The 268,559-nt window shown below is 40.1% G+C and overlaps 6 protein-coding genes, 1 long non-coding RNA gene, 1 other non-coding gene and 1 pseudogene across 14 annotated transcripts; 6 read left to right on the top strand and 3 right to left on the bottom strand.

Annotated features, from left to right (window-relative positions):
• Positions 1-58,959: 58,959 nt before the first annotated feature.
• On the bottom strand, positions 58,960-73,862 carry LOC109624477 (bromodomain-containing protein 1-like). 5 transcript variants are annotated; one of them, XR_011243393.1, is made up of 12 exons: positions 73,566-73,862; positions 69,968-71,358; positions 69,249-69,405; positions 69,025-69,153; positions 68,290-68,418; positions 67,711-68,023; positions 65,670-66,419; positions 65,415-65,541; positions 64,625-64,755; positions 62,488-62,619; positions 62,054-62,208; positions 58,960-60,646 (listed from the first exon to the last, which is right to left on the bottom strand). XR_011243393.1 is itself a non-coding variant. In XM_020079179.2 (12 exons), exons 2-12 carry the CDS (start codon positions 71,338-71,340, stop codon positions 60,457-60,459), a joined length of 3,549 nt encoding a protein of 1,182 aa, XP_019934738.2. In that variant the 5' UTR covers positions 71,341-71,358; positions 73,566-73,862; the 3' UTR covers positions 58,960-60,456. The 5 variants fall into 5 exon arrangements, 4 of the variants coding, with proteins under 4 accessions (XP_019934738.2, XP_019934736.2, XP_019934737.2 ...); XM_020079179.2 differs by having other exon boundaries at positions 62,488-62,582; XM_069528013.1 differs by lacking the exon at positions 58,960-60,646 and adding an exon at positions 60,653-60,801 and having other exon boundaries at positions 62,488-62,582.
• Positions 73,721-76,204, top strand: LOC138410797 (uncharacterized). Its single transcript, XR_011243394.1, has 3 exons — positions 73,721-73,860; positions 75,887-75,943; positions 76,066-76,204. It is a non-coding gene; the product is annotated as an uncharacterized lncRNA (long non-coding RNA).
• Positions 76,205-76,564: 360 nt separating this feature from the next.
• ftsj1 (FtsJ RNA 2'-O-methyltransferase 1) lies at positions 76,565-83,929 on the bottom strand. Of its 2 annotated transcripts, none has more exons than XM_020078449.2 (11): positions 83,803-83,929; positions 83,031-83,166; positions 81,551-81,620; positions 81,298-81,400; positions 79,772-79,850; positions 79,607-79,659; positions 79,482-79,535; positions 78,814-78,916; positions 78,627-78,710; positions 77,734-77,837; positions 76,565-77,169 (listed from the first exon to the last, which is right to left on the bottom strand). In XM_020078449.2, the coding sequence occupies exons 2-11, from the start codon at positions 83,149-83,151 to the stop codon at positions 76,987-76,989; spliced, it is 954 nt and encodes a 317-aa protein (XP_019934008.1). In that variant the 5' UTR covers positions 83,152-83,166; positions 83,803-83,929; the 3' UTR covers positions 76,565-76,986. The 2 variants fall into 2 exon arrangements, with proteins under 2 accessions (XP_019934008.1, XP_019934009.1); XM_020078450.2 differs by having other exon boundaries at positions 83,031-83,163; positions 83,803-83,905.
• Positions 83,930-84,729: 800 nt separating this feature from the next.
• Positions 84,730-90,865, bottom strand: LOC109624609 (serine/threonine-protein kinase pim-3-like). Its single transcript, XM_020079412.2, has 6 exons — positions 90,594-90,865; positions 89,700-89,809; positions 88,474-88,524; positions 87,600-87,963; positions 87,290-87,466; positions 84,730-87,117 (listed from the first exon to the last, which is right to left on the bottom strand). Exons 1-6 carry the CDS (start codon positions 90,649-90,651, stop codon positions 86,927-86,929), a joined length of 951 nt encoding a protein of 316 aa, XP_019934971.1. The 5' UTR covers positions 90,652-90,865; the 3' UTR covers positions 84,730-86,926.
• Positions 90,866-94,534: 3,669 nt separating this feature from the next.
• On the top strand, positions 94,535-96,227 carry kbtbd13b (kelch repeat and BTB domain containing 13b). Its single transcript, XM_020078608.2, has one exon. It carries the CDS (start codon positions 94,647-94,649, stop codon positions 96,090-96,092), a length of 1,446 nt encoding a protein of 481 aa, XP_019934167.1. The 5' UTR covers positions 94,535-94,646; the 3' UTR covers positions 96,093-96,227.
• Positions 96,228-108,035: 11,808 nt separating this feature from the next.
• Positions 108,036-119,504, top strand: LOC109624704 (acyl-coenzyme A thioesterase 5-like). The gene is made up of 11 exons (XM_020079575.2): positions 108,036-108,189; positions 108,995-109,205; positions 109,306-109,405; positions 109,496-109,686; positions 110,895-111,064; positions 112,791-112,910; positions 113,523-113,605; positions 116,106-116,199; positions 117,233-117,313; positions 118,864-119,005; positions 119,090-119,504. The coding sequence occupies exons 2-11, from the start codon at positions 109,010-109,012 to the stop codon at positions 119,224-119,226; spliced, it is 1,314 nt and encodes a 437-aa protein (XP_019935134.1). The 5' UTR covers positions 108,036-108,189; positions 108,995-109,009; the 3' UTR covers positions 119,227-119,504.
• A 113-nt stretch (positions 119,505-119,617) lies between these two features.
• LOC109624705 (peroxisomal succinyl-coenzyme A thioesterase-like) lies at positions 119,618-132,369 on the top strand (annotated as a pseudogene).
• Positions 132,370-133,513: 1,144 nt separating this feature from the next.
• grm8b (glutamate receptor, metabotropic 8b) lies at positions 133,514-253,607 on the top strand. Of its 2 annotated transcripts, XM_069528450.1 has the most exons (11): positions 133,514-134,162; positions 137,666-138,490; positions 176,011-176,227; positions 202,298-202,433; positions 205,021-205,175; positions 205,294-205,431; positions 220,016-220,216; positions 231,444-231,583; positions 232,347-233,282; positions 249,197-249,443; positions 251,280-253,607. In XM_069528450.1, exons 2-11 carry the CDS (start codon positions 137,948-137,950, stop codon positions 251,327-251,329), a joined length of 2,763 nt encoding a protein of 920 aa, XP_069384551.1. In that variant the 5' UTR covers positions 133,514-134,162; positions 137,666-137,947; the 3' UTR covers positions 251,330-253,607. The 2 variants fall into 2 exon arrangements, with proteins under 2 accessions (XP_069384551.1, XP_069384552.1); XM_069528451.1 differs by lacking the exons at positions 133,514-134,162; positions 137,666-138,490 and adding an exon at positions 141,367-141,515.
• LOC138411000 (U5 spliceosomal RNA) lies at positions 216,566-216,679 on the top strand. The gene has a single exon (XR_011243643.1). It is a non-coding gene; the product is annotated as a U5 spliceosomal RNA (small nuclear RNA).
• Positions 253,608-268,559: the final 14,952 nt, after the last annotated feature.

Genomic DNA, 268,559 nt, shown 5'->3' with positions numbered 1-268,559 from the left:
TTGTCGATCTTCTCAGTTTTCATCTAACCTGCAACCTTCCTCAAACCTGCTCCAACACCACTATTAAACTTTGCCTTGGAGCATCACTGTGATGTCACGTCCTCCCCTCAGAACAGCCACAGCCTCTAAACGCTCATCTGACACATTAATGAGAATAATCAGCAGCTCTGCTAGCTCCTTTAAAAGCTCATTTCCATCCCGTCAGCTCTTATTAAAGCACAGAGAGTGGACGTGGTACTGCTCTGCCCCGCCCACTAACTCTGACCTCATCACCTCCTGTAACAAAACACTCCTTTGTAAATACTGGATCTGCTTTGTTGCTTTACTTACAATGACCCTCATGTCCACTGGATGCGTCTCAGTCTCTTCTCTGCTGTGGCTCTTATTTGAAAAGCTCCAATATAAAAGGATTTCAGAGTTACACAGGATCTCTTTAAGACGAGGTACTTGTGTAAGTGAAATGATAAGAGAGTGCTTCAGAGAGGGGTTCCCACTCTGCCCACTTTCATATCCCCACATACCCAAAGGAACTGGGACGTATTATGCGTCCGTCATGTTCAGAGTTTAAGTAGCAGCTGTGTGCAGCCATGTGAAGCTCAGGATGCAGGGGGTTAAAGATTCAGTGTATCTGAAGTAACTGTGCTGAAGTGAACCCTGATCGATGTTTCTGAAAGCCTCTGCTCTCTCAAGTGAGATGCACGTGTACATTTGTCCTTCGGAGGACAATGACTTGGTCCAGGTTTGCTTGTGAACTGTCACATGGTGTCGTCCTTTTCAAGTCCAACAATAGTCCTCCTTGACTGGACTTAAAAAAAAAAAAAAAAATCCTCAGAAGTCCAGAATGAAATACTTTACTGCCAGGGTAGTTTAAACTTACTTTACTTTGTTATACACAAACTTTTAGCTTTGTCTTATTTAGATCTGAAACTGACTCTCCATAGGGAAAAACTATTTCTTTTTTTAATCTGGTTAATACAAATGTCAAGATCATGTAGCACACACGTGGTGATATTTTTTGATTTCGATTATGTTGTAAGTTTTAATAGCATTGCTGTTTTACTCTGCTGAAAGCTTAACCCAGGTTTAATAACAGATACAAGAGATTCATTTTTTAGTTACATACCTTATTTTAATAACTGATGTTTTATATGAGAGGAGCATCATCTTATTGTTGCACCCCCTGAAAAGTAATGTCAGGGAATTTGTGACAAATGCATCTTTGAAAACCTTAAATATGGTTGATGACAAGTTATGCCTGACTAAAGTTATATCTCTTCAGCCATCTTTTATCCACCATCTCTGCAGAGGATCTTTTGTTCCTTATGCAATCAAGTCCAGAGGAGGGAAACAAAGCAGGGATAACATTTAACAGTTATCATGTAACATCCTGTAACTTCCCTGCTCCTTTTTTCAGGCTGTTCTGGAGTCAATATCGATCAGCGTCTCAGTGGAGAGTTGAATTATTCGCCTGAGGTGGAATTAAAAGTATGAAATTATTCGATCATCTGTAGCAGCTTTATTATTGACTCTTTCTTTCTTTTTTGAATTTCTGAATCCTAATAAAACACTGTTGTATTTTTACTTGAATTCAGTGTTTCTGTAAAAGTGACTGCGTGTGTGTGTGTCTGAGTTTGCTGTGTGTATCTGTGTATGATTATTTTCAGTAACCTATAACACATTGTTAATATGTCTGTAGACATCCAAGTCTGGATTGAATTTTATTATAATGAATATTAAACTGTTAATTGAGACATAGATGATGTGTGACGCTGTAAGTCCGATTGATGGTCATCTCCACGTCTTGAGTCGTTGTTCAGACGATCATCATGTAAAGTCTAAATATTAGCTTGGAGCTCATTCATTGTGATGAGTGACACTTTCCACCCACCCCAGCAAACAGCATGGCATAGCTTTGAGGATATAAAGAAAGCAAACTGGTCTCAGGTCAGTGTCCAGACTAACAGAACGACTCCGTCGAAAACACCGGCGGGCTGATACAGCACACTAACTCTTGTTTGTTCTCATCCTGTCGCTCTGCACCCTCAGCAGCTGCTGCTGGTCACATTGAGTCTGCAGGACGAAGCCGAGGCTCCTCGCCACAGAAGATAAACGACCACTGAACCAGCCTCAGAGTGGAGAGTGGAGAGCCGGGATGGAGGCAGGAGGCATGAAAAATGCAGCGGTTTCCCCTAAAACTCTCATCCTATATGTAGCATTAGCATGATGAGATACTCTCTCTCACACACACACACGGATGCAGGCATGCATGGACACACACACGCAAATATTCTTGTACTACCTTGTGAGGACACTATAGACATTATGCATTCCATAGCCCATTACCCTGACCTTAACCCAATTCAAACCTGAACCCTTACTGGTCCTCACAAAGATACAAGAACACACACACACACACTCATACACACACAATTCAAACACATGTTGGCTTTTCACAGTAGGTTAATGCCATCTCCCATTAGCCTGAGTTATGTTACGGTACATATTACATACATACCGTGTGTGTGTGTGTGTGTGTGTGTATGTCAGAAGATTTGAATAATTGAATGAGGAGTTTCATGGTTGCAGGATGTGATGCACATACTTTTATATTATGTTTACACACACAGTAGCTTGACACTGTATACTGTGTACATCTGTGGAAGTGCATTTTCATGTTAAACCTCTTTTTCAAGTCGTTCATGTGTAACATGATCCAGAAAAACAACCTGCTGTTTTCACCCCCTCAAATCTTAGGGTATCCTGGTTTTCATTTTGGACTTTGAGAAACCGAGAACTAGATTCTTGAATACTTTCTGACATTTTACAGACAACCAGATTTATTGGTAGATTAATCAGCAGTGAAAACTACATATGAGTATTGACTGACTTTTGTTTGCATCCATGAATTATTTTCTGAGAAATCAATGAAAAACGTTCTTCCATATGAAAGTTTAAAAAATATATTCCTGCATCTGCTCACTAATCTGGCTCAGCAGTAAAACTGAATGTGTTCTTTTTTTACCCATAACGCATTCTTCCTCCAACTAATGGACAGACAAACAAACAAATACAGACAAAACCACCCTCCTTGGTGGAGGCAGTAATGGTCTGGTGCAGCCCTGCTTGTCAGTTGTTGTTTGATGCTCAGTGTACACAGCAAAACAAAATGATATTCAGTGTTGGTTAAAGTATCTCACACAAAACAGATGCAGCCTAATGACACAACTAATATTTTACTAGCTACCTGATCCAAATTCTGAGGGAAGCTTATTTGCTTAATGGAAAAAGACAGTAAGTATATGGTGTTAGTTTATTACACTCACAGTGGACAGCTGAAATGAAAATATGAACCTCCCACTGGCATTTGTAACTTTGCTTAGAACTTACATACATAGTCTGTAAACAGGATGTTTAGAGGCTCACGTTTAATGAAGAAGTTTGTTGATTTGTTTTCGTGTTTTTTGCTGAGCTTTAAGGAGATGGAAACCATATGATAGTGTCTCCTCTGTTCCTTTGACTTATTACATTTTTTTTTTCTCTCTTTCTATAAATTCATACGTCTATGTGTGTTGTTTGCTTTTATTCTGTAAAGTACTTTGTTTTACATTGTTTGAAAGGAAAAAATGCTATAAATGAAGCCTGTTTGATTGATTGAAGACATAAGTAGTTTAAAGTTTCTGTTCTTACTGTGCTCACAAATAAATTCTTGACCTGATGCCGCAGTGGGTGGAGTTTTGTCTTGTATAGAATGTGATTAATATTGAAAGTAAACCACAGGAGCGAGATTCAATTTTCCAGAAACAATCTGTATTTATATAGTGATGACCACTCAAAGCACATTAAAGCACTGTTTTGCCATTCATACACACTCATTCAGTGAATCTATGTGCTGCACTTTCTCCATTATACGTTACTCGCACACTGCTGGCTCAGCCGTCAGGGGTGAGTGTGAGACTCACTCAGAGTCTTGCCTTTACATGATAGAGACAGTGAAAAAGACACAAAACAGTGTGAGTGTGAAACCAGGGGTCTGCAGTTTAAGGCACACAAGCACCCTCATATTGATATTGACTGTTTTGGTAATCTGAAGACTGGCAGGTAGTGTGGGATGAACTGGACTAAATGTTGGTGCTGTTTATGAAGGTTGAACAGCGTCAATGTAAATGTCCCTGTGATGTTCAGTGAATCACAGGGGAAGGTGACATTCAGAAGTCTCCACTCGACTGTGAATCAATCAGTTTTGGTCTCAGGCGCTCTGGAACAACCACCTTCACTTTCCACCTCCACCCTGCTGTTGTAATCCTGTTACTATACCTCTGCTGCATTGTCCCTCCATCACCCGGAGCGAGGGAAGGGGGGTTTACTATCCTTACAGGACGGAAGGTCACGGAGACTTCCAGAGAAACTGGGTTTGTATTGTCAGACAGGAGGAGGTGTCAGTGTGTCGCTCTTTCGACTTCACCTCGAATTCACAACAAGCTGAAATATCTCAGCGTTATGTACACACACACGCACACACACACACACACACACACACACACACACGTGACGTATTTAAATGTCACTATCCAACCCCTTTATTAATTTTTTCATGACACACTTGAATGTGACGACTGTGTAGACACACTGGACCACGTTGGAGGAAAAGGCCATAAGAAGGAATAACTTCATAGGTGGAAGGTAACAAATGTGTGTGTGTGTGTGTGTGTGTGTGTGTGTGTGTGTGTGTGACTTCACAATGAATTCAGAAAGTCTCATCATATAGTTTAGTAATGCATTGGTTACTGCATTGGTTCGAAGTTGCAAGCAAATACTATATAAAAGGTTATCACTGCATGATTGGGGTATTTACAGCGTGTTCCCTCGGATGGTTTTCATTTCTACATGAGACCAACATGTTAATTTGCTGTCACATTAAATGTAAAGGGGTATATGTCTGAAAGGTGTATTCCAGTAGAAAATGAAAATGTAATTGAATCACTGTGACAGTTGTTTAAAAAAAACAAAAAAAAACGCTATTCACGCCGTCAAAACCAGCATGTAAACAATCTGAGTGAGAGTAGCACGTTGGTTAGGACAGGACTAACATAATATTGAAATAACCGATGTGTATGTGTATTGGTCAATAGATCTGTCTGGCAGTTGTCATATGTGTCACTAATGTTGGTTGATAACGGTTGTTAATATAATAATAATAGATATATTGTTTGTCTCTGTGATAACTTTGGTTGTCTGGTGATGACGCAGCGAGTAGTGTCCCAATTCTTAGGAGGAGAATTTCTTGCCCTCTCCTTTGGGGCTCCGCTTGAAGGGGGACACTCCCAGTGAAGGGCACTTCATAGGGGTAGGGCCAAGGGAGAGGAACTGGGACAGGTCATTAATATGGTGGAGCAATAACAGCTCTATTAGTGTCTGAGCTGCTTGTATCTGATGCTGTCTAAATATGCCTTTCAGGAACACAGCAGAAGATGCACTGCTTAGACGTGTTCACAACCACACAAAAATCTTCAGAGTGTTGAGGCGAGGGGTGGGGCATCATGCAGAGGCCGGATGCAACATATAGAGCCTAAACGTCATCAACAGGAATCCTGGGAAGGATCTGTGTTCTCACATGGGCTCACTCTGACGGGCTGGCAAGAGAAAAGAGGGAAGGATAGTTCTTCTTCAACTTCTTGTTAAAGTCGTCAACACATCGAGTCACTGACACTCTTTGATATGACGGAGACGTAGTGAGCATTTAGGAAGTGTGATTGGTTGAACATGTGAGGAACAGTGCACGATAAAATGGGACCTTTGATAATTTTCATGTCAAAACATTGTCTTTCTCTGAAAAACCCACCTCTCTGAGGTATCATGAAGTCTGTCCAAAGGGAGGCTGAATATGCGTGAAGTGGACGCAAACCGGTCATGTGACAACCTTATGGTGTCAGGACGGGTGAGGGTTCCTGAAGGACGAGGAGGACTGGGAAACACTGATGGTGGAATGAGGAAAGCCACTGGGAGGAGGAGGACAGGTACGACAGTGCCGGCTCGGCTCTCGGAGGAGGCTACGACAGCGGGGGTTGGCCCCTCTGAGGTATGTCGAGGGACACAGAGAGACACCACCGCCTGCAGATGATTAATGTTTGGATCACAGTGGTTTGTTGAAGGTTAGATGAGGACTGAGGCGGGTGAACCAGTCCCAGCTTGCCGCCATGACATCTATGGACGGGCACAGGGAGGCGATTCGTTCGCCGGACTCCCAGCAGGCCACCGACGAAGCTTCACTTGTCTCCCCTGAGCTTTCCCTGCCTCAGTTTTCCCTCCACTTTACACACTAAATTACATCCCAGACACATTTATCATCTGTAGAACTGTCTCGTTTTCCTAATTTAAACCTTCTTTGACATCGGTGGATTTTTAAAAAGCTGATGTAATTTTTCTTGCGGTCTGAAGACGAGTGCAGCAGCAGCAGCCTCTGGCAATAAACACTGTGAAATATAAAGATGTAACTCCACATGACATTGTTAAAGAGCCGGTATGGTTTCCTCATCTCACATGTGACTGTGTGAGGTGCTGATGAATTTCACTGTTGTTGGATGAGCTTGACTTATCGCCCAAGTTATTTATTTAGGTTTCTTCTCCTGAAGAGACATCTTCACTAATCAGGAGGTTGAAAATGTGTTGAGCTGCTGCACAAACACTCGCTTGTTTTTACTGAGCAACAGTCACATGATCAAAACAGTTTTCAACAGACTTCTTACAAAGTGTTCATTACAAATTGAAGTCATATAATAACCACAGTTACAACATTGGAGGTTAAGGACCTTGAAGAAAAAAAAATCCTGAAATAACATAATAAAGTCATAATATTACGATAATGAAGTTGTACATTTATAATAAACTTGTATTATTACATAATAGTAATGATTAGGACTTTGAAAAGATTGTGTAAGAAACTCAGTCCATTCCAAAGAAACAATCAACACACACTTATGGAAACTGGATCTTTGGTGGAGGAGGAAATGTTTGGTTGTGGTCGACTGTATAACGTTGGTCATAAACTCTGGTGAGTCTTGCTGCTTATTTCCTACAATATATTTGTTCTTAATACTTCCAATATTAAGTCTATTTCTCTCATTAAATCCCAACTTTATTCTTGTCATGAGCGACTTTATTGTTATAAGTCTTGATTCTCAAAATATCATTTGTCAGTCCTCCTTCATTATTTGACAATCCTTCCTTTCTTCTTTCATTTAATTTATTCTACCTTTCTATTCTTTCTATTCTTGCCTTCCTTCCATTCATTTCTCCCTTCTTCTCTTCCATCCCCTTTTTTCTTTTTTAAATTTCATTTCTATTTCTGTTTTCATTTGTATGTTTTATTTGGAATACTTTATTGCATTCACTCTTTCTTTCATTTTCTTTGAATCATTCTCTCCCTTCCCACCTTTTGTCTTTCATTTAATTTTGTCCTTCCCTTGAATTATCTTTTATTTTTTCATTCTTTTCCTTCCTTAAATGTAATAGTGAGAAGGCAAGGAAATACTGCTTCAAAGAATAGAAAAGAAAAGGTATGAAAAGAGGGACATCAGTAATGCAACAGTAACAGTAAGATGGACTGCAATGATTGAAAAAAGAAATTAATAAGCTAGAAATGGGAAGTGGGAGAATGAAGAAATGGAGGGAAGACTTGATAAAAGCAAAGAAGACCGAAATATTGCAGACAGTGAAAACAGGGAAGAAATTGATGGAGGGAGAGAAGAGAGTAGGCAATTGCAAGCAACAGAAAAAGAAGAGAAAAAGGAAGGCAATTGAATGATGGAAGGAATACAGAGAAGTAAGAAATTAAATAAAGTGAGAAATGGAGGAAGTGAGGAAGGAAAGTAGGAATGAGGAAGGAATGAAGAAAGGAATTAAATTAAGTATGGAACAATGGGGAAAGAAATGGAAACAATAATGAGACAGTGAAAGAAAAGGAATTAAGAAATTCAAAGGGGGAAAGGAAAATGAAATTTAGGAACAGAAGAAGGAATGACTAGATGGAGGGAAAGAATGAAGATAGAAAGAAAGAAAAGAAAGAAAGTAACGAAGAGGAAAGTGACTGAACGTGAACAGTTGTAAAAAATATGATAAACTTTGGTGAACATTTAGATGTGAAATGTTTCCATCCTTTAACAGCTGTTTCTTCCTTCTGCAGCAGCGTGGTGGTGGAAATGTGCAGATGGACCAGAAATCAACATGAATGATTCATCCCTCCTCTTTGCAGATGCTCAGCGAGGAGGCGAGCTGACCGTCAGTTCGTTTCACTGCCGACCACGAGTGACGAGCGGCCGGGCTTAAAAGGGAAAATATGTTTCCTTCATCGGCCCGTATGGTAACGTGAACTGATGAAGCTGTGTCACGGCACGTATGGAAATAATCCACATGAATAAATAAAGTGTAGGTGTCCAGGAGCTGCCGGTCATCAGGTCAAAATGAAGACATGATAACGTCAGACAAAACAGCAGGCTGGTGTTTGTTTCTACTGCACTCGGATCTACACAAGTTTTGCTCCATGAGGTACTTACTTTAACTTCAGTACTTTCTACACTTGGATGAATAAAAATAAAGATATACACATATGATTGGCTGTGAATAGTCTAATCACAACTTGATTAGACTGTGTTTCTCTGCAATCATGCCTCAATTTATTGAGCAAACAAACACAAAACATAATTAATTGTGCGGACCGTCCCGAATTATAACACTGGGACAGTAACATCTGATATTCATTGAGAATAAGAGCTGGCTCTGCAGCGACATCCCCCCCCCCCCCCAAGAATGACGTGGGAACAGAGTACTGAGACTGATGACAATAGCATTAGTTCATCAGACACAAATCTAAATATGGATCAAATCTAAATCTTGGCCAGATGACGCTGAATGAAAAGCTAAGGGATCCAAGTGTTAAATGTTAATAATAACTCGTATAACAGTTGTCAAGTTTTCACACCTCGCAACCTCAAATGTCAGCCTCTTGGTGGCGCTGGAGGAAATGGTCCCCAGTCAGTTGAATCCATCAAACCATGATCTTTGCTTCAGCTTCTGCTGTGCTGTAACCAATGCACAGTATCATACAGGTGTTAGTATTGGAATGGATATTATACTGATCAGTTATAGTGACAGAAAACTGATGTTACTGAGTGAACTTGTCAAATGAACAATATACCCTCATCATTTTATCTTATCTTTATTTGTTCAGACAGCCTCATTGATATTCTCATCAATATTTCCGATCTCTTTTTCAAGGGAGACCTGAGAAGAGGAGATGTTCACCATCAGCTAAGAAATACAACGAAGCAACACAACAAGCACTTAATCAAAATGACAAGAAGCCTGAACAATATCAGATAACAGAGATTTAAAATGTAAGGTTTCGCTTGGATGACAGATTGCAGCTCATTTCCTTTAAAAGGTGCAGACTACCAGAACCCAGTTCTGCCAACATTAATGCAGGCGTACAGGGGATATATTGTATATAAGGTGATATAATACCCTGACCAGAATGACAAATGATTCTATCTGACATTATTGGATTATTGACACTGATGCAAATGCTTCAGCAGCATTTTACTGTTAAAGCTGCAGAGGCGGAGCAGTTTTTAATTATTTCAATAGAGGAATTAGGATGATTCCTGTTGGGACACTCAATATCGTCAGTGACCATGTTTTAAATGTTCTATTTTATCCATGAATTTTCTAAAGAAATTCAGTTATTTGTTTTGTTATCATACTTTATACTTCTGTTTTAAATAAGACTATGAATCAATTGAGGGGAAGGAAGGAATTAAAAACAGGACGGTACAATGACAAAAAAATTATAACAATAATGGAAGAAAGGAAAGAAGAAATTCAAAGAATAGAAAACTAGGAAAAATGGGGGAATTAAATTGAGCAGAATGAAGAAATAGATGGAGGGAGAGAAGTTAAATAGAAAGACAATAAAGAACGAAAGCAATTAAGAGGAAACTAAAAAACAAACTTTGACGAATATTTAATTATGAATTTCTTGATGTTTGTTGTTGTGTCAGTGATATTGTACAAACTGTTTCTTGTTCAGATTTTTATCTTAACTGTCACACTTCAGACGTTTGTCCCAGCTCTGTAGTGAGTGCTGTTTAACCTGCAGTGAGACGCTAGGCCTCCTGGGAAACGTGTCCTCCTCTTCTCCTACATCATCCATCATGGCCGCCGAGGGAGGCAGTGGGCCGTTGGGTCCCTGGAGGAAAGCGTCCGGCTCTGCAGGTCTCCGTTTTAAATCCACACAGAGCAGAAGGACACAAGTTCCTGAGATAAATAAACGTTTTGTGTGAAATAAATCAGCGTGGGGAGTTTCATCGTTCAGTGTCGCAGTGTTGCAGCTCGCAGGACCCAGACGCTGGACCTGTTCTGATTCTATCATCCGGGAAAACACCAAAACCAGGTTTAATGCAATGACATTCATCATTTCAGAGGAGAAACTGTTTACTTGTAATCAAATTTGCTTTTTATTTATATATAAATGTTCATATTTTTTGTCTAATTAAATGATTTAGTCAAACTTCATTTTATTAATCAGACACTACATTTTATAAATGTGAATCTTGTCATTATTTTGGATTATTTGCTTTTGTTTTCGATCATAATTCTGGCTCCAGTATTTATATGTCAAGTTGTCCTGTGAGCATTACCTTCAGGTATATTTAATTTAAGTACATACTGTAAATTATACAATTCTGTAATAGGAGTTTTAGCTGTAACTGTGAATTTTATTAGAAATATATGATTTGAAATATTTTCTTCAGGGTTCTTTAAATGTTTAACTTAATCTAATACCGGTTTCACTTCTGTTATTCCCAGCAATACAACAATCATTCCTAGAAATTCAATCATATAAGTATTGTCATATTTGAATAATTATAACTGATCTTCTGTTCATTTAAAATTGTTCTGGTTGTCCTCACAATCTCTGATGTAAGATCTCAAAATCTTCAAATGACACAGTTAGAAACAGACACTCTGCCGGGCGTGAACAGGTTCTACTGTGAATGATCTTTGCATATTTTTCTGAGCGATTTTTTTCATTTATTTACCGTCTCCTTTTTCAGTGTTTTTTGCAGGTTGAGCAACAAGATCATTTTACACAACAAACAGGACTGACTGCAGAGAGTCAGTGAACGAATGGTCCCTATCTACCGACTATTAAAGTTACATGAATATAGTGTACATTTTTCAGTGTTAAATTCAACTCTTTTAGATTTAATATTTTAGATTACACTACACTGTTCAAGTTTCACACTATGAGCAAAATAACACTTTAAGGTGTTTTCTTTATGAATGCTTTTAAGGCAGTCTGAACTGTTTTGATTTTGATTTTTTTAACCAATTCCTTCTAGTGTTAAACATTATTTACAGGTTATTTACTTTTTAAAAGAAAACACATAATGTAATCTTTTTCAATTGAATGACATTGAGATTATGAATCACACTTTTGCAAGTTTTTACTTTTCCTTGTCCAGCTTACACTAAAACAAATAAAACTTGGAATATCTAAAGGGGAAAAAAACAAAAACAAACACCCTTATATCCACGTCTAATACCAAAGAACATCCACTTAGTAAAGCAACACTGTTCCTCTTCATCCCATTGTCAGGTCCACAGGATGGAGTTTTGCTTTTGATGGCATTAAGGCTCCTGAACGTCTGTTGCACTCCGAGGATAAAAGAAGGAGCTCAATTTAAAAGCCCATCATCAAACATAAAAAACATATGAGGGTATCTATCAGTTCAATCAGTTTTCATAAGAGTTTTCTAACTGTCCATTTTTCAGGTTGTCTTCAAAAGAAAAAACATCCTTGTCCAGAAAGAGGAATCAAGTGGAAGTGGAGGATGATGGAAGAAAGATCGCTGCCCCATCCTGTACAGAGAAACTAAATAATGAAATGATATTGAATGGTATTATAATTTAAAAACACCTTTGCTTTATAGCTGCAGCTGAACGAAAAACAATCTGAGGATCTTAAACAGGAAGTGGAAGGAAATCAAAAAAGTAAATCAAGAGTGTCATCATCCGTTCTCTCCTCATTTGATGACGCTTGAGTGGTGTTCTTCATTTCTTCAGGGTCACTTGAGGTAAGAAGAGCCCTGCTCTCCTGGATGAGCTTCTTCCTAAATCAAACTTAAAGGGATGAGTCTCAGGGGTAAACAGTATTTCAGTCAAGGCGACCTCTTCTTCAGACGTAATAAAACAAAAACTAAAAAACATAACATGCCTCCATACTGATCCTGTGTTGTCATCCAAATGTCCACAAGCCCCGACATTGATATCAAAACAAGATCATTTCCACAAAGTTTTAAGCCTTGAGCACACGAGCAGTAGGGAGATAAAAGATAAGTAGGGAGGGTAAATTAGGAATGATGATTCACCTTGTTTCACACAAACCAAGAAAACATATTGGTTATATATATGTTGTATTAAATCATTATATATCATTACATTATATTTACTTTATAACGCAGGATTTAGAGAATGTGCGTACATATGCAAGTTACTAGTACTTTAACTGACCAAGAATGAACCACAGCTCTTAGTAACTAATTAAAATGAAGCAAATTTATAACCCGATGTCAGTGTTACATCTACTCAGTAATACCATTAATCCTTGAAGGTTTGCACATGCAAGCAAACGTAAGGTCACCTGACGATAAGTAGTCACTAATGACAATCTGCTTAGCCAACAAGTATCAGCATTATGAAAATTACCACAATATCCCAAGTTAATTACTTAGTACTACACTACGAATCAGCAAAGTGCTGCTAGCACATTTAAGCAAGGCCTTCAAGGTCTTTGTAATTTCTCTATTTTAAGACACAAAACCAGAGGGAGTGAAAGCTGAACAACTAAATGAAAAAGTTGAATATGTGAGTAAGAGAGGAGTCGTACTGCAGCCTCCACGAGGAGACGAGGGCATCTGGAAACTTTTAGTTTATTTCAAATGAGAAGGGGGTGGGCAGAGCATGTCACTGACACCAACACTTTTAGTTGTTGTATTAACTCTGAAAGAGTTTACATATTTTGACTCTGCATAGTTTACATCAGGAGAGTACTACGTATTTTAATTCAGAATATTTTCACTAATGCAGAGGGCGTCTTACTCTTGCTGTTGCTGTTTTAACCCTGAAAGAGTCCATACTTTGATGAAGCATATTTAACACTGAGAAATTTATAACAGCAGAATTTTCCAGGTCATCTATAACATTAATTTGAATCGCTTCAGTAATTCCGAGTCATATTACATTAGTCTAAACTCTCTGTCGCGCTCTGAACATCCTCCCTGCGGCTGTGAGAGTATTTTCTGAAGACAATTCCCTCACCTTCCTCTCATGGTCAGGAGGAGAAATAAAAAAAATAAAAATTACGAAGTCGGTGTAGCGTCGTGGTGACACTGAGAACAATGACACTGAGCAGACCTGACTCCCATAATGCATCAGCTGTCCTCAAATATCAATTTTGCACCTGACTACACACGGCTGGCTCCCCATCAAGGGCTCCTCTGGCTCGTTCTATCCATTTGTCATTAGGAGATCATCAGTGGGGGCCGATACTGTATTAACACTGCAGGCAGTCCTCTTTACGACACGATTCGAGTCTGGATTCACAGAAATGTTTGTAAAGAAGTGACCAAACAAGAGGTGAAATATAAAGACAATTCAGTTTCTGTAGCTACAAGGTAACACCAGGGTCACAACCTCTGATCATATCAGTGTCTGTAAATTTAATTTTTTATTAAAAGCAGCTCACAAACTGAAGTGCCAAGGAAAGCACGTCAGGCAAATGTATTAAAATGACAAATATAACACATTTCTCTAGACTTTTCTGTTATTTATTTAATCACATGCATGTTTCAGCTTCTAGCGATCTTTAGTCTTGATCACCACTCATAGTATTTTAACAGAGAGATTTGCCAATCACCCATTCATACACAGATTCATTCAGTGCATATTTAGCAATAGCTCTATCACATATCACTCATACATGACTTGTTTTCAGAGTCTCCGTGGTGACTAGCTATAAATAGAAATGCTAAAACCACAACAAACTCCAAGCTCACATCTGGACACTAAAAACTATATGAAAGTAGTGAAATATCTGACATTCACATCAGTAGCATGGGTGTCACTTTATGTGATGGGTTAAGTTAAAAAAGTATTGTTATGTTGCCTCTGTCAGAACTGAGACAGTGGTGGGACACAGCATTTTGTTTAAAACAAGCTCACAGCTCAGTCAAGTTACAGAACGTGTGAGAAGTAGACGGTGATGAGACTGGCTTTGTATAGTCTTACATTGAGTATACAATACGTGCACAAGTGCTTTGTAAAATACAACATGGTACGTTGTGACACCACCAAAGTATGAGAGAGTTTGTCTTTTGTCTTTAAGCAGCAGCCAGCTCAGCCCAGTTTCCTGAAGAGTGCTTACCTCCAGAGCGAAGAGGTAGGATGTGAAAGACGATCAGATACATCATGTTTGAGGGTTGATTATGTTCAGTAATTCATTTGCAATGAAAATAGATTCTGTTGACCTAAACATCAGCTGTTTTCAGATATGAATGCCAGAGAATGTCTGCACAATTTGGTCCACAGATTTTCCAGAGTTTGCCTTTCACACATGAACAACGCAGCAGGAGAATGGTTTAATCTCTAGAGTGTTCAGGCGAGGGCTGGAACCTGCTTAGAGCATGAAGGAGGCAGGACATATAATAATAATAATGATCCTTATCACCAAAAAGCTCTCGAATGTCATTGCTTTGTCTGGGCGTTCTACATGTACGGATCCTCTTTTTCATCCTGAGATATTTTTTTTGCATCCATTCCGTGTTATAAAACACCAACAATGTTGCGGTGAACCCTCCAGACAAAATCCTGCTGTATTCTCACATGGGCTCACTCAGAGATTCTCCACACAAGTTACTTGGCTGCTGGCAGAAAAAAAAAACATGACTATTCGCAGCAACTGACTCGAACTTTTCTGTTCTCACATACAGCTCCTACAGATCATTTCAGGAGAATATCTGTGTGTTTTAAAGCAGCTACTGTGAGTTGATAGATAACAGTGCAGTACATATCTATGCTGTTGTAAAGCTACACCGTTTTGCACTGAATTGGAAATGATGATGTTCTAAGAAGCTGCAGCATACTTGCATAATGAGCATATAATTATACACATATTGCTAATCATGGTCAAGGTGAAGGCTACAAGATCATATACAAGCAGCTCGATGTTTCTGCTCGTCAGCCTTCCTGGACTCTCCAACAAGAGTTTGACAAGACAGTGCGTCTGCAAGACTGTCGTGTGTACACATGAAACCAAATCAGGGCTTTTAGATAAGTCACTTCAGCTGCAAGAAAAAACTGAAGTTTTGACCTAATGTCTTAGAGTGGACTCGAGTGATTGAAATGAAGATACAGTGTCTGGACACTCCAGAAGAGCATGGGAGTAAAGTGGGGGGTCAATGGGTCGACCCCCCCCCCCCCCCCCCCCCCATACTTGCAGCCCCCTTGACTACAACAAAGTAAGTGGGCTGCTATGAGTCCTGATCTTAATCTAATGTTTATAGAGCGGAAAGTTAAGACCCCCTTCACACTGGAGAGAACCAGAGCAGATTGCTCGAGAAGCTCAAACAGCTGATGAATGTAGAAGTCTCCAACATATCAGCTAAAGATGTTTTAGTCCATGCCATTTTTATTTCTCATAATAATATTTGTGCCACATTAAAAGTCCCTCCTGCTCCCATGTGTTTGGTCATGAAAGGTGAATAAGATAAGATATCCCCAAACTATTTGGAATCGTTGGTTTACCTACGAAGTTACTGCTATAACTTGACTTCTACACTGTTTTGGTTGTAAACACCAACACCTCTCTTGACTTTACATTGGCTATTAGCATCCATGGTAATCACCGATCTGACACACACTTTTAAACAGAACTGTCAGCCAACGTGAACCAAACTGCTCTCTGCTTAACTGAATGTTGAGCTGAGCTGACTCAACTGCTCAACAGTTTTAGCTGTTGCACCTAATTATAGGCTTTGGGGTTGTCGGAGATCATCATTTAGCCTACTTTTCTTTCTGAAGACTGGCTAAGCTAGGTTAAACATGTTACTCACCCATCTCTTGACTGAATGCACAGACATGAAACTCCTCTTGGAGAAATGTGGCATTAGTTTGGTGAATCATCATATTAGAGAGTTATGAACATTTGTAACATGGCTTTTCTTTTATGATTCAAAGCTTAAAAAAGCCAACCTGAAAGGTCTTGGATTTTACTGAAACTTTTGCCATGTGGCGAATGCAACTGAAGCTCAGCATGTTCAACTCAAGTGCCTTAGAGAAAGTTAAACCAAAGAGAAGAGAAAGTTTTGTTAGACTTTGCGTATACAAATGGTCTCTCCTGCAGCGACGGCAAAGCGCCACGATCCTTAATACAAGCGGGAGAAAATGACGTTTGTTCATGAAGCCAAATAGCCCCAACGCTTTCATCGAGACATCTAATTATTCCTCTGGAGGTCCAATTAGCCCGGTGGTGGCTGGACATGAAGCAAATCGCTTGTCCAGCAAGGAGCTGATGGATTGGCGGTCTGCACACAGGATACAAAAGATACTAAAAAAAGACTGCTTTAGATTCCTCGTACAAATTCTGAGCCAATGGTATGATAAAATAAAGAGTAAAAGTTTCTCAGTTAACTTTTAACCGCCATGATGGCTGCACACAAATGTGACAACTTTTTCACGGGACATGAAATTGGAACAGCATACTAAAGACAACACAGCTTGTCACGTTTAAGCATATCACTGAAAGCAGTTCTGTCATTTTCCACAGACGGCAAAACAATAAATGATTCGAGAACATTCCTAATATGGCTTTATATTGTTAGCTAGTGCCAGAGCCAAACTAAAGTTTTAGAGTTCAAAAAGAGAAGGGAATTATATCACAAGCAAAGACAAAATGTAAATATCAATCTAAATTAGTGTGAAGCAAAAGTAAAAGTGAACAAATTGGGATAAGATCAGATAATATTTACCATGGAATCAGAGATTTCAGACTTGAATCAAATGGCTGAGGGAAAGGAATATCACTACAAACATTTCATATATCATAAAGGCAACATGCACCAGCATATGGAGTGTAAGCATGGCGAGTGACAAAATGTACATTGAGATGAATGTAATGCAAATCCCTTAAAGTTACACATCAACAGGTATGAAGGAGTACGACTGCACAAGCAAAGTTGTAAAACGACTTTTGGCTCAGGAAGTTCAAGCAACTAAGTCAGTGTTAATTCTGTGTGTAATGGGAGATAGGTTCACAGAGGAATGTGTGGTCAGGAAACACTGCCACAACAATTCCACACTACATGACTAGGCCTTTGTTTCAGCATTAAAATGATCTTGGATCTCATGCTGCATAATGAAAGTGATAATGACAATTTTGATGTTAAAAAAACTGTCTGAATTATTTACCACATCTGTGATTTTGTCAGCCATTCGAATCAAGTCTAATGTTTGGCTCTGTTGCTGTAATTGGAGAAACAGTGGAGCCAATCACAGCCTTGGGGTGAGGATCTTGCTACATATACCTAGCTTCATCCAATTTAAGAGCCCCTCAAAACATTATCATTCACTTAGACTGGTGCTTGTTTCCACCTGATGAGTCCATAATTCACTCAGCTATTATCTCTGTTTTTGGTCTCCACCACAAATGTGTGGCTCTTCAGGAACTTGGTGCTGTTTTTGAAAACAGCTGTGTGGTGTGACAGAGGACGGCACTATGGGAGTTGTGAGAGAGAACCTAAACAGCTATGGTTTTGGGCGAATGGATAAACAATGAGCTGAAACTCACTATAAAGCTCTGTAAAGCCGTCAGAGGGTACAGCTTCAGATAATTCTCTCTGGGTTCATTACAACGAAGGTTTTCTCAGCAATGCATCAACTCTGCAAAAGTATTCCCTTTTAAAATACATTGAACAGTTTCATCTAAAACACATTAAATTGACTAATCTAGACAGATTTATATCTATTCATAGGAAATTATCATGACAAAGTCAAGCTTTTTTTATTTCCTGTGAGTCTCTGGCACTTTTAAAAAACAGCATTTTCTAAAGAGAATTATAAATACTACAAATCAGCATTCCCTAATTTCTGAAAGTGAATATCCATCTTATCTCCTTTCTTTCTTTGTCTCCTCCTCCTCCTCCTCCCTGCTCTGCTGTGACCGGCCAACATTCAGGACTGCATGTTAAGCAAAGTTTCTTTTACAATTGATCCCGGCGAGTCTAAAGCACAGACAAATGGGCCTGGATGTGCATCATCCATCACACCAAGAGAAGACTTATTGTTTGCAGATTTTAACCTAGAGAAGTTCCTCCCGTTCCTCTCCTGTGAGACCCACAAATCACGAGCTGACAAGGAGTGCCGAGCTGGGCCAAGCTGGGCTGGGCTGGGCCTGGAGAAGGGGCTTATACAGGAAAGATTCCTCAGTTCTGTGCTGTTTGATCAGGGATCTGCCATATCTACCCCAGCAGCTTGCTAATAGCAGTTTGTTTAATCAAGAAAGTTTCCCTTTGAGTCTTTTTATTTCTTTTTGTCTGTCTCTTAGTTTGAAGAGGTAGTGAAAGTTTAAAAACACACTCTCCGCCAAGCAAATCTGAACTCATCATCATGCAACATTTACCTTAACACCCTAATAGCAGTGTGACTGGGTGAATGAATGGAAACACAATAAAAGCTCCCTACAGCGAACGCTTCACATTCAGTGTAGGTTCGATGTCTTTGGACTCGTCTCGGGCAGTGTTGTGCAGATGTTGATGGAGCAGCAGTGGTGATGTAACCAAGTTGGAAATTTCCAGGGGGATGGTGAATCTTCGGGACAGCTGGAGAACAGAGAGCTCCTGAACATGAGCCAAAAACTGAGAGCTTTCTCCAGAGATCAGAGATTGATGAAGCTGCTGCAGCAGGACGAGCAGGGTTTAGGAAGTTTGAATTATTCTGCAGCAATCCAACAATCTCTTTTTCACTTTCCTTATTCACCGACTTCTTATCTATTCATGTCTATTTTTATGACTTGGAGAAATACTTATTAGAACTGGTTGGACTAAAAAGTGATGAAAGTGGTTTAACGTTTATTTCACTAGTGTCTGTTCTAAACCTGCCTATTTGCTTTTCCTGCGGAGATGCTGGTTGCAGCTTTCTTTCTGAAACTGTAAAAGTGACCTGCAGTAATTGAAGCACAGCAAGTAAAGACTGCAAGACTCTGCAAACTGCACAAAAATCTGTTCAGCCGTTTATTCAAATTTTACTGAAGCTCGACTCAGCGCCAAGAACTGGAGAATCAGTTGTTGTTGCTGTCGTCGTGAACGCACCCTTTCTCATGAGTGAACTGTTGTAGCGTTCATTAAAGTTGGTTGATGATGAGCCGCCATAGCTGTAACAGAGCACTGGTCACATGTTTATTCATTCAGTGTCATGTGACCAAATCTCATTGTTGGATTGTCTGACAACCCCTTTCTAACACTTGTTCACACAAACACCTCTGTCACTCATCACGTGAACACTGATTGCAACATTCTGAATGTTTTTGAGGTCAGTATCAGCCTTTATCCACATCATCTACATCCCTGTATGTCCCCTTTTTGTGTAGACATATAGAAAAGGCAGAACTTAAAAAAGATTATTTACCCTCAAGAGATGTTTTTCTGAGTTTATTTAAATGCACTGTTCAACCCTTTTTTGAATGAATAAACTAATATTAATAAACAATCTTAGGGCTGGCGACGACTGACACACTAGAGACAGAGAACCTTGGTCTCTAATGTGTCAATCGTCATCCAGAGTCACGTCTTTGGTTTATGCAAAAAAGCAGTGGTTAAAGTTTGGGAGAAATCCTGATTTTTATTACATTTAAATAAACATATTATCTTAAAAAAAATGTCTGTATTTTCACTGGACCATCCTTGAGTTTGGAGTGTCTAAACTTAACAAGAAAAAAATGAATAATGCTGATATACAAATTCATTACCATTTCCTCCCTGTGTCAAATGAAATATGATCTGATCGTGATTGTGCTTCCTTCAAAGTGTATTTGCTGCTGCAAATGAGATTTACATAAATGAAATGTCTGGGTGACAGGTTCTGTTCCAAAGCACAAAACATAGGAGGAGGAAATAGAAATTTATACAAATGCCTAATGCACCTGATTTATCACAATTGACCACTGTAGCAGAGGAAACTGGGCATGAAATTCAATGTCTGAGAAAAGCAGATGCAAAAATATGCTGCACTGTAGCAAACAAACAGCAAGAGAGGAAGAGAGAGAGAGAGCAACATTCTCATCAACAAATAATTCCGAGGTTCAGCTGCTCCATTGATTTCCAGACATGAGTCACATGCATCTAAACAGACTGACATCAGGGATTATTTAGCTGCACTTTATGCAAATCACATGAACTGTAATCTTAGTTAATACCTCACCTATTAAAAGTAAAATGCTGTCATGCAAAATCTTTTCCTCAAATGGAAATTTGCAAACATTTTTATGAATGTCTCTTTGACTTTAAATCTATCAGTTTGTGGAAAATTCGTCTCAGTGGACTAGCGATTGACAGGGTTATGTCGTTGTAGGTTTCCACATTTATGTCCTAAGTGTTTCTGATCTGGTGCAACTACTTTGACAATCATCTGAAAGATGTCATGCACTGAGCTCCAGATAATCTCCTGACATTCTCTGAAGGTGCTGTATGTGAGAACACAAACGTCAGTGAGACGCGCCCGAGTTTCTCCTGCCAGACCCCCGGTAAAAACTCCAGAGAATGTCTATATAAGGCCACGGCAGAAAATAGCAGGAGATCCTCAGCAGTATTAACCGCGAGCAAGAGCACACGTTGATGAAGTTTCTAACATGCAACACAAAACTGAAAAGAAAGACTACAAATATCTCAGGAAGGAAAAGTGGTGTCATGCACGTAGAACAGGTGGACAATGTCAAGAGACTGTTGATGTGCAGTTAACAAACATGTGATCTCTGCCGCAGAACGTATACGCTATGTCCTGCTTCTGCCTGCTGCTCAACCCCACTTGATTGCTCCAGAAATGTCTGTGTTGCTGTGAACGTGTCTGAGTGGAGAATCTCCTGCTGCGTTGTTCACATGTGAAAGGAAACCTCCACAGAAAACCCAGACCTGCAGACGTTCTGCAGAGTTCATGTCTGAAAATGGTTTTACGTACACGCAGCTTTAACTTCAGAGGACGTCTTCAGCCACTTGGATAAACAAACATGGGATACCTGCATCGTAACGTGCAGCCGTCTCCCTCCATCACCTGATGTGGTGTCAGAACAGAGGTGCTGTAATATCACTAAAGACTTTCTTAAAGAGTGGAGCTGTGGCAGCGGTCTGGTTAATATTCCCAGAGAGACGTCCTTTAAAGATGTGATAAATGACAGAGAACACTGCGTCTGACACCTGCGATTAGCCAACATTCATCAACAGGAACTAACCACTCCCCTAGAAATGGCTTCCAGGAAACACAGCCCCCTGTTATAATGAATGTACTCATCTCTGATAATAATTCACTGGAGAAAAAAAAGGAAAAGAAAAATGAGGGTGTAAATGAGTGGCTGGAAGCAGAGCTGTGAGTCTGCTAACAGGAACAAATGATGGAGTGGAAGATTTGTCCTGATGGGGAAATATTAATCTATTCACAGTCAGACAGGATGCAATAACAACACAAACTAAAACAACTCTATGAATAAGAAGAAGGTCATATCTTTCTGCAGAAATCTCGCAAGTAGCCATTTTGGATCGCAGCAGCCCACAAAGTCAATTTTGTCACTACTCTACAGAGTAGGTCTGCTACTTGATTATGTTCAAGACACGGTGAGGCGCAGGAGAGAAAAAACATATATGTAGCACCCTAAATCTTAATGCACATCTGAGCTGTTCTGATACCAGCATCAGAAATGCCTCTGAGAATGTGATTGGTGAGCACACAAATCGATGTACTGATCCAGACACCTATTTAGATTTCACCCAAATAAAACAATTTCCTTTTCCTGGAAATCACTTCTTCTTCTCCCCTCCAAAACAACTGTTGCACTGTACTGCAACTGGTAAGTACTGTATTTAGAAAATTATTTCCCAGCTAAACTATCAGCAATTTGGCAATATTTCACTCTGGAAAGATCCACAAGTTAAACAGAGATGTGAACCTTATGCAAGACATCGGTTTCATTACTCGCCATCTAATAAAAGGCATTAAGCAAAAGGTAAAGAGAAGAAAGGATAAACTCCTGCAGCCAACCTTGGAGACTGCATTCAAACTATAAAATAAATTAGACAAAGACAGACACAAAGCAAGACAGAGTTCATTGTTGTGAATTCCTTGATTTATTTATTTATGTTCTTGACTGTCACTAGATAATATTAAGTTTGATGAAACTCAGTCTCTGTTTTTTAAAGGGTTTAACCTGAGCCTGGCGCTACAACAATGATAGTAATCATACCATACTGTATTTATACAGCTGTTAAAATATGTGATACAACATCCAGGTATTGGAATCGTCATGGAATGGGAAAAATGGTTGAAACATCACCTACATATATAACTCAAATAAGCTGTGAGTAACACATATCTTTTCTTGATTTAAAGGCTTGCATTGAGCGGAGGTGATCAAGTAAAGTACTTCAAATAGCTCCTGTGAAATATGGGATGATTGATGTTCAAGAAAAACCCATGGGACATTTTCCAAATGTTCTTTTTTGCATATTTCTACACACAAAACTAGATTTAGTTCACTTATAGGCGACAGAGAGATGGAAGTTGATGATCCAGTTGGTTGTTCAGAATTTAAATAATTAGAGTTGTTGAACCGAAGTATATATGATTTACATGATAGTTCATAAAGGAGACATTCCATGCGCAAGCAAATTAGACTGAACAATGATAAAATGATATTATTATTTCTGATTCTAGGTGTTACCTTTAAGATGAGACGCAACCAAGGCTGCAGAGCAGAGAGTGAGGGAGAGCATGCTGAGCATCAGGAGACACATCAGACAGGAACATATGAGGGTGGAAATGGCTGAGGGAGGGAGTTTATCTATGATTTATACATACAACAAAGAGACATTCTGAAAACATTGATACTGTATTCTATTCTCTTGACGGTACACTATAAAACCTATGCAGGGCTATAAAAAGTAAAAGAATAATGTAACTTTGAATATATATATAAAGTTAAAAAGTACATTGCACCAGTCCCACCAATGCAGGTCATTCCTTCCCGCTGCTGGCAGACTGCACACCCAGCAGTGCTCCCAGTCGACCACATGCACTTTATACATCTCACTCAGAACTGATTTAACTGTGCAATACTCAATACTATGCAATTAAGATTTAACAAATTTACATCCCAGTTGCCCGGTTTAGATTTAGTTTATTTATTTATTATTTATTAGGTATTTTTCTATAATTCCTTGTACAATATTTTCACTTATGTATTACTTTTACTGGGTGTATGTTTGCTATCCCCTTTGCTGTTGTATCTGACAGCAACAGGCCCCCACATGTGGATGAATCTGCCTGTAATAGACTTTGTCACATTAAAAGTAGATGTCAAACTGTGTCGTACGGTGAAAGAGGCAAAACTCAACACACACTCAGATTACAGATTATTACAGACCTATTATGCCTTTTCAGTCTTTCTAGGCCTCTAGTGAATTGCATATGTGTTTTTTACATTTATATGGTGCAGTTACACAGCCTATTTACTGAAGCACAGTGAGCCGTGGAACTGTTTTTTTACATATTTTAAATTGATTACACCTGTATTATTAAAAATCATCATCAGTGTTGTGTTTGGTTGCAGCGTCGTCTGTTGTAATCTAGCGAGGGGGGGCAGTAGCTGAATCCAGCTGTCAGAGTCTCTGCTGCTTTAGCAATGGATAGCATAAAGAATGAAGCATTTTCTGAACTTCGGAGACTGTTCACCTTTTCAAGTGGTGCTGCAAAACCGAGCATAATAGGTCTCCTTTAATTAAAACTAATGCAGACTACTTCCGCAGCCCTGCAATAGCAACCCATGGTCAGAGAGGAGAGGATTCAATGTTTGCTTGTTATTCAGCCTCCCCTCTCTGATAGAACAAAATAATAGAGGCACCAGTCAGTCTAACACAACACAGCACTGTTCATTTATGAAGGGAGGATTTATCACATCCTTATAATACATGAAGGTACAGGTTATAAAATATAACAAGGCACTGTGCTTGTTTGTTATCTCATTCAGAGCATTGTACACAATGATTTCATACAACTACCCAGTCTCCAAAACAATTTAGAAAAATACACTTCCAATCATAGTCCGAAGTTTATGTCTGACTTATTGAGCACTTCTTCAACTGTTTGTCTTTACCAGGTATTATCTTATCCCACCAAATGCCAGACCTGTACAGAACACAATCCTTTCGGGGGGGGGGGGAGGGAGCGAGTGAGGCAGTTTTCCTGGGATGAGACAAGACAATCATCCAGTGGGGAATAGAAGCCACGGAGAACATTTCAGGTCTTTAAGTTTAACCCATGATAAAACTGCCAGTCTTATCGACCCTGTCGTGTCGGTGGGTCAAATTAATTTTATCACTGGAGAACACGAGCAGGTGTTTATCTATACTTGAAGGGGATCAACTCTTGACAGCCAAACACCATTTATGATTGTGAAGACAGGTTGTTGCAAGGACACATAGCTACCAAGGCTGTTGTTTGAGATATATATATATATAGTCAATATAGTCCTGATGACATTTTGAGGACAGTGTGGTTGAACCAACACTTAAGAGTTGTGCACATTTTGGCTGTGAGGATAATATGTGAGTCACAAAATCATGTTTGTATGACATTTCGTGTTGAGGACATATTTTGCCATAGAATCAAAATAGCTACAATGACTAGCTTATAGAGACAGTTTGTTTTTATAAAGATGTGTTGTTTGCAAGGATATTTTGGCTGTGATGGCACGTCAGCTGCCATGATGTTTGCAAGGTAAAGGTGATTATTGACATTTTCATTATGAAGACATACTGTTTGAAAGGAAGAAGCTTTCGTCAAAGACAAGTTTCTTGAAACGACAATTTAGTGGTAAGGACGTACAGATTTTGAATACTTGCTGGCTATAAAGAAACATTGTTTGTAGGGACAGTTTTGCAGTGAGCATGTTAGTTGAGATGATGAAAGGAGCATGGTTGTTGTGACTTTTGGAGGACACGTTTGTCACATAATTAATGAAAGTGAGAAAGACATTTTTGCAATTTGACTGGAAGAAATCTGGATTGCAAGGACATGTGGCTTGTGAGGACATTTTGGTAGAAAAGAAATGAGTATGCTGCTTAAAATGACAAGATGTAAACAAGACGTGGCGTGCGAGGACATGCTGTTTTAAATGTCATGATGTAAAGAAAGACATGTGGCCTATGAGGACATATTTGAAATTACATGCTGTAAATGTGGGAACATAGGGTAATTGTGACTGGTTAGATGAGCAGTAACCAGTGTAATCAAGAAAAATCCAACAACGCCATCCTGGGATATTAACCCAGGGAATATTAATTTGGTTCCATCCAAAACAATATTTGGGAGGGGGACCAGGGCTGAGGCTGACCAGTGGAGAGGTGATATACTGAGGAGGTCCGAAAGTGCAGAAATATAACCAATAACTATTTTTCATTACATAAAGTTGTTAGTTGAAATTTCCAACTGGCAGTTTTTCCCGCCAACTGTGTGCGAGTGAACACAGAGCTCCGCTTCTCCTCTGTTCCACACATTCAAAAGGTCTTTGTGAATCTGAATGCCACAAAGAAGCCTCCCTGAGGCCTAACGAGTGGCTGTAATTAGTGTTTGTTAAGATGAATGCAGGCGCATCCTTATTAGCATAGCAGCATTTAATGAGTAGCACCATCACAGAGCTCTAATCACCAGGATAAACAAATGAGAGGAGGAAAAATCATTACCTGCTGAATGAAACCATGTCTCATCCGTGCTGACTGTGATGGTTTACAGCCCGACAGACACACATCCTGTATTCACAGCTTGTTCATTGCTTCCCCCCCTCTTCTTTTCTTCCCAACTCTTGCCCCAATTTCTGTCTTCACGATATGCTCCTTTTTTCTTTTGTTTTCTTCGAGTTGTGTAATGTGACAATATCCTTTTGAGGATGAAAGTCAATGGATTTTGAAAAGAAAGTAATACAATTGTGAGGGGGAAAAAAATGGAAAAATAAAAAATCTACATCCCTGCAGAGATATAATTAAGATTTAATTAAAGCCTAAAACAAACAGCAAGGGAAATAACCTCATTAAAAAATATATTTTAATGACTGCTGGATTTTAAGTTTCATAAGAAGTAGTTAGCAACTCTTCCTAACTTGTTTACACAAATGATCTGAAATGTTTCAATCAATTCTTACAATTGTTCACATTCAGCTTCAGTGTCTTCAGTAGACTTAAATTTACTTTCCTGACCCAAGCCTTAAAATTGGCCACTTTGGTGCATGACAATTTAAATGTAACTTACTGTCTCTGACTGTAAGAATCATCTGCATCCACGTGTCAGTTAGTACACAGTTCTCACAGGAAGTGTGAAGAGAAACAGCCTAATACTATACTGGATACTGGTCAGAATGGATGAAATGAAGCAAAAACTTTCAAAAGGGAGAAACATTCCATTATGTTGATGAACCATCATACACATAATCTATGTATTTACACTAAAACTCTTGGTGGTCCATTGTCCAACACCCATCAGTCCATTTTCTGCCCAACCATTGATGGGTCATGGCTAAACAAAGTAGAAAAAGCTCTTTTTCTCATGTGCACAGTGCTCATAGAATATATTGTGTTGCTCTGTCATATGTACCGTCCTCACACTTGATTGCATTGCCCATGAAGGACACTTAGACGTGCGGATGTATAGATGTAACTCATTCACTTGGGGCAGAAACTCCTTTCTAACCCTAAGGGAGCCATTGACAGTATTCAAACAGAGAACCAAGGTCATGGACTAATGGTGCGTTCAACCCCTCCAATAAAGAGGAGAGGAGGACTACTGTTTGTGGAAACACCGGAGAAGTCACTGCCGTCATTTGAGGGTCCACGAGACAATTCGAAAGGGGCACACAGCTTTTCCAGGAGCTACGTCTGGATGACTGCCGTTCCCAACGCTACCTGAAGTTGATCAATGGCCAGTTTGATGACCTGCTAGCTCAGGTCAGTGCCAGGATACGTCTCTTTACGTCTTTTAACTTTCATCATTTTACTTTGTCATCATGTCAAGAAGACTTTGTAGACTTGGGCATTTGTTTGTTCTCTGCACATGTTCATTTGCTATTTTTAATGTGCTAGTGTAATCGTACATACAGATAACATTTTCAAAAGATGTTGCACATTTTAATTAAAAATACAACACACAATACAACACTAAAAATATTAATCAAAACATATTGAGCTCCCCGTTAACTTCAGTCTGGGCTCAAATACAAACATAGATTTCGATTTTTGGGATGTTTTTTTTTTACCATATCTGACAGAACACCCAGCAGTGAAAGAGATTCAAATGTTTCAACTTCCTCTTCACAAATAATTAGAATTAATGGAAACAGTGTGACACATCAGCAAACTAATTAAAATACCATCACATCCCACAGCATACAGATCCCCCCCCTCACTAACACAGCTCCCTCTGGTCTTCCTTTGACCTTTGACCCCACGGAGCTGCGATGATGACACTGATTTCATTACTCTTCAGCGCACTCAGATGTAATTAATGAGCCAGCGAAGTGGCTGGAGGTGAATATCAATCACCGCGGTGCTGAGGATGTGGGCAGCGGCTCCTCCGTCCTCCCACATGTTCAGATGTGTCCATCAAACGGAGAGCAGCAGCGAGGGCGTGGGGGGTGTTAATATTAACGCCACCGCAGACTCTCAGGAAACCGATGTACTGTCAACAGACTCTTTAACTTTAATTATTCGTGAGCCATTTCAGCGGAGCATGTTCTCTGTTCCACTTGTGATGACAAACGAGGTGAGAGTGATTTCATTTTTTTGTGATTTTAATATTATATTTCCTGATATGAGGAGCAGAAAAGGTGAATATTTGGATCCATTGTGGGAAAGTAAAAGCAGCAGCAGAAATGATTATTTTTCGTCAGTTTTTTTGATTGTCTACTCCTGTTAAAGACATTTAGGGGATCTTTTTTCAGGTACATTTTATCACCCTCTCAGTCAAGTCATATGTAAAATACTTTATATGCTCCAATCATAAGTTCACTTCATGTTGCAAAACTGTGATAGACTGACAGACTGTAGAAACACAACAGCTGACGGAAACTCAGAATCAGCTTTATTGGCCATGTACGCGTACACATACAAGGAATTTGACTTGTTTTTTTCCGTTGCTCTCAACGTACAGAAATGGACAAATAAACAAAAAAACAAGGACAACAAAGCAGAACAAGGTTTAAGCAAACATTGAACTACTATGTACAAGTATGAATATAAATCTATATGCAAAAGTATGTATATATGAACATAAAAACACAACAATGAAATCAAATGGAGAACTAGTGCAATGATGCAGAGTGCAGAGATGCTAGAATAAATATGGGAAAGATAGTCACAGGATACTTTATTTACACGAGGTAGATGGAATATCTATTATACCAACTCTTCCCAGATGTACACGCAACGGTAGTCAACTCGGCTGCTGCTGTTAAAAGGTACCTCGTATTAAATTGGTTACAGTTTTGTTTTCAGTCTCTGCTACAGGTTGTTTTCCGACATGATGTATGGATTGTGAAGATGTTCTATCTTGTCACTCTCGAGGGCAATGGAGAAGTCCTGACCTTAAGCTCACCCTCAAACATTACTCACTTCAATGAGCTAGATGACCTAAATGCCTGTGGATCTCCCACAGTGTGGCATGGGACCGCTGCTGTTTACGTGCTGTCTCACTTCCATGTACGTGTGTGTGTGTGCATGGTTGCGTGTGTTCTTTTCTAGCCGGAGAATTCAAGAAAGGGGGTCTCTAAAAGTTGATGTCAACATGTGCATAAGCCATCAGGACTCTTCCTATTTTGTTTAGTTAAATACATAAATAAGTAAATGGTGATCAATGTGGAGGATTTGTGTCTTCATAAACAATGACTGAGGTGAATGGAGTTGAGTGTTTCAGCTCCAGTTCGCTGTCTCACCTTTAAATCGTCTCCACATCGACTTTCGCAGACATGAAAGTGACGTTTTGACGGATGGTGAATGCAGCCCAGCTCGGCTCGGTTTGGCCTCAGAGGAAAATGACTACAGCTTCATCTGACTTCATTCAGCTCTCCGTGTTGAAAAAAGATGAATCCACCACTTTATCTCTTGCTCTCAATTTCCTCTAATTACCCATCGGCACGGTATCACTCTTTGTTTCTCTGTGGTCGAGCAGCGGCACATGCTTTTCTCCTGGTACCTTTTGGGGAATTAATTCAGTTTTTGCTAAAGTGTCTTAATAATTACAGTGACATCGAGGTTAATTGCCTAATCTCTATTGCCATGGAGGCATCCAGTTGAAATCCCCACACAATCTGTTCCAGAAACAGCAGCCAGAAGATCCTCTGTTACCAGAGGGGACGCTCTGACCTAAATAAAGTTTTCTCTTTTTTTCTTTTCTTTTTTTTGAAACATCCAGCAGGTAGCGGACAGGGAGCTCAGGTACACTGTCGAGTGTCATTAATTTTCCAATTTGATTTAACACTGGAAACTTGTTCTGGAGCAGAGGGGGGGAGCTGTCTGAGCTCTCTAAAATATAGAGGTCCAGTGTAACAATGTCAGCCAAGGACTCCTGTTATTACCTTTTAAAATACAAAGGCCACAAAAATCTTAAAGCTCTGAATTATGATGAGGAATCATTTTCTGCTCACAGTGGATGTTTCATTTAATGATCAAAGTCATCCTTCACACTTTGAGCCCCTTCATACACACACACACACAAACACACAAATGAGAAAACTAAAGTAGGTTTAGAATATAATAGAATATATCTTTATTGTCCACCAGGATGGAAATTTGTCTGGTGCTCAACAAATACAGGGAACAACCAGATAAGAAACACAAAACAAACAGTGGCGAGCACTCTTCTGTTTGGATTACAGTTAAGTAAGGGTGTCATTTTGATTTTACAAGTGTAGAGGGCGCAATGAAGATGAAGAAAAAATAATTAGTAGGAAATAAAATTGTCAGTTAACAGGTTAACACTGTCACCTCCCAGCAAGACCGTTCAGGGTTCAATCCTGCTGGCCCTCGTCTTTCTGTGTGGGAATGTATTTTATTTGAGGATCAGGTTAATCCATCCATCTATCTATGATCTGTACTGTTTTTTCTTTTGTGGCACAGGTGAGCTGGAGCGAATCCCAGCTGACACTGGACGAAAGGCGCAGGACACCCAGGACAGGTCACCATTGTATCACGGGGCTCCAGAAAGGCGACAAAAAGGCTTTGACCAAAATGGAATTTAAACCGAGCATCTTTTTGCTTAGAGGCAACAGTGCTAACCAATGTACCACAGTAATCAATATTTACATTTAATAATAATTTTTTGGAAATGGAAACACCAGATTGAACTTGAAAACCAAACAAATGCTTGAAATATACATAAGCACATGACTGTTGCTTTGAGACATTCTGGAACAAATACAAACCTGTCCTTTATTGTTATCATCACTTGTGTCTCCTGCTTCTTACTCTGAGTCAAACATTTGGCGTTTGCCCGATGACTCTGAGGCACACAGAAGCTAACCATCATCTACACGACTCAATTAACCCAGAATCAGAAAACTGTTTTAAGGAGAAATTCCAAACAATTGAACTGGAGAACAGCTTCTGAAATCATGGTCTGTACTTGTTTCACAGAAACTCAACTCAATATACTGGCATGCTGCCACTGTCAGCTGACTCGTGACCATTAACAGGAGAGGTAGTACAGATAACGGATGGATAAACTCAACACGTTTGTGGTTTGACTGCTGGTTAGACCAGCTTGAAAAATCTGAAATTGGGTTTTAAAACATTTTATTTCAATCAAGCATTAAAGTAAATAACTGTCAGATAATGAAAATAATTACTGTTCAGTTCTTCTACAGTAAAAACATAATACTTTTCCAAGGTTGACAAAGAACAAAATGGTTAAGTTAAACTCTCAATACTCTAACACGCAGTCGCTCTATAGTTTAAGACATGCACTGAGCTCCAGACATTTTCATTAAGTCATTTTCTCCAAACATTTTCCAGAACTTTTCCTGCCAGCCTCTTATAAATTATCCAGAAAATGTCTTAATTGAGCCCATGTAAAAATACAGCAGGACAATGTCCAGAGACTTCACAGCAAGCGAGTGGGCATGTTGATGTGCTGTACACAAAACAAGTGATTTCTGCAGTGGAACGTATACGTCATGTCTTACCCCTGGCATGCTCTGCATTGGCGCCACCCTTCATCTGAATATTTCGTATACTGTCCTGTTTGTGAACATGTTTGACCCAGTTTATGTGACCATTGGGGGGGCACTGTGACATAGTCACTGTCCTCGATGCTGCTTTCTGCTGTTTACTAACCCTGTTTTAACCCTGAACGTGAAGCATCAAAAGAAAACATGAGGGGAAACTCATTACTGGCATTTCTGGGACAGGAGTCAATCCCATTTTTAGTGAATGTGCATGCTTTAAAAAAAAAGAAGCTAGTTTTAATATAAAAAGGGTAAAAGTGGTTCATGAGTTTAAATGATTAGAAGTTGAAACCTCTTTTCTTTCCTGTTTCCATTGATCTGTATTTTTATGTGTGCCTGCACCGTTATTGATCCCCAGGCCTGCAACAGTACGATGGTCTGTTTGTGTTTCAGCAAAGTAAAACCTGAACTATTGTATCATAACAGTCAATACAAACATGCAACGTTAACAATGAAAAGGCCTAAACACTGTCACACATCACCACTCTATTGATTGAGCTATTGATTATGTGGGTCACAAGTGAGTCTTGCACAACCAGCTCTGTTCTCCACAGAACGCATTTAGATGTGTGTTTGTCATTTCATTTCTGGAAAGATTATCCTTTATATCCCATCATTCATGGATATCATTTACTAGTTTATTCCAAAAAACATTCCTACATTCTCAAAACCTCCTGACTTGATGAAACGTCCTTATTTACTTTCCAAACATTCTGTCACATTTTCTGTCTGGTTTAAATGTGAAACTGGATCTGGAATGGAGACATGTTCTTTAGGTCCTCTGAGATTCATACGAGAGGTCAATACACACACACACAGATGACTACAACAAAAGAGGGGTGGATCAGGGCTGGCCTGTCGCCATGGAGTTGACTGTTGATGGATGTCGACCTGCACCCAGAGGTGATGGATGTTGGTGTCAGAGGGAAGCAGCAGACACAGGGTGGATGGGGTGGTGGGGGTGGGGGGGCCTACAGGTATACTGACAAGGATCCCCAAACCCTACCCCCTTCTCCTGAGACCATCCATTGGGTGTGTCCCTGACCGGAATGAAAGGTCAGTAATCTGTTATCAATAAGACAGTGGACAAATTACACACACACATTATGGATTTCTCAGCAACTAACCTTCACTTTGCCAAAATTATATCACTAAATTGCATTGCAAAAAAAAAGGTCTCTATCTTCTCTCTACCTTCTCTTGATCCTGGAAAATGATCACAAAATCAAAAGGCCCCTGCTTTCCAAACTCACTCAGTCCAAACACAAATCAAAACAGTTTTTACTTAACTACATTTATTTGACATCCTGTAGTTCGAAGACAATTGCCTGGAAAAGTTAGCAAGAGCAGCAACAACTGATGCATCTCACCGCCTCCCATCAGCCCTCTCATCAAAGCTCTGCCCCCGAAACACATGAACATGAACTGCTGGAAGACGACTTTTCAGTGACTCGCTCTCTCCTCTGATTGTCGTCTCCGCCTCAGTGGTGTACGTCTCTGCAGTCCAGGATTCTGGGCTGTTTAAGTACGGGCGGCATGGAGTGAGCAGGCAGGTTGGTTAGTGACAAATGGCTACACCAGCCAGTCATTTCAGTTGTGTTTATTACAGTCCAGTAAGGGAGTCACTGATACCCACTTTCCTCTTTTTTTAGACAACTTGGTTTTTGGTTATCAGGACCTGAAGATGATTTTAACAAATCAGATAAAAATTGTTTCAGAAACAACTTACCAACCCTAACTTTAACATCTCAGTTGAATTTAAAGATTAAATCATTCTAATCTAAATATTTAAAGATTAAACTGCAATAAATTAATATTTTCATTGATTGATTTGATAGATTCATGTATTCTTTTTTATCATTTATCTGTAAAATGTCAGCCAACAGTGGAAGAGATGTCGCGTGCTGTTGCCTTAAACACAGAAAAAGTTTGAACAGCAGTGCAGTGATCATTTAATGATTCCAGACTTGTCTGTGGCTCATATATCGTCAGAACTCTTATCATCATCACGCTGGACTGATGTTGTTAAAGGCCATGGTGCTGTGTTGAATCTGGTGCGATTACTGCAGGTCACAAAAAAACTGCAACCAGCATCACCACGGGCCAAGAAAACAGCATATTCCAAAGAGACGGTTTTAGAACAAACACTGCTCTGGAACACTAAATATTAATATTCATAGCAGTAACCTCTCCTTCAGCTGTCTGTCATGTGGTCACACAAAAGCGAATGGTGCTGACACCCAGAGCCTGATGCCATCACCAGCGAAAGGTAGTTACAACCAGTGGCCTTTCATTGTCACAGCCAATCAAATGCCCGTCTGGGTAATCTGAGTCACTCATGCTGTCCACGCCCATGCTGATGAGCCACTTATCTCTTGCTTGAAACGTGGTGGCGGCAGCAAGGGGAGGTGAACAAACGGCTTTTTTAGAATGGAAATGTCAAACATTTGGCAAAAACGTCCAGTGTCCTCGGGGGCAAATAACACATTTAATTCAGTGTTTAATAGGTTGTCATAACATAGCAGATGGGCCCAGAGAGTGACTGAATGAACCATTACCTCCCCTCCTGCACTGAGGTGTTGAGTGGGTGTAGGGGGGCTATAAATGAAAATGAAAACAACTATGTTCACGGTGGCAGGGGCAGCTATGAATAGTGGACTACATAAATTAAATAAGCTGCCACTTATATAGCAGAATGAAGCAATAACAAGATGCAGACACTGTATAAACAGTTTGTTGCAGTTGTTCTCCTCTGGTTAGTGTTACATCCATCAGTGACTTTACTGTTGTGTTTACCTGTTTCAGTGACTTTCTGTGTCCTCTGCAATCTGACACAGCCTCTCTGCTCGCTCATATACAAATATGACTGGTGCGCTTGGACACCCTGTCCCACTGCACCCTCAGTTTTCAAAATTAATTCAATTTCAGCTGGAAAAGAAAACTCATCAGGGATTCTCACAAACAGCAAAATATTTCCTACGTGTGTGTAAGAATCAGAATCAGAAGTACTTTATTAATCCCCTTAGGGAAATTAAAATGTTACACAGCCCCTGAGAAAGAGGTGAAACAGCAAAAGCAGGTATAAACATATAAAATATAAAAATCAAGTAAGGCTAAAGAAATAAAGATATACATATGTAGAAGTAAAGACCGGGTATTTATAGATTTACATTTGTGCATGAATTAATCTTTATACTTTACAGGTTGTCATTGAACAATTTGACAGCCACAGGCAGGAATGATTTCCTGTGGCGTTCTGTCGAGCAGCGTGGGTGGATGAGTCTGTCACTGAACGAGCTGCAGAGGCTAAACAAGACAGCCAACAACATGGCTGGCTTTCTTGATTAGCTTGTTGAGTCTATTAATGTCCTTGTTCTTCAAGCTGCTGCCCCAGCAGACAACAGCAAACATGATGGCACTGGACACAACAGACTCATAAAACATCCGCAGCATCGTCCTGTCTATGTTGAAGGACCTGAGCCGTCTCCGAAAATAGAGACGGCTCAGGCCTCTTTTGTAGATTGTGTCCACGTTTTTTGACCTGTCCAGTTTATTGTCTACACCCCCAAGTACTTGTAGTTATCCAAGAGGTCCCTGTGAGAGGATTCTCAGATGGTACGTTAGTTTGACCCAGAATGCACCTGTTTGTCATTAAGTCTCATCAGCTATAATGTGTTGACAAATTAGCCTCTGGGGGGCAACTGCCAATACTTTCCAGTATAGAGAGTAGATATCCAGGACTCCATCTTCCAATTGCACCATTTACTGTCGGACTAGTTTCTTTTATCACACAAGTGAAACGTTTCTCTGAACAAAACACAAACAGTGATATTGTCCCATAGAACAACAAAAAGGGCTAGTAATAGATGCACTGTATGTATGAATGTGTGTGAATGGGTGAATGGCAAACTGTAGTGTTAAGCGCTTTGAGTGGTCATAAAGACTAGAAAGTGCTTTATAAATACAACCATTTACCATTTACTTATTGCAGGTGTTTTAGGTCCAGGGTACATTTAGCTTATCTCTGTTAACACTTATCTACATCTCAATGCAGATTAATTAAAAAGCTTATGCATTTCACTCAATGTGTTCCACCTCTTTTGCTCTTGCTCTTTTGTTTAACTGCGGGCAACTAACGCAGCTCAAACGTGATTGGGCAAACTAGAAACCCCCGCCTACAGATTCTGCAAATTCAGATGTCGAATCTGTTTTGTTTTAGAGACTAATCGTCGTGTGTTGCAATAACAACCATTCACACCCTTTGATTTCACTGCAATGTCTGTCCAAGTTTCTATGGTCCGGCCCTGGAGTGACCACACCCTCATACCCCCAGATTCAGGGTTGGATGAGGGCATGAGACCCGCGGTTTGACATTTGGAGGATTTTTTATGGATTGACTCATTTAGAACATTTTAATTATAAAATTCACTCAAGCACAAAAGAGGAGAAACAGGTAAAAATAAATTAACATCACAGAATCTTTGGTACCATATTGCTACATCTATACTATTACTTTTCATTTGAAAATGCATCAACTGTGCTAAGGATACGGCTGGTGTCCACACTACTCCACAGGTTTAGAGCCGCCAAAACCAAGAGGTTTGGAAACACTGTAGTAGTATGGCTGTAGCCTTAGTCTACAATCTACTCAGCTCTTCTTCACCTCTGACCTCTGAACTCACTGAAACCATTGCTTTCCTTGGTTTGGTCATTAGTGTTCAGCAAACTTTAAGCACTGTGAAGGAGCAGGAAACCATTTCTCTGACACCTGTCGACCAATCTCCAGCCGCCACTCGCTCCTTCCCACCAGTTAGCAGTGACCCCTGTGGTTGACTAACAAGGTCGCCTGCGATGGATTGCTCCCATATTTCTCGACATAACCTGATCATGAGCTTAGACGATGAATTACGCCACAAAGTGTTTCAGACAAGCCTGCTGGATATTCATTTATAAGCTTTGATTCATATATGTGTAACTGTTGTGAGTTATTAGGCTCCTTTGGAGAACGAGAGGCAAAGAAGGAGAGTTCAGGCTGCGTATAAGTAAGTTATAATTTTATGTTTTAAGAGATGAGCAGAATTATCAGACCTTGTCCACTCTGGTTTTAAAACAGAGCTTCTAACAAATCGAGTTCATCACAATATATAAATGCATCATGTTTATTTTAGCCTGATTTTAATTTTACAAAAATGATTTGATTGAGACAGAGATCCTGACATGTTGATGTGTTTACCACCACAGATCAGAACATGATGAGAAATCTAAACTATAACATAAAACCTGTGTTTGATTAAAAAGATGATTTACACACTGATCAATATTTCTCATGATTATAAATGAACATTTCAGTCAGCCTGAGCTCATCCCACATCAACTACTCATGTCCTTATTGTTACTATTATTTTACTATATGACTGCATATTTTATTAAGAACTTTATTCAATGTTTAGACAGTGACACTCATAATTAACAGCTCTGCCTCTGTCACATGAACACAAGATTGCTGAAAGAAGATTTCACAACTCTCTGCACTTTCCATCAGAGCTAGGGTTTAAGCAGGAGGACCCACAAATGCAGAAGCAAAAAAAAATTATAAAACAAAAGGTGTTCTTGAATAAAAGGCACAGAACTTACAAAGCAAATAAAAATCCACAAACAGAAAAACACTGGAATCACTCAAAAAGGCTGAATGAAAGGCCGAAAGGTGAGCAGGTAAGACGACGGACAGACAAAGGGAAGCACAGAGACTTAAATACACAGAAGTAATTGGACACAGGTGAAACACATGAGGAACAGATGCCGACACTCACAGGGGCGGGAAACAGGACAATGACAGGAAGTTAAGGCAGACACATGAGGAGTAAAATCTTCAAAATAAAACAGGAAACACAGAACTCAGAATGAAACAACTGAACCCAAACCAACACATTGAAAACGGAAAAAACAAAGAGTCCATAATAAAACCTAAAATACTCTTCATCTAAGGGTCGAAGTCCAGAGAGTCGGAATTCTGTCATGACTCTCTTGGCTAGTGTTAGTGTCAGTTTAGCCTTTTTAAGTGCTTTTGATCTCAATGGTTTTCTGTTTGCTTTGCCTTTTATTAAGGACAGCTTTTGTTTTGTTATTTACTTTTGATTCTAAATTTTTGGGTCCTCCTACACGCCTCAACCCTAACTCTGACAGAAAGTCCAGAGAGTAATGACAGAAGAAAACCCAGAGTTAAGTGAGACCGTTGAAAACCAGCCCCATAGGTTACGTTGACCTCACTTCCTAGTTGGCCCCTGGTCACCTAATTGACTTAAAATTTTTCTTTACTTATTTGGCTTCACTTAAGCTGCTTTTAGACATGCACTGATCCTTTGCACAAAAAAACAAAAATTAATGCAACGGGTTGTTGTTTTTTGTGCATTGACTTCAAATGAAACCCCAGACCGAAATTCACTTCAGAGCAGAGTGTCAGAGTCCAGGAGAATAAAAGTAGTAGCTCCTCATCCCTCCATCTCTCCTCCTCTAATAGATTTATCTCCCGTGGGAATTTGACTCTGATCTCGGGCTTCATCCACTCTCTGCTCTGACTGTTGGAGCTGATGGACTGTATCACACCTGACCTCTGACCTCAGCAGCCCTCCCACTCAATCACTGATGTCCTCAGACAGAGAGGAGAACAGGGTGGAGGTTTGGAGGTTATAAAAGCATTTATCTGTCAGTCTTCAGGACAGATACACGCACTTTGTCTTTATTTTTCAGTTATTCTCAGACCGATATATATAAAACTCATACAATTTTGGCATGGATCTGTACAAAGGGATAGAACTAGGAATATGTTTAGAACCCCCTGTAACATTGTGAGATAGGGCATTATTTGAGGTAATCTCGAGTTATCCTATACAGCTACAGACTGCCAGTATTACAAGATTGAAAGACAATGAAGCTTCTTTCAGAGATGCACTGAATAATCACATGAAATTTTTGGAAGGGCTGTATGTAAGAATGCAAATGTTGGTTTCTGGATAGTTTCCGAGTGAGCCCCACTGTGAGCGAGAGGGCGTGTTGATGACATGTCTAAAACATGATGGAATTAAAATTGAAAGAAAAACTAAACAAATATGCTAGAAAAAGAGGAGCCATACATGTAGAAGACACAGAGCAAGATGTCAAATTGGAAAGACAATGAGATATTAGAGCTTTAGCTGATAAGGGCCAATGACTGCATGCTGCGCTAAACCCCTCGTCTGAATGTTGGGGACATTTCCCTGTGTGTCTGACACACACACACACACACAGTACACTCCTCAGTGTTAAGCTGAGTTATGCCTGCCTTCTGACAGTGGCTAAAGGAAAAGAGCGAGGGTATCTACCTAGTTTATGCCCAATAGCTGCCTGATGAGGACGGTAAATACATCAAGAATGTCTTAACTATCCACTAATGCAGACAGGATTTCTGCCAGTGCTGCTGAGAGTCAGTCTGACTATGACATACTGACAATGTGTTTGTAAAGAGAGACAGAGAGCGAGAGAAGGCAAAGAACAATGCACACAGATCTACAGTGAAGCAACATTTAAAACTTTAAGTAACAGATATTCTATTCTATTTTTCACTCTTTTAAACGTCTTTACATGAGATGGCAAAACCCAGCTAATGCTGACCTTCTAGAGACAAAAAACTCCTGTGAACAGCAGTAGTAGTTAACTAATTAACTGTCCTTAACAATGACCTTCAGTTTACAGCATTGCTGGTAGTCAAGTCAATATAGCTTCCCTCTGTTTTGCTTTTTGGCTGATAATAAATATTCATGTCTTATTAATTCACACTTGTTGTCACTAGAAAAATCATTGTCTGGCAGCATCAACCACAAAAAGAAAACAAAGGCACAGTGTGGATCATACTGAGATCTGAGAGTGCCATCTTCCATTACATTAGGATTCCTACGGTAATGAACGGATTTATGAGGTGGTGGTTATTTACTCCTCAGGTTAGGGGAAGCAGACGAAAATTCGACAGCAGCTGAAAGGAGATGATGAACAGAGGGTTGGAGGAGGAGGAGGAAAGAGGTAAAGAATGGAGAATGAACAGAGAGAGTGTTGCACAAATAATAATCAGTGAAGGTCAGTCTGAGGCCGAGCAGCTGACAGCACCTTTTTAAATGATGAAAGAAATGAAAAATTGAAAATGAGGCAATTTGATTATCCTCTCGTCAGCAGCCTCAGTGATGCATGGAAGACGACCGGCCTGTTTGCTCTTCATTTCATTACAGAGTGTAAAAAATGAAAAGCGATAGAGTGAGTGGGTCACCGATTGAATATCGAAAAGATGACAGCCGTCGCTGCTCGATTCAGTGACAGGCAACGTCCTCTCTGGAAGATGTGGTCTGACCTCAAGGTCAAAGTACTTCAGCGAGAATGTGTAGTAGAGAAGTGAAACATTTTGATAGAGGAACAATGAATTGAACAAACCCTAGAATTCCAGTGTGGATAACTAAATATATGAATGGGTATTTATTAGCAGAAACTGAATATGACATCCATAATGATGTTTTCCTTAGTGTATATCACCTGAAACTGAGATGCATTGTGTTTTTCTAATCTTAGAACAAGCCCTTCATTTTAACATAGATCCTTTTCTACAGAGTCAAATTGTTCCACCATTATTTCAACATTAGCCCAGAATGGACTAACCAAGCTCCTACTCTGTCACGTGTTGGAAGCGTCATCAAGCCCTCCCAAGCATCTCACTCAGACATTTGCGTTCACACATGCATCTTTTCTGTGAAAATATGGAGGAACTATGGAGTCCAGAGCATGTCTGAAACATGGTCAATTTTGTGTGGAACCTGATGAGGGATACATTATTTTTTACCACCATTGTGAGATAGAGTGGTTTATTTACATTTTTGTTGATTCCTCAGATAATTCTTGGATCATGATGAACAAAATCAGGCATGTTTAGTGGAGGGATATTTGAGTGTGTGTGATTTGATGCTGATCCAGATAAAAAGATTTGGACTCATTAGAGGACTGTGTGGCCTTAGCAGAGTATGAGCTCTATGCTGAGTTGAGGGTTGAGACTTGCATTAATGCTAGAAATATAATTACTGTTATAAAATCTATTTGGTCAGTGAAGTTCCCCACACGTCTGTGTTAAGTTGAGTCAGAATTTGTCCCTGTAAATAAAGATCTTTAAATAAACAGTGTTGGCCTCCCAGCATAAGTCCTCCCTCCCTCCCTCCCTCCCTCCCCTCACCACTCTCTTAGTGCGGCAGCAGCAGCAGTGGAGATGCTATCATTCGCTTTCGGAATTGCAGTCATATGTCACCCATAGGTGTCAAGGTATATTATGGGACTGTGGATGGGGGTTCTTGGTTATCAGCCTGTTGACAGCTCCAATTGTGGCTGCTGGGATAGATTTCTCTGCTCGGGATAAATGTCAACACCAGCAGCCAGATGTTGTGACGCGATGGTCGACACTTGGATAGAAACTGACTCTTTGGTTGGTATCGGCCACTGCTTTGGACAGAATTCCCTTATAACACATTTAAAAGTCCTAATATATGAAATACTGGTACCTGGGAGAGAAGTCAAGATTTGCCTTATAACAAGATATTCTTATATGATGGGAACAAATGAAGGTTTAAAGGACTTTTTTTAATTTAACTTAGGAGAGCTGGAGTTTTTCTTGCAGATTATTTCCTAAATGTATTTATGACTTGTATTTATGACATGTGTGAATTTATTCTCATAATAATACAAATTTCTTCTACATTATAATATGATTATTGTAATATTATTACTTAATTCTCTTTGAATTTCTTTTCATCCATACGGATGGATTTTTTTTTAACTCTCAAAGTTCGCTATAGTTTGTTTCACCATGTGTTGTGTTCTCATTGAATCTGCTGCTTTACATGTTACCTGCTTACACTGCAGTTTGTAAACACACACACACAAATGCCCAATGACCTTGAAGATTTATTTTGTGCAAACTCAGTAGCCGATGTTGTCAGAACTAATTAAAGGTGTGAAGTGTGTTAATGAGAGAGTGTGTAGGTGCTGACTGATATTCAATGTGGTGCAGCTGAATACTGTCCTGCTGTGTTTATGAATCAACTGATCAATAAGTCACTTGACTTGCAACAGCCTGTGTGTGTGTGTGTGTGTGTGTGTGTGTGTGTGTGTGTGTGTGTGTGTGTGTGTGTGTGTGTGTGTGTGTGTGTGTGTGTGTGTGTGTGTTTGTGTTTTTGTGTTCAGCTCTGTTCAAAGATGACTTTGGCTGGAACACAAACTGGTACAGAGGATGGACCTGCCCCCATCTAATGGTCATATTACTGCACTGAATCCTGATTTCATCATGTTGATTTGACATTGATGTCTTCCATGGTTATGCAGATGCTCCCCCTCTCCCCCCCTCCTCCCGCAGACCCAAACTATTTAAAGGCACCATTTCACTACTTAGGTTCACTAAATGAGGTTTCATATGATTTAAAGTTTCATGTTTGACTTCTGCTCTTGAAACAAAATGATTACGGACCGACAGACAGATGAATGGATGGATGGACATACTGATCCCCTAAATTATATCCTGGTGATATAATTTATCTGTGGGCATGAGAGTGGCTCAGTGAGCACCTCCATGTGAACCAGGGATCACAGATAGGACTTATAGTTTTTGAGTTAGAAGCATTTATTTGAAGGCTGGCACTAGAGCACAGCACTCTTCTGTTGAGTTTATGATTGTGCTGTATGCAGAATAAAAGATGCTGAAAAAGCAACTTGTTTGTCTTTGGCTGTGTGTGGGACACCCTCTTGGCATCAGTTGCTACAATGACAAATCTTACCATCATATATTCAGACACTTTTATAAGAATCCTGAAATTGTTGTCAAAGAGGACCATCAGGCATGACCACATTACATCCTGTCTATAGTTTAGCCATTGAAGGGATGACAGTAATAGTTTAGCTATAATTTTTTGGGGAGAAAGTTTTGGCCTATATGTTTTTTGCTTACAAAAGCACACACACACACACAGTCTGCAGAATTGTGCCCTTCCACTCTCCATTTTCGGTTTAAGTCCCTCACAAATGTTGGCTGAACCAATTGGGCCTTTCGTCTGTAGGGCATTGCGCGGTTGCCTGTCAGCTGAGGATATTGAAAACTTCATGGATGTTTTGACGGTGCATGTGGACCAAAGGCTGACCGTTGGGCCATAACAGATGGGTAGACAGAGAAAGAGAGAGAGTGAGAGAGAGTGACAACGGGGCAAAGATTGTTGCCCAGAGTTCTACAGTGAAGCAACAACAGAAAACACATAGAGACCTTTTATGTTATAAGAAAAAATGTAAAAACATTATCATTATGAAACTGTGGGGGGACAAATGAGACCACAGTTTAGATAGCCTAATTAACCACTGTGTAGGTCTATTGGTCTGTTTTATTCAGTTTTTCTCTGCTCACAGCAGCTGCAGGTGTGTGATGAAGACTGAATCCTCATCTATTGTTTAAGCCGTTATTTTCATATGTAAATTGAAGGTTAGGGTTAGAGAGAAGAATATTTGTCACGGGGAAATGGAGCAACTTTTAATTCTGTGGAATCTGTGATTAAAAACTGTACAGAGCTTCACAGACGAGAGAAAAACATATCTCCAATCAAAATTTAATAAAGACTAATTTAATTAAGCTGCTCTGTTTTTTTCCATCATAAAAGCCAAGCTGCGATTGTTATGGAAATAATACAGCTGACGTTTCTTCGGGAAATAGGTCCCTGTGTGCCCACTGATGATGCAAATCTTGTCTCATAAATCATCGAGGTGAGGGGCTTCAGGGTAATTTAGTTTAGAGATAAAAATACTCCCTGATTCTCAGCTTCCATGGAAACATTTCAGAAAGTTTCTAACCAAACAGCCAGCAGCTCGAGTTTCTGAGCACGCTCAGTTTAGACTTGGCATCATGAGATGATATCATCACCAAATCCATCGCCACAATGTTTGTTTTTTTCATGATTGCAGATAAGGCAAAACTTTCAGAGAGCTCATAATGAAACAGTAGCAATGTTACTGAAGGATTATTCTACTGGTATATAATTCTCCTTATTGATTTTAAACAATTCTAAAATAAACCAATGAGATTCAACATTTGTTTCTGCTTTCGGGCACTGAACTCCATAGTGTCTCCTGAAAATATCCATGAGACCTTAAATGTACAAGTCAGAGGCTCAGGATAATCTCTGTAGTTTTCTTGCCAGCCCACTCGTGAATTATCTAGCTCATGTCCAAATGAGCCAATGATCATCCAGAGGATTCACCACAAGCAAGCAAATTATGCTTCAAACACATAATGGATGCAAAAATTTAAAATACAAAGAGAAAACCAATATCTCAGGTTGACAAAGAGGTGGTATACACACATAAGAGAGACAATGGTGTTAAACCAAAAAACAAAATCTCTGCAGCATGATTCATTAGTTGCATCCTGACTCCTGCCTTCTGTGCCACCACTCGCTTGAAGGCTCCAGAGATGTATCTGTTGTCATGTACATGTCTGACCAGAGAATCTCCTGCTGTGCTCTTCATATGTGAAAAACAAACTCTGGAGAAAGTCCAGACCCAATTGTGCAGACATTTTCTGGAGATCCTGTCTGAAAACAACTCAAGCTACAGAGACATAAATTAATGACAATGAGATTACCAGACACACAAAACTACCACTGAAAATATCCTCGACAAAGAGACACAAGACAACAACTAGATGCAAAGCAATCCCAAACATACACACACAATAAAAAAACTAGAGGCACAAAATGACCACAGGAAGATGCACAACCAAGAAAGCTTTGTTCTGTGACCATGAACGTTAAACATGCTGTTGAATGAAAATTGGCATTGAATGTAGAAAAAGTGGGACGAGCGGATTTGCAGAATTGGAGCAGGAGCAGCCTCAATGCTGAAAAAAGTCAGATCTCTGCTGGACTGCTCGTCTGGTGACAACGGTGAAACCACTTTTTGTCGTATTGAAGTTGACCTGTCAGTAGATAAGAGCAGAACCTGTTGGGAGGCCGACAACAAGTGAATGTGAGGGGGGCACAAACGTATCGCCTCATCGCCGTTCATGTCTTGTCATTGTTAATGATCGCTGCAGTTGGCTGTCAGTTAGCAGCAGGGAACAGGTTATTGTCAGAGCCTTCCCACAATCCACCAGTCCAGAAATAGCCAACAAACAATTAAATCAAAATTAAGTTTTCTTTTTTTCCCCCTTCCCCTCCACTGCTGCTTGCTGTGTGATGGCCCTCCATCCCTTCTTGTTTTGAATCAGTTAACCTTTCTTTTTGGGGCGGCACGGCGGGGTCCTGCTCCACAGATTAGCCACTGACGCATTTATCGAGGGATGACAAATGAGCTGTCCTTCCAGATGCCTGATTACTTGACCTTTATTCCACAGGAGCTGGGCGGTTAGCTGAGAGGTCCTGATGAAGCTAAGTGGTGCCAGTCTGGTATTCGCCAGCCCGTTGTGAGGAAACGCCTGAATGCAATGTCTCGAGGCAGACGTGAACACGAATTAAGAAAGAAGTTATTAAGATTGGCTGTCGCTGAGGCGAGGTAATTGAAATTCTCACATTCCCCCGAAACAGGCAGAGAGCAGGCACATCAGTTTCCATTTGAGGCCAGGGGGCTGATGAGTATCACACATTACGGCCTGAGGGGGGAAATTGTCCATTTAGTGGCCTCTGATTCAAGATCATTACATGAGTGAGACGGCATCGCCCCCTGAACGTGGCATTTCTTGTTCTTTTCTTCTGCCAGCTCATTTCTGGTTTTGTCAGGCAGCAGATTGGCATTTACACCTCTAATTGTCTGTTTTCCCTCTGCTGTTGTCCCATAGTCTGCACACACTCAGCAGGCCTGCTTGTTATGATGGAGCCACACCACATGTAAGTCTGCATTCACATGCACAGACTGCTACTGCTGTCCTCCCTGTCAGAGGGCGTTCAGCATTTAAAAAACCCAGCCATGCAGCTTTCATCATTTTATCCGAGGCACTTGAGAGGTTGTGCTAATGTTGACCTGCTGTTAACCTTCCAAAAACTACTTGTCCAGTCAGTTGTGAACCTCACTGACTTAACTAACGCAACTCAAAGAAGAAAGTCATAAGAAAGATTCATGGATTTCCATTTCAGTAAATCTCTTTTCGCTGTAGCTTTACTGCTCAACTTGTCTGTGGAAAAGAATGAAACCTTGCTGTGTCTGGGTGAATCTCAAGCTTGACAAGAATAAGGAGAATTTTGCAAACTGATCCAGGAGCTTCGTCTTGGTGATGGGAGGTTCAAGGCTTTTTTTTAAAAACTTTTTACTCTAGGTTCACTACATGAGGTTTCATATGATTTAAAGTTTCATGTTTGACTTCTGCTCTTGAAACAAAATGATTACGGACCGACAGACAGATGAATGGATGGATGGACATACTGATCCCCTAAATTATATCCTGGTGATATAATGACTGTGGGCATGAGAGTGGCTCAGTGAGCACTACTTATATGCATGTGAGCACATGTGTATATGAGGAAGGACAGAGCTTTGCATTTCAGTTGTGTTATGCCTTTACTAATCTTGCTTTTACAAAATGATGGATATTGATGTACACTGGCAAAAAGTTTGAGATTTCCAACTCAAGTGAGCACAGAGACATTTCAGAGGAGGTTTTTTTTCCCAAGAGTCGATAAATAAAGAAAAGCAGAGAGGACGGGCGCTGGTCATCATTCTGTCAGACAGCTGGTGACACAGAGAGCCAGACAGTTAACTAAAGCCCTGACAACGACTTGACAACTTCAAATTGGCTTCTTTGTCGTCTTCCACAGTTAAAGATTGAGATCATACATTTATTAAAGTCATCATAGGAGGCAGACACACATTTCTCTCTATCTCTGTTAGGTTAACTTTGTGCTGCTGCAGCCTTTTACGTTCATCTCACAGTATTCACATCTCTCAGATTAACGTGAGTGCATTCGACTGGATCTTGAGGTTGTGGAGTTTGGGTTCTTTTCTGGTCACTTCTTGCTCCTGGGATGGTTTCTTGTGCTTTTTGCTTGTCAGCACTCTACCTGTTTGCCCTGAGAAGCCGTCACAGAGTTTGCCTTTCACATATGAACAACTGCTACTGGAGATTCTCCGCTCAGGTGTGTTGAAAACAACACAGAAATCTGTGGAGCGTTCAGGTGAGGAGCGGTGCAGCAGGCCGAGGCTGGACATAACATAAATTGCAAAGCTGCAAAGATCATGTGTTTTTGTCTACAGCACATCCACACCGCTGTCTGCCCTTATCACCAAACGCTCTCTTGAATCTTTATTTTTATTATTTGTATTCTTTTTGTGTCTTTCATTGTGCATTTTTCGCATGTTAGAACCAACACACTTGCTCACGGTGAATCCTGTGGAGGATAGACTGGAGGAGTAAAGCTGCTGTTGCTGTTCATATTTCATTGATATGTTGTCATGATGAGGATTAAAGTGAGGGTTGGCAGAGTACATATTTAATAATATTGGTTTTAAGATTATTTAACGACTCATTAAAAAGAAGTAGGGGCCATATATCACCATCCTCAACCAATCGTGTGTTGATGTACTTAGAAAAATGTGCCATAATGTTGGTACATGTGTCAGCTTTAAATATAAATGTAAATGAAAAAATAGTAAAATTCATTGTCTGAAGTCAGACTTCACAGTCACTTTTTTCATCACGCTTCTAATCTTGGAGTAAAACTTTTCAATTTGTCCATTGACCAGCTTTAGCAACCATCCTCACTTTAAGCAGGAGGAGTATTTCTTTCTGTTTTTTGTTTTATTTAAAGCCTGAGTTCTGGAGAGCGAGGTCAGGACTTCATCAGGGGCCTCCGGGGCCCTCGGAGCCCCTCTCTCATGTCTGCAGCAGATGAGGGGATCAGCAGGGTGTGAAATGGCCATGGTGATTGCTCCGAGGCCACAGGGCCTCCAGCCCATTCACAGCCCTGTCAGCTCCGTAATAGAGCTGGTGGAGATTGGAGACAACCCCACAGTTACCATCCCCCTCCCCCAGTCACACAGTTAAAGGTGCATAAAGAAAAGAAAAACTACTGCGAAAACTCTGTTTCGTCTTTGTGTTTCTTTACTTCAAATATTAATCTCATGCTCCTTACTGACTGAAATTAACGGCATGCTTTATTGAAAGCAAGACAAGTCTGTGCATCAATCAGTCAATCAATCAAATATTATTATTATTATTATATGTATTGCCCATTTTCACAAATCAATTTGCCTCATATTGCTAAACAAGGTGGGACAGTCTGTTCTTGGCCTCGAGTAGAGTGAGGCAAACCTGACTAATTAAACAAGGGGAAAACATAGAAAACTCACATGTGAGGGATCCCTCTCCCAGGACGGACAGAAGTGCAATAGATGTCACGTGTAACAGCGCAAGTCAACAAAATAACATATTTATAACACTGATCAGAAAAGACAGGGTCTAACATAAATGGATAAATGGAGGGGTATCAATGTTTTTTTTAAAACAATGTTTTATGTCTCAGGAGAGGGCCATCTGTAATATTGTTTTAAAATAATGATTTTTGGTATTATTGTTACAAGGCAGTTATTATTGCTTCATAGACAGGAAGTGAGCTGTGCATGGTGGACAGTGAAGTGGGCCAGGCATTCTTGATGTGTGCAGTGTAAATATAGCCCTCCACCCTCCTCCCTCTAATTGTGGCTGTGTTGTTTTCATATTGTTAAATCCCAGAGATGTATAATTCATCACGCAAATAATGTGGAACAAAACAAACTCTCCTCTGAGCCCCTGAGAGGCCGAGTGTCTAATGAGTTCACTCCATAAAATATTTATACCTCCTGCAAAATATACTGTCACTTTCCCTGCAACACACACACACAGAGTCCTATATCCCATTAGATATAATAGCAGGGTGTTCGACTGTAACTCCCCGTTGATCATTGTCACCCAAAAACACTGCCGACCCTCCGTGTGTGTGTGTGTGTGTGTATTTGTGTGTGTATGTGTGTGTGTATGTGTGTGCGTGTCGTTACCCAGGTGTGTTAATGTTTGCCCAAAGCGTAAAAGCAGTTTCAGAACAGAATGTTGGATAAAAAAAAGGGTGATCAACTCAAAACCTCTGAAGCCCACTTAACAACTGTGTATACAAAGCACCATTCTAAAGCTGTGACTGATGAATAAGAGATCAGTTAAATCAGTTATGAACCCTTATCAAGAACAACTGTTCTCTCCCTCTCACTCGGAAACTTGCGTTATCACATGCAGCCCCTCTGGAGAATGTGAAGAGATTATCTGGAGTTCAGGGCATGTCTGAGGCAGCCGATGATACCAGTGCTGACCTGTGGTGGATCTTAATGCATGAGCTTTTCTGGGATCCTGCTCTTTTCTGATGGCTTTAGTTTAACCCTTTGGTTGGTGTTTCCAAGAATAGCAGAAACATTGTTAGCTCCTCTATTAAAAAAAAAAATGTATAAGAACAAGTAGTTCTATAAGTATGTAGCTCTGCACTGGATTTAACCCTTGTGTGGTTGTGTCGCTCTTCCTACCTGCATGCTGCTGTGTGTGTGTGTGTGTGATTTCAAGCACCTACACATTTCAGCTTCCACATTCTCGTACATGTTACTCTTTGTCTTGTGGGAACAATTCTACACTTTCTCACACTCTATCCCAGCTGCAGATTGTGGGCGGGGTACAACAAATAAATAACTTGCTCTGTGCGGCTCCTTATCACAAATGATCAAGATGGCAAAATAGTCTCTGCTAAGAGGACCTTAGAAATTACTTTTGAAGAGAGAGAAGCTTTGGAAGATGATGAAGAGAAGCGTTTTCAGAATATGAGGATCACATTTCTGTCAATTCAGAGTGTGACAGTGAGTTTGAAGACGAGGATGAGATTGACCATCAGCCAGCTTCAAATAAAGCCTGTCAGCAGCCAGCCACAGGACGAGCACGTCAGCTGCCAGCAAGTGGAGAAAGATGGATGTCAAAAAATTGTGAAATTGATTGGTCTTTTAGCCCAAGGAATGAGCCACCCGACATGGCTGCCAATGTGATAAGGACGCCACCAGGGGCGAAAATGGATGGTGGTTACTCATGTGCAGGACATCAAGTCTTCTTTTGAACCTTTCATCCCGTATGCCATCCAGAAAATCCTTCTGGATTGCACTCATTTTGAGGGGCTGCATGTTTTTGAAGGGAGACTGAGGGAGATGAACCAAGTGCATTTACATGCGTACTTTGAGGTTCATAGCCTTACAAGAGTTTTCAGATCCAAAGGGCAATCCACAGAATCCCTGTGGGATGCAGAAACTAGCAGAAAACTTTTTCTTGCAACAATGTCTCTGGAAAACTTCTGGATTATTTCCGGTATTATCTGTTTTGAAAGCGAAGATGACAGGCCAGCTCGGTGGACAAGCTACTGCCATCAGGACAGTGTGGGACAAAGAGGGGTTATATTACAGGAGGACCAGTGAGTTAGTCAAACAACAGAAATTAACTGGAGCTAGAATTATTATAAGATTGAATGAAGTTACCCAGGTATTCTTGCTGTACAGTTATAAAACAACTGACTATATATTTGAACGATGAGGTGAGATTGAAGTCCATCCCAGTAGGGCTTTACTTATTTTTGTATTTTCAACTTAATGGACCAGATTTGGCCGTTATGGAACTATGACGTTTCCCCTGGTGTGAAGCTGTCTCCGAGCATCACGACAGACAGGTGGACCTGGCAGCTTCATCCAATCACATCCAATAATGACCTGGGGATCGAGAGATGAGAGGGCCAGCAGGTTTTTCATTTTGCGCTGAGAGGATGCCGTCCTTTGCAGACTCATTTCTCCTTCCGGGGAGAGAATTAAGTCCAGCAGGCTCTTCAGGAAATAATCTCTCCTCTTCATTATTCTCCAACAGCACGTGGCTTCTCAGGTAGCTGAGGTGATGAAAGGTCGAGGACCGGCTTCATGATCAGCGGCCACATCATGGTTCCAGCGAGGAGGGAAGGCTGCACTGATTTTCATTAAGATGGACTCTGGAACGCTTGTCTGATTAGCGGGTCATTAGGCTTTTCATGGCCGACAGATTGGTTGAACAGGAAGCAGGGGAGTAGGCAGACGGTAATTGCAGTTGGAGTGACCACACAGGTGCCCGCTATAGTCCTGCGCTCCTTGATTGGTTAATTAGTGCATTGTCAATCAGCCCCCGTCCAGCAGCACGTTCTCGCAGTGGGGGAGTGGTTCTAATGAAGACTGAAACTTCTCTTTCAGCTAATTACGGCTCCAATTAAAATAACGGTTCGACTTAGAGTGAAGAGCAACACACACACACACACACACACACACACACACACACACACACACACACAGCAGGTTTCTACTGTTACAGGATTTTCAAGAAGGCTACAAGTACATCAGGGGTCTGAGCATATCTGCTGTACCTTATTTTGAATTTAGAAAAGCAAGTGTAGTCAGTAGAAAACCTGCACTTCTGATGGTGCTCTCATGCCTGTTGTATGGCTGTCACTTTTTATTTGAAATTCAAACACTCATTTGAATATGGGGAAAAGGTTTGTATCCAACCTGTTATGACCCATTCAAATTCAGATATACAGTCCAGCTGGCTTTTATAATACACCCAAATTTAGCAATAATATTTAGCTATGATTTGTATGTGTGCACATATACCATTTAAATTGTTTAAAGTAGTGTAATGTATAATTATCATTAGTGTAAAATATCAGACACTACTACCATTTGCATTTAATGTTAAATTTCAATTGAATATTTGAAATTAGATACATAATAAACTATTCACATCTCAAACCATTCCAAACTCATCACACTCATAATAGAACACGCTGTGCAGCATAACAAACAAACAAATGATTTACAATGTGCAAAACAAGAGAATTAAACCATTTGAGCAGTGAAGCTAAACGTTTTTTGGGCATAAACCATCTGTCAGCACCTGTTGGAGGCAGTTATCAGAGCAATCATCAAGGTCTCCGAGGTTAGGAGAGAGAGAGTTCGAAATTATAGTCTCTCTGTCATTTAATTTTGGTAGCTGGCTCTTTGACGGGAGCTTCTCCCATTGTTCAGGAAAGGGAGTCAGCTCATAGAGCTGAATTGTTGGTGACTAGAAAGACAGACGTGTTAAATGGTTCTGATCCAAAATGAAGTTTGGGTCAGTTCTGATTCATTTTCAGTAATTATACAGTAATTATCATTTGTTTCCAAATTCAACAGCAAACTTTTCTGAATTCACCAAAATACTGAGTCACACCTCCGACTGGTTTCTTTTCCACATGAACAGCAGATGCTCATCAGTATCGTGATATTTACAATGTTCAAAACTGACGAATTCTAACTGGGGATTCTAACAGAAGCCGATAGGGTCATTATATAAGTCCCATGTTTCACTGTCATCATGAAATGGAGATAAAGACTTCTGGAAACCAACCAAACTGCTGTAGGAGGGTTAGGAACGATCCAGATGTTTGCTGAAATTTAAAGTAAAGACAAAATTATGAAATTTACCTCAGATTTTGTCCTTAAAGAAAAACACAGATCAGCTGTTTTGGGTGTAAACTGTGTCAATCATTCATAAGATCACTCTCTGAATGAATCTTAAACCTTGGTATGTCTCGTTCACGTTGATAGTCTGAGTCACAAATCAAAGAACATTTAAACAGTCACACAGCCCTATACAACACAAGCACTGTAGGTTTGACCACCAATGTTCTCGCTGTCGGACCGAAACCTCAGTGTTTCCTCTGACCAATCCACGGCAGCAGAACCTGACCGGAGAACACCTTTTGTTTGCTAAGCCATAATTGCCGTGTAATTACTCCACACGTGGCGTTTTCAGCAGAGAGAGCTCTGTCGCTAATAGCATTAAAACTTCAAAGGTGACCATCCACCACGCATTAATATTCACGAGGACAGAGATGAGAGATTCAGCGACCACTTGTTCATTTTCAGAGAGATGTTTTGTTTTGATGTCTGACTGCAGCTCTGCACTCAAACATGTTTATTAGAGCACTTGTTTGGTCACAGGCAGCTCTTCATTTCAAACTTTAATACACTCGTTTGACTTGTGCTGAACTGGCTTGTGTCCCCACTTTGCAGGGGCGTCCTCATAGCGTCAATGAGTTGACAGATGTGTGTATTAACAGGCCGCACCTTTCTCTGCAGATAATTCACTCAGGTGTGGGACATCCAAACTTCTGTTTCTTGGATCATGTGCCAGTGTGCAGCCTGATAGGACAGAGATCTAACCTTGGTAGCCTACATGTACAAGTCCGAGTTATACGTTTGAAAATCTGTGTCTCCAGCTGCTTTTATTTATGCACTGACATTATCAGGAGGGGCTGTATAATGTCAGCGCATAAACTCTCTGGATAATGTCCGAATGAGCAAATGTGAGAGAACAGCAGGAGATCCTCCAGAGGATTCATGACGAGCAAGGGGGCGAAAAGCGACCGGTGCAAAACTGGAAATTACAAAAAGACAACAAATATGTCAGGATGAACAAGAGGTTGGTAAGTTTGTGATTTTCAGCGTAAATGAAATGTGTACAGCTACACTCTTTGTTTACAGAGTGGCTGTCTCAAACTAAAAATGGAGGAACAGAAACTCTGGACAGAAGTTTTCCAGAATTCCCTCTTGACTCTTACTTAAAAGTAAATTGTATCTTAAGTATTTTAGATTTTCAACAAAATCAGCAAAAAAAACATGGTAAACTTATAAATGAATGCTTATTATTTTCTGTAAGCATATAGTCTTATTGAACAACTGTTACATTGTCTTTTCACAATGCCACACTCAAATTTCAAGTGGTATTAATATGTTGTCACACTAACAAAATTTATCAGAAGAAAAAAATCCCATTATTTCATATTATTTTGTTGTCGCAGACAAACCAGGTGCTATGTGAAGGAACATTGTTTGTGCTCGAGCTTGCTTCTTCTCCTCCGACTGCAGTTTCAACCTTCAGTATCAACTTGATGCAGCAGACACACTGGAATATTTTTTCAAATGTACCGTCCTTGTCCAATAGTCAAGAACAGCAACAATTTCAAACATTATTGCTAACTCTAATAATAATAAGAATATTTCTTTTCCATCGTGCTCTTCTATTTTAACTTGATCACTGGTATGATGCGACAATCATGGTTCAATCTTCTGCACCACTACATTGTAATGAAGCGGCTCTTGCTTGATATGTCACATGTCCTGAAATAATACTGAGATCCTGCGAGACGCATGCAAGCAAGCCAGGAGACGGTGCAAAGCAAGAAGAGTGGGAAGATGGGAAAAAAGAAGGCAACATTAATAAATCCACATGCCAGCCACACATGAAGAAGCTGAGCGAAACGTTCTGAAGTTAATAACACACGTATTCAGTTACAAATAACAACACATTTCTCATTCAAACAGGTGGAATTCAGATTATACATCTTCCACAGAAATAGTTGCATAATTGTTTTGTTTTGAAATGTAAACTGGATTTCTGTTTTTCTGCAGCAGGTTACAATTCATTCACAGTTTAAAAGAAAGTTGTGATAGTAAGTTACCAAATGTAAAGAAAAGTAGGGTTAGGTCAAATTGTGCTTGTGCTGCACTGGTGACATATTTTAGTTTTTAGTAATAGTAATAATAATAATAATAATAATGTGAACTGCTGCATATTTACAGTATGCATTATGTTGTAAATGTATGAGATACAGTAAAGAATTGCACATTTAATTCCAGAAATTCTGAAATATATGTATAAGAAGCTGTAAAAAAAAACAGTAGGCTATACTTTGCAGGTGAAGCTGCTGACAGTTAAACACAGTGAAGCACGGTTTTCAAAAAATCTATAAATTCGAAGTATTTTCAAATATTTGCACTCTCCTCATCTTCTCTGATCACCAGAAAAAAAAAGAAAGAGACGCACAAGATGTTTGCTGCTGGCGCTCTGATCTCAGATCTATTGACAGACTCAAATTACATTTCTTAAATACAAGCGGTAGCTGAACCTGACATGTGTGTGAAAACCTATTGTGCCTCGTTAAAATGGTAAGAAAAGTAATCACCATAAACAAAAATACAAATATTAACTTGAACAACAGTAGAATAATAATCACATTTATAATACGTCTTCCATCAGGAGCCCATCAGTGCTGAATTTAAACAGAGCCGAACCAGACGGAGCCGATCTGATTCAGTCCGACTCCGCTGACAGCTCCAGCTGCTTTTCAGCTTTTTGCAGAGCCACGCTGTTCCAGCACTGTCGGCTGCATTAATGGTGTGTGTGCAGAGGAAATGTGTTTGTTTATGAGCTGGACACTGTTAATTACCCACTCGCATGGATAATTATCTCCAACTTCAAAGACACTTTAACCCTCAGAGACCCAGAGAGAGTGGAGCGTGTGGATGAGCTGGACGACGAGCGCAGGAGGCCCAGAATACGTGCTGCTAATTAGAAGATAATGATGAGTCTAGAGTTGGCTTGATACTAACATGTAGGAGTCTGATACCTGAATGTACTGATACTGCTTCTGAAATAATACCACCTGTCTATGTTGTTATGTGTGACGTCTATGTATGTATGTTTAATTTACATGTTTACTAAATAGAAGACTAGAAAATATGCAGACCTCCACCAGGGAGATGCATCTCTTGTGCTCAGTGTGTTTTAGTGCACTGGTGTTCTGCTGATCATACACGTGAACGCCTGATCTTTAGAGCAGTTTGCCAGTTACATGATCAGACAAAGTAAACAGTTCTCATTTTCCTGATCTGACTCGTCAAACTCTGATGGTAGAAACAGTTTGCCTGCACTAAATACATCACACTTGTTTGACTTTTATCAAAGGTCATGATCATCATGTATTTACACAATCTATCACATTTAATCACCTGTTGCTCTTTGAGCAGGTCGGCATGACTGTCTGGGAGATGCTTGTGGGCTCCCTTATAACATCTATAATCAGAAATAATGCTGTATTTAGCTTTGTGCATCTGCTTTGTCGACAAACTGCGAATCTGCAAGAGAAAAAGGTTGATATGCCCACTGTACCTGCAGCACACACACACACACACACACACACAAACACACACACACACACAGGAAATATGACTCTGACTAAAACATCGTCTTTCTTAAATCGTATCATCACAATAATTGAACATCTGTCTTCTGCTTAATTCACCTGCGTCATGTAAATCTCCATTTGTTCAACAGGTCTGTTTGTTCTGCACTTGTTGATACTCCCCCTCAGACAGGGGCCCGGTGCAGGTGTTCAGTTAGCTCACGCCTTCGGCCGCCTCTGGGCTGCTTGATGATTGGCTCCGGGCTCTGTGCTCCCTCCAACCTGCTCCTCACCAACACAGAATCAGACTGATGAAGTGAACGTTGTGTGGATGCAGTACTGTCAGTGGCTGTCTGAGATTCCACTGCCCATGTTCGTAACAATAAAAAGCACTTTTATTGTTCTTACCTTCAAATGTCTAATAATAATCATATGTGAGCTTTATTTTTATAGCAGTGCTTCAAAAGAAAAAACCCAGTAACACTGCCATACTGTACAAACTCAAATGAAGCATATCTTTTTTTATTTATGCTTGTGTGCAAACATACCACAGTGTGCAAAAATTTAAAATTTAATAAAATCTAAATAATTTAATCAGTGTGTAAGATTTAGAAGAAAATAATCTATTGGCACAAAGCGAATATAAAATAACCCTATTGATGTTTTCACTACTGTGTTTCATCAAAATTGTATCATTTGTTGTTTTCTACACCCTCAAATATATACTATAACTATAAAGAGGCCCTTTGTATTAAAATACTTTATATTTACAGCGAGGGGTCCCTCTCTACGGAGGCCACCATGTTTTTTACATTAGTCCAGACTGAACAAACTAAACACCTTTTGAGTTTTTATGACAACTGAAGGCTTGTACAGGTTCTCTGTCATGTTTGGAAGGAGAGGGTGAGGTGAGGGGGTGTTCAGCTGCCACATTTCACCACTAGATATCACTAAACTCTACACACTGTACCTTTAAATTTAAATCCACATAGAGTTTATTTGTTAAAGAACATTTTAAGCAGGGATTTAAAAGTAGTAACAGATGAGGCATTTCTGATCTCAGCAAGTCATCCAGACTTTGCGAGCCTGGACGGTAAAAACCGTCAGCTGATCTAAGATGGAGTGCAGGCTGAGAATAACTTCATCAGACTCTAAATGTCTGAGAGAATCTGCCAATTATTGTGTATACATTTATTTCATCATGATGCTGTTTGCACAATAGTTAACAGGTGTAGTGTTAGTTTTCAATATTACATTTTAACTTTAGCAATTTTTTGAAAAACTATGTGTTAACATTTGTGCATTTCACATTAACAGCCGCTGTGGTCATAAAGCACAGTTAAATACACCGACGGGAAAAAAGGCCTTTGTGGTGAAAGAATGCAGAGAAAATTAATTTAAGACAAAAATAAGATAGATCGATATATCCTGATAGTTCACACAAAGGCACACACATAAGAGAAAGATAGTCAGCAGTCTGCTGTGGGGACAAATGACTCCCTGCATCACTCAGTCCTGAACATGTTCATAATATGGAAAGAAAAAACAGTTGCTGTTTAACAGACAAAAGAAAGATCCCGTTAGACAGCACTACTACTGACATCCTCTGTAGTAGTGATGCCACTACACTGATGGACTGACTTGCATGGTACTGACACAAGCCTCATTATGTCATATTCCACGGCTGCGTCTATCTCCCAGTGCAGTGTCACAGCCGACAAGGAAGAATTACATTTTGTTGTGGATTTGGATCAGAGGTTGGATCCAGGATTTTTTTTCATTTTCTGTAACACTGCAACGAAGAAAATAAAGGGGATAATTATGAATGTGAGCAATTTGGTGCAGATCCAAATAAAAATGTAGGCCTAGTGAATTTATTCTTAACTAGGCGTTAGTGGAGGTATAGCCAGCTTCTCTCTCTCTCTCTCTCTATAGGGCCTATATATCCTGCTCCAGCATGCTCTGGATCTTCTCCCAGTCCTCCATCATGATCAGACACTGAACCGAGCAGTGGATCTTCTCTCAATGCCTCATCCTGCCTTTTAAATCACATTCGGTTCCCACTCCTCTCTGTCTCCATATTCAGCCTCAACAGTAACAGTCCAAAACCAACTGACCATTTTTCAGAGTGCAGTTTTCCCTAAGGTTGGAAGGGCAGGGAGTGGTTGTTTTATGTTAAGTATTTATTTTCAGTTAATTTATGCGTAATTTGTTATGAAGTTATTATAATTATGTACCGTATGTAAACATGTCTCAACAGAAACACTCTGATGTTTTAAATTAAAAAGGAATCCCTGATAATAAAAACTGGAAAAAAATAGGAAATAAAGTGATTCTAAAAATATCAAATATAGCATATATGAAGACATAAAAAACCCTGCTCAGCTGTGTGTTCATGGGAAAGAGGAGTTGTAAATGATCGCTGGCATCATCAAAACCATGAATGAAGTAATAATAAGAAAATAAAAGTAAAAATAACAGTGATGAAAATGAAGAAAATTACGATACACCCGCAGGTAAATTCTGTTACGAGCTGCAGAAAGTAACAATCAAACAAATTCTAGGATGTTAACAATCTGATCAAACAACAAACTGAGCAGAGATCATTTCCAAATATTAAAGTCAGGCTGAGAATCGACTGTAGATTTGTGCTGCAAAATCAGAGGTGGAAAAATATATCAACAGCTTTTTTTTTTATATTGAACAGTTCGTGGTTAGAGTGTTTTCCATTCTCTCATTTCGTTATGAGCAGAGGAGATAAAATAAAGAACTCTCCATCGTCAGGACTCCTGAGTTTTTGTCTTTCTACAAACTTGAGTTTATGAGGGACACGAGTGTCTGCAGGACAGCAGCGCCACCTTGTGGTAGATGAAGGAAATACAGCATAGTTGCAGTTTATTGTGTTCATTTAAAAAATGCTGGTATATTCTTCTCTCTGAACGAGACATGGTTTATGGTCCCTACCTGATTCATGTCAATATAAAAGTAACAAACATCGTCTCCTTATGAGAATAATTCAATAAATCATTGTAGAGTATAACTGACTCGTGTAAATCAAGAACACAGAATACAAAGATCTGTCTGAAATTAAAATAAAAAACTTTCAAACACTGAATGACTCTCTAAAGCCCATAAAATAAAATGAAAAATATTAGATAGAAATGTACAAAATTATAAATCTATTATTAGAACGCAAATTTATTACCTCAAAAGAGGAAAGTAAAACCAATTATAATGGATTTTAAAGTCATTACTTTAAAATAATAACAAGGACACATTCAGTCAGTGATTCAATAACATATTTTAATTTTTCAGTGTTTTAGTATAAAAATCCCACCGGCCTGCTGTCGGCTGGTTTCCACTCCCGTTGGCTATAACTGTGGTTTTTCCCAGAGAATCAGCTAAAGTACCAAATCTATTTACACACAACATCCACATCCAGAGGAAGTGTCCCCGTCACTACCCTGCCAAAACAAAACATCAAACACTATCACCTCACCGCTCAGATTAAATGCTATTAATCCAAAAATGAAAATAAAAAAATCCAACAGAGGAAGAGCAGGGGGCCTCTACATGTGGCTCCTAGTGTGCCCATAGTATTTTATTACAATACTCTCTCTATAAAGTAATGCATATACATTTTCTGTTTTACAATAAATTAGTACAGGCACATTCTCTTCTCTCCTAGCTGACTGGAGGTCAGTTCAGGTGGAGAAGATGATTACAGAAGACTTGAACTCATCACAGCACACAAAACAAAAAGGCAAAAAACCTAAAAAACACAACTAAACTGTGAAAAAAAATAATAAAAAAACCCACACACACACACATTAGTGGGAACCTTGAGGGTAGCAGATTCTTTTTTTTGGTTTCGGTGTGAATGATGCACTTTAGGCATTTTAAACTGTGAGAGCTGCTATATAGATTTTATATAAATATGTACAAACAAAAAAAAAGAAAAAAGAATAAGTAGTCCAGTAAAAACATTCAGGTAAAAAAATAAAAAGATGCATACACAAATTAATGCCAAATACAAGAGAACTTGATGCTTGTGAACACAATAAGTTACAAAACCTGTAAAAAAGGGGCTGAAATAAAAATGTTCAGTACAGTATGCATGTTTGTTTTTCTCTGTAGAGATAGCACCAGCAGAAACACCAACACCGTCAGTGACGATGTGGATCATCATCTCTGACTGTAAAATTGTGAACATGTGTACCATAACAACTGAGGGGGTGAATAAATTAGTGTCAGACCGTGTACAGAATATTTACAGGAACTGCTGCCATCACTCACTCACACTCTCTCTCTCACACACACTCACTCACTCGCTCGCTCGCTCACACACACACACACACACACACACACACACACACACACACTGATGGACATTTTCATGGCAGTGAGATTGTTGCAGCAGTCTTGCAGCACATTTAAGGAGGTCAGAGGTCAAACTCCGACACATTCAACAGGTTTAGACCCATGATTTTTCGGTCCTCACAGCCAAAGTTTGATTTTTTTCCCCCCAGCCTTTTGCACCTGCTAACCGAGTCGTTCTCATTGCATAGCTCTTTGACAAAACAAGACAGCCGTCACAAGCTACAGTATTTCAGACAGGAGGGGGCAGATGTGCAGGGAGACATGAAAACAATCCAGTTGTAGGGAATGGTAAACATGTTGCGAGTGTGCGAATGTGTGTGTATGTGTTGTGCGTATGAGCAGGATGAGCAGATTGTCTCTGCAGGGGGGCGAAGTTCCTGCAGGGGTGGGGGGGGTGCTTCAATCCGTGACGATGGGGCCGGCGCTTGGCTCCGGCTCGACGCTACCACTGTTCAGGTGCTTCATGGCTCGGTCGAAGGCAAACCGTACAGCTTTTCGGATATGGGCAGAGCGAGCCTCCGTCAGCTTGATACTATCGAGTGTCGGGTTGATCCCGAAGGGCGCCATCTTGGATCTAGGAAGCCATTGCCTGAGAGGGAAGACGGAGGTCAGTGCGTGATCTTGCTCCACACAAAATCAGATCGTGCTGTGTATGTTCCTAATTAATCACTGTTCTGCCATCTCAAAGTAACTGATCCTCAGTTCTCATGTCTGTGGTGATGCTGATTACTGGAGCCAGTCCCACTGTGGAGTATTAAAAAGTTCTGTTAGACACTGTTTCAGTTGGGACTGCCCCCCAATTTATTCATACTGGCCAGATATTGCCAAAGAAAGGAGGAGTACTTTTGTTGAACTACTGTATATCTGGGCAAAATCTTATTTATTTAATTATAATTGTTATTACTAGTATTCATGATAAGACAGTGATCTTCGATTTGAAAGAGTTACTAATGTTGTCGTTATTACTGCTACAACTATTATTTTACCTAAATGGCCATCACATTAACACTTTTTATTTTAGTACTAAAACTGTTTAGAACTAACTAGTACTGTGCTTGACAGAGTGGATGACTCTTGTGAGCGAGGTTAAAAACTGGTGTTGAAGGCAATGGGAGACTATGACCATATGGTGGGAATAGTAACACTGTCAGCTGAATTTATATGGAGGACAAAACCCAATGTTAAAGCAGGATTTTACAGAGATGAAATTTTGTCAATGTGTTTGAATTTCATCTCTCATACTTTTTAACCACCCATACATTTAAAACGTCCCATTTTGCATCACTTTAGATTCTGCGACAGAAACAGGAGCTCTGCTTTAAGTTCTTCTGCATCACTTTATTTAAAAAACTTTAATAAAGATCTGAAAGTTTGTGGTTCAGGTGAGTTTGATTTGGTTGTTTAGTTTCTTAGGTGGATGGTAAATTGGTTGATCTGTTGAACAGTGATGGGAGTGTTTTGATAAACTAATCAATCTAACGGTTCGTGATGACGTATAATCGAACCGATTGTCACTTTGTGTCTTGAGAACGACAGAGACCAGCAGACACATGAGCTTCACGACAGGAGAGAAGCTCTCCCCTTTTAACTTCATGGGTACAGAAGAGGGGACACCCTGCTTAACAAGGAACACTAGATCCAAGTGTGAGGGATTTAGAAAAGAGCAGAATCACTTGTTGAACGGCACAGAGTAGTGGTGGGGACTGGGGAGAGCACCCTGATACAGAAAAGGTTATAATCAGAGATTCTCCTACCATTCTAAGGCTTTGGTGCAGCACACAAGCCTAAAGTGTGTCAAATCAATGTGGAGAGTTTAAAACTAGCTCAATCACTACACTCGTCTATTAAAAAGAACTGAGAGGAAACACTGATATACTTGGTTTATTTCAAGCTTTTTCAGGGAAATTGTTTAACCCGTTACTGATCACCCGTCTCTTTTTCCTTTTCTCTTGACGGTGACTTTGCTAACAGTGAAGTGACTCTGCGAGTTCCTCACCAGCTGCGCTTGCTGTCGAAGAAGTGGACGAGGAAGAGTTTCTCTGCGGACCTGAACTGCATCCGCTCTCCGGCTCTGAGAACGTCCAGCGGCGGCTGGGGAAGCACCACCCCGTTGTGCTGAGACACTGTCCTCCGCACTCTGGGCTCCATGATCTGCTAAGACAGACAGGGGTGGAGACTGAGTGACATGGACTGACCACAACAATAGTGAGGAGTAAATCCTGGTGGTGGCGTTCGCAAAGCATGCAAAGCCGAGTCAAGCCGCAAACACTCTGAGCGAAAGCGGCCGACTCCACACACACACCAAGCAGTCAACGATTGGCCAGCTGGAAGCTGCCGCATGGCTGTGAGCACAAATCACGAGCTACGGCACGTACGATGGCAGGGGGATAGATGGGTAATGAGACACAGAGTGGACTAACACTCACTCACCAGGGCAGGGTAGGAGGGAAATCCACTACATTTAGCCCAAACTAGTTTAAGAGGCTCCAGAACAAATGGAGAAGCAGCGGTGGGCTTCCACACCTCTACAGGAACAACGACAATCAAGTTATGAAGGATTCACTGCAACAGACACATAGCACAACCAGTCTTAACAAACAGCCACACACACACGACAGGAACACACACACACACAGACACACACACACCTTTTTTAAAGATAACCTTTAAAAAACATTAGAAGATTCCTTATGACTTGTCAACATTTAAGGCTGGTAAAATGAAATAAATGAAGTTAAAAAAACGTTGATATGGGGGAAGAATCTTAAGGATCCACTGATGTAGGTGAAGGTGTCAGTGAAAAGTCAGGACTATAGTCTACTGTAAACACCAACCAACATCCACCACAGCTTCATGTTTTTCCTAGACACTCAAGTATGAGGAATCAAATACCTCTGACATCTGATTCTCTGGGCCTTTAATAGTTACAAACCAGGGTCTTCTGTATTTGGATGAAGTAGCTGGTGAAATATAAGGTGTTTATAATCTAGAAGGCTTTTATACCAACATGCCAAATACATATTTGATCAACAATGCATATCTACTGCTGCAATGTAAATGTAAGAGTTGGACCAGTAGAGTACAAGTACAACACCCAATTGCATCTGAAATTGATCAGAGCATCCTTAATAAGAAGTGCAGGATTCTATATGGTATTCTTAGAAGTAGCTGTGACCACTTGATTGCAATATTTATATTGCAGGTTGTATATGTATATACTGTATATATGTATATAGATACCTACGTAGATGCAACTGATATTTGTACTTGCATTTAAATGCTTTGTAGTTATATTGGAGGTGATAGGGATACTTTACTTTACAGCATAAACACTGGGCCATGCATACAGGAGTCACGCAGACACACAAGTGCACCCACACTATCCAGAAATGAAGCCAAAATATCATGGGTACCAACGCTGCCATTTTGTACCAATATTGTCATTTGCCGCTAGAGTAGCAAGTTCCCACCTTTGCATGCATTCTACCAACTGTGAGTCAGTCTCAGCTGTCAATCATGGCGTTACACCCCATTTTATAATTAATCATCAGATAATTAAAGCTGACTGGACACACATTAGTGTAATAAGAACTACAAAAAACTACTACTGAGAAAAATGTATTTGAAGTGTACTTTGAATTTTTAGTTTGGTCCATGTCCTATCCTCTAACATGGAGAAGATAATTTATAAGCTATATTGCAGGTAGCCACCAGGTGGCGATTGAGACGCTTTGGCTTCACTTTTGGGGAGCTGTCATTCTGTCTATCTTAATATACAGTCTATGCCACACACACACTCACATGACACAAATAAGGGCTGGGTATCTTTTGAAATTTCTATGTACGAGTGCAGATACAGTACCTGTGCTGAGTCTCAGGGCTGGTACCATACTAAAGCACTGCTCACCTGAACTCTTCTTGACAATAATAACTGATGACTAAATACTAACTGTGTTGGATATTCAAGTATTAGTTTAGGGTTATAGAAGGCAGGGATTGACTGAGCTGTGTAAAGGTCCAAAGTGGTTCATGTGGCTTCTTCCTATTTCCACCTTTTGATTCTAGTTAAAAATGTAATATCAGCTATTCTATTTTTCTGATTACTAATAGAATTCTCAAATATAAAAAAGACTTTGGCCATGAATATGATATGAATATTGTTTGTTGAGCCATGTTGTGAGCATGTAATTCACTAAACACAAAGACAAATTACAGACTTCACTTCCATCATGTCATCCTTTGGTATCCTTCTCCTGTTTTCCTTGTTTGTTAAGCACTTTGTTAAACCATCATTGGACTAACACTTCATGATTTGTGTCTCTGCGGATTTCATCCAGAACCTCAACCTCAGTTTGAGAACCCGTGAGGTAAAGTCCATTAGTGTGGCGATGTGTGATGAACTGCTGGATTTGTAAAATCAGCATGCAGGTACATTAACAGTATTAGTATACGTACAAAGAGGGACTGCGTGATACGTTAAGTAAATGGAAAGAACTGAGCAGTCAACATGCTGCCATGCTCTTTAATGCACATTTAATTCTGAGAGGACCGACGATGCTCTGCTCACCTGAGGAGATCTTGGCAGCTTTGGTGAACTCTCCGTTCTTGATACAGGTCCTCAGAGAGCTTTTGTCGTCCACAGTGCTCCTTCGAGCTGCCGCCGGCCGCCCTTTACCTCCTTTAGATACGATGACGGTGCTGAAAGAGATGAGGGGGGGCCAGAGACGGAAACTGTTTAGAAAAACCTTGTACAGTCTAAAATCAGACTGTATGGAGTAGTTAGTCTCTTGATCCAGCATAGGGTGATCACTGTCAGCTTGACCTATTTCCTCAACATTTTTTTTATGAAAATGGATGAAGCTAGCAAGCAAAGCAGTCCTGAGTGGACAACCATGACACCAGGAACATCTGAGGCGTGTGGAAGTATTTTGGGTTCTACACCATAGATGGCAAAGTGCCAATCAAAGGGAGGCTGCAACTGTCTTATAACAAATCTGTGGGCTCACCGGGTCTTCTAATATATATTGAACAATAGTGTGTCCTGTAAAATTATTTGGCACATCAGCCCTAATGCTGATTAATTAGTATTATTAATATGCCAAATACTCTTATTTCATTTATCAATCAACAGCCCCAAAACATGACATTTACTTTACAGAGTAGGACAGATCATGGGTTATATAGAGAAGTGCATTTAAGGGACATTTTCTTAGTGCTTTATTATTATTCCCTTCATTTTACTGTTTCAAGATCATGTTTTCATTACTGATGGAAATGACAAAACAAGACTCATTTGAGTAAACTCTCGATAACTATCAGTCAACAGTAGGTCACTGGCTGTTTCTACCTGGACTCACCTCGTGCCGCAGAGAATGCTTCCACTGGAGGAGATGCTCGACTCTGACGCACAGCGACGGCGAGGTTCCACAAGCCGAGGAGACGGTGAGATATCTTCCTCATCTACTACAAATCCATTTGCAATTCCTTAAAATAAAAAAAATGTCACTGTATAGACATATCAATATATTTAATAAGACTTCTTCGACATTTTAGTTAATTTTTTGGAGGATTTCATTTGGAATTGAAACATGACAACTGTTATGCGTAAGTACCTGTGCCGAGGCGTTTTATTGGTGACTCGTCGTCGTCCTCTCCATCAGCACTGCTGCTGCGGGTTCTTTTCTTCGGCAGGAGGAGCGTCTCCAGTCGAGGTATCACTACCGACAGGAAGGTTTTTGCGCCTAGAGACGGAGGTGGTACAGCAGATGCCTCTTGGGTCTTGGGTGGTTTCTGTGGGCTGGCACTCTTGGACTTGCGGAAGAGGACATTGGTCCGTCGATTGCAGGGAACAGACACCTCTGTGCTGAGGTTGCCGTTGGGGAGCAGTTGGTCTGGGATGTGCCCGTTGGGGGTGTCTTGGGTTACTGAGGTAGACGTGTCACTGTCGAGCTTCATGGGAGTCTGGTCCGTAATGGGTTTGATGGGATTGAGAGGGGGCAGCTCCAAGTTGCTGGGCAAGGCGTCAAGCTCTGACTGTGAGGTCAACAGGTTTAACGTTGGCGGAGGTAAATACTTCTCCTGTTCCGAGCAGGGCTTTGCCAGGGGTTCAGGTAGTGGTTCCTCATCTGACTCTGTGGAGATTGAGCCAGGCTTTGAGGCAGCAGGTGATGGCGGTGGGAGAGACTTCTTCAAGCTCATCTCGCTGCGGACCTCCATGATGGTCTTTTTGAGCAGTTTGAGCCTCTTGCTGCGAGACGGGCCGTGCTTCATGGCTGTGCTCAGGTCCAACTTCTCCAGCAGCTCCTTCAGCTGATCCTCCAGAGGAGTCAGTTGTCGGTAGGCGGGGCTCAGCAGGCGGTCCACTGGCAGAGACAGAGAGACAGTCAGTAAGAATCATGTGCAATCATCATAGTGTTATCTCCATTCTTTCACTCCAGCACTTCCATTTCAACTTCTGCATTTCAGTGACCACAAGTCAACTGGCAATTTCAGCTGCAGTCAATGCTTAACACAAACGGATACCTCCTTTTACATAGGAACATGTTTTTCTTGTAAATGCAGGTAAACCCACTTAAAAGAGGAGTTTGCCTTTTTGTCTTTTCCAACTGAGGTGTCATGTTTAATGACACAAAACACCGGCAACTGAGGCGCTCTCTCACCTCACTGTCTTCACGGTGTAACGTTGCTGTCCCTGTCGATCAGAGCTGGAGCAAATTTGTGTCCACAAAACCCTTTTGGAGTTTCAGGGGTAAACAGTGTTGCAGCCAAATCCAATACAAATGAAGTAAATGGCGACCACTTCTTCAAATGTAAAAAAAACAACAGAAAAGAAACATTAAATGCCTCCATACTTCTCCTGCGGTGTCATCAGAGTGTCCGTAAGGTGGACTACCCCTATAAAAGTGTTTCACCTTGACTTCTACACAACACTTGACATAAAGTCTTTATTCATTTAAAGCTGGACCAGGTGATTGTACACTAAAAAAGCACAATTATGTTATTTTAGCCGTTTCAAGTTTTAAAGTCGAATGACGATCAGGCAACGTCACTACAGAATAGAGATTCTCTCTCTACCAAATCTTTCATGAGCCCATTGAGACAATAGACACCAAATAGAAATGCATTCTAAAACCTAAGTATTGTTTAAAATGACCATTTACAATGTGGGGTTTTCTAAAGAACTGACGGAATTACCAAAATTAACTAAAATTACAATTTCTCAACCTCTGAAGTAGTTAGAGATATGAAATGCAAACATTTTATAGATTATTTGGTTTCGTAGTAAACCATTGCAGTTTCCCCTAACTTTGTTAAAACTTATTAAAAAAACTAAAAAAAACAAGCAGAATCGCAGAGATCCCCCCTTTATCCTCCTCCAGATTAATTTCTCTTATAGACTTTTTCCAAGTATTTCAGTGAATCACAATTACATGTTTTGAAAACAATGATATTGTAGATGAAATGTTCTCCACTCATCTGGCCAGAAAGGAAGAAGCATGCAAACATTGCACATCATTTGAATATTTACGATATATTTTACCACAATTGATTATAACTGGTTTCAGGTTAAGATAATGAAATGTGTTTGGAAATTTTTCTGTGAAAATTCACTTTTTTCAACATTATTGATAGATTTTCTTTTTTGCAACTTACCGTCCTCCCAGGAGAAGGGGGGTGGAGCCTCTATTTTGGGGGCCGTGGCTAGATGCAAGCCGCTGGGGAAGTCAAAGCCAATCCGCTCGGTTTCTCTGTGGGCTCTGCGTAGGATGGCTCCTCCGTGATCCTGCATCCTCTGAGCTGCTTTGTAGAAGAAGGTGTCCTTAGAATTGTAGGACATGCAGTTGCTGATCATGAGGTTGAAGTCAGCCTCAAACTCCTCCAGGCTCCTGTAGTCGTGAGCGTCGATGCGTTTCCTCATCGTGGAGAAGTCCATTGGGTTCTTGATGTGGTCCAGGTAGTCAGGAACCTGCAGGGGACAGAGAGGACATGTCAGAGCTGCAGACACACAGGAATTTACTGTAATTACAGACATTGTTCTTTATTCTTGCATTCGATTACTCTGAAAGCTAGTGAGTGGACCTTTGGATTTAGTTTATTTTGTTTTTTTATAATGTTTCCAAATGCCAATAATTGACCTCCTCACTCATTCTTCTGGAAATTTGCATCTGAAAAGTTTCTGGACAACAAGTTATCACTTCAGGATAATTTTGGGACTGAGAAAGGGTTGCAGACCTCCTTGACGCTGACAGGCTGAGCGAAGATATTGTACTGGTCCTTCTCCTGTAGCTGGCTGAGCACCGCTCTCAGCAGGATGCTGAAGGGGGTCAGCTGGACCTCCAGCACTGACTGCTGCAGCTTCATCTGACAAAAGAACACAAGGTCTCACAGGTTCAACACACATGAACAAGAGTTTAGAATATTCTACATTAGCATATATCATTGCAGTTTTTCCAACAGGGGAGTTTTTCCTTTGAAGACAGTACGATATCATGCACACCTCATGCACAGTGAGGACAGGTCTGTGTTAAGAGTGCTGTGCTTGATGCGCCAACATGCACAGCGATTATGTATTATCTATTCATGCGGAATTCTATTTGCCTGCAGAGGACTTTAAGTGTTAAAAATGTTCAGCACATAAGAAAACATCCAATGATAGTCACTGCACAGGGGGCAAATTGAAAAAAGTGGTCAAATATGTTTGCATAAAAAAAGAATAATAATTAAGAATCACTTTTCTGTCTAAAAACAAAGATTCTGACTCACAACCATGTTATGATGAATAAATAACCTTATCAAAGCTGTACTGTAAGCTGTGTATTGTTAAATAAAGAGAAACGTGAGATTAATCTGTCATCCTGGGCATTTTGTCTGATCTGACTTGTTGGTAATTGGCATGTAGATGTAAATCATAAATCCACACAGGAAACCTGTTCTCTACAGATATCCAATAAATCTTGAGTCGACTACCTCCTCCCTCTTCAGCTTTTCTCTTTTCCTGATGAGCTCCAGCAGCAGACGAGCGCGCTCGAGGTCATGGCGGAGGCGGTGCCACTCCTTCAACTGCTCCTTCAGAGCCTGGTTTGTCTCCATGCGGTCCTGGAGAAAATACAAAAACTGCGGTTTAGTAAAATGATGTATGTTAGAGGGTAATGCTAAACTGTCTGGCACTACTGTGTTATGGCGGCATTCACCATTTGTTTGACTTTGGGTGGCTGAGGGTTGGCCTGCAGCCGGCGGATTAGCGGCACATTGTTCCTCGACTGTCTCTTCAGCACCCAGTAGCTCAGCACCCTCTCGACAAACGGGCGCTTCCTCTGAACCGAAACCTGGTTCAGGATAGTGTCAAAACTGAACCACAGGGAAACAGAAGGAGATATTAGTCAATAAATACTCATCACATCTTTCACTAACTGTTCAGAGGGGATGACATGAGCTACTACACCTTTCCATGTTAAAAGCTTTATATTCATGGTCCGTGTCTGTATATCTGTAAAAGAGCATGATCAATATGATCTCTGATTGGATGATGGTTTCAGTTTCCTGGCCTGTCAGTCTTCTTTGAGGTAGTTAACAGATAGTAACTCCGTAAATGCAGTGTTATTATCATTAATTTTTTTCTTACCAAGACAAAGTCATTCTACCATAAAGCTTTTCTATCTTAAACTAGACTGGTTGTTACTAATGTTGTAATACCAATGTGCATCAGAATTGTGAATCTGATCACTAACAGGCCTGTCCTGGTACATGGATCTCTCAATTGTGACCCTAACTGTAGTTTCTGTGTTTTGTTCTCCTGTTAAAAGAGGCTTTTGATAATTTTTTTAATTTTTTCTTTTGATAATTCTTACTTGAGTGACTGAGTATTGATTCATAATGAAATGCATTCTCGGAGTCTTGGACGCCTGCCTACCTTGAGGCGGTGATACTGGGACCAGGGTTGGTGGGAGTCTCAGGTTCTGGTTCTGGTTCAGGCTCTGCTCTCTTACTCTTCTTCTTATGCCAGCCCTTGGCACGGGGCTTCCCCCTTTTTTCTGCCCTCTTCTGGCAGGCTCCGTTTTTCGGATGCGACTCCTCGTAGATGTTATGGGGCCGGCGGTCACAGCCTTCAGGTGTGTGGCTGCAGCAGTAGGCGGTCTTTTTCACAGAGAAGGTGGTGGCACCGGACGCAGTAACCTCTTTGACAGGTTCCATTCTCATGTAGAGGCCGGCCTTCTGGGCACAGCTGACATGGAAGGCTGTGTAACAGTTGATCTTGTCACACTGGATGCATGCTCCTGCACCCTTTTCCTTACACAGGTAGCAAGTCAACTTCCAGCGTGCTGGCGGAATGTTGCGGACGCCATCAATGGGCTCAATGAAAACTGTGTCGGAGAAACCAACTTCTGGGACCCACAGAGCACACGCTACGTGACCCCAGCGGTCATCGTCCGTCTTCTTCAGGGCTCCACCTCGGTTGGGGCAGAAGACGCACTCTGCGGGCCGCGACGGACACTGCAGACAGTGGCGGCACAACCACTGGCCCTCTGGGATGTACGGTACACCATAGCACTCTTGGTGCACAGCGATATTACAGGAGTCACAAAAGAGGATAACATTACTGTCAGCACCGTCTCCATCCATACAGATGCAACAGACGGCGTCCTCATCCACCAGCGACTGCATGTCACTCTGACCCTGCGTGGCTAAGTACGACTCCTTCTCAAAGCGGTCCATTAAAAACTCAAAGAGGTTGTGGGACACCTGGCTGATACCCTCGCTCTTCCTCTTCTCATTGATGAGCTCCAACCAGGCATAGTCTTCCTCGTCCATGTCGTACTCCACCTCCTCATCCAGCTCCTCCGCCGTCCTCTCTGTGTATTTGTAATATGGTGCTGGCCTCTTTGGCACCACCGGCAGATTGTATTCCACTGTTCTAACCTTTGGCTCCAACAGGCCGCTGGTACTGCTGTGGGTGCCGCTGGTGCCATGTGAGGCTGTGAGCGCTGCGTTCTTCTTCTGCTGGTTGTTTTTGAGGCGCATAGAGCGCACCAGGACCTGCTGGGGCTTCTCATTGTTCTCCTTGTTGCTGTTGCACTCCATGATTTCCTGGGCAGTTGGATCATCGTCAGTGATGACATCCAGCTTGTCATAGATGCTGAGCCGATGCACACGGCCGTCCAGCTCCAGCTCCACCATTCGCTGAGCTTGTGCATATGTTAGTGTCTCCCGGTTAGGTGAAGGCTTGATGGGTGACGACTCCCTCTTCAGCACAGACGGGCGGTGATTTCGACATTTTTTCTTCATGTTGAAACCGTTAAGACCCTGAGAAACAGAGAAATGAAACAACAGTGTCAATGACTGGATTATGAGATGCTGTGGTAGCAACAGCAAGAACAACCATAGTTTTTCATATCATTAACTTGTTCTGTGAAGCAACAACCTGCACACAGAGAAGTGTGTGTTGGATCAGACACAAACCAGCACCAATGATTAACAGCTTTAACCCTCCAGTTACCTTCCAGGCAAAATGTTGGGCAGGTATTGTGTTTACACAAGGATGGCACTACCTCTTCAAGCTTCATTTATAAAAATGTAATATATGTAAAAAAATAAAAAGCCTTTAAATTTCAGGTTGCGTTACAGTCTCTTATAGTTGTTGTGCAGGTCATGTGTGTTAAGGATTTCTATGATGCTGTAAAACTCATTGTACAACCAGCAAAACTGAGTTAAGATTTGCAAATGTAACTTGAAACAAGCAATTCATGTATTACAAATGAATAGAGTCTTCCACATGGTACAGCCGAGACTCATCTGCTGCAGGCAACTTTTACTGAGTGCAGATTATGCAAATATCCTGGCCACATTAGGGCTGGGTATTGTTTGAAAAGGTGATGCATCAGTACTGATAACAAAAACGTATTTCCAGCTCCTTAGCTTGGGGAATATAAACTTCATTTTCCACATACCAAACCTGATATATTTTTAAAGTAAGAACATTGTATGAATACATTTAGAAGAGCTTCCCTTTTTTTTTCAGGAACAATCCAAATAAAAACTCAAGACTCAGTCTAACAAGCTATTGATGTAAAAGTTTGACTTTAGAAATTCAATTATTCTCAATATCATATATGATGAAATAAATGTACAAACCATGATCCTAAAGAATGTGTTGAATGTGGCTGTTAAAATTACTTCAACAATTAAAGAGTCAATCAAAGAGTTGGTGATACATTTTTTGTTGATTGTCCAAACAATTCTACTACAAATGTTATTGGTGCAATTACTTCTATGGATGGAAATATTAAACCAATAAATAAATGATGAGCTTCTGCAATTATTTCTTAAACTGAAAGTGATTTAAATGAGGCAAACAAAATCAAGAATGTGATGTGTTCACCTTTCAAAATGCAGTAAGTCAGTGTTTGTATTTTGCAGGCACATCTGTTGCATTGGGACTGTTGTTCAACAGACAAAGACAAAGCCACACTGCTGAAAAGTAAAATAAATAAAAATAAGCAGAATTCGGACAATGGAAATGAAGGTAGGGTGGAGGTCTACATAACAATTAAATCTTTACAGGCCTCCACAACAGAAGTGAAGTGCAGCTGAGTTTTACATTTGAAGCTCCAGTGTTTGAGCAGCTGAACTTTCTGAGATCAACATTCTTTCATTGTGGGCTGAGTGTGAGAACAGGAATATAAACAGACTGACTGTGAACACTGTGTTTCGCTCTCGGCTTTGCGGTGAAGTAAGAGCTACTGGAAACTATCACTTTTAAGACTAGTGGCTAAATCTAAGCAAACGCTGTCACCGCATTTGTACAATCACAGGTGTGGACAGAGGAGCCGAGCTGCTGTCCTCTCTGTAAGAGGCACCAGGATGTGTTTATGCAGCATTCATGTCTGAGATCAACGTGCTTTCAGTTGGTGTGCAGTGAGACAACAGGGGGCGGACACACACTGGATGTGGTAACATGCACTGGATGAATGAAAGAGACACAGAGCAGCCAGACGCCTCTACACAGACCCCACGGAGCTCCTCGATCTGCGGCCTGCAGCCGCTGAGAGTCGGTTGTTGTTGCTGGAAATCAACGGCTAATAACAGCAGCCCGATCAGGTTCTCTCCAACTGGAGCTGGGTCTGCTAACCGCGGCTAACGTTAGCTCCACTCAGTCGAAACACAACCATGATCTACGAGTGTAATCGAGCCTGTTTAAACGTTATCCGCTAAACACGGGCCCCTCATGACAAAAGACGAGCCGGTGGTGCGGGCCAATGAGGCGGCGGCCCCTCCGCTCGTCCCACAAACGCATTAGGACACTCCGTCCACAAACCGGGCTAATGTTAGCCTGCTAGCATTACACTTACTGAGTGGGGGAGGAAATATGGCGACCAGCACAACAAGAAGCTGGCTCGACAGAAAAAGTTGGCCTTTCCTCACAGCAGCGCAGGTTGGTTCTGGGTTTAAACCAGCCCAGGCAACTGGGGGCGGATATTAAAGAGGCGAACACAGAGTGAGACTCAACCTACCTCGGGGTTTTTCACCAATCCAGCTCGCAAAGACAACAGCAATGGCGGCGCGGCCTGCGGGGCGAAGCAGCAGCTAAATCCACATTCAGTCCGCTCATCCACCGGCGGCCGCGGCTCGCGCTGAACCGAGTAGAACTTGAGAGAGACCGGCAGGCAGGTGTCCAGGGCGAAGAGCCGGTCCCGGGCGTGCTACTGGGGTCCGGGTAAAGCACCAGGGGACAGGAGTGTACAGAGACAGGTGGCAGAGCTCCGCCGCTGCCCGAGCTCCTGCTTCTCTTCCCCCAACAACAATGCGGTACGTTGTGGGAGTCGTTACGGCATGACGTCACCGCGTAGACAACGTACAAACGAAAACCAGTTTTTCTGACTCGATTGTAGGATTGTTATTGTTTTTATATTCAAACTATATCTTATATAGATTATATTCAAACTATATCTTATATAGATTATATTCAAACTATATCTTATATAGATTATATTCAAACTATTTACTGTAGATTATATTCAAACTACATGTTATATAGATTATATTCAAACTATTTACTGTAGAATATATTCAAACTATAAATTACATAGATTATATTCAAACTATAAATTACATAGATTATATTCAAACTATAAATTATATAGATTATATTCAAACTATAAATTATATAGATTATATTCAAACTATAGATTATATAGATTATATTCAAACTATAAATTATATAGATTATATTCAAACTATTTACTGTAGATTATATTCAAACTATAAATTACATAGATTATATTCAAACTATAAATTATATAGATTATATTCAAACTATAAATTATATAGATTATATTCAAACTATAGATTATATAGATTATATTCAAACTATAAATTATATAGATTATATTCAAACTATTTACTGTAGATTATATTCAAACTATTTACTGTAGATTATATTCAAACTATAAATTATATAGATTATATTCAAACTATATATTATATAGATTATATTCAAACTGTATATTATATAGATTATATTCAAACTATATATTATATAGATTATATTCAAACTGTATATTATATAGATTATATTCAAACTGTATATTATATAGATTATATTAAAACTATATATTATATAGATTATATTCAAACTATAAATTATATAGATTATATTAAAACTATATATTATATAGATTATATTCAAACTATAAATTATATAGATTATATTCAAACTGTATATTATATAGATTATATTAAAACTATATATTACATAGATTATATTCAAACTATAAATTATATAGATTATATTCAAACTATAAATTATATAGATTATATTCAAACTATACATTACATAGATTATATTCAAACTATAAATTATATAGATTATATTCAAACTGTATATTATATAGATTATATTCAAACTATTTACTGTAGATTATATTCAAACTATAAATTATATAGATTATATTCAAACTATAAATTATATAGATTATATTCAAACTATATATTACATAGATTATATTCAATCTATATATTACATAGATTATATTCAAACTATAAATTATATAGATTATATTCAAACTATAAATTATATAGATTATATTCAAACTATATATTACATAGATTATATTCAAACTATAAATTACATAGATTATATTCAAACTATAAATTACATAGATTATATTCAATCTATAAATTATATAGATTATAATCAAACTATATGTTACAATAGATTATATTCAAACTATAAATTGTAGATTATATTCAAACTATAAATTGTAGATTATATTCAAACTATATATTATATAGATTATATTCAAACTATATACTGTAGATTATATTCAAACTATTTATTACATAGATTATATTCAAACTATATATTATATAGATTATATTCAAACTATATACTGTAGATTATATTCAAACTATTTATTATATAGATTATATTCAAACTATATATTACATACATATACAAATGATATATTGTATAATTTATATTCAAATGATATATTGTATAGATCATACACAAATTATATATTGTATAAATTGGATATTGTATGAATTACATACAAATTATATACTGTATAAATTGGATATTGTATGAATTACATACAAATTATATACTGTATAAATCCAATCCTGGTGGGGAATTTGACTGTTAACACATTATTACACATTCTTAGATGATAATTATAACAATTACTTGATTACAAACCTCAAGAGTCTGCATGTTAAATTTACACTTTACATTTTGATATGATGCATGTAAGTGTTTTATTTTTCTATATCTATTTATCTACATGTTTGTTTATTTGTACTGTCACGTTATGTTCTGTGTTGATCATGGTAGGTATAGCCAGGTTGTTTAACTCAAGGGGAATTTAGAGACAATGCAGAGATTTGATAGGTAAGTAAACTCTTCACCTATAAAGCTTCAGTTCCTGTGCTTTTACATTAACAAGAATTAAAAGAATAATACAGTGTTCAATGTCAACAGGCTTCAATATTGAAGCAACAGTCTCTTTACAGTTCCGAGGAAAAAAAACAAGCAGATGGCAACAGATCATCCCGAGTCCTCTCCGACACCAAGGAAGTCCTCAAATCACTGACCTAGTAACCTGTGTCAAAGGATTCATTTTAAAATCCTATTACTGGTCCTAATTGTCCTCAGGCTTAAACACATCTGTGATCTATTTGTAGCATCCAGACCTCTCAGGTCATCTGAGAAAGTTTATGCAGTGTTCGCAGAATCAAATCCACTAAAATAACAGAGTTTCTAGTTGCTAGGGTGAGTTCACATTTATCAGGGCTTGCTCTCCGCTGCAGCTTTCCAATAAATAACATACACAACCACATTTAATCTTATCTTTTTTGTTGTTGTTGCTTGTCATGTCTTTTAAATGCAAAATACATTAACTTATTGTGAGTTATCTTGTAGACTTCAAGTATCTAGAGAAAGAGTAACTGTTTACTTTTTTAATTAGGCTTATAAATGGTCAATAGCTCAAAAATGTCTGCACAAACATAATTTTCTTAATTTCACCTTTTTAATGCACTCAATGTAAAAACACAGTTATGGCTGTCAGACAGGCAGAGCTACTGTTGACAAGGTAAAGACTGATTTGTTTGTAAGAACAATGATGAATGATGAAGATCTAAAGACCAAAACATGATCAATTCTGTGACTTAGGAGCTTTTGATCAGAAACAAGATTGTGTTATGAACACTATAATGTGTTATAGAGACAATCCATTATTCTGAATTTAGTCACTCTTTAAATGAATGTAAACACTGAACATAAAATGTTAACAATTATTCGGCCTGATGGATGAGGGATCTGTCACAGAGACCTACATAAAACCAGATGAAACAATAAAAACAAACTCCTGTGATTGAACAAACACCCGGTACAGTGATCCACTGTTTCTGCACAGCATTATACTGAATGTATTATTTAAACTGTTCTCCATCGGCTAAGGGCTCTGTCTCGTCTCGACTCTCGTCGGGACAGACGGACGGAGTGTCCTCTTTGGAAAGCATGTTGTTTTTGCGGAGGTGGCAGGCCTGCTGGTAGGGGGGGCAGATGGGCGGCTGAGTGGGGGGCGTGTACTGGTACTGTTTATCAGAATCCAGCTGAAGAAAGACGACAGGGAGATTGTTAATGTAAAAAAAAATCATCTTCAACTGACCTTTTAAGGTGGTTAAATGAGGGGGTTTTAAGAGGTAAAACTCTCTGAATAACACTGCAGGCAATCCCTTATTTTGCAGCTGAAAAGATCTTTATCTTTGAATTCAAATACAAAACCAGCGCTTCATCTACATCAACTTCCTGTAAATCCCTGTAATTTGGCCATTTTTCCGGCTTAACTGAAAAATGTAAGATTTCACCTAGAAATCTTTTAATAAATTACCATCAGTTCATTCATCCATTACTTATCCCATGAAAATCCACATTAAATAGCAGAACTACATAATTGGTCATGGGTAAATTAATGATACTTAAAAAATAATAACAATAATAGTTTCAGAGTAATAATTAAAACTAATTTCATTATAATAATTATTAAATGTATTATTATTATTATAATGAAACACTTATAATGACTTTGAAACTGGAATAACAACTGTTACAATGTGGATGAGGTGAATGAATCATGACTCAGTGTGAACATGCAGGTTAAAGCTGCGTCTCCTCACCTGCAGAGGATAGGTTCTGTCGGAGTCAAAGGCGCTGAGGTCACCACATGCCAGGAAGGGAACAATGACACGATTTGGACCCTCTAACTGGTTAAAGTCCACATCTGATGGGCAGAGACCAGAACCCAGAGTTAGACGAGGCAGAGGAGACCATGGACATTGCAGGGAAACTACAGACTCGTCCATATCAGACTTCTTACACTGAACCAGGTGTGATCATTCAGTAAAATACAGACTAACCTTTAAAAGATTCAATTACATCTCATATGATTTCTGTGAGTAAAAGTCCACTGAAATGCTAATCACGTGACATATCACATAGACTGGGCATGCAGATGCAAATGTACACAGGAATTGCTTGAATAATAGCTTGTCTCCCGCACATGTAAACAGGTGTATCATTGCAAAATGCTGAATTTAACTGAACAACAGCTGTTAACAAAGACAACAGGGTCAGCGCACTTGTGTTCTTCACTGGTAGTCGAGGCTAATGCCAGTTGTTTTCTTCCAGAAGTGGTTCATGTGATGGAAGCCTGATGAATCAGTAAGGGGTGCGTGGTGACCGAAAAGACCCAACCAGCAAGTGGTTGAGAGTGTCTTTGTCATTGTTCCCAAACATCTCTGTTTCTGCCCCTTACAACTAAAGCGCAGCCACGGAGTTTTCGAACTTCTCCGTTTTCTCCGATTGGAGCTGACGATACACATTATCTGAATGGAGCTGTGTGGCATCGTGGGAAACGATGCTGCTTCTGTCATCCATCACCTCCACATGTCCACATGTTCTGGCACTGTGATTATAATCTGTTCTGACTGAACCTGCAGTAACACCAGCTTTCTTTATCCAGATCACATATGTAGAAACCGACCTCATATGAAAAAGGGCTCATAGTTACCGTAGGAGTGATCCAGCAGAGGGTTGGACATGTTGGGGACGTAACCTTCAGGAGGAGAGTAATTCTGACAAACCACGAACGCCTCTGCACACACAGAGAGAGACAGAATTCATGCAAACATCATGGGTTTATGAATAAGGAAAATTCCGTTTTTACTTGTGTTTGGTCAACAGTGGCGGTGGCTCACCAATGCTGGAATTCCTGCTGCTGCGAGGCTTAGCGCAGGTCACACCACTGAAGAAGATCTTCAGCTGAGAGTACAGCAGCGTCACATCTTTACCTCTGAAGATCTGAGACACACAGCAGGGTGGGGTTAACACAGTCTCACTTGAAAGGAGATATGATGTCCATAGCTATCAATGCACCAACCAGGCTTCATTCGTAAAACAAAAGTTTCATTGGAAAATGCACAAAAAAAAACTCTGCCTCTCGAACACCTGGCGTCTACACCACTCTGGAGCTTTAGAGCTGTTAAAATTGAGAAGTTTGGAAATGCTGCTGGGCCCACTTTAGTTTTAAAACTGGCCACACCAGTAACACCACCAAAAGCAACACTAGTATCATCAGGTTTCTGCTATGATCAAATCCCACACAGAACTGCTTTACAAGGTTCTTAATTAGACTTTGAACTCTCACATATCAAATGTATATAAAGCTGCTGTCAGACATGCACTGAATGCTCTGCAGATTTCTCTGTTGTTGTTAAAGGGTCACAGTGAAGAATCTCCTTTTGTTGTTCATGTAAAGAAAACTCAGAAAGTCTGGACCCAATTTTCCAGACATCCTCCAGAGGTCATGTCTGAAAATGGCTAAATATATATCTAAACATTTAGCTAAGGAATAAGTTGGACTCACTTTGGCCACAAATGTTCCTCCAGGTTTCAGGACGTGAGTGGTGATATTCAGAGCCTGAAACACAAGCAGATGTCAGCAGGACACCACGAAATGACAGGTTAACACAACCAAACCCTTATACTCACAGCCAATAGGAGCTGAGCCTGGATGTACTCATCCACATCATGGAGCCCCGTTACTGTGGAAACACAGAAGACAAGGATTCCTGAGAGTGTGAAAACAACAATACAACAGGGAGACACAGGAGACTTGAGACCAGATGAGGACAAGTGATGAAGGGAGCGTCGCACCGTCTGGGGCTCCGTCACACACCACGAGGTCGGCCGGCTGACCCTCAAAGTGACGGATTATCTCCTGAGCTGTCGACACCTGAGAGGAAGAGGATGACACAGTTAATGTGGCTGCTCTGCAGTGAGTTTCTCCTGTTTTACAAACTGGGACATTTCAGAATTCAAAAATGTTATCAGGAATTTTTATCACGCTCACTCTGAGTCCATGTTCCTGCTGGAGCCCATAAAAACTCAAATCACTGTTTGAGTTTTTCCCTCAAAACAGCTACATTTGAATTAGCACAAAGCTGTTTTCAGACATGAACTCTGGAAAACATCTGGACAGTGGGGTCTGGACTGTCTCCAGAGGTGTCCTTTCACTGTGAAGAACACAGCAGGAGATTCTGAGCTCAGACACACTGACAACAATAAAACAATCTCTAGAGTATTCAGGTGAGGGGTGGCACAGCATGCAGGAGGCAGGATGTAAAATAATAACTCCACAACGGAGATCACATGTTTCTGTTTCCAGCACATCGACACCTGCGTCTGCCCATATCATCTAAAGCTCTCGGATCTCATTGTCTTTCCAAAATGTGGAATGTTGGTTTACGTCTTTTGACATGTATGACACCTCTTTTTCATTCAGACATTTTTGTATACTAAATTTTTATTTTGCTGTGGTGTATGAGAAACATCATCAACAGGCCCACTTGCTCACTGTCAATCCTCCAGAGAATCTCCTGCTCATTTCTCACAGGGTCTCATTCAAAACAGTAGCCAAAGTTTTTACTTGGGGGCTGGCAGGAGAGAGTCCAGAGAAACTGAACTGAAACTGTTTGAAGAACTTTTCAAACTGTTTAAAAAAGAGCCTTCCCTACAATGTAATACAAAATCAGCACTTTGTTTCATGAATTTGCCAGTGCTTAAACATCAGACATATTCTGCTTTGGAGCTGCGTAGCAATAGATTCCACTAAACAACAGACAACGATTCCAAGTAAACCTCAACATCAACCATCGCCAACTTTAAAGCTGCTATCACACATGCACTGAACTCCAGATAATCTCCTGAAACTATCCAGAGGGACTGTATGTGAGGACACAACTGTCCAAGTGACAGGTTATGGGCTTTGTCAAAAGGTTTTCCTGTCAGCCTCCTGGTAAAAACCAAATGAAAAAAACTGAAATCTGTCAAAATGAAACAAAAACTGTCAGTAGATTAAAGCTTGAAGGTCTATTGTTTTTATTTCTTCGTTACAAGGGTTGCATTCACTATCTTTCATTTTAAATTATCAACAAAATGTGTAAATTTCTAAACTGCACCACCTCAACCTTGTCAGCATCCACAACACAAGACTTTTCACAAAAAACTGCTGCCAAACCCTAAACCATCTCTGAAGCTGGATTGAGTATCACCTCCTGAGAGAAGCTTTAGAGAGGGGAAAATGAGCAGCAGAAGTAAATGAAGAGCCAATGACAATGGCGACACATCATATTTCATTATGTTGCTGAAGTGGAAGATGACTCTCAGACTCATCTCCTCACCTTGGTGATGTCTCCCTGGATCTGAGTGACTCCTGGCAGAGGAGCCATGGCCTGCAGGTCCACCGCCACGATCTTCACCTCCTCACCCTTCTCCTCCCGACCTCTGAGTAGAAAAACAATTACTTGTCAATTGTTTAACTGTTGGATTATTAAGATCAATTTCATCTCATTCATTAAAATCCATTCAATGAAAGTGTAGCCACACAGAGGATTTCTGTCCAGGTGAATATAAGGATGTTCATTTGGTTAAAACCTGAGTTTCCGACTGAGGACCTGACTCCAGCTGCCAGGAGCTGCACACAGATCCACTGCTCTGTTCACACCTGACAGAGAAAAAGACAAACAAAATCAATCAGACGTGTTTTTTAAAAGACAGCAGAACATGTGGGCAGGGACAGAAGCCCGGACTCACGTCAGAACCAGACAATTGGACCTATGTTATACTTTTTGTCCAAGTCTACCCATTTTGGACACTTCATATAGACACTGACAGCCATTTTGGTTGACACTGTATGCAGAAACTACACCATAAACTTTACTAAGAAACCAGATATGTATTCTCAATTACATCAAATTATAACTGAAAGAAAGTTAAGGTATAGTTTCAGCCTTGTTTCTATCAATAAATATGCTTTTACTCTGGCTCTCTGTCTATCTTTCTCTGTCACATCCTTTTAATACTGAAGATATCTTTCAATGTGTGACATTGAAGGTAATGTTAGCCTCGGATGTCCATTTGCAGAAGCAAGGGTCACTGGGAACAGGACATATCACTCTTATCCTAAACTTTTGACGTCCACATCAGAGTTTTTGAGCAATCACAACAACAAGGACATGTACTATAACTGGAACTGAAAACTAACTGCCACTTATTAAGTTCTGGTAGCAAAGTAACACCAAAACATAACATACGCAACATACAGTACAAACTACCTGGAGCATATAAATAATATTAGTGCCACTACTGCAGTTTATTTAACTGAAGTTATGGCTCATCAGAACAACACTGAAGATATGTTGAATTTCCGTTTTGATTCACCACAGTTCAAAAGGAGATACGGAGAACTCACAGTTCAGAAACGTAAAAATGAATTTGAAATATCTTTACTAAGATTCTCCACCTCCACCAAGACCCAACAGTCCTCTCATGAAATTATATTTAAATTCACTAAATATGGATTTATATTTGGATCTGCACCACATTTCACACACTTATAATTAATATAAGTATAGAATAGACTAATATATTACTCAGTCTCCTAAACATGTCTGATTTTGTTCATTAATTATTTTGAGAAATCCACGAGAAATATTGAAAAAATCCGATGTTAAAGAACGTGAAAAAAATCCCTCAATTAGATCTGCACCAGATATTAATGTGTTCTTCCCTGACCCAAAACACACCCTTCAACCAAGTGTCATGGTAATCTGTTCAGTATAGTTTTGTGTAATCTTGCTTATGGAGGTAAAAATGGAGTGGAGTAGAGAGTGAGCACAGGAACCAGACTATTTGTACGACAGATCAACAAATGTTGGAGTTCTCAGTCTGTTTTTTTGAAAAAAGATAAGTAAGAGCAGATTTATCTGTTCAGGCCGTTTCTGTCAAGGTTTCATTTCTGCACATGTAAGCAGCATTTTCAAATCCTTCTGTTCTTGGTTCCTGTGGTCTGTCCTGACAGCGGGAGGCAGCTGTGTGGTAGGACAGGGATATACTGTGTGCCTCTGGGTCTCACCTGTGAACAGGTTGAACTCATTGTCAAGCTGCAGTAGCTTGAAGGCGCTCCTCGCTCTCCAGCCCTCCTCCTTGGCCAGACGGTAGTAAATGTCCCGCTTGTCTTTGGAGGAGCGACCCATCCTCACCTCCGACTCCTCAGACAGAAAACACACAGCATCCGTTACACACCGGCCTCCTTTCCTCCAGTGGCTGCTCTCAGGGGTCTCAGCTATGACATCATATATGATGTAACACACCACTCTTGTAGGCTTATTTCAGACTTAATGTGAAATCTTACTCAACTGAAAATAAAAGGAGTAATTCATTCATTCATTTCCATGTTATTACTATATCATGTTCTAACAACCCACTTCTACTGTAGTAAAATATTACATGTCTCTTATTATAACGTGAAACTGATAATAACCCAGTTAAAGTTCGTTTGTTGAATGATTAACAGAGTAAACAAACTCAAGTGAAGACATACACAAACATGTTTTAGAGGCCGAATTGAAGAACACATTTTGCTGAATGTAAATATGTATTTAGTTAAAATTCAGAGAGCACATTTCGTGCCTGAGGTTTGTTAACCATGTCCTCGTTCCATGTTTAAACAGAGTTTGGTGTGGAGTGCACATGAAACGACTGACTCCATGGCTGTCTGAGCTCTTTGTCTGAAGTTAGGTCAAGGTACGACTCTTTAAAATAAATAGGTACAGTCATGTAATAAATAAAGCAGAACAATAACACCAGGTCTCATTTACAGAGACTTTCAGAGACATTTCACTCACGGTTCACGTGCTTGGCCTGATGTTGACAATGGAAGGACCTGTGTCGTAAGGTGTTCCCGATGCGCCTGTTCAAAATGACGCAAACACACGAACCCACCACTCTGCTTAGAAGAATAACTGTTTATCTTTTTTAATATTATTTAAACATCAAGATGACACCAACACTATTAGTGTATGTAAATATGGTTGTTAAGCCGCAATTTCTTTCTATACATAATATGTTTTAATGTAGTTTCTCAGATTGGCCACACGGTGTCGCTGAAGGTTTTATTTAAAGTAAAGGTTTTTATGTCTCAGTATTAAAGTGACAAACGACAGAGACACAGAATCATTTGATTTTCATCGAAAATACTTCAAAATATTACTTGAGTGTTTTTTTGTGGTACTTTACACTTCCCCTATATTTATTGAACAGACTTAGATTATGGTTGTCATATATAAATCAACAAATTATTTATGATGTAATGACAAACGGTATATTGAGTACCTTTACCAGCTGTAACATTTAAACAAATGCATCCATAGCTCATTATATTATGTGAATCATTGATTTTATTGTGAAAAAGTCCTATTCGCATATTGACTGCTGTTGATGTTGATATCAGTAAATACTTGTTAACATGTTTAATACTAGGACTAAAATATTTCTAAACCTTTTGCTTTACCACTGATTGTTTCCACCAAAATGATTGTTTACAAGATAAACTATTCATGATTTTTACAATTCAAAGTTTATTATTTTAATGACAATCTTCTATGTCTGGATTTTTCCAGTTTAATTTATTTAAATCACAACATTACATTCTCCAGTATTTTCCTCTTCTTGTGTCAGTGTTTCTCAATAAGCTCCCATTTATTCTGAGGATATTTTAGTGTTCATGTGGTTGATGCAGAGAGTCTGAGAAGAGCTGAGACATCACACAGAAAATCAGTTATATACAAAAGGTTTAATTTGAAAAAACTCCATGAAAAAATACTTTTTCCCTGTCAAAAGTTTACATTCAAAACATCAAAACATACATGAAATGAGAATTAGTTCAAACCTTTAAACCTGACGTGAGAACACTCAAACCTGACCCGGACTTTATCCTCATTTAGTAGCTCAAAAAACAAATAGAAAAACATTGTATAAAAAACTGAAGATAAATAAATAAACACATTATGAGGAATGTCTCAGTAAATAAATAAAAAAAACACTGAATGTACAAAATATGCATATAAAAAACTAATATATTTTAACGAGTAAGTATTTGCATTAAACTGTGCATTTTACACCCCGAGACGAAGGGTGAGAGAGAAGACGGAGGATGTAATGTTTTCAGAACATAAGTCAGACAAAGTGATGGAGACACAAGCTGAGTGCAGATAGAGAGAGACAGAGAGCGAGACATAGAAAGAGAAAACAAAAGGTGATGGAACATAGTTAAAACTTGTCTCCGCTGCGGCACTGACACCAAAAATATCTTAAACTTTTAAACTGTATGGAGACCTGCTTGACTGAAAAGAACAAACAAACTTGAATTCTTGCCCCCTTCTTAGTTTGAACCTTAGAGCCTGAGAGCAGCAGGATGTGAAGACTGGGTCAGAAACATTTCTTTTATCAGAGATGTCCTCATTTATTACACACTTCTGTTCTCGCCTGCTTCTGTTCAGAGTAAACCCTAAATGTTTATTACATGGAGAATATTTAAGTATCAAAAAGTCATATTTTGGTATCAAAACTCAGAGTCAACGAGTCCCAGCCTTTCAGAGGAGGCATGTGTGTGATCAAGTTTTCCACCACATCAGCAGGACAGAGGATTGTTGGCCCAGTTCACTTCACACCTTGGGGGTGTGAAGTGAGTGGACAGAAATATTTTGTAAACTCTGGAAAAGTTTTTGGAGAAATATGCTTGTTCACTTTCTTATAAGAGACGACTGGTTGGCCAAGTGTGAGGCTACCACCTGCAGCTGGTTGTCTGGAAACTCGAGGGGAAACCGCTAACGCTACAGTAACATGTTACAACCAGCACCTCCTACACTTGAAGACTGACACATTATGGGCTGTAGTTTAACAACCCAAGCAACCAAATAGAACAAGTCCATGTAGGACATGTTCGAATTCCCTTTGAGCAATATAACAACAGAAGAATAGTTTGCTGTCGTCATTTTACAGAGTTTTATGAGCCACTAAACTTCTTGTTCAGGACCTGCCTGGAAACACAGCCAAGAAATAGTCGAGCAAATAACTCCCTGGAAAACTACAAACTGTTTGGATGGTTTGGTTCTGGCTGCTCGCAATAATTTCATGTTTTCTGCACAAACATGACAGTTACATCGATCCTCTCACTTAGTCAAAAGCAAATCATCATATTTTAACGGTCAAACTTTTCCTCAAAACAGACCCCTCTGGTCCTGGACAGCGACAGACTTAGGATGCAACAATTAGGGCTGAAACGATTAAGTCGCTTGATTGATTAGTCACTACAAAATGATCAATCACAATGTTGATGTGATTTATTATTTAAGTCAAGTTTCAAGCAAGAGTCTATGCTCGCTCGCTCTTGAGCTTCTCCAACAGGAGGAGTTTCTGCTTTTCTAATATCACTGTTCACTGAAAGTTCAAAATGTGGACTCTTGAGACTCATTGAGATGAAAACGTGTTCAGCATTTTTTTTGATATTTTATAGACTAATCAATCAATGATTAAAACATTTCAGGCGTGTTCACCGTGGCTCTGTTGGTGCACTGTAACCCCACATTGTAGCTGTAGAATTATTGAGTTATGCTTTTTTCCCAATGGAAAATAATCTGACTGAATTCTTCTGTGACGTCACATTTTAACCATGAAAACTCTTTGGAACTCGTCCCTCACTATTCCACCCGCAGCAGCTTTTGAAGTCAAGGCACTCAAACAGCAGCACTGGATGGAAAAAGGATCTATAGTAGCTGCTCTGTAGTGTGATCAGCAGGGGGTGCTGTGGAGCAGCAAAGTCAACTGGAACCTGAACTGAGACCATGAGTCGCTCCACCACTGAACAACACTTCCTTGGAGCAGCATCGTCACAATCACGAGGAAACTGAAACAGAAAACAGCTGTGGATCAAGTCCAAGTCTCGCCCCTTGGAAGTGTCCCGCTGACCAATCATGAGCTCTGCTGGCTCAAGGAAGAGGATGTGGGAGATGAGGAGTCAGCTGTAATGGTGTGAAACGTGATGAGGCTGTCTGTCTGCTGACCATCACTGCTGGTCACCCAGGGGTGGAGGAGGATCTGCTCCAGGGTTGGCCGGTCAGACGGTTGCTGGCTCAGACACCAGTCAATCAGCTGCTGGCACTCTGTACCAGAAAAACAAGGAGGTGAAGATAAAAAGCAGTAAAACACTGCAGCACTGAAGAGAAAACAAACACATACTTTGAACTATGTAGCGTCAGTTACAGTGAATAGAAATAGCTGCAGCCACATTCAGTTTCAAACTAAAACCAGAACCATTCTTTAACAAGGACTGACCTGTGGAGATTTTGCGTCTGAAGAAGATCTGTCCTCTTAGGATCTCCTCATCCTGTTCGAAGGGGATATCCCCACACACCATGTCGTACAGCAGCACGCCAAGCGACCAGACGGTGGCCGAGCGGCCATGGTACCGGCGGAACCGGATCCACTCCGGAGGACTGTACACCCGTGTACCTGAAGGGAGGAGTCATCAGATATTTTAGATAATATGAAAAACTTTCATATTGTTTTCTATATGTTTGATTTCCAACCTCAGAAAGCCAAACCAACAGAAAACAGGCCTGTCAGTCTAGATGATTAGACGCACCATCAAAGTCGGTGTAGGCGGTTTCTTTGAGGAGGGCCCCAGAGCCAAAGTCGATGAGTTTGATCTGTCCGGTCCTGAGGTCCACGAGCAGATTTTCATCCTTAATGTCTCTGTGGACGACACTGCAGGTGTAGCAGTGACGCACCGCCTCCAGCACCTGCAGGAAGAAGCCACGGGCCGCCGCCTCATCCAGCGCGCCACGCTCCGTGATATAATCAAACAGGTCCTGAGCTGACTCGGGACGCTCCATCACCATCAACCAGCCGTCCACCCGCTCCCACCAGTCCAGCAGACGCACCACGCCGCCAAACGCCCCACCCACCTTCTGCAACAGCACAATCTCCAGGGGAACCACAGCGCCACACTGAGAACATATGAGAAGGAAAGCATTTTGTTACAGTAGATTATAAATAATTTCATAGTGCTCTTAAAATTAGTAAAGATTAGTCTAGTTTCTCTTTTATTCACTGTCACTGGTTCTTCTAATAAGCTGTCTATTACAAATGTGTTTTATTTAACAAACCTATTTTACATTGTCAAGGACAATGAAGAGAATCCTACTGTATTAGCTCTGCTGGGTGATTATGTATAAATATGGAGTCATTCAATCAGATCATATGCTATTTTAAGTTTACCGTCGCTGCAGTGTATGTTTAAACTGAGCCTGGCAACTCTGCCACATTTTAAAATGACCCTTAAGGATTTTTCCTTGAATCAAAATGTGTTAATCTGGAACAAATTTGCCAAATGGCTATGCAAATAGTTTAAACTGTGTTCATAATTTTTACTGAACATGATTTGAGTGAGACTAACATGACTAACAGAACAGGACATTAAAACTGCTGATTTGTACATAAAAACAAATAAATCTCACCAAGCTTCCCCACTCAGTCACTCTGTCCCTGCACACATGTTTTACTGCAACCTGCATGGAAACACAAAATTACCACACAGCTACACACAACAGGGTATAATTCTATACAAAATCACAGAATAAACAGCAGCCATCAAGGATAACAGTAGCTGTAATACAATATGTGTGTGAACAGTAACATGAAACTTTGAGTGAGCTGTCTTTAAATGTATATTCTCTATTTATTAATAAACATGGTTCTCCCCCCACCTATGGGTGTTAGAATTACTACTTCCTGCTCCCAGATGCGAAAAGAACAACTAACAATGGTATTTCAGTATGTGTAGACAGGAGAGATGAACCGATCTGGAGTGTCTTTGTGAAAACAAAGACCACATGCCAGACAGCATTGCACGCCTCAAGCTGCACAACTGACAACAATGAAACAGGAAGTACAGGGAATTGGAAAGGCCTTCAAAATAAAAGCACATCTTATAAGGAGATGAGTTACTGTTATGATCAAGCAGCTGTGATATAAGAATAGTCCAGATGCAGACACGCAGTTTTAAACAACGGTACTGTATTCAAAATGTAAAAATATGCTAATTATGAAAACCATCACAACTGTGGGGATATTGATTAGATGACCTGTGGTACATTAGTGGACTGAAGATACAGTGAGCTGAATAAATCATGTGTCTCAAGCCTGGTGCTCAGGAAGAGAACAGATTCTACCAGAATATAAAACGTGTAAAGATTAGACAAGATTAAATAAAAGAAATCAAATAAACTAAATTATTCTCTTTACAATCAGTTATCTAAAAAAAAATTCACGTCTAAATTAAAAGAAAATCTAATATGAGTAGAACCTAACTGTACCACCATGTCCTGTGGAAATTGGTGACAACTCTTCCTTCACAACTAATCCATTAAATAATAGTCAGATTAATTGCTGAGAATGTTGGTTACATTCTTAATAAATATGAAGAATAACGCTGTGGTTAGAATAATAGCTAGTGTCAATAATATTGTTTTTATGGGCTCAGAAAAATGAATATTCAAACATTCGACAATCGCTTAACAACAATGCAAACCGAATGTTCAACTGCAGTATTTTTGAAAATGTTAGCGCTGCTTTTATTTTGAAGGCTGCGGCCGGAAACGCGGCCGCTCTCCTTGCTGTGAGCCTGACGCTGTGAACCGCGGCCATGTGCCCGGACCAAAACAAAGCGGCTCCCCGCTCTTACCGGCAGCCCGTCGGCCAGGCGGACAGCAGAGTAGACGGTGCCGAATCCTCCGGTACCGAGCACCGAGTCCAGCCGGTACATCTTCTCGAATGGCTGCTTCTCAGCTTTGGCTACGAAACACAGAAAACGACAAGGATCGATCACATTGTTTAGTTGTGGAGACGCTGCGGAGTGTTGCACCTGAACGTGTAAACCCTCAAATCGAGTGTCTGCTGTCCGCTGTGTGGTGTCCGTCCCTCGGCTGGAACACACAGCGACCTACACACGTTTTAAAAGAAATATTCCACAACACCTCACTGACCACCACGAGTCCGTGTCCTCAGGTGACTCCCGCTGTTATTGTGCCGGCCGTTTAAACACGGTGACCATCGGCTCTCCGGTTAAATAAAAACTACACAACGGCAACCATTTTAACAAACGTTATTTCAAAGATATCAAATTATCTTATAATTATCGTAACACCCGGCTTTCAAAATGGCCCCACGCGGTGCTATTTAAAGGTCACACACCAACACCCGACACCGCACTGGAAATGTGTTCATTTACGAGTTGTTGTCATTTCTCTGGTAAAAAGTACAAATGTTCCACAGTGCAAGCTGTTCTACAGTGGAGATGTGATACCTCAGATGGTATCGGCACAACTGAGATGAGCAATTGTGTGTTTTTCAGCTAATTACTTTGAAGAAATGTCCATTAGCGGAATGATAACGACGAGAAAATGGCGCTTGATTTGCCAGTGCGTGTGTTATATGACCCGTCTGGTTGTGTGGCGTGGATTCTGAATGGAACCCAGCTGATGGAGGCGTTTAGTGAGGTCAGGTAAGAGTGATACGATCCCAGAAACACACAGGGGACGGTGGAACACGCCGCCGGTGTTCCGGCTCGCATCGTTACCTTGCTGCAGGTGGAGCTTCGCCGGCAGATCCATGCTGTGAGAGAGGGAGAGCAGCATCGTGCCCCTGACCTCTGCAACTACGATGAAAACACACCCGGGAAAAAGTATCCGCGTGATAATCCCACGCACCGCAGCGGAGCCGCCACGCCCTTCTCACGGGCGAAATGTGAAAACAGCGCGTTTTAAATCCACAGAGAGTTCGTCCATGTCAGGCGGAACAAAAGACGGTCCACCGTGCGGTCACTGATCCGCAGGAGCGCGCTCCTCTGCTGCCGAGCTCCGCCGCCGCACAGATTTACCACCAGCGCACAGATCATTCCGCCGGACATCAAATAGCACCACAGAGCCGGTCACTGCATTCCTACACCGGCACGTCCCGGTTCATGGTGACGTGTGGAGAAGCATCGGTTTCTACCATAGACTGTATCTAAAGAGGTTTCTGCTGAAGTTTAAACCGGAGAGTTCATAACGGGAAAACACGCGGGCTAGTTTTACGTACTGGCATAGGCGGAGGGATTCATGGAGGGTCAGCCTGGTTGTGCTGCGGCAGAGGAGAAGACTCATCCTGTGATTGGGATTATCATAATCATAAGTAGTAGTAGTAGTAGTAGTAGTACTAGAAGTTGTAGTAATATCTACAACTACACCAACATGCCTCAGAATTAAATGATCATTCCAGATTTCTCATCAGGTCTGAATTAAGGCGTGCAAAGAAACTATAAGATACTCAAATCCTGTGTTCAAGAACAATTCTGAGGAAGGCTATATTCATTTTACTTGAGTATTTTTATGTTATGCAACTTCATGCTTCACTACACTACATCCAAGAATGTGATTTTGTGTCAGCATGTTGATTATAAGATGATGTTTGATTTAATGGATGAGTTACACGGTGCAATGCATTTTAACGTCTAGTGATACTGTACAAACAATTGGTCGTTAGCAGCATCACTGTTTCCAACAATCTATTTTGGGAAATGTTGCGTATTCCGGCTCTCTGTCTCCTCACTCAGGTTTCTACTCACAATCAATGAGATCACCTCAGGAATATGATTAGGCCTATTTTCAAGATGAGCCTATTATTCAGATATTTGAGTTTGGAACATAAAATATATTTGATACTAGTTTTTGAAAACATTCTAATGGAACACACGTTTTCTGCTCTAAACAGAGACAATTTCTTAGTTTGTATGCCATGTTGGTTGGGTCTTTGAATTGCAAACACCAGAACTGATAAAAACTTTCTTAAAAAACCCTTTCATATTAGTACCTGTGGTTAAAATAAAAATACAGCCTTGGAACAAATTCTTTGTTGACAGTATGTTTTGTGGCTTGAATTATGTTCTGAAAAGGAAGATGTTTTTTCTCTTATGTATTTGTTCATAATATATTTATGTGACATTAAGAATAACACCAAAGATTCAGGGTTGACAGCTTATTTCAGGGTGGATAGTGCAAGTGCTAAGTAAGGAGTCACACTAGATGAACAGAGTACATTTGCTACTTTTATGTATTTATATGCTCTGCTTTGCTCTGAGTTGGTGATTGCTAAATATTTCAGTATTTTCACCAACTGTTTTCTAACTGTGTTTGTCCATTGTCTGGTGTTGGGCAGGTAGTGTACTGTGGGTTTATCAGAGTGGTTGCCAGGTCCTGCTGGAAACACTGAGCCCCTGAACCCATATGTGCCACAAAGCCAAAGATTATTATTTTTAAAACATAACGTTACCTCTATTCTTCCCCAGTTAATTTTATTACACTTTCTACTCAACTTACATTGCCTGCTATACAACCTATTTGTCTTTGTAATGATATAATTGAATCCCTTGGCACTATTCCTCCTCAAAGTCTTCCTCCAGTCCTGTGTTATTACCATGCTGAACCAATCAAAACAGCACTCCTACTGTCCCACAATCCCCTTTGTCTAATCACACATACTGCTGGAGCCGCTGGATTTGTTTTTACTGAGGGCCGATCACATGACCTGCTGTATTATGTGTGCCCCAGTGAGCTCATATGTAGGTCAGCCCCTCCTCCTTCACTGTAAGTTCATGTAAAGACAAGGTTGACACAAAACAGATTTAAAGACGCAAACAGGGAACATGCCTTTGTTCTCTGGACAAAAATATCTTCAAACTGATCCCCGCTCACATCCACACACAGACGCTCACATGCGCTTGGACGATAATCACATCTCCGTTTGTTTTTTTCAATATTTACATCACAACTCCAGCTCTGAACCAGCAGCAATACATCAGGATGATTAAATGATGCACTGAACAGTCTCCAGCACTCTTGTTTGTGGAGGAGAGAGAGGAAAGACGGGAGTCAGAGGAAGCTGGCAAGATTCTTGAAACTTTACCGTCTTCTTTTGTAATGGTTTAGTGTTGGACTCTCACCAAAGAAAGATTTTTTCAGAGAATAAACTCAAAACAGCATTTGGTTTCTGTCCAATACTTAGAGCAGCCTTTGTGATTGTGACTTTTGTCAATCAAGAGCAAAGATAGAAGTCAGCTGACCTTTTTATAGACACAATAAGTCACATAGAGGGAGGAGAGTGAGGTTGATGGATGGGTCAACAAAGTATTGAACATTAACACCAAGTTGATTTTGACCCTGAAACTAACCAAGCCTTCTCTGTAGCAGAGGAAACATCGTCCTGTTTTTAGGGGCTTGTATGTGTGGTAATGAAAGGAATAGACAACAATTTCAGCTCTATTTGTTGTTGCCATGTATTCTGGGTGGGTGGGTGGTTGGGAGAGTTGATTAACAATGTTAGAAAATATTGTTAATACAGTTAATGTGTCACAATCACTGGCCGAGCAGCTCCTTTAAACTGCTTCAACTTCACATAACATGTCACATGCATGATAATATTTTCAAACAACTAAACATGTGTAGTTCACCAGCAGTGACAACTGATGTCTGGATCTTATGAAAAGTACTAAAATTAACTTCATGATTATTATTAAAATTTGCAAATGTGTTCTATTTTCCTTTATTTGACTGTGAAACGTCTTATCTCTATTGCGGTTATATGGGGAGACTACACTGTTTTAATTGGAGCTATTTTCTGCTGGAGAAATACAGTGGGGTCCAATGGCCGGAGCACCTTTTCCAGTCCTTCCACTTAGAAACCACCGTAGTAAACAGTAACAAAAAAGTTTTGCAAGAAACCCCAAAACCTCTGTGTCAACCCAGGCCATTAAGGCCAAACCGAAATAAGAAGATTTCCCTTCACATGCTCCATAGTTTTTTAACGTGTACTGTTATCTGTTCAGTTTTTTTGAAGCATTATACTAAAGCATCGGACATCTTGTCGCTTGCCAGCTGCATTACCTTATTGAAAAATGGTATAAAACAATGCGCAATGAGTCCTAGGATAGGTTGGGCCAGTAAGGCACCACCCGTTAGAGCCTTAGTTTATCGGGGACACATTTGAAGGAGCCTTCGAAATAGAACAGCCTAGTTGCAGTACTATGACACATTCAGTCTTCAAATGCAGCCTCTGAAGAATGCATCCTCTGAATTAACATACAGCTATAGTATATACTCTCTGGATTATCAACAGTAACAGATGTTGCAGGGTTTTTCCAAGTGTATTTTTCTTGGTCTGAGCAGCACAAACTACATTTTCTTCACCTCTCTTGTGGGGGTCAGAGCAAATGTCTAAGCCCTGGAGATCTCAAATCCCCCTGCAACTCAAACCAAATCAAGAAGATCAATCAAGTCATCGATAAGTCAGAAAAAGTATTTTTTTATGATTTGGGAGACCGGACCCTTTAAGTCTGCAGCAGAATTAGCAGCAGATCACTAACCCTGCGTTTGTTCATTGCTCTTCCCTCCACTATATGAATGTGACACATGGTCATTTGTTCTCTTCTATGTTTAGCTGCTTCTATTTTGAAAGGTATTAAACAACTGATCCCCCCCAGAAGAGTGAAGCAGCTTCCTGCTGCATGGGTCACTTTTCTTTGACAGTTCTTCAAGACATTTGGAACCGTTTCAGCTTCTCGTGGCATTTTAATCAAGGATATTTTCAGTGAACAGTTATGTCAGCACACAGCAGTGAATCAGCTGTCTGCAGCAGCAGTGACCTTGCAGACAGTGGAGGTTATCTGCCGTGTTCTGCCCCAGGGCTCGTATCAGCTAAATTAACCGTGGTGGTCGGAGACACTCACTTCTGCGAAGAGAAGATGTTACTCGTTCAGAGTTGCGACTACTTTCGAGCTCTGTATCGCTCTGGGATGAAGGAGTGCCGGCAACAAGAAATCCACCTCAAGACCCTGCGTGCTCGAGGCTTCCTTATCGCCTTGACAGTTCTACGAGGTGAAATGCCAGTCCTGGACGCCGATGACATTGTTGAGGCTATTGAATGTGCTGCATTCCTGCAGGTGGCGCTGCTTACTAAACACCTCATCAACCTCATCGACTCTGACAATTGCTTGTTGATGTATCACACAGCTGCAACCTTCGGCCTCATGGATCTTTACCATGCGGCTGCACTGTTCATACGAGACATGTATGTCGACCTGGAGGCGGAGGTCAGGAAAACCTTGCCATCAGAGCTGATCTCCTACGTGGACTCTTTGACCCCAAGTGTTTTTGTGGCTGTAGGGGCCCATGTGACCTGTGGTGTGGATGAAACTGTGCATGCTTCTGCCAGGACGGTTTGCTACCTGGACGAAACTGGCAATAACTGGAAAGTATTAACAGATCTTCCACTAGAGGCCAGCACCTCCATGGCTGGAGTGACTGTTTTAGACAACAACCTCTACATCGTCGGAGGAGTTCATGGAGTCCATAGACAAGTCGTGGACTCTTGTTTCTGCTACAGTGTTGAAAACAACAGCTGGAGCAGGATCGCCAGTCCCACACAGCTTCGTTACAATCTCAGCCTTTTGGGTGCAGAGGGTCGTCTTTACGCCATCGGAGGAGAATATGAGCGAACAGTGATGTCATCTGTGGAAACATATGATGTAGAGACTGGGAGGTGGACATTTGCTGCTCACTTACCTCGGCCAGTGGTGGGAGTGGCATGCACAAAAGCCATGAGAAGAATATTTGTATGCTTATGGAGGCCGATGGAGACCACTGAGATCTACGAGTATGTGTCAGCGAAAGACCAGTGGCTGCTTGTGACCACGCTGATCAGGCACCAGAGCTACGGCCACTGCATTGTCGGCCACAGGGACAACTTATACGTCATGAGAAACGGGCCCTCTGATGACTTCCTGAGATGTCTCATGGACTGTTACAATATAAGCTCGGGCCAGTGGTCAGCCCTACCGGGACACTTTGCCAACAGCAAAGGTTCACTGTTCACTGCTGTGGTTAGAGGTGACTCTGTGTTCACTCTCAACAGGAGCATGACTTTGGAGTACACCATCAATGGTAAAAACTGGAAGCCACGGCGGCAGATGAAAGGTTTTCCCAGAAGTGGATCCATGTGGACATTTCTGCTGCATCTGCCAGACTCGCTCATGCTCCACCAGTAAATTCATTTGCATTGGGGTTTATTGGATTATCAACATTTTCTACACTCAGACATTTGTTGATACAAATGTGTGCTTCAATATATATATAGTTACTGTTTATACATGTTTTCACATTCATTACAAATCTTCTCTCATCTGCCATCATATTATAACCATCCAATGTAGATTTACCACAAGCTATGAGATTGTGAAACGATACGCTCTTGTAGAAACCACAAGTCCAAATTACATCAACTGTGTTTTAAGAAAAACACAAAATGTTTTATTTGTGAACTCAAAGAGAAATACCAAAATACCCATAATCCTCATGTGTAATAGTGATGTTCCTGATGGGTAGAGCTCTCTGTTACCATGGAAATCTTTTAAGTGCAAAATCATGTCGGCTACAATCAGATTGTTCAGCATTGCAACATTATGTTACCACACTATACACTATTTGAAATGCTATACATACATATGCAAAACACAAACTACCACATATTGCACTGTGGTTTATGGGATATGCTCCGAATCAAATGTTTTATGACCTTGATTCATTATGTAGCTGGTGGACCTGGTTCCAGGTTTGAACTGTTTTTATAAGGATTTTCTGAAACGTCAATGGAGAAAATAAATGGAAGATTAACTTCTGGAACCAGAGGTTCTAAAAGTGGGTGGTCACTGTTCTGCTCCATGCTCCCTCCACAGTGTTTGCTGAGAACTATGGGAGCAGGGTTTCATTCCTGATAAATCCAACAGGGTCTGCAAATAGTATATCCCGTAGTGCTGCCCTCTGTGGTCGGGGTGAGGAAAAGGCTGGGTTTTATATTTGGCAGGGGAAGCACAAATTAACGGGGAACAGACTAAGCTCTATAACAGAGGCTCCATTTATTCTTCTTGACAGACTCGTAGCCGCACAAAATCAAGATGTGAGCTTATCACATAATTTAATCGTCATTACGCAGAGGGATAATAACACAGCTCAGTGCGTCATGCCCTTCAGTTACTCTGTAAATTCACTTTTGTGGTGTCATAAAACTGCTCTGGTATTATCATGAAACCAATTGAACTCATTCCCTCTGGATGTTTTTTGTCACACTTGTATAGCAGCAAGACAAGGTTGATCCTCTGCCTCACTTGTATTTCAGCATTTCCTAATTGTAAGAGGAAAAGAAGAATCTAAGAGATCACTTGTATGACTTCATGTCTTCAGCCATCATCAGGATGGGACGTGTGTTTCATGTGTCACTTTGCCATGTGCACTCCAGTGTCCATCATCACATAGAGCCTCTGTTTCTTGCAGCAGCCTCTGTTTCCTGTTAGCACAGAGCAGTGGTGCTGCTAAAGATGATGGAGGATAACGGCAGGCAGAGCCAGGCACCATGGGCAGCTGGGCAGCACGCCAGCAGCAGGCAGAGATGTGAAATCTAACCCAGAATAAGGGGAGGGGCTGGGGTCAGGCCGGGACACAGCGCTCAGGACGACGGCCCCCAGCTCCAGTCTGGGAGTGAAGCCAGGAACCAGAGCTCTGACTGGGTGATGGATGAATGTCTATCTGTGGACATTAATCTGGTTATCAGTGTTTGACCACATGATGAAGGGGTTTTCTGATGGATTTCTTGCCCTGAACTGTCTCAACTCACATTTGAAATGATCTGCATTTGTCATTAACATGTTGTGCTTTAACTTATTTTTCCCCCAAAAAACTAAAACCCCAAAATGACACTGCTGCAGCTCCTTGTTCTATGAACACCACATGGAATAACTGAGTACATTTACTCACTAAAATACAGTTTTTTTTATTCCATCTACAGACTAATTGCACAAACGTCTGTCTGTCCTTCTGTATGTAGAAGCACATCTTGCAAACCAGCTATCTTGTGTTCACATTCACACTCAGCATGTGTATTGTAAATTGCCTGAGGAAGTGCAGTGTTGAATTTGGTGTGATTTGGACACATGATAATTGGCTGACAACTAGTGGCCCGCGATTCAAAACTGTCCTGCTAACAATAACATATGGCCAGGCACATTATTTAGATTATTTGATTATTTTTATTTCACCATCCGAGACTGACAAAAACATTTGCAGGAGCTAATCTCTGTCATGAAAGCAACGTTCATAAAAAAATGTTTTTCTATAAAGTAAAAATAACAACGTTCATTTGTTTGCTGGATTGCTTTATATCAAGCAGAATAGCTGGCAAGCAATGAGTGAAAAGATAATTCCAGTTCAGTAAATCACTCAAAGGTATATATATATATATATATATATATATATAATCCACACATGAACAGTAATAAAGAAAATTCTATTTCATTTCTTATATGAGATCAGTGCAAAAAACAGGCCAAGTCATCAGCCCATACCAAACAGGCAGGTTTCAACAGCCCCTGTATTACTTTAAACTCCAACTCATCACACAATTTGGAGTTGAATATTGTACTTTTTACTTCACAGCTTTAGTAATTTGATACATTTCAGTAATATACCAAACTAATGAATTATAATGCAATATAGATTTAGCTATAGAATAAGGAAAGGAATAGTCAGCACTTCTAATCCAATGTTCTTTTAGTCAAATTTAGAGATGATGTTAGATCTACTAACTGAAAATAAACTTATTTTGATGCAAATTCTGTTGGACTGCACTTCGGCTAAAACTATTTTTTTAGAATATTTTATTTGTATGTCTTTGTGATGGATTTGTTTGTCTGTGTTCGCTTTGTGTCTTTTCATGTATCGTATCCCTGTTCTTTGACTTTTAAACAGAAAATAATAATAATCACTTAACATAGATGATCCAGCCAAAACAATAAATAAAAAATCTCCTCTACTCTGGACTAAGGGACCCCTGCATCCATCTTTTGTTCTGGAGTCAGTTGGTAATCCATCCACGCTTGAGCTGGATCAAACTGAATCTCTGATGCCTCCAAAAGCTGATAAAGACAAACAAGAAGCTAAAGGGAAATGTTTGGCTCTTCTTTCTGTCATATGTCTGAACAAAGGCCTTCCAAGTTGACAGATAACAGCTTCAAAAACAGAATGAGCTCTGTGATGGAAAACAGATACAGCTGATACAGATGAGTGTTGTTTTGACTGCAGGGTGAGGTCAGTGAGGTGACACATGCTTTGTGATCTCTGTTTACGTCCGACGTATTTTTATCCCAACAGCACTGCAGAGGAAATAGGTCACACACACACACGCTCGCACTTGATACTTGACCTCTCACTATCCTTATTAACAATTAAAAAATACATGTAGGTTTTTTTATAAATTGTTTTTTTCCAAATTAACATCACACTGGAATTCAATGAAGTAAGAGGACAATAGAGGGGAGTTCACAGTCCGGGTTTATCTTGTTGACAAGTCATTTCTAACAAAAGCTCCTCTAAAATATTCTGTTCAAGTTGGGAATGTTGTGTCTTTATTCCACCTCTCTGTCTTTGCTTTGTTCAGTGTAAACAAGCAAAGCCAGCATAACAAGTCTCTCTGTACACACTTCCACTCCCCCTCTTCTTCTTTTGTCTTAATTAGCTCTTTTTCTGAGATGTATCTGATTAATCTCCTTAACCTCTATTTAATTAGGTAATGACTTAATCTAATTAAGTATTTTTGTACTTTTGTATTGGTACTTATACTCACATCAGAACTTTGATGCTGTTAGATGGATACCAAACTAACGAAAATAACAAAAGTTGTTTTTTTTTCCACTTCAAATGTCAGTCAAAAAAAGATTTCTCACATAGCCTTGCAGTGTCTATCCATGTTAGTCCTGATACGATGGAGGTGAGGGGACTTCATGCTTCTCATGACACTTATCTCTATTCTCATGTGAATATACAGAATCTGTTGGCAAGCAACAAGATTTTGGGGCAGGAAGTATTCTAGTTTCCCTCTCCAACAATCTCGTTTCCCTGTGGATGACCACAAGTAAACAGTCCGTGTGGCGAGCAAAAGAGGTGGAACACATTGACCAAAATGCATCGTTTTTTAAATGTATCTGCATTCATATGAAAGTAACTATCGATACAGTTTACCACTGAAAATAAGTATCAATGATTTCCTTTTGTGTGGAGAAATGCTGGACTGCTGATGGGCCAGAAACTGTTTTCATGAGGGTTTTTATTATATAAACTAGTTTTAGTAAAATTAGTTAAAACTGAAGCTAAATAACTAAATAAGTGTCGATTTAACAAAGAAAACTGCTACTGAGCTCAGTATTCAGACACAGCATCCAAGACTGTGAGAAATATCCTTCAGTCTTGAGTGTTTCCTTCTATATGAAGATGACCAATTCCACATTTCATTAAAATTTCAGTCTTGTTCCCCTTTCAGAGAGAAGAGAAAAGCCAGCCTCAGTCCTGATGGTAACAGGTGTCCCCTCCTTTGTGTCTCGTTGTTGTGAAAGAAGCCTCCTCCCACCACCCAGTCCTCCCCCTCATCACAATACAAAGACAATGATGTGTGATTTCCATGAATATTAAGTGTATGAATATATTTTAAAGCAGCCGACTTTTTCTGTCTGTTTCCCTTCAACCAGGCTTTGTTGTCAGTGATTTAGTGTGTGTGTGTATGTGTGTGTGTGTGTGTGTGTGTGTGTGTTTGTGGGTGGCACGACAGCAGAGGAGGCGTGGCTCGAGACATTTCTCACTGGGATGGAGACAGCTGATCTTTGACCCTCTGTCTTGTCTCAATATGTGTTTTTTTTTTTTTACATTCACTTGTTATAAGTGTGATTAGCATTGTAGCTTCCAGGTGGCTGCAGGGAGCTGGAGTTGTTTAATCAGTCTGATGTGTTATGGTTTAAATAAACAGCTCAACTTAGCGACACCCCAGTGAGCTCATGTTCATACGAGCTCCAACCGCTACAAGAGAAAGCCATATTGTTTTAGAATACATGAAGTTGATCCATCATACTGGGTGCTATTTTAAGAAGCCAGTAGTAAGATCAGCATAAACAGAAAATGTGATCATATCAGCTTTAGTTGTAACGTTGATTATCTTCATGGTTGGACATGAATCGGGTCCCAATGTCAACCATTATGTTCTTTACCCCTTCACGATATGTTCTCTGATCTCTTAAAGCCAAAGGTTGGTTCAGGTCATCAGAGCACAAATGTGCATATTGAGAAGATCATGCAGGAGTGCAGGAAGATAATTGTGCAGTGCAGCCATGCCTCCAGCTTTAATTTTCATTATTTGCATTTAACTTCAAGAAAACCCTGCAATTAAATGAATAATGCAGGCTTCAAAAAAGGCCTTAAGGTGAGGTAAGGTAAACTTAAAAGCAGAGGAGCCATAAGGAGGGAAATTCTAACTCCTATTCCTGTTTCTTTTCTACCCCTCATAAAGTCGGAGGTCCTTTAGAGGACAGATGGATGTCTGGGTGTTGATTGAAAACCAGACCACAACAGGTAGTTGATGTCCACTCAGTTGGGTATAAACATTCTCCTCCCCTTCCCATTGTTGTCAGGGATCGAAGGTCAGAGGGCACATGGGGCCGTCTGGGGACATAAAACTGTGCTTTTATTTATCACTATCTATTTGCATATTAAATATATAATGTTTTTAAAACCGTGGGATATTACATGTAGCAATATCTAAACTCACACACACACACACACAAACACACACACACACACATATATACAGTACCCTCGAAAAAAAACAACAAAGCTGATTCCTTTGCTCTGAATTTTATGAATACAAGAAACCTACCCATTTTTCAAGATAGAGAATATATGCACATGGACAAACATACATTCATCTTTGAGTTGTATTGGCTCCATGGCACCATCTTGTGTTCAGAGATGTTTTGGATTAAGGCAGGGTTTGAAGTCCAACCCTAAAGATAATGAACATTACAACTAAAGCTGATTTGATCACATTTTCTGTTGATGCTGATCTTAGTACTGGCTTCTTAAAAAAACACCCAGTGGGATGGATCGACTTAATGTATTCGAAGACAATATGGCTTTCTCTTGTAGCGGTTGCAGCACATATGACAGTGAACATGAGCTCAATGGTGTCAGAACCCAAAATCAAATCAAGGTGAACTATGATTCAATGTTATGTATCCCATTTAAATTGTGTGAAGCAGTGATAACTAAATGTCATGACGTCTCCAGTCAGACAATTTGGTGACACAAGAACAACCACATCAGTGCTGCTAGATGTGCAATACTTATTATATTTGTACGACAATTACGCCCTCTGTACGATGAACTATCAAGAATGCCAAAATGTCAATGATGTACGATAATTTGATAATTTTGTGACACACCAGTATTATCAGTTGTAATCTGGAAGGTAAGATATGGATCACGCCTGTGTTTACGCATCTCTTCTCATGCGACGTCTTTCCAGTTACTCATGCTTGTGTTGATGAAAGTGGCGTGACACGTGAGCAGGACCACAGCGCTCAGCTCAGTTTGTCCCCAGCATATACCCATAGTTCATAGCTACGGTGTGATGTACCGTTTGGCATGACTTTGAGCTGACACTCAGATGTGTACAGAGTTTCAGATACTTCATATTTAAAGGTGAAAAGCCGTTTGCCCACCTTGGAATGGTTCTCGATGTTTCGTGCTCCTCTGCTTTCACCATTGTTGGTGTTATTTTGGTTATTTTAGTTACAGATGGTAGTTTCCTTCTGTCACAGTTATTGTTGTTGCTGGTGCTATTGCTGCTCTTCCCACTTGTGGGTGTCTGCCATCTTGGATGTTATCATTATTATGTTGATTATCATGATTAATAAAGTTGTGGGCCGTAGTGGTAAGCTCTATTTGCTGTTGTGGTGTAGACTGAGGATTGCTTTTGCAGCTGAACTGCAGTACAGCACAGTGAGGTCGTCTGGACTTATTTGAAGATGGCTGTGTTGTGTGTATTGTTTGTATTGGTGTTTTCTGTCTTTATTCCAGAGCTTGGTCTTTCAGTTTGAGAGCAGGACTTGTTGACTTTTTAACGCTTATTCCATGCTCTTGAATAAAGATAGGGGGATACAAATCTTATGTTTATGTTTTATGTGTGTATAAAAGAATAAATGAAAGAAAGACCTCTTTCTCATGTTCTCTTTTTCACACATTGTGGCTGCAGGTAAACCCTTCATCAGTGACATGTGTTAGACATTACTGGTACATTAAACAGACCAATGCCTCCTATATGTTTCATGATTATTGCTTGCTTTTAATTGGGTTAGTGTCACTTTATCGAATATATCTCTTACATCATTATATCCTAGCTATAGCACTGATGGACATAGTTAACCAACTAGATGCTGTTGGACAGTCCAAGATCCAGGCACATATACACCGAGCCATTTGCAGTGGCTGACTTTCTGGAACAGAACAGTTTAGACACTAGGAATTTGATCACCTGATGACCCATCTCTTCTCGCTGGAATAATTCTTTGTTAGAACATGCCACATTGGCCTTATCTTTTATTGTGCTGCAATACTTTTATTCTTATCATGTTTATAGTTTTATGGTATTTTTGACCAGTTCAGCACTTTGATTGACTGTTTTTTTTTTTATAATGAGCTATATCAATAAAATTTGACTTTACCTGACTTTGACTTCGGTGAACTGAATTTACTTTGTTTAAATATTGTCCTTTCATTGTTCTTCATTATCTGTCCATTCAGATAGATTTAGTTATACTAAAGTTATACTCATGTTTTGGCGTATTTTTCTCTGATTATTTTATCAGTCTTCTCAGTTCATGATGGACAGGCAACAATGTTGTTTGAGTCTGTCGGTCCAGTCGTCCAGAGGACTAATGGATGAGAAGTTCATTGTCCTCATCCAGAATGGTCCACCTGGTTTCAAGTTGACTGTCCACGCCTTCCGCCAGTGTGAAGATGGAAGGCGTTTGATCACTACACTGCTGATGCCACTGGGACTGTGAACGGTACATGCTTCAAGACTTAGACATTAAAAATGAAGGAAAATTATTTTAAAACATTTGATTTAACACATGTTTATAAAATGAGGGAATTGCAGATGGGGAATGAACATAAGAATAACATTTTTTACTTCCAGTTTCAGAGCATCTCAGTCTGGGTGGGACATATTCTGGGGTTGAACCAATGGGTCTGTTGTGCAGTCTCATACCAGAGTGTATAAAAATGTTTGAACTGGATGTAGCTCCAGAAGGGAATCAGTGTAGTGAAAGGAAAAGAGGAGAATCAGGATAACTTGTATGTTGTACATGCAAAAGCTAAAGGAGCTAGCAGCTGCAGTGATGATTGAGTGGAACAACAGTTCATCATCCAGGGTCACACCTTCATTGTGTGATTTGACACCACCACAGAGTTGTCAACTTGTGTTCAGACCAGTGGCAGCCTGTTATACAATTTATTGGGGGGGTTTAGTGTTGGGGGGAACAAACAAACCAAAGCCAGACTTAACTAAAACAACACTGTGGCAAATGACCATGCCACAGGACTCTCCTACACACAGCTAGAGACGAAAGGGTTCCTTTGCAGCATCACTTTATTAAACAACCGGTAAAACATAAATGAAAACTCAACATAAACAACTAGCTTTGCAACTCAGTCTATCAGTCTCAGTGTCTCTCCACGTGAGTCAGTTCTCCGTGTGTCTCTCCGTGACTGGGAGTGTCGCCTTAAGGCAGCTCAGCCGGTGCCTTTTGGACCAGAGGATCAATCAGCTAACAGCTCTCACCTGCGCTAATTGGTCCTCTGGTCCGGGTGAAGGTGCTCTACCAGCTACCTCCACAAACACAACACACAATAAACCAATAAGCCTTTATTGAACTGCTGAGCAATGCTAAGCCTGCAGCAATAATGTAATGGGAGTGTCTGGGGTGCAGAGAGCTGCATGGTGAGGAAATTCTGAAACAGCTAATTAAAAAGCAGCCTCAGGTCTCGTGGTTGCCAAAAGTTTAATGACTTACACTCAGTCTCATTTGGCCGGCGCCCCACAGGAGGAAGTATATGTATTTAGACAGATATTAACTAAATACACTTTCTCTAAGGTGCTCGTCTGACAGGTGTATTGTACAAACAGTTGGTTGTGCCAGTAAACAATGCTCTCCTCCTCTCTGCATAGCTCGTCGTATCAAAGAGTTTGGAAATTAGTGAGGAAGAACGAGGAAGAAAGTTACAAACCAACATGTAGCCATTTCCACTAAGTCCCCAGGACAATTACTGAGAGAGATTAAAAGAATAAAGTGGCAAAAAGACACAATTCAAGAAAAAACCAACAGGTGCTGCTGTAACAGGCTGCCACCTAGCACGGTACTCTCTTTTGTACAGTAATATGAAAAGCCCTGGCTCTAAAGAGACATGACTTCTCCGCTTAGACAATTTGTCGACACAAGAACAAGCACATATAGACAACTGGTCACATACAGTTTATTTAGAGGTCATTGAAAGTAACATAAGTTCATTTGCTTTATGTTCTGTCAGCACTAAAACTAAAACTCAACTACATCTTACTGTCTTCTGTGTGTCTGTGTTGACTGTCCTCTGTCACTGATCACCAGTCTGCCTTCATGTACAAGCCTGCATGTCTTTTACTGAGGTTTTGCTGTGTTAAAAGTGTGTTTTATATAATGATCTTTTTATGTTGTGCTTCTACTGTGTGTTTTAGTTAAAGTCTAATGCAGCACAACATTGTCTTTAGTCAATGTTTCAATTAATTCCCCTGATATTTGTCGTTTGTTATGTCAAGGTGGTGCATATTTCAACAGTCCCCGTCAATGTAATATATATGGGTGTCTGTCAGTCCTGAATGATGCTTCCACTAAAATGAATATCATCTTTTCTTTTTTATTATTGTTCTCTGTGTTTAGAAAATATGAATAACTTTCAACTCTGTACTTTATGTAACTTGAAGTTTCTATTGTATCAAGGCATTTACAACACAATTTATAAAACTGCATCAGGTTTGGAAAAGTCAATGTGAAATGACACATATAACGACATCTGGACTTCAAATTAAGGTGTTGATAAAGTTTTTTATCATAGAAGTATGGAAATATTCTACCTGTGTCACTTATACATTAAAAGTCCCTATAAAGAGAGAAATTACCTCATTCATTGTTTATTTAATTCATTAATTTTAAATAATAACTTGTGTTGATTATATATTGAGCTCACATAACTCTGGCTTAAATAAGACTGAAAGTCAAGTATTTTCACAATATTAAATTTGAGATTTTCCAAAATAATGGCCTACATTAATTGGCTAAATTTCTCAATGCATAGGACCTATGTTGAAAACAGTGAGCGATTGCTGCCCATAAATATTCCAATAATTTATGATGTCTTAACGTCGAAAATCTTTGTAAGACTCACTTTACACACTTTGCTTTGCAGTGCCTCCAAACATTGTCACCAAGCCATGCATGTGTTTGTGCTAATCACACAGGCCACAACACTCTAAGAACTTAATGAAGTCGTAATCAGTGCTGCCACTGTTTTCTCCAGTTCCCACAGTGGAAAGAATGTTGAGAAACATTTAAAAAATGTCCAGAGTTACTGTCAAGAGGGACATATTTACTTCGAAGACATATCCATTGAGGTGCAGACTTTGCGGTATGTATTCATTCTGTGGATTTCAGCTGTATTCTTGCTCTACATTTAAACAAAAGATAAAATGAGTGTTGTTGTTGTTATGACTGTATTCACATGCATATTTATTGCAAAAATCTTGCTAGAATGATGTGAAAATGTCCCTTGGACGGAACAACTTGAGGCGGATGGTGATCCTAATGTGCATTTTAGCCCAACCTTCATTCCTTATTGATGAAAAACTGTCTTACCTCAGGCTGCTCTATGGTGTGGCCTACTCCTGTGTTAGTGCTCTTATATGGCTGTGCTTCTTCCATGCTACTTTTAATAGCTCTTACAGTAACCAAATTAAAAAGGCATGTTTAATCTCCTGTCAGGTGACCTTGGACAGACAGACTTACCCAGCAAAGAGCTGCCAATATGCCCACAGAAGTACAACCAAAACATCTTGTAGTAAATTTGACGGAAAGGCAAATGTATTTGAGAGCCATCAATTAGCTATTAGTAATTGGCTGTATACGAGTATACAGTATAATTAAATGCTTACATTAAAGTTCAATTTTATAGAATCCACAAGACAATGTCCACACTAAAGCTAAAACTTTTGGCCTTTTCTTGGACACATTTTGATATTGGAGATTTTTCTTGTGTTTAGATTTGGTTTGTGTTGGCGGTTCATTCTGAGTTCTGTTTCCTGTTTTATTTTGAAGTCCTTGTGTGTCTTTAACTCTATTTCTCCTGTTTCCTGCCTGTGTGACCGTCTGCACTTGTTTCTTATGTGTTTCACCTGTGTTCAATCATCCCTGCCTCCCTTGTGTAAGGAAGTCTCTGTGCTTCCCTTTGTCTTGTTTGTCTGGATCCTTATCAGTTGTTTGTTCCAGCTGTTTTGGTCCCCTAGTGTTTCTCAGTCTCTGGATTATTTAGATTTTTATTTAAGGTTTGATGATGTTTTTTTTTTTTTTTACTGTTTTGATTTTTCTGCTTTTCTTCTGCATTTATTATGCCACACCCTCTTGCATGATAAAAAATTAAATCTTCTCCCTAATATCAATGTCATTGATTTTATAAATATAAGATGACGTAATTATGGAGCAATGTGATTTTACAGAACCTCAAGTATGAAACGATCTATTTCAGCATACAATTGTGAAGACATTTAATTTGGAATTTCTCTAGAGTTATACAGTAAAAATGCTTGAAATCTTGTGTGAACATTGTACCTAGTCATGTTTGTCTTGGACTCAGATCCATCAGTTATTGCCAGAAATTATGGCGCAATATGTTTTTACAGCCCTGCAAACTACATGCGTGAAGCTGCTTCAATGTACAAATTGAAGCAGCTTCACGCTGCAAATTGTGTTGTAAATGCTTTGATACAATAGAAACTCTTTTCCACCCATCTCTCTCACAAATAATAACTATTATAAAGTTATTATTATTACACCTTATTTTGAAAACCGGAAGTAGTCTCGCGTGTTACCTAACCCTAACCCTTCCTGGAGTCCTCCGCAGTCTGAGGATCGCTGAAGTTCCAGTGACTCTCCACAGCCTCTCAGCTCTTGAGCCTCTCCGCAGGTAAGACTTCCGCTCAACTGTAGTCTAATGACGGGGAAGTGTGGAGCAGCGCAGCGTGAGGCGGCTGAGCTTCCTCTGCTGAGCTTCCTCTGCTGAGCCTCCTCTGCTGAGCCTCCTCTGCGCTGCTCCAGTGTATTTACCAGTAATGTCGAGGCGGCTGGTCTGACCCAAGCGGCAACAACTCGGGCTGAGCTGTGAGGTCAATGCGGAACGAAAGTGCAGCCTGGTTCAAAAAACGGTTTTAGTCTCAATCACTAAGTTCTTCCTTCACGACAACTGTGTGTGTGTGTCGGGGGGTTCTCCAGATGCAATCGGTTGATCTCCAAGCAGATGTTGTGGGTTTTTTCTAATTTGCTCGTTTAGATGATATAGACTCTATATATATTATACCTTTTTGGTTGATATCACTTCACATCTGAATGAACTGAATTTGAGGCTGCAGGGCAAGGACAATTCAATTTGTGAACTGATGACAGCTGTCCGCTCCTTTCAGAGGAAACCTGAGGTGTTCAAGGAAGACCTGCAGGGAGGCTGTGCACACTTCCTAGAAGTGGAGGAACAAGTTCAGGGACAGAGAGACGTGTCTTCTTTTGTTGATTTTATTAACTAGCTGATCGTAAACCTCTGAAAACCCATCTCTTCTCACTAGAATTATATGTAGTTAGAAAATACCACGTTGGCTTTATCTTTTAAATTGCTGCAATTCTTTTAATGTTTATAGTTTTATTGATTTTTAAGACCTGCATTTGTGTTTTGCTGAGTTATAATAAAATTTGGACTTGACCTGACTTTTGACTTTTTTCAGGCTGCTCAGTTCACGATGGACAGGACACAATGTTGCTTGAGTCTGTCGGTCCAGCCGTCCAGAGGACTAATGGATGAGAAGTTCATTGTCCTCATCCAGAATGGTCCACCTGGTTTCAAGTTGACTGTCCACGCCTTCCACCAGTCTGAAGATGGACACAAATGGGAGGCGTTTGGTCACTACACTGCTGATGCCACTGGGACTGTGAACGGTACATGCTTCAAGACATAGACAAATTATATTAAAATGTCTGAGGAAACATTTAATAAAATGCTGGAATTGCAAATAAAGAATAAACATTTTTTTTTCAGTTTCAGAGGATCTCAGTCTGGGTGGGACATATTCGGGGGTTGAACCAATGGGTCTATTGTGGAGCCTCATACCAGTTCCAGGCAGCAAACCTGGGCTCAGGTATGCAACCAGGCCAGAACTACTTAGATAATGCCAATCAGTACTGATTCAGTTATTGGTATCAAAGTCCACTCTCCCATCATCTTTCAGGATGAGGAGGTTGAACATCCAGATTCCCATGGAGGTCACAATCTCAGTGTACCAGGGTCACCAGACTGAGGGGTTTGTGGATCAAGTGTCGCTGGCCTCTGTATTGGTGGAGCGATGGTACATGGCGCCTGGCGTCCGCAGGATCCCAATCACAGAGGGTGGACTCACTGCGATGCTTTTCCTGCCCCCAGGTGGAGTAATAACAGAGTCAGCAGGCAGCTGCAGTGATGATTGAGGAGAATGACAGTTCATCATCCAGGGTCACAACTCAATTGTACACTGTCTGATTTGACACCACCACAGAGCTGTCAATCACAATAGACAGGTCTTATTTTCCCCCTTTTTTAAGCAATATGAGTTCAGTCTTGTCTAGGTTAAGATTTAGGTGGTGCCTATATCAGACTGTGAGATATTTGCAAAGCACAAGCAAAGAGATGTTTACCTCTACCTAGTGTTGTCACTGGTACAAGTACTTGTATTGAAGGACCAGAGGAAGAGACAGAGTACTGAGCCATGAACCATGCAGCTGTTATCCAGCTGCATGGTTCAGACAATGACCCTGCACAACAGGTTCAAGTTAAGGTTTATTGTCAGGTTAATCAGAATGTTGTTATGAAAGACCTCAGTGCAACAAAGAACAGACCTTCACTGTTTTCAGACATGAACTCCGGAGGTTGTCCGCTCACTGAGGTCAAGACTTTCTCTGGAGTTTGCCTTTCACACATGGACAACACAGCAGGAGATTCTCTGCTCAGACGTGTTTACAAAAACATAAATCTACGGCGCGTACAAGGGCCCCTATAATCAAAACTCTCTTGACATCTTTGTTGGTGTCTTCCTGTGTATGACACTGCTTTTCTACTACATTAATTTTTGTTTTTTTCTTGCAATTTGGCATCAGTCACATGTTATGCTGTGTTTACAGCATACATGGCCCAAGTTTTTTGATGTGATTATATACAACAGTAATGCGAAGATTCAAATAGAATAATCAAGCCAACCACTAGTCAGCTTCAGGTGGCGCTGGAAATTGCAGTCATCCAAACATAGCTCCAGAAGGACACAGTAAAATTCCCCTAGCATTTTGCACCCCCGGATGGTCTTGTAGACCCACCAACACACAACAGAGAAACCGTTGTACCTGTGGGCGTGGACTAGCATCAAAGTTCAACTTCAACAAGTTGTGACTTTTAAGAAGATAAGATAAGAATGCCTTTATTGTCATTGAATAGGGTGTACAATGAAATTCTAGCTTACTGGTACTATTACTCTTATCAAATCAAAAGCCCTCACAATACATGCATCAAATATAATCCAAAGAAGCAAGAACCTTAGAAATGTTTAAAGTCATGTCATGTCATGTAAATTGACCCTTTTGGATGTTTTGAATCATCTGAAGGACCTGGACCTTTCCCTGGTGTCTTGGACCTGTGGGGGGGTGGAGGGAAGTTGGTAGAGTACCGCTCAGCGCTGTTGGCCTCCCATGGCTTTGCCTCCCTTGCTCTTGACTACCTCACAAATAAAATCACCATTGAAACTGGAAAGTTAGTGGACAACAAGTACTTTGAGGTAAACCTGATGAGTATCCAAATATAACATTTACCCACTAATTGCCAAAATGTCTCTCATTCTCTCTGTCTGTCTCTGTATGTGAAACACGGCAGTGTCGAATTTTGGTTGTATCATCAGATACAGGAGGGCAGCTTTTATCAAATCACCACCAAGTGGTGGTGGTACCCAAGAACCTGGACTTTGTGGAGCTCCTGAAACCCACACTTCCTTTTTGGATGAGGCAGAGTCTGAAAACTTGGGAAGTCCTGCCCATATCCTGGCAACAAGTTAGTTAAGAAGCTCCCTGTTGCCAAGGCTTCATGTGTGGATGTGGATCACCCTGAGATTAGGGAGTATGGGGTTGTGAGGCCTTGCTAAAGAGTTGACTACTCACAGTCCAGCAGGTCAGCGCAGCCTCACCAGTGATGCTGGCATTGCACTAGATCATTTTGTTAAAAAAGTAGCTCAGCTACAAGGCAAAGCTTTTAATTTACCACTCAATCATGTCCTAAACTCACCTTTGGTCATGAGCTCTGAATTGACTAAAAGAACAAGGTCACAAATAGCAGGGGCTCAAATTAGTTTACTCTGGCGGCTGGGCTCAGCCTTAGATATATGATAATAATAACTTTATTTGTTATGACACTTATCTTAACAAGGTTACAAAGTGCATCCCGAAGTCCATGGCAAAACATTTTGGCAACAAGCACTTTGGCGACTGAGGAGAGTGAAGGGTGAGGAGCTCAGGCACACGTGGAATTTCACATGATCCCTCACGGAGAGCTACAAAGCATAGCTAGGGAGAGGGACATCTGGGATACCCTACTTGGCCTATTACCTGCATGACCTGAGCCCAGATAAGTGGAAGACAATGGATGGAAGAATAGATGAATGGAAGTTGGATGAAGGCACAAGCGGCATCTGTCTTGTGCTGAATAGCATTTTCATTTGGTGCAACAGCAGTGAAGGCAAACATTACAGGAGACCTATTATGCTCATTTTTTGGGTTCATAATTTTAATTTGGGAGACTACTTAAAAAGGTTTACAGGCTCTAATGTTCAGAAAACGCTTTAGTTTCTTTGAACCATTCATTGCTGCAGCAGCAAAGACTTTCACAGCCGTGAACCATGCACACCGTATCCATTTACAAAAAACACAACCCATTAGAGGACAGAGAAAGACTGAAAAAGCATAATAGGTCCCCTTTAACAGCATTCAGACAATGTTGGCTATTGAACAATAAGATCACACTCAACAGCATGCTAATTTACTATCCATTTGAATGTTTGCTTAAAGGTCCAGTGTATAAGATTTAGGTGAAAGGAAGCTACAGACAGAAATTGAATATAAAAAAAACCTATTGACGTTTTCACTTGTGTGTTTCATCTAAATTGTATGAATTGTTGTTTTCTTACCATAGAATGAGCTTCAATTTTTAAATCCTAGTTTCCTCCCATATCGGGGCCCTGTTAAGTTAGGGCCCCCACTATTCCTTTCATCATGATGGCACTGAGGTAAAGATGTAGCATGGTGCTCGAGCCTATATTGCTTTTATTTTCATCCTTAAAATCTGAAAAATGATTTCTTACGGTCAGTGGCGTTATGAAGTCACAACTGATAACTATGTTAAAAGCCTCATCAGCAGTTGATGGAATTTTTGATTTGTTGTGTGTTCTGTGATATGAATATCTGATATGAGTCATAAGAAGCCATGCAAATTACAACACTGTTTTATTGCTGCAGACAGCCTACAGTATCCTGCAGCAGCATCCTCAGGTCCTTGGCAGTAGGATCGCCATGGTGGGACTTTCCTTAGGTTGTGCAATCACCTTCAAAATGGCTGTTTATTCTGACGTTTTTAAGGTAAGACAAGCATTGTTCCCCACAGATGTAGATTTTATCTTTGACAGTAACTGTGTGCACCAAAGTACAATGACTGGGCAAGTGTTGTGCCGATGGCAAAGAGTTCTACTCACTGAGAGATCTTTAAACTTATTATGAGAAATGGGATAAAATCCTATAACTGTGAAACTGAGGTAAGATAAGTAAGACTCTGATGTAAAAATACTTTTGGGTCATTTGAAACTGTCATGGTTAATTGCCTCATTATAACACTCTTAACATGTTTAACCAGCCTTGGGATAATGGGAAAAGACAGTTTTTTTTCGGTATTAGCGTAATAGTGTAGATACAAAAGTCAGTGGGATTTTAATTAAGCCATGCTGGACATTTATAGCTAGTGATTGTTAACATGTGGATATGAGTGTAACCTATAACATTAAATATTGGAGTAGATCTGGATAATTGGGCGAACTCAGAAATTTATTTTTCACTTTCTTTACCATGGCAAGATGAGGCTCTTCAGTGTCACTTATTGGGACTTCTCCAAAGACATCTGTCAAGGTTTTACTAATATTTACACACGCATATATAGACATATATAAATAATATGAAATGTGTCTGTGTGTCTCCCAGCTCAGCTGTGCAGTGTGTATTAGTGGGAGTCACGTGCAGCCAGTTGATGGATCTTTGGAGCAAATGATGTCTTTCTTTCAGGAGTAAGTTGATCTGTTGTCTGTGACTTGAAGGTTATTGTTCAAAAACTTAACAATTTCAGCCTCCCCAAACAAACAATGGTCCAACAGGAGACTAGCATTATATTAGGAAGTATGCCAAGGCCTTAGAAGAGTCATCTTCCGCAATTAGTTTTTATTTTCTCACCAAATATTTACCATGCTCAAAAAGAGATCAAGAATTAAAAAAGGTTGGTGAGCCCAGCCAAGGAAACACAAGTTTGGGAAGTTACCAGGCCAGCCACACAACCGGCCATTGCTTTTACTGATAGTGAAAAGAAAACAGATTTCTGGATTACTGAAGAATTCCTCCAATTGTTCCCTTTTCTATTCAATACAATTCAATCCAATGTTATTCCCAGTAAATCACAATATCTCAAGGCACTTGTAAGTAAGGCTGAGATCTTAGAATATTACAGAGAAACCAACTAGTTCCCACAATGAGAAAACACTTAAGACTGTGGAGAAAAAAAAACTCCCGGATATGTAAACCAAATGATCACTATTATAAATTATTATCATTATAAATATACACCCATTCTACCAGTGTTTAAGAACAAAGGCTTGATCACCTAAAACTTAATATTTTAGCTCCCTGTCTTCTAAATCAACACCCCAGGCAAACCAAGCAGTATCCAGCATCCAGTATCCCTCCAACACTGAGAGCTTTACTTTTGTCTCAGTTGACTTTGCAACAAGCCAAACTGAGTGCACCCTGACATCTTGACTTACAGCTGTTGTGTCGTCAGCAAATTTAAAGATTTTAACAGAGTCACAATGTGAAGTGCAGTCGTTTGTGTACAGTGAATACAGGAGAGGTAGAATTGAACGCAACCCTGAGGGGCACCAGTGTTTAGGAACCCGATTTTAGATAGTCTGTTAATTTTGACTGCCTGTATTGTATGCTGTAGGAAGTCTACGGTCCAATGACATAAAGATGATTGACACCTTACCTTAACTTATCCAAACATTTTGTAGGATAGAACGGTATTAAAAGCAGAGCTGTAGTCTACAAAGAGAACCTGTGCGTATGTTGCAGCGGCTTCTAAGTGCTACAGGATGGAATGGAGACAAAGTGACACAGCATCCTCTGCAGACCTAATTGCCCTGTATTCAAATTGGTGCAGGTCTAAGACGACCATGCTGGATAGATTTTTTACATACTAGGCGCTCAAAGATTTTCATTATTGCAGAAGTTGATGTGACAGCTCTGAAATCATTCAGGCAACAGATGTTGGATTTATTAGGTACAGTGATTATGACAGTGGACTTAAAACAAGCAGGAACTTTGTATTCCTTAATGGTTCAGTGTGTAATATTTAGGTTAAAGGGATCTTTTGGCAGAAATTGAATATAAAATAATATTATATGTTTTCACTACTGTGTTATCATCAAAATGTATATTTTTATAGTAAAATATATAAAAAATATATTTTATCATTTTATTTAAGTACTTTATATTTACATTAGGAGCAGGTCCTTCCTACTGAGGCCTCCATGTTTTTTACAGTTGTCCAAACTGGACAAACTAAACACCTTTAGACTTTTTAACCTAAAGGTTTCCACAGGTTCTCTTTCATGTTTGGAAGGGGAGGGTGAAGTGAGGGGTATTCAACTGAAACATGCAACTTCACCACTAGATGTCACTAAATTCTACACACTGAACCTTTAAGTGACTGCACCAAGTTCATCTGCACAACATTTTAGTGTGGCAGAGGATACAAGGTCAGAGCCTGTTGCTTCTGTTCTGTCTCCTCAGCAGGCTCCCCCCTGTATACTGCTCGATGACAAAGGGGGGAGTTAGGGAGCTGTCTTATTTGGCTTTGGTTGCTATCAAAGCAACAATAGAATTGGTTGAGGCTGTCAAGCAGCTTGGGTTCATCATTGACTACTGAGACAGTGGTTTTATAATTCGGGATCTGATAAGGCCTTGCAATACACCCCTGCTGTCATTGGCCTTGAGTTTGTTTTCCAATTTGGACTTTTAGTCAGCTTCAGGTTTCATGACAGCTCTCTCGAAATCATTTGGCCAATAAAATTAAGGCTATAAGTCTTCAAAAGAAAAACAGTGCAACAATCCAGGCAGGGAGCAGTCCTGTCTGATTCCCCTTTTAATCTGAAACGGAGCGCTCAAACCATCGCTAATCTTTAGCACATTCCCTCAATATAAAACCTAAATTTTATCAATAAAACAACTAAATGCACCTAATGTGAGCCATAAAAAATCATCCACTGTTGCAATTATTCAAAATCCGATTTCTTGTTTTGATAGTTTTCCAAGTTTTTGGCCTTCAACATAACCTTATAAAAATGTCTAGAAGCACTGCCAGGTTTTATGTTTTATAAAAATTGAAGCTGCAACAACTGAGTGATCAGTTTTGCTGCTTTTCTCTGTACAGTTATAATCCCCACCTATAAATAAATATTTTTCAATTGTTTCATTTAAAACATCGAATAAAATTATAATTTTTTTGGGTCCATTTAGAAACGCTCAGAAAATTCGTGTCACTGAGGAGAACCACGCGATCATGCGGGACCTGCTGCTGCCCATTCCCGCTGACTCCTCATTCAAAGTAGACGTGAGTACCACCAGTGTCTCTGTCTGATTCCCTTACATTGAGGTGTTGTTCTGTCGGTTGTAAGCCCAATCCCATTTCACCCCTTGACCCTAACCCTAATCCTTTTACCTTTGTTTTACGATTTGACATGTAGGGGTAGGCTGCCCCAATACCTTTTGGGACTGAGGGGTAGGGCCAATTTCTCCATTAATAGGGATTTTAAAATGATGGTAATGATTGTTATATCTTAGTTTAATATTGTTTCAATGTATTTTACTGTCATTTTTTTCACTAAAACCTTAAAAAAAAGGGGCGCTATCGTTAGCATGATAGCGATGCTTTTCATGATTATCGTGTATTTTCATATATTGTAGGGGTAGGGAGTAGGGGTGAAATGGGATTGGGCCATATAGTTTTAGTTCACAAGTTTGCATTATGTGCCTTCACTCATGACGCCCCATTACTATACTCTGAAGAAGCAAAGTACTTTTGGATAGATTTACATAGAAGATTGCAAGATAAAGGGGGGAAGAGACAGAATCCTCTATCATATTAATGGTTAGATTTCAAAAATTTTGAAAATAAAACATTGACATGGAGAAAATTACATGACTAGCAACTAACAATAACATTTGTGTGATAAAACCCAAGATAATGATAATAATATCAAGATGTGTGTATGTGTTCACATGTGTTCGCAAGTGAGAAATCTTGGAGGAAGAAGACCTGAAGATGTTTTATATGTTTTATATAGAACCCATTAATTTGCTTTTTGTAAATCATAAAGTGCTCATCCAAACTATATTAAGAGTGACGAGACAGTTTGATCTGACAATAGATTCATTTATTTTTCTGTTGAAACAGTCAAATTTGTTCTCGCCAACATATATTCTCAGGAATCTTGTTCTTGACACTTGTCATCTCAACTGAGTTAATGGTTATTTAAGAAAGTAGAATCTCAAAAGTATAGTTCAGTGATTCACCAGGTGATGTGAAGCAGCAACAAGTGAAGAAATGTCAAATGTTATAGCTGCTACTGTTTGTCTCTGACCAGGTGGGACAACTCCAGTGTCCTCTGTTGTTGGTTGTAGGTGAGGATGATCAGAATTGGCCAGCCCATGAGTCTGCGATGGATGTGAGTGAAGGGACTTTTTTGTCATTGTCATACTATGTTGGACACATTTAATTGACCTAAATCCAACCTATTTCGCTACTTCCAGATGAGCCATTTCATTCAAAATCAATTTCCCAGAATTAGCAAACCTGTTTACGCAATCTCAGATTAACACCATTCTTAATCGAAATCCCAGTTTTTAGAGCCTTGTCTCAACTATTCACAACAAACTAGATTCTATAAAGCTCGAAGCTCTCAACAGTCTCAAAGTGGCCTGGGAGAAGTTGTGCGGTTGGAACTGTCAGACAAGAATAGGGGGACTGTGCTGGGACTAGTTAATACCTCCTACATATGTGCCAAGCACAGCCTTATACAATGTGAGATCTTAAATCACATTTATTAATCAAATCAATCAATCACATTTTATTTGTATAGCCCATATTCACAAATCACAATTTGTATCATAGGGCTTTAACAAGGTGTGACATCCTCTGCCCTTAGCCCTCAACAAGAGTAAGGAGAAACTACCAAAAAAAAACCTTTTAACAGGGGAAAAAGCAGGTAGAAACGCACGTATGAGACATTGTTTTACAAATGCTAGTTTAGCAAAGATATTTCCAGGCACAAGTGACACATGCAGTCATTGTGGACAATCATGTATTGGATATGTCACCATCTGTCAAATCCTTTAATAATGCTTTATTGCCTTTTTCTGTTTAGTTTTTGTTTTTTTATACTCAGCGCGGGCATCAACCAGTTTTGTCCCTCTGTCTGTACATGCATACGTACATCCATCCCGTGACCTCTCAAAACAAATGTTTTGCCTTGTGAATGTAATGTCTCAGGAACAACTAAAGGCAGTTCTTTCAAATTTGGCTCACGTTTTCACAGATTAACTGATTAGCTTTTGGTAGTCGTAGGGCAAGTTTGGAGTGGCCTAGCAAAACTTGTTTTTGGCCTCTTGAATATGATGATCAAGACCACCTTGAGGACAGTCCCTCAACTTTTTACCCATCTCACATGGACTCAAAGTTAACTGATTTGATTTCAGTGGTAAAATGTGGGAAACACATTTATGTAGACAGAAATTGCACTGGTTGGTGGAGGCATACAACCATGGTTCTCTAATTCTAGTTTTAATTTTCATCTATTGTTTTGTTTTGTATATATTAGAATCACCATCATTGCTGTTGGTACTTTTATTGTCCCATCTAAGTGTTCTTGTAACCTTGTTGTCATAAGTACCTGCCTACCCATGACAGCAGTACTATCATTTATCAAAATGTTAAAATTTAAATTTGAACTGATCATAACAGAGGCCCATCTATGTGATACTCAAGTATTGTTATTCTCTCTGTGTTATTTTTGCTAAATTTAATTTGATTTGGCTCTTTTTTCCTCTGCAGCTGGTAAGGGTTCTTAGGGGAGGTGTACACAGACAAAGCAATGTCGCAAAACTTAAAAAAAAAAGAAACCACTAATTTACCAATTACATTCAAGAATGGTACATTGAGAAATAAAATAAAATGCATCCTGAAACCATCTGACAAATATGAAATGTGTACTTCCAGATAAAGGAGATGATGGAGCGAGCAGGGAACAGCCACCTGTTGACTGTCCTGTCATACCCAAACACTGGTCATCTTATTGAACCTCCATACACTGCGCATGCCAGAGCCAGCAACTTCATATCAGCCTCATCTGGTGAAAAGTGTAGGTACACTGTCAGACATAGAAACTGTGGACAGTGAAAGAAATCATCTGGTGTTTTACATCTGGTGACTTTTGTCTTCGCAGTCATTGCTTTGTGGGGTGGAGAGAAGGTTGCACACTCTTATGCTCAGGAAGATGCCTGGAGGAAGATGCTGCTCTTTCTGAGGGAGAATCTTTATGCTGGCAGAAACCCTGTTCTACCCCCTTCTTCCCACCTGTGATCTAGGTAATTACTTCAAGGAAATTCAGTTGCTAAGTAAGGGGAATTTGAGTCGTAGCTTATGGATGTATAAATCCCTTTAGTTATAGTTTTATATGCCTCATAACAGATGCACTTTTATGGCTCAGATTGGCATGAAACCTTCTTGACTTAACCATCAGTACAATAGATGAGTAACTTGTAGAAAACACACTCACCAAGCATCCTCTTTTTAATTTTATCTGACTGTCATACTGTCATTACAATAATTAAATAATAAAATAACCACTGCAAGTCGCATCAGCCTCATACTTATTCCTGTAAACCTGAATTTACCCTTTTTTCTTCGCCTGTCAGAACCCTCATCTCCCCAATAAAACTTTGTTTTATTATTCTTACTTTTGTCATGATTGTTACGGAAGCCCTAAAGGGTCATACATACATACATTTAATTCCACCCGTTTTCCCGTGATAATGAGAAAAATATCTCGTTATCATGAGAAAACGATCTTTGTTATATCGAGATAACGAGATAATAAAAAAAAATGGCCGTTCTCGGCTTCCGTAGTCTTTTCAGGTGACGCACACTAATGTGTACATTATCTATAGCAAGGCATAAAGCTATTTCAGCCTGTGTCAGGCCTTGATTGAAGAGATATTGATTGAAGTGATGCGGTGATCTGTATTCTCCTGCTCCTCTGGCATTGCTACACTAAATGATGTTTCCTGCAATGATTTAATACGTTTTGTTTTCTCGAGATCTCAAATTAATTATCTCGTTATCACGGGAAAACGGAGGAAAATTATCTCATTATCACGGGAAAACAGGTGGAATAAAATGTATGTGTGTATGACTCTTTAGGGCTTCCGTAGATTGTTGTAAAATTTGTATGAGTTAATTTTTGTTCTCAACAATAAGAGCAAGGAAGATTAATTTTAATTAATCAAAACTGTTACACTCAGAGGTGACTCTAAATGCTAGTCAATGATGCACATAAGTAGATGTGCTGGAAGAAACATATTTAATTGGGGACCTGTGAAAAGTGTGTTAGTGTGTTAATTTACTGTATGTCACTGTGCTGGGGTTACCCAGTCATCATCTGTATGTGGGGCCTAGATGAGTTATGCTTGAGCTAAAGGGTGCAAAGGTATCGGTCCAAAGGGGAACCTTATCTGCAGCCCACCTGGGACAACCAGGTAGGTCCCACATTAACAAACCCAGGTGGATTGCCTATGTGGGTCTTAGTTGGATCACTATTGGGAAATGAGTGCATTGGCTCAGAATGGGGAACACAAATGGATGCAACTTGGGTCAACCAAATAGGTAAGATCATATTAGATGGATAGATGCTTTATTGTCATTGTAAGAACATAGTTTAAACCTGGTTGTAGGTGGGTCCCTCTGTGTCGAATGCAGCCCGAAGCCACCCCGGAAAAACACCCCCTCCTTTTGGGGGCTGTGAGTTACAATTAACACACCACAGTCTTTTTCTAATCTTTCACGAAGGACACAGGCTCCCTGCCAAACTGCTGATTACACCAAAGTTAGGGTGTAACCAGGTGGCAGCTATTGCCTGTGCTGGGCACGACCCAAAGTCGCCCCAGAAACCAACCAACCACTGAGGAAAGTAAAGATCTAGGGCTGTGGAGCTAGCATGCAACAGATCCCTGACAAAGTAGGACCGCTCAAGAGGAGGCACATGGGCCCATGGACAGATCTCTGGAAACTGGAACCTTTCTGCACCTCCTTCCACCTCTGAGTAGTATGGCATTCTCCCAACTGTGTGTGCATCCGATTTGGCTTTAAAACAGCACTCACCCAAGGAAGATATAAATGGTGCCATGACAAAGTATCCTAAAGAGGGAGAGACAGTGCCAACCACATAGGAAATCAACACTTTAAACCAAGTATGTGAGTGTGGGAGAAAAACCATGAACCAGTACGACAAGACACAGCCTCCTACAAAAGGCTGAGTCATTGGATATGACAGTATGGTGTAGGATTCCCCTGGTATACAAACATTTTTACACTTATAGTATGGTTGTAACAATAATCTTGCTTGTGTTGGTTGTCATGTGAACCTATTTCCATCTCAATACCACATCAAACATCTTAACTAAAACCAACCCGGCAGCTTGGGAACACCTCCTTGAAATGCTGTCTTGATGATCTCACTAAGCCACAGGGATGCTTAGGTGTACTCCAGGATCCTTTGACATTATTTTTTTGGGCATGGAGCCAGGAACAAAAAAGAACACCTCATACCACCACCATTCAACCATGAAGCAGGTTTGAATCATTTTGGCCTGTAGTTCAGTTACTCTTAAATCTTGAGGGTGCATAAAACTCATTGGACAGGGACTATATGGGCAATTAAGTGGCCTTTCTGCACCTTAGTCTGCTCTATATTTCTGGAGTTGGCAGCTGATAAGGCTGTTGTTAAGTCAGTTGAGTAAAGTTAAGGATGGAACAGAAACAATGTTGTGTGAACATGTCGGTCCAGCCATCCAGAGGGCTCATGGATGGGCTCACTACACAGCAAATGCCACTGGGACTGTGAACGGTTTGTATAAAAATATCTTTAAATGTATCTTTTTTTCAAAGAAAATTTTAATAATAATTTATCATTTTAATGTTTTATATAATCATATTGTTTCCTTCACCAAGGAGGTTATATTTTCACTCCTGTTTGTTTGTTGGTCTGTATGTCAGTTAGTTTGATTGTAAGCGTGATTGCACAAAACTGGGAGATGGGTCTATCATCACTTTCTTCACTATGTTACTTCCACTTTGTGAGATGGGACATTTTTCCCAATTTTCCCAGCAATGACGAAAAGGAATCTGGCATATTTAGGTAACTTAGCATTAAGTATCTTAATGCTTTTCATTTGTGTGTGTTTTGTTCATATCCTTTTTGTTTCTTGAATTGCAATGACAGTCTCTTTGCTTATTTATTTATAAAATTTTTATTTGTAATTTTTTTAACTGTCTATGAATGTGTGCAATGTGTTGAAACATGATCCATCTTTGACAAGGAATGCACTCTACTGAGTTTAATTCTTGTTTGAAATGTAAACATATAACAAAGTAGTGTAAAACAGAATAGTTAAGACCATGAAATGATGGGAAATGTATATCGCAAAATTTCATAATATATATATATATATATATATATATATATATATATATATATATATAAAGGGTTAAAATGTTCAAACATTTAATTTCAAAGCATATTTAATACCAGTTGTAGTTTTGTTATTCAATATCTCCATATGCCAAATCTGTATTTGAGAAAGATGTTTACGTTTGAAAATTTAAATTCGACAACCTTGGAAGTACAGATTAAAAACCTTGATTTAATTCTACAAAAATATAATATAAAGTATATGATTCACAGTTTCAGAGGATCCAAGTCTTGGTGGGACATATTCTGGGGTTGAACCTATGGGTCTACTGTGGAGCCTACAACCAGTTCCAGGCAGCAAACCTGGACTCAGGTAGGCCAAGGCTGGAGCTGTTCAAAATGACCAGCACTGATCTATATGATCAGTTTTTAGTATCCGAGTTAACTGTTTCCCATCAACCCTCAGACTGAGAAAGATGAACGTCCAGACTCCCATGGAGGTTGTCATCTCAGTGTACCAGGGGCAGCAGACTGAAGGGTTCATGGATCAGGTACCATTGGGCATTGTGTTGGTGGAGCGCTGGTACATGGCACCAGGTGTCTGCCGGATCCCAGTTACAGAGTGTGGACTCACTGGAACTATTTTCTTGCCCCCAGGTAGTTGTAAGATGATTTCCAGAAATTAAATAAAATGTCTTAGCTATAATAGATAAATAACAAATAAATAATAGTTAAATATAAAACAAAAGTTAAAATTGTCATCAACCTGCTTTTCTTTTTTGTCCCCATGTTAGCCTTAGCTGATGAATAGGTTAGCATCATCATCAGTTGCAGCAGGTCAACTTACAACACCACAGGAGACATTGTACCATGTGCATTAGGATTGTTTTGCTGTAATCTAGTGGACATCAGTAGTCATTCTATGCTTCAACCAACTCAACACAAGTCTCTGCCAACTTACTTTTTGGGGTCGGGGGCTGAACATTTTGGCACAACCTTTGACAGTGTGAGGATCATTGAAGGTACCTGGGCTATGGTGGGAGGTGGTGGATAGGCATACATTTATATTCACTTCTCTACTGAAGTCACTAGCCTTAACTGCATTAACCTCTCTATACTATTCGGTCATAACAACATCTTCCTAGACATTAACTAGTTGGGTGAAGATGCCATTTGTCCCAAAAGCTCTGCTGCTGAATTGTTCACCATGAAGTAGATGATTATGTCACAGAATAAAAGAAAAGAAAGATTTGGAGGTCACCAAAATCATAATGGTTCATCCTCTTGCCACCACTGACATCAAGATATTCTTGACTGAACCATACTGATTGACCAACAGGCTAAAACTGCCATTGTCATCCATAACCATACATGTTGCTATCAAGGCCAATACAAATACATGTATCAACGTGGGTTGGGGGAGGTTACCGCTGGGTTTTGTTTTGAACACCGAGCCCTAACCCAAACACAAATTCTGCCACTGAAAACTGCTGAACCCAACTACCTGTAACCTGCAGACATTTGATAAACCATGATTGTTTCCACAAAGATTCTTTAGTCAGGTATAAATCTGGCAAATGAGTCAATACAATATTCAAGGTAGACAAGCAACCCACATGAAAGTTTGGCTGTAGCAATATGGAGCCTTCAAAGGGAAATGGAGGTGAATGATGTCAACGATAGATGACACAATCTAAATCTAATCTAGGACCTGGACCTTTCCCCGGCATCCTTGACCTGTGGGGTGGTGGAGGGTTGTTGGTAGAGTGCCGTGCAGCTCTGATGGCCTCCCATGGCTTTGCCTGCCTGGCCCTTGACTACCTGAAAATCCCCCAGGAAACAGGAAAGATGGTGGACAATTAGTATTTTGAGGTAAAATCCAATCCCAAAAAGTAGTATTTATAAGTAGTATAAAGTACACACATACTGTACATATCAGTAATATGTGTCAAGTTTATCATTGATGGTTTTTGAAGAGGGTTTGAATCAAGGGAACCTGGATTTGACATTTAAAGACATTTGACCACTCACTTCTTTGGTTCTCAGTTTTTCATAAACCCCCTACCAGTCTGAGGTGATTCATCCCAAAATGTTAAGTGAAATGTCTGAATTGCATCATCCAGGTAATGGTTATCCAAGAAGTTAAATAGAGAGCAACTTGACCTGAAGATACTGATTCTAGAAGACAATAAGTAACTTGGTTTAAAATAAAACTAGTTTCCAGACTTGCACATCCAGCAGACACAGAGCAGTAGTTTAATCTCTCAAGTTATCGTATGCACTCAAAATATTATTGGGTGTGTATGAATGATTGAATTCACAGCTTCTCAAAAAAAACATATTCTAGCTAAATGTGTCAGAAAAAAGTAGCAAATCAAGGTTTTGAGGACTATTTTTAGAAGCATTAGACGTTTTGAGCAGTGGGGTGCCTTGGTACCTAAGATGTGCCATTGAACAGTTTAATGTTTGTTTCTGCTGTAGACGGCCTATAGGGTCCTGCAGCAGCATCCTCGGGTGCTTGGCAGCAGGATCGCCATGTTGGGTTTTTCCCTGGGCAGCAGTGTTACCCTAAAAATGGCAGTTTATTCCAAAGTCATAAAGGTAAGACAACTATTCAACTGAAACTGAAGAACTTGTAAAGTTTTAATTCATTTTTATTGGTGCATTGTCATAAAACTTTAAATGTTTTCTTTATGAACTCAAATAAAAGAGACAGTGCCAACCACATAGGAAATCAACACTTTAAACCAAGTATGTGAGTGTGGGAGAAAAACAATGAACCAGTACGACAAGACACAGCCTCCTACAAAAGGCTGAGTCATTGGATATGACAGTATGGTGTAGGATTCCCCTGGTATACAAACATTTTTACACTTATAGTATGGTTGTAACAATAATCTTGCTTGTGTTGGTTGTCATGTGAACCTATTTCTTACCTATAACCTATAACTTTAAATGTTTTCTTTATGAACTCAAATAAAACTGGTTTAAACATTAACTCTGATAGACAACCAAACCATTTTGACTCTCGTCAACTCGATCTTTGACAATTATCCAGTTAATTATATTAATTAACTGTTTTTCAGATTTACAGTGGGAGACTTCTGTCTGTGTGTGTGATTTCTTAGCTCAGGTGTGCAGTGTGTATTAGTGGGAGTCATGTGCAGCCTGCAGATGGATCTATGGCAGACATCTTTGGTTACTGGAGCAAGTATGTTATTCTGTTATGCACACACACACACACCCATCATTTTGTTCGATGTAGATTTGAGTTTTCTTAGGATATAGAACTGTACGTTTTTGAACAATAGCCATACATTTCTTCTTTGTGAGATACACCAGGGTTTTTCTCTTGGATAATCCTCCACAGTGTTGTTGATTGAGTCGTGATGTTTTACGAAGAAAAAAAAACAACCTGGAGAACATTGCCTGTGCTGTCATGTACATTTTTCTTTTTACTTTACTTCCTCCCAAAAAATTACTTATTTATTAAAGTGGAGCTGTATCATAGCTGAGACTTGGTAATCCATCCATTATCATACTATGCATTCTTTTATTTCAAATTGAGGTACCCACCCTGTCATGCATGTTCCAGACCTGTCTGGATGGTCTGGACTGTATTGAATATATATGCCTTGCTTGGAGTATTAACCAACAAGAAAAGTATTAATATGCTTATTTACTGCCTCATTGACAATATTAGATAAAACATTGTCTTTGGTTTGTGTCCGACCAGAAATGCTTCAAACATTCGCTTCAACGAGGAGAACCAGATGATTTCCCGTGATCTGCTATTGCCCATCCCCACTGACCCCTCACTCAAAGTGGATGTAAGTGTAAAAAAAAGTAAATTATTATAATGCTTCATCTCAAATACATTATTACTGGTTTTGCACTAATTAAGTTAATTTAACTGACTAATATCAAAGTCACTTTAACATTATCTTACAAGCAATTCATTTCTTATGAAGCACTATTAATCAATCTCTTTGAGCTGCATTTCTTGTATGAAAAATGCTGTACAAAGTCTGAGTTTATTATTATTGTTATTATTAGTATCAGTAAAATCACGACAGTTTTTGAGTAGACACAAGTTCTACATACCCAAATCTACATTATCTCCACAGCACCGTGAACCATGCAAAATGGTGTGAAATTAGTTTGGGACATTTCCATCTGCAGAGACCATCATTATCATTCAAATGGTTTATACCCTCAAAGAAAAATCCACAAAAACAATGAAAGACCTATGTCAACTGTATTGCGCAACCCAAATCTTCATCACAAGTTACCATTTTCAGTGTAGGTTACAAGCTCGGGGTTGTTGTTTGGCAAAGGGGGCTTTAAAAAAGAGGCTCAAAGATATGGAAGTCTCACATCTGCAGCCTACATCCAGTAAATCAGATTCATTCATCCTTTTTTATATCAAGGATATTTTTTATATTTACATTTTTATCCTTTGTTCTTTGTTGGGTTGTTTGTATTCATGAATTGTCAAATTATCTCAACAGTTCCCCACCACTAAACATACACTGATCACAAAAATCCATAGAAAACATTGTGGAGTTGCCTATTTACACAAATAAGTTATAAATAAAAACACAGGAGAAGGGCACTATTTATTGTTTTTTTAATGCTGGAATCTTAACAACACATGCAGAACACTAAGCACCTTATTGCACATGCAATAATATGTAACTACAATGCAAAATAATAATATTCACTATAATGTGGATAAATGTCCCTTGGGTGATTGTTGCTGGTGTTTGCCTCTGAGCAGGTGGGACGACTCCAGTGTCCTCTGTTGCTGGTTGTTGGTGAGGATGATCAGAACTGGCCAGCCTACGAGTCTGCGATGGATGTGAGTTGACTGACATGACGGCATCTTGTGCTAATTACAAGTTAGCTCCAGACATTTTAGGTTGGGTAGAAAGTCAACGGAAAATGTAAGAAGTTAAGATGAATTGTAATTGTTAGGGTTAGGGTTGGGGTTACAGAGTCACAGCAAGAATAAAAATGTATGAAGGATGACATAGCTATAGTTGTTGGGGGTGTTTTCTGTAGTACATTTCCATCCACTAGTTTTATGTACATTTTTAATTTGTACATTCAATTGAAAAAAACAAAAAATGTAATAACAGGTTAACATCTAACTCGATCCTCTGTAAACATTTTCCAGCTGACGGTTAATAGAGTGGGAGCAAATCAAGGATGCAAATATAGACCTCTATATAGACAACTATAGTTTAAAGACACTGTTAGCCAATGCAGATCTGCGAGCTAAAGCAATATGTCCAGTTTTTCTTGTCACTTATTTGGCTGCAGCTGCCATGTCCAATAACAAATGAAAAGTGTGGATTAGTTGGAGTCCTCTAATTCTTGTTGTATTTTTAATAGAATGATAAGAAGGTGATTATGTAATTAAAGGCTTAAAATATGCAAATAGAAATTCAGATTACATTTTGTAACATTTGGGTGGAATCATAGCTAATGTTCTGCCAACTAAAGCATGAGATACAGCAAATAATTTATCCACAACGTCCAAGGTCTATAGCAGTTAGGAACCAGTGGTACACAATGTTCCTCAGGAGATAGGGTTGTCCTATTGTGGAATTTTAATTGCTTGAATATTCATTTCTCCCCCTGTTAACTAATTTATATGTTTTGGATGACCGTTGAAGAAACCACAAAGATATTGTTTTTTTATATTGTAATAATGCCATACCATAATGATATAATTATGATGTCATTTATACCATAAAACAATTGAACAGATCATGCATTTCTTAACTATGACGTCATTTTCAACATTATTCTACCATCTGATCATCAATTGTTTTTCAATCTAAATAAAAGTTGTGTTTATAGTTCTGGAAAAATGCATATTTGAACTTTATACATGAACGGTGTCATTTTCTTACTTTTCTGTGACTTCTTCATGACTGTACTTATTATTTCATGGAAAATGTGCATTACAGAGGGTAGTTTTATCACATACAAGCTGTTTTCAGACATGACCTGTCGCCCTTTCACACATGCACAATGCAGTGGGAGGTTCTCTGCACGGACGCATTAACAACTGCAACAAATTCTGTTGCAGGTAGAGACAGGAAGTGACTTCACACTAGGGGGCCAGGCGGAGAAAGTCTGAAGATAATCCGGAGTCTGTCACTCACACATTTGCGTTCACGCATGCACCTCTTCAGGAGAAAGTGCGGAGAATCTCCAAAGATCAGTGCATGTCAGAGAGCAGCTACACACACATGTTAACAGAACACCACATTCATTCCCCTGGAATTAAGTGTGCTTTAAAAGGTGATGTTTTGCACGACTGCTTTTTGCCTAACTTGAAGTAAAGTGACGGGTGAGGGTTAGAATGATTCAGTTACACATTAACACGTTTCACTTTTTCCCAGATTCAGGAGATGATGGAGCAGGCGGGGAACAGCCACCTGCTGACCACACTGTTGTACCAGAACACCGGTCACCTGATCGAACCTCCATACACACCCCACACCCGAACCAGCATTTTCAGATTGCTTGTCACAAGGGAGATGTGTAAGTTAATCTTTCAACTTGGAAGGTGTAAACACTGCGAAAGTCAGAGTTGATTTATGGATATGCTCAAGGACTCAGGACTTCAGCCTCCGTCAACTGTGTGAATCAGGTGACTTCATTCTTTAAAGGCAAAATGTGATGGTGGAAAAATAAGTAATAAGTACTGCTCCCAAACTTCCCAAACTGGACACTCTCCTCACCACCACACCATGCAAAGGGAATGTTTTTGAATTTGTGCCGAGGATGCTGACAGCTCTCGATTGGATTGCTTGAAATTCAAAGTACCAGAGCCCTGTATTCCCAGTGTGCTCCCCACAGGATCCCACAGAGAACACACAAATATCCCTTCTCCAAGCCCACAACAGTCATCACGAAGACAGTCATACTGCCATGACCCCGGCAGCACCCCAGTCTGCTCCCCCTCAATCCAAGGTTCAAGAATCAGTTATTTCCAGGGCCCTGGACTAGACTTTCATGAGGAGTCTGAGCAGTGTGATCTCATCCCCATGAGGTGAGGTTTCCCTAAAGTCTTCAGATTTTGGCTCATCCACAGAATACAGGACAGGTTCAGGAAATCCTCAAAATACTATTTCCACTGCCACACAATGGAGGTCAGCATCTAACTGACTAAACACAAGCCCTGCTTTCCTGAATCGCAGGAATTATTATTGAGGAATTATTGGCAGTAATGGTAGAGTATCTGAGTAGACATATTGTTTATCAGCCACCACGATTGGGATACACCATTATAATCCATCATCACGATCCACTGCCGCCAACCTGCAGAGTTGTAAATGACTTACTGCTGGAGCCTGATAATAAGGAATTATAATAATCAAGTCTGGATGTGACAAAGGCGTGAGCTAGATGTTACTTAAGTGAAAGAAGGCGGTCCTAGAAATTAGTTGTGTGTGAGTGAGAGCCATTCATAATGTATCTCTACAGTGTTTAGGGCCAAGTATTAGAACCTCTGTTTTATCTGAGTATAATAAGAGAAAATTGTGGGCCAGGTTTTTATGACCTTGAGACATGCTTGATAAGTATAACTGGTTGTCATCCACATAGCAGTGGAAATTTACAGTGTGTGCTGATAATGTTTCTCAGTGGAAGCATATATAATGAGAATAAAATTGGGCCTAGCACAGAACCCTATGGAACACCGTGGTTTACTTTGGTGTGCACAGATGGCTCATCATTAATTTGCACAAATTGGAATCGAGCTGAGAAAATGTTAGGCCACTTTAGGGCGATTCTTTTCATACCAATTAACTGTGACTTTTGCCAAGGCTGTCTGCTGTGATGAGCTCTAAACCCTGACTGAAAGTCTTCATATACATTACTTTCCTGGAGGAACTCACACAGCTGATTGGCTACAACCTTCTCGAGGATTTTAGACAGGAAGTGGAGGTTGGATAATGGTCTGTAGTTGGCTAAAACCTCCAGGTCCAGGGTGTGTTTTTTTAGAAGGGGTTTGATTATCTTAAAGGAATGTGGTACATATCCTGATGATAACGATAGATTGATTATATTCAGTAAAGTAATATTACTTAGGGGCAGAATTTCTTTAAGTAATTTTGTAGGAATGGGATCTAAGATACAGATTGTGGGTTTAGAAGATGAGATTGTTGTGGTCAGCTGATCAAGGGTGATCAGAGAGAAGCTGTTAAAGTAATTGGAAGGATTCTCAGCTGTTTCTGAGATTTCTGTGCTTGATGGTGTATTAGTGTCAACTGAGGGCAGGAGATTGTAGATTTTATTTCTAATAGTTAGAATCTTATCATTAAAGAAGGTCATGGGTTCGATGGAGGTGTGACTCTCTGTCAGCCTGGCCACACTGCTGAAGAGAAACCTGGGGTTGTTTTTATTTTCCTCTATTAATGTGGAGTAGTGAGCAGCTCTGCAGTAAGCAGCTGTTGACAGCTCAGCTCCTCTCCAAGACATTTGGCTGCAGATCTCCCCCCATAGAACTATTTCCCAGGGGGAACCCACCAGGGTCTCCAACATGGAGAGTTCAGCCGCTCTCTGGTTGTGGTTCTAAAGCCTGTGCTATATGTAGAAGTGAAGCCAAATATATCTATGGCTGTGATGTGGCACTACACACCCCTAGCACTGTGATTCCTGGGCTTAGCATACCCAGACTGGCCTTACCTACTGCCTGGCCTCACCATACAATCCACATGCCTTTGCCACATGGTCCCACATGATAATGATTCCATGTTGAAGTTTCAGACAGAGCCTGACCAGGTCCCTTTGTGGCCCAGACACCAGAAGGTTGCTCCAGCTAGATCCCACAGCAATTATTAACTGTTTCTGACTGACTGTTTCATAAGTTACTATGAATCACTCTTAGCCTGGCCACTTCAATTGGTCTAATTTGCCCTAGGTTCCCAGGAGAAACCCAAACCCTTCCACCGTCGTATGGTGGGGGTTGCCCAGGATGGAAAAGATTTAATCAATGGATTATGTTTATTGTCCACTAATCCATCGATTCAGCTGACTTGTTGGGATAGTCCCAATAAGCAATCCAACTACATAAAGATCTCTAATACTCGACTTGACTTTTAGATGGCATTTTTTCTTATGTGGATTAGTAACTAATAAAACCTAATATGATCTAGTGCTGTATTGTATACTTTATTGGAGCAATGAAATCAGGATTTCAATTTTAAGTTGAGATTCTTATGGTTATATCTGTAATGTTGGCAGAGAACAAGCTTGGCAAACAGGAGTTTGCAATAGATCAATAATGAAAATGTCCTGATTCTGTAATAAGTGTTTAGAGTTAATAAACCCAAAGTCATATGGTCTTTATAAAAGTGATGCCAAGATTAACATTTAAAAATTTTAGGTTGAAATGTCAAAAATCCTCTGTAGACCAAACTCTCACCATCTCACGACTTACTAATGCTGGCTCATTCAATATAATGAATCAAAGTACAGACCATCCTTGCTCCTTCCATTTAGTTCTACTAGTGCAGTACCTGTTTTCAACTTCCCTGTTTGCTTGATCTGTGGTTATGCTCCAGAGTCTACTCAAGAATGAATCTGTCATTAGTGAGTCCTCCTTAAACAGTTCTGTAATATCCCTCCACTTTTTATTGTTTGTGTGCAACAGTCTATGATGCATAGTGAAGTTAACCCCTCCACCACCACCACGGCTGTGGATGATTTCTACCAGCTGACTGTGTCTGTTGCTTGTTGTCTTTGCAGCAATGATCTTGTGGGGTGGAGAGATGGTGTCTCATTGTCATGCTCAGGAAGATGCCTGGAGGAAGATACTACACTTCCTGCGGGAGAATCTGTACGGAAACAATAACCCTGCAACAACCTCATCATCACACCTCTAACAGAGATCTGCTAAAGAACTGGAGTGTATTTCTGTACAAAGGTTCCCACGTATTAGATTTAACACTGCTTCAAGTCTAACCTTGTCTTTGCTGGCTCTGTGTAACCTATTACAATCACATATTTCTGCTAAATATTGGTTTCACTTCATTTCAATGAAAATCAACCTGCACAACACTTTGACACTTGCTGCAGAGAGGCAATCCATAATTGTTAAGAGAAGTTTTTTTTCTTAAATGTTTTGTTGCTGTGATGCAGTAGTGCTGAACCCAGTTACTGAGATATCAACACTGCCTGATGAGAAGGAAGTGTAATGAAGTGCAGTTCTTCAATGTAAATGATTTATACATCAACATAAACAAATTATGCTTTAGAACATTACAGCACATTCATATTATTAATATGCCATAATATACAAGTAATATGAATAAACACAAACATATTTGCACCATAAATTATCATAATTAAATATTGAGATGTATCTACGTGTATGCCAAAACTCATTGAACCAACAGGTTCACATCAAATACCAAACAAACGTAAGTATTGTCTTATGTCTGTATTGATGACCTTCATTTAAACCCTGGTAAAGCTGATTAATCCAATGTCTCTGTGCCACTTTGAAATTATTCCTGACAGTGGGGTTACACAAGAAAACCTTTGGTGTGATTTGGACACAGGATACTTTAAATATGAATAAAAGAGTAAATAAACAGACGACCAGCGCAGCGGAGCAGTGTGTCTTTTTCTACGTCCTCTGACAAACCACAGCAGCAGTCAGTAACTGGGTCAAACCACGGGTGAAAACCACCAATTAGCTATTTGGATAATTATTATTATTATTATTGGACTGAGAGACACATGGCAGGAACTTTTATAGAATGAATTTTTCAGAAAAAGGTGCTCTAGCATGATTTTCTATTAAATAATAGTTAATTCTTCACTCTTTATATCGTCTAGATTTGCCACTGCCTGTTTATATCTTTTAATTACTTATATTTTTTATATTTTATATTTCATGTTTAATGCTGTTTGCACCGGGGATTAGAGGGAAACACTATTTCAGTTCTCTGTATGTCCTGCACATATGGCATTATTGATAATAAAGCAGACGTGACTTGACTGTTTCACCAAAGTCCAGTGAATGTTATGGAGGTATTTGCTGCAGCAGCCTGCAGTGACTTTGTTTGTCCGCTGGGTGGCATCCAGCCTCCATGTCTGCTGCCTGACCCCAGCAGCTCCTCTCTCCGTCAGGCTGCACAGTGACGCTCATTAACTTCATGTTAGTGCACGAGGCGCACACGCGTTCATCCTCTCCGCAGCCGGAGCGCACTTTGTTGCCCTCTCCATCAAGACCAGCACCACATGCGGTCTCTGCTCAGACCTGAGGCCACTTCTGTGACTGGGGAGTTTGATGAGACCCTCAGAGTCTGAAGTTAGCTGGTGCAAAGGAACCTGGGAGCCTCCCGTGTTTCCTGTGACGCACCGCACCGCGCACTCCGGAGACCTGCGACAGGCGCGTCCGTGACTCCAGTCCTCCGGAACCTACCGACCCTGGTGTGTGTCTGTTCCTGCACAGTGATCCGAGTTGGCTGCTGTCTCTGGTGGGGAGAAGGACCTGGGTTCCGAACCGGTAGTTCGAACCAAAACCCCCGCAGGTGATCCGGAGCGTCAGAAACCTGCGGTTCAGAAGAATGTACAACTTCTCTGTGGTGACCAGAGGCTGCGCTGCTCTGAGAGGCAAAGTGGATTTGATGAGTTAATGACTGAGATATGGTGCAAGGATGCTGATGCGGAGCCAGATCGAATCCCCGCGGACACATTTGGAGGAGATGCTGTGGTGACGTGACAAACAGCTGGAGTCAGAAAACATCTGTGTGACCTGTGACACTGAGAGTGAACAGCTGCTCCTGCTGCGGAGAGAAAGGTACCTGAACACAACTGGGAACGTGTCTAATATTACTGAACAGTCTCAGTTGTTTTTTTATTAATTCTGTTAGATTATTATTCTATATTATCACCCAGATTCTCATGGTGTCGATCAGTGAAATGAATGAATCAACTTGAAACTATCGATCACAGACTGCTGGATGGATCTCAGCTTTTGTGTCTCAGACAATTAAAGTGTGTTTGCGAATCCAATTTGGATGCTATCATGCACACACGCGCACCACTCAGTGTCGGTGTGTGTGTGTGTGTGTGTGTGTGTGTGTGTGTGTGTGTAATTGAGGAAGTTGCTCTTTGTGCTCGTGCGTGTTTTTGATGTTTATTGTCGTAAACGTTGGCTCGGTGCGGAATCTGCTTCAAATGTGTGTGCGTAGATCAAACCGAATACCCACATGCACGCGCGTTTAGGGAAGTCATAGAGAATGGATATGGTTGGCTTCTGCAAATTTGCATGTGTTTTATGTTTGCCTGAGGACGAATGTGCATATTTGAGCAATTATATTGAAGATTTGAAAAGGAGAGTGAGGGCTGCACAAGAGAAGGGGAGAGGAAAACAAATGTAATCCTGCATCATCCAATGAGAGCTGAGTGCCTATTTACTTTTCTGCCATCAGATCATCCTCCAGTCAGAGCTTGACATTTACTGAAGAATCATAAGAATGAAAGAAACCCACAGTTTGGTGATAAAGCTCTCTTTCCGTCTTTCACGTCATCAACTTCAAACTTAGCATCTGTACTTCTGAGGAACCTGGGAAGTGCGATGTTGATCTTGAAGTTGTTTGCATGGGTTTTTTCTCGAGACCCTAATCCTAAACCCTCCCATTCACTTTAAACTGTATATTTCACTCGCTGTGATGTCACTGGTAGCTGAACTTCATATAATCTCCTGGCATTCTCCGAAGGGGCTTTATGTGAGTGCTCAAATGTCCAAGTGAGAGGCTCCTTTCTCCGGAGGTTCTCCGTTCAGCCCCGTAGCAATAACTCACTGCAAGCGAGTGAGTGTGTTGATGAAATAAAAAGAAAATAGATATCACTGGATGAAAAAGCGGAGCCACGAAGAGGACAGTGACGAAGATATTAAAAGAGCGTTTGGTGTTAAGGGCAGACACCAGATTTGATATGCTGTTAACAAAAAGACATGATCTCAGCAGCGAAATTAACAGATTGCGTCCGGCCCCACCCCTCACCTGAACGCTCCAGAGATTTCTGTGCTGTTGTGAACGTGTCTGAGCGGAGAATCTCCTGCTGTGTTGTTCATGTGGGAGAAAGTTCCAGACCCAATCAAGCAGACATTCTCTGGAGGTCATGTCTGTAAACGGCTTTAGACACTTTGATGATCTGCCTTAATTAATGTGATGTTTGACTACTTCTTCTTGTCAAAATGGCTGCTGCCAAAAGGCTCAGTTTGACTGTATGAATCTCTTTGACTAAGGTTATTTTTCCTGCCTGGTTTGACGTCCTGCTATTTAGCCTGTCATGAAAATAAGTAAAGAGCCATGTGCAACAATAATCATCTTACAGGTTTAAATTAGTAGCAGTCATATTCCTTTTCTTCCCAATTCATTTCTGCAATAAAAATGTCAGATGTTTTTGAATAGCTTGTACTAGCAAAACATGTTACTCAAGCCATCAGAAACTCGTACAGGTTAATCAGGGCCTGCAGAACATTTTCAAGTCTGACTTTGAGAGACTCACTCAGATGAAGTGGGATTTAGTGGATAATGTGAATGAGGCCTAACTGGCTTGCTCCTTTCACTCCACGCTTTCAGGAGTCAGCATTGTAGTGACAACTTGCCTTGTGAAAAATCTTAGTTCTTAAGCCAAAGTCTAAGTAAATCACGTAATTTGTCACAGAGTTATAAAATATACCTGTTGGGAAGCTATGAATCTCTGATTCATTTCTAATCAATTCAGAGGAAATTGGTTAATCTGTTGTCATAATCTGTTGCCTCATTTTTAGAAGCAGGTTTATTCTGGCTAAAATATTGTGTTTCCTGCGGAGTGAGCTATAGCCTGATTAATGTTGCATACTTTAAGTATCACCATCCTGCATAAAACATATACAACTTTGATGAGTGATCAAAATTCAAAGCCCGTTTATGGTTTGTAAATCTTTGTGACCCAGAATCAAGGAAAAATTACATGAAGTAGCTTTGAAGTCAACTTGTTAATGAATCAATTTGTCAATCAATTAATTTATCAGCAAATATTTGTTAATCAGTTATAGATATGTTATTATTGGTTTTCTTGCAAAATGTCAAACATTCATTTCTTTTTTGTTTCTTATTATTGAAACCGGAACATCATTCTTAGTCTTGCAAAGCAAGATATATGAGGACCCTCCCACAGTGAACCTTTTATAACTGCCCACCAATTATAAAAGGTTCACTGATTTATAGACCAGACAATGAAGTGACAACACTTCATGAAAATAAGTAAAGCAACAAAACCATGATCTCCTCTGACAGACAAAGATCTTCGCTTGAATACAAATTATACATAACCAGCAAATTGCTCAGTACTGCCGTTGGCAGGAGGATGATATATTGCAACAATATTTGTGATCAGTCCTATAATCTGCTAAACCTCTTCTGAGAACATGTAGAAATGTACCGAAGAGTTTGTAGACAGCATACAGAGGGATTTGAAACAGTCTGCTCAGGGCTGCCGCTCCTACCATGCACAGGAGGGGGCACCACAATTATGATCATCATCATAATCGTCATAATCATTTAAAATGATTGATTGTTGAGTAATTGAGAAGCCTCAGAGACACTGATATCGCAAGACAGGAAGATGCATGGCTTCAGGGCAGCTGTGGCTGAGCGGTTCAATCCCAGTCTTCCCCATCTGCATGCCGAAGTGTCCTTGGGCAAGAATTGACCCTCTTTTAAAAAAAGTGCTGCCCATAGATGCACTGTATGAATGTGTGTGTGAATGGGTGAATGACAATAACCTGTACTGTAAAGTGCTTTGAGTGGTCATCAAGACTAGAAAAGCTCTATATAAATACAGGCCATTTACCATTCATACCGTTCAGTCCTGATATTTAGATGATTTTAGTTGAGCAGAACCTTGCTTAGCAACCAACACTGCCAGTGGCACTGTGCGTGGGCCTGGAGAGCCCCACAAAGCAATTAAGCCTGGGGCACCCAAGTGGCTACCTGTGGCACTGAGTCCACTCCCTCAACAGAGGTGTATCATTGGTTTCCGACCTACAATGAATCATGACCTCTTTGCTTTTACAAACATTTAGAGAGGTTGTTCTCAACTCCCTTACCCTGTCTATATCTGTCTAACCTCTGTGGTATCATCTCTGAATTTAATAAAGCTGTTGTTCAGGTTTTTGGCATCTCAGCTTTTTGCTGTGCCTGTGGTGCACATTATTGCCACTTGAAAGATCTCTGTTTATGAGGAGGTTTGATTATTGATCATGTATTGATTTGTATTGATTGCTTATTTCTATGTCTGGATCTCCAACAGGTTCCTGGAAGAATGTGATACTGCAACTGTGGTGCCCTTAAAGCTGCCTTGCCTCTGACAGGTATGTCTAACACAGGAACCTGTACCTCAGGAAAACCTTGGAGTTGGTGTTTGTAGGTGGGAGCCCCCCATCGTGGTCGACAAGGCCTTTGAAACAGGGTGAATCCATGGTCTGGCTTGTCCTCTCCTCGCCACACAGCCTGCACACTGCTATATCCACCTGTCTGTTGACTGTGTGATCATATCACTGCTACCTTTCCCTGCTGCTCGACTTACCACAACATGGCGATGGGTGTGAAGACCCCAGTCAGCTCCGGCCACTGCTTGCTCTCTCTGCTGATGCTCAAGAGCTGCTGGCTGCTAGGCTCCACATCCCAGAAGCCCGTCGTATCTGTGGACTCCCCGCAGCTCCAGCAGGAGTATGCCCACTCTATCAGGCTGGATGGCGACATCATCCTGGGTGGCTTGTTCCCTGTGCATGCTCGCGGTGAGAGGGGCGTGCCTTGTGGCGAGCTGAAGAAAGAAAAGGGCATCCACAGGCTGGAGGCAATGCTGTTCGCCATCGACCTCATCAACAAGGATCCAGAGCTGCTACCCAACGTTACGCTTGGGGCACGAATTCTGGACACGTGTTCCCGTGACACCTATGCTCTGGAGCAGTCACTCACCTTTGTCCAGGCACTCATTGAGAGGGATGGATCTGATGTGCGCTGCACTAATGGTGACACGCCCATCTTTGCCAAACCAGATAAGGTGGTGGGCGTCATTGGGGCGTCAGCCAGCTCTGTGTCGATCATGGTGGCCAACATCCTGCGACTCTTCAAGGTAAGAGAACACTGTCGGGTGACTTTTCTCTCATTTGTTAGTGTGGTCTGCTTGTTGCTGTACTGCAGATGTTGTGACTCAGCGTAGGTCAGCAGCTGCATGGTTTAAAGCCATTGTCATTTTGTGTTTCTCTCACTCTTCGAGCCAATGACTTAATTACATTTATTGGACTAGATGAGTTGAAGGCTCATATTTCTTAGCAGCTGTAAAGTTCAAACAGAATTGTCGGTGTTGAGTCTGAGAACTGTAGAATGGGGTTTGTTGATTTCAACTTAATTGGCATATGACCTCCAAAATTGCCTACCACTGCCTGAAAGAGTTCACAAATAACATTTGCATCATAAAGCGAAAGTGTCCTGGTGAACACAGTCTGTCCATTTACAAAAGCATAGTGGCTTTTTAAAATTTACATAATTTGAATTGATTACATCTGCAACATTATGCACTGTTTCCAACTTCCTCTCACTCAGTCTCTGTCGGTCATCATCGATGGACGAGGGCATCACTCATCAGCCCCACCCTAAAGAAGAACCTGTAAAAATATAAAGAAATGCTTTCTTCACAACGATCACACAAAGTTTTGTTTTTTAAGTTCTGAAAGCAGAGTGAACATAATAGGTAAGAAGTATGAGATAGTGTTGGGATGACGGTGTCATTGATGATGGATTGATGTGTTGAGTACTGCAGTGAAACGTGTGTTTGTGTCCTTAGCAGTTTAGCTGTAGTTAAAATGTTCTGCTTGACTGGGTCTCTGAGGCTGTTGCTTCAGTTTCCACACACCTATGCTGAACAGAAGGATCATTTAGTTTAAGAGCTTTTCAGGATCCTCACTCTGGGTAAGTAATTTACATACCTCTGGGGTATTTTTGCTGCGCCTCAATCTTGCCACCTCCCCCACGTCATGACAACTTCATTTATTTCTCCTGTGGTAAACAGCAGCTTTAATCCAGAACAAATAGACAGATGTGATCTACAGATGACAGTTGTAAATACTGAAGTGCTTTATGATGCAAGTGTCAGTGTGTCACTGGTTCTCAGCCTGGATAAATGTGTACAGCAGACAATATGCAGGTTGACTTTCACTGTATAAAAGGTTTCAGATAGATGTGGAAATTCTGCAGCGTTCCTTAACAGTCTGCAGAATGTTGGACATGTCTGGTACATCCTCAGATAATCTACAGGAACAGGTCTTTTCACTTCCCGTGATGAGTGACGAGCACGACCAGAACTTTGTGAGTTTGCCATACAACTTGTACTGCTGATATATATTCCAGAAATCTTGGTCTGTCTGTGGCTCACATACCTCAAGTATTAATAAACTTTGAATATAGTGGTGACCAGTTACACCACTCTGTAGCAGTGGTGGCTTGGACCAGTATCACCACAGGCCAAGCCAACAGCCCAGTCCCAACAGAACGGGCACTGGACTAGTACTGACAACACGAGTAAATGTAAACCATCCATCATTATTATTAGAAAAGCTCTGCGGCATTTAACAGTTAACTTGTAGCAAAGGAAATGCAGAAGCTGGGCCTGATGTCTTTTGCCAAGGGTTTAGTTTTTTTTAAAGGAATTTTGGAATTTCTAAATACACTGTGTAAAACAAGTTCTCCTTCTTTGCACATTAGAAGATCAAATTATGCAAATGTCCCCACTGTGGGACTAATTAAGGATTATCTTAATTCTGGGGTCCTGGTTCCAACATATAGTTTTTACTAAGGTGCAAGTCAATGTGTGGAACTGAAATGATGTGATAATATAGGCATTAGAGAGCGGGGTGTGTATGTGTGGATATTCCATAAGGATATGTAGTAGCAGGCCAGTGGAAAAAAGTTGACACATATGGGGTGTGGTGGTATGCACTTGCTGAATAATTTCGTATGAATCCATATCAGACCAAAGTTATCATTGAAAACACAATATTTCAATGACTTTAAACATGAAATGAAGGAATCTTTTTAACAGATTTTGTGTGACTTCATTGAACAGGCTGACCTCACATGTTTGGGTAGACCTCACAAGACATCACATACACACACGCACACTATAGTGGTTCAATGATTACATCGGACAGAGACTGGAGTATCATTTTAAAGATGAATTGATAATTGAGATGCTTAATTGGAGTGCAGGTAAGACAGTAGAAGAAGAAAATAAGCGGTTGTTGCGTGTGAGTTGGATTTTAGAGGGACCTTAGCAGGAAGCAGGTGCACTGCAGTTGGCAGATGTGACACAATTACATTACCTTGTATTTTCTTAGCTTTTTTAACACAGACCATTATTACATATTGTCTGTTTGTCATATTTTATCATGTTTCATTACCTCCATGTTTGATTCTGCCCTCATTTTAATTTGCAGATGTAAACAACACTTTCTCCTTGTTTAAAGTTTTAAAATAAATTCAGTAAGTTCCACAGCACAAACTCCATCAGCACAACACCAGTCACACTCACGTCCCTGCAGCTCTTTACAACATTTAACACTACCAGGGCTGTGTGATAAGTGATGATGATAAATGATAATATACAGCATAGGAAAATGCATGAAATAAAGCAGCATGACATGTGACACAGAATAGGAAAAGGAGTCTGACCAACCTACACATGATGCGTGAAAAGTGTGAAACAAAATAGAAAACTTAACACACTCGAAACAACACTGACCTCTTTCACCACCTACACAAGAATCAGGTCAAACAGTGTGGAGAGGGTAAAGGGATGAGAGCCTCTAAAGTACAGTTGAGTGCTGAAAACAAACCTCAGACTCAAATGAGGCTTTTTTTCCACCGCACCACATATGGCAAAGAGTCATGAAGAGAAAACAGCCACTGCCACAACTTTAAATCTGTAAAGACATGGCCCCAGTAAACTGTTGACAAAAGGTATAAGTCAATATGGCTCTGATGTGCGCCGCACCAATGGTGACACGCCCATCTTTGCCAAACCAGATAAGGTGGTGGGCGTCATTGGGGCGTCAGCCAGCTCTGTGTCGATCATGGTGGCCAACATCCTGCGACTGTTCAAGGTAAGAGAACACTGTCGGGTGACTTTTCTCTCATTTGTTAGTGTGGTCTGCTTGTTGCTGTACTGCAGATGTTGTGACTCAGCGTAGGTCAGCAGCTGCATGGTTTAAAGCCATTGTCATTTTGTGTTTCTGTCACTCTTCGAGCCGATGACTTAATTACATTTATTGGACTAGATGAGTTGAAGGCTCATATTTCTTAGCAGCTGTAAAAAGTTCAAACGGAATTTTTGGTGTTGAGTCTGAGAACTGTAGAATGGGGTTTGTTGATTTCAACTTAATTGGCATATGACAATGTAAGCAGTGAAACATTGTGATGGATGATGCCATCCGGAGTGGGTGGGGGATTGGGAAGCGCTACTTCAGTGTCGCTAGCTCTGCCGCTAGTCAGCTTTGATCAGCGGAGACTTAATCTACTACCTCCCAAATTTCCTACCACTGCCTGAAAGAGTTCACAAATAACTATGGGAGTTTTTTTTTTTTCAACACTTGCATCATAAAGCGAAAGTGTCATGGTGAACACAGTCTGTCCATTTACAAAAGCGTAGTGGCTTTTTTAAATTTACATAATTTGAATTGATTACATCTGCAACATTATGCACTGTTTCCAACTTCCTCTCACTCAGTCTCTGTCGGTCATCATCGATGGACGAGGGCGTCGCTCATCAGCCCCACCCTAAAGAAGAACCTGTAAAAATATAAAGAAATGCTTTCTTCACAACCATCACACAAAGTTTTGTTTTTAAGTTCTGAAAGCAGAGTGAACATAATAGGTAAGAAGTATGAGATAGTGTTGGGATGACGGTGTCATTGATGATGGATTGATGTGTTGAGTACTGCAGTGAAACGTGTGTTTGTGTCCTTAGCAGTTTAGCTGTAGTTAAAATGTTCTGCTTGACTGGGTCTCTGAGGCTGTTGCTTCAGTTTCCACACACCTATGCTGAACAGAAGGATCATTTAGTTTATCGGACAGAGACTGGAGTATCATTTTAAAGATGAATTGTTAATTGAGATGCTGAATTGGAGTGCAGGTAAGACGGTAGAAGAAGAAAATAAGCGGTTGTTGGGTGTGAGTTGGATTTTAGAGGGACCTTAGCAGGAAGCAGGTGCACTGCAGTTGGCAGATGTGACACAATTCCATTACCTTGTATTTTCTTAGCTTTTTTAACACAGACCATTATTACATATTGTCTGTTTGTCATATTCGATCATGTTTCATTACCTCCATGTTTGATTCTGCCCTCATTTTAATTTGCAGATGTAAACAACACTTTCTCCTTGTTTAAAGTTTTAAAATAAATTCAGTACAAACTCCATCAGCACAACACCAGTCACACTCACGTCCCTGCAGCTCTTTACAACATTTAAGTGTTGATGATAAATGATAATATACAGGAATATGCATGAAATAAAGCAGCGTGACATGTGACACAGAACAGGAAAAGGAGTCTGACCAACCTACACATGATGCGTGAAAAGTGTGATACAAACCAGAAAACTTAACACACTCGAAACAACACTGACCTCTTTCACCACCTACACAAGAATCAGGTCAAACAGTGTGGAGAGGGTAAAGGGATGAGAGCCTCTAAAGTACAGTTGAGTGCTGAAAACAAACCTCAGACTCAAATGAGGCTTTTTTTCCACCGCACCACATATGGCAAAGAGTCATGAAGAGAAAACAGCCACTGCCAAGTCAATGTACTGTATGTATCATTATCCAGATGAAATTACCTCCAATTATCAGATTAGGTCACACTGTGCAGCACTAAGTACCCATCAATAATATGGTGAATCAATTAATTATGTTATAGTCTTTGCTGACCTGAATGTCAGCCTAAAAATGTGGAGACAAAGTGGGAGACTGTCACTTTGTGGTGGAGGAAACATGCGCTGTCTTCATTTGCAGCATAGATAACGTGTTCAGACAGATGTTTCTCCTGATGTGTTCAAATGAACTTGATCCCAGCTGTTGCCTAGTCTTCTTCGATGGGTGTACAGCCAATAGACAAACTGTATCTGGAGGCGACGCGTTGATTGTGCACAGTAGCAACCAAATTCCACTGCCCTAAATTAGTGATGAACTGTATGATTCATGTGCATGTGTTAGAGCCCGGCCAGCTTAATGAGGACAGAACGGCCCCACAACATCACTTATCTAAAATTAGCTGGAGATGCCTTTGGGGGCAAGGAAAATGAGGAAGGAGGGGTGGGGGGGTAACCAGATTGTGCTGACACAGAGGTTTCCTCACCCTGCTCCTCCTCACCTCCACTGTCAGAACCTCCAGCTGCTTTCAGGACTCTAACAGAAAACAGGAAGTTAAGATGACACATATGGATTTAGTCTGCAGAAGCCCCATGGCACAAAATCTTGGAGCCCCCCCCCCTCCATTCAGGATTTACACAGACAGGCTGCAGCCTATGATCACAACCCTAAGGATAATATCAACACCTATAGATATCTTCCACAGGATTTATACCAAACTAGTGCAGTGCCCGTTCTAAACAGTCTGTTGGACTGGGCTGTTCTCTTGACCTGTGGTAATTATTCCTTGCCATTAGTGAGTCCTCCTCAAACCTCTCTACTCTCAGTCACTTTTTATTTTTTGTGTGCTGGACATTGTGTGCAGAGCTTTTCATAAACAAACAAACATGTTTTCACTTTGCAGAGTGAAATAGGATAACTATGCGTTCCCCCCTTCCTGATTTACCTGCTTTCAAGATGTTATAGTCAATCGCACCAAACTCAACAATGCAAATTCTCAAGGGATTTACAATAGAGGTGACCAGTGTGATGCTGATAAGGTGAATGGTTCACGAGATATGCGATAGAGACAGCAAGATGGACAGACCTTTGTGGAATTAGTAGATGAATGAAACATCATTTCACTTCACAGAAAAAAGATGAGTTGAAGACCCCTGGGCATCACCCAATCGGTCCAGTGGATAATCCGTGGTTGGTAGCACAGCTCACTGAGCGATCTATTCAAATTAGTTAAAGTAAGGAATCTTGTTTTCATGAGTCCACCATTCTATCCTATTTGCATCTGTAACCTGTGATGTAACAGTGATGTGCAGTCCTGGTGTTGCACCCACACAAACGGTGTGATTTTACATTATGCTTTAAATAAAAGTAGCAATACTGCAATAAAAACATTCCATTTAGTTCAAGATTGTCCTGAGGATAAGCTCCTCAATTTTACTGATCCCATGATCTTTCCCCTAGCGCCCCCCTCAGGGCAGACTGTACATATTTACCTCTGCTCTATACTCTAAGAAAAGACAAATCGTGCAGTCCTGGAGAGTTGTTCTGTTAATAAAACACTCTTGTGCATCTTCTGAAGATTCACAGAGGGTACCAGAGGTGAGATCCTCCCTCTGAAATTGTGATATGCTCCCAATGCATTTGCATGATATTTGCACATCCATTTCACATAGTATCACACAGTCTGAGCCCAGCCTGGTCGTCAAGAGGACACTCAGCTGCGACAGTCGCTCCTGCTGTCGCATTATATTTTCCATCTCTGCGTGGGAGAGGTGGAACGGCTGAGGCTCTCTTTATGAGCTTGCTGCAGTTCCATCCCAAAATTAAATAAATAAATAAATTAAAGAGGTGAGAAAATAACAGAAGGAGGAATGAAAACACATTGTTCCATATAAACTGTCAGAGGGAGAAGGAAAGCTAAGTCTGCAGCAGCACGGCAGCCTCAACCCATAGAAGAAGGAAAAAAGTCAAGAATCACATTGTAGATGTGAGTGTATAACTTGCAATCAGCTGAGGAGAAGCATGTTCGAGCTGTGGTTGCCACCATGTTATCTTCACTTACAATCATTCAGAACATAGGACACAATGTTCACTATCCCTTGTGGCCACCAGTGGATGTTAGGGACATAACAGCATCATCAAGTGTTTTGGGCTTGTAATTAATGATACAGCTGAACTTAAGGGTATGCAGAGGCTAAAGGTAAATCTGACTGGCTACTGGCTTGTATGGCAGGACTATGAAAGTCATGTGGCCCGCTCAGTAGATCAGACATCATTACCTTGAACAATATCCCTTGAACATAGGACAAGATGGAGAATATCCCTTGTGCATTCTGATTCAAAAAATTAATGCCTCCGGCCATTTGATGTTATTGGATGTTAGTGACCACCAGCAGATGTAAGGGACATATCTCCAGTTGTATACCAGATAAAGTCTTAATAACAATGAATTTTTGGGCATTGTCATGCTTTTTTTTTCTTTAGAGACAGAGAATTCAGTGCAACTAAGATTCAGCTGGACCCAAAGCTGGAACATTTGTGGCCTTTCAGCATTTTGTTGAGAGTTATAATGCAATTTTTGATACATTTGAAAATTGGTGATTGAAGTCAAGTGTTTATTTTGAGATGAATTGATAAATGAAAGGGGTGAAAAAGATGATGATCCATCGATTCAGGGTTTGACTTTGTGTACTGGTGTAAAGGAGATGGGAACAAAACAGAAAATGAAAAATAACATTAGTCCAAGGTGTAGAAGCTATTTGTCAAAATATATTTAGGTCAAAATAATGTTAACTAAAGGCACCAGTTCAGTTGGGTTGTACTCAGGCAATTAAAGACATCCATTGTCCACGGTTGAGTTGATTTATTTTCCAGTTAAAAGGTCCAGTGTGTAAGATTTAGATGAAAGGGATCTATTGGCAGAAATTTTATGTAGAATAATCCTCATGATGTTTTCACTAGTTTGTTTCATCTAAATTGTATGAATTGTAGTTTTCTTTACCCCAGAAAAGACCCTTTATATTTAAATACTTTATATTTACATCGAGGGGACCCTCTCTACGGAGGCCGCCCCCTTTTTACATTAGTCCAGACTGAACAAACTAAACACCTTTTGAGTTTTTATGACAACTGAAGCTACCACAGGTTCTTTTTCATGTTTGGAAGGAGAGGGTGAGGTGAGGGGTGTTCATCTGCAACATGTAACTTCAACACACAATTCTACACACTGAACCTTTAAAGCAAAAACATACATGTGCTTCTCCTGCAGCTTCTCTTCATGCGCTGGTAAAAAACCATGTCCCTTCCTGGTGCTTCCCCTGATTAACACCTGAATTGTGAATCCTACCCTAGTGTCTAGAAATATAAATGCGGAATAAGAACTAATAATAATCATAATATATCAAACTAATAAAATAGCTCCTACACAAGGTTAGTAAGGTTAGTGTGATTTAGCAAATGGATGGGAAGATAATTTGTTATAAGGCTTGATGTCAGGGTAACTTTTAATTTCCTGTTGCAAAGTCACTTAATTTCGCTGTGCATTGAAATTTCCCACGTCTGGTCTTTATCATTAACATCAGTCAATTAGAGGAATCATAGAAAAAGAACTGCAGTGGACGAGTCTGAAAGGTTTCAAAGGTCTAGAATGTTTCACTCAATTTTCAGGCAACAGAGCTTTGCACAGTCTGAGGATGTGTGAACACTGAGACTTGTTTTCACTCTTTGTAAAAGTGTTACCTGCTAATATCACACCAATCTGTGCTAACTCCTGACACGACACAGCAGCAGATGGTTCATGTGGGGGAGCAAATGCTTCATCTTGGGGACAAAAGGAAATATGAGTATTCATCGTCCAGAGGCCATGAATATCTAGACACACATTGTTAAAGTAGAAACATGTCTTAATGTACACATTTGAAAATGCTGTTGGTAGCCATTACTGTTTTTAGAAGCTTTTTATAAATCTCCTTTTTAAGATCAAAGCACAGCAAAATTAGACCTGGTGTCACTTCACAAGTTTATGTAGCTTTGTTTTCACTTTGGGAGGGATTTTCCTAAAGCAACATCACTTCCTGTCATGTCACGTTGTCTGACTGTCAAATTATCCGAGACTTGTCTTGGGTTGCATTACGCTTGACTAGACTTCCGTTGTTTTCTAAATGACAAGAAGACTTGACTCAGACTTGTCTCATACTTGACTGTTCATTCCAAGAAATTGAGACTCAGAGGAGATTCTACCCAAATTTTGTAAAACATGTATGGGAGTACTCTACTTGGACTTGTTTTACTTGAGACTCAAAATAATTGAAACTTGATTTTAATTAGGATTTAACCGAGCTGGACTGGTCTTCCCGATGACGTGAGGCATGACTCAGACTTGCTCTCATGCTTTGAGACTGGACACTGGTTTCTTCAGTCTTAAGTTACATTTGACTCATGAATTAAAACTAAAATGTCATGAGACATGATACCTGAACTGAACCGATAGATTGAATCATTTTCTTCAGTGATTTAAGACTTGGCTGAAACTTGTCTCAAATGACTGGACACTCCCCTAAGTTCCTCAGGCATGACTCAGACTTCTCTCTGAGTCTCTCTAAAGTTTAAACTTTACTTAAATCCCTTGTTACCAGACCTAGACTTGTTTACAATTAGTTAACACATGTGTCTGACATGTCTCAGCTTATTTGAGACATAGAATTGTTAAAAAAGGCTCCCCTGCGCTTTATCTGTATTTGTATTGGCACTTAGCAGTTGTTGATGATACATCCCATCCTGCTGACCTATACCTAGACCTTGTAACCTGGTAACCCAGGTCTGTATTATTATCAGATCTGCATCTCATTAACTGACAGTGTGACCTCAACATCTCAGTCTGAGTAGCATCACATCCAATCAGCAGTTTAATTTCGTGTTAATGTCCTGAATGAATGTGAGGGTGAAACCACTGCACCTTGTGTAGGAATTAATGTGAGCTAGAGGCGTCCGGCAGCTGATCTGTCTCGATTAGCTGATTGCTTTGTTGTTGGGTACAAATGTAATTTCTCTCTGAGAGAAAAAGAAACGATGGAGGAGAGGATAGATAATGGAATTTAATTGAGGAAAATTTGCTCATTGTAGCGGCAATTCATTAGCGTGGCTGATAATAACGACCTCATTACGCTGCCTGAGGCCATTGTGCTTGTTGTTTTATTGTCTGTACTGATGAAGCTTTTTCGTGCATCATGATAATTTTGACAGCCTATAATCTATTCTCTTATTGAAAAGTCTCAGACTTTAACCAACAGACGTTTGTGTCAAGATAATAAATACAAACTGTCTCATGAATTATTACCAACAGTCGCTCACTCTTTAAGTTAGCAGGGGACAGTGGCTGATGCTCTGCTCCTTTGATCTGAACAGTCCACAGCTCATCTTCTAACTCACTTCATTTTTCTGTAGCAATTGTAAACTTTGTACTGCCTTTGACACAAACAGTCTGTGTTGAATATTGTTTATGCAGTATTTACTTGTGTGGGTATTATAGAAGTGCCCGGCTCAATGTACCTATTTCCTTCCTTCAACTCACAACATTTCTACGACACATTCTACACACGAGATTCCTCTGCTGCTTTGATTACAAACACTCCATTCATCACCAAAGAACAGGGACTCGTATTCACACGTGTTCACATCATTTTATTATCATCATACTACAAATTTATTACACACAGAAGAAATGATTCCATCTTTTATTCAGTACCATGTGTTATGGGGTTTGTGAATTACAGTGATGGGATTTCTTGAGAAATTGTGCGTGCGGACTGATTACAGATGAGAGCAAACGATCTGCATGCATAATTTTTAAACAGGATTTGTTATTGTGTTCACTGTTTCTTTTCGAAGATATTCTTCAATCAGATCTGGATAAATTAATTAGAAACGCTTATAAAAACGTTTTTACTCCTCTCTTGAACTCAGCATGTAAAGTCTGCTTTTCAAAAATACAACTCAGAGGACAAATTAGATGACTGGTCTAAAAATGTCAATAAAAACCTTCATACCATGCACAGACACAGTTTCAGACAAATGAACCCTGCAAGTTTATGTAAATAGAATTATTGAGGTACATTGCCTAGCTGACATTATCTAAGGATGCCAAGCAAACATTCAACAATGCATGATATGGGTCCAACGTGCAGTCACTAACTGAGAACAGGGCTACATCCTGCGCACCATGACATCATTATCTCTAGAACACATCACCTCACTCACCCTAACAAGCCAGTGCAAGAATTCAATCAGTAAATCTGCTCTTTACACACTCCCTGACATTATTAGACACCTGCCGACCAATCAGAATTCAGCATTCTCACTGGTCAATAATAATGTGTCTTTGGCATCTAAGGAAACTTGAAATCAAACTTTCAACCACATTTTATTTATGATAGCCCTGTGGACATCTTTTTAGTTGTACAACGCCAAAACTGTCCCTTCTCCTTTCTCACCCTCTTCCTCCTATTCCTCCGATTTCACAGGAGAATCTCAATGAACTTGACTCCCCCTCCTCTCCTGCAGGACTTGATTTGTCTCTTGTCCTTGTGAATGTCAGAGGTAGCTCATTCACCAACAACCGATTCATCTCCCACCGTCTCCTTATTCACAGATCTGCTCTGCCTGTGTGTTTAATGCCATTGGAGATGTTCCTACAGTGAATTGTGTCAGTCACAGAGTGCCTGTGCTGCAGGTTAAAAATATATGCGGCTTTGTCACTTTGATTTGTTAGAGGACAGTTCTAAGGTGTTTCGGATCAGGTCTTTTCTCCATCACTCCCGTTTCCCCGTTAGAGCCATGGCTAAGAAATGATGATGCTGGTCAGACGTCTGTTCCTGTTTAGTCAGGACTGAATTCTCTCAACCAATCTCAGAGAGGAATCCATAATTTGATGAATTTTGTTTTCCTTACTGTGATGATCCACTGACCTTTCACCAGGAGGTGGAAATATGTGCCCTTGAGTGACATGTCTAAGCAACTATCGGATTGATTGAAGGTGTTTCAGACATTTATAGTCACCTCAGGATGAATGTTAATAACTTTGGTGTCCCCTTTATATTTTGATTTAGGATCAATAATGTAATAATATAATTTGTTTTATGACCACTGCCCTCGGCTGTGCTTAAAGCTAATTAACAAATGTTTGAATGCAAAAATTATAGAATTTTTATAAAGTTTGACAACATGACTGTGCCCCAAAAGCCAAATTGTCTCAATCCCTGCCTGGTGGCTTGCTGTAGTATAGGTCATGTCAGTTCTTATTACATTGTTTTCAAGTCTTTATTTTTCCTGTAAGTTTGATTATAGTTACTCCCGCCAAGGAGGATTTGTTTTTCCTAACTAAGCAGGATTACGCAAAAACTTTTCCAATACTACAAATTTCTATTTTGCAGAGCAGTGGATAAGACCCAAGGAAGAACCCATTAAATGTTGGTGTGGCTCCAGATAAGAGTGTAGATTATTTTCACTTTCTTTGTGACATTGTTACATTTTGTAACAAAAAGAATAATTATTGGAGAATAATTCAGGCATATTTAGAGGCCTGACAATTATGAGTGTGTACAATTTGGTGCAGATCCAAGTCTGGATCTAGTCAATTTAAATGGAGGTTTACACTCTAGCCTACTGAATGCCATTCTAGTTAGTTATTTGATGCTATAAAAAAGGTTTGCACTGTTATGATTGACAGCTGACACTGACTCACGATTGGTTGAGGGCATGCATTGACTTACTCACAGCTCACAGCCTAAACTGATGGGTAGGGATGTCGTGATTAACCGATTTTACAATAACCGCGGTTTGATAACATCAGGATTTCATAACCGTAAGAATTGTAAAAACTATGATATGTTACTATGGTGTCCTGTTTCTCGCAAGTCACGTAATTTGTGTGCGGCGCACCGTGCCGTGAAATCTCTTGCGAGTCACGTTTTGTGTGCGCGAGCCACTGAAACGCTAGTTAAGAAGAGACAACTGACTTAACGGCCTGATTTCCACCAACGCTGGACAAACAACTTCATGAGAGGAGTTCACAGCGAGAGGAGAAAAACGTGTTTACTTTCGGTCTCTGACCAGCTCGCGGCTGACACACACACACACACACACCTCTCTCTCTGTCGCTCTTCCCATTAACCATTATAAATGGAGCCAGGAGTTTAATTCACTTATAATGAGAGGTAATAGTATAATAAGGACATTAAGAATGTGGCTTGAACCAAGACAGTTTACCTGTTTACTTTTTCACAACGAGTGAACACCTCGCTCCCAAAACAGAACAACTCCCGTCAGTGACCCTTCTATAAAAGTCCAATACAGAGAAACTGCTTATGAGGACAGGGAACAACCTTCCACAATAGGGCGACTAAATAAAATAGCTTACATAAATTACTTTTAAATAGCCAAATGTTACACTATAAAAACTAACTGGATATCGTTGATGATAACAATAAATATTTTAGTTCATTAGCTATATGCTCACTTTATATTGTTTGTTGTGTTTTTTTCCTTCTATAGTTTCAATAATAGTGAAAATTGTGAAACCTTGATATTTCCTCTGACCATAATTGTGACCAAAATTTCATATTGTGACATCCCTACTGACGGGACCAGTAAAGATGGTAACCAGACATTCATTGGGCTTCCAGATAAAAAAATGTTCCTGATTGAGTCGGTCAGAGGAGGAGGAGGAGTTGTCGTCTCAAGAGGCTCCTTCGTGAGTGGAAGAGCCATCTTCTTCTCCAGCCTCTGTACACACTTCATTCTCCTCTTTTTTTCCCCTCCACACTCCCACTCATCTCTTCCTGTCTTCTGCTGGGTTGTCATGTCTCAGCGTGGAAGCAGCTCAAACTGCTGTGAGAGAGGTCTTTTATTCTGTAATCAGTGCTGCCAGTTGTTGCAGTGTGACAGGGCAGGACCTAGATTAGTCAGGGTTGATTATTTCTGATTAATCGTCTTGTCAGAAAGTGCTATATATTGAGCTCAGTTTCCTAGAGTTTGAGATGATATCTTTCAGATGTGTTTTGTGAATTCTGAAAATTGAAGTCTACAACATAGTCAGAGCTTGGTGATATAAAATAGGATTAAGCAGCAAATCGTCACTGTTTTTGACTTGTAAATTACTTAATTCTCTGTCAACTAATCATTTCAGCAGTGATCACAATATGTTCTGCACTATTATACAAGCAGAACTATCAGCAAAATATACCCAAAGAATGTTAAAGTGCTCATTTTGCAGATTTCCACCCAGCCTTAAGAGAAACAAGCATAATGAGGATTTTGCCTTGTTAAGCATTTTACCAGTAGCATACCCAAAAATGTTGAAATATGTCCTGAGGGGGGCGTTAGAGGAAAAGTCACTTGGCCATTAAAATCTAAAGGAGCAGAGATGAGATTTCATGATAGTCTGACATATGCATGTGAGATGTAAACAAAAAATGATTAGTAGATTTTCAGGGATTCTGACAATAAGATGAAAACTTGTGTGTATCATGTGTCTAAGTATTCAAAATGTTGCTATCGCTCATAACTCTTTGAATTGACAGTGTCATCTGTTGAGGATGCTGGAAATCAGTCATGTATAGGGTTGTATATCATGACATTATTTGGAATGCAGTGCTGCAGCGCAACTTTCATTATTTTTGTATTCATTTGAAACACCATTCAATGTTTTATACCAGTTTAGCAACACTACATGACAACAGACGGCAAACTTGACTTCAAGGAATTAAAGAAATGTAATGCTTTCTGTGTCATTGAAACCTGCTATTACAACCAGTAAAATCTCAGATCCTTTCAATTCAGGCCTAACAGAAAATAAGAAGAAAGCTATTCAATTACATCAAATACACTTCTCAAAAAACTTTAGGGAACACATAATTGTCACAGTATAACACCAAGTCCGTTAAACTTCAGGGATATGAATCTGTCCATTTAGGAAGCACAAGTGATTGTGAAACAGTTCCACCTGCTTTGGTGCAAATGAAAAAGACAACAGGTTCATGGAGAGGCAAAAACAAGAAAAGGCCCAAAAAGAGAATGGGTTTACCTGTGGTGGCCACAGACAGTTGCTCTCTCCTCCTCCTTCCTGATTGATTCTTTTCTAGTTTTGTGTTCTACTAGTGTCGTTGTCACTTCTGGTAGCATGAGGCGGTATCTTCAACCCAAGCAGGTTGCACAGGTAGTCCAGCTCCTCCAGGATGACAGAGGCCTTGATGCCATAACCTGGTCCTCACGTTCCTCTGACCTAAGTCCATAAGCTCCTATGGGACGTTAAACGTATCCCACGCCGCCAAGTAGCACCACAGACTGTCCAGGAGCTCACTGATGGCCTGATCCAGGTCTGGGAGGAGATTCCCCAGAACACCATCTGCCTACTCATCAGGAGCGTTCCCAGATGTTGTCAGTTGTTGTTCTCTTATTTTGTTTTCAACAAATTATACAATGTACATGAGATTTTAACTTGGAAAATTAGTTCATCAAGATTTGATGTGTGTTCCCTTTATACTTTTGAGCAGTGTTTATATGGTGGCATGCTGGACATAAACACTGTCTTCTCCCTCCCTTCTCCCTTCTCAGTGGATGGGACATGTACCAAATTATTTATACCAAATTAAGTCAAATTACATGTCAAGGGGATTTCTCTCAAGATGGTGTCTGTCATTCTCTCTTCTGTCAATATAGGTAATGTCTAAATTATTAATTCTAAACTAATTAAACTAATAGTTTTGTTTTAATTAGTTATTTGATGCTATAAAAATGGCCTGAAACCACGACAACTTAGAGTTGGTCGAGTGTGTGTATTGGCAGGACCAAGCTATGATGGCTCTTTGGCCCAAGTTGGCTGTGCTCTTTTCTGGGATAGTTTGGCTTCATTGCTGAATAGTGGGAGTAAGTGGAGATGCATGGTTCATTGATAGGCAGGTTAGTCTTTGCTTCAGACACTCAGTGACAACACAGAAATCTGTACTTCCTGCAGAAAGATCTGAACCCACAGATTCTCACAACAAAGATTTAACAAACATTCACACACGTTCATTCACTTGCACTGACTCACTCCAGAATAGAAAGAGATTTAGGATTTCATGACACTTGATCCACAAGGATTCTGACAAACATCTTTAAACCACAAGTATTGTCTTGAGTCTGCAGTTTCTGTCTCACTTACAGTTTCAACAATTAGACATTTTGTTTTTTATGTTCAATCTTTACAGAAGTAAAGACGTTTTATGTGGTTTTCTTCAAACTTGATGGCAGCACCAGTTGCAATGAACAGGGACGTTCCACACATGCAGCCTGTTTCCTGCTGCAGGCTGCGGATGGTTGCAGGATGCCAGGTCAAACTGAAAACGTGCAGCGTTGTTTCTCTCTCAGCCTCGGGAAGATGATGTCACAGCATGTCGTCGCAAGCGTTGTTCCTCCAGATTATCATCAACCAGCTCTTCAGATCGTTTCTTCATGTCTCTCTGCAGCAGGCGAATTTTGCTGTGACGTTTTGGGGTTAAGCTGTGGGATGGCGGTGCTTCTTGGCTGCCGCAGGAAGTAATGCTTGCTGGCAGGCGTCTGCCGACACTCAGTTGGCGTTCAGCTCGCTGCTTTCGAACCACCACTGCCTTTTGCTTTAGTGTAAAGGAACTTAAAATCAAAGTCAGACTGGGAGCTAACATATATTTTAGCTGTGAATATTCAGTAATGCAAATGAGCACCAAAATTGTTAAGGAGGTAATGAAACCGACTAGGGCTCAAATGATTTGTTATCAACAGAAAGAAAAGTGTTTCGATTACTGACTAATTCTTAAAAACATTTTTAAATCAAAGATGAGCAGTTCTTCAGGTCATCTTCTAGCTCGGACAGTTTACAGACAGGTAACTGATTTACACAGAAAGTAACGAGCTGCATGTTGATAAAACAGACCTGATATCTCAGTTTTAGTTTTACAAAGATTTGTCAGGGTTAGATTCTTTTTCGCCTCATCACGGCTCAGAGCGACAGTGGGAAAATGTCCCAGACCCTGACACTTTGAAGCACAAGTTTTGCTGAGCAGCAGCGCCCCCTGCAGACACAAGTGGTTATTAATTTTGTTGAGCTCCTAACTGTTATTTCTCATGTTTAGAAAACAATGCCTTTCAATGGCATGACTGGCTTTTTGACTGTGTGCTTCCATTGAACTGAAACATGTGGTGTGAATTCCTCATGATCCACGGCTGTCGCTTTAACAAGTATTTATCTAACATATATCTCATTGCTGTTTTTGAACTCAGCCACAGTTTTACATTACTCTTCAATCTGCTGAGCCTGATTCTGACAGTTTTACCCTCTGATTAAAACTCATTCAGACATTTCTCATGGCAGATTTTACCTGCAAATTCACATAGTTCAAGAACTGCCATTGGGGGCACCATTCTCACTTTTGCAAGTCAATAAAATAGTGTACCACTAAAATCTTTTAAAAGTTTTGTATTTTAAGGTACGCTTCAAATCCCAGTTCAGCCAGTGTCTTTCTTTCGTTTGCAGATTCTGTGTCTGTGTGGGCTCTCTCTACTCTAACTTCCTCCCACAGTCCAAAGACATGCAGATTGATGTTAGGTTGATTGGAAACTCTAGATTGACTGTGGGTGTGAGAGTAGTTTGTTTATGATGACCCTGTGATGGACTGGCTGCCTTCCCAGGGCCTTTTACACAATGTCATCTGGGATCGGCTCCAGCTTCCCCTGCGACCCTTAAAGGATATGATGATCGATGGATGAATGTTTTAAGGTAAAATAGTTCCTTAAAAGTGGTTTAAGTTTTTGGAAAGGCCTTAGTTATTAATATTTAAATATTCAAATATTTGAACTCATACTGAGTTCTCCTCTGTTGCTGGAGAAGGTTCCAAAAAGTTGACTTTACAAATGTAGAAGACGTTAATTATCTGTTTGAGGCTTCACATCTGATATCAGATTTATCGTCTATGAGTTTTCTACTCTTAGCTCAGGGGGCTATCATGTCTTGGATTGGAGCAGTGACATCGCACTGTGTGCTGCGTTGATTTTTAGAAATGTCTCGCTGATGAGGACCCACTGCTGATTGCACGTCAGATGTGTTCTCTCTCCCATCATCCTCTGCAGCTCTCCCTCAGCGTTGATGCTCACCGGTCCTGACAGCTTCCCGCTGCTGATGCACTGCTAACCCTGACTCCCCTTCTCCCACATCCTCCCCCCTCTTTGGGGCAATCCTCCCGCCTGACTGCAGATCAGCCGAAAACCTGCTGCCTGTCATCACACTGTCATTGTCACACAGAGAGAAACTGAACCTACCAACGGCTCCCATTCACATTCAGGCAGCGTTACTTGTGTTCAGAAACACATTAGTGAAGAAATGACAACAAATGTTCAGTCAGCAGTAGATCCTCATTTATCTGTTTTATCTATGAAGTTTAAATCCTCCTTCATTGTTTAAAGGGATTGATTTGGAAAAAATATGAGATGAGAAGCTGGATATCGATCTCATGTCTTAGCCTTGATATCTCGGGATGGAAAAATACAGTTATTCCTCCCATAATGGAAACAATATTAACATATCATGACCCAATACTGTATTTAAAGTTGGACAATGCTATTTTTATGTTTTCTATTTGACTTGTGCGTTTACATTATTTTTTTGGTCCATGTTAGAAATGAAATGGTGTGAAAATTTTGTGTCACTATCACAGTCACTAAAATTATCACTGTTATATTGTCAAGGTATTATTAAAATGTGCTGTAAATATTCAAAAATTACTGATAACTATTGAAAATTAACCAAGATTTATATTGACATAATATACATTATCAATAAAAATTATGATCTTATTCTTAGTATTTATCGACAACTTGTTACGTTAAGTGCAGACTTCAAACCAGAGTCAGAGTGAGGACAAAATAACAGCGTTTGTTAAATGCACACAATTTGGTGACAGTGGATATTATCATTTGTTAGCTACGGCCAGAGATTACTAACAGTTCTGCTGTTACAGCCCTCACCTGCCTACATCATCCTTCAAATCATCACAATAATTAAGATTAAATGGCACAAATAACCGTTAAAGGAAATTTACCATGGTATATAACGTGAAACTGGTAATATTTCATCCCCAGTCCTTGTTCCACCTGCTAACATGGTAGAGGCAGGGACCTATACAGAAGCCAGCGACCAGGGCATGATTAACATGATTCGGCTTCAGTTTTTTGAGCTGTCATATTGTTCATCTTCAAATACAGTTCCATTACTCCCTAGATATGTGTGCATGTTTGAGTCTCAATACAACTTCTTCATAGAGTCCTGGTATTAATTGGATTACATAAGTCTACTTTTATCAGAGGAAACACAGCAATCATTGCCAAAAACCTCACAGGCACGCTCGCAGATCAGCTACCTAGCTGTCACATGCTAGAATCCAGTGTGGCCCCGGCATCAACGAAGTCACAATATCATTCATGTGGAGTCGTGTCTCTCCATCTGAAAAGTCTTTTGTCAAGACTCTATTTTAGTTTTTAGTCTCAATCAACTTCTGAGGAAAATATTGCAGCTCTTAAGCTGCTATTTGTTTAAATGAAAGTGTGTCTGCTGAGCAGGTTGATGACAGTGGCTTTTTCCACCGATGTTTGATCAGATTAGTTTGTAAGATATTGGTTAAGTAAGTTTCTTCAACTGAAAACATAAACATGTGACACTCGAAGTTCCATTTACCTAAAGCTCTGATCAGTGTCATCATTATGTTGTTCAAGAGCCAATGACCGATACAAGGTGTCATGTCCTTCATCAGCTCCTCCCTCGTGGAATGGGAACAAGTCTGCAAGGATCAAGTTAGATTTTGTGACCTATTCCTTTTTAAACTGACCCCTGACCTGCACCTCTGGATGGATGAATGAGTGTTGTGGAAGGGGGCTTTTTGCTGACCCAATGCCAGCTGACATTGCGAAAGAGGCAGGGTACACCCTGGACAGGTCACCGCAGCTTCTCGTTGTTCAACCCTAATCCTATGAGTGACATGAATGAATGAACTTTCACTATACAGAGCATATAAGAGCTAAGTGCAGCTGTGGAGGAACATAGACCATTTGGGAGGCTGTTATATAAAGGGGGTGAGGCCATTAAGTGCTGCAAAGCTCAGAGAATAATCTAAAATCAGTTCCAAATGACACAAAGAGCTATGTGATAAAAGTAAGAGTTATGTTGTCTCTCAATTTAGTTGAAATTCTTTTAAAACTCCTGCAGCAGTGTTCTAGCTGACTGTTTGCTTTTTAGAATCTTGCTGCCTTATTCAAGGTCTTACTTTTACAATTTATTTTGTTGGGTGTACTTGTTTCCATGTCTGTGTTGCAGTGCCAGAAACTTGTTGGACTTCTAGTTGTTATCACCAGATAATCTGCTTAATGTAGTGACCAAGTAGAGTTGGAAAATGTTCAGAGAAACTGTGCAGGTGTTGATTTAACATATTTACTCTGCAGGGAACTCACAAAGCTGTCAAGTATCCTGGCTTTAGAGGATGCAGGTATTCAATACCATTAGCAGAGATGCATGTTTGTCACTCTGAAGTTTGGTCAGAGTTGTTTTTATGAGTCACAGAAAACCTTCGCAGCCATTGAGCAGCTTCCTCCTCTAAAATATTCCACTTAAGCTTTGTTGTGTTTGCTGCATAGAAGGTGTGAAGCTGTGAGTCATGTTCAACTTCAACATCTCTTTGAACCAGTCCAGTGTGAGGTTTACTGACTCAGGGGAAATAAAAAGCAGTGCTGTTGAAAAATGTGAGTGCTTGTTGGACTTTAAATAAAACACCACAAGAACATTTAAGGTGTAGAAAGAAATCCTCGGCAGAAACTAAATAGCTCATGAACAGTCTGACTATTAGACCTCAGTTAAACATTTTGTTTTTAAAACACAATAAAATCACAGTTTCTACACTGCTGACTCTTTTCTTAAACAAGCCACATCCAAACATATTTCTATCTATGAATGAATCTACTGCACATGAAACAAATCTTATTGCCATCACACTTGGCATGTGTATTGTTCAGGGCCCAAGGAAGTACAGTGTTGAATTTGCTTTGATTTGGACACGTGATACGATCAATATTAATACAACTTTGATAAACAGGTGACAGCACCTTGCAGTCGTTGGGGGGCGTCAGCAATATGATCTGGCCCAGATAATTTTGTTGATTTGATATACTTGATATATTTTATTTTACCAAATCGGACTTTTACAGACATTTATGGCAACAACAATTATAGAATCCAACCTCTTGAGCAATTTGTCTACAAAGTAAAAGTATAATGTTCATTTTGTTGCTGCACTGCTTTACGTTGAGCTGAATTGCTGCTCTTTTAATTAGAAAGGTTATGAACTTTGCTTAAACAGACCTCTGAAATAGCCGATATGCAATGGATGAAAAAATAAAAGCAGTTCAGTAAATCATTCAAACTTATATATAAATCACACACATGAACAGTGTTAAAGAAAATTCCATTTAATTTTATGAAAAACATTGAAAATAAAATCTTCATTGCAGATAAACAAGGTAGGATATACACAAACTCTGCACCATAGCCTGTTTATAAAAAGATAGATAGTAAAGCCACACATGAAATAAACCTGCCAACATGGTGACAACTGTATTTGTTAGGTCTACTTCAATGTTTACACCAGGGAACAGAGAGAAATGGCAACTGTCACCTGTGATAGTAGCTCACAGCTCCACATAGACAGACCCCAGCCGAACCAGGATTCATGACATAATTAGAAGAGGAATAGAAATAAAATTATAAAAATATAATGTATCCAGATAACAAATGAGGCCCCGGTGCCACCTCTGCCTAAGGTTAAGCATAACACCCTTTACTCCCTCTGTCGATTAGCGGAGACATTTCCGTTTATGTTCTCAGAGCAGTAATCCCAGCCTGGGTAAATCTGGAGGTGTAAAACTCCAGCCCCTGTCAGTTAATGTTTGTTCATTGAGCATCTCCGACTCCTAACGATGAATTTCTCCTTGACTTCAAAGGCCAAACTGACACTTCTATAGATCACCATCCTTCTGTACCATAAGCAGGATGGACCTGTTTCCCTTCTGAATCCTCTCCCCTCTCCCTGTCTGTCAGCTCCCACCCAGCTTGATTTACTGCAGGCCAGCATCGCTTGCTGTTTGGCCTCAAACGCCTCCCTGATAACTGCAAAGTGATGGAGGCTAGAGATCCCACTTCAAAGAACCCCTGTGGAGAAGAAACCCAACTTTAGAACACCATCAAGCTGGCCAAAAGATATCAGCAGAAAGTATCCCATACATCTTTTAAACTGCTTCCCAGGAGGCTGGGGGGGGGGGGGGGGGCTGCAGGAAGAAACTACGATTTTAAAATCTCTTCAGTTACAGTATAATGTCACACTGAGGCATGAAGATGACCAGCCAAAAGGACAAAGCAAACCCACTCAACATACAAAACATTTTTATCTGAAGGGGAGTGACTGTATTGTCAAATAAATTCTATTTGACATGTTATCAAACACAGGACAGTAATTGATCCACGTGCTGTAGCCAAGGTGTTTAAAACAATTGTACATTAAGGTCAGTTGTCCAGACGGTATCCCAGCCCTTCATGTGAACATTAACTGATGAGCTGACCACATTCAGCCTGGAGCCCTCTGATCGAGCACGTCCTACAAATGTTGAAACGCTGTCATAACTATCATAACTGTTACTAAAAATGATTTTAGACCAGTAAAATACTGATATTAATACCGAGGACATTGTTTGAGCGCATTTTGTTATGGAACCAAAATTTGGTGCATCATTAAACCCCTAACACTCTCCACTTATCTTTATGAAAGAGGCCCACTTTAAAGCACTATGCTAAACTACTGTTTATCAACTGAGAGGTTAATCCTATACTCCCTCAGACGCTGTTAAAAACACTGAACCAGATGGAAGTGAACACCCACATCATCTCATTGTACCATGTATTTCTTAGAAAAACTAAAACAGGTTATAAGTAATGGAGATTCTCATGGTTGCATTAGCCCCCTCACATTATTAACACATTATATACTATGAGAGCCCACTTTAGACCTGACTGTTTGGAATGGGCTGTTTGCTTGACCTGTGGTAATACTGTTTGCTGTTTTCTTTCTGAAACTGTAGAAGTCACCTGTAGCAATTGAGCTGCAACAAGTAAAGACCTGCTGCTGCACAAAGAGCTGTTCACCTGTTTATTCATAGTTGGGTGAAGCTCGACTCAGTACACAGAACCCTGATCTGAAGAAACAATGAGATATTTGCACCACATACAGTTAGTAGATAGAAAACTGTAGAATCGATACACAAACAACTATATTATCAAGTGTTCTGAAGATGCAGCCATTCTCAGTTTTCTGAAAAATGATTCAAATATTGCATTGTATATGTGAGAAAGAGAAGAGGTGGTGTGAAGGGCATAACCTATTGTTACTACTATCCCTGTCAGGATCCTGTAGGTCAAATCACCAGTGTTTATTACATCGCAAAGGGAATGTGCTGATGCCTTGTGAACTGTTTATCAAGCAAGTATAAATCTTTTCTTCAGTTTCACAGTCGAACTGATGACCTGTATTTAGTGGGGGTGACTGTTCTGGGTGTTTGGTGGTTGTTATTCGGTGTAAGGCATGGCCCAATATGTAATCGGCTATTTTTAGTGGAATGTGCAACCTCCCCCAAAGTCCGAACGACCCCTTAAATTCTTCACCAAATCTGTCATGTCCATTTCAATAGTTTTAAAACTATTAATGATGCATGTAACCAGCAATCCCCTTAATATGCCTTTTTTTATTTTTATCTTTGGACCCCCCCCCATCCTTCAAGCAAGTTTTGTCGAAATTCATTCAGGGGTTGATACGTTATCTAACCAACTCACCAACCAAGAAAAAGACAGGGTTAAAGACACAACACTTTGGTGGAAGTAAGTAAGTCCGACTGGCTATCAGGATTACTGGGACAAATCCCGGAGGGTCACCGTGTCTGTGGGCTGCTCTATTGTGAGCAAGTGGACGTGAGACTGATCCTAACATTTCCTTCTCTTATCCCTCGGCTCTTTGGCCGCTCCTTGGCTCTCCCTCCTTGACAATGCAATTTTTTGTTGTGTGTTTGCTGCCAAAACATTCCCTCACACAACAACGAAAATCACCTGGCAATCCCTTAATTGGCATCAAAGTATTAACACCTGACATATTGACTATCCCTTGCTCCCATTGCCTCCATGCATGTATTCAATACCATTAGCAGAGAAGCGTGTTCGTTGCTCTGAACTCTGGCCAGTTGTTTTTGAGTCACAGAAAACCTGCGCAGCCATTCAGCAGCTTCCTCCTTTAAATATTCCACTTCAGCTTTGTTGTGTTTGTTGTATAGGAGGTGTGAAGCTGTGAGTCGTGTTCAACTCCAACATCTTTTTAAACCAATCAAGTGTGAGGTCACTGACTCAGTGGGAATGTAAAACAGTGCTGCTGAAGAATTAAAGTGCTTGTTAGACATTAAATGAAACACCAGCAGAACATTAAAGCTGTAGAAGGAAATCCTCTGCCCATTATCATTTCTCCAAATTCTGATCAAGCCTTTTTTTCCAACTAAATTGCCCATGATCAGATCCTGATGTGTAATGTTCCTCTAGACATACTTATGCTAACTGCTGATTTTTGGATTAAGAATAGATTGGAAGGCTTGTGAACCATGATTAACTGAGTCTGGCAAAAAAAAAGTGTGTTGGATTAGAATTGATTACTTCACCTTTTATTCAAAAAGATTCACAATGAGAAGTGATTCCCTCACAGAGCGGAATTTTTCTCTTTGCGCTGAATTTGCACCATGCATTTTAATAATCCACAACAAAGACATCTTTTACAGTCAGCAATGAGGCGGGAGTCCATAGTACAAATACTATTTTGGCATAAAATGTCCCAAATCTGAGTCACTAAATGGGTCAACATGATATCATATGACAACATATATTGTTTTATCCATGGCAGGATGTAGAGCAAATACTTGACACTGATTGAAATCTACAATTATTTTGTCTCAACAAAATGTAAAAAAGCTTTTCTGTACAGCCTATTATCCTTTATAATGCTAAACAGCTACAGCTATCCCGTTGTCTCTCTTTAAAAAGTGCTAATTGTCCTCTTCTTCCCAGGTCTTTAAATCCTCCAGTCCAGCGCTCACCCACACATAATGAAACACTGCTTTTGCCTCAGCAGTCACTCAAAAAACCCAACAATTAATTCTGCCACCGGTTGGAGCCTATTGTTATCTGAACAATGGTCAGTAATTAGCCACATTGAGCCGATCTCTCAGAGTAAGTGTATGTTTTCTTTGGAGAGTGAGATGTACCACGCTGCTGAAGATATCGAGCTGAACACGGTTCAGTGAATGTGGAGGTAGAGCGCAGGGCTGACATCTCTCAGGAGAACGCAGCATAGTTCAACAGCACACACACTGCTGCAAATACACCTCACCGAAACTAACAATCATTACAACCTGTTCCATAGCAGGGGCCAAAAACTGGGTTGTCCAACAAAAGCGAACATGACTTGGCATAATTCAGTGTCATCTGGCATGTTGCTGCACCGGCCATTTAAATTCAGAGACAGTAACTGCCGCAGTAACTTCAACACTGCTCAGTGTTTTGTTGTCTGATAAATGTTATGGATGTGTTTTTCAAATATTCATGTCAGAGCCTACATTCAAGTCAATTAGTTGATCGACAGAAAGAATAGGTGTCTGAAATCACTCACTGTATAGTGCACTTCATAGTGAGTTCACCATTTTGTAGTGTATTTACGAATGTTTAGTGAAGTTTTATATTGTTTTTATGATATAGTGCACTATACGCATTCTTTCCCACAATGCATCATGAAAAGTAGTGCACAACCAAACAATATGTACGATCATGCATTGCGCTCACAGCAGAGAGACAAGAGGAGCAGGAACAGTCCGCTAAATCGGAGAAGTTTGGAAACGCTGCTGGCCTTTTTTAGTTTGAAAACTGGAGGGCAGTGTTTTAGTCTGGACAGGCAGAAATGGAGATGTTAATGGTGACATAGAAACTAACATGACCTTCTTCCAGAAGGATACAACCAGCGTTAGCCTCGACTTCTAGTGTAGAAAACGAGATTGAAAATCAATTACCAGTGTTACTAACCCTGTTGTCTGTGCAGCTGTTGCACAGTTAAATTCAGCATTTTAAAATGATACAAAGATTTAGATTCCTCTTTATGCTCCCACACACAGCATGCAACATGCAAACATAGGGAAATTTGACCTCTGTATTTAACCCATCCGTGTGAACGGAGCACACACGGAACACACGGAACACAGTGACCACACACGGAACAGTGGGCAGCCAGGAAGGCGCCCGGGGAGCGATTGGTGGGTTCGGTGCCTTGCTCAAGGGCACCTCGGCAGTGCCCAGGAGGTGTACTGGCACCTCTCCAACTTCTGTCCATGCTGGACTTGAACCGGCCACCCTCCGGTTCCCAAGCCAACTGCTTACATGTGTGCGCACTAAATCGACGTGGGTCATTTCTGTGTGAGGACACATGAATGAATTACCATTCTGTGAGGAAGTGTCATCTTTGACACAGATTGCAATAATTGGTGCTAAGTGTTTAAAGTATGTTAATTGTCTCCATTAGCTGTGGATCATCGCCTCTGCTACAAATGTTGACTGTGTTGGAGAGTGGGCCAAACACAAACTGGAGGGGTCTGCAGACCGAGAGACTCCCTTAGCACTTTCTTCACAACTTAAAAAGATGAGTTGACCTAAAGATCACGACCATTATTAACAAATGAATAAATTATAAATGATCACTTGTGGTAGCTCAAGTCTTTAATAAAAGACCCTTTCAAATTAAAGCTTTCTCAACTTTGTAGCAAAGAATCTTAAACATGCAAAACTCAAGTAACGTGCTTGGATGTGCAAACATTATGGTGGAAGACCTGTTCTAAACTAAACTCAGTTCCAAAACAAGGCAAAGTCCAGACTTTGTTAAATGATGTCCTGCAGCTCCAGACAGTCATTAGAGCAGAGAAACGATACGCCCTGACAGAGTGAGGTTTCCCTCGGCGGGATGGATGGATTTCTGGAGGAGAGCAGGAGAGATAGTGAAAAAAAGAAAGAGAGAAAGCAGACAGCTGCTTCTCACACTCATAAATTAAAATTGACGCTAACGCTGGAGCTAATGAGTGGAAACAATGAAGATGAATGTTGTAAACATTCCTGGCTCATGTCAAGATGAACTTATTAAAGAAACCCAACAGCACGTCATTTAGGCTGCCTCAGGGTCATATGTGAGTTGTGTGATGTATGTGAATTCCAATGAGACCTACTGCCTGTTGCATCAGTCTGACAGAGATCGCCACGAGACAAAAACCAAAACCAAGAAAATGCCTGGGGTGTGTGCAGTTAGTGTATAAAAATTGAGTTCAAAACTAGTGTGGAACTAATTATCTCAATGCAGTTAAATCTAGCTTAAACAGTCACAGATGATGCTGGATCAAGTACTATACTTATTTTGAATACTCGTGTCATCATTATGTGAGTCTGCCTATTGTTAGCTATAGTTTCAGCTCTTTATCTATATATGCCTCTCTCTTTCTCTGTGTGCCCACTATACGTTATTGTACTGCAATCACATTCTCAATGAAGCTTTTCTTTCCACATTTTTCTGTTTTGTTGATAGACAATGTGATAAGGAGGAAATAGTGACTGAAATGTAGCCCATTAAGACGACATGATAACCTGCAGTCATCTCCAAGTTATCTTCCAAGCTGCTGAAATCCTCATTTCACAACCAATGTTAAAGTCAAAAGCTGTGTGTTGATTTTGGCTCTATAATGCAAAATGGTCAATCAGATAGAAAGTTGGGAGCGATAGAACATATTTCTTATGTCCAGACATGAACTCATAATAACCTGGGAACGAACGCTGCCATCTTGCAGCCAGAGTCGTACAGTTGTGAGGATCGAGCTGCGATTATAAGGCCCCACCAATTTGTCCAAATGACCAATCATGAGTCAGTCTCAGCTGATAGTCATAAGGTTTCATCCGGTATTATAGCCTTAAAAAACATATTAAAACCAAAGTTAATTCAGATAAGATAATCCATCATTTCTCTCACAGTGAAATGTTACTAGCACTATGATAAGAACTACCAAAAATGTATATAGCCCATGTGACGTGTCTGTGTACATGAAGAAGAAGGATTTATGACCCACACTGCAGTCAGCCAAGTGGCAATCGAGAAGCATTGACATCACTTTGGAGAGCGGTCCTGATGTCCATCTTTATATATAGACCATGGTTAAATGATGTGCTTCCTTCGTCTTGGTAATAAACTTTAGAAAGGTGTGCGTCTCGCTCTGTATATTCCAGAGTGTGCAGGTGTCCTGGTCAGTAAACTGTCTTTCCCTCTGATAAACTGTGTCAGCTGTCGTGAGACAGCTGTCGAGCTGCTTTTCCTCATAGACTGAGAGGAGCTAATTACTCTCCGGAGAACTTCAGTGTTTGTTTCATCACTATGAATACTGTTTGTCTATTTATTCCTTCATGCTGAGTCAGGAGGGGGAATAATTATTCCTCTCGAGAGGACAGATACTTTATTACCAGACAGGAACTTGTAGTATAATTCCATATACAAGGCTCAACAGCCCCCATGTTCCATCTTTCCACCACGTTTCTTGAAAATGTATTCTGTCATAATTGCGCTATTGTGCTGATAGACAAACAAACCAACAGATAGGGTTGAAAATGTATCTAGCAGCATGTTGATGAAACAAGTGCTTTTGTTTCTCAACTAAAAATAATTATAATAGGTGCCTCTGCTTTGACTGAAATATTTTTACTTTAGACAGGTCTTATTAAAATTCGGTTCAGGCGTTACCCTAAGAACCAGTTGTAATAACTTTTTTTAGCCCCTGACTTTCCATCTTGCACCATCTTCAGGTCAAAAGTTTTGTTTGTCCAATTTCTTTGGTTCGTAACAAAGTACCTAAAAATGAATGCCTTTCCCAAACACATCAATTGTTTAATGCCACCTAGTAAATGTTAGCATGTAAAAAGGCTAACTGAAGGTGCTAATGATGATGTGTTTGCATTGGGGATAGCTCAGAGGTTTGATGCCACAGAACACTTGTTCGGTCTGATCAAAAACTCTGAATCTGTTTCAGGCTTCACAGCAGCAAGCGGGTGAGTTGGTGTTTGAGCCCTGGATGTGTTTAAGTGGGACGGCCCAAATAATTGCGTAAAAATATCTTTACAATGCAGAAAAGGCTACTGAAGTTTTTTTCTGCTGTTAGCTGCTGACAGAGTGAGATAACTCTGTTGGTTATTCCACATCAACTCAAACCACTGAGAGGAAACTGAATAAAAGAGCAAAGAAATCTATACTAACATTAGAATTGATTTAGAGTTAGCTTAGGTCAGATAATCTTGGTGAAATTCATACAGTATGAAGAGTTTCTTTGTGGCCCCTGCATGTCTGCAGCAGGTTTTAGTCACTCTAATGAAAAGGTTTTTTTTTTAAATAAAACCATTTTTTTGGAATGGAAATAATGCATTACATTTGTTTCAGCTTCTGCAGAGACCACTTACTGTACGTGTCTATGTCAGCGGTGAAACCAAAGCAATAAGACTAACACTGTATACTTCAGCATTTGTTTAAATTTCACAAGTCATATCAAAGTCATCCTAATATTTAAAAATGATATTGTTGCATGTTTTCCTAGTACCGTGCAGCCCTACTCTGCTCTCAGCAGCCCAGTTGAAGGATTGTGGGTATTATTCCAGTTTGATCTTTCTCCTGATACACACACTCAAACCTAAGTAAGCTACCTTGACCTGAAGTATTACTAGTCTGGTCAAGTTCAGTGACAATAATTGTTATGGATTTAAATAAATTTGTGTTACAGTTTTGCAAAACACGATCATATTCACTTCAACATTTTTGTCACTTGACTGATCATCAGGCTATATTTAAATGAATAAGAGCAGACAACCTAAAATTACCAAAGCTTCTTCAGGTACTTGGCTGCTAGGTTGCTATGAATGTTTCTCTGTGGACTTTGTGTCTCTCTCATCTTCTGTCTCTTCATGTGACCCCACACTGACTCCATGTTGAGACCAGGAGTCTGTGAGGGCTAGATCATCTGTTGCAGGGCTCCTTGTTCTTCTTGTCTCTGAAGATAGTTCTTTATGACTCTAATGGTTAAATGTGTTGTTCTACACAGCAGAATGAATTTGAGGCCGATCAGAAGTTGTTCGCTTAAAAGTGCATGGGCTAAATTGAAACAGCTCATAGATTTTCATGCGGGTATCCACCTTCTTTGTGTTAGCTGTTGTCTGTGGTGCTTCAGCACTTGGGATTCTGGAGCGCTCCTGTGAGAAAGCCGTGTTAGCAGGTCCAGTGGCTAACAATAGTTGTTATTTTTGTGGCAGTGAATGTTATCTAAGGGTTCCTTTTCAGGTTGTCCTCCTATCCCATGAGGAATGATAACATTATCTCGTTTGAGATGTAACAGGTCATTTTCCACTTTAAAAACTGCTCTGTCTCTCTCCCACACTTGGAGTAGAGATGCTGCTCTTTCAAATCAAAAGAAAAAGTTGAAGTAGTTCAGGCATCCACTCCACACAACTCTGGGGCATCTTCCTCTGGAGGTTTTCCTGACAGGTCCGGCTGGTTGGAGAGCTCAGGGTGGACCAAAAACCCGCTGGGGAGATTCAACTGGATATCTCATTTGGCACGTCAATGCCTCTGGATCCCCCAAGCGGACCTGAATGGGAGACATCTGTATTACACCAACTCCAGATAAAATCGCCAGAAAAAGGATTTATGTTTTCTTTTAGCACTTGTTCAAATGTCTTGAGACCCAAACATGTCTTTTTCTAATAATTCAAACAGACTGAAGGTGTGATCCTTACAGCATAACAGCCGTTCACAAGTGACATACACTCAGTCTGTTCATACATCACTTCATCCTACACTGTCTGAGGGTGAGAAACACTCACATACATATGCTTCCATATGTGACTGTGTGTATCCATAATGCAGAGGCTCGTCTCCACAGTCCACTGAGCTGATGTGCAGAATTGTGGAGAACAGGTATCTGAACTGAAGGACCATTAATGCTGAGCACTTTACATCATCCCCTCAGGGCAGAGATGACTTCAACTCTTTGACCAGAAACTAAACAGTGAAGTTAAAGTCATTAAAGATGTTCAGAGGACAGTTTGGCTTCAGGCCCCCCTGTGTTGCTTTGTTTACTCAGTGGGCGGGCTGGATCCTGACTGGCTGGTTGAATCATGTATTGCCTTAAAGTGTGTGTTTGTTCTTTGTGGCGGCTGCAGCTCTTCACCACTGACACCAGGTGAAAGCTGGCATCAGCTGTTTTTTTGAGGCCAAAAAGTCAGCTGCCCACGCCAGGACCAGCTGGCTGTGACACAGAGCAGCAGCAGGGCAGACACATCGGTGTCCTAGGGCTCAGACAGGTCTAAGGCAGGGCTGGACAGAGTGTCAGCAGAAGGACAGTGGAGTTCATCGATTTTTGGCCGCCGGCAGGTTTCGGTTACTCAGATGAATAATGTGGCCCATGAGCAGAATCTGAGTGGGGATGAGTCTGAATTATTTTTAGGAGAAAACAATACGGATGTATTTGTTCTGATATTTATTTCAGACTTTGCAATTTGAGGAACGGAGATGATGGGGAAAAACAAAACATTTGAATCAGGTGTAGAGCAGCAGTAAAGGAAGCATGAAATATATTTACAAATTCATATTTTTCCACCAAAGTTTCTTCAAACAAATCTCTATGAATCTGTCAGGTTACATTTTTTTAAAACATCATGGATATTAAAGTTTGATGGAATGATGCAGCCAATCGTAGTATGGAGACTTGAATATATTAGTCAGAGGTCATTTTGTCGTGGCGCTGATCAGCTGATGTTCTTGGCTTTTCTCCTTAAAACTGCACTCAAACACTTATTTTGTTTTTACAATTATATTTTGAGGGGAAACATTAAACCATTTCAGGACACTGGAGACTGGGGTTCACATCCACGTTATTTTGATCCAGCATGCACCAGAATGTTATTATCAGAGGTTGATGATGTTTAAACTGTTGTAAACTGCAGTTCCCTTTCTCTCGGTGTGTGTGTGTGTGTGTGTGTGTGTGTGTGTGTTACTGCTGAATTCAGGCGTCTGCAACAGTTCAGAGACTCGCTGTGAGTCGCTTTAGAAAAAAATATGTAAAATACAGGCGTTAGTTTTTCTTCTCTTTCTCATCACACATTGAACTTCAGTTCACCTTGTTCTCTTCTCTGAACTTCAACAGACTGTACACCGTCAGAGACATGTGACCCAGGTTACCGTCAGGAGTGTGTGTTTTCTGCAATGAGTTTCATATCAGACTCCTGAGGATATGATTTATATCTCTTTCAGACTTTCTTGTCCCAATCAGGACAGTTTCCAGTGTTTGATTTGAAAAACCTCCTCACGTCCTATATCACATGATGCTTATGTTGTAATTTAATTAAAGTTAGAGCAGCCGACTTGTATGTGACTGCAGTGTTCCAATACATAAATGATTAATGGACCCCCGCTTCTCTTGCCTTGCATATAATTTTCATGAGCGTTGACCTACAGAGTTATTTGTTATAAATGGTTTAGTTTTATTTTCATTAGGAACTTATCGCCTGCAATTTTAAAGCAAAGTCTATCATTTGTACTGGAAACTGTTTAAAATGGTTGTAATTCTGGGAATCTTATAGTCAATCAAAAATCAAATTAATTTAAATCTAAACTGAACAGAAGCAGGACTCATTAAGTCAAGGTCATTAAATCAATATATTCCTCCTCTGGTTGAACTAATTATGTATTAAATATGGTAAATTTCTCATTTAGAAACAGTGCTGCTGACTCAGTTGATGTGTGCATGTAATTTGAGTTAGTGTTAAAATAGCATTATTAGATTTGTAGAGTTGGAAGTCCTTTAGGAGTGATTTATTTACAATTATGACTTTGTGTTCTTACTCAATATAATTTACGGTCGATGTAAAAATATAATGCCAAAACTCATAAATGACTTAAATCTTCATATAATAATTGTACTTATAGTGGCTGTTAATGAACAGCCACCTCTGTTTCTTAATTTAATGTTGATAGTTAGCTCGTGACTCACTTGTGTCGTCTATCACACTTATAGCTTAGAGGTCTGTGAGATGTCAGAAAGGTGACATTTTGTTTTTACTCAGAGGATTTCATCACAGATTGAGAGAAATTGAGACTGAGAACCTGCATTTTTTATAGTTACAACTTAAATTTAATAATTTTTATAAAATATGCAAACAACTGTGATCTATTCACTGATTGTACTATGTGCTGCTGTGGCTCAGGTTGTCCATACTTGGGCCAGTGTTGGCAATGCGGGATGTGTGCATGGGTGGATGAGATCTGTAATGTTCATAAAGTGGTTGTGAAAACTAGAATTGCTGCTATATGAATGCAATCCATTCAATCCTGCAGCTGATAAGAGCTATGTGACAATAATGTTTCCATATTTATTCAAGCATCTTTGCACTCTGCATCATTGCACTATTTTTCCATTTCACTGTTATTGTGTTTTTATATTCATACATATATGTATGTGCTTTGTTGTCCTTGTTTGTTTATTTGTCTATTTCTGTACGTTGAGAGCAAAGGAAAATCTGGCCATCTTGAGTGTTTTCAACTTTTCTGTGGGTTAGGTTGCATTCACTTGTCAAAATGAAGTTAATATTTATTGCAAAATGAAATGAATAATGAGGCAGGTGAGGGCACATGAAGGGGGGGGGGTATTCTTTCAAAAAATAATATTTTAAGCCAACATGTGTGAAAGTCTTTATTATTCATTTTCCTACAATGAATAATTTACAAGATATATTCATACTGTTCAGAGCTGCAGGGTGGAGGGGTCGAGGCCTCAACAACTTTTTCCAAGTATAGAAAGTTAATTATGTTTTAAGAATAAACTTGTTTTAAGAAATCATTGGGACATTAAAAGCGTAAATTATATGAGCTATTTAAGCATTCCATTAAATGGCAAACTGCCTGTGTGTTGGGTTCTTTTTTTTCCTGTTTGGTCCTTTTTGAGCAGAGCAGTGAGTCATTTTGACTTCATCCTGAATTCAGGATTGCTGCAAGAGAGAAAGATTAAGAGAAACGGAGCAGTAACAGCAGGATCCGTGTAAGATTTTTGCCCCAAGGCCGAAGCTGTTTGTTGTCCCGGAAAGAGCGCGATGACAGTAAATAGAGCCTTTACTTTAAATAAGAAAATCAGAGCTCTGAGTGAAGGATGATGGACGTCTGCTGTCACCTCAGATGGATTTCTTCTTTCATCGTTTAGTCAGGCAGAAAGCTTGAGGCTGTCGTAGGATGACGAGCATCAATCACTTGCCAAAGAAAACACCAGAGATGGCAAAAAGCGAACGTGTCCTCGAATGTAAAGATATCCACACACACACACACACACACACACACACACACACACAGGCAGATGGGGCAAATGATCGCCAAACAACACTGTTAAAGTAAGCAAAGTGTTTCCACCCCAATTTTTGTCTTGATAGAAATAAACTATCATCACATAGTCTCTGCTATCAGGTGTTTATTATCATTTTGTTATTTATTATCAGTTTTCAGCATTAGTCTAACCTGTCGCTGGAGAAGACAGACAGGTCAGTTATAGACAGAGAGACAGACAGGTCAGTTATAGACAGACGGATGGATAAACAAACAGACAGGCCAGTTAGAGACAGAGAGACACACACACACACACAGATAGACTTTTACAGTGCCAATGTCTGAGTTAAGACAGTAGAGTGATTATAGATTATAGATCCGTTCAGACGTTCTGAGCTTCTACCCTTGTTCAAAATCAACATGTGAGTGGAGCGGCAGCGGTGATAAATAATGAAATCATCCACCACACGCCCTCACCACTACCTCCGTGTTTTCTTTTTTGAGCAGCTGATTGCACCGCTGTGAGGCTGGAGATATGAGTGTGTGGCGAGCTGATCAGCAGGGTTTCCAATTAGGCTGCTAATTAAAATTGCTGTCCTCCAGTGGTGGCAGCGACTCCTTCAGAAGTCACCAGCAGGGCTCAAGCTAGATCCGTCTCTGATCTGCAATTTATTCAAAAACCCATTTGTAACTCTGTGACTACAGCGGGAGGCTCATTTCACAAACCACATCAGTTATTATTGTGATTATAATCATTACTGTTGTAATTTCATACCACTTTTTTCCCCCACAAATCTGCTTGTTAAAGGACTGTAGCAGATTTTGTCAAATTTTACTCTATTTAATAATAATCACTGATTGTAATTCACATCCCTGTTGATTACTTTCCAAATCATGCCAATCATCAAATTTTGTGCTCATATAGTCTCATCTACTTGAGAATGTCACCCTCACATAACTCCTCAGATGTGTTTAACCCCTTCACTTTGCTCAGTAGCTCCACGTGAGGGGCACCGCCACCTCCGACTCAGGGGCCAACTCTATGGCCACAGCCTGGAGGTCAGCCATCCAAAACCAAATCATCTGCATTTTGCTCCCACTTAAAGGAATGAAACTCTATTTTATGAGCAGAGAACAACAAACTGCAAAACTCTGAAATGTATGTTGTAATGATTGTATTATTGCCCAGCTTTAACATTTCAGTACCAGATCTTATTTAGCAGCACTTTACATGTTAGTCAGATGAACTGCAGCTGATTTACATCTGCGGCTTGCCGGAAAGCCGGCTCCCCTGATGGTAGCATGTGCGACAGATATGATCAGACCACACACGTAGCTTTGTTTAAAGCAGCTCAGAGCTTAGAGGAGTTTCATTGTATTAACTAGTTAGAGTTGGAGGCATGTCCATTTGGGTGCAGCCCCTGGTAAAGGGCTGGATTAGTTATGATAATGTGCCGGTTCACTCTGCATGCTCCGATCACACATACACAACCATGTGATCTGCTCCAGAAAAACGGCATCAGTGCATCTGAACTGCCATTAAATCAGATAAAACATTGTGAAACATTGGCATGGTCCTTTAAATACAGAAACATGGTGTGTAAATATGAGTAGCTGATGTGTTTTTAATGGAGCAGCAGCTGACTGAGCATCAATAAGTGATGCTGCTGTTTATTCAGCTCACAATGCATCATTAATGCTAATGGAGGGTCCTCATCGTATACTCATGCAGCTGCAGTTATTTCTGCCTTTACTGTACTCTAACTGTGTGTGTGTGTGTGACTCACACATCCATTAACCGCATATTTCTGATGCGATCAGTCTCCACGGTCACATCAAGACCTCATATCTGACACCAGACGTAGGGGTTGGATTTAGAGCAGTAGAGTTATGCTCTGATGTTTTTTCTTTTTTTTTTCTTTTCCACACCTATTTTTGTCATTGCTTCTCTGAGGGTGTTTTACTTTTGTTGCTTCTCAATATGCATTAAATCTGTTGTAAACTATAGGGTAGTGAGACTCAGAGTTTTCTAAAAGTAGTTTTTCTCCTCCCTCCAGGTTTGAAGCGTAAGGTGATGTGAGGAATTCTTCTTAAAATGTAAAATGGGTAATGTCTTCAGAGTTTCTGAAAAGTTGACATTTTGGACAAAACCTTCCACCCCTAATTTTTCATGTCTCTCCAAATTGACCATTAACTTGTCTCGAGTCTAAAAAGTTAGCAAAGCATCAGAAGCTCAGGTGTGTTTGACTTCAGCTCTGGTGAAAATAAACTTCAGCCCCATGTGTTAAACCTGCAGCGCTCTGATAGTGTCGGCTCTCAGACAGGTTTGTATTTACTGTACAGGTCTTTAATTTGCTGCTTGTCGCTGAGCGAGTCAGGCCGAGTGACATTTGTATTGCTGTCAGGCCCCAGGCCATCCATCTTCCTCCCTCCTCATCCTCCTCTGTGAATCCTGATGAGGCATCCGGTGGCACACGGCCTAACACCTCAGCCTCTGACTGAAGTGAAATCAATCAGCCCTTCAATCCTTCTATAAAGGACCATTATCCATCCCACCGGGCCTGTCGGCCCTTCTGCTTTAGGATCTATGCCCTGATCCGCCTCCTAAATTCACAGAGCACAACTCTCTAACACGACTCTGACAAGAAACTGAACAACAGGAAGCAGAGGAAGGTCAGGATTTAAGGTTCAAACTCCTTCGGTTTAAATCTCAACAAATATACTGTGAGATACAGAGACATGTAAAAGATTTCTATCCTCTAACTTAGTTGGCTGTCTCCCACTTTATAGAATTAGGAAGCACAAGATAAGATAGAATCCCATGCTGTTTGGTGGATAGGGTTGGTACTGAAATCCAAAACAACTTCGTAGTTAACATTACACTAAACTCTGGTGGAAAGATACTCTTCATATGGCTCTGGCAGCACCTAACATTAGTCTACAATCAGCTAAGCGAAATTTCCCAGCACTCAGCCCCATGTTGGTAGGTTTGGGTGGGTGTATTCAGGCCTATAGAGGTGGAACTGCATCTGTTGGTGTTATAACCCAAAGTCTCTATGTCGAGGCATTTCTTAGTCTCTGTAGGCTTCTTAGGGTTCAAGTGGGCTACACACCGTGCCAGTGTTTATACTTTTCCAACTGTTTGAAACTAACATTTACCTCTCCCGTGTCTCCACAGATTCCTCAGATTAGCTACGCTTCAACAGCTCCAGAGCTCAGCGACAACACTCGCTACGACTTCTTTGTGCGCGTGGTCCCTCCAGACTCCTACCAGGCTCAGGCCATGCTGGACATTGTGACGGCGATGGGCTGGAACTACGTCTCCACGCTTGCCTCTGAGGGAAACTATGGCGAGAGCGGTGTGGAAGCCTTCGTCCAGATCTCCAGGGAGTCAGGTAGGAAAACCTGAGGTATTTTTGACTGTAGCCTAAAGTGAGATCTGAGGGTTTGCTTGGCCACTGGGCTTTTCAGGCTGCTGGTATTTAAACTAGTTGTAAGATTTTGCTGTGTGCATGCTGACGAGTGAGCAGGAGGAGAAGGCGTGTCACTGACCCAAGATGTTATTACTCAAGAAGCTGATGCTTCACCTCCACTGGTCACTGTGAAGTAAACACATCAACTTTCCCTGATTAAATTGTTAGCGCTTCAAGTAGAGCTCCGGGAATAATTATATATAATTATAATAACTAGATTGTGAGAGACATGTTGAAATCCATCACTTGCTATGTATATTGGAGGTCACTGTGTGTGTGTGTGTGTGTGTGTGTGTGTGTGTGTGTGTGTGTGTGTGTGTGTGCATGTGTCGTGTGTTTCTTAGATGAATCAGAGGTTGTGATTGGCAGCTTCAGACCGTCCCATTTTCTCTCCGACAAGAAAACAAACTGTAAAACCCACTGAAGTTGAATGCAGGCTTCTCTCACTTCTCATATTTCTTAAACAATATCCAGTGGATTTGGTACAATAAGTGTCAAAGAGCAGGATGAGGGGAACAAATTGATGAGAAGAAAAATGTCACATGAAGTGGATACTCTCTTACATTTCACAACACTTGTTGCATTCCCTCTACAACAGTGGCTTATTGTGCAGGGACATGTCAATTGTTGATTGGAATACAACTGTGGCTGATTATACGTTTGGGGCTATGACAGAGCCAGCTGTTGGCATAGGAACTGTACTGTAGCGTTCATGCTAACACTTGTTCTGTGTAATCAGTTATGTTTGTGGTATTGTAAACTGCACACTGACCTCTCAATATAAAGTAATCCCTTTTTTTGGTGGGTTTTGTTAGTTTGCAATCTATAAACACCATTTATACACAACATTTTCCTGAATGTATGTACCTGTATTTGTTTCTGTAATGTTTTTCAATATCTGCAGAGTAACTAAAGGTTTTTTTCTGTTTTTTTGATGGTGTTTGGCAACTTTTGGTGCCATACATAAAGGAATAGTGCTGTTATTACATATGTTTTAGTTAAAAACCTATAATCCTCAACAGCAGGGACTAATAATCTATGTTGGTCAGTACCCTTAACTTCAGACAGACTGGGAAATTTGCTTTCACAATGATGTACTCGCACATTTTATTATTGTGCATTTAGAAAGCAGAATATCTGAAGTTCAGATTACTTTCAGTAAGACTGTTTTTTGCAGGAAGTATCACTGTAGTAATTATAGGCCTAATGATCATCATGTTGCAGCTCATGTTTGTCCTTCCAAACAACTCTCCGGAATTACTTCATTATTACAGAGACAATAGCTTCTTTGTTGAAGTATTTATAAAACATAACAGACTGAAAATTACCCAAACATATATATTTAATGAAACTTTCAATATAATTGTATTTGTATAGCGCCAAATCATAATATACATTATCTCAAGGCACTTTACATAGAAGGTCAAGACTTTAAAATCATATCACAGTAATATAGAGAAACCCAACAGTTCCCACAATGAGCAAGCACTTTGGTGACTGTGGAGAGGAAAAACTCCATCAACTGTATTTTTCATATTCTGACTGTCACACTCTCTGGTTACATTTACATTTAGTCATTGGGCAGATGCTTTTATCCTAAGTGACTTACAACTGAGGGGCAACACTAATATTTCAGCATAGTGGAAGAACTGCAAGTAAGTACGAGGTGTCAAATATCTTCAATTACGCAAAGTGTGGGAGACAAGGTAAAGCAGTGCACCAAAAAAAGGGATGGTTAACTTGGACATGTTAGAGGTGTTTGGAGAAGAGGATAGATAGATAGATAGATAGATAGATAGATAGATAGATAGATAGATAGATAGATAGTACAGTACACATATATGTGTTTATAGGCCTATATGTGTAGATGTATATACATAAACTAATTTAGTACTTAATACTAATTAATGCTGCAATAACTGTCAATTATTTATTTATTTTGCTCATATTATATTCATACCAATTTTACCACATATAGTTATATTTATATTTAATCATGTCAAATACTGCAATTTTTTCTTTTGTGTCTTACTCTCTGTGAATGTTGGAACTGCTGCTGTGACAAAACAATTTCCCAACTGGGATCAATAAAGTTCATCTAATCTAATCTAATAAATATAACATGTTAAAGGTTCAGGATTTAGTGACATCTAGTGGTAAATTTGTATATTGCAGTTGAATACACCTCACCTCACCCTCCCCTTCTAAACGTGACAGAGAACCTGTGGTGAACTTCAGTTGTTATAAAAACTCAAAAGGTGTTTAGTTGTTCAGTCTGGGCTACTGTTAAAAATAAAACATGGCGGCCTCCATAGAGAGGACCACTCCTGATGTAAATATAAAGGCTCCATGCTAGGGAAAAGAAAGCAACGCTTCAAACAATTTAGGCAATTAAACACTAGTGCGAACATTACTATTCAGTTTATACCAATATATCACTTTCACCTAAATCTTACACACTGAAACTTTAAAATGATAATAGTGTTCGATTATATAAACACAAAATAATATAAACTTAAATATATAAAAAAAAGGAACAAAATAAAAATTGAAATGAAAATATTTGAAAGCCAACTGTACATTATTGGAAAGCAATGCTAACAGAGCCAGTGGTGTGTCTTCAGGAGGTTCCTGTAGACGGAGAGGAAAGCCCTCCCTGCTCTGACAGCATTTAGCAGCTCAGTCCGCCATCGGGGGACCACAAACAAGAACAGTCGTGACTGTGACTGCCGTATGTGCAGGGGTGGCAGTGCCAGACAGTGTTTCTTAGAGGAACAGAGTGACCGCCAGGTTCACTAGAAACCTGACGTCATATTTACAAACTCTGACAATTCCCTCTCTTGCTGTTACATTAGCCCAAACGTTTCTAGCAAGGATTCTAAGCTTGGTGATTTAAAAAACTCATTTATCTTAATGACTTTTATCTTAGTGAGGGTGTCCCAGTTTCTCAGTATGACACATTAATTTAAAAGGTGTGATCGGTTCATAGAAAAAGCCTATTTGACGTAATTAATATCTGAGTTGAATAAATTGTAAGCCGCACTTAGCTCACACGCTGGGTTGTTTTATTTATTTGCTTACATTTATATACCATGCTGCTAATTGTGTAACATATTCATATTAACGCATGGGGAAATGGCTCAGCTTGCTGATGAGTCTACATACTGTATGTAGCAGCGATGCGTGTAAATCTACTGTAATCCAGCAAACAAGCCACCAGGGATGGAGGCAAATAAAAGAAGCAGATAAACCAAGCAGACAGATGACCAGTGTTTACTGTGAAGAAGCAGGTGTGAGAGAAAACTGCAGCATATTAACGCCTCATTCCTTCTGGTTGTGTGTAGAGTGGTTCTATGTGTTGTTGTTCAACTGCAGCACAAAGTTTCTTCTTGCACAGGTGACACTAACTCAAACCCCATCCTGGTAAATCTTATTGAATAATTTAACTTCATTTTCCTATGTGCTTAAGACCCTCTATAAAGTCCTCCTCCTGTCACCTCTTAAAAGCTGAGATGCTTCAACAATTTTATTTTCACCCAGGTCATAACCGTGAGAACTTCTTAGATAGGCCCTACTTCTAAGAATTCTCTTAGACTTGCGTCACAAGGAGCAGCGCTTTGTATAGGAAGCTAATGCATCCGCTTCGTGCTGTAACAGACATATTTAGCTGGGCATGTGATACTGGTGTAATACGTTTGAAAACGGCAGCGGTAATTATGAAGAATGGCTGCGATCGCTGCGTTTAAAAGCTTCAGATGAATACAGAGACGCTGTGCAGAGAGCAGCTGTGGCTCCTCTGGGATCAGTGAGTCTTCAAGACTGCTGCTGCTCCACGTGTTTCTGCAAACGCACAACACACACACACACACACACTGTTTAACTACTTCATTAGCAGACTGGATTTCATATCTATATTCACTGAAGTTACATGTGATGCTGCTGCAGGAGTCCCAACACATGGAGCAGACATCATATGGGAAGATGTGTTGATAAGAACTGATCACTAATTAGCTTCTTGTTCACTGAATACAGAAATATCTTCATTAAATGATCTTATACTCTCAAACCAACAAAAGAGCCCTGGTTATGCTGACTTTTTAAAGATTTCATTCTGGTGTGAGAATTGCGTAATAATTAGCTGTAAAACTATTTCCTGTCTTGGCTGTTTAAGTGGTTTAAGGAAGGAAGATAATCTGAGACGAGAGATGGAGGGGTTCAATGAAAGGAGATATGGGAGTAGAATATAAAAGGAGAATGTATATAGAGAAGAAAAAGAGGTGCAGGAAAACAGATAAGGCAGGAGAGAAAAAGATGAGGTAGATGGAGCTGGAACAGAGAGATGGAGAGTAGGAGGCTTATGTTTAAGATAAGGCATAAAAGACAGTGATGGAAAATAAGGCAGAGGGGTAAAGGGAGAAGGAAGAGGGATGAAATCAAAGACAAAAGGTGGGAAATAGGTAATGAGGTAATGGGGTATTGAGGAAAGCAGGAGGTGAAGAAAGAGGAAGAGTGGAGGAATAGGGAAAACAATGGGGTTGTAAAAAATAAATGAGGAGGAGATGGGAATGAATTATAGGAGGGAAGGAGATGGAGGAGGAAGTAAGAGTAGATTAGAAAAGGGAAAGGGGGCTGAAGGAGAGATGGACAGAAATGCTGAAGAAAGCACTGAAAGGAAAGGAGGAGATAGTGGAGGGTTAAAGAAGGATCTCCTCCCTGATGATCCAGCTGCTGAGACGTGACCAGATGTTACTCATGTGTGCAACCCGAGGTCTACTGAGACCTGCACTAATGGCTGCAGCATCACACCGGATCACTGCCGCCGATGCCCTGTGAATCCTCCATGGCTGGGAGAGCTGAGAGATCACAGTGTTTTCAACCATTTGTCTCTAAAGCTGCTCAGCACGGGGGCAGGTCAACGCTTGAGTTAACCTGAGGAGGGGGCGGAGCTCTAGGACAGCTGACAGGTGGAGGTCACCTCTTAACAATCTGTGATATCATAGTTGGTTCTCTGGGCTGCTGGGAAATAGCTCCACTCGACTCCACGAGGATCTGGCAAAAGACTCACAAAGCTGCAGGAGTGTGTGTGTGTGTGTGTGTGTGTAAGGACACTGTTGTCCAATGTTGCCAGATCAGTAGTGCCAAAATTTCCATTAGGTACGATAATTTGATAATTTTGTGACAGTTAGTATTATCAGTTGTAATCTGGATAGTAAAGTATGGATCATGTCTGTGTTTGCGCACCTCTTCTCAGGAGCAAATCATGCTTGCGATGATGAACGTGACGTGACTCGCTATAGCACGACGACAGCACTCAGCTCAGTTTGTTCCTGCAGCGGGGGACAGAGCATTTCAGAGCAGTGTTTCAAAACAAGTGCTCTACGGAATCTCAACACAGCTTCGCAGTGTCTGTATTAAGCGTCCCATCCCTACTCTGGTCGCGTTCGATCATTTTCCTCAAAATACGATCATTTTAACATTTCACATCGGGCAATGCTACAGTGAGACATTCTGCACACAGCGTCCAGCACACAAACACTAAAAAGTGACAGTGTATTGTAGAACTGTTTGAGGAATCACTAATGACAGGGAATAATTGTGAAGTAGCTCCAGAGCATCAACACTGGACAAACAACATTATTCTCACTTATTAGTTTCTCATGTAGGCGCAGGGAAGAGATGAGAGGAGTAAAAACGACCGTTCTTATGATCAGTCATCGAAGCAATGTCACTTTCTGATGACACAGCTAATGTGTTGTCCTGTTCAAACTATAACTGCTGCAAGAGCAGAGCAGTGGCCTGTGTCCGAGTCAGGATGTTCAGAGTCAGCACTTCTGGTTTGGCCATAATACATCAGAAGCTTGTAGTTGTTTGGTCAATGCTTTTTTAAAATAAAAAACTATATTTGTTATTTGCAGCCTCACAACTCAGTGAGGAATCTTCCTCTCCCTTGCACATGTAGTTTCAGTGCCATGTCTTTCATTTTACCTAAAACTTGTGTTGTCTTTGTCTGGGATTCCACAACAGTTAGAGAAAGTAAACGTTTGTGTCTTGATTACGGCTCCTGCCTCCCCGCAGAGTGTCTCTCCTGCTGGGCTGCTGACAGCGCTGTCAGCCAGGCACAACATCTGAGAGTGTCATGCTGCCCTCTGATTCCATTCCGGATCTTTACTTCCATCAGCTAGTTTTTTAAGACAACATGCAGTTTTGTAAAGTTTACAGCGCACCACACTTTTACACCTGCACTGCTCTGTGAGTGAAACGTAACATGACAAAAGTGTCGTGTCAAATATGTTTGCATGTTTCCGTTGAAATAGTGTGACAAACATCTATCTGCACATTGATTAAAATAATTTATGTACAGTTTATTACAAACAGATCTTTCAACTAATGTTCTGCTCAGAGAGTCATAGCTCATACTGTAATCAAATAAGGATTTCTTGATTTTTTGCATCATGAAATTGAAACTCTCGTTATCATTCTCCATTATGTCATATCCAGGCTATTATAAGAATGTATTTGAATTTGCGTTGATAATTTAAGACCTTATACATTTTAAGGGCTCTCAATAGACAAAAGTCAACTGAACATCAAATGATGCAAACATATAAATTTTTCTATCTATAATATTCATTTATTTATATAATATGCAATTTTGCTACAGTTCATATTAATTAAATTGACTCCTGTCTGATCCTGACAGTGGGAGTTATTGTGCCTCAACTCTCCTGGTATAGAATAGGTTTAGAAAGATAATGTAAAGAAAACACAAAGTTTTTAAATACTTATTTTTCACACATCTTTGTTAAACTGCATCAAATCAAAGAAGCTCATATGGATTTTTAAGCACATGTTTTTTAATACGTTTCCGAGTAGTTGCTGACCCACCCAGCTCATAATCAGTCAGCAGCACCTGGAATGCAACGGTGTGGCAACACAGTCCCAGACCTACAGTCAGCTTTCCATGTGATGAGCCATGTGGGCGGACCTGGTGCCTCTCTCCTCCAGGTTGAGCAGTCCTGGGTTGTTCCGTGCTGGCTCACCGGGCTGACGACAGCGCAGTTCACAGGGAGGAGAGTCAGTGAGCTAGGTGAAGCAGCAATACATTTAAGGAGCATTTACATCATATCACTGGAAAATGACAAAAAAAAAATTTTCCTTGAAGCTCCTTGTCTGAGCTGCACCCCCTTTCACGCTTAACTAACATTCTGCAGGACAAATCTAAATGCCTCAATGATCAGTTCCTCAGCTTGATAATCCTTTTAATTATGAATCAAATATCTTTCCTTGCCCATTCACCTTTGAAGTGTTTGAACTCCACCTGAACGCCAGAGAGCCTTGACCTCTAGTGTGCCCAGCTGAGTCACTGTCACCACCACGCAGTAAATAGACAGGATCCAGATGAAGATGACCTTTGGCTCCATCACTGTAAATATTCTCCACTGCAGCCTGTAGGACGGCCTTCATTTGAGTCCATGTGAGTTCTCATCCTTGGGCCCTACATGGGCCAAACAAACACATTCTTGGAATCAGTTTCTTTGCTGGTTGCTTTTCCTGATTCACAGAAAATGAACACATGAGAACAAGTCGGGTTCACTACTGATTCTAACTCAATTAGCAGCATGGTTTAAAAATAAATAGACTTTTACCAAGTGTTTAGAACATTAATACAATTAATACAAAGTAAATGTATTTTCCAAAGGAACAGAAATAATAAAATTCCATTTGGTCATAAAAGCTCCAACACCACTGTGCCTTTATAAGCACTGATCTCAGTAACTGTATTTTTAAATGAGTCAGTCACAAGAAAAACTACAAATAGATTATGGATCAAATGTGGATGAACACATTGATCATTATGTGTAACTGCAGGGAGCACACACACACACACACACACATTTATTTTACTAACATGTAAGATTTGTTTCCAGTGACACATTATTGAGTTAATAGTAACTTAAGTGTTGTGAACATTGCTGTTGCTCTTGTATGGTTTTCTCCACATCATGTTTAATAAAAGCACCTTATGTGATGGAGCTAAGAGGAATATCTGCTGCCGACTTTAGAAAAAAAAAAACAACTGGTTGCTTATCTAAAACATTTAAAGGTACATTTTGAGTCATGTAGGTAAATCAGCTGGAGGGCAGAGGCTCTCAGTTCTCTGTTGACTGCTGCTGTCAATTCACAACAGTTCTATACCTCCGTGTGATGTAAGCATAGGTGGACGCAAAGGTGACACCCCGAGAACACAGAACCTCTCCACATGAATTCTGGTCTGGCAGTTTGACTGGAGTGTCGAGCCTTACAAAAGTACTAACCCAACAGTGGTCTGAAGAGCTGTAATTCTCAGTCATCACACTGGTACAATAAGGCCAGAGTGTGAAGTCATTTATCAAACACATCCCACTCTGTGTCTGTGTTGTTAACCTCTTTTTCCTCCATATCGTTGGTTCACTTCACCAACTTTCTCCAGCCCCTGCATAGTTCAGAGCTGGAACCTGCGTGTTGAGTCCGACTGAAAGAGCAAACACAGTGTTCCCAGCTAACAGTGACTTCCTGAGTGTGCGGGTGTCTTCTGTTTTTTGACTTCGCAATTTGAGAAGGTGAAAATAAAAACAAAATGAAAACTCCATGAGCTGAAATACAATGACAATTTCAACAGGACGTTAGATTTCCCCAGCTTCCCTAGTTTGATGCTCAGGGGCTTGTTCCAGTGATTTAAGAGGATTGTATTTGGAAGTATCAGGTTTAACAAATGATTGTTGCCTGCAAACTGCAGATAAATGTGTGAGTCTTACAGATTCAGATTTTTTTTTCATGCCGGCAGCTGTACTCTGTGGAAGCACCGGCCTGCTGTTCCACCGCTTACAATATAACTGTTGGACGGATCGCTGACATTGTGTGCAGATATTCATGGTGCCCAAAGGACGAACAAAATTTTGATGATCCTCTGACTTTTCCTCGCTTGTTGCCAACAGAAGGTTGACATTCGTGGATTAGTTTCCTTGGCAACTGTAGTGCTTTCTGTAGGCACCTTAACGGGTACTTAAGATCATACTCTTATTGAGATCATTCTTGAATACTGACCAGGGGCCTTTATTTACCACAAGTGCAGAAAGTAACAGTTTTATTTGGGGCTTGATTTGGTCTTTAAATCGTATTCTCCATATTTGATGTATTTGATCATATTTTACCACAATCCCTCTTTTTGACCCATAGCCCTGATTCTCTGTCCTCACACAAACACACACTTATTGATGAATTGGGATATTCCAGCTCGTAGCAGGAAACTTTTAGCCAACAGCAGGCTGACTCCTGTTTCAACTCATTATCTGACATCACCTCAAAAGCTGAATTCAGTTCGGCAGCTGTTGGGTACACGTTCATCTTCAAAACCTGCATGCATTGGTTGTTAGTTTGAAAAGCTGTGGCAGCGTATGTTGTTATCGCAGCTCGTCTCAGGTTTCCAGAGAGCTGCTCTTTGTTTGTTTCTCTTTGAGTGTCACTTGTCGTCTTGAGGCTGAATGGTCCCTGATAAACGCAGCAGCTTTATGACAGCAGGAGTTCTGTGAGAAGTTTAAGACCTGGAAATGAAAACCCCCCTGAACAATGTTGGAATTACAAATTTCAGCGGTTGCACAACCTACAAGAAAAAAATCACAAACATTGAATTGTAGTAAATGTGTCAGATTCATTAGTGGGGCATTTTACAGGGATTCAAGAAGATGTCACTATCCAGTAAAAATATACTGTCCTCTGTCACGACAACAGCTGATTTACATGACTCAAAATGTAAATGTTTCAGTAAAGCAAACAGTTCTTTTCTTTTTCCAAAGTCGGCAGCAGATATTCCTCTTACTCCTACTGTTCCTCTGTGTGTGTGCATGTGTGCATGTGTGTGTGTGTGTGTGTGTGTGTATGTGTGTGTGTGTGCGCGCACACAGCAGATTAAGTGATGGTAAAAATGATGGTGTTGTATTTTCACTGTCGTTCTGTTGCAGCAAATCCTCCCATCTTTTTACTTGAGAAGTGTGAAAGCCAGCAGGAGATAATCTGCTTTTCTTTCTCCTCTTCCTCTCAGCTCCTCATTCTCTTCCATCTTCCCTTCTTTACTTCTTGATCCCTTAAACAGTTTTTCTCTGTCTGTCTCTCTCTCTCTCTCTCTCTCTCTCTCTCTCTCACATAAGACATAAATACTTTCGGTCCCATCTCACACTTCCTCTTTTAGTTTGTTTAACTTTTGTTTAATTGGAGAAGAACATGTTTACTCAATTCTCTTTATGTTTCCTGGAGAGCAACATCGTCCTGCTCTGCATGCAGAATGAGGAGTAGATGAATATTTCATGTTCAGGGATTCCTTCACCTTTCTTCCCTCGAGAACAAGTTAGCAGAGCAAAGTGATTCATCTGTAGTCAGCAGCAGCACCTTTCCTCAAACAAATAGATTACTGGCTGTCCGTTAGCGGCATCCATTCGAACATGAGGAGCAGGTGAGAGACTGCACTCAGAGAAGCGCTAAAAGAAACAGGAAGGAAAGGAAAGTAAGAACAACAGAAACAAGAACACCTTGGCCTAGAAAACCCCAAGCTTGTTTCTGAAGTCCAGTAAACAAAACACAACAAATTATTTTTTATAATCATTTTATAATATAATTATCTAAAAGAAAAAGACTGAGTTTGAGGATCTGGCTGGTTATTTTCAGTCACACAAAAATTCCTTGGCTATCATGAGGTCATGGTGGGTTTTGTTTTGGGGTGTATTCAATCTTTAGTTCGGTCCCTTTATAAACTGCCTCCAGTATGTTCTACTGCAGTTTGTGAATTGTTTGACCCAAGAAGCAAAGAAAATGTTATTATTTTAATATTGATAGTAAAATGATAAATGAAATATGACATTAAATCGGAGGAAAATGTAAACGGTAAATGTCTATTTATTTGGCACTTTTCTAGTCGTGATAACCATCACACACATATTGTGTCACACTTTCAGTATCACATATCAATCACACACTAGCAGCACAATCAGTGCAGGGCAGAGGTTTCTACAGACAGGACTAACATAACATTGGAATAACCAATGTAAACACGCTGACTGACTGTGTATTGATCAATAGATCAATCTGTCCTTCAGTTGTCATATGTGTCACTAATGTTGGTTGATAACGGTTGTTAATATAATAACCTTAGTTATATTGTTTGTCTCTGTGATAACTTTGGTTGGCTGGTGATGACGCAGCGAGTAGTGTCCCAATTCTTAGGAGGAGATTTTCTAGCCCTCTCCCTTGTGGCTCCGTTTGAAGGGGGGACACTCCCAGTGAAGGGCACTTCATATCTTAGGGTAGGGCCAAGGGAGAGGAACTGGGACAGGGCCTAACAGTGGCTAACAGTAGTGGGGCTGTAAATTATCTGAAAATACTTGTTCAGGTTGTCTCCCATCTTTTGATAGTGGAGGGTAGATGAATGAAAACATGACCTCGATTGAGATCTAACATGTGATGTTTCTACATGTTTTATTAAAAATCACTCCAAGAAAGAGGATTAGCATTTTGTTTGCATATATCTTTTTTGACCCTTCATATGGAAATCAATGTTTCTAGTTCAGAGACCTCTGTCTCCCTCCCACTGTCCCTTTACTCAGTGCATCAAAACCTATTTCAATTGAGAGTATGTGAGCTCTCAACATTGTGAGGCCTGATGTTAACCTTGACTACCTTTCTTTCCATGTCTGCTTTAGGTTCCATTTCAGTATAATGCTATGAGTATTATATACCTGAATTAAATTTTTAATGGTATGATATGTGGTAGAATACTCCTTGTTTCAAGATCATCTGAAGGAAAGGAGTTATTGAGCTCCATCTCCACTTTGTATCTGTGTTCCGATAGAACCGGGCATGAATGATTTCTTTCTTCCTGTCATGGACCAACCTTGACAAGTATCACACAGGTCCTAACTGAGTCATAGTGATGAGCTGTTGCTGTGAATTTCATCACCCACTCCCATTGTGAGAGGGACAGACCTGCCCCACGCTGTCATGACAGCGGAGGTGGCAGGATGTGTGTTGCAGACAGAGAGTAAAAAGTGAAAAAAGGTGTAACGCTCACAGGTTCCAAACATGAGGAAAAGCCTCTGAAAACCATGAAAGGAAGAAACAATCAGAGTAATGTCTGGTTTCATCTTGCATTGAGGAGGATCTGGAGGAATTACATGGCCCTTACCCTTTGAGTGGTCAGCAAGACTAGGAAAGTGCTTTATACATATAGACCATTTCCCAGTTACTTGAAATACAGCCACACTTGGAGAAGCGGCTAATGGAGCAAACAGGAACAACTCTAGATTTCAACCATTATACACATATCTCTGTTAAGGTAAATCAGAGTAAGTAAAGTAATTAGACAATTGAAAATCTGACTGAGCAGCTCAAATTCAACTGTTATTATTGTGGACAGAGATGTGTAGATATTAGGGCTGTACCAAACTATGACATCAGTTGATTCGTAAAATATCCTAATATTAAGAGAATTAAGTCCTAATATTTTAAGAAAATAAAGAAAAAAACATTCTTTTGCAAATAAGCAGCAAGGAAAACCTGTGCTTGCTGGAGTCCCACTCCGTCTGGAGCCAATATCTTGAACCAATCTCCTTGTTTCTCATTGTTTCTTGAAACATTGTGGATATCACACAGATTGCAGTTGACCACTACTAAACATTTCCTCCTCTATCAAATAGGCAATTTCCTCCAAGTGTGTGTGGTTCTCGCTTCAAAATTGACACTTTCTTTTCCTGTCCTGATACTTGTGATAATGTGGAGCTGATGTGCCGAAAGAGTTTATGCAAAAAGTGTTTTGTTATTTGTGAAACTCACACTAAAGTATAACCTATAGGGATTCATGAATAGCCCTTGTAGGCTATGTGCCAGAATGTAGTTTTGGGTCTTGGCGTTCTCATTTCCTCTTGTTTCTTAGCAGCTATAGACAGATGTTGAGGCAGGTTGTGAGACAGAACCTGAGCCATAGACATAAGGATCAGCTCTGTCCTCCTCACCTGCTCATTTGCTCCGCTAGTAAAATAATGATGATCTAAATTAGCTCATTAAAATGTTTTGGTGTAAGTGATACTGTAAGGAAAGTTCATTTTAATGGGGAGAAGAAACCTTCCTGTCTGACTTTCATAGAGAGTAGAACTTCAGTCCCTCGTACCACATTTTCCATCCAAACTCTGGATTTTTCTGCAGTAGTTCAAAAAGAGGACATTTTCTTTTGAAACTTGTGTGTGTGTAACTGACTGGTTCTTTTTTATATTGATTAGACAGGTATTAATATATGCATGCAGTTCATTGATGGACTCAGCCTCTCATCTCTTCTCTTTCTCTCTCTCTCACACACACACACACACACACACACACACACACACAAACAAAAATTAACAAGAGAGACACACTGTCAATCTCATTAAGTATCTGATCTATGACTGCAGGATACAATAAAGTAAGCAGAGCCACTGTTTCTGGTCATAGTTCTGAACATCAGGGACTGATATCAAAGTCTAACATTGAATGTGGATATTTTGGATCACTGAAGCATTTTCACTTTTCATTCATCTGAGCTTTTGGAAAAATCTGAAAGAAGAAGAATATATTCGACGAACTCTAAGTCTTGGTCAGCGGCACCTTGGTGACGCAGCAGTTTTCATCCACAGATGTGTGTGTGTGTGTTGGTTGTAGCTTGTTAACATCAATCATTCTGTTTCTTTATGCTTCAAGTGTTTTTATCAGCCTCAATAATGCCACTGAACTGTGCAAGATGCAGTCACAAAACCTTTAGGTGGGTAGGTGAGGTCATTTAATGATAGTAATGACTCCATACACAGGAGCTGCTTTCGGACATGAACTGAACACCTGAGATTCTCTGCACCAGGAGGTGCATGTGTGAACGCAAATGTCCAAGTGAGAGCCTCCTTATTATCTGCAGACTTTCTCCGCCTGGCACCCTATTATAAAGCCTGCAGAATCCGATGTGAGAACACAGTGAGGGATTCATCATGAGCGAGCGAGGGGGTTAATGACGCTTCTAACTCAAAAAGAAAAAAGAAAAAGAAATATCTCAGGATGAAGAAGCGCAGCAACACAACAGCCAATGGCAGTGTAGTGCCATTGATCGTGATTCGGAACTTTTACACTGATCAGCTAAAACACTTTTTAATTTGATGTAAAGGTTTCCATTTAAGGATGTAAAGGAAGCCAGGGAAACACTTTGAAGTTTGAGGGAGATATTTGCTTTAAGGTGAACTGGGAGCTTTGCGGACACACTGCTCCGCTTGTTTCCTCTGTCAAGGCTGTGCATGTGTTTCCCAGGAAACCTTTCATGATCCAGCGTTCAGGGCCTCAAAGGCAATGAAAGGAATGAAAGGGGCGAGTGGGCACATGCGTCGAGTTTCTATCCGTCACTCTCGCTTAGGATTTAGAGGAATGGTGGGTGGGGGCTTTACACAGCTGCCATGGTGAACTGTTAATTGAAAGGTCAGTATAAAGGCGTTGCCAGAGGCTAGCTTTTATGATATCTGTTATTGTAGATAATTCCATTAGACAGTGTGCCTTTGAGTGTTCCCAGCCATATTTATTTAGTCCACCTTTGTTTTCAGTGGCTCCCACTGTGAGACTTTCTTTGTTTGAGTTGAAAAGCAAATTAAATTATGTTATTGCTTCACTTTGGTCCCAAGTCCTCTCTGATACGCTTCATTTTATTCCACGTAATTAAAACAATGCTGCATTAGAGCTTGTGTTTGTGTGTGAAATGAAAAGCTTCCACTTTTCTTGCTCACATTTTTATTTGAAAATAAGCTAATATTTGACTTTCTGCCCAGCTGCAGTCATTCAATAAAGACAAATCTCTGATGTAAATCCTCGTACATCAGGATTTTGCTAATTTTGGAAAACTATGGTCGATTTTGAAATGACTGAAGAGGTCCAGTCTTTGTTTGGAGACTTTCTTAGGGACAGATCCACTTTATGTGATTATATTTTAATTAGAAGCCTCTGTTCTCTCATCTCTTTTCTAATTTACTCCATGATGCAAGCTTTAGACACTTCCTTTTTCCCACGTTTGTGTTGTGTCCATTTTTCTGTATAAGCAATGCACTCCAAGGGTTCAACACAAGGAAATGTATTTCTTTACACACATAAATAAATGCCATAGCACCCATGGAAGAACAACTACAGTATTGATGTAGTGTTTTCAGAGTGTGCTCTTACACTCCAGCTCCCTCAGCAACACAGCAGAAAGTTTGACTTGGTGTTTGTATATTAACTATCTCAACTGTTAATCAAATTCTGCTGTTTTATGTGGACAGGAATGAAGTATATGCTTCTTTATTATGTTTCTGTCTTAACATGTTTGTATACAGTCATCCACTGACTGTGTTTATATGGACAACAATATTCTGATGATTAACCTCATTCAGAATAGACATTTTGATTATGTGCTTACAAGAGTTGCCATTGACATGTTACAGAGCATTCACGTCATCATGTCCACTGCTCCACTAAGTCCGATGTTACTTTGCCAGTTTTAAAACTCCAACCTGAAATAGCTCCATTCACAATGGTATCGTATATATCTGGGGTGTTTTCTTTTACATTTTTCCATCTAGTGGGGCGGCTGGGGCTGAGGGGGGCTGCTTTGAGTGGTCATCAAGACAAAAGCATTATAAATCCGGACCATTTACCATTTACACCCAGGGCATGTGCGATCAGGCAGGAGGTAACTGCTAAATGTCAGTCACAAACTTCTGTGAGAAACTCTCATAGGACATTATAATGTGATTCAGATGTAAATACTGGCTGATTACTCCATGGCTTAATAATATCATGGCTTACTTAGTATGATCTAATTCAGTAAATTCAGTAAATGCTGTTCACATGGCAATGACTTATTCAGACAATTGTCTTAAATAGGTTAATACACACACACACACACACACACACACACACACACACACACACACACACACACACCACAAATAAGAGAATAAAAGTTACCAAAAGAATGAAATGGGACACCGGCCTCAAACTTCAGTACAAATGACAAAAATTCAATCTAGTAGAAATTATCTTTCTTTTCATTTTCTAAGACATTGAAAATGACAGTGCTGATTTTCCAATTTCCTCTTGCAAAAAGGTAAGTCTGTAGTGAATTAACTCCTTCAGTTCAGTCCAGCAGCTCACAGCTGAGACGTTCCCTGGGGAGATTAAAGTCAATCTTCAGCCTGTCAGAGGCTGCAGGGATTTCCCAGGAAAGGGGAGCATCTTCCTACAGTATCGGCGTGTGTGTGTCTGTGTTGACTGTAAATTGTACTTGACAACGTTCCATGCAGAGTCTGATAACCGATCATGTCCCACTTTGTCAGCCAAAGTGAATTTAGTGGACGTGAGCACAGCAGGAAAAGCTGGTTTTGCACTTTGCTTATCTTATATTGGAAAAGTCTCAGCAGAACCTCATTAAAGTCATGTTGTGTGTGCACATCTTTATTATTTCCACATTTATCTGCAGTAGTTACTTCAGGAGCATCTGAAATGCTTCGCCTGGTTTTCACTGACTTTTTGGCTTCCTACAGATGAATGTGATTATTATGATACATCGTGAAACTATGAATGTGATAAGAAAAAGTCTTATAAAAAAATTGACTACTAATACATAATAATAAAAAAGCAAATGAAACCTCATGTTATCTTTTAAGTGCCTTCGTTAGTAATGACAAACTAACTATGTTTTAATTTAAACTTCTGTTGTCAAACTGTGACCCCACAGTGGTCTCTGGGGTAATACTCTGCATTATTTTCTAAACTGCACAAAACTGCATTATATTTAATGCAAAAAATCTAAACGACATAACTGTTGATGTTTGAGTCAAAGTAAAGAGAAATGAGAAGTAAACCAGTTTTATAAGCCAATAAGGTACAAGCTGTAATTATCAAAATTGTTAAAAATGTTATTGGAGTGGAAATTACAGTTTGTCCCATTGTGCTGAAAGATAAAATCAGCTCAGAGGTTGATTGAATTTAATGGAGTTCAGGAGAGTGAAGGTCTTAACACTCGTCATCATCACTTTGCGTAACATCTACTTTGAAGATACTTAATGTAAAATGTCTCTTAAAATTCATTATTGAAACAGAGTTTCAGTCTTTTGTCGTTATGTGTATGTTTCCTCTTTCGTATTTCATTCAGAAAATGCAATTTTACTCATGTGAAAGGGTGAATGGGTGGAGGTCACTACTGTAAAGAGCTTCTAAAGTTTGCAGAAGCACAACATAAATAATTACCACTCAAATAGATTAAATGGTACGGTTAAAAACAAGATGAAGTTCACATTATCACCGTGGTGTGCCAATCTATGGTGCATTTTGACAACATATTCTTTATGATTTCGTCATGAGTTACTTTTCTGTATAATGATTCTTCTTTTAGCAACTTACTGTTTCTGGGTTAGGGTTAGGGCACAATTGAGCTCTGCTCTGGTGAACGAAATTAGCAACTCCACTTAGTTTTCTACTTTCTCTATTAGAGTGAAACTTCCCTACAGATGGAGCAGAACATGTTGCACTAATGGAGAGTTTTGGGGGCCTTGTTTATCATAAGATTCAATCTCATAGATGCACTTCTTCCTCATGAACACATGCTATTCACCAGGCTGAAATAAACAATTTCGTTTTCAGACATGAATATCAGTATGTTAACTGGTGCTGCTATCATCAATAACATCATTACCTCTATAAATATCACTTTCATTATTTTCATTAGAGAGCTTAAATATAATGCTTACACTGCTTCTGGTCCCTCTCTCTCTCTCTCCCCTCTTTTCCACCCATCTCTCCCCTCCTCCCCGTTTTTTTCTGCTCACCCCACCGGTCGAGGCAGACGTCCGCCCACACTGAGTCTGGTTCTGTAAGAAGTTTCTTCCATTTTAGGAAGGAGGGAGTTTTTTCTCCCCAGTCGAAAAAGCGCTGCTTATTGTGGGAACTGTTGGATTCCTCTATAATATTTAAGGTCTTGTACTTACAGTGTAAAGTTCCTTGAGATAATTGAGAATGCCCACACAATTGGGTCTGGACTCCAAAGTTTGTCTTTAACACAGGAAATGATCTGGAGAATTCAAAAAGCTGTGGTGCCTGCATCAAGCATTAAGGAAGCAGAGCATGACGTCCTTAGATCTGCACAAGCCACAGTGTTTGGTTTAATGTACGTCGAATATGATAGGAAGTTACTGACTCAGTCATAATAATAATTGTTGCTTCTAGTGGAGTGTGGATCATGAACCTGTTAAAGGTTAACTGGTGTCTCTCAGTTTTTATAAAAGATTGCATACAGAAAAAAACTACATTTTACCATTATCCTGTCATAGGTTTTACTTCAAACTACCTTTAGGTGTAAAGAAGACAGGAATTAAATTGAACGAAGAATAAAAAAAAATTGCACTGAGATGAGAGCTGATATGGCAGCTAACCCTCTCTCAGAAGCTTGACCTTTAAACCTTCAAATATATAATCTCAAACCATGGCTAAAAGAAAGAGCCTATTCCAGAAAGATGCGGCAGCTTCAATCTGCTGCCTGATGGACCTGTGTAAAGCAAGAACGAGTTTGGAATGGAATCAATTTTCCTCTGAAAGCCGCTGATTGAAGCGGCATGTTAAAAAAGTGACTCTACGCAGCCTCTCCGCTCCGCTGTGGATAACGTGGTGATGATTACAGCAGTGGGGTCTTAAATGTTTCTAGATCCATTCTTCATCCTGCAGCCCCTGAGATCAGCCTGGGCAGACAACCCTCTTTCTTTCACAGGGATAAAACTTAAACTCTGTGAAATGTCTGTAATATTAAACACAGTTTTTACTACAGCAACGTTTGATGGAAACATTTAATTTTCCAGGTCCATGATTTCATGATAATTGCCCCTGAGGGTAAATTGAGTAAATATTCATTCCTCATTCATTTATTATTGAAAACTTTACTCTCTGTTAATCAAGTGGAAGTAAAGTCACTCTACATACAGTAGTTTGTTGAAACAAACTTCAGTGTGGATTCCTGAATTGCAATGTCTGTCTGTCATCAACTATAAGATGCATTGCAATGCATTATGCTACAGACATATCCGTTACCAGTAGGATGGATATTGGTTAATTGTTCCTCTAGCACCAACATGGGGTTGACACTTTTGGTCTTGACTGAAATGAGTCAACAGCTGCTGGATGGATTTCCGTCAAAATATATAGGCATTCATTTTCACCAGGGGATAATCAGTATTAGTACTGAAAAAAATGGAATTGGTTTAACATTTGTTTTTATGTTAAACTACCAGCAAAACTAAAAGCATTCCAACCAGCCTCAGATAAACTTGAACTTGTTCAAACTCCTTATTTGTACACATTGTGAAAGCTTACAGATACAGACAAAACAGAGCAGAACCACCAGAAATTGTTGGGGGGCAGTGAAGTCTGACGAGCATAGGACCGAATGAGAAGTTTCAACAATGGTAGGAATTATGAAGGGAGACTTTGTGAGTTGTTAAGAAACTACAGACATCTATAGGATGTTACTTCACCTGGTCACAGGAACAAAGAGTTTAACATTATCACAACCTCTTCCACCATTGCCATGTTTGTTGTTTGTTGATGGGCTGCTGTCTTGTGGATGTACTGCTTAGTAGCCACAGGAACATAAAGGACACATGGAAGAATGTGGGCAGTGTTTGAGATCCCTGTAATGTAAAGGAAGCATAGATTAGCCTTTAAGAATCTCAGCACATGCAAATATGGATTGTGATCATGGTGGTGGATCTTGATAGTAGATTGTGATCGTAGTGGCAGCTGATCATGGATTGTGATCACAACGACATTGCTTAGATATAAAATATACCTACTGACATATACTACCGTTATTGGCAATACCTCTATCATATCAAGTGTCGTTGCTGCTCCCTTAATCTCTGCCAAACAGTTTCTTATGTACAAATACATTGATACGTCTCAATTTATGTTAAACAATGTCTTTTCTAATCAATGTTGTATTTTTGTTGATGTGCTGAGCTACACGCAGCATCTTTTGTACTTGGGTCCGTCCTACAGGAGGGATCCCTCACACGTGGCTCGGAGGTTTCTACATTTTTTGGGGCAGTGTTTCTTACCCTTGCTGAAGGTTGAGGTCAGAGAATGTCAGACTTTGTAAAGCCCTATGAGACAAGTATAATTTGTGAATATGGGCTATACAATTGAAATTTGACCGACTGAATAATTGATGTATTAAAATATCTTTGCTCATTTTAGAAAGGCACAGTTTTCCTTTTCCTGTCCAGTGCCCGCTTCGTAACAAACACTATAATAGTGAATGCTCTTATGCCCATCCAAGTGCCCATGTTGGCATGTGTTGGTCTTAATATGACGTGTGGACAAGCACATTTGTGGTGCATCGATATCTTGAGGCCTCAGAATCAAGACATAAATGCGCCTAAATAGGCCCGTGCACAATGTGCTTACACTCTGCTTGTTATACACACAGATGGTCTGCTCACGCACTTTGCACATAACCAGATCCATTTCATCTGCAGAGACATGTTTTCTCTTACAACCTTTTGATAGTAATCATTTTATTGGTAAACTTAGCAATGATAGAATAAGATATTAAGTACAACCCTTCTGAACCACGTGACTAATGCAGTGACCCCTTACTCTGCTGTTAAAGTAGCAACAGTTGATTTGGACATATCCTAAATGCTCATGTCTTATACACAATAGACCATGAGCTAAGACTGTTAAGATAGAACACTCCTGTATCTGAAGGATACGTCTTAAAGCTGCTGCACACAGAGTCTGACAGGATAAGTAAATTACAGTCTATTATTTTATTTTCACGTTGATGCTCAGCAATGGTTCTACAACCGCTCTAGCATTGATGATAATATTTTACCTAACAAAGATAAAGATAAGGGAGACTAGAGGATAGAGTGACTGGCAGTGTGTTTGAGTTTGGATTGTAAAAATCTTTATCATATAAAAGTGAAGTCAAATATTATGAGCACCTTTATCTGAGGGCTTATGTCACTACGGTAACCATGGTTTGTGCTGGTGACTCAAATAAACTAAATGACGTAAGTTAGCTGCAGAAATGATGCAAACTCATGCTGCTGCTTTACCCAGGATTTAAACATTTCATCAGACACAGATTTCATAGTTTTTTTGTGTCAGATGAATAGAGATAAATTGATAAGACCTTCCTTGAATTGCCATTATTTAGCATTCAAGAGTAAACATATTGAAGAACACAATATGCTGTAAGTAATGTTATTTAGATTTAAACTCCTTTGTGTGTAGACATACCTTCAGTATTGTTAAGATATTTAGTTTTTATCTTTTTATCTTTGCTGCAGTTATATTACACTCTCTACCCCAGGTCTACCTTGTAAAAAAAACTTCTCTGATGCTCCGCTGTTTAAACAATCGAGGTCAGACCAACCAGACATGATTATTTTCAGCTGTGACACTCTTGCTTTTCCCCTCGAGCCTTCCTGCGAGAGTCAGCCAGCGAGCATCTTTCATCTTTCTGGCCAAACGGAAAAATCTTAAACCTCTCCAGAGCCAATTAAGCTGGAATAGTATACATTCTGAGGGTTGGTTCTCCTGCAGCCGCTACTGTACTTGACATCATCTCATGTTGTCAGAGGCTCAAAGTTCATCTTAAAATCTCCACCACTGCTCCCCCAGAGGTGTAAGGCTGCATGAACAGCATCACAAAGTAGAAGTCTGGTTTTAGAGGCAATTATTAATTCTGTTTTAACTACTTAAAACTTTTCAGAGTCATTACATAGTTAGATTCAAACTACTTATTGATGTGTGTGTGTGTGTGTGTGTGTGTGTGTGTGTGTGTGTGCTTTCTCATGGATATACATATATTATATCATAATCTTTAATTTTAGTTCAAGACATCTTTAATTTGCCTCAATCTAAGATGCCTTTAATAAGAATTTGTCAGAATGGTGTTGTAGATATCATGAAATTTTAATTTCATTAGCTAGAATTAAATTGCAGCTATCTGAAGCAAATGAGGATGAAGTTGCTTTTTGAATCAACTGCTGCTTAGCAGTGACTTGTAAAGTCCAGCAGTGGGATATGTTCAAAGTTGAAAATGGCTCACCGATGCCCACGCCGGTCTTTGCCTTTTCATTATCTTCTTTGGGTTAGCTCTAGTCTGCTGTGATTTAGCATTTAGAATATGTTACCGTGAAAATGATTGTGGGTCTTTTTAATTTTTTCGGGTTGTCCTCCCATCCCTCCATGGCAGAGGGCAGAGGAATGATTACATTTTCCTGAAATGTAAGATTTCTTTCCCTTGTGCTCTCAGAGTCCTTTAAATATAGTTTGAATGTGTCGAGCTTGCTGCCATATGTCTCTGACTCGTACCAGTATGGCTCGTGTGTGGCTGCTCTACTCTTCTACTAAAGACCTAGTTGATCAAGTGCCGCTGAGATGGTCATCTTTTTCTTCATCACTACAAAGAAGCTAATTTGAGAGACTATTGGATTCTTTATCACATCCCTGAACACATTGTCTCAGTTTGACTTGATGAACCAGAGTTCTGGGAGTTGCAAACTTCCACTGTACAATCATTGATGCCTCCAGGGAACACTGAAACTTTAGAATTTTTTTTTATATCCTTGCTCTGATCTTTATATCAATATTACTGCAGAGTTTCACATATATTTATTATAATTATTCCTGCTCTCACACATTTTCAATCACATTAGAAGCATTTAATTCACCTCTTTCTCGTCATCTTTTTCATCTTCATCTCACTGCTCCTTCCTTCTTTCCCCTCTTCTTGTTTCTCATCCTCATCATCTGCCTGTATGTCTGACATGACGGAAAGAAGCAAATTGAAAGACATCTCTTTGGAAAGAGACAAAGTAAACTGAACCCAAAGTTGATTTGTTTTTACATCTTTTTTAGGAAAAGCAATCATTAGAGTTAGTATGTTGTGAAACTGATTCATGCAGCATAAGGGAATCCCACTGGTACACCCCCTTAGTGAGATGTTGGTGATAATCTGATTTAATATTTAGTCTCTGGCAGCATCAGTAAACCCTCTGACCTTTGTTTCAGAGACTGCAGATGAAAGTTTAATGATATCTGTGGTGAAATGTCACAGCTGCAAAGTGGAGATAAAAACAAGACAAACAGTGAAGTTAATTAAAACATTAAAGCAGAGACATAATGAAGCACAGAGAAAATTAGACCACTGTCAACAGTTAAACTGTATCACAATTACAATCAATACAATGATCACGGTTATTACTGATGCAAAAATCGAACTAATAATTATCAATAAAAATGATCACAGTATTTTCATTATTAATTGAAGGTTGACCGCTTCTTACTCCAAGTGCAGAAGTTGACCCCAAATGTCAAAGATTGGGAAAAAGTATCATCATTTGTTAGCTATGGCCAGAGATGACCAACAGTTCTCCTACCCCACAATGGGGAAATTTACTTGTTACAGCAGCAGAAAGAAATGAAATAAAAATCATCATTCATCATTATACACAGTATATATAATGATGAATAAATCAATAAATAATAAAATCAACAGTCATGTAACAATTTTGACGCTCTCCACAACAACTCTTATTATAGCCTCCATTATATAGTATCCAGGTGGCCCCCTGGGCCCCCTCTTGGCAGCACCACAACAGATTCTGCTCCTCTGATGTTTTCTAATCACTCACACTTAGAACTGATCTTTATGAAAACCTGCTAAATTCACATTTATGTTCCTGAATAAATGGGACGTCGCTTCTTCTGCAACAATGAACTTCTCTCGTCTACAGGAATGTGTGTGTGTGTGTGTGTGCATTGCACTACTGTCTCTATCGCTCTTCACATGCTAAACTGACGATCACATTTATTTAGTTATTAATCAAATGTTGCATCATTAAATCCGGATCATTCTGGTCAGTTTAATGCTGTTGTCCTGGCTGTGCAAGTCATGTCTCGTGTTGAGTGAGGTGAACCGTGTGCGTGGAAAGTGTGTTTTCAATATGTTTAAATATGTGTCTCAAACTCCTTGAGGCTATCAAACAGACTAAGTAAACTTTCCAAGTGCACTAAACAAACCCACGTTGCATGCTACACCAGCTCACCTGTGTGTGGGACAGTGTTGCTCACTGTGGTTGATGCTGTAAAGTTTTGTAACCTGAGCTTTACACTGTGGTGATCAACCGCGGTTAAATAATTTCATTGTAAAGGTACAGTGTGTAGAATTTGGTGATAGCTAGTGTTGAGATTGCAGGTTGCAGCTGAACACCCCTCACCTCACCCTCTCCTTCCAAACATGAGAAAGAAACTGTGGTAAACTCAAAGGTGTTTAGTTTGTCCAGTCGAGACTACCGGTAAAAAAAACATGGCGGCCTCCTTAGAGAGGGTCCCCTCAATGTAAATATATACATTAAATATATATATAAATATACATTTAAATATAAAGGGTCTTTTCTGGGGTAAAGAAAACTACAATTCATACAATTTAGATGAAACGAACTAGAGAAAACTTCATGAGGATTATTCTACATTAAATCTCTGCCAATAGATCCATTTCACCTAAATCTTACACACTGGACCTTTATCATGGTAATACTAACCGTCGGGACTTGTACTGCAGTTAATCTTGAAACCAGTAACTATTTCATCTCTAGTCAGTAGAAATGTGAAGAAAAAAATGGAGTAGTGTAGGAGGAAGCTTGTATTTTATTCAGCAGATATTTAAAGCATCGCTAGCTGCGATCTAAGGGATTAAATTAGACTAAATTATTTCAACTCTAAGATTGATTTTCATGAACAGGAGGCCACCAACAATGCAACCTCATCACTTTCATAACAGGCCAGCAGCAGGTAGAGGTGTTTTTTTTTTTTTAAGTGAAATGTCTCAATAATTTTGAAATGGATTTTAATTCAGCCCTTTATGCTCTGCAGGATGAACTTTGATAACTTTTGTGACGGAATTATTAACTTCAATATGATCGCCAAATGACTCGGAACAGTTTGGTCCTCAACTTTTGTTGAATTATATAATTTGGTTTTCCTTATAATGACCTTTACAGTCCAAGGGTCAAATTCCATATTAAAGGGATAGTTCACCAGAAAACGAAAATTCACTTATTATCTACTCACGGCTATGCCGATAGAGGGGATGGTGAAGTGTTTGAGTCCACAAAAGACTTTTGGAGCCTCTAGGGTAAACAGCCTTGCACCAAATTTAAATAAAATTCAAGTAAATGGGACTCCTTCTTCAGATGTAAAAAAACAACAGAAAAAAAACATAACATGCCCCCATACTGCTCGTGTGGTGCACAAGCCCTGACATTCATATTCGACTTGTATCATTTACACCATGTTTTAACCCTTAATGTCCTCTGATATCCTCACGCACACACCGGAAAACCTCACACACTCTCTCCCATGGGCATGCGTTTGCATCGTTACTTCCAGTAGTGAAGTTTTAGGCTTATATCACAGAGTAAACACAGATTCAAGTTGATTATGAATTTCGAGGCTTGTGGACACTTGGATGACACCACAGAGGGATGTAATGGTTTTTCTGTTGTTTTATAACGTCTGAAGAGGGAGTCACTTTGGCCGCAACACAGTTTACCCCTGAGACTCCAAAAGTGTTTTGTGGACTCAAACACTTTGGCCACCCCTCCATCAGTGGCCTGTGTTAATGCTCCAGAGCTACATCACTATTATTACTTGCCATTAGGGAATCCTCCTCTAAAAGACCTACAATATACTGTCAGTGATGGACACTGAAGAAGGTGTGGACTCAATTGTGCTGACAATCTCCAGAGATCATGTCTGAAAACGGTATATGATCGGAGAATTGGTTGCCGGCTGCAACATCCTGCAGGTTGATCCTGGCACGTGCAGGGATATTTAGCATCTCACTCTCTCTTTCTGTTCCTCACTCAGGTGGGGTCTGCATCGCCCAGTCTCTGAAGATTCCTCGGGAGCCGAGATCCGGCGAGTTCGACAAGATCATCCTCCGTCTGCTGGAGACACCCACTGCCCGTGCTGTCATTATGTTTGCCAATGAGGACGACATCCGGTATGAACACACGTGCAAACACACATATTATAAAATTAATAATTATCTGTGGGGTAGAAGGAGCTGATTCTGAGATTCAAAGTCGATTTACTCTTCAGCCCTCATCTGAACAAGATAACAGTTGATGGAAGATGGATGGAATTTCATGGTCAGATTTTTTTATTTCACTTTTGCTCAATCTGATTAATTGTATGATCTTTTTAAAACTAAAACACTGAATAATCAATTGATCTATTCAGAAGGACAACTGCTTCCCAAGTGCATCTGAAATGACACACACACACACACACACACACACAAACACACACACACACACACACACACACACACACACACAGTCGATCAGTGTAGCAGCTGATGATTATCTGTAGCTCTGAATCACACAGACAGATAAATCACTCACCCTGAGACCTCACAGAGGCAAGAGGAGACAGATGAGCCTTAAAGGACAAGACTGCTTATCTCTCATGTCTCTAAAAGGAATATACACTGTTTGAAAAACATAGTGGATTAGATTGACAGTTGTGGTTCTGAGTGTGTCCCAACAAAAACACACATCCATGTCTGCCTCAGGAAGAATTGAAATATGATGATATCTAAAGGAATACAAAGTCATGCATTCATAACTCTCACCTAGTAACTATACCTAAGTTATCTTAAAGGTCCAGTGTGTAAGATTTAGGTGAAATGGATCTATTGGCAGAAATTTAATGTAGAATAATCCTTATGATGTTTTCACTAGTTTGTTTCATCTAAATTATGAATTGTAACCAGAAAAAAACCCAGAAAAGTCCCTTTATATTTAAATACTTTATATTTACATCAAGGGGACCCTCTCTACGGAGGCCGCCATGTTTTTGACATTTGTCCAGACTGAACAAACTAAACACCTTTTGAGTTTTATGACAACTAACTTGACTCATAATATTACTTAAAGGTCCAGTGTGTAAGATTTAGGTGAAAGGAATTGTTGGCAGAAATTGAATATAAAATAATCCTAGTGATGTTTTCACTTGTGTGTTTCATCTAAATTATATGAATTGTTGTTTTTTTTACTCTAGAATTGGCCCTTTATATTTAAATACTTTATATTTACATGGAGGGGGGTCCTCTCTGTGGAGACCATCATATTTTTTACCTTCGTCCAAACTGGACAAAGTAAAACCTTTTGAGTTTCCATGACAACTCACCACATGTTCTCTTTCACGTTGAGGAGATGTCACTAAATTCTACACACTGAACCTTTAAATAAACATCAGATGCACTTGTAACCATTCATCCTGCTAGCCATGCCTCCTCTTGCAACAGCCAAGTAGGTTATTTATTACAACTTTTAAAATGCTTGTTCTAGCACTTGTCTCCAAGCATAAACAAAATAAGCAAATAATAGGTGTGAGAGATGGAATTGGTCTGACTGTGTCTGACTTGATCTGCTGATGTTTTGTCTTTTCTCTTTCATTGAGAAGAAAAAAATTGAGGAAACTGTCAACAAACAAAAAACAAAATCTTCTATAATCTCAGCCAAATTATTTAGAAATATATGTGTCTATTTATACATACAATTTATTTCAACAACTGTCTGAAGGAGGTCAAATTGGCTGTGTCTCATCCTCTGTGGAGAAATAAGCAGCAGATAATGGATCTGAATATCCTTGTCAGTGAGGCCTTCAGCCAATCAGAGCAAAGTTGTGTTGTCACAGAGGTAGTTCCCAGGGGCACAGTCTGACTGCAGCTCTCTCGCTATCACAATGTTTTGAAGTCACATGACAGGGTTCTGTATCAGTGGAAAATGTATGACAAAATGTCTAACTGGCAACCATCATGTGGAATGCACCAAATAAAAACCTACTACACCTCTCCTCACACATGGTTGCTCCCAGTGACATCAGCAGTGATGTCACTGGGAGCAAGGGTATAAATACAGGAAGTGTTGGGCAACTTCCTCCTAATGTTTCTACAGTACAAGGTGGGAAAGGTAAGTACAAAGAAATAGAGAAAAGAAAAACTGACCTGAATCTGTTTTTTATTTGATTATGATGGTGTGTGAACTGTAACTTAATGCAAGAGAAAAAACCCAGAATAGTGTGTGTCAGGCAGCTGCAACTTATAGGTGAATGAAAAAGCATGGTGAGGCCCAACAGTACTCTTCGATTAAATCTTGCTGCACCAAATTGCCAACACTCATATCAATTCTCTGAATGTGCCTGATTTTGTATCAAGATCTATGGATTATTCCCCGAGAAATAAAATGTCAAATAATCTAGTTTTATTCACATAATCTTGTTTTCAAACCAACCAACAAACAGACAGTTGTGAAAACAAAACCTCCTCTGCCAATGGTAAAATGGTAACATTGCAATATAGTATAAAGTAGCACAAGTGGAAATGCTCGAGTAAAGCATTGTACTGTATTTGAGGAAAAGTACTTACTATCCATCACTGTTTAGCACCATTTGTCCAGCACTTTGGTTTTTGACCACATGTCTCAAAATCAGTGACATTCCCATCAGCCTCAGCTGCTCTTTGTTTCAGAAAGTCTAGACGGATTCTCTGGTCTCTGATTTTCTTTTTGCTATGACCCTGACAGGCGAATCCTGGATGCAGCCAAACGCAACAACCTGACGGGCCATTTCCTGTGGGTGGGCTCTGACAGCTGGGGCTCTAAGATCTCTCCGGTGGTCCAGCAGGAGCGGGTGGCCGAGGGCGCAATCACCATCCTCCCCAAGAGGGCGTCTGTGGAAGGTGAGACAGGAAGGAAGAAAGGGGGACAGAACAGCCCCTTGTGTGACAAACCTGAGCACATCACTGACATCGAGGGGCAGGCCGTGACTGTAATTATTATTATTTTTTTTGTCTGCAGCATTCGACCGTTACTTCAAGAGCCGTTCACTTTCCAACAACCGCAGGAACGTCTGGTTTGCCGAGTTCTGGGAGGAAAATTTCAGCTGTAAGCTGGGGATGCACGGCAAAAGACCAGGCAGCCCCAAGAAATGTACAGGTACGCATTGGATTTCATCATCGAAGAAAATCGCACAGAAACAAGTTTTTTATTCTTTTCCTCTTCCCTGTCCTTTCCCTTATTGCCTCCATCAATCTATCCATCAATCCATCCTTCATCTCTATTTTTTCTGTTCCTTTTTCTTCTTTACTTTTCTTCACTACCTGCTCTTTTCATCTTCTCTCTCCTTCTTTCCTACTCTCAACCACCATTTAGTGCTCTACCTCCATCTTTCCTCTTTTGCCTCCTTCTTCCCTGTTATTTCTAACTCCTTTCCTTTTCTACTTCCTTTGTCTTTGTCTTTCCTTCTCCCACTATTCCTTTCCTTCTATACATCCTCCTCTTCTTCCCCCCTTCCATCCGTCCTTCAATAATAACTTGTCCCCTACTTTTTTTTATCCTTTTCATTCCTGCCTCTTTGCTTCCTTAACAGATTTCTTGACCTCATTCTTTCCTTCAATACTACCTCTATGTACTTTCTCCTACGTTCTTTACCTCCTTCTCTGCACTGCCTCTCCCTCTCCTTATCTTATTGTTCCTGCTGTGGGTAAAAAGAGACAGTCTCAGTTTCTCCAGCATTTAAAACCCTTTGATGCTGATTTGTGATTTCAGGCTACAAACGCAACGGACTATACTTGACTGAGAGCATTTATCATTTACTCCTCAGCAACACCCCGTTGCATCAAACAAAATCACATCGTGGAAATCTCATGTGCTGATCTGCTCTGTCCCTGAGGTCAAAAGCCCCAAAACTACAAAACCATGATTAGGTTAAAGTCTTAGTTCCAGACTCAGCTGTTGTGAGGAGGCTCGGGGTGATGGCAGGCACACTGCAAATTGTGAGGAGCCATAGGGACTTGTATGGTGAGGACACCTAGGATAATGACGAACAACCACAATCCCATAATACATTTTATAAAGTTTTTTTACACTTAGTTTTAATACTTTTATGCTAAACTCGCTGATTTGTCTGGTGCCAGACATAAAACAAACAAAAACGCCATCAGAAATATTAGGGAAGTATACACAAAAATTAAATGTTATAAAACCGGTCTGTGAAAATTATAAAACTTGTCTTCATCCTCACGACAATTCAGATATTTTTTAAGAGAATAAGAAGTACAATGGCCAGAGGGAGAAGACTGACACAAGCTGCCCTCTCTCTCCTCTCGTCTCCCCACCATTTTTCTTCCTGTTATTGCTGCAAGTGCAGTGCATGATGGTAGATATTGTTTGGTTAGTGGTCACCACCAGTTTTACACTAGTTTTCAAGATGCACTGTTGGATACAATGAGTCACCTTGATGGGGTGAATGTGGCTCAGGAGCAGGGTGTCCACTAAGCAGAATACTGTAGGTTCGATCCCTGTCCCCTCTACTGCTCTGATGGCTGTGATATATGTATGATAGACAAGTGCTGCGCGTAGATGCACAGTATGAATGTGTGTGTGAAGAGGTGAATGGTAAAGCTATTCTGTAAAGAGCTTTGAATGGTCATCAAGAGTAGAACAAAAAAGAGACTGAGATTGAGGCAGGTGAAAAAGGGAATTGCAGTTGTCTTAAAACGATGAAATATTAACGCTACGAGTTTTACAGTTTTTCTCAGGTGGATAAAAGAATTACAGGTTAATAATTTGATATGATGGTCAAAGAGCATGGACTGGTCAAATATAACACTAAGATTTCTGAGATTAGTCTGAATGGCGGAAGAGAGTGAACCAAAAGATTGATGAATTTTGGAAGCTATGCTGTTGGGAGCAATAATGATGACTGCAGTCATATTTTTTTCGGTAGAAAAAAGAATAAGATAGAATTGGAAACACTTGGTACAAGTCCCCCGGATCCCAGGAAGAGCTGGTAAGTGTGGCTAGGAAGAGGGAAGCAATACCATGCGTCGCAGAAGACCATGGATGGATGGAAGTATCTGAAAATTGTACAATATAAGCAACAGTTCTACAGTGTAAACTGCAAACTCTGAATAGAATCACACAACTGAAACAGGACAGACGTCCAACTAGTCACTTAAAATAAGGGACCTTAAACCAGAATGCTTTGGAATCACTCATTTAATATTTAATGCTATAAATTATTTTTAAGCTCAACACATTTGGTAGAAGTGTAAAGCATAGAACTGACAGAAATACTGCACTTCATTACCGAGTAGCTTTTTATACATTGTTTTTTATTCCTATTAGCTGGATGTTAGTACCATGTCTGAAAAGGGACCCTGATCACCTCTTTTTAATCGGATTAAAATCCAGAGAACCTCAGGGACAGTTTTTATATTGTATTTTATCAGAGTTGTGTAGAATCCTCTCCATGTTGCTGAGCTGTATGTTGTTTCTTTGGACCGCTCCAACACTTGACCTCTCCATTTATATTCATGAGCCTGATTTCTGACCAGCGCTGACGGACACTTAAGACGTTGGATAATCATTCTGGGGCCCGAGTGCTTGACCCCACAACACAAAGCACCTGACGGTCTTGTCCATATATAATCCAGTATTCATTCAATCATGTTGAGTGTAGCAATGAATATATTAGTGTTTTTAATCACCGTAAAATACAGGAGACAATTAATCAGTGTCAAGTGAGAGCAGTGAGTTAGGGCAAGTAGGAAGTGCAGCGAAGCAAACTGTTCACATCTGTAGTCCGTCTGAGAGTCAACACTGAGGCCTCTGCCAAAGTAAAGAAAAAAGAACATAGCTCAACTTTTGTCAGCTCGAAATGAAGCGTCATCCAGTGTCGCGTAGGGAATCCACAATGTTGCACTGCTGTGTTTTTACAGTGGCCCAGAACAAACCAAACACTGGATCTAGAGAGGGTGTGAAAGGTGTTCAGCTGGTTGTTAACTGTAACCTAACCACTAGATGTCACTAAATCCTACACACTGAAACTAACGAAAACATACAAGATAGAAAATATGTGACTTACAGTGAATAGATGTCATGTCTTGTTTATCATCATGCTGTGTTTAAAAATAACAGCCATTATTTTCTTTGTTTTGATTCGATGTGATGTGGGTAAAGCTGGGCTTACTAAGTGTCACGGAGAGGTAAAATAGGCTAAGGCCTCAGGCTACACCTTATACTACAGTGCATTTAATTTATGGTGTACTGCTGTGTTTTTACTATGTGATATTACTTTATTATTTTCAGTCAACAGAGGGGAAAATCTTTTTACCGTATAAATAATAAATTGCAACCCAGTGCATTTACTGTGCCTTTGCTAACTAAAAGAGTTCAGATTTGTCACCATGGTAGCTTTACAGAATGCTTATGAAATAACAGCCTCAACTGTATGCTCATCTGTTGCATCTATCCTGTGTAAATGTTTTGGGGGTTTTTAGTCATGATTATCCAAATGTCTAGTTTCCTTCGTTTTCCTTTAATAAAGGGAGCAACAAACTTGTTGATGAGAACCGGTCATAAGTAGATCAAGGTGACGTCGAATGTAACAGTAGGAGCCGTGGCCTACTGCACAAATATATACCGTCAACAATAATTTCCAACTTGAGTGGGTAACAGGGCCCGCCCATGTTTAGAATGGCTCTGGTTACAGAAGTAATTTTCTCATTCATTTTCTCCATTGATGTTGCAAAAAAAAAAGAAAAAGGTTTTAAGCTTGAAACCAGGCTGATCATTTACGAGAGGAGTTGTAAACATTAAATAATTGATTGGGAGCAAGATAATTATTGAACAACGGGAAAAGTAGAGCTACAAAAGTGTGTACATCATTTTTTAAGTGTGACAGAACTATAATCTATTACGAGACGACTTCCAGTTCTTCCTCTTGAATTTAACTGTTTTGATTTTCACCTTTGGACTCATCTTTAAAAAAGACGCAGCATGTCAGAAAGAGAAATCATGGCTCTGTGGTGACCGTCATGTCAAGCTTGGCTATCCGATCATAACAGATTTGATTTATAAACATTTCCATGGTAACGGCGAGCTCCACCAATCTAAGCTGCTATTATACCTAAGGATTGTGGGTAGTGTAGTACTTCTCTTTAACATCACGACTAAAACATGTTTTTCTTAAAATGCAGTTGCTATCATTTGGACTTGTGGCTTCTAAAAGACCATATCACAAAGTTTCACAGCTTTGGATTCTATAGAAGCATGATGTTGAGCTTTTTCCACAGAGTGAATTTTTAAGTTATTCCTATTTCATAGCAGGAGTTAGAATTTGGAATAAAAACTGACTGCAGCACACATACTTTGGGTGCATTCAGGATGAGAAACTTACACACATCAAAAAATAACGTTACATCGTCCAGCAAATGGAATATTTTGGATGTAGATGGACAGATGGAGCCTTGAGAAATGTTTACTTCAAACTTTTGAGTTTTTTAATGCATGTTTTTTAAAATTGTGTAAAAAAATCTATGCTTAATTTCATGATTCAACTTTAATAAGGATACACAATACCTGATTAGGGAAAAGAAGAAAAAAGTCAGCTGGTCTGATTCTTGTTGTTTCTACATGAGTGATCTTTTTTAATGTTGCAATGGTTTCAGGCCTCAGTTGATAGAAGGTCTAAAAGCTTTTGAACTGAAGTAAAGTCTTCCTCGGCTCTCTGGTCACGTCCGGCCCTCCTCTGCTGAGTCTCCCAGTGCTGACTGCACAGTCCCTGCGCCGGCATGTTGTAATCCTGCCTGATTCAGGAGGACTTTCTCTGTAGAACAGAGGGCCACCGAGGTCCAAATCCTTTACAAACATGTCCGACACGCGAAATGGGATTTGTGCAAGGTGTTGGGTTGATGTGGGCGAGCGTCAGCCTCCCGCCGGCAGCAGACAGAAGTGAAACAGCAGAACAACAGTGTCAGCGCTCTGAGAATAGCTGCCATGTCCCAGCTGCTGCTCTGATAACGCTGTCTTTACCTGAGCTCAGTGGACAGCTTTGATCAGTCTGCTGCTGTCAGGACGCAACTCTCAAATGATTGTGTTAGAGGCTGCAGATTGAGTTTTGAAGCTGCAGCAGAGTCATCACACAAAGTGACAAACAGCTTAGTAAGCAGGTCGGCATCCCTCCTCTGCATGGGTGTGTGTGTGTGTTTGCAGAGTGGAGCTGGGAGTACTGACAGGCTGCAGGTGTGTGTGTCTACATTGTGTTTTGAGGTGTAAATGATCCCTCATTGTTGTTGTACTGGTAAAGTTCTGTTAAATTCTGTTGTGTGTGTGTGTGTGTGTGTGTGTGTGTGTGTGTGTGTGTGTGTGTGTGTGTGTGTGTGTGTGTGTGTGTGTGTGTGTGTGTGTGTGTGTTCTTACCTGGCCAGCTAGCTGCAGAACATGTTTTAAAAAAACTCAGAAATATGTAAAAGGAACTGATAAGGGGCCACATCAATGCAGATTTGCGCAGTAGTTTGGACAGCAGGTGTATCTGTAGCAGAGTTGCTGCATTTTCAAATGAAAACGTAGTAGGGTAGATGAAGCATTTTCAAGAGTTTGGGAAAAATTTAAGTGTGTGGAGTTCGGAGTCGTAGCCTAAGCCATGAGAATGCCAACAAAAGCTGGAGGCTCTTTCCTCGCTAATGTTAAAAGCATAATTTCTTCATTTAATGTGCAGATTCTAAACTCCTGATCCTGCCTCTTCTCTCAAACAGACCCTGCCTGTGTACCAATCGCCATGGGTCAACATTTTAGCATTCTATTGGTTGAGGAATTTTAACAGGATTATTTCACACAAATCCAAAAGTGAGAGCAGGAGTCAGAGAGCAGAGCTTTCACGAGCAAAGAAATGCAATCTGAAAGCAATGAAAATAACAGACTGAAGCAAAGGATGTTTGTTGAAAGGATTTGCAATAACTGAGCTGAGCACATTTGAGAGATGGAAAACATTAAAGAATCTAAAGGTGAAATGAAAATTGAATGTTCTCAAAAAGAAACACACTTTTCTGTCTCGGTCTGAACATATATGTTCTAGCAATTAAGTCCTTCAGTAATAAAAAAAACAACCTCACCTCATCAAAGCAAACGGCAGTTTCTGTAAACTGATAAACCTGTTGACAACTAACCAGATTGATTTGTCTGACAGCTGCAGTTCAGAGTTGAGAGGTGCACCTCCACCAACGTGTGGTCATTTTGACTTGTCGATGAAACGCAGTCACACTTTGCTCTTTTTCTGCTGCAGCAGTAAACCAAGTGGACCATTTTCAACCCTAATGAATCCATCTTTCCACTTTCCTGTACGTGTAAGAGAGAGCTGTTAGTGGAGCTAAGTCTCACACCTCAGTGTGTTTTAAAAATCAGTCAATATCTTCTTCCACAGCCTGCAGTGTGTCCACAAAGCTACAAAACCTGGAGCAGAGAATCCGCAGGAGCTGACAGAGGTTAGAGAACGCTCAGCTGGATCCCTCGAGAGAAGACCGACAAAGGCCGGCTCATTAATTGTAATTAATAAGGATAATTAAATATCGATGAGACTCGGTGGCCTGAGGTCTGAGGGTGACGTTCCATCACTCACCGCTTGGGAATAAAGCCGCCACACAGCAGTGCTCACAGGCGCTGCCTCGTACCACCTAATTTCCTGCCAGATTCAGCGTGTTGCTTTTGCGATTCCAGAATTGTAATTACAACCCCCCCGTTTCACGCCCCTGTAACCTCCAGCCCCCCCCCCCTCCTGCTCCAATGAGAAGATTTTTGTAAGCACATCTTAAGGGCTTGTCCCTTAATTTACACATCTCAAATATATATTGACGTATCGATTGATTTTTAATTTAATGTTTAGGCTGACATTTTGGTTTGTGGGTGTTCTGAGATATTCTCAGCTGCAAATTATTTATTTAAGGAATTCCTATTCTAATATATTGGACAAAGTGATAGAAACATCAATGGACTGGAAAATATTAAGAGGTTTTCTGCATGGAATAGAAATACATAATTTCAGGGGTCTATTCTAAACTTTGCTGTAATTACTGAAGAAGTTAATTGGTAAAGTTATATATATATATATATATATATACACATACTTTTTAGTATATTAAGGTCATTTTAAAGGAGACTCTTCGTGGTTTATTGTCCTGTTGGTTGGTGTTTCGGTTTTTTAAGGCTTACAAACCACATAAATTCATAATGGTTACCTATTGTATCTGCTGTAGTTGAGGAAGATAAGTAATGTTGAGATTAATTAAATTAATCTTAATTAAATTAATCTCGACATGCACTATAAAGTGTTTTCATGGATAACATATCTGAAAACTTCAGTATCTTAAAAGTCATCCTTTAAGTTTTATCTAAAATGAAGTTCTCTTTCAGGAACTATGAGAAAAGATCTCAAGTTCACCTCTAATTGATTTTTAATCTGGTAGCTAAAACTTTAAAAGTTTCCATATTTATTGAAAAATACCTTTGATATATGTCACAGTCCATAAATGTATAGATAATCAGGTATCCCCATACAGTCCAAAAACCTGAGTCTCAGATTCTTTTTAGCAGTCAAGCCCTTCTTCCTCTCTGAAGGTGGACGTCGACCGTGACCTCTGCAGCCCCGAGTCGATGGATTCCCTGTCAGCCGTTCACTGACTGTGATCTATAACTAGCATTCTGTTTGTTTGGGTGCGACCAGCAGCTGCTGACTTGTTTGGACAATGGAGACACCTCGTCGTTTGCAACAACTCAGTATAAACACTTTGCACCATTCTGCTCATTGACTTGGTTTTTAGAAAACATATTACTATGATTCATTTGGACTTTCTTTCCTTTCATATTTACAGAATTTGAGATGTTTTATGGAAAACAAAACAGTTTATGTTTTAAATTTAAAGGAGATAAGATATATTATTCACCTGTTGAACTCTAGGAGACTTTTGAAATGTGTTTATTTGACTCAAATTACCAGCAGTGCTAAAAAACCTAGCATACTGGTGTGTGTTTTTTTTCATAGATAAGACGACAAAATGTGATCTGAGAGTTTGAAGGTTCATCAACGACAATACTGTTCAGCACTCTATAATACTTCAATTTATCTGCTGGATGATTCCTGTGTCTTTTTTTACTGCAGCCTCCGCATCACCACAGAGAAAATCTTCAGTGTGAATCAAGACAACTGAAGTCTCTCTTGTCTGATTGAAACTGTGGACAAATCTAGATCTGTATTCCCACATAAATATGCATGCACACCAACAAGTCCCAGGTCCTGTCCGTGTTTTCACTTCTCTGAAGGAAACATGACAGAGATTTGTTTTCAGCGTAGGTCTACACCCAACATAAGATGATGTAATGTTAACAGTTGTAGAGAATGAGCAGTTTTTTTATATTCATTGAAATCCTTGTTTTTTTTAATCCCACCTGAGGACTCCATAAACAGTTTCACCAGAGAACATGAATATTTGATTCCGTTCTTCTGTTTGGTTGAACACTGTGTTAAGAGCTTTATTGTTTTCTCACCTTTGTACAGCATTGTTCCCCTCTGCTGCAGAGGTTATGCACTGAATTGATATGGAAGCCACATTTGCATTGAAGCATCTCTTAGTCTTTTTATTTTTTGTTCCTTCGTTTGTTTTGTTGGGAACATCGGCAGATGAAGGAGTGGAGTTGAGAGGGGCCAGGCATCTCATTTTTTCCTCCCTTTGAATACAGCGATGATCTCTTATGGGAGGAAGCTGCCTCTGAACCAGAGATTGAGCTGCTGTTTAGTGTTCAACTGCACTTGTCTTCTTGTCAACTCTCTGAAGAGCAGAAAAAGGAGAAAATGACAGGGAGCAGCTTTCAGTGCATCCACTGATGGCATTAGTTTGACTGGCTCAGATGTGGAGCCACATAGTAAAGAGATGCTGGTTGTGGTTTGTTTGGGGACAAATAACTTTTAGTGGACATTTTGTGGCCTGTCACAGTTGCCCCATAAGATTTTACTGTAGCCACTGCTCGAAATCTACTGGATCGATTCCAAAAGTTTTTTTAAGTACCATTCATTTACATACCCACATTTATAATCGTAGACACTATGTTGACAATACCAGAATTTAACTTTAAGACTAAACTGTAATAACTTCTAGGTTATGAACTGAGTTAAATCAGAATTTGTAAAACAAAGACTTTCAAGTTTTATTTAAGAACCTAAATGAAAATCCGAAAACTTTGGTCAAAATAATAAGCCGCTGGTTGAGATTTGATGGACTTTTCTTCGTGTGTGCTGTTGCTATGTGTTTCGACACAATGTTCTGCTTGTTTTTTTTTTTATGCAAATCCTTTGCTAGAGATAAAGTCTTCACTTCTTCCATGGACACAGGATGAATTCATGAATATCTGAGCAGCACTGAGACGTGTCTGTCCTGGGTTTGTGTTCCTGTTTTTATGTTCTCCCAGTCGGAATCAGATGAAACATCCTTATTAATCTTCTCGTGATATGTGACACAGACTGATGTAACTGATAAACAGCAGAGCCACTAAAAAGACTCTATTAATGTAAATATATTCAGGTGTTTGAGACACCGCAGCGAGACAGGTTTCTCCGAACTCATCCCATCACCACTAACCTCTGTAATTAGTTTGCTGTTTATCTAATTTCCAAATCTAATTGAAACAGAAGGATGCCTCAGAGAGAGAGACAGTAAAACAGAAACGCAGCCGCCCTGTCGAGAAGGAATTAAATTTTCCCTGCAAGTGATGTATAATTGAAATGCCAGCAGCTGTCATGAAGCTGTGTGTCATACACACTGCCTCAACTCCAGTGTTGAATTTGTTTCTTCATCTTCATTGGGCATCAAGGCTCGTTAGCAAACAGGAGGCCAGATGAAGCTGTGGCCAGTCGGCGCCCGACCAAACCTGCCGGTCATTCTCCCTCAAAAACTCTTTTCACTCGGGAAATTACTGATGCATTTGTTCCAGAAAAGAACATCTCCAGCTGTTAAATAAACACTGGGATCTCGTGCAAATCAAACAGTAGGTTGACACGGTTTGTGCTTTTTGTGAAAAGAATAGTCAGCAACAGTTTTTGTTCCAGAGTAAAAATAGTTCAACAGCCAAAGGCCAGATTAGAACGGATGCAGATCCAGGAATATTAGTTTTCTTTAACATTGCGAGATAGAGCTATTTTCAAGTGATTTAGTGAATGTAAATGTGGTTTCATGAGGGGACTGCCTTGATAGAGGTATGAACCCTCAAAATCCAATACACCCTTTCCTCTTTAATAATTTCTGGAAAATCTGACAACACTAAGGAACATCCTTGTAGATTCAAAAAGCTGCACTCTGGCACCGTTTCAATTTCCAGGAAATAATATATGTACTATTCTTTAAATATATAAGTGCCTATCATCGTGTGCAGCGATCCTCTGCAGCGTAGCTGCACATCTCATCCTTGCCTCTGCTATTTGACATCCTCTGCTCTCCACTCACTGTTCAAGCCTCATTCATTACCACCGACGAGTAATCAGTCTTTACTGCTGGAGCAAATGTCTCCCCCAGGACAGATCCCCCGCCGCCCGCCTACTATTGAAATTAAATTGGATTTCATTACTAAGCTCCTATTAATTCAGAGAAGTCTTGTCTGTTGATGGAGGGTCGACTCCAGCAGTTGGTTTCCTCCTCCTCTCTTTCTCTTCTCTGTGATCATAGAGCACCACAACTCTAATTACAGTCATTTTTGGAAGGACTTAAGAGTTTTCAAATAAAAGTTGATGATTCCTTCTGTTATTCAACAACAACTAATCAGATGGAGGCAGATGTATTTTTTCTGATGATGGATAACATCCTGTTTGTCCTGTTGGCAAGGACTCCACGAGCTTTGGGTTGAAAAAGAAAAGTAAACAGAGGCAGAGGGAGCTCCACTTAAATAGAAATGAGTTTTTAAACACACCCCTGAATCTTTCATGTATCCTTTCCTTTTTCTGTTAATTACTCTGTGGATCATTCTTTTTATCGGGACAGCGATCTATTCCTCACAGACTGAATCTCTAGAAACACACCATCAAAGCTCAATGCATTCATGAAGAAAAACAAATTCACATTTTTCTTTTTAACAGCGATTAAAACAAGGGTTGTAAATCGATTCATGTTAAATCACACGTGTCCAATCACACTGTCTTTAAGTGTGTGAGTGAGTGTCAGTGCGAGAGACGAGCTGAATTATTTTCAGTCTTGCTTTTACCATACATACAAAAGGTTTTTTTTTCTTCTACTAAGATACATTTCCATCTGCTCTTGGTTCTCTTCAGATCGTATAAATCTTTTGCCTTTTACTAAAGATTTCCGTGGAGAGGACCAACAAGAATCCATCTCAACTTTCTGATGCCCTGCTTCCCTGCGGGGCTTAAAAAGAAAAAAGATAAACTTCCATTTATGCTCGACCTAACACAAAATTGAAGAGTTTACATTTCATATCCTATTCCTATTGTACCTGTAACCCAGAATGAAAAAAAAAAAACATCTCACCAAACAAAACAAACATCTGAATCAAAAGCTGAAATGGCGTAAAAAGAAGTCGAACACATTCTAAGAAACAATGAAAAACAGTTTCTCTCTGTGTACTGAAGGTGTTCTAGACACACAAGTATCTAGAACATTAGGATTGATCACAGAAAAAAAGCATTAACAGCCACAACACCATGAAGAACCCTCTGCTGTAAATCTCCAGCCCTCTTAGTCTTAACAGTGGTTTGCACAGTGATCTCCACTCAGGCCTCTGAGCCTCAACTCGATCTTTTAGCTTGTTCTGATTTAACACTTTTACCGATATATAAGACATTGTCGTTCCTACCATAGTGCTCAGTTTGTAATCAGCAACATTATTCACTTAGAACAAGAAACTAACATCACATTTGAAGACAGAATCAATTTTTACACCAGGAAAAGAATCATCATCAGGCTGAATCAGTCCATTGCAAGGAGCAGCAGTCGGTAACAGTTCAGATTGAGTAAGCTGCTGTTTCCAGCCGTGCAGGGCTGGTCACCCTGACTGACCTGGTCCCGTTACCAGAGGCCAGACCAGCAGCATCGTCTAGGTGAGGGCAACACACCTCAACCACATGGCCCATTGTCATGATTTTGGCGTGGCACAGTTTCTGAAGTAGGGGCGGCCCTGCTTAACTATGGAGGCCTGTCCCATGAAGAACTAGCTCTTTAAGAAGCCAGAACAGAGAGTCACAGTTCTTTGGTCCTTCTTTCTGGGCCAGTGTCCACACTTTGAACAGTCCTTGAAAGTGGAAAAATTTGAAACCATGTAAATCCATTGACAACCACAAATTAGCTAGACCCAGACCACCTGCTCCAGTATGGCACGAGCTACAGGTCTCCAGACCAGATCTGCAGGTCGTGTCAGGAGTCATTGAATAAACTAGAGACTGAAGACTGCGCCCCCTGCTCGCCAAGTGGACAAGTCCATGTCCCCCTCCAACTTTGGCAGGAAAAGGAAACTGTGGGACCCAGTGCAGATGGTCCCAGTAGAAATCATCCACAACAGGCTGCACTCTGGACAGAAGGTTTACAGCAGGTGCCACAGCATGGAGGACACAATGTTATGAATAAAGATCTGGCCTTGAAAAGAACATTTTGGTAAAATCCACTTGCACTTTTTAAAATGGCCTTTAAATTTGTCTAAAAGATTGTCCCAGTTTTTAGAAGAGATGGTCTCATCTGCAAAATATGTAATCCCTCTTCCCTTCCACAGTAGGCTCCCCAAACCAAGCTTCAGGCTGTCACCAACTGCTTAGGCAGTTAATTTTAGCGGCAGAGAGTTTACCACAGTTAATTACATTTCTATTAAGAACATTAATATCATGTTGAGTTTTGACAAGAACAATTACATCATAAGCATATGCAGATCATTTAAAACCACACCCAGGAAAAGAGAGACCAGACAGATTAATACATCATTTGTGCAGAAAAGACTATGACAGACTATAACATAGAGGGCAACCCTCTCTGACTCCCCTTTGAACCTTAAAAAACAGAGGACTCAAACCACCATTAATCTTAAATACACTCTTAATGTCATTGTACAAAACCTTGATCTTGGCGAGGGGATCAGAGCTGAACTGGTGTTCAACTCGGTCAAAAGCCTTTTCTTGATCTAGAGAAATCAGACCAAGCTCACATGAAGCAAAGAGGTCCAAAATGTCCCACATCTAAGTAATGCTGTCAGATATCAATCTGCTGGGTACACAATATGTTTGTTCTACATGAGTGACCTGCTCCATCCCTTTTCAGTTTATACTCTGTACAGAGTAAAGACATAGGGCGCCAGTTCTTTAAATCCTGCAGGTCTCCTTTTTTGGAGGGAGGGTGAGGACAGCTGTCCTGCAGCTCAGAGGCAGCTGCCCCTTACTCACACTGTCCCTTAGAACAATCATCAAATAATTGCGATAAATGGCCAGAAAGTCTTATAAAAATCTGCACGGAGATCATCTATCCCAGGAGCCTTCCTGCTCTGCAGGCTCTTCAGGGCCTCATGCAGCTCCTGAGCAGAGACTTTATATATGATGTTCAAAACAAAACACTTGATTAAGTCTGGCCAGGGATAACAGATTCTCTTTGGAGTGAACCCAGATGTATTGCTGCTGACTTTTATAAAAATGTCACCAAACATCGCACAGTTCGATGGTTTCTGCGAGACATTAGTTATAACAGTGTTAGCTTTTTATTTCTTTACTCAGAACTTACTTACTTTGAACAGATTAAAAAAAAAACATCATCCATCACAGGATGTTCTTCTGTCCTGTCTGCTCCTTTGCCTCAGCCTGAGTGCTGAGCTCATGCTGCTGACTCTGACACATTTATCGGAGTGTTCATCATCTCATTCACTGTGCTCACTGTCCTGTGTTCACCTCCCTGTGTGTCTGTCTCTATGTTATTCTGTGTGTTTTCTGTGTCATTCTGTCTATTATTATTGTGCTGTGTGTCAGTGTGTGCTGCTGACTGACCATCAGCTCTGACAGGTGGCTCTGCTGCAGATGCAGCAGCCTGACAGTCATTGGTGTCTTGGCAAGAATGGACAAAGTGTCCCTCTGCCTCACAAAACTTTTTAAAGTGTGTGAAGTGATTTAAACAGTGTAATCAAAACCATCAACATGGAAACGGAAATCTATTTCAATATATTGTTATTGTTTTTCTGAATCACAAACACCTGTCGTCTAAATGACATGACGTGTTCAAGGGGCAGAGATTTACAGCTGAAGGGATCTTTTTAAACGGAGACACTCCTTCTCCAACATCTCATTATTACAAACGGCAGCACATTAGAAACGATCACGTTCTTTGCAGGGTTTACAAGAGATAACACCGGAGTCAGTGTTCCCTGAATCACAACTCCACTTTCAACCAACTGAATCACTTTCTGTGTTGTCTAGAAAAATGACAACAACACTGTTCATTCTGGAGGCAGACTTCAAACTGCCATTACCCACAACTGCACTCCTCCACTGAGACACAATAAGCCGGCGAAACTTTGATGGTCCTCGAGTGAGTTTCTCCAACCGGGAGACGCGTCACCGTCATACTCTCCGAAAAGCTCTCTGAAGCTCTCTAGCCAATCAAACTACAGAGTTGGTGTTTGAATCAATGGATGGACTCTGAATCTCATTCCATCAGACTTGCATGTGTTTGATAATTTCATTGATCATTAACCTTACAACACTTTGTCTCTGTTCCAGGGTTGGAGAAAGTCGGCCGTGACTCCACCTACGAGCAGGAGGGGAAAGTGCAGTTTGTGATGGACGCTGTGTATGCCATGGCCCACGCTCTGCACCACATGCACCGCGAGCTCTGCGCCGGATCCCCCGGGCTGTGTCCGCGTATGGCCAACATCGATGGCAAGGAACTGCTGGCTCACATCTGCACCGTTAACTTCAATGGTAAGAGGAGCACCGGCTTCATCACTCACGTCATCATTCTCCATCACAATTATGGTGTTTTTCAGCTAATTCATATTAATTTCCTTTCAATGCCAATGTTGCTCCCAGGTCTTGTACTTCAGGTTTTTATTTCAAATTAGTTAAGGGGTCAGAATGAGTTGGGTTGGGTGCTGAACCAAAGTTACAGAGGAACAAATGTAAGGGTATTTTATTTCTTTATTATTGACATAATTCATTGCTTTTTTATTTAAAAAATAAATATGAGGATAAAACCCTTGAGATGCAACATGTCATTTTCAAGGGGGTGTTCAAACACAGGACATTAGTTAGCTAGCAGCCAAACAAACAAATTAAATAAATACACAAATAACAATGACGACAAATGAAACAATCTAGTGACACATGACAATCAACACAATAGCATCAACAGGACAAACACACTTGGGCTCAATTTCAAACCACAACTACTACATCATTTCAATTGTCATCAGAAAAAAAACCCATAAATAAATGAAGCAAAGATGAAACGGTTGAATAAAGCAAATAAAATCTCAGAAATGTTGAGTCTAAGCTAGAACAGAAGCCCGATATAATAAAACACAAGAGCAATTTAAGATTTAAGACCATGTTTGTACCACAAGTCTGAAATACTGAATCAACAGCTTTTTCATTGAATTTCCTACAATTCTTTTCACAGACATAAAATTCAACCAGGTTTAGGTTTATTTAAAGGTTGGGTCTACACGGAGCATATCTTTAGATACTCTTCCAAGTCCGACAGGTTAAAGGTTATATCACATCTTACTCAGTAACATTGACAATTGAGATGGAAGGAATCACCAAACTAAATGTGATGCACAACACAACAGACTGGTTGTACTGGGTCGCTTTAGTTGCTATTGAATATGTCCACATTTGTCCAAGTGCTAAAAACAGGTCAACTTGACTTGGTTGAGTTGACCTGTTGTCAGCACTTGGATATACCATGACCTGGATGACTGAGAATCTCCTCAGACATTCCACACCTGTATGCACACCACATTTTCAACAGTTTCTTCAGCTATATATCTAAGAAGTGATTGTCTGGTGTTTCTCCATCTTTCACTGATATGAACAGTGTGATGCTGCAGCAAGAGGGACTAAACACAGAAAACATGATCAAATAGATTATTAGTCATCCTGACCTTTTATCAGTGTCTTATTTTGTAACGACTCATTCACTTTCCCTTCATTCATCCCTCTATCTCCTCTTCATCTTATTCTCTTCCTTGTTTTCATGGTCTGAGCACTCCTCAACGTGGCTCGTCTCTCAGCGGGCGGGGTCCTTTGTCAGCAGGAAGCGTGAATGCTGACGTCGTCATAGGGAAAATACTCCACTCATTACTAAACTCCCAATATGGTCGCCCGGTTTAGTTTCCTCTGATTCCCACATTCATTATCCTCTGCTCAGTTGGAGCGGCTGCAGTCTGATGATCCATCTGCTGTTACACGGGTTTAATGATCACAACAGTTTGCAGTCTCAGCTGTGGGATATTCTATCTCACAGTATGTGCTGAGATGTTATAGTTACACAACTACTGACACAGTGACTCTGTAACATCCCTGATATAATAAAAAGTCCTGCCCATATCATAGAACGCTGGATCATGGCTCCTGTCGCTTTGCTTGTGCTAGCTTGGCTGCAGGATCAGGGCAATGTAACACATACGCCACTGAATATCACGGGTCAACGTTCATCAAAGTTGAACTCTATCAACACCACGCTGCCATTTGCTTCACCATCAGAAGCAAATATTTGTTATCACACAACCTGCGAACATCCACCTGTCCTCCTCAGGAAAAGGTGATAGGAGGACTACTGGCTGAAGTGACTACAGTTTATGTCCCTTTGCATTTGTTGATGCATGATGATTACTACAATGCATGATCAGCTAATCTGGGTGCTAAGTAAGAAGATAAAAAATAGTATTGTAAAAATCAATGTTTTACTGGTGTGAATAAGCGTTTGTCAGTCCTTAGTAGGAGATCACTAAGAAGCAAGGAAGGAGGAAAGAAGCACTTCCTTGCTGCATAGAAGAAAAATATATAGTCACTTATCATTTCATTGGTTTTCTTCCCCCCTGTTTGTGTCATGTCCTCATGCTTTCAAACTGTCTCTTTCTGGTTGAGTCAAGGCCATCCGTGGGTTTCACAGCAGCTTTAAAGAAGCCAACTTCCCCACTCACTTCTATGCACTGGCATTTATCCCCAAGGCCGGCTTCTCTTTCACCACCCAACGAGAACATTTTCTTTATAGTTTAAATGGAAAACATGTTCCACACACATTCTTCAGTTGTTCCACTCCTGCTGAAGCTGAATGTTTCAATGTGTCTCATTACAAAATGTTCTCGACTCTTAGTATAAATATATACCTGCATATATGTGTTTTCTCCGGGACAGTCCAGTTTCCTTCCACATTACAAAATAAAAAATAATTTGGATAAAAAGCTGATTTTTCTGGATAGTGGTCGAGGAATATTGTAGTTGTCTTTTGGCGGCCAATGTCAAGAATTTGAGACAAATTGTCAATTAAAAATTCAGATTCTGTGTTGTTGTTCTTTACATCGAAAGGTTCAGTGTGTAGAATTTAATGACATCTACTGGTGAAGTTGCATGTTGCAGCTTTATACCCCTCACCCTCCCCATCCAACATGAAAAAAAACCCGTGGAAGCCTTCACTTGTTATAAAATCTCAAAAGGTGTTTAGTTTGTCCAGTTTGGATGACTGTAAAAAGCATGGCGGTGTTCTTAGAGAGAACCCTCTCCTGATGTAAATGTTAAGTTTTTAGATATAAAGGGCTCATTCTAGGGTAAAGAAAACAGCCATTTGTAAAATTCAAATGAAACACACTAGTGAGTGAGAGTAAGAAATCTCTATCCCCTAATATCAACCATCAACTAGATATGCATGGATGTGTTGCTACAAACAAATGTCAAAATATCAATAAGAAGTCATTGTATTTCTGAAACCATGTTTCTCTCTATAGTTTTACAATATCAACATAAGTACTGAGTGGCGCAGCACTTTATTGTGAAAGTAGATATTATATCCACCAGGTGAGGAAGACTGGAGCAGGTGCAGTAAATCACTTTTTTTTTTTTCCTGTTTAATCAACATATTTTATTTAATCAAGGAAATTTCCCTGAGAACATTGCTCTCTAGTGAGCCCAAGTACTCTCAGAAGTACTCTCAGATGTTTGGACTCTATAACCTTTGTCCTGCTGTATAGCCTTAATCTAATAGTAACGGGTTGCAGCTTCTGTGCAGCACACTTGCATCAATCCTGGCTCAGCAGTGTGTAGCTCATGTGTGGTTTGTGCCTGATTGAGCTTTTTAAGGCATACACACACACACACACACACACACACGCGCACACACACACACACACACACTCATGTCATGCTGTATTTGGGGCTTTCCTGTGTGAATGTGTGAACAGCATGCTCAGTTGAACCTTCACATACATCAAACGTTGACATAAATCAAACTCGAGCTGCTCCTCTGTATTTTATGCTTCACTTCACTGAGCACGGGGCAGCGGGGTTACCCATAATTCCATGTATGAAATGCAGAAAATCCAGGACGATGAAGCGGTGGCCGGGGGGCTAATCGCTAAGTCACCCGTGTGTTCCTTGCTTGCGTGCTTATTTTTAGAGGAGCATTGGGAGGCTAATCGAGACACTTTTGCTAATGTTAGCAATCGCTGTGCTAAAGCCATCTGCATGAGGCTTTTTTTGTAATGTCCCGTTAGAATGCAATCAGCGGAGCAGCGGGGGAGCGAGGCGGGGGAAAGAGGTGGGGGCAGGACGTCAAGGCTATCCCCCCTGATTCCTTTGGACAGCACATGCTTATTACTAAAAGGCTATAAAAGCTTGTTTTTTCATTGAGATGCAACACGGCCGACCCTGTGGAGCTGCTCGAGGAGGAACCCTTCACATCCAGACCAGTGGTGGAGGGAAGGATGGGGAGGGGGTAATGTAGGTGTCTGAAATGATGAATATGTGAAGAGCTCCTGCCGTGGTTTCACTTTAATTATGCACCTTTTTATAACCAAACATAGGAGACATACAGAGAGAAGTTTGTCATTGTAATCCGCGAACCGGAGTATTAAAGGAATAGCTGGAATTATGTGTTTGTAATAATGCTGAACCGTGAATGCCATGTCGAGTGATTGGTGGCCTGGGCCACACTGGGTGCACCTGCAGCGTGTGACGGCTGCATTACTGATCTGCTGCATCTCGCACTTGTCACACACAGCTGCAGAGCTGCTATGTGAGGTTTCTGATATGACTACTGTATTTCATTGAATAAAAGTAGGATTTTTAGGACTCAACAGTATCAAGCTGTGCATCTTCCAGTCCTTTAAATATTTCCCATCTCATGCAGGCAGTGTGGCTGCTCTGACCTGAACACATGGGCACCAAAATTAAAAGAAAGACTTTTGCACAGGCTGCTAACACGTCCAGTTTGGCCTGAGTATAAGTTGACAAAGCCAGAAACCTTTCCATTTATTTTCCATTTCCTGGGGCATTATCAACAGTAGCACCAAAGTGTATTTATCTCGATAGACCTATGATCAGTCAGGCAGCAAAACAATTTCAACATGTGATGTTACACATTGCAGCCATCTTAGTTAATTAAAGATCATGTCAAATCAACATTCCCTGAATGTGATTGGTCCATAAAGCTCCTTTTTTCCAGCACACATGAAAACACAGAGCAGACATTTTAAGATCTGTCTTCTCTCAGGGTAGTTTAGAAATGCTCTGTCAAATTCTTAAATTGAACTGGCTTAAGGTGAATATATCTGATGTGATATCCCTTCACATCAGAAGGGAGGCAGGCAACAGTCTGTGTTCAGTTTCCCTCACTGACCCGATCACATGAGCTGAGAGGACACTGACTCACCGAACACTAGAGTTTCACTGGATACATGTGGTTTTTAAGTAGGCTTCATGAAGACCATACAAGATGAAAGCAGTTTTATTTCCCTGCCTCCGTAATATCTGTATTTACTAAGAATTGCTTAGGAGAAACACAAAGCTCATCGAAAAACTAAGGGAGTGATCATTCTTTACAGATCCTCTCAGCATGTTAACATCTAAACAAATGGAGATTTGTTTGATGAGTTGAAAAGCTGTGAGGGGGTTTTTAAAAAGGGTTTTTAAATCCTCTAAACTTTTAATTACATCCTGTGTGCATATGTAAATCATTACACAAGTTTATGCAAAATCTATTGAGTGTATGATGACAATTGGTGATTTCTGGTGACTTTCGAGGCACTTTAGCAACCATTCAATGAAAAGGGTCAGAAAGACTACTCAGTGGTTTTGTGTGTCAGTTTTCTGGCTGCATTCTTCAGGGGCTGTATTTAAAGACCGATTGCAACACAGCGGTGCGACTGGGCTGTCCCAGTTCGAAGGATCCTCCGAATGCATCAGGCAAGTGCATCCTTTCATCCCAATAAACAAAGGCTCCAACAGGTGGATCCTTCCCAGTCCAACCTATCCCAGGATTCATTGCACTTTGGTGACGAAGCATGTTTCATAGAGGTAATGGCATCAGCAAGTGACAAGTTGGGCATTTAAACGTTCTTGTTGTGTCCAACTGGAACTCTGTTGCTCGGCAACATATCACCTAATCCACTGCTGCGCTGTTTGTGGGCGGGAAAGGTCACGTCCTCTGAAGGATGCAGGTGTCACAGCTCAAGTTAGGCGCAACAGAATCCAAATGCACAACTCAGGGGGCAGGTGAAAGTTCAAAAGTCTTAACTTGAAGGTTGCAAACATCCAGGCTTCAACAAAGGGCTAGACTTCAGGCAGAATTCGGGTTTACAGGCTGAAAAAAATGTAAATGAAGATGAATGAATAAATTATATAGGATATAATTTCCTCGGCAGCGCATGTTCAGTTCACTGATTCTCACTGTGCCTTAAAGCGCAGTGGTCGATGGAATTGAGGAATGTTCAGCGACTGGGTTTGCATCTCAGACGCAGACGGATACCCAGTGTGTCTGGAGCCAAGCGGTGTGACAAAGTGTCTGAATTTGATGCAGCCAGATTGTGAACCGCTTAGTTTTCTTATGAACGGTGTCTTTGTTGCTCTTTCTGAAAAGCTGAACATTTATTTCAAGGTATTTATCACAAAATCATCTGCAAACCTGCAACACTTACTGTAATCTAGCATGAATAAACACATTTTGTTTGCAAATTTGCAGGTGTCAACTTTTCTTCTGCTCTTTGAAGCTTGAATGGAATAAAAGCTGTCTCTAGGACCAAAACTTTGAGGAAATTATGCATGAAATCAAAAATGATGAAAGCTCAGAAGTTGAAATACTTCACAACTAAAGGACGGAATGTGACTAAATCTCTATTTGGAATGAGGATGCAGAGAAACTTGTGTAAATGTGAAGTTTGGAGTCATGATCACACGGATGAATCGCTGAGCTGCGGGCTGCAGCTCTAACCATGCACTCCATCCGCCAAAGTCCCTGTAAACATTAGATACTGGAAACTGGTTCAATAAAACTCTGAGACCACCCTGTGCTGCAGTGTTTCAGACATGCTTTCTGTCAGGGCAGCAGAGAAACCCACTGCTGTCGGATCAATTCAGGTCAAAAGGTTCAACTGATGGAGGATCACATCTCTTCCTGCTCTGACTTGCTGACAAACTGCAGCTGCAAGGAGGCACAGTATCAACAACCTGGAAGCAAAGTCTACAAATAACGTCAGAACATTTGAACATCCTGACTGAGTATTTATGGTTTACTCTCAGGAAATGGGCTTAGTGGAAACAAGTTTGAATAAAGAAAACGTCACAGAGGCTGATGTAGTTCCTGGTGTTTCTGAAGACGAACCTCTGGCGGACCTCAATCAGCAGTCTCACACTCAACACCTGCAGCAGAATATCTGTGTCCCATTGAAGACAAGGCTTAAAAACACAGCCTTGTCCATCCAACCGACCAACTGCAGGACAATGTCGGCAAAACGTACTCAATATTGGTGTGACGACCTGATTCCATGTCTTCGCAGGTCCACTTGGTTCTTGGAAATCCAGAATTCAAATGTGATCCAGCTGCTCTACTGTGTGCATGTGTACGTGCATGAGTGGGTGAACGAGAAGAAACCATTATGATACAGTGCAGTATATGACTGATCATTAATTGGTGGAGCATTGTCCTTCTGGCAGCAGACCTTAACAGATTGGGCCACAGCTCCCTTTTCATTCCCATCTGCCTCTCTTTACCATAAACCTGAAGCCTTCTTTGCAAAAGGAGCCCAGACAACATGTCCCTCACATCAGCCGCTCGTTCTGACTGACACCTCCCTGTAATTGTTGGTATGATTTTCATCATTTATGTCATTTTATTATTTTCTTTTTCGTATCTGCTTCCCATGCTGCTTCCCATGTATGTAGACTGAAACTGCACTGGTTGATGGAGGCATACATCCACAATGGTGTGTCTAGTCCACAATATTTAGGTGCCAGCTTCAGACTTGTAAATTCAATTAAGAGAGCAACTAGATTTAAAAAAACAAAAATTATACATTTTATCAGTTATGGTCAAATTTAAAATATATCCCAAATTGATTTTCCTATTATCTTGTAATGACCAACTCTGGCTGGATTATATAGGTTTTCGGAGTGAAAGAAGCACTGCATTTATGACAGAGCTCAGGATGGATGGTGGGTGTGAAAAGTTCAGCAATCACACCCGCCTCTCTCTTACAGCAATAAAAGCCTGTTGGTCAAGGTCAGGGAAAGGTGGTGGATTTGAGCAGATAAAATCAAAAGAAATACATTGACCATTAGCAGTTTACCATCACATCTAGTTTCAACATTTTTGTGACTAAATACCTTGACTTCCAAGATGGTGCTCGACTTCAAGAATCTTTGTTGTTAATCTGCAACATTTTGTGATTCTGTTAGATGAAAACAACCCATTCCACCTGAGCTGGAATGAAGTCACTGACTTCAGACTAGATGAAATAAATAAATTAAATGAAGGTTACTTGTGTAAATAGTCTGTTATATAAAATATGTTATTTAAATCTCAATAAATAAATCATGTGTGTGGTCCATTTGAATATTTTTTTACTCTGGACTCCACTGTAACATCTGCTTTTTGTTCTGCAGGGAAGATTGTTTGTTTTTGGGTCGTCTCATTGTGTTCAGTGACAATGCTGCAGCGCGTCACTGCAGAGTGATCCTGATTCCCACATTCGGAAAATAACGTGGAACGTTGAGTCCATATCAGCACACATTCTGTGAAGTGAACTGAAGTGAAGTGAGGGATGTAGAGGATGAGGTGGTGATGGCGGTGGGGGGTGTTTCCACACCCTGAGGCGAACTGTGGTGATTCATCTCGACGCTGATGTGATTTGTGATGCTTGTATTCATGTTGAGGAAGGAAATCAGGGCAGGATAGAATCAAACCGGCGCCCACTCACTTCATTATAAATCAGTTTTCTTTTTGTTGTTGTTGTTGTTCTGCTCTTTAGCTCCAATCTGCTGCTCTTCCTCTCGGCTTCAGCCGCTCCAAACTAATCCACTTCAAGTTCAGGCCTGTTGTCCTCCTGTGTTAAATTTTCCCTGTGGCGAGGAATACAGCTCCACTGTATGATAATAATACTGCATGGTGAATACAGTTGCTGAAGATTAAAAAACAGATCCAGGGACTGAATGTGAAAACAAAGCATCGAGTTAAGGAGGATAAATTCTGGCCAACTTGTCTAGTATGTCTATTGTAATATTAGAAATCAAAGGAATCTGTCAGTTTCTAAAATCAGTTTAGGGTTGAAATAAGTGTGCCAGGCCTAAAGTTATTATTTATTAATTTGTCTTTGCCTTTAAATAGCTTGGACAAGGTAACATGAAAGTACTGCCCTATAAAACCAAATCTATCTTTTGACTAATGTTAGGTATACGGTTTAAAAGGTTGTAAATGTACTGCCTGAGTATGATAGATAAACTCTATGTGCAGTATTGTGATACTTAAAGTGCTTACAAACCAGACACATCAAGGGAAAACACATTTGCCACTGAAAACTTGATCCTAACCTGAATGTTTTCACTTCAACTCAGCTCTGTACTGATCCACATTTTCCCCTCAAGGTTGTTGTCACAGCAACTGGAGGAATCGACACATTTAAGTTTGCTGATGATTCTGTTATTGTCAGCCTACTTGAAGAGGCAGAATGGGACCATGGGCCAGTGGTGGATGTCTTTGTGTCTTGGTGTGACTGGAGTCTTTCTTCCATTTAACTTTGTCAATGAAAGACTTGATCATTGATTTTAGAAAGTCTAAGCCCTTGGCCAACTGTAGGGTTATGTTGAGACATCAGCTTGTAGTAGAGTTATAGTGGGAGCACATCGGTGTTTTTGATAACAAACTGTCGGTTGATGTGCCTTTAAACAGGTCTCACTATTTCTTTACCTGGGGGCTGTTGCCTCTTATATTATTTCTGCTGAGGTAATAACTCTTTTTTAATTGAGGTTTCAATTGGATATGTGGTGATACTGCTTGGTTTAGAAACTTACATTTGCACGTCTTATTAAATTAGCCGGTAAGAGCTCAGGTAAAAGTCAGACCAAGCTTGTGGCCATTGATAACAGACAGTTCCTTGTTATGTCATATTAGACTGTGAGGACCGTCCCCTCCAGAGCGTGTGGGCCAGTGCCATCCGGCTGTTGTTTCACGACACCTGCTTGAATGAAAATAAGTGTCTCTTCATTCTGTGGAAGTTAGCATCCTTTACGCTTAACTAGCTCATTTACACACTTTCACAATTGCACTCTGTCATATCTGTACTTGGTATGAATTTCCATTTTGATTTGCTGTGATAATTGTTCCTTATGTTGTCCTTCTGTATTCTATCTTTATATGAACATATATACAACATATGTGAAGAATGGTGGAACGACAGCCTTAAAGAGAGAGAGATAGATAGATAGATGGAGGGGTAGATAGAGAGATGGTAGATACACACAACACAGCAAAGAAATTTGAGAATTCACCAAGAGAAGGGAGAAATCCTTATAAATATATAAATCCCTAACAAAAGACACAGACATTAGATACATTGCATGAGACATCACATACAAATCAATTATTTGAGCAGATATGTGTTAATCCAGGAAGTGCAGATGACTAATGTTGAATAATTAATCCTTGTCGATAGGGCAGCGGGGTATCCTAATAAACTGATGCTGCTGGTGTGTGTTGCCCTCTACTTTGAAGATCTGCATTTAAAATATAGGCTGAATACACAAGCATCCACTCAAGCCATTGGGATATTATTTCAATCAGGAACTGTGTAATCACAGAATAAATTACAATAAACATTTTTTGCCAACTTTCAGAATTTGACATTTTAGTTGTGAGATTTGATAACACAAGTTCATTTTGAGAGTCAAACACTTAAATCCATTATATTACACAGGGCTGAAAAGTGTTTATAGTTGTTTCTTTAAAGGTCCAGTGTGTAAGATTTAGGTGAAAGGGAACTATTGGCAGAAATTTAATGTAGAATAATCCTCATGATGTTTTCACTAGTTCATTTCATCTAAATTATATGAATTGTAGTTTTCTTTACCCCAGAAAAGGTCCTTTATATTTAAATACTTTATATTTACATCTGGGGGACCCTCTCTACGGAGGCCGCCATGTTTTTTACATTAGTCCAGACTGAACAAACTAAACACCTTTTGAGTTTTTATGACAACGAAGGCTGCCACAGGTTCTGTTTCATGTTTGGAAGGAGAGGGTGAGGTGAGGGGTGTTCAGCTGCAACATGTGATTTCAATACTAGATATCACAAAATTCTACAAATTGTACTTTTAACATTGACAGTGTCAGTTGGTTTGGTTAAAAAGGATTTAATGGCCCTGGTTGCTGTAAATCACATAATGAATCATTTAGTTTTTCACATTTTCTTGCTGTAAACATACAATTCAGAGAGACAAGTCAAATGCAGTTTGTTATACTAACAATGAGACATCTACAAAAGGGCAGTTCTGACCAGTGGAAGAGACAAATGGTCTGACCTCATCAAACTACTGTAAAACACTAGCTTGGCCCTGACATGTTGATAAAACCTTCTCTGGCCCAGAGAGTATGTTCGACCCCTCTCCCAGGTCCCAACAATATGTGATGTCAGAGTCTGTTCTCTGCTTTGTGATTTCACAGGAAGTGCAGGGACTCCTGTCATCTTTAACAAGAATGGCGATGCCCCTGGACGCTATGACATCTTCCAGTATCAGATCAACAACGGGTCGACAGCAGAGTACAAGGTCATCGGACACTGGACCAATCAGCTGCATCTATATGTGAGGACCACTAACCTCCAACTGTAACATCTTCAACTGGAAATAATTTGATTCTGTCTATTTCATGTTTGATTTGTTTTTTGTTCTAAAGCTGGTAGGCCTGGTTCTAAAGATGGTAGTACTGGTATTTAAATTGGTTCATTAACCCATCCTACTCTTTATGAATAAACCCAAAACAGTGGGATATGAAACATGGCAAGTTTAAAAGTTTGCTCTTGATCTTAGAATCAGTGTGGCAAAACAATCTTATCTCAAGGTCCGCTTGTTTAATCTGGATGTTTTAGAGTTTGAATGGAGAACAGCGTCGACAACTTTCGGATGTTTCTGAACACTTTCACATTCTCACTGTTGACCTTGCAAACAGCATTTGACAAAACGAATTCAAACAACTACTTATCAAGTTTGGAAACAAAAGAGTTTTGCTCTGTGACAAAGCATGTTTCATAATTCTCTATTAAGAATAAAATGATTTCGACCAGAGGACACAATGTTATCTTGTGGGGCAACTATGAGGCCACAAAATGTCCACTAAAAGTTTTTTCACCAATAATAGGCTCAAATTGTTGTTCTTTTCTAAGAGTCTGTTCAAACAGTTTTAGTTTAGTTTTAGAGGGAGTTTGAAGATATTAAGTTAACAGCTTGAAGCATCAGTAAATCAATAAATCAATAAATGTGTTTTTTTGATCATTGAGATATTGTTGAGCTGCTTGTTTTGTTTCTTAGCTTGAAGATGAATATTAAGATTTCCCCTCTCTCCCCTCAGATGGAGGCCCTGCAGTGGACCTCTGGCGACTCCCCTCTTCCCACCTCTGTCTGCAGTCGGCCCTGTCAGACTGGCGAAAGGAAGAAGGTGGTGAAGGGCGTCCCGTGCTGCTGGCACTGCGAGCGCTGTGAGGGATACCACTTCCAAGCCAGCGAGTTCACCTGCGAGATCTGCCCCTACGAGAAGAGACCAGACCAGAATCGCACTGGCTGCCAGTCCATCCCAATCATCAAACTGGAGTGGCACTCGCCCTGGGCTCTTGTGCCCATCTTCATCTCCATCCTGGGGATCATTGCCACTATCTTCGTCATCGCTACCTTTGTCCGCTACAACGACACCCCCATCGTGCGTGCCTCTGGGCGGGAGATGAGCTATGTACTTCTGACAGGTATCTTCCTGTGCTACATCATCACCTTCCCCATGATCGCTGCACCTGATGTCGTCGTCTGCTCTTTCCGCCGCATCTTTCTCGGCCTCGGCATGTGCTTCAGCAATGCTGCGCTGCTCACCAAGACAAACCGCATCCACCGCATCTTTGAGCAGGGCAAGAAGGCAGTGACGGCACCGCGCTTCATCTCACCTGCCTCCCAGCTAGTCATCACCTTCTCACTCATCTCAGTCCAGCTGCTGGGCGTCCTAATGTGGTTCACTCTCGACCCACCGCACACCTTTGTGGATTACGGGGAGCAGCGCACACAGGATCCTGAGAACGCACGTGGCGTGCTCAAGTGTGACATATCTGACCTGTCCCTCATCTGCTCTCTGGGATACAGCATCCTCTTGATGGTCACGTGCACCGTATATGCCATCAAGACACGTGGCGTGCCAGAGACCTTCAACGAGGCCAAACCCATTGGATTTACTATGTACACAACCTGCATCATCTGGCTTGCGTTCATCCCCATCTTCTTTGGCACAGCACAGTCGGAAGAGCGGGTGAGTGCGCCTCACTGATAAATAATGTAATGTTTTATGTGATGTTTAGCCCTCCAGCAGAGTTTATATGTGGAAACACGCACTGTAAGGGGCATCATTAATTCATACACATGTATGTTTTTGTCGAACAAATATCAATTGATCACATTTGTCACATGGCACTTCCATTGTTTACAATTGTAACAGTGGCAGATTTAACATTAAAAAAATCATAGTTGTGACAATGGGATCTTGGTTTCAGACAGAAGTTTACATGAACTGCTTCTCATTTATAGCCAAAGTTATAAAGCAAGCATCCAGTTCTGTGTAGCAGGGCAGAACTATACCCCAAGAATGGTGGTGAGGAAAATGAGTTGATGCTAACTCCAGAAAAATATACTAGGATGGAATCAGGGATTTAAAGCCTGCTGGAAATCTAGTCAGAGTTGGTGACAGCTCCACCCAACTCGAGCCAATCAGAGCACAGGACAGGCTGAAGGTGGTGAAGGTACACTGCACATGTCTGTAATCGTGTAATCCTCCAAATTGAAGGCTGCGTGCTGAGTACAGTTCAAACAATAATCTCATTTTCAGCCTCTATACATGTTAAACATTAATGTGAGGATCATTAGTATATTTTAGAGGCAGGACTTTTACAAACCACACTGTTCTGAGTGAATGATTGATGACTGAGTGGTTTCTGATCACCACAGGCTCGACTCAACCTGCTCTGCAGCCTCTCGACACAAAACTAATTAGAGCAGAATTAAATTTAGCACATTCAGACAACAGTTTTTTGGGTTGGGCTGGCTGTAAGCGAGCTGCCAGATGGAGGATTTTGCTCATTATCGTGTCTGTGGGGAGGTCTGGCAGACAGGTGGAGCGATTCCCTGAGATTTCCTCTCAATAGTTTACCGGTCTTTTCTGCTGCTACTGTTCAGACACTGAGGATGTTGTATCTGAGTTGTTTTACTTTGTTAGTGGAAGATTTATTTCGGAACACATGACATCTGATTTTCAAGATTTTGTGAAGCTTTTATTCAATTAATTTTGGTGATCCCAGGATTTTCCCATGGCGCCAACCAGGACACCAAGAAGTCTGCTCTGTTGAGAGGGAAACATAGATGTTCAAACTTTTTCTGCAGGATCTCTGTTTTGAAGTTGTACTTTACAGTTTCTTGTTGACCTTGGACAAAGGAGTTAACGAAACAATCTTAATTAGTTCTTTTTTAGCAAACTTGCTGTTGAGGACTGTGTAGGTGTATTCACACAATAGACACTTTCACAATTTGCGTCATTGGTGCAGACTCGACAACTGTATTGTCCATCTTTATTCATGCCATATATCACTGACAGTATTGTGCAAAACATCAAGTAAAGTAGGAATGCTCCCAAAGATAATACCATTACAAATCTTTATTCATTAATTCAATGTATACAAAGAGCAAATATACCAATATCTGCTGTGTTACCTCCAAACACATGTACAGTTTGCCACAGTTCTTGTGTGGAGGCATTTGAGTCAGTGTCTTGTTTCTTCATGTGATACCAGAATGATTCCCTGATTCCCTGACATTGGTCTTCACAGCTCTGGATGTGTGCTTTGACTTCATGTTGCATAATGAATTTGGGACTGATCACATGCCTTCCTGACGGCAGCTCATGATGAACTGGAATCTAAAAATCTCAATTTCCTGAAATATTTACACAGTACTGTATATGTTAGCTGCAAGCAAGAAGCAACAGTCACGCTGACTCTGTCAGTGGGTTTGTTCTGAGGGCAGCCTCAGAAACTCTCTCATCACTGTAAATTGATGAAGCGGATTCATAATGCCACAGGATTTACACTCATTTTCATCAGAGCAAGTTGCATCTCTGATTGCATCTCTCATGGCCAAATTTATGTTGAGATCAAGGACTGATGATCAACATCCACATCTAATGTCAGAAACTATCTTTAACAGAGACCTGTGATACCATCTACATGTGCCAGGTCAATGTACTGATACATGGTGTGAGGTGCAGTTGAAAGGCTCAGGGAGCATTTAAGTGATGCTGAGGTTATGTTCGTCTCACAATCTTTCTACTGATACTCTTAACACAGACTAGAAAAGGCCAACATCTATAGTTTTCTATTTACAAAATCTCCAACACATCTCAAGATTTAACTAAAGAACTTCAACCAAACAGAATACATTTCACTGAGAAGAACATTTCCCAGTTCAGAGGAAATACAGCAAACAGACTGTTAGTTTTAAGCCTCAGGGCAGCCACATTTTTAATTGTAGATAGAAACTCAACAAACACCTCATTACTTACTAAACATCCACATGTCTTCTGTTCCTGGTTCCTGCAAATGCAATTAATGCAATGTGTTCGATAACATCACACTAGGTAAATCAATAACACCTGTACATCAAATAAACATTCAAAACTTTTCAGTTATATCTGAGATTATTTATTCAGTGGAATCACAGTTACATAAATCATTCTGTTTCTCCCTACAGGACCATTTATATCTTAAAATATCATAAAATTACAGTATGAACACATCGGAAATGACGTGAAGTGACTAGTAGAGAAACCAGTGGAAAAACTGTCTAATAAAACTGTATAATAACTGAATGATTAAGTTCAGCATAAGCACGCAACTAAGTTGAAGTATCATTTAAATGAGAGTGATAAAAGGAGCTGAAATGTAACTTGAAGAGCCAAGTTTTAAAAGTGGATGTAATAAAAGTGTAAAAAAATGATTTTACCTTAAGAGGTTTGAGTACGAGAGACAGATGTATGCCTTGTCTCCAATAATGCAGATATTTTTTGCACAATGGATGTTGACACTGAAACTAGGAGAGTCATGGTAAAGTGAGCTGTCGTCTGTGAAAAGCCGGTCAATTTAGTTGCTGCTTAAAATGTGATGCTTGTCTCTTCGAGGTGTTACAGAACATGTGCTTGGAGTCCCCAAAAGAAGAACGCACCTGTACCGTTACACCTCAAATATCGAATGTCACAAAACAAAATTCACTAGAAAGTAACTGCTAACTTAAGGGAAGATGAAGAAACAAAACAGCAACAGCTTACCTCCGTTACTAACTTACAGTAGGCAGGAAAAAATCTACAGAAATGTTGACGTCGACCCCTACTAATCAACAAGGTTACAAACTTTAAATCAACTTTTCAAATCTGTCCTGAACTCTATGAGCTATTGACAGAATGTTTTTGCACCAGATTTTCATTTGTAGGGTCTTTTCAGTTTATTGGCAGTTACCCTTTGCTCCTTGTGTGTTTCAGACTTTATTTCCTGTCTGTCCAGTTTCCTGCCCTCGTGATCGTGTGCACCTTTTCTTAATGTGTTTCACCAATGTTCAATCCTCGCTGACTCCATTGTGAATATATTGTCTGTGATTCCCCTTGTCAGTTCGTCTTGTTTCACATTGGTTGACACTTGCATAACCTTGTCAGTTTCATTTCATGTCAGGATTGACCTTTTGTTTCTGCACTTTTTACCTGCCACGTAAAAAATGTTTTGGGTTTCTCAAAAGACTGTTTCATTTTGTTTGACTGTAATTAATTCTCATTCACCTACCAAGCTGCAGTACCTGCATGTGGCTTCTCTATTAAAACTCTGGAATAAAACAAGTCAATCACACTTAACACACTCAACAAAAAAGTACAGAAGAATCTGAGTGTAGTCACTTGCTACAATTTCCATTTTCGGAAGATGTGGTGCTGCTGATAATAGGCAGGTAATATCTCCTGTAAGTATCCCAAGCCATTACTGCTGCCTTCTCTGTCATACTCAGTCTGCTATATTAGCTGTCACAGCCACAAATGAGGGTGACTCACTAAGGGCCTCCATTGAAACGCCTTGTTAAACACTGCTCTGAGACATGCCATGTATTGATCTCTGCAGATCCTCATATGTACTTGAGGTTGTCAGGAGGTCGTAGATGTGTGACGGCAGTCGATGAAGATGGCTGCCGAGCGTTTCTGTCGTCCTCTTCACTGTAATTAACTCATCATGCACTCGTCTGTCGCTTTGTCAGACTCACCACATCATTGATCATTGTGAATACAGTGAAAGGAATTAACTCTACACACAAATCATTCTTTGACATCACATTTGTTTGATTGTTTCCTGTTTTCTCATTCTCAAACGTTTCCCCTGCAGCTTCCTGACCAGAGACAAACCTCTGTAATACCTGCCTGCACTTAAATAATAATAAAAAAGGAAATCTGTTATGAAAAGAACCAAAAGATAAATGACCCTCAACTAACCAGCTGATCTTTAAGTTCATGCTGTGAAGACTCTCACAGGTTGACATTATTTACAGTAGCAGCAGCAGTCGGCGGCACTGTGCTGGCTATAACTGGGGTGAACTGAGACAGACAGAAGGAGAGAGGGATGCCAAAAAATGAATTAGAAGCCTATCCGAGGGGCTGGGCTTTGAACGCAGCACAGGCTGCCTGAGGAGGCGTTTACATTCACAGGCAGGTAAACAGAGAGAAGTCAAAGCAGCTGAGAGAAAGTCACGCTGCCTCCATACATAATGAACCAGGCTTTGATATCCCAGAGAAGATTAACATGCAGCCTCCACCCACGGCAGCTCCCCACGGGAATCCAGCTCCTCTGACCTCAACTGATGAGCTACTTTATCATATTAATACGCCAGCAGTGATATTATTAGTGTCGTTAATGGCGCCTACAGCCACACACCTTCAGGATTTATTCAGGAGTATAAAAGTCACGCACTAATCTCTGAAACATGTATTGTGCCGCACCAGATGCAACAAATTCAGATTTTACAAAACAAACAAGACACGTGTAAAGACCAGAGAGATGTAAATCAAGCAGCTTTGTAGTTATAAGATGAGACGAGGCTATGACAGCTTCCCACAGCTTCCACTCATCTTTGTGTGTGTGTGTGTGTGTGTGTGTGTGTGTGTGTGTGTGTGTGTGTGTGTGTGTGTGTGTGTGTGTGTGTGTGTGGGTGGGTGGGTGGGTGGGTACCTACCTAAATGTTGGATTGCTCCTTTTAGATGATTCTCATGGTGAATCTAAATGTGGATCCTAGTACCGACTCAGCGTCTCATCTCTAAACTGAGCATCTTGAAACCCTCCTGATCACCTTTGTCCTTTTGATGGACTGAACCATTGTGATTCAGAGTCGGACTCTTTAAAATCGACTCACATTTGCTTACTCTACTGTGGATTTGACAAATCTTTATTTTTGGAAGTTGTGACTATCACAGAAATATGAATTAGATGTTTTTGTGCAATGTTTCTTACCAAAGAAACTTGGTAAGAAACATCATCAACACTATCATCTTCTTTTACATTTTGATTTCCAAATATGGGATATCCAGCAAACTCATGGAATAACCCTACATAAGACTATGTCACATTGTTTGACAGTAACATAAAATCACACTGGATTATTTTCATGTGCATCGCTCATCCGAGTGGCAGACTAAAGACCACTATACATATATATATATATATATATATATATATATATATATATATATATATATATATATATAATTGGTGTAATGTAAAAGATTAGATTTTATGAAAATCTTGAGGGTTATGACTTAAGACTTATTTAAAATGAAGCAATTACGAATTTTCAAACATTTAAATATAATTAGTTCTTTAATAATTAGCATAGTATAATTACATAATAATACATTCTTTAAAAATGAAAATGTATTTATGAAGGGATTTTTTTTGTTTCTCTCTCACTTTCTGTGTGTGTATGTGTGGGGGAGGGGTGACAGATGAAGTTAGAAGAAAATGAATAATGATCTTCTAAAGTGTGAAAATAAGAAAATGTTAATAAATAAACAAATAATCATAATAATCTGTTTAACTGGATATGAAAGTGTTAAACTTCTCATTTATGACCAGATTAAATCATTTCATGATTAAAGTCAAATTTCTCTAATTTGTTTGTACAGTTTTAAAACTATTATTTTACAGATCTCACCTCTAATAAAATAAACCTCGACACCCATCAATTTTTATGGATTTTAAGAGGCTTTTTTGGTGAATCACATAAAACGTATTATTTAAACCTTTTTCCCTGCCGTAAATGTATTCTGCTTCTGAAAGAGAAAACTGTGCGAGCAGTGATTAGCCATGCTCTGCTGCTTATCTGCTCCTGGAGCCTCAGACCTGTTGAGAGAAAGTCAATACCAGCCACCATGTTACAGCCTGCCAGAGCTGTCATTTAAGCAGCATTATATTTTTATTTTATCTGAGGGGAAATGTTGCTATGGGCCAAATGAAGAGAAGATATTAAATTAGATTAGCGATAGAAAGTTCAAACCCTGGCTCCTACTCTGTGCATTCTACAAGTGTCCTGTGGCAAGAAACTGGTATGGGTCACCCCATACAAACACTTGGGCATTGTGTTACAGACTACTGTGGCCAATGAGTCGAGTGATCCTTGTTGTGTCCACCCTCTGTGGACGCTGGGCTCCACCAGGGTTGTCCCTGGTCACTAGTTTTGGTGACAGTGTGCCATATGTTGAGGATCGTACCTCTGCTCTGTGTAGATGATGGCGTCCTGCGACAGGATAGTTTGCAGCTGAGTGTGGAGCAATCGTCAGGACCAGCCAGTCTCAGGGTTTCGTCTTTGAGAGCAGATAAGATGGAGCGTGAGATCAACAAGGCGGATAGGTGCAGTGTCAGTGTAGAGATGGATGAGGCTGAAGCAGAGTTCTAGAGCTACCTGACGATCAGGTTATCAAGCAGCTGAAGTTTGTGTCTTTGTCGCTGCACTCATCCTAAAGGGCGCACACACAGCTGGCGTCCTGACACACGTCATCACTGGTTGATGGGTCAACTCATGCTGATACTTGCAACTCTCCAGGAAAGCAGCACACACTAGCTGCATGACTGCTACCACCTACCTTCTGCATGTTCAGTATAAACAGTAGGCTTCAGTTGGCCTCCGACCCTGAGCTCCTTTTGGTCAAAAAACTCACTGACAACCACTAATGTTTGGCTTTTGTCTGCAGTGTGAATGGATTAAATCTGTATTCACTCCCGGGTCAAATGACTCTGCAGCAGACACAGGTTTTTATCACCTGCGGCGATCATCGGTAACGATAGATGTGTGACACCCGATTGAACGTGTTAATTTAGCAAGACAGCGAGGTGAGAGAGCGCCTCGTTTTTCGGGGCTTTCGTGATATTGAATATGACACACCAGGGAGAGAACTCCTGTACTGGCAATGGGAAATGAGTCAATTGTCTCTTTTATTTACTGGGTTTATCTGTGTTTAAGAGTACCTGTGTCACCCACTAATGTTGGTATAAAATTATTATGAGACACAGATACTCAAAAGAAAATTGGAGGACGTGGTTCATCTTCTCATCAGGATGCTGCTGGACGCCCCCGCACACACCAAAGGGATTAATATACAGTTACAACATTTCAAAAGGCCTATATTAATGAACCCAGACTTAACTGATATCAAAATTGTTATGCATAACCTGACAGATACATTCACCATTTTCTGTTGTAGTGCTCAGCAGAGTCACCAAAATCCCAAAACGTCCTTGTTCCTTAACTCAACATGGGAAACAGTTGATTCTAAAAATATCAGCAGTGAGAGCTGCTAGGACATTTCAGGATTCGTGGGAGCTGTTGCCTAATGTTGCCTGAGTATCTTCAGGGAGTGTTTCTTCACTTCATGAAAACACAGTGGATTTCATTTCGAGCAGAGCCATTCGTTAACGTTAACACAGCCTGTGAGTTGGAAGCCAGTCAAGGATCATCGTGTAAGAAAAATGCATCTGCACTAATTGACTTTGCAAATTTGAGTGATTACAGAGCAGTGCAGGGAATAAGGTGCACAGTGTTTTTTCTTCTGATGTCTTTTTTTCTCTGAGTTACTGCAGTCTCGGGCACTGCACTTCACGTCAGGCGGCCCTCCAACGAATAACAGACGAGTGACATGAAACGCAGGAACATTGAGATTCTTTGCATTATGAAGTACAGAGCGAGCCAACACCAATATAACAATGATAAAAGTTGTTTCTGCTTGAGGTTAAATGTGTACTTTTGTTGTAGGGACAGGGCCTACTTTAAGAAAGTGGATGAACCACATAGACATGGTGCTGTAGTGGTGAGTCATGAGGCCTGATCGCAGATGAGTGCAGCAGATGGAGAACCTGTGGGCTACAGTGCCCAACATTTGTGAATCTCCAAAAGTGTCAGTGCTGTTATCAGTTTAAATCAGCATGGTGCAGTCAGTCTGTCATAGTAGTGGTTTACACGCTGATGAATAACTTCCAAACTGACGGAAAATGAGATAATTATGCTGAATATCTGTGTGTTTTATGATCCTATCAGCTTCATCCACCTGGGTCTCCTCTCTCCTGCAGCCTGCTGCCGACATTCAGACTAAATATACAGTGCTCCACTTTCACCTGGGCCTCAGCTGCTCTGAGATCAGACTTTCACAGTCCTGAGCTTTAAACCAGTTCTGCTTTGATCAAACAGGGGGTGGCATCCAGGTCACAGACACACAGAGCCATGCAGTCACAGGATTCAGCCGCCATTAACCTCCTCAACCTCCTCCTTCACCTTAAACTTCCCAGCTAAGAAGATTAAAAGTTGGATGATTCTTACAAGGAGTTAAACTAAGTTTTGTTTTAATAGCTGCACCATTTGTGAGCATCCTTGTATATATAAACCCCAGAAAAAATAAAAAAATAACCCATACCTGCTCTCTATGTGTTCCATTGGAAATGGTTATTAGTGAGTCTGAACTCGTGTTGCTATGACGTCCTCCAATTCTTTAATGCACTCTAACACTTTTAACAGCTGAGGCTGATGGGAATGTCAGTAGATCTGCAGATATTTGTTCATTATTATCATTCCAGATGCTTGACTTTCTCAATATGTTGCTAGCATTATTAAAACCTGTGGGACATGGTCATTTTTCCTTTATCTGGCAGTGTCAGAGCCAGAAAACTCTCTAAACAGCTGACAGGCTGTGAACCCAGTCTTCCTCTGATAAACTGCAGATGATCAGTAATGAAGAAATTCATTGAACAACATTGACTGCACTATCTCCATTGTAAATAAACCAGGATGGATGAACACAAAGTCTTCTTACCTCACTCTGTACCACTTACTATCAAACTAACAATAAAAACTGACCATTATTAACAGGCAGGTTTAGAATGGGCACTGTACCAGTAAATAATAATTACTGCGGATGCCTAATAATGTTAGACTATTTATTACGTTATAAATTGTTGGAAATTTAAAGGTCCAGTGTGTAAGATTTAGGTGAAAGGGATCTATTGGCAGAAATTTAATGTAGAATAATTTTCTTGATGTTTTCACTGGTTCGTTTCATCCAATTTGTATGAATTGTAGTTTTCTTTATATTCAAATACTCTAGCACAGTGCAGGTGAGAGTCAATCAGGAACATCTTGATTGTGGCTGAAACTGATGCACCAAGATGTTTTCTACCCCAACAAGTGAAAACATATTTCAAACCCAATGTAGGAAAAGCTGATCATCGAGGTCTCCAGATGTTCCCTACACTGGGTCCTACAGCAGTGACAAGGACATAGAGTCCAGTGGAAACAGAGCATGTAAATTACAAGCTTAAGATTCGTGACAGGAAAGATCTTGCCAGCCACTTAGTATCTGTGTGTGAAGCTTCACTAAGACTGAGCAGTTGTTCATAGGTTTGTCTTCCAGCACTTCCTCACCTTTCCCCTCGAACTGCGTCATTAGATTCTTTGTCTGACTTTCCCACCGCTCATTTCATTGGACTTTCTGATAACAGCTTGTGTCGGAGAAGCCACATAAATCACTTCCAAGCGTGTTTTGCTCTCAGGCCCACAAATGACTTTATGCTTCACTGTCTGTCATACATTTTCATAATGATTCCTTGATGCGTTGCTGGAATCACCGCCGTCGTTGTTTTGGGCTGCTGGGGGTGGGGACTCGCCATCTGTCTCCAAATCTCCTTCCTTCCTCTGGGCCCTGGTGGCGGTGCCTTGTTGAGGATTCCCCGCTGTCATTTTGACTCAGTCAGAGGGCCATTAACCCAGGCTTCAACTTACATGAAAGGGTTGCCATGGCGACGCAGGTGATCGCTACTGTGGTGGTGGTTGGCGGTGTTGTGTGTTGGGAGCATGAGCACAGGTGTGTTGTGACAGATGCTGCGGGGCGGGGAGAGGAAACAGGTTTGTGTTGCCTGGCTGAGCTCTGCATGGTGCGTGCGTGCGTGTGTGGTTGAGTGAGCTTGAATCAGACGGTGTCTCTTTCTCGTTCTCTGATAAATGTGCTGAGTCAATGTTTCTTCGTTCTGCAGCAGACGGTCGGTTTTCACTATAAAACCAGTTTTATCAGCATCAATGGCAGCGACAAGTGAAAATACAAAACAACACTGTGATGTTTCCTGTCACAACTGAGAGAACACAGGCCCTTTACCCACAGTGTCCACTGTGGCTGCCTCTGTTCTCAGCTCTGTTGCAGCTCGTGCAGACAATCCCCTGCTTCTGTCTGGTGATAGAGGAAGTCGACCGGCTCTGAGCGGCAGCTCTTCTCTCTGCTCCACAGTCTTCACTCCCATGGTCTATATTTACTGCGGCAGCTCACATCTCTGTCACCTGCAATTCACCTCAGAATAAGTCTGTTTACTGATAATTACCTCAGAAATGAATGTCTACTGTGTTCAAAGTCTTATTTTGATTTTATCTTATCTTGATTGTCTTAAAGTGGGACTTCACCCCTAACTTTTTGATGAAATGTTTCTTCCTGTATATACAAGGATCTTTAGAACTCAGTGCTGGGAGGCAGGGCTAAGACATGTCTTCTAACCACCCCCCATCATTGACATCAGAAACACACATGCAACATACCAATTAGCTTGCTAAAACTAAGTTTTTTAGGTTGTCTAGCTATATGTTCATGAGCCCAGTAGTGGCATACACACTTTTGCAAGAAAAATGTTGTTTAAAGTTTCTGGACGGCAGAGACCATGGTTGTCTCAAGTCGTTTGAACCGCAGGCACAGGAGGCCAGGGCTTCAGCAGGGCCTGAAGAAAAATACAGCACTCTGAGGAGTGCAGAGGTCCCGAACCATTTGAACCACTGATACATTCGGCTGTCTCTTCCAGCAGTTCAAACGGTGCAGGTATGAGAGAGACAGCCAAGAGGATGTGAGATTCTTGTGATGATGTGGTGGTTTAGGGGTTTAGTCCCAGCATAGATTTGATAATGAGGTAGCCTTTCCAGATTTCAACTCATGGTGGCAGGCTGCCTTTGTTTAGAGGCTGTTAACCTTTTTTAAATTATATGTCATGACGTAGACACATCTGAAACAGTAGACACTGTATACACTAGAAACACTAGTTTGCGTCATGAGCGATGTTTCACCCATGAATAAATTGTTGTTTCTTTTCTAAATTTGGTAATAAATGTCATATAAAAACCAGCATTAACGTGTTGCATAATGATCAGACATACAATTATTTTACAGCTGAAAACAAATATTTCCATGTGCAGTTTCTTAAAATCTGTTAGCCAGCAGATGAAAGTCTACAGTTTTTCTTTTCACACATCATCAACATTTGTAAAAGAAGACAGGAGTTACAAAATATACACCAAACATAAACAGTTAAATCTCAACCCCCAGCAAAATGTATGACATCGCCAGAGCCCTTCGGAAATAGGCGTAACAAAGGAAAGTGGGCGGTTAGGGGCTTTTTAAACTGGGAATTCTGCAGAGAGACTCGAGTGGAGTCCCAAATTATGAATGTAGAACTGGAAATGAGCAGAGCAGGTCTCCTTATCAGGACCTAATGATCATCTAGCTGCTCCCATGGTGTTGCTGTAACAGTTCGTCAACTGCTGGATACGTGTGATTCACAGCTCGCCGATAACTAGGTGAGAGGAGGAAGCACTGTGAGACTGTGCCTCTTAGTTTCTTCACTATTATCTACCTCTGTGTCTCTGGTTCTTGTTATTAGAGTTTTTATGCTTTGATTTACATTATGCGCAAAGAGAGCGAGTACTTAATAACAGGCTTGTACTGCACTATTACACTTTATCCTGTTTTGCATGAATATTCCTCCATATTGTCGTGAAGTAAATGTAATGTCTCCACAGAGTCGTGTCATACTCACCACTCTGGATATTATAGAACTGCAAAAAAAAAACAATAAACATAATAGAATATGGAACAAAAATCAAAAAAGAGACACAAGTAAGTAATGTATGTAATGTCACGTGCATTTAAAGTTCTCAGACCTGTTCTGAAGTATGTATCAGATGTTCACATTTTATGAGCAATATAGAAAAATATGATCAAACAATTTCAGTGTTTGTGTCAACAATTCTAACTTCCCAGACAAAATGTACAAAACTGCAATGCCTGTGTTTTATTACGTGATCATTCATTATCTGTTTAAACAGGAGACACCACATGAGTGTCCACAGAGTAATACTTGTTAACAACACAATAATAGACACATCGATGCACAGCTACATTATAGTCTCTTATAAACAATGTATTACATGTGAATATACTGCAAATGAATAACAAGTAGGTTATCTGAAGATAAAGTGTAGACTAATGCAGGTTAAACTCAACACATACACCATGTTTCACATAGGCATTCATGTATCTCATGAATATCAGTGGTTCCCAAATGCTTAGCCGCAGCACACTGGTGTGCTGTGAGGCAAGTCCACGTGTGCCATGGGATTTTGAGAGAAATGTACAATATTATTATTGCAACACTACTTTAATACTACAGGGTTTCCAGAGTGCGACCATTTAAATCTGTGATGTTCAACTAAAAATGTTCATTTCTTGCACCACTGCGCCAAACACTTAGCTGGTGCGTCTCTGTATTTGATCGAGTCCTGTTGCTTCCTCATCTCATCTGTGGAGTTTACACTCACACACACAGACCCCAGGCTGGCCACGACTCACTCACACACTCAGACAAAAAGGATGAATACAGAGTTTCCATTTTGGACCAACACTGTAAGATTATAAGAGCCGCTGGTTCAGGATCACAGCAGACATAGCAGATGGTTTGAACCGTGCCAGAGTCTCTGTCTGAGTGTCCTCCCTCCACACTCCTGCTTACCTGAGCTCACTTTACACTTTAACAATAAACACCAACCCTTTTGTTCTCTGAAAATGTATTTCATATCAAGACAAAATGATTACAAATTGAATGGAACTGAACCTAGCCCTATTAAATAAATTACCACTGCATACCGGAACTTTCAAGAAAAGATATAGTAGGTATTACTGCGGTGCCAGAAAGCACAGTCGCACCAATGCCACCAATGTATATAATAACTTTTAGATTTACTGATCAGCAGTAATTCATTATTCCAGAGGTAAATTCTTTACCCTAAAAAAACTCTGGGAAGTCAAATTTTTGCCATTGACCAACCACTGTTCACTGGGTTTAGTATAGGTCATAAACAATTGCTCCTCCATGTTGGTGGATGGGACATGGATCAAACTTAAACGTAAAATTACAAGTTTAATAAACTTATCCAATGACAGTTTCTGTCATTTTTGTTACTTCTTACTAGATTAATGTTTTCATGTCTCTGATCATTTTGGTTTTAATTAGTTATTTGAAAATGTAAAAATAACTAATGCAGAGACTCTGGCTCCAAATGTCATCCAAAGGGCAAGATGGCAGAACCTGTATATTATCAGATATTTTAGCTTCATTATATAACAGGAGGAAGTGGAGACGCAATGTCCATCTTTATACACAGTCTGTGATGTCCCTCTCTCCCTCAGACCTGAAATGGGTAAAATCAGCAGAAAGTGTTGAGTGTCACCAACAGCAAAAACAGCAAAGAGGAAGCAATGTAACCTTTAAAACTGATCCAAACATGTGTGACACTTTGCCACCGCACAGGAGACCCCAGGCCTAAAGTCGCCACTCTTTTTCACCTGTCACTCGGAGAACAAGACTGTCAGTGAAGGCAGCTCCTGTCTCTGCCTGAGAAAACAAAATCTGCAGCCACAAACATGAGTCACTGATTGATTACAGTGAACTGAGCTGAGTCAGATATGGGACCATCAGGTTTATCTGCTTGTTTTCCATTGTGGTTTCATTGTCAGAATACTGCATGACTCAGTTAGGCGATGACTGAAATGTGCTGAACAATTGTTTGAGCAAACAAATACGGATGTTTTTGGTTAATTGTAAAAGGAAAAAGAAAACAAAAATGTATGTATTCAGAGAATATTTTAATGTCTATTAATTCATGAGTACTGTGAGGTATTTAGACACAGACTCAACTTTTAAACTTAAACTTAACTTGTTAAGTTTCTTATTTAATATAGTTTGTGTTTGAGCACTTTGAGCTGCACTGAATAAGCTACAGGAGTTAATGAGAACATGTGACTAGTGCATGGTCTGTTTGTAATGTTGGTTGCAGCTTTTTTTCTGAAATTGTTTAAAGGGATAGTTCACCAATAAATGGAAATTCACTCATATACTCACCACTAATTGTATTGGACATTTCACCCACCCCTTCATCGGTCATCAGATCATAACATTTCAAAATAAAAGCTCTGTAGTTGAGCTCAACATAAAGCATTACAGCAACAAAACAAAACTTTTGCTTTTACTTTGAAGACAACTTGCTAAAGAGAATGATATTTTATGAATGCCATGAAGGAGATCGGTTCCTATGCTGTGTGTCTGTGTTGCTCCTGTGGTGAAATCAAAATGATCAGATTATCAAAATGATCTGGTGGGACAGATATTATTGGCCACAGGCTGCTAGATACCAATCTCTGCTGTAGCTTATCTGAGAATATAGATGAAGAAATATTCAACATGGTCCACAGACTGACTGTTCGCACGCCACCCTGCCCCCACTGCTACAGAGCTTTGGTCGCCTGTTTATTCAATTACTAAAGATATCGAACGTGTCACGTGTCCAAATCACACCAAACTTGGCACTGCACTTTTTAGTAACAATAGACATGCTAAGTGTGAAGCCAATATGATGATGGGTTTAATATATACGTTCCACATGCATACAATCTGATGTTTGTGGAACTATCAGGTAGATTATAGGATCTTTCACAGATTCTCAAAGTACATAGTTGTTGACATGATTAAGTGTTTCAGGAAATAAAATATTCACCTTGTGTTGAGATAATTATTTCATTGCTTTATTTATTTGATTCGCCCACACAACACTGGACAGAGAATTATGAACACAAGCCCATGAATAAATTATTCATTTGCACAATTAGTTTTTATCCCTGCTGGGCTCTGTGAATGTCTTGATTTCAAGACACAAGTGAGTAATTTGAGTATTTTGAGAGAAAACACACACACACACACATACACACTTACAAATTGAGTTGTTAGTTTAAGTAAACAAAAGAACCAAATAAGGGATGACATTAGTGATCAATCAAAACAAATGAAAGTTTGATTTTGCTTGAAAACAAAGTTTTACATCCATTGTTTCCCTATGTTTTATTGGAGTCTTATATATATTTTTCTTCATCATAAAACACTTGCAAATAAATATTTTGAGCTTTTTAAAAATGTCCATTTATCTGAGTTATCTGAAACTTCCACCTTTGAGCAGTTTGAGAGCACAGAGCACTTTGTTTACTCCACAGAATCAGTCAACATTATTTATCAGTTATCTTTGGCACAAATCAGTATCTTGGTGAATGAATTTTTTTTGTAGTTTGCGTGTTATGATTTCTTGATTTCAAGTGTGTGTACCAGTAAAGTTGAAGTGAAAACATGAAAAGCAACAAAACTGGAGTTGAATGGTTGTTTTAAGCCACAGTCCACTGAGGTTCTATCACTGAGATGCTCCAGACACTGTCTTGTGTGATTACCCGTCCCCTAACCTCTCCCCGCCTTGTTGACTCCTCAGATGTACATCCAGACGGCCACGCTGACCATCTCCCTCAGCCTCAGCGCCTCCGTCTCTCTGGGCATGCTCTACATGCCAAAGGTTTACATCATCATTTTCCACCCTGAGCAGAACGTCCCGAAACGCAAGCGCAGCTTCAAGGCCATCGTCACCGCCGCCACCATGACCAGCAAGCTGTCACAGCTGGCAGCGGAGCGGCCCAACGGTGAGGTGAAGACGGAGCTGTGTGAGGGCGTGGAGGCCAGCGGTAAGTGAAGGAGGGGTTTAACCTCATAATCTTATTGGTTGAATGCTGGCGTTATGGTTTAATGGATTCCAGTTCAACCAGTTGGACGATTTTACAGAAAATAATATCAAATATTGATAAAACTTTTATAAATTAGGTTTCACAGCTAAAGGGTGCATTCCACAATTCTACTGATCCAGATGTTAAAAAAAACCATCCCATTGACATGTGGCTCGTTTCATGTCAATGGACAAGGATGGTTGTTGATATCATATCTAATATCATTGTTTATTCAATATTTTTGGTCTTTAACTTACACCATGAACCCATCATGGCTCAACAGGAGAGGAGCATCCATGAGTGAGTCATGGGGTCGTGCTTTCTTCAAACATGTCTATACCAATTACTGCATATAAAGATGGAGGACATGACAGCCCCCCCAAAAGTGAAGCCAAAGCTCCTTGATCGCCCCCTGTTTGCTGGCTACAGTATAGGTCATAAACCCCGCCTCTTCTATGTCGAATAGGATGTCGAAAAAGTTAAAAGTTAAAACACGCATCAAATACATTTTTCTCAAAAACGGTTTCTGTCATTGTAGGTAGTCCTTGTCACACTGATGTGAGTTCAATTGACTTGAATTGAATTCCAGAAAGTTTAAGATTGACAGCTGAGACTTGTGATTGGTCCAGTGTGTTTGATTGCTCCATCACCGGGGATCACATTCAGGCACTGGCTCCAAATGACATCATCAGTGCAAGATGGCAGCACACAGGATATCTTAGCTTCATTTCTTGATGGTGGGAGGAGGTGGTGACATGTCATCATGGTCTGTACACAGCAGAGGTTACAACTTAATGTGATGTTTATGGATTTGTATGAAGCCACGTTTGGATGATGCAAGTGTTGTCTTTTAGTTTTTTAGACATGTCTTTTTTGGCCATACAAATCTTTCTATTTGACTCTATAACAGTAGGTTTAACCAAATGTGGCACTGCTTCTTCAAAATAAGACAGAAGAATTTACAGTGAAACAGTTACAGTACAAAGACAAGCTTCAGTTTCTCTGTAAAGTCTTTGGATTTCTAATGGAGCCAATAATGAGGATTTAACAGGAAGTCGACATTTAGACGTCACCTGAGACCAGATGTGATGAGGCCAAAGTGTTTACAGCTCAGAGTAACACTTCAAAGCTGCTTCTCTGTCCGTCAGCAGAAAAGTGGGAGACGTTGGATTGTTTACTCATCAGAGATGTGCTGACTGAGGTGATGTGTTTATCTAACAAGCAGCAGCTTTCACATCAGCGTTACTTTCTCAGCACTACACGAGGCTGAACCTCCTCTTTTATCTCACAGTGTTCGCTGTGAGGGAGAGACTCACTTTTGAGAAAGTACACCAGGTGAAAATGCATCAGAGGATTATTTGATCCATAATAACTGCTGAATACATTACATTTAAATTTAGCTAGAGTATTCATGCCCCCCAGTGCAAAAACCTTTAGCTCCACTGCTCTGATGGTACGTTCGCTCCAAACACGAAGCATATTGTCCCAGTCGATGAGATTACATACAATGTCAATGCAAAGACGTGATCAAATGTGAATTTTTGGGTCACTCGTGCCACGTGAGCAGATGCATGTACAAGCAGGAAGAAAGAACAAGGAGATCTGGTAGTCAGGTGGAGTGTGACAGGAATCCTGACAAACAGTCGTTTCCTGGTCAATCAGCTCCATGTGATTCGTTACCTGTGGTCAGACGTTCATTTTTTGACTTTGGAGACATTCACTGACATTTGAAAATCTGCTGAACCTGCAGGGCAGTGTTTCCCTTTACCAACCTACTGTTTTCTTTTCCCTCCTCAGTGCCTCCAACAAAAACCACCTACGTCAGCTACACCAACCACGCCATGTGAGGGAAAGATGCCTCTGACACTAGGACGTCCTTAACAGGGAGTTTTCTGTCAGACAGAGGAGGTGTCACCAGAGTCAGGACAGAGATGCTCTGCATAATGTGAAGGAACAGAGCAACTGACAAATTGAACCAACAAGTGTGTGGTGTCTTTGTGTTTACAGACAGCAAGCGTGTACGGCACCAAACACCAGAGAGGATCCCAACTAAAAATCATCTGAGAGACGCGAGGAAGCAGGAGTATGGTAACCTGAAAAACAAAAAAAGTCCTCATAAAGAAATACAAAAAAAGAAATAATGGAGACCAACCGTATTTGTTGTTATTCTAATTGTACGTAAAAAAAAAATTGTGGTTGTGAAAACTTCTGATTCTTGTCTCATGTCGTGCGTCCGTCGACCTGCATTATGGGATGAGTCCGTCGGTGTTCTCGGGTAACTGAACTGTAGCTTTTGGTTGTGAAATGTCTAAATGCCATGGTTGAACTGAAGCATGCTACTTTTGATACAAATGATCTATTTATAATAAAAGAATGTTTAAGTAGTCTGTGTCGTCTTTGGGTCAGTTTGAAGGGGAACATAAGAAAATGTACATTATTGTTTCGTTGATGTTGGGGGTTGGTGTCTTCTTCATTTTGTTTTTCAGTCAGACTGACTCTGGAGGGGCTGTATTTGACAATGCAAAAGTGCAAAAGAGTTTTTCCTTTCAACCCCCTAATAAAAACTCCGTGATCACCACTGCAGAATTCAAACATTACGCCCTGCGTTACCCCTCAACCGAATCAAATGGAGATTTCTGTGAACTTGAGTGGAAAATCTCCTGCTGTGTTGTTCATTTGTAAAAGTCCCAATTGTGCAGACATTCTCCAGAGTTCTGAAAACAGCGAAGGTGTTTCTGCTCCAGAAATGCTCACGTTCTTTCTTTGTGAGTCTCTTGAGTCTCTTGTGCTTTACACTTCATCATATCCATAGACTGTGGCAGTCTAACTAACACAACAGCGTTGTTGGTGGAATGTTAATAGCTTTAGGCTTTATAGTTAAATTCCACAAACATTGGAGACTATATCCAAGTTTTTACTGTAAGAGGCCTTGAAAGGCAACATTTTACTGCTAAGTAGCTGATAGAGAGAATTTGATAAGAGACATGACCTATACATTCAAAGGATAAGGGGAAACTATACCAAACACTATACGTCCAAGTATGGTAGAAGCTGCAGAGCAGGAAATTAACAGAAACTCCATATGCGCTGGATTTGACCTTTAACATCATGCAAACCTGAGTCTGGCAGGAAACTCGGCACAGTGTGCGCCTCATTACAGACTTTTAAAAACACAGTCGATGTGATCGATACGTGCAGTGGAACAGGAGAGGACGGATCAATACGAGCTGCCAGAGTGAACTCCTCATGCATGTAATGAATATTTCTGAAGCTCCTGGAAGAGAAGTAGAGCAGGACAGGTACAGTCTGTGATGAAGCCTGCAGGCATCCTGCTTTTATTTCCCCAGGCGCTGCTCTCATTTCTGCCGTTTGCAGTCAGCTGAAAGAAAAGAAGCTTTGTCTCCGCACTGCAATGAATACTCAAGATGAAACTGCTCATCTGAATTTCTACACAGGGTTTGATCTTAGGTTCTGTCTAATCCCATGTTCACTGTCCTCAGGCGCAGCTGTAAATTTGGATTTCTTGCTCTGGGATGTTTTAACACTGTCACTGTGTCTCCATGGTTCGTATTGTTGTGAAAGCTTTAATTCTGTACACACTGTTTCATGTGGTGTGGAAAATTAATATGATAAAGTAAAAAACAATCATCACATAAATGAGACAATCTCAATATGTTAATAACCTTTGAACCGCTCTTTGTTCTCTCTCTCTCTATCCCTCTCTCTCAGGGTCCAGATCCGAAACTACTCCACTATTATTACTATTATTATTATTATTATTATTATTATTATGAACTGGTGCTGCTATCATTAATGACATCAACACCTCTCTTCCTTGTTTTTTCCGCTCACTGAATCAGTCAAGGCAGATGGCCGTCCACACTAAGTCCCGTTCTAGAGGTTTCTTCCTGTCAAAGGGAGTTTTTCTGTCCAAAGTTTTCAAAGTTTTTGTTGTAGGAGCTGTTGCGTCCAATAATTGTGTGAGGTGTCAACCTTACTATGTAAAGTGCCCTTGAGTTAATGTAATGTTGTGATTTGGCGCTCAAATAAAATTTTATTGAATTTTCCTGCTCAGATATCCCTCAGTACATTTAAGTACCGTACCCAAGGACAATTCTAGGAACATTTAAATTTTTTCATTGCTGTATTTGAATTAAATATTGGTACTAGAGAAGAAGAAAAAAAGAAAATTATGATTTATTATTAGTTACAGATCATGGGATGATTTAACTGTACAGTGCAAGCTATTCAGCGATATATACGCCCTTTTTGCATCAATGACGGAAAGATAATATATATTCTTCTGAATTGATCCATTCTGTCTGCTGGACACTTGGCTTTGATTGTAATTTGTTGCTATAAAATTGGGGACATCTGGTGTCCAACAGTGAAGACACTCAGAGAAGACTACATGTTTTGAGCATTAAAAGAATGAATGTGTTAATCTGATTATTTCTGTTCACATTTCAGATTTAGTAGCATCAGATGACTATTGACTCTGTGGCCCCAAAGTGACCCAGTAACTGCAGCACCATGTCTGTCCCACGTCTCTCTGGTGACTTGGTCGTACAGCTGCAGCTTTCAGACTGCACATTCTCCCAGCGGCTCTTCTTCAACATCCACTCCTCTTCAGTTCATCGAAAACATCATCCTGCTCCTACTCCACTTGACATTTTATCAACCTGTGATCAGCTTACAGCAGAAAGGTTTTCTGTCAAGTGTTTTGTCAGGATCACGGCTGCAGCCACATCCTGGATCATGATCTAGGTGGCAGCTGATCATGGATTATGATTACAACTAGATTGCTTGATATACAATATACCCACTCACATCTGCTACTATTACTGGCCATACTTTTATCATTACAATTGTCATTACTGCTTCTTTCATTTCTGTCAGACTCATTATTTTGTATAAATACTTTAAACATTGATACACCTCTCTATCTGATTTTTCACATGAAAGTTATTAATGTTCCTATTTTGATGACTCAGTTACATGTGGCATCATTGCTCTTCTGTCCATCCTGGGAGGGTGGCTCTCTCTGAGGTTTCTACATTTTTTTTATTTTTTTTTGTGGAGGTTTGTGTGTGTGTGTGTGTGTGTGTGTGTGTGTGTGTGTGTGTCACTCTATTCAAGGGTTAAGGGCAGAGGATGTCACACCTTGTTTGCCCAATGAGGCAATGTGATTTGTGAATTCATGCTATACAAATAAAATAGTATTGATTAAAGGAGCACCTTGTAACTGTACAGCAGGATCTGTGCTGTCTTATTTTTTTTATTTTATTTTTTTTGCTGTGCGATTGTCTGCATTTGAAACGCAAGATGGGGAGCACAAACCTGATTTAAAATAAAAAAAAACCTCCGTATGATTTTCAAAAAAGGTAAATTTTGCTTGTTTAGTGAATTGGAACTAATGTGGTGGTGACCTCTGACCCCCACAGCTCAGATACACAAGGGGCCATTATGTCTCAACAAGGAAATTACAGATGGACAGCTGAGAGGGGAAAAGAAAAGGACGCATCAGTAACATGCCGTTTTAACGTGAAACCTTAAACAACTTGCCATGAAAATCTGAAGTACAGATCTCAGTCTGTGGATGACAAGTATTCATCCTGCAACATTCAGTTGTTATTAATCTGTTGGAGTCAAAGTGTCTGGGTCTCAGTCGGTCTCGGTATTGTTGAATGCAAATTTAATACTGTGACAGATTTTTTGAGTGGAGTCAGATTTAACAGCCTTCAAAAGAGAAGCCCATTCAAACAACCCTCTTCACTGGAACCTTTCAATTTGAGTAGCGTTGTGTGATTTTGTTTAAAACGTCTGAGCCCATTGAAGTGGCATCTTTTTTCTCCTTTATTTATGTTCCTGTCTATCTCGCTGTTTTTCCCAGAATGCCAGTAAAAGGATTGCCAATTTGTGATTAATTGAATGGAACAGCTACTAACCTGGCTACTTAAATCACTTATAATAACAAGCTTATAAATCATTTTGATGTTACACTGACTTGTTACAGTGAGAATGTTGCCTCTGTTATTTTGCTGAATGCCTGTTCCTGCACAATGTAACTTTGGTGAGCAGGTACGACAGAAGTGTGTAAGTGAGTAATCATCAGCAGCTTAAACAGACTTAGAAGTCAGGGACTCTTGAAGTCAGTCAGAGTTGGGGGTGTTGAGATCAAATCTATATAATGCCTATTCCTATTAGTTTGAATGACCAACAACATTTTATACCAATTTTAATAAAGGCAACTGTCAGCAAACTATTTAAAATCCACAATCACAGTTATGCATCAAATAGGCTCCACAGAAAATATACTGAATGTTCTAGAATAAAACAAATTATTCAAGAAAATAAAAAAGGGTTCATATTAGGCCTGTTACTCATGATGTTGCTGTAGAAAATTCAATACACATTTCTGAAATCTTTTTTAGAATACATTATTTCCTTGCAATTGCTGTGAGTCACCATTAGGAGTTGCTGTAGCTACCTCAGCACCCTCACTTCCAGCATCCTCGTTTGACGTCAGAATTAAGCTGCGTCTCAAATCGGGGCGTGGATCCTTCTGAGGGCCTGGTTTACCCATAGACAGTCTACACGTAGACTGCTAAGGCCGTACCCAAATGAAACGTTCTGGTCTGCAGAGGCTTTCTTGGTGTCACCAACTCATCCAGGCCTTAATGCTGTTGCCTAGCAACAGAGCTGAGGTTGCCCCTTGTTTTTTTAATCATTTGTTCCGTAGATGATTGGTTGAGTTGAAGTATGAAACTTAAGCATTGTCCCTTCGTCATTTAAGCGCAATGAATCCTGGGATATGTTGAGCCAGGAAGGATCCACTTGTTGGAGTCTTGCTTTGGGACATAAGCACACATTTGTCAGTTGCATGTGATGGAGCATTGGAAATTGGACAGTCTAGTTGCACCACTATAAAACTATGTACCTCTTTTTCATATTTGTAACAACTGTTCAGCGGTAAAGAGATTTTGATATATAAAATCAAAGGGTTATGATTAAAATAAATAAGACTTAAAGGGTAACATAAGGGAAGGTGTAAGACCGGGGCGCTGTATCTCACACTAGGTGATGCATATAAAGCGCTATAATGCGACAGCGTTTCTCGTTTAGGGTGCAAGGAATCGTTTCAGTGCGGTTGAACGATGCAGTCATTGTTCCAGTCATGCCATGGATAGGCATTGTTTTCTGCACATAGGAAATACTTAAGCAGTCAGACCTGAAGCTCAACAGAATTATTAATCATGTGTGGCTGCAGAGGATGCTACCATTTAGCAACTTACATAATGTTGCTTTAATTAATTTTTTTTTATGCTCTTGTTCTCAGTGTGCCAATAAAACAAATATCACATCAAAATAAAACTTAGTTCTATTAAATAACCACTTTCCACTTTGCAAAGTTTTTGCAGTATTCAGGCATTCAGGAAAACCAGGCTAGTCGCTGTGCTATTAGAGTGAAGAACACAGAAACTGTCCCTGAAAACATCTGACATGCTAATTTTCAAGTGATAGCATGTAATGCATGTATAATCCGTCCTCATATAAGATCAAACTATAGTAACATACTCATTCATGGTGCCGGGAGGATGAAATATGCTAAGGACCACATGAAGTCTACACTACACTCCTCAAAATTCTGACTTTGAAGAATTTCATAGATGTTTCACAGCATTTTCATGTTTGGACTTCATGGAGTACCAGGGGCTGATTAAACCCAGCCAGAATATGATTAACATCCTATGGTCAATGTATCACAAAGTCTAACAATAAGCAGATAAGATAATCAGCAGTAACGCTGTGTGCAGTGAGTGTTGGGCTCTGACTGACAAAGAAATGTGATAGACCACTCTAAATCTGTTCCCACAGAGGGAAAATCAGCCGAGCGGCTTTGGCAGAGCATGCTGGTTTGAATTTGTGAAGCCACTGCCAGGAAGTAATCGTCTCCAGAGTGGACACTGCCAAAATAATCAACAAAGGAAAAATTTAATTTAGCCCTCTGAGGCCTCCACTTTAAGAATTTACATTACAGTTCTGAAGAGGAGAAAACAAGGTAGACTGCAGTTCTAATTCATTCAGACAACTCACGATTGAAATGTTTATCACAGCAGAAAAACATAGTTAGAGTTTGGCGTCAAGGCTCTGACCTCATCCCTCCCATCAGATTTGATTACATACAGATTATGGGGAGTGATGAACAAATATCTTAACCCCCCCCCCGAGACTGCACTTGGATTCTGGGCTGGTGAGGCTGAAACAACAGGCAATAGCAGTGACGCAGGGAAAATGTGGCACTGAGAGGCAAGAGGAGATATGGGAAATATTTGCACTTTAAATAGATCGCCAGATCAGGAGTGTGTGTGTGTATAGATGATTGTTGAGAGTGAGGCTTACCGCAAAAACAAAGTGGCAAGCTCACTCCATTTCACTCAGACAACTCATGTTTGAATGTTTATCACATGAGCAGAAGATTTTGGTGATGAGGCTCCAACCCAATCCATCCCTTCAGATTTAATTACATAGAGAAAATGGGGATTGATGAGGAAATATCGTAAACCCTCTGTAAAGTGCTCAATTTTCGAGCCTGATAATACTGTAGATCTGTTAAGGCTACTCCCACACTATTACAGTTTCATTTGAAAAAGCATCAACTCTGCTATAGATACGACTGCCGTCCACACTACTACAAAGTTTTTAAACACTGCTGGCCCTGTTTTAGTTTAAAAACTTCAGGACTCACAGTCATTACGTCACCTTCGCTGATTTGTCAGCCTCCTATCATGTGACTTCTCCCTTCCCCAGGAAAACAACCAGCACTAGCATCCAGTGTAGAACGTAACATGGATATCAATCAATCTCGCCCCTCTGCTTCATCACAGAAGAGAATGTGAGTAGCTGACTTTGCTAACAACTACTGTGAAATTTAATTCAGCATTTTACAATGATGCAATTGTTTACATGTGTAGGAGATGAGCTAAATTTAAACTATTTCTGTTTACACCGACATGCACATATATGTGTAAGTAAGCAACGGTATCCAGAAGGGGTTAAACCAATTAAGGCAAGAACAGGTATCAGAAAAAGGTACAGTACACGAAAGGCTAACACTAGGAAATAATCGCTGGTAGCAGATACATTGTTGGCTACGCTCTTCCAACTGCATGAGGGAAACACACAGACTGAACACACACGAAGACACAGAAGGAGATGACACACAGGTCAGACAATCAGGTATAGGTGAAGCACGTAAGGGTGGAGCAAGTATTCACACAGGAGGGAAAGGTGACAGGATGTGGGGTCTGAAAAGAGAAGAGACACGGGTTACTCAATTAAACGGGAAACACAGAATTAAATGATAATATATACCTTAAACATTACTTAAGTAGTCAGGAAAGATGTGACACTAATTACGTGTGAATGTCTCTGAGAGATATACACACGTAGTTAGTGTCGCTTGAATAAGCTGTTGAGGTTTATACCAATGATTTCCAAACATGTGGAGGTAGATTTTACTCATGGAAGATAGAAAAGCCTTTTCACTGTGGACTTCATGGTTGAGTTACTGAATAGAACTGGATGTCTAAGTGATGGCAATATATATATATATATGAATGTGACTGGTAGTTTAAAGCACCAAGTTAATGCAGTCCACCTGCAAAAGGAAGTGTGCCCGTGCTGTAGAGAATCAAGCATAATGGTTTTGTCGAGGTGATGAAAATGTGGTAACCAATCAATTTAGCAGAAGCAAAACTTTGAATGACTTTTTACCCCTAAATGATTTCATTGCAAGATGTGTAATGAGTGTAGAAGGAAAAGGGTTGTGGAGAAATTCAACAATTTTTACTTGGAATTGAAAATCATGAGGAAATGCACCATCAGTGAGGAGACATCTTTGTTGGACTAGTTTCTGGTGGGGACATGTATGGACTTAATCTGAAGGACCTTTCATTTTGCCCTTTAATCTCTCTGTCCCCATTTTACGCTTACTGTCCAATCAATAAAGGCGGAATGCCCAAAATTCATATACATATTTACAGTATATCATCAGGCACTGAAAGTGAAGGGATGTTACTTTCACACATGCCACACACTAATATTAAATCAACCAAGAAACACCTCCACCAAGGATGATTGTTCACTATATCACCATATTACATATCACCTACACGGAAACGTTCTGTAAAATGTTTAAACTGAGGCAACATATCCATCCTCTGATGTAGTTGAGAAGAATATCTGTTACCGGACAGTAATGGAATAAAGATCACCCCTTCAAAATATGAATACGTTATCAATACTGTCTCACACAGATCTTCACATTATTTCTTGAAAGATTTGCAAAAAATAAATATATATATATATATATATATATATATATATATGTATTTATTTTTGGGTCCTTGTCTGACACATTGTATCCCTCCACAAAGTTTTGTGGTAATCCCTCCTCTCTGGTTTTTGCATAATCCTGCAAACAGACACAGACGAATCATCACACAGATGAAAACATCACCTCCATTACGATAAAAATACTCTGAATACTGAATGTTTTCTTTCACCATCTTTTCCTTGTATTATTTTCTCATTGTAGTGATTGTGATTGAAGTGCTAGGTGTGGCTTTGTGTCTTTATGTACCTTAAAGCCCATTCAAATTATAAAATGAGAAAAGTAGACAAATACACACACACACACACACACCTAACAGGGGAGTATGACAGAGAAAGCTGTGTGCAGTACACTGAGTATTCCTCTGACTGATAACAAGGACTCCAGCAGGTTCAGCTTCTGTCTCTCTGCATCTTATCTCCACTACAGCAGTCTGACACCGGCAGGAAATCCTGCACGATCAGCTTAATTGGCTCTTTGACAGACACACTGTAGGTTTTTCTTATTACCAAGCACTTTCATGCAGTGGCTGTCGGTGGCCCCGGGGCCAATTACGCTCGAAGAGTTTGCATTGTTTAATGGAATCTACATGTCATACCAGAGACAAGGAGGATACAGGACAGCAGATGAGTTCAATTAGGCTTCAGTTGTTCTTAAACACCAGTCAGTTTTATACTGAAGAACTGAAACATGTTACGCAATTCATTTAATGTAGGTAACACTGCCTGGAGGCTGAGGCGTCAGTCTCTGAGTGACAATGGAGAGAAACTCCAACACTGTTTCCACATGAATCTGCCCCTCAGTCAACTTCTGCTTCACAGGAAATGAAATCTGTTAGCAGACGTACACTCAGTCTGTGGCCAGCTTTTCTCAGGAGCACTTCCCTGCTCTTATTGTGTTTAATTTTCTGAGCCAAGCATTAATAGTGGCAGGGATTTTGTTATTCGTACACGATATTTAAGATATTAAAATGTGAGTAACGAACTCTCCAAATCTTCTGCACAGATGTTTAGTGAAAGAACGTTGAATTTCTAATCAGGATCATTTAATTCTAAGGATTTTATTGTGGATTGCTGATGGTTAACAGGACGTGAAGAGGACTTCAACAAATTAGATAGAAAGTGTTTCAGAAACAATTTACCAATCCTACCTTAGAAATAGAAATAGAAACAAATTGCAAATATGCAGAAAATACTCACAACACAAAATCCATGGTAGGGGATCAATCGGCATGGATTCAAGTCACAGATCAACTGTGGTCCGTTACACCACTAATCACCGCGGGGGGCCTGAGTGGAGACAGTGATGCTCAGTTGAGCCACTGTTTATTTCACTGGGCAGATGTAGATTCTTTCAGGCAGGCTACTGTAAATATGTCTGTCCTTTGTTGTGTGAAGTCATACCTGTCCTCCTTTCTCTGATGGTTTAATTCATGAGATTATAACAATTCCTTCTGTTATTGGTGGAGGTCAAGGCTCTGTGGGAAACCCTGATGAAAATATGGAAACACATAATTCGATATTATTATAATATTGGAATATTCTTGTAAATTCCCCTCCCACTGAGTCCACAGCAGTGAAGCAGCAGCTGAAAACAGAAATCCTCTGTGAAGACGTCCAGACTGCTGATGAGAGCAGGAATCCTCAGAGAATCAAATCTGCTGCTCAGAATCCATCATCTTCAATGATCAATGTTCATTGTTACACAAGTGTGTCTGCTGCAGGCTTCAGCAGCTTTTGTTTTTCATTTAGGAACATTCCCATCGCGTCGTCAGCTGATTTCACAACTCGTCTGCTCTGATGGATTCTGACGCATGAAGAAGTTTATTTTTACCCTGTGAGGCATCAATTCACAAGTTGTGTGTGTGTGTGTGTGTGTGTGTGTGTGTGTGTGTGGGGGGGGGGGGGGGGTGGGGGGTGTTTACAGCTCCTCTCTCACTCTGTTGGGTTTTAATTGGCTGCAGTTCAGTCCCAGGTGGTCTCTGCGCTGCACTGACACATTCAGTGGTCCTGGTTCAGAGGTCGGTTGATTCACAGTTCACCGCTTACCCTGAAACCCCCACTCTGATGCCACATGTTTTCACTGTGCTTTGGATATAGCATATGCCCTGTGCACACTATTGAAACAGTATTGTTTGTCATCTCAACGTAGGGTTATCCACTGATATTGACTACCTTCATATCCAAGTTAAAAACGTAAACCAGCATCACCTTGCATATTGTAATGACAGCCCCAATACAGTGATTCGACTGGACTGGAGTTAGGGAAACCCGTCGTTTCTGTGGGAGTGACCAATCAGTTTCAACAAATAATAAAAATAATAATAATCCGAATGGGGGTCCGCCTACTTAGCTCCCACTCGTATTTTTACTCTTCTCAATGTTGATTTTTCAACATCCCCAAAATATCATTACTGACCACCACATGATGGTTTCTCTTTATTTCAAATGGCTACAATCTTATTCCATAGTAGAGCACATTGACCAACCCCTACTGACTGTGCTTTATCTTTCGCTTGCGCCAAAACACACACACACACACACATACACACACCTTAACAACAAACACATCTGTTTTGTCAGGCCGTCAGAAACACTGGACATAAATGTGTTTTTCCATATAGAGCAGAAAAATTAGGACACTGACTTGTAGCTGTCTATCAGATGTATTAAGTTATTGCTGTTCCTCTGTGAATAGTAGGCATTCATTGATGTCTCTTTAGAGTATACAGGCTATTGCCTCAATTTGTCTTGAAGCCATTAAAATAATCCATAACAAACAACTGTTGAATGGAAAGGAAAACAAACTGTTAACTGTCTCTCCTCTGGTTCTCAAGCTTTAAATGGTGCCAGTGCAGAAGCTCTTTGAATAATGCAGCTACCACAGAGCTCATTTTCTACAAGGTGGTTTTTGTAATGTGAGGAGGAACCTTCCCAAAGTGTCTAAGCTCCTTTAAGACAAACAAACCAAAGGTTTCTTTCCCCTCAGAAACACACGCTTACATCATCCCGTCATCCTCAAAATGTGAGTTTAACAACTGCCGTCATTTTCAGCCATCATGCTTACACATTATATATAACTTATATGTTACATATTGCATGAAAGTTTAACTGCACAGACAAATACGCTGAGGCTAACAGTAGATTGGATCATGATTGTCCATCAGAATCAACATTAGCAGCAGATAATTCAAATTATTGTCATCAGTCAGTATTTCTAAGTATCCAGTAATTTATTAAATTGACCTGAGCAGAGGATTTTTCAGATATGGAGTTGTAGTAGTGAACTAAAGTGCTGACCTTGCATTTCATACTCTTGATTCATGATCTGAGCCGACTGTGGGGGAAAAAGTACTTTTACCTGAACCCAAAATGCCATCTGTGATGAAAGTGCAGGAGAATGTAAAGCACAGAGAGACCCGCAGCTCTGCTCTTTAAAACTGCCCGGAAACTACCAGTCGTCTCCAAGTTATAAAAATAAAACTGCACTCGTGCCTGAAATGACAGCTTGTCTCTTAATGCCTCACCATCGGCTCTCCAAACTAAACTGTTATCACACTCCACGTTTTATTTTCTTTTTCTAAAAACACATTATGCCTAACATTTTCTCAGCATAATGCTGAGAAAGTGGGCGAGCGCATGCTCACCCACTGCTTTCTGGCTGTTTTATTCTTGCAGATTGAACATATTCATATTCAAATAAGGCTGGTCACAGATCAGTCGTTATTAACATGTAAATCAGGTGGATGATTAGCATCTGCCCGTTTGCATCTCACTGCGTTGACTATTTATAAACTGCACACTGAAAAAAACTATTCTAACAACTTGTATTTTGGTAAAATGCTAACTCATACATATACATTAGGCTGAAGACAGTGTGGAAGTGCAGCTGCTGATTTCTTTACTGTTTGACGACAGAAACAAATCAGACAGTTCCCTGAAGTGTCTCCTGGATTCATGGACTGGCTTTAAGCCAAATGTTTCTGTACAGCATGGCTCTTCATATCTGTAATATTTGAGAAATAAAAAAAATCTAAAACAGTGAACACAATTTATTCTTAGCCTTTTTACTGTTGTTTAAAACTGAAGTAACACTTGTTATCCACTAGGGGTCAGCAGAAAAAGCTGAATACGCAACGTTGACATATTATCCATTTAAGTAATTGTAGTAGCTAAGAAAAAGCTTGTTAGCCGCAATGTTGTAGCGTAATGCTAATGTACAGTAAAAACATTGAAGCTACCCCACACATACAGTAACAACAAATATAAATTATTTTTTATTTTACCTGCATCCCTATTACAATTGTAATATGATATATAATTAAAATCTGATTACTAAAGTCATAGTGACGAACACTAGTCTAACTTAGATCAAGTGTTAACATGTGACATTGACCTGGTTTATATCCACATATTCAGGTTTCTCATTGAGGCTGATGCATTCATCGTACATCGTCTTAGTTGTGTTAGTGGTACAGTTTTAATAGGCAACCATGTCAGTGAGCTGCTCCACAGCTTCACTTCAGAATGAAGTATCCTTGCAGCTCTTAGATAAATTGACGTGGCATTCACGACTTTTTTGTTGCAACCACAAGACTCACCTTTACATGCTCCCCTCAGGATGAGCTGTCATCGCTTCAGTTATCCCCTGACATCTACTTCCATTAGCAAGTCAAACATTTAATGTGATTATTGGTTCATCAATTAGCCTACCTGCTACAGTCATGACATTTCTATCAGCCACTGCTCTACTTTGTGTTCCGTGCTAATTAGCAAATATTAATTTGACCATACCTGCTACAAATGAGCTTATTAGCATTTTCATTGTGAACCTGTTATAAGCAAAGAACTCAACTTCACGCAGTCACTATGGCTGTAGTCTTCAAAGAAGCATGTAATGATGCTGTTTATGGTGCAATGCTGGTGATTCGCAGTACAACTAGCACTTCAGTAGAGTGTAACTAAAAATATACACAGGTGCTGAGTACACATGACACACACAAACACAAGCTTGTTCATCCACACTTGCCCATAGAGACACAATCAGCCCAGCAAATATGAATACAGACACATGCGTACAGTCTTTCTCTCCAGCAGCCTCCTCTTCATCATCTCCCTCCTGGGCAGAGGCTATAATTAGCTGTGGCCTCCTGGGGCCCCTGCAGGCGCAGATGACCCATCTTCAACACTTTGAAATTAATGATCCACATACTTTCCTGTTACACACACACCACAGTATTTACTGTTAGCTGTGAAGGGGAATACATTTTTCTTCATTACTGCGTCACTTATTCACAAATACACTCCGAGGATTGTGGGGGATAGCAACCATCTTAAGAACCACGGACAGTGTCATTGCTTACAGCTGTGGGTTAGTTGTGTTTGCTGCCTTGCCATCCTGCCATCTGTCTGCAGATGGCAGGATGGCAAAATACAGCTCACTGTAACACACAGAATCCAATCTTTAATGTGTAAATGTTGACTCCTGCCATTATGTCGATACTGAAGAGGTTGATGCTGGATAGAAATCCACATTTTTAATCTAGGGCTGCTTAAACACTTGGATGTATTACTGTTAAAACCTCTCACTAAATCATTCAAAGTCACTTTGGCTACATTCACAGTTAACATTCTATTTAGACTTTTAAGGGCTTTTCAGATAGAAAGTGATTTGCACTGGGCTGGCCGCTGGGTTCAGAGCAAAATTTGGTTTTTAAAATACACTTGAAATGCTTATTTGACTCAAAATGTTTCCATGTTACAGCTTTCCTCCCTAGGTCTTGAAATTTGAAACTTGTGTCAAATAATTCAGGGCACTCTGACACATATAATATGCTTTTATCCATTGTGCATTCCAAGCCTGGCAGGCTTGTGTTTATCGCAGCTTGTGCTTTATTTGAAAAACAGTCGTTGCACAGTGTATGAATGTTTTCTTAGCACAGCGGTGTTGTTTTTGTGTTCTTTCTGAAAGAGTGTTTATCAAAGGCTTAAGGTTATAGCCATACACTGTATATAAAGAGGTTATAGCCTTACTTACACCACCAACTATGGATCTTCAGCTAGCTAGGAAGTAAGCTAAATATTCTCAGTACCAACATCATGACAAAGGCGAAGAGACACATTTAGAGGCGCAATTCATCAAGTGTTGACCAGCTCTCTGCATGCCTATATTTCAGGGTGCGGATGAGAGCATGCTGTACGTGTGTTCTGTGCTGGACTCATATGTAATCAACCCTCGCCGACCCGACCTAGTACAGCACTGGACAATCTCCTGGCATCTGGTTGCGATCTATTTAGTCAATCTGATTATTGGACAGTGATTGTTGGTTTATAATAAGATGATGATTTTGTGTTTGGTAGCATTTTAAGATGGTGAGCATGTGCTTGTAGCATTAATGTTAAAGCACTAGGCTACTCTCCTTAAGTACATGTTAATATCCATTTTCTTTATCTTCATGAACCAACTTCTAATATCTTCCATCTGTGCTCTGGTGTTTTCTCCTTCCTTCCTTCCTTCTCTATCCTTTAATCTCCAACTTTGTAACAGCACAGCCTCACCAGATGTAGTAAGTATGTTTTCATTTACCTGTTTCTACTCCATTTTCAGTGTTTGCAAAGTGGAGTGGAAATTCTGGAATTTAAAAGTAAAAACACCAGGCCACCGAAGCATCGACTGAGGAAGCTCCCAACAGACTGTCCTACGCACTTATTCCACACCATCCAAACAACCACTCACCTGTTGGCAGCTTTTCCGGGCAGATCCTCCCCAGAGCCTTCAGTCACATGATATGGCAATGCTACGGCCAAACTGAAATCCTTGTCATTGGTTTGTCTCATATGTCACTCCTCCTGTGCTCCAGCACCTACTTGCTCTGTATAGTACCCAGCCATGTCTGCATTACGTGACAATGGCAGGACGCTCACAGTCAGACGACCAGGCTTTAAGACAAAATGATTGAATGACTGAAATGACAGTCCAAAGAAGTCAGTCCACAAACACACTATAAACAGGCAAAAAGTCCAAAAACACATGCAAAGTTCAAACACATGGAAGCTACACAAGAAAAACACTGAGATAGATGAACACAAGGTTAATACATCTATCTTTAGGGAATAAGGAAGGGTGGACTATTCAAAGGGAGAAAAGTGCAGGGACAGCAAACTAAACAAGTGAAAGAGGTATAATGGTTAAAATGACTTGGAGCCAGCAAGAAAGTGTTCCAGATTTTCAAAACAAAACAGGAACAGGATGCTACACAATGTGATTCTAGCTAAGATGTTAAGAGAAATCTTAAAAGTAAATGGAAAAAATCCATGTTGAAGCTGAAAACATTCTTTCTATTGTCATACCCACTTCTGCACGTGTGTATCTGTGATTCAGTCAAATGAAATGACTGACAGTAATGAGCAATTTTACAAACTCTCCACCAGAGTGGAAACTGTCTTCAGGCTCAGAGATGGATCGACCTGACTTCGTGATAAGCATGATGAGGATGTTGATGTGTGCCACTTGTTTAAGTGCTCAGCATTTCCCTGCAGTGATCTAGTGAGTTTGAATTGTTGTCAACAGAAACACACAAAAAGATTCAGGTCTGCCATCCTTCCAGCTAGTTTTCCCTCCTCAGGAGACTGGCAATGGAGGGAACACAAATAAGACAGCAGTGATAGAAAATAATCAGTGTAATAGGTGTACAGGTGTACTGTCTAACAGGGGATCAGTGTTATTGGTGTAATGCGTTCAGAATGAGGCAGGAGCTGAGAAAAACACATGATGTAGACAGATGACCACAAATGATGAAATCTATTATTAAAGGTCCAGTGTGTAAGATTTAGGTGAAAGGGATCTATTGGCAGAAATTTAATATAGAATAATTGTCATGATGTTTTCACTAGTTCGTTTCATCTTAATTATATGAATTGTAGTTTTCTTTACCCCAGAAAAGGCCCTTTATATTTAAATACTTTATATTTACATGGAGGGGACCCTCTCTACGGAGGCCACCATGTTTTTTACATTAGTCCAGACTGGACAAACTAAACACCTTTTGAGTTTTTATGACAATTAAAGTCTACCACAGGTTCTTTTTCATGTTTGGAAGGAGAGGGTGAGGTGAGGGGTGTTCAGCTGCAACATGCAACTTCAACACTAGATATCACAAAATTCTACACACTGTACCTTTAATCAGGAAATGTGACTTTTCTAACTGTGAAGTCAGTTTTATCTGGTAAAACAAATGAGAGTTAAGCATTTCCACTTTGATATTTGCTTTACAGAGATACAGAGTGTACAAACTGTAGATACATGTCAAAAGTGTATTTGCTTGGGTTAGATCATTTGAAAGTCTTAGATTATTAAAATCAGCAGCAGCTCAGGACCATTAAAGACCAATTAGCATGTCTATAATGTATGTGTTGTGGTAATGGGGGTGTTTGAGGGCACATAGAAAAATTAGCACTGACTGATCCTGAACTGTTGTCAGACATGAACTCAGGACAATTTCTGCACAATAGGGTCCAGGCTTTCTCTGGACTTTTATATGTATGAACCAGGCAGCATGAGATTCTAATATCAGAAGTGTTCACAACAACAAAGAAATCTCTTGACGCTCTGGCGTGGGGTTGTGCAGCAGGCAGGATGTAACATTTGAATTCTGATGAAAAAATGATGTTTTTGTTTATGGC

This window comes from Paralichthys olivaceus, chromosome 7, assembly GCF_024713975.1.
Source record: "Paralichthys olivaceus isolate ysfri-2021 chromosome 7, ASM2471397v2, whole genome shotgun sequence".
In the NCBI taxonomy this organism is placed as follows: domain Eukaryota; kingdom Metazoa; phylum Chordata; class Actinopteri; order Pleuronectiformes; family Paralichthyidae; genus Paralichthys; species Paralichthys olivaceus.
The sequence above is the reverse complement of the archived record's forward strand: the minus strand, read 5'-3'. Positions and strand labels throughout refer to the sequence as shown.

Coding starts and splice junctions, on each gene's coding strand:
- LOC109624477 (XM_020079179.2), bottom strand. CDS start 71,340: ATGAAGAAAAAATGTCGAAATCACCGCCCGTCTGTGCTGAAGAGGGAG. Junction 69,406..69,967: donor CCCAGTATCACCGCCTCAAG/GTAGGCAGGCGT, acceptor CCTGTGGTTCAG/TTTTGACACTATCCTGAACC. Junction 62,583..64,624: donor AGCTGCCAAGATCTCCTCAG/GTGAGCAGAGCA, acceptor TTGTTCCTGTAG/AGGTGTGGAAGCCCACCGCT.
- ftsj1 (XM_020078449.2), bottom strand. CDS start 83,151: ATGGGTCGCTCCTCCAAAGACAAGCGGGACATTTACTACCGTCTGGCC. Junction 79,536..79,606: donor AGGCTCAGCTCCTATTGGCT/GTGAGTATAAGG, acceptor CTTGTGTTTCAG/GCTCTGAATATCACCACTCA. Junction 78,711..78,813: donor CAGCAGGAATTCCAGCATTG/GTGAGCCACCGC, acceptor CTGTGTGTGCAG/AGGCGTTCGTGGTTTGTCAG.
- LOC109624609 (XM_020079412.2), bottom strand. CDS start 90,651: ATGCTGCTCTCCCTCTCTCACAGCATGGATCTGCCGGCGAAGCTCCAC. Junction 87,964..88,473: donor TGACTGAGTGGGGAAGCTTG/GTGAGATTTATT, acceptor ATATGTTCTCAG/TGTGGCGCTGTGGTTCCCCT. Junction 87,118..87,289: donor CAGACGCAAAATCTCCACAG/GTCAGTCCTTGT, acceptor TTTCTGGTACAG/AGTGCCAGCAGCTGATTGAC.
- kbtbd13b (XM_020078608.2), top strand. CDS start 94,647: ATGTCAGCACACAGCAGTGAATCAGCTGTCTGCAGCAGCAGTGACCTT.
- LOC109624704 (XM_020079575.2), top strand. CDS start 109,010: ATGGACAGGACACAATGTTGCTTGAGTCTGTCGGTCCAGCCGTCCAGA. Junction 112,911..113,522: donor TTTATTCTGACGTTTTTAAG/GTAAGACAAGCA, acceptor TGTGTCTCCCAG/CTCAGCTGTGCAGTGTGTAT. Junction 119,006..119,089: donor AGCCTCATCTGGTGAAAAGT/GTAGGTACACTG, acceptor TTGTCTTCGCAG/TCATTGCTTTGTGGGGTGGA.
- grm8b (XM_069528450.1), top strand. CDS start 137,948: ATGGCGATGGGTGTGAAGACCCCAGTCAGCTCCGGCCACTGCTTGCTC. Junction 176,228..202,297: donor CCAGATCTCCAGGGAGTCAG/GTAGGAAAACCT, acceptor TTCCTCACTCAG/GTGGGGTCTGCATCGCCCAG. Junction 205,432..220,015: donor CAGCCCCAAGAAATGTACAG/GTACGCATTGGA, acceptor TCTCTGTTCCAG/GGTTGGAGAAAGTCGGCCGT.